This window comes from Epinephelus lanceolatus, chromosome 16, assembly GCF_041903045.1.
Source record: "Epinephelus lanceolatus isolate andai-2023 chromosome 16, ASM4190304v1, whole genome shotgun sequence".
Taxonomy (NCBI): domain Eukaryota; kingdom Metazoa; phylum Chordata; class Actinopteri; order Perciformes; family Serranidae; genus Epinephelus; species Epinephelus lanceolatus.
The window spans coordinates 17,500,217-17,788,574 of record NC_135749.1 but is presented as its reverse complement, the minus strand read 5'-3'; the positions used below and the strand labels follow the sequence as shown (position 1 = coordinate 17,788,574).

Genomic DNA, 288,358 nt, shown 5'->3' with positions numbered 1-288,358 from the left:
TGCAGCAGAAAGCAAACAGTAAGTGTACAGACATTAAAGTGGGATCAATCTCCTCATTTATCTCCACATAAGCGAATAAGCATTCCAGTCAGACTGGTCTGAGTACTCTGTTTTCATTGTTTTATTTCTACTTTCAAGACAAGCTGATGTCAGCTCATGACAGGTTTCGTTATATGGTCATCTGCTCCAGGCACGCTACTGCAAGTGTTTACATTACACTGCTACATGTAGCTACATGCTAACTTCAGGGAAAAATGTGATCTTGGTTGCCAATGTTGGTCATTTCTCCTGATTTCGCATCACATTTCCAGTTGCATTCAGAGGCTTTCATGGGTGATTTTTAGTGGGAAAAAGTGCCATTTCACACAGTCATTTCCTGGATGCAAGAACACTGCTAAATGTAGCAAAATGCTATCAGCAGGGAAATATGTAATCTTGGTTGCTGATGTCAATGATTTCACCCTGATTTTGGATCCTATTCCCACTGGAGCATATCCAGTTTGAAGATATTGGTTTAGAAGGTCTTAGTGGTGATTTTTTATAATAGAAAGTGTCACTTTTCTTCATCATTACCTGGCTGCAGTGACGCTGCAGAGATGCAAAGGACCAAGACCAATCAGATTATCCATCCATACATCCATTTTCTAACCACTTATCCTCTTGAGGGTCGCAGGGGGGCCGGAGCCTATCCCAGCTGACATTGGGCGAAAGGCGGAGTACACCCTGGACAGGTCACCAGACTATCGCAGGGCACATAGATATCACATTTAGTCACCAATTAACCTGCATGTCTTTGGACTGTGGGAGGAAGCCGGAGTACCCGGAGAAAACCCACGCTGACATGGGGAGAACATGCAAACTCCGCACAGAAGGGCTCCCGCACCCGGGATCGAACCAGGAACCCTCTTGCTGTGAAGCGACAATGCTAACCACCACACCAATGTGCCGCCCCCAATCAGACTAAACTGGGCTTTTTCTGGAGGCAAAATTTTCGTACATAGGATTGCAAAGGCATGACCCACCTTACTCCAGCTTACTCTGCCTCTGATTTTACCCCGCTATTCTTACCCTAACCTTCACCAATCTCTCTCCTCATGCCTAAACCTAACCCATCAAACCAATGAAGGCAACAAGTACTAGCCAATCAGAGGGAGGGATGCATGCATTTGCCACCCAAGGAAACAAAAATTGGCTTTCAGGAGGGGGGCTTAAAGAGACCGGGCCTCTCAGATTGAGGGTGAATACAGGTGTCCAGCACAGACAGTATGAGGAAAATAAAGTGTGTTTGAACATCAAAGCATGTAAACATATACTAGTGGAAACCCAAAATAGAAGTATGAACCTGAAAATGAGCATCTTTAACAACTTAAAAGCTGTATTTGCATAATTATCTGTTGTGTCTCTGCAGAGAAATGGCAGACAAAAGTTGCACATGTACATGTAACAGAGGAAAAGCAAAATACAGCAGAAATCATTCAGAGTGTGGTTTGTGTGTTCACTGTGTCTGTATGCCTGTAAGATTATGCCAAAAAAAATAAAAAACAATATACAGATCCATATTGAAAAAGGATGAATATTTCACTCTTTCCTTTCAGGCTAATATGAACCATACACTCCCCCTCAACAGCTTGCCAAGAACAAAATGGTAATGGTGGAACGTTGAGGGGGTGCACTTGATTATTTATTTGTGTTTCAACGGGAGAAACCGGAGCTCCGTCACCACTGTGAGGCTATGAGTCATAAAAGCCTGTTTATTTAGAAACCAGAACTTGCTGCTCGACAGGCCGTTACATCTGGTGGCAATTATATCATTCAGCTCTCCATCCCACATGCTGAATTCAACTCATATGTGGGAGTTGCATCACATCAGAGTGTGTGTGCGTGTGTGTGTGTTGTGCTGTATGTGAGTGAGTGTGTGTGTTCTGCATGCCTCACTACATGGTTTTACTTGTGATCCAAAAAACAAAACACATTGTCAGTTCAAAGGAGTCACATTTTTTTGACTTTACGAGAGATTCCAAATCCAAAACATCATATTTTACATGCATCTGCCCCTGAATGATGAGTCTCTGCCCATTACATTATGTTACTTTGTGCTCTCGTCTGGGTCAAGATTTTTTCCATCAGCGTTTATCACCAAACCGAGTGAGGAGTGGGTCTCAGAAGAATGGTGATGTTTTCTGTTGTGGCTTCTTTTCTTATGGGCCTCAAACAGCTGCTTCCCACCTTCACTAAAACAGAGCTCGGCCGTCAAGGGAAAACATCTTGTTTCATTTTAGCCGCTCTGTTGTTAAAGTACTTGGAACACTCGCTCTCTCATCTTCTCCCCGCTCGCTCTTGCCTCCTCCCCCCTCTCCCCTTCTCCTCACCTCAGGTCCTGTCAAACCTCTCACTGGGGGAGAAATGGAAGGTGCTTTTATGTGTGTTTCTGCATTTGTGCATGTGCGTGTGTGCCCAAGTGCACTCTTGTCTATTCAGCCGTGTGTGCGCACGTGTCTCCATGTGACTCAGTGTGTGCTCTGTTTAAACCCAGTGTCTCCAAAGCCTTACAAGGCTCCCTGTGTATAATTGGTGACCTATTACTTTCTGCCCATTGCATTTGACAGATATGAATTGGAGACTGCCAGGCGGACATGCTGATTAATGACAACCACAATTGGTACCTTTTAATTGCCAAGGATGAGAAGTCAGGCACTGCAGAGTGAAAGAGAGTCGCGGTGATGAACACACACACACACACACACACACACACACATTTTTGCACGCATCTGTGATTATAGGGTTGGTTTGTGTCTGTGTCTCTACATCTATAGGCAGTTTCTGACACAGAGTTGGAGTCGTTCTAATCAACCAATGGTAGAGCATGATGGAGCCAGCTGTTTGCCAATAACGCTGCTCTCTGTGTCTGTGTGTCTGTGTGTCTGTGTGTGTTTTCATGTATGTGGACCCATGGGGGGTTGGGTCTGCAGGGGGATGGCATCAGTAATGTGTGTAATTTAGCACACATCTGGTCATATACACTCCACAAGGGAGAGCAGAGTTATATTAGCTCACAGCGCACACACTACAAATCTACACATCGCTAATTAACCTGGTGCTTCTCACAGCTGCTGGCCCTGACTTGGCTCCTGCCAAGGCGGCCGTGGGTGGCTCCTCAACCTAAATCAATCTGCGCTAATTGCTGGTCTATGCTCCCCTGCATCTTTACCTTGCTGCCTGTCAGCATCCTATCTACCTGTCTGATTTGACAAGTGACTCCTACATCTTGGACCCACTGTGATCACATAGGCAACTCAAAGGTCTCAGTGTTTTGATGCTGCCGCGATATCATTGGCCTTGGTCAGACTGCTAGCCCAAATTGTTTTTTCAGCATACCCAGATAATATTCAGATTGATTTTTAGGTGGTCTGGACAGCAAAAAACACATGATTTTTGCACTCAAACCACATTTTGAGGTGGTCTGAAATGAGATTCCAATCTGATTTTTACAGATGTGTCTCAGCCTGGATGCTCTGGCCGCTAAAGTCAGATTTCAGAGTGTCTTGAACACAACACATAATGACAAGGTCAAACCCAGAGTATCAGAAGTGCTGAGCAGATGCATGCTGCTACGAGGAGAGCACTAAAGAGGACAACAGGAGGAAAAACAGTCAAGGGACAGATGCCAAAGTAAATTGTTTAGAGGGCAAAATGATGGACCCCCATTTCCATCATGCTTCTGTGTTGGAAAGCCGTGTCCCCAGTGTTGCTACGTAATTATTAGACCTTTGTACATAGAGATTATGTTACAGGGTCACTACAAAGTCCCGTCTTTACACTGCCTTTGTATTTTTACACATAATGCCACTGCCCCAATGTGTGATTTCAGATAGTGTGTGAGAATCCTGGAAGCAAAACAGGCGTGGCGGGCGTGACGTGTAACACAGCAGCGTCGGCCTCCGGTGTAACAAATAACATACGTACTTTCACAACTTTCTAAACAATTACATGGCAATAACGATCCTTTACCGTCCCTGTTATATGACGGTTGATCTCGTCCTGTGCTCTGAGGGTAAGGAGCTCTCAGACCTCCTTGTTTTTCAAATTTGTGGACATTTTCAGCAGCTGTTCTTCATCTTAAAGGGATAGTGCACCCAAAAATGAAAATTCAGCCATTATCTACTCACCCATATGCCGAGGGAGGCTCAGGTGAAGTTTTAGAGTTCTCACATCCCTTGCGGAAATCCAAGGGGAGAGGGGGTAGCAACACAACTCCACCTAATGGAGGCTGACGGCGCCCCAGATTCAAACGTCCAAAAACACATAATTGAAACCACAAAAAATCTCCATACTGCTCGTCCATAGTGATCCAAGTGTCCTGAGTTCAAATGACGTTTTTTCCAAACAACTTTTTATGTCGGGGCTTCAGGACAATTGGATCACTACGGACGAGCAGTATGGAGATATTTTGTGGTTTCAATTATGTGTTTTTGGATGTTTGAATCTGGGGCGCCGTAAGCCTCCATTAGGTGGAGTTGTGTTGCTACCTCCTCTCCCCTTGGATCTCCGCAAGTGGTGTGAGGACTCTAAAACTTCACCTGAGCCTTCATCGGCATATGGGTGAGTAGATAATGGCTGAATTTTCATTTTTGGGTGCACTATCCCTTTAAGTTAAATGCTAACAGCTGATAGCCGCTTTTTAAATCTCCCAGCGACTGGACACTCACATACATGTCATTAAAACGTCACATCCGTCCTACCAATGGTCCCGTCCTGCCAGCTGTCCCTTTTACACAAAATGCTGATTCGGTGCTGTTACTGTCCGTACTGTCGACATAAAGGCGAAACAACTCTTCTCTACCATTCTGCAATTGTACTTTTTATCAAGAGCAGCAAGGTGGAATAATAGGGATTAGTGTAAAAGGGGCAACTGATGCTTATGTCGTTACCACAGCAACCCATTTAGATATGTTGATGATGTCTGGACGCTCAAATCCGATCTGATTACTTGCAAATAACAGTGCGAAAAGTCTGTCTTCAAGATCTGATCTGAGAAACAAATCTGATTGCAGTCTGCAGTCTGAACGTAGCCATTGTGTTGCAGAAGCGGCTGCATGCTTTTCTATGATCTCTCGCAGTCGCAAAGTGTTTCGATGAGGTAATGTGTGCTTAAATTCATGCGTCGCTCCTCTGTGAATTCTCAGCTTGAAGTAGCTGAACTTTATATTGCTTTGCTGTATGCCTATACTGTGCAGTCATTTCCACCAGGAGTTCAGGTTAAGGCTGCTAAAACTATTCATCACATTAGGACTGACAAAAAAGCCTCCCTTTTAAATCGTGCATTGATTCAGTGGTGAAGCTGTCCACTTAGATTTAGAGTTGAGGTTTGGAGACGAATGAGGATTAAGATTCATGCTTAGGTGAGTCTCCACCCGCAGTTTTCTGCCTCTTTTACAGCTTCTCTGGCATCCTAACCTATTCTTGTCGCAGATGCCTATGATCAATTACACTCCATCCGCAGCTCGCAAACCAACTAGGAATGGTCTTGTCATCAATAAGCACGTTGCCAGGAACCCCCGGGTTGAGATTGGGACCAAGAACGGAGGAGGAGCCAACTGAATTTATATGTAGCTGAGCTACTCACAGCCAGCAGAGCCTTAAAAGGGAATAGGTATGAGGAGAAAGTAGCTGTTCTGTGTCATTCCCACAAAAGCAGACGTCTGTCTTCTTTTGGCATTTCTCCCCATGCTGACAGAGGTCATGGGTTTGTGTTGTGTAAGCAGGAGGCTAACAGTGATTCTGTCCAACTCAATGGAATGATATGAATGTGACAAGAAAGGCAAAGAGCACAGAGAAATAACAGAAACATGAAAGAAGAGCCTGCAGAAGCAATTGAATTGTGAGACAGGTTGTCCATAGATGGCCATTCATTTCACCCCAGACAGATCGTATAACTCCATATAAAAAATGCAAAGAGACGATATTGCGGTTGTAAAAGAAATAGTAGAATTAATCCATCATTTAACTGCCTGGGCTTGTTTCACTATTGTTGCAATTGGATCTCAGCCCCTTGTTAGCTATTAGCATATTAGCCGAGGCTTCAGGTGAAGACATGTGGCATAGGGGACAGGAATTATGTGAATGTGTGTGGCAGGGGAATTGGGAGAGTAAGAGGGCCTCCATGCCTCCCTCCCTTCTCCACCCCCTCCCTTCAGACGGAGCTGTACTTTAAACAGCTGGAGGAGGGTCGCAGAGGGGCTACTGAGACGAGAAAAAAAAGCCCCAAAGAAAGGTGGGGGCGTTGCAGGTCCTTTCACTGGAGCAGTTGTGTGAAACTGTAAATCCATCAGCTATATTTCAGTGGGGCTGGCAGCGCTAATAGATGCATCTAGTTAATATTTCATTAAGTGTATGATGTGTGTGTGAGCTCAATTGGAGAAGACAAGGGGTATTGTGATGGTGTCACACCAGACAGTGAAATGTGGTTGGCAGTTATAAGAGAAAGTGTCAGTGAGTGCATGGAGGAAGACATACTGTGAAGCCATCCCATAATTCCTGTATTGTACGTGCTGCTGTAAAACGAGCTCATGCAGGAAGTGCAAGGAAAGATTTGACAATTTCAAATGAAAGAATAGCTGATGTGACGAGGGAAACAGGACAGTCATTTTATTTTTATTTTATTTTATGTTTTCAACAGAGGCAACAGCAAGCAGCACGGTGATACTCCTCTCTATTGTTGTGTCTCAAATGAGATACTTTTGTTAGTACACTTACATGTGCGTACACTATGTAGCCAACTGACTTGCATAGTTGACAAATTTTGGCAAGGTAGTGTTGTCACAAATCAAACACAGCCATTGCAAGTTTAATGGAATTGCAAATCAGTTGTTCTTTTTCTTCCGCTTGGTGAGTAGAGTGGTGCAGTTAGGCTCCGTGTCCACCAGAACGTTTTTTACAGCTGAAAATGCCAAGCACTCTTCAGGAAACGCCCAGCTGGGAGCGTTTGAGAGTGCTTTGGAGGCGTTGCGTTTCTTTCAGCTGAGTTGGTCGCATCTGGTTGCTGTGATACAGAATACCTGCAGAAGTGAACATGTTGGCACACGGTGGAGTAGTTGCTTTGGATGAGGGGAAGGTTGAAGCATACTGAGAGAGACGGGTCCATGTCATTGGTTCGACAGCCCATTGGTTCGACATCCCGTTAGTCCGACTGTCCGCGGTGCTGAACGGCTCGCGGCGGGCGTATGGTGCACCGCAACTGGCTTGAGGCGGAGCAGGCTCACGGCTTATGTGTTTGTCACTTTCTTTTTCATTTTAACCCACACCATGATCTTTTCCTGACCCTAACCAAGTGGTTTTTGTGCCTAAACCTAACCAGACCTTAACCACAGGGCATCATGATGATTTCAGAACGGACTTCGGAACAATGAGTTTAATATGGTCGGAACAATGGGATGTCGAACCAATGGGCTGTCGAACCAATGGGCAGTTCCCAGAGAGACGATGGACCCGCCAGTCTGTGTGGGTTCATGAGAGGAAATATAATAGGCCTGTATGTTCAGTATATTAACAGATTTATCCTCCTTTGTTGTTGTTGTTGTTGTTGTTCAGCACCTGTACATGTAAGATAAGGTAAGTTGAACATTTTTTTTAACTCTCAGCACAAAAAACCTAACCAACAGTGCTCAGCGTAAAATTCGTCTCAGCACCTTGTTGTGCTGCTGCCGTTTGTAGCTCAGTGTAAATACGCAGCATTCCCATTGCAAAGCATTACAAAAATACGTTAGCCTCAGAAAAACTCTGGTGGACATGGCTCCAAGTGAGTCCTAAAACCCAGAGTTCAGTTAGCATTTTAGCACTCGCAGTTCCCTCATCTCAAAGTCGATGGGTTTTTGATTAGATGCCTGAAATAAGGTCTGCGGTTAACACAAACTTTCACATTTTGTTCTCCGACATAAAATATGTCAGCAAATACCCCACTCATGAACTTTAAAGCTTCTATGTGTCCTAAAAAAGGCTGCGCCGAAATTGCATTTACGCTTCAATTATCATGACAATTGTGTTAATATGTGAAGATTATCTTGCTGAACAAAACGTGTAAGTGTCATAAATGTTTGTTTGCCACAGAGCTTATTTTCGGCAGTAATCCAAAATCTAATGGGAAAATCCTGTAGGCTCTTTGACGAGGGAACCAGTGCAGTGCTTACTTCTGCACCGGCTTATGTAAAATCGCCATCACTGGAGCGCTCTATGCCCGATGATAAAATGTGACGCTAACATTAGCATTCACGTTATTGTTTGTGGTACTACATTATTACATAATTAACCCAATGGACAAACTGATGACTTTTAGCCAACAGCAGTACAGTGCTTTTTGGTCACGTCCATTCAAAGTGTCCAATATTCCACTCTCAACTTTTTAACCATTAATGAGTTCACCATCAAGGTACTCATAGAGCTTTGTATTTTTGCCATACTTCTTAGTGTAAACACATTCATGCACTGAAAATAGCAAATACAGAAGTGTCTGATCTGAGACACAGCATCTCTCTATCTGACGACAGGGTGTGAAAAAATCTTGACATTTTTCACGATGGCTTTTGTGATTCTGTAAACTCAACTTGACTGCATATGAGGAGGATGACAGAAATGAATGCAGTCTAGAGGCTGTGAAATGTGTGCGTAAAGTGAGCGTGTGTGTGTCTGTGTGTGTGTGTGTACCCTCCAGAGTGTCTGCTTCCCACGTGGAAAACATTGCCATTCTGGACTTTTTCTGCCTCATAGACTCACAGCTGCTTTCTCCCATTTGTGGAGATTTGTCAAAACCGATACGCCATCCAATCCATTTTAATGTTAACTCACGGTCCACGAAGCCAAATGAATAAGAGAGCGGCTGACATAACAAACGCTCACATAAGCACAAACTGCTCGCATTTGAAAGCAGTCAGACTCACCTGCGTCTGTTAGCTGCCCTTCATACATCACAGTGGTTGTGTCTTAAACAGGACGTGTACCACTTGCTTTTACTTGACCATCATTAAGATTATATTTAAGTACAGTGTGCTGATATATTATTACAGCTCACTGGTGGAAAAGTATACTGGTTGGAAAACATAAATGCATTTAATGACGCAGTTTCCGTCTTCACATCACTGCCTAGTTTTTTGCCATTAGCAGCCTTATAATGAAGTTTTGACCAGCATGGAGTCAGGTCATGCTCTATCTAACCACCCACCTCGAGGCTGTCATAGTCCCAGAAACCCTCCGAAGTCAAAAGGACTGGGGGCAGCAAGCGCTGTGGCGGTCATGGACGGCTGTACACCGACTCCAGAGGATGACTGGAAGGCAGGGAAAGACAGACTTCAAACCCAGATGGGCTTTGATACGGACTCTGAACTGGTCCCTTGTCATCTAATAGATGGTGGCAAGAGAGAAATGGAGGAGGGGGGAGGGGGTGAAGGAGAGGGGGAGAGGAAGGAGAGAGAAGGCCTGGGGAGTTTTTGAAGTGAATATACTTGTATCATGATCAAAGAAAAGCAGAGAGAAAGAGGGGGAAGGAAAGAGACTGAGGAAAGTAATGCCCTTCAGATTTTTTCAGCCAGTCAAAGTTAAGTTCAACTTTACTAAACACGTATAACGTACTTCCAAAACTCATGGTTGTAATAATTGTTTTATTTAGTCATTAAATTAAAGTAACTAGACTACAGTATTTTAAAAGTGTCTTTAAAATATATGAAATGTATAGACTTAGTGTTATAATGCCATGTTCCTGTACATCAAATATCCCCCAGGTATCTCATGTAGCTCTGGGGTCAAACTGTGTGTGTGTTTGTGTGTGTGCTCTGGGTGTCTATGGCCTGTGTTCTGACATCTGTTTTGGGTGAGAGGGCTAAATGGGTCTTGGACGGGCTCTGTGACCAACTGTCTGTCCCAGAGCGCAGAGAGCTTGACTCTGTGACCGCTAAATCAGCCCAGCTGAAAAGCTGCCATCCAAGCTGGACTCTGTGTGTGTGTGTGTATGTGTGTGTATTCTATGTGTTTACCATGTTGTGGGGACAAAAATCTGCTCACATCATTAATAGTGGCTGACTTGTCCACCATATGGGAAACAAAATCTGGTCCCCAGAAGGATAAACATTTAAGGTTAGGGGAATGGTTTGGGTTAGTGATGGTGAGGGTGGTGGTTTATTTTAGTAGAAGCAAAACCATAACATTTACAGGGATCAATGAATAAGTGAAGAAACTGAAATAAAAATGGTCTTAAACTAACCAGACCCCGCCAGAGAACAACAAAAAGTAGCAGATCTTTTTTCGTGATTGACATTTTATTTGATTTTAGAAAGACAAAGGAATATAAACAAACATAAAACATGGAGTAAAGGATTGGTCCAGTATTGAGAGAGAGGGCGTGCACCATCAATTAACACCCATTGAAAGTGCTTATTTTTCACCACTGACTGGCTCAGGTTGTTATTAGAAGTGTGTGACAAATTACAGAAAAGACCCCACAGAGAAATTAAATGTTTTCCTCACCATTTGCAGGTGTGTTTGTTATCGTAACAAAGTCTCGCTCAAGGAGATATCTTCTTCTGAAATCTCACAAGAGGTGACTTGTTGCAAGAAAACAACGGTGGCAATGTTGGTGAGAGTTGGAGAGAGGAGTCCCGGGAGGAGGGAGAAGTTTGTTGTGTTAGAGTACATAAAGTGTAGCTCAGTGTTACCTAAAAAAAAATCAGTGTCATGGCCATATATTCAGCTGATTTCGACAATGTGAAAAAGTCTGTGAGATTCTTGAGAGAGACTTGGTTACTCACACTGACAAACAGAATGGATCAGCAAAAGGCAAGGAAAAACATCTCATTTCTGAGTAGGGTTTTTGCATACTGTTGTCTGACACAGATAATAAAGACCTGATCCTGTCAGTGGCAAAAACAAGCACTTTTAATGGACGTAAAGTGACGGTGATCTGTAGGGATTAAATTGCAGCCAGTTTACCTGTGGCTGCCGCAGTCTATCTCAATACTGGACCAGTTTCAAAAATTATTGACTCCATTAATCCCTTAGACACAAAAATATGGGAAAATAGGGTCCAGACCAAAAAGCAGTTTCCCTTTTAAGTAGTAAAAAATATCAGTCTAGCAGTCTCCTTTCCAACATGATGATGGTCTAGACCCATTCAGTATAGATCAGGCTGTTCTCATGCACTGTTAGTATGTATGCCACTAGTGTATAACCTACATATGTAATGGGGAAGGTTGCAATCACTTGACCAATGCGCTGACTGGAGTAAAGAAAGAAGTAGCATAAAGAGCAGAAGTCCATGTAAGGAGGTAGGTTGGGTTGATGTATGACAACACAGGACTTTTCCCCAAGAGACCTGTGTTTGTGTCGCATGTGAAACCATGTGAACTTTGGGCTATTTTGAGGAACATTGTCACCACATTTCTTTTCCTGAACCTAACCTACGTAGCATTGCTTGTCTAATTCTAACCTAAGTAACTTTACATTAAGTATGCAACTTTATGTATATCATGCGAACTGTTGCGTGTGCATGCACTTTCAAAGGATGTCATATGGACCATTGTATGAGGATACGTTGCATAGATAAAGAGGACTGTGTCTTTCAGGGTGGACGGGTACGCAACTGAAATAAACTAACCCAAAAAGGTGACTTCCTGACCAACAATTCACTGGATACAATCATGAACTGATGTCCAAAAGTCTCGTACCTTGGCGCACTCCCATAGGACGTGAGTTAACCATACACTTCTAGCACCTGGGGTCACTTGAAGGTAGCAGATCTCATGATATGATTGAGAGCTCCATAACAACCACTAAATGAATCCTGAGGTGAGATTATTTTGAAATGAATCTTCTAAAATGTTGTTGGATGGCTCACTTAGTGCTGCTGCATGGTAAAATCTGAGGGAAACAATACAGTAGCTAGGCTCAATTTGCCCATTCAAATTTTGTGGTAAAAGTAATGAGTATGTGTTGGCTATATGTCAGCACAACTACCCTTTTGTGGTTCTATATTAAATTTGGTTTTACTGATTTAGATGAACTGTTTAATTTGACTTAAGTGGTTTCTCTGTCTCAGTTGAATGTGTTTATTATGGTTATGATGTGGTTGTATAGTGTGTACTATTTTGTTGTATTTACTGTGGATGTTATGGTGCTTTTATATTTAGAGCACTGGACCTAATTTCCATGAAGTTGATCTGACCACGAAGATTTGAATCTGAACAACAAAGTTTGTAGGAAAGCGAGAGAAATAAGGAAGTAAGATGGGTTTAAAGGTAAAAGTGGTTTCAAGAGGAATACTTGTTATCTCTTTGCTTGAGTAGCACTTCCTTCTCTCTCGCTCCATCTCTTATTTCCTCTCCTGTGCGCTCATTTTCAGTGGGAGAAGAGGTGGTGGGAGAAAATGTGAGATCCAGATGTCGAGCCCTCACTGCAGATGTGCTCACTTAGAGGCCAAGAAACGCTAATCTGCCTTGCCGTGCAAACACACACACAGAGGCACCAAAGTGAGCACACACACTTACATGAGCCCATATTTTCATCAAGAAAATCACAAACACATTTAAAGAGCCAGGACTGTTCATGAATTTAAAAACCAAAGAAACACAAAGAAAAAAATGCATCAGACCTGCCTAAGAGAGCAGAGTCACATATGGAGACAAAAAGTACCAGACAGACACTGCCCTCCTCATGCGTCAAGGATTTTTGGTAGAAAACCTCTCTGCTGCATTTTATTTACTTAACAGCCACTACCCTCTTACTACTTAAAACACACACATGCACACTCTCAACAAGCTTAATGGTTTTCAAAATGGTTTCAAATATTAATGTTTCCTCTGTTCGCTACTTACATGCCTCGTAACCCATTATTGTAGAAACAAGCTGCGTTCGAGAGACCTTGGCTAGCCCTGTCCAAGGACTTGATGCTAATGAAATGAGTGGGGCACAGCCGTATTGAACCACTTGCATTAAGGCCATTACAGAGAAATAAAATATGGGGGGAAAAACAGGCGCAGGAATCCCATTTCCACTTATGTTCTGTGAACCACTGTCACTGTAACAAGCAATGACGATGACGGTTTGAATATAGCCAGAAATAAATTTTGCAGTGGAAAAGAATTAAAAAAAAACTGACTGTATTAAAGTGCAGCACATCCACATATTTAACTTTTAATATGATAAAAAAGGGTGTGTGTGTCTGTCTGTGTGTGTCTCTTAGGCCTGTTACTCATTATTCGTCCTTGTGTCCTCCCGGCCAATGATTACTGATCGGCCCATTTTAAGTATGGAGAGGGCACCTTATGGTGACAGCTTGACTGGTGATGCAGCGCCTTGATCTCCTCTGAAGAGGGGCAGAGGAATGAAGGGAGGGAGATGTTTTGGGGTTAGAGGTGCAAAGAAATGTTTGTGCATGGGGAGGTTAGGGCCGAAGAACTGAAACTCATTGGGTCTCATGACAAGACTTTTGCTGGGCTGTGTGTGTCGCTGTCTGATTGCATTTCGCTTAAAGAGACACATCAAAGCAAAAGGAACTATTTATGTATACATTGTGCTCTTCTTTGGTCAAAGACACTCCTGAGAGTGGTTTCAAATAAATGAAAAAATATAATCTTTCACCAGGGCTATAAGGAGCTACACATCCGTCACACACAAAGATATTAAAAATGTCCCAGAGTGTTGGAGCCAATCCAGGCATATTTTAAAGGATTATCTAAAATAAATCTGATCCTTCCTCTACTGTACTATCATATCAATTAATTTAAGCTTGTAAATATTATAGATTTGAGCCAGCACCACCAGTATTTGGATCAAGCAAGTTTTGGAAAATGAGATGTGTCAGATAAAGTCAGCTATATATTCAATCAACAGTTAAGTAAGTATAGGTATGGTACTCGGCATAGGCAGAAAACAAATATTAAATGATTTAAATTGGGATCAGGGCCAAGAAAACTTTCAAATATGTTTATTGGGAAACCAGTCAATAAACAGTGAAATTGACACTCGGCAGTTACATTTCCAGGGCCAAGAAAACTTGATTGGGACATTCCTTGTAGATGCACATGACAATAAGTGTCATCACCTAGTGAAGTGATGAGAAGATAGAACAGGAGGAGCCAGGGTCATGGACGGAGTGTAAGCAGCAGGGATGAGCAAACTGCGACCAGCAGCAACACCGTAATGGAGTGAGCACCTCTAATGTTATAAAGAATGCCTCACTACTTTTATCAAATGTGATTGGTGACGCGTCAGCCGATCCTGATCAGCTGATAGTGAGCAATGACTTAAGTGCTCTGCCAGAGCTGAAGCAATTCTTCGATTGATGTTTCATTTGTTGGTTCAATTACTCAATGCTCATAGCCTGGAAAACCTAATTAAAGTTGTTTGAGTGCATATTGCTCACAGAGAACTGAGCTTTAAAGTTTTTCTGATGTAATGAAATTCATCATAGATCTGTTTTAAAGGGAGCCTACTATGCTCGTACTCAGGTTCTATTTTGGGGTTTCTACTAATGTTCAAAAAACATTTTACTTTCCTCATACTGTCCATGTTGGAACATCTGTATTCACCCTCTGTCTGAAATGCATCATTTTAACATCTCTGTCTTTAAGCTCCCCTCCTAAAAAAGTCCAGCCTGCTTTGACTCATCAGTGTTTCCAGGTCTTTCTTGTTTTGGCTTCTCTGCAAGGTCACTGGAGTCGGGAAATTACTATAACGGAGAGTTGTGGCACTTTCTACAGTGAAAAATCAAAAGTAAAGCTTCTAAACTAAAATCCTCACAACTGGACGTGTTCCAACAGGATGATCCAAAATCAGGAGAAATTAAAATTTGTTACATGTTTCCCTTATATTAGCATGTAGCTACATGTAGTAGTGTAAGCTACACAATGTTCTCACTTGCAGGAGTGTGCCTGGAGCAGATGACCATATGAAGAAATCTGTCAATTATGAGGTCATCTTGTCTTAGTTTTTAAAAAAAATGTTGCAAACAGAGTGTAGCACTTACAGTATGGATATTGGTAGATGGCCAACAGAACTATTCCAGTGACCAGTTAATTTACCTAGGTTACAAGAGCATTCAGAACCAACTGAAGCCTGAGATTTTCACTCACAGGGATTACTTTTACAAAAGTTTACCTCATTATTTGAAACTTTGGCCATATTTAATATGAACATCCAACACTGTAATAGTAAATGTATGACTGAAAATAAGGATAAATCATAATAGGTCCCCTTTAAGTGATGATTTGGGGGGTTCTTTCACCTAAATATTTTTTCATAAAGGGCCGTGTCACAAGCTTCTGCCTTAAACCTGCAACCTGTCTTTGGTTTATTTATTCACCAAATGTCCTGATCAATGGTTCACTCTTTGTTCTGGCACTAAACAGTTACTGCAAATGAAGCTGTTTTCATTGAGCACTGTCTTCCTTTAGAACATAGTGCTATTGTACTGTCTCGATAACTTTTGATAACTCTTCAGTTTTCATACTTGTTTCAAACCCAGTTTGTTTTCCTAGATGTTTTGATTTATTATTTGCCCCATGGCTTGATTAATTACAACATAGACAATGTTTTTGCTGTTATCAGTTGTAGTATCATTGTTACATGTGCAGCAGTCACCAGTCTTGCTCTGTTTCCTTTCCAATGTCCCAGTCCAGGGCTGTTTCAAACCACCTGACCTCTGGAGTCCAATAACACATATTTTGATGTAAAGCAGAGTCATACAGCTACTTATGGCTAATAACTAAAGCGCTGCAGAGGAGGGCTTCTGTTGCTTTACTGAAGGGAGCATATAACTCCTTATTCATCTTGGCTAATTGTGCAGGGAGTGAGGGGTCACACAGGTATGCTTGGAATACTGCATATCATAAAAGGGTTGGGGGCCGTACACATGCTGTCTTTAACCACCTAGATAATGTGAGAGTGTTGTGTGCGATTCTCATGCCTATTCTGCAGGCCAGCCACTAGAAAATATGAGCAGGGGGACATTTTACAAAGAGGGAAACATCCATGGCAAGGGGTGACTGAAGAAATTGACTGAATTGACTGGAGAAATTTCTGCATGATATTAAATCATAAGATTAAATCCTGAGTGAACAAATACTACTTTAATCAGTTATTGGTCAAATTGTGTGCAGAACTGAGGTAGTGTAAAGAGTTTATGGCTGTCAATTCTCAGTTTTCCCTGTCACACCCAGTTTATGTAATTGCAAGACTGTTTAGGGACCCCAGGACGCAGAAATAATTTAGCGTAACTTTGGAGCATTATTTGGCTCCCTTTCTGACAAGATAGCGGATTCATTAGGTCATCTAGTTTAAGATGATACCAGTGTCTTCATTGTAGCTTTAAAACTAAAACTAAAAATTAATCTGCCTAACTCCTCACCTTGAGTGCAGCCTGTCATCTGGCCGTCGCTACTCTTCTTCTTTCATTTTCTTGTTCTCTCTGTACCCTGGCTTTTCCATTACAAGCCCCTTATTTTTGGAGAGGCATTCTGACTCCGCTAATCAGGCTGCAGTCAGCCTCACATGTCAGCGCTTATGAGGTCTCGCATTGCGCATCTGACCCCCGCTGTTAGATGGACCACACCATTTCACAATACCTGCAGGGGGTGGGAGTATCAGATGGCACATTGAAAAGTGGATAAAAAGAAACATTTATTTATCACGTAAATACATAGACATTGTATTGTCAATGATAAGAGTCAGTAAGTAAATTGCTGTACCTTTTCATGGGTGCCTCCTTGGTCTTGTGCTGGGGGTCATCTGTATGCTATGACCCCCCTGAAGGCAGCAGTGCCTGCTAGTCTGTGCCAACTTTCAAGAGTGCAGAGGCAGGTTGCGTCTTCCAGGCGCTGTTTTTTTAGGTGTGTTAGCCTAAAATATTGTCTGTGAGACAGATGTAAAGCTGTGGGTAGCCATGTATTAAAATGATTAACTTCTCCTCAATATTTACCACAGACTGATATTTTCAGAAGAAGGGAACGATATCTACTGGCTGTGATTGGTAGTTTGTCGTCACATGACATGCAGTGTGTGCTGCTATGATCCAAAAGTTATACTCTGTTTATCTCAGGGTGCAGCCATCGCGCCCTGAAAAATAGGTACGCGGGTACACGTGCGTGCCCCAACATCATCGCTCTGGTGTTTGAGTACGCCTGCTGTGCGTCAATGAATATGAGGGCTCAAAAAACATGACATGTGTACGGCCCCTTAGAATAAGAGCCTGTGGCAGTGTGTCATAAAAACATGATAGAACCACAGGACTCAACACAACTATTGCTTTACGTCCAATCGTAACTTCTGCTGCAACAAGAAGCGTTGTAGTTAAAAGCAGTTTCTTTCTTCCCCTTGGAGAGCACCTTTTAACTTAATCATTGCTGCTTGCCGACCTATGAGTCAGATCTCCTTTGAATTGTTTATTTCTGAGAAAAAGCTGAATCTATTTATTACATCTATTGAATCCATTTATTTCTCTCATTGTGGTTGGATTGCCGCAGATAACAGGCCACTATTCATTCTGGTTCAGGATTTGGAGTGCCGTCTGTTGGCTTGCATCAGTGCCCTCCTGTTTGTTTTCTCCACAAGAGTAGATGAGTCAACTGATTGGCAGTCAGGCGGTACGCTAGATGATAGCGCTTTACCTTGGACCGCACTAGCTGTTCAATTATTCACAGAAAGAGAAATAAAGAAAGGGGGAGTGTGTGTGTGTGTGTCTGTGAGTGGGAGAGAAGGAGGAAGACAGAGCGAGGGAGACAGGGAAACAGAAATAAAGACAGATGAAAGAGGGTTATTCAAATGCTGAACGTCACCCAATATTACCAACTGAAAAAGATCCCCTTCCTATTATCACCCACCTTCATTGGTGCAAGCACTGCCTAATGCCTTAATCTTGCTGCTAGCCACTGCCACCCACCAAAGTGTGAGACACAATAAAGTAGCACTACCTCTGCCTACACTACACACACATGCACCAACACACACTCCAAGCACTCCAGCATATGGGTCAGATCTAATCGCAATAATTTCATTTCCCCCCTCATCAGCTCCAAGCCAGATAGACTAAGTCCCATTTGTAACCACTGCAGCGCTACTGGAAGGAAATATGACAGATAAGAGGACTCTTGTAATAAGCCGGCTGTGTGGATCTGATAAATGAAGAGAGCTTTTGCCAGTTAGCTGAAGAAATATATTGTGGAACGGCGGAAACCCGAGTGTGGTAGCTTGAGGATTCATAAAAATAAACGGGGGAAACAAATTAACTTTGTTGATTAGCGGCAAGATGGAGGAAGCCGCTTGGAAATGACTCGACGCCGCTTGGGAAATCTTGGGAGCACGAGGCGGCATTCTGATATCAAGGAGAAAGGGGAAAAAAAACATAGATGTGTAAGATACAGTAAATCCTCGTAGGCATCTTTTCATCGACAGAGTCACCCCTCTCTCTTTCAATAACGAATCTCTTTATCTCTCTCTCTAACGCACATATGCACACACACTTTCTGCTAAAAAAAAAAAAAAAATCCAGCCTTTTCAGCTGTTCCTAGTTAAAAGACAGATGTGCTGCGCTGCTTGTGACGGAAAGTGTAATATCTGTTTAGAGCCTGGGCCTGCATCATGCCCATATGGTTTTCAGTGGGAGAGGTGGAGTTGCTCAAGCGGAATTTGAAACGTAAATAGAACAAAGGATTGTGGGAGGTGGTTAATTTCAGCTGTTTCCATGGCAGGTAAGCTCCGTCGGCAAGGCTGTGATGTTTATTTGTGTGCCGTTATTTCTCTACACAGCATGTAAAATTATGTTTGACATGCTTTGCACAGTTCAAAAACGTGCATGAAAAGGGTTTAAAAAATCTGCAATAATGACAAAGTTGCACAGTGAGGAAACTACAGTATCACAGCTAGATTTTTACAGCAGGGCTGTTTAAACGGGAGGAACTGAGTTGAAACGTAGAGCTGTTTGAATATCGTTTTGCATTTCTGAAGAGGCTGTTTGTCTGTCATGACTGAGACCTTCTAGACATTTTCTGCAAAGCATATTCCAATGAAAACAGGTCAGAAGGAAAGTCAAGGAAGTTTTCCTCGTGCCGTGCTCTCTGTCTCTCTAGAGGAAATGCTTCAGTGCATCTCAGAGAATCATCCATGCGTGACCCAACACATAAACAGTCACCTTGTCAGTCACCTTGCCAATCAGTCAGTACGCCAGTAGGCCTGTCCAGCATTCAGCCTACAACCCAGGCCTCCACCTATCCAGCGAACCAATGACTGATCATACTCTTTCCTCCTCACCCATTCACCCTCTATTCTCCAAACTCCCCAACATCAACTGATCCAATGTCTCCTCCACTTACCTATGCTTGGGGGAGTTGCAGGCCAGGACCCTCTCCCTCCCCCTACACATCCAGACATGCTGCTCTGCTTTGTTTGGTCAGAATTATTTCTATTATATTATTTATCTTCATGAAATTAGTTTTTCCTCTGTACTTTACACCCAGATTTACATTGAGGTGTTTCAGACCAGTATCAATTAAAATTTAAATATTTCAATTCTTATTCAATGAAATACATGATCTCAGCCCTACTCAGCATATTTTGATGCTTGGGCAGCAACCCAAGTGTTAAAAATGACACCAGAGGCAGCCTTTTGCATTGTATCCCCATGCAGACGGGGTCAATGGAAAGTGACGGAGTCGGTTCAAGTGAATGAGTTGGGAATGGGTTGGTGGTTACATTTAGGCAATAAAACTACTTGGTTACAGTAAGGAAAAGACTCGCTGACATGTGACTATAATGACTGATGTCTGCGTCTTCACCCACCAGCCCTATTTAGATTTTGTGCTCTTTATATTACATCTGTTGCTAGGAACGTCTTATGATGACGCAGATAGGTTTACATTGGAGTTGGTTAAAACCTCAGCGTGCCTCGTAAAGATGATAAAGGCTGCCACTGGCGTCGTTCTAGTAATGCCTGGGAAACTGCCCAAGCTAGTCCTCTCTCACCAAAAAAACAACCATATAGGTCAACTGTGCAAGCAGATTATCATAACCCAACCCATGGGAGCAGAGGAGGAAGTGTGGTGACGTAGCATAAAAAACAACAAAGCACAAATGTATCAAGATCAAAGAAGTCCCTATAGGGTGGAGGGAAGGGGTGCTGAATAGGTCAAACAAGCACAAGACTTTCACCCAGGAGACCGGTTTTCATGCCCCAAAATCAGTGTTGACTTCTTTTCATGACAAACTAGCATAGTATGCTAGTATGTGTAGCATACTATGTTGGTGTCGTAAGTGACATGACATATGTGTCGTGACATATGTGACTTTCAATTCTGTCTGTCATCTGGACGTTAGTGCAAAAGTAGTTACTTAAGGCCAACCTATGATGCTTTTTCAAAACCCAGCAGCCTGGTTTTGTTGCCTAAACCTAACCGCAAAGTTTAATAGCATTACTGCAACCATTTCATAATTTTAAGAATGTGCTGAAAACTGGAAACTTTAGGATGTTCATATAGGCTATGTTGTTTTGGAAATGGTAAAATATATTGTTTTGGAAGTCAGTGGAAATCAACTAGTTCTGTTGATTAGGTAAAGAGTGTTGGCCCAAGCAGATGATTCACTCTAGGAATGAGACCAGGCTGAATGTAATACTGCAAAAAGAAACTGATGATGTTAAAAAAAAATAAATAAAAATTGAAAAGATGACTTGGAAAAATATCCATGTTGAATATCTGTGGCACTGATTTAGCTTGATCTGACCATTTAATTTGGAAATGATAAAATTGCTTATAAAACAATGATGTTTGTCAAACTTAATGATTTAAAAGCTCTACCCTTTGGGGACGTTATTTATTTAATGGCTGCTACTGGTATATTCACAGACATGTCAATGTTTAGATGTATAATTCTTATTACTCAAGCATCAAAACAGTGATTCTATAGAGGAGCTTAATACACCGACCCCAACCCATCAGCATCAGTGTAACAGCAGACATGTTCGTGCTTTTTATAAAATAACCGACAAATGGTATTTGCATTATTTAAGCCACTTCCTCTCACTGCATATCGATTCAGAATCGAATAAAGAAAAAGAGTTTCTGTCTCTTTTCTGCTCTTTAGAAAAAATGAGTGTGCTTGTGAGGCCACTGAATTGGCATAATTACATGGGTTTAAATGCAAATTTACAATGTGCTTATTAATTCTATTCTGCTCATTTCAAATGACTGACTGCACTTAATTAAATCAGATTGATTAGACCTTTTCTAGACTTTCCCTTTACAACCACATAATTATGACAAATAGAGCCACTTGACACCAAATCTACAGCCGAGGACTGAGCTTTCTTTTCTCTGCCATTCAGGGTCTTTCAGTCCTGCATGGGGATCTACAGGCAGGTCACAATAACGTCCAATCGGGCTGCCACATCATCCGGAAGAAATACTGTTTATTCCCAGAGGGATTTAAGGACCGCTGACCTGTTGTTCACATTTTAACTAACCATACATGAAAATATTACATCAGCCATCTCCTCCACCCACACACCGCATTTTCACTCAAACACCCCCAGTCCAGTCTCAATCCTCTGTTTGTTCCATTTCATGATGTTCCTCATCAGCACACCCACATGTTCTGGAGAAACGGGTGACCACACTGGTTAATGGGTATTGGTCATATGATGTTGAGTCTTGCTGAGCATCTAAATTGGAGCCAGGATGTATAAAATAATATAGATGTTCATGATGCGACTCTGTATCAAAAACTAAGCAGTTTCTTTAATTGGATATGATTTCTCACTGTTGCATACATCAGTGGTGACTCCTTTAAGGTGTGTCCTTAATGATGCTGGCTCTCTGTGCTGTTTTTATTTGGCCCCCTTGTATTTCTACAGCCTAATGAGCATGCATCATTTGTTGCTGTTCACAGTGTGAGACAGTAACCAGAAGAAAACAACCAAACTAGCCACCTTCTTGTGGATATGGTCCTTTGTCTATTACAGTGTAGCGAGGTCATGCAAGTTTTCAGCACAAAAGGAATGGGGGAGAAAAAAGAGTGATAAGTGCATAAACTTTTTAATATTCTTTTGTCAATGCAGTTATTCAGCTTGAATATTAATAATCCCAAACAGTGCTAATGGTGAGCTGAATACAAAGAGAAATAGGAATAATAATTAGGTAGAGGAAAAAAACAATATGCAGAAAACACATTCAAAGAAATGTAATATTTAAAAAGCAGCACCCCAGGACCTGGCGAGTTAATGGCTGAAAGGGCCCCTGCTCCTCAAGTGTTTTTCTGAGCTTTGATTGCAATTTGGAGAAGGAATTATCTCATCGGGGTGCGTGGGTGGAGGGAGGTCGGATCTGACTGTGAAGTGCTTGTCATTACCAAGATCTCTCCCCTTCTATTTTCCCTTGTTCCCTTTGTCTAACTCTTTTCCCCTCTCCCCTTTGTCTGACTCCTCTAGTTGTGGTTGTTCTGCAACTGCAGCTACACTGTCAAAATATTAGTGTGTGCGCTAACACCACACACATTACAGTATACTGCACTTTGTGTTTAGATATATTAAAGAATTATATCACTGCTGGAAAGATTGTCTTTTCATATAATTATGCTGTCTGTACAGTGCAAGACACAAATACTTTTGAAATTGGTGCTACATGACCAGAGAAACAAAGACAAAATGTATGGCATTTGCTTTAGCTCAGGGGTTAGAAAAACTACAGCTACTAGAATGCACTGCACCTCACCGGACCAGTAAATGTTTGCACTGCTGGGTGACGTAATACAACCTTGACCATTTTGGTACAGGAAACAATATGGCGGCCGGCTGGCAACAAACAACCTCCAACTGACCTATGGCTAAGTCCTGCCCTCAAATGTGATGAGCCAATCATGGTGCGTATAGCCATTCCCATACACTCGGACATTCTCTGCCTGGACGTCCATTGAAATACATTACAGAAAGTCAGTTTTGTTCGGTTTTATGAGCTTTTTCAGAGATTTTAAGTTTAAAAATGGTCAAACGGTATGTATGGGGTACATGCAACTCTGACACAAAGTATCCTGAGAGGCTGGGTGACGAGGTGTATTTTTTACCCTTTAAATCATATCTCAACCGAGAAAAGTGTCTCCTTTGGATAAAGTTGTGTGGTAACGTTAGACCACAACATCAACTCAACGGAATAAGATTAACAATGATGTCTACATCTGTTCTAAGGTAAGACAACATCGTGTTTGAGGCAACATATTGTTCCTTTACTGGAAAGAAATATAAAGTTATCTTTAACATCTCTAGCTAACGTTAGGGTGACCATATTTTGATTTCCAAAAAAGAGGACACTCGGCCGGCCACGACATAGCCAACTTAAATGATACTCGCAGTTTACTCAAAGATGCCTTATAATTTTAATATATTTAAAGTTTATATGTATGGATAGAAAATTCAGTTATATTACAAAATAATATCTCTCAAAGACAGAAATTCAGATAGGCCCCAATAGGGACACATACACACACTAGAGTGTGGCGATCCAAGCCCGACGGTACCCGACGGGTTGGGCCGGGTTTGGTCAAAAATGTAGCTATAAATTGTATTTGGGCTCGGGTCGGATTCGGTCAGCTTTCAGTGAAAATGTAGTGTAAAAATAAATGAAATCCTATTGTCTGTCCTGTTTATTGCTTGGGCACTGTTATTTACGTGACAACACCTGAACATAACACACACAGACACACATTGGCTGTTTGTTTCTACCTCTCCCCTCGCTGGAAGTCTCGGACCTCCAGCCGCCCGCCTCCGCCTTGATTAAACGCTGAAAATAAAATAAAAGAGGGAGACAGGTTTTTCCTATTTTATCTTATTTTGTTTTATTTCTCCATCTCCTCTCACTAGAAGCGTCGGATCTCCCGCCTCCCGCTCCCATCTCCAACACGGAGGTCTCCCTCTCCGCTGAGCACGCCCGGCCTGTTAAATAGCCTGTAACCACTGTGTGACACAAACTCAGTTCTTTGGTCATTAAATAATGTCGGGCTCGGTTCGGACAGAAATATGCTGCCCGTGCTGTACTCTAACACACACACAAACACACGGAAAACCCGACATTATCATCAGTTTATAAAAACCCCCCGGATGCACCGGACGGGACGTGAAAAGTGGACATGTCCAGGCAAAAGAGGACATTTGGTCAGCCTAGCTAACGTTAGCTAAAGTTAGCCCAACATTAGCTCCTAGCTGCGTTGTTCATCATGTCACCTTGTTTGCTGGGAGTTCATAAGCCTATTTTGTTCTAGTCTTGTACTGTGGTGATCGTACGTCATTGTTAGCTGTTGTCCAAAGGGCTCCAGTTAAGCTAACGTTATCTTCTGGAGCTTAGCTTCATGAATTTATCTGTAATTGCGGAGATAACAAAGGTTGGCAAACGTTATGCTAAATGATTCAGTGTAAATACTGTAGCACCAAACTAACGGAGAGACACTCTTGGTAAAGATGGTAAAAAGGCCGTTATCCTTTTCTCATATTCTGAGCCAAAAACCTTAACTTCAGTGGCACTTTAACTTGTTGTCTTTGATGGCGACGGCAACGAGATACGGCTCACAAGCGTACACTGTGACCTGTAAATTTTGGCTTGTAATTTAAGCGTTTCATTGACCTTCTCAACAATAAAATGATGAATATATCTCTCCATTGCTTAGTGTAGGCCCTTTTGGTTACTTCTCAATGACATCTGATCGTTAAAATCATCAATTGCCTACTGCAAAATGCTGTGTACTGTGACAACTGCCATAGCGCTGGTCACTGAATGTTGATAGTTTGTCCGAGTGAGTGGAGCGGGGCGTGGCTTAGCCATAGGTCAATTACACTTACATGGTGCACTAAAATATGTTTCTGAAAATATTTGAAATGAGAAATAGGCAATGCAGTAACAGAATCTTGGATCATATTTTATCAGCACTGCTTAGCTTTACTGTTTGATCTCAGTAGTTTTAGCCTTCATTTTTACAGTACAGGAAACAGTATGGTGCCCAATTCCTGTTCACAAATTCTCATATTACAACTAAATAGTGCACAAAAATACATTTCGGAAGACATCTTAGGTGAAAATAGGCAATACAGTAAGAGAATCTTGGTTTATATTGTATCAGCGCTGCCTAGTTTTACTGTTTTACTGTTCACAAATTCTCATATTACATCAAAACAGTGCGCAAAAATATGTTTTCTGAAGACATCTTAGGTGAAAATGGACAACACACTAACAAAATCTTGGTTTATATTGTATCAGCGCTGCCTAGTTTTACTGTTTGATCGACGTTTGATCCGAGTTTGAAAGAGCAAGACAGAGGCAGGGGCAGGTCTCAATCCAGTTCTATACTCTTCGTGTCTACGGTGGTGGACATACAAAAATGCAGCAATATGTATGACAATATGTAGTTCAAGCAACAGCCCTATGGCTAGCAAAAATCCAAAACTTTTAACTGGGAGATCTGGGCCCTGGTAAGAAGGAGGGAATTTACCATAGTTCGTGTACACATACAACCTTAATTAAAAAATCAGTAACAATCAACATTTCCTTCTCTGGTATATGAAAAAGTCTGGTGGCTTATGATTATTGGATTGATTAATAAATAAATTGTAATAAAAATACAAGCACTTAAATCCATGTATCTACACACACATACACACACCTATACTTGACTTGCAGTCCATTTACTGTCACGTTCACACACATGCAAGCGTGCACGTGCATACTGAATCTGTCTCTTTCATCACCGATGCACCCCATCAAGACAGGTCCATTTTCCACATTCCTTCTCCCTCCCTCTTCTCCACTGATTTGACAATCACTGTGTAATCTCAGGCTTAAATGACTCTTTTTAAAAATGCCGTGGGCACTAGGGTCATGATATTTCCCCTTAATTACTGTGCCACATTATCACCATAAAGCACTTTCCACCTCTCTCGCACTTCTAATTACATTGTTCCGATTGCCGTGACACATCCTTTCATTCGCTGATGCACTTTGCAAGCAAATGTGTGCGTGAGCAAGAAAGGAAAGAAAGAGCAAAACAGAGAAAGTGGATTAAATGGCACCACTAAACGCCTCACCATAATGCAGGCAACGTGTCTTCATTAAAGAAACGCTGTGAGTCATGTCCACGCTCACTGAGCGCTCACTGAACACTTGTGATTTGTCGCCCTGACAGGTGCAACGAAATAAGAATATTTATCCGAGTCATCTGAGCTGAACACAACAGAGGAATGTGTGTCCTGTCCTCAGGATGAAACATAAAGATGCTTTTGTTATGGTCCAATATATCATTTAATACCATAGTAAAAAGCTGCAACCACAACAACACATATGGCATGCACAGAAAAGGTTGAATTATACAATTATTATAGAAAATAGGGTATGCGAAAATGTAGCATTGGTATGTTGTTGTGCAACACTATGAACAGGACATTGTACATCTCTTAAAAAAAAAAATAAAAAAAAACAGTTTGGGTCGAGTACTGAAAATCTTTACTAAGGCAAAAATATTTACTGCCATAAAAAATTACTCAAGTAAAAGTGAAAATCTGCATTTAAGAAAGGTACTCAAGTAGAAGTTAAAAAATAAATACATTTACAAGCACCTGCTTCAATCTTCAGTGCAGTACAGTAGAAACCAACAGTAGACAGGGGAGAGACACAGGTGGTTGGAGGTAATGTTGCATTCTGAAATAAATGTCCCAGAAATACATCCAGTATCTAATGCCATCCAACGACTGATATATTTAGACAATGAAACAGCAAACAAAATATCCACAAACAATTAATTAGAGCATCAATGTGTGAATTGATGCCATGAGCAGCTGACATCCTCTGATGCTTTTTGACATTGAACTGGTGCCTCTGAGGGGTTTTGTGATTTTAGTTTTATTCAAAGATAAATTACTTCCAAAATAAAATTAGGTGATTGTAGGACAGAATCAGAAAATGCTGGTTTACAAGCCTTGTCTCCTTAAAAGCACGTAATTATCTCCGGGTCTGAAAAGTGAAACCAAAGAGGCAAGTGCCTGAAACCTGAATTCCTTCTAATGGCCAGCAGGGGGCGACTTCACTGGGTTAAAAAGAACTCAGATTGTACAAAAATAAAATTACCTCATTTCCCCATTGATTTATTGCCTCCGTAAACATTTTCCTAATGAGTTAATGGTCTCAATTGCCAGTCTTCTTCAATACAGTATGATCGTTTTTTTGCAGATGATGATCCGATTTAAAGAAAAATAGACGATACAGCAGGGTATGCTTTAGGGTGTAGATACCTTGTGATTGACAAGTTGTTATCATAGTAATGTCCTTGGTTTCTCCCTCACTCCTCAACAGTTCCACCCTCTCATCCAAATATGGTCATCTCTGGCTGAAAAATGATAACAGGACAGCGATGGCCAAAATGCTAAATTCATAACGCTTCATAATGCTACACCACAAACGCTACAGTGGCTATTACGACTTATTTTATATAGTCTATGCTTGGAGATCTGGATGGCAGGTGTGTTTCTGTTATTTAGCCTATTCTAATTGATATAATTGAGGTGGACAAAATAATAGATACACCTGTCAGTATAAGGCAATACAGTTCAACACAAACCGCAGCCTCCAACATGATCATACAGTTGAATCAACATCTCTTAAAACAAATTTCAACAAAAATGGAACATTTAAACCTTCATAAACATAGTTTTCTTTCAGGAATACTGTATTAAACTGCATTAATTTTAGTTAGATGTACATTTTGAAATGGCAATTGAGTGTATAGTGCAGTAATTTTGATCAAGTTTGCATACTACCACTTAACAGATACTGGATGCTTCTGCCATGTATTCATTACTTTCAGCTCTCCATTTTGACTTGGGTACTCATTCTCATTCACTCTCAAACCCAGCATGTGGTGTTCAGGTGTTACAGCAAGGAAAATAAACACACAAATACATGATTTCTAAATTACCAATTTAGTAATTATTCATTTGTGTGTTTAATTCCTCTTAAACACACAAATGTGGATTTTTTTTAAACCACATTATTATACGAATAATTATATAAAAAAAGATTCTTCCTGGGCTACATGTGCCCCTGGGGAATCACTGATTTAATTTCATCATGTCCAAGGTATTTCTCTTAATTTGTGTCTTAAGTTGCAAAACAATGACAACCATTAGTTGCTTAGAACAAAAATTGTAGAGAAATATTCCGTCTGGAAAACCTCTGCCATATTACATTACATTTAGCAAGGCCATATTAGCAAGATGACAGCTGCATCAAAACTATATATTGATGCCATTTGAAATGTTTTATGGTATGACTTGTGTGGCCATTAGGACTTAAGATGTGTTTAGTTAAAGTCAATGTGGGACATTACCAGTCTAAAAGAAATGTTACAAATTGCTGTGCCTTTAACACGGATGACAAGGCCACAGGGCAGCTTCATTTCTTTTTCCTCTTATGTTGGACTGGGGATATTATGGACGTGACTCACTATAGCCTCTCCAGGTACAAGTGGTATAATGAGACAGAACGGGCGGGGCTAGGTGGTTAGCATGCTCATTTCAGTAGATATCTCTGCAACACCATACATAAATGTCTAATGCAAAATTGTTATTTCTTCACAGGCTGTTGATGATTGTTGATATTTTTTGTTTTGTTTTAACCTAAAAGTCTGGCTACATCTTACACATTGTACCTTAAAGGCGAGATGTTCAAATTCATAAAATGAAACTGAGCTTTACAGCACAGGAGATATAACTACAGGCTTGGCTTTCTGCCTTTAAACACCCCAACTACCACCATCACCCCACTTTACTTGTCAAAGTGTTCACAACCCATTATGAGGCCTTTCCACTGGTTTCAGTGTGGGATGGAGGGAAGGGCCCGGCGGCTGCAGTTCCACCAGGTGGGCTCTTACGCTAAATGGCCATTGCTCACTTAATGTGCCCATTAAGGGCAGCGAAGTGTTGGACAACCCCTGCCTGAGTGAACACTGTATGAACCCTGGTGTGTTCCGATTGGTGGTCTCCATTTCTTTTACTCTCGCTGTCTGTCTGTCTGTCTGTCTGCTTGCCTGTCCCCCTCTTCAAACCAAAGCTATTATACACTAACAACAAGAGCCACGTTATGTGGTACATAACTCTTCAACACTTTGCATTTCCCCCAGTGTGTCTGAAGTGCCATTACAGAGCAAGAGGACAGAAGGAAAAAAAACTTAAATCGAGGTTTGAGTGTTTTGTATTGAACGAGAAATCAGGAGGAGCAGAAAATAAGCGGATCGAGAACGTTTTTTTCCTGGTTTGTGTGTGCACAGTTGAAGGTCAGAGCCTCGGAGCAATTAGAGTCTCAATTTAATATGTAAGCTAAATGCTAAATAATGCACCTCATGTAAAATTAATGGTTGGATTGGTGCATGGATGCATTAAACAAATCTGTCTATATGGGTCTACAGTACATCTCCTCAATGAAAGACGGTGCTGGGCTATTAGTTTTGCGACCTTTCATCTGTAGTGTATGCAACTGATGGTTTTATTAGAAACATTTTTGTCACAGTTTTTAAATCTAAAAATCTTGCAAAAGAAATCCTTGCTTGTACATTAAAAATAACTAAAATGTTCACATTTGTGTGTCTCTCTGTGTAAAATTACAAATTGCAAAAGCTGTTTTGGTTTATCTGTACAAATTTTAAACTAAAATTTGTGCTTTAGAAAATAGAAATATTCTTACCAGAAAGTAACTATCTATAATAGCTGGGCTGGCAAAGCAGCTTTGCCTCATATGGGAATTTTATGGCCCTTAGGTTTATTGAGTATTAAAGAGGCATATGAGCCAATAGTCTCATGTAACACTGGATCTATTCTATTGCTGGTTATTTCATCTGTAGCTATAGGCCTTATATGGGACCAGAGGTTGTGTTAGACTGTCTTTCAGTATGATGGATGGGGTCACAAAAGTTCTGACATAATCTATTCTTCTTCTTCTTATTATTATTATTATTATTACCTGTAAATTATGCATTCATAATGGTGTTATAGTGCTATTTGTTTTAGTAGCCTACTGGAGTGTACCTATTAAATTGTTGCTTGTTTTGAAGGTTACGTGACCACTGTTCTTACTATTGCAAGAGCACATAGACTAGTCAACTGCAACTATAAAATAAAAGGATGTTTTGCTGCCTTCTCATCTCTACTTGTTAACAGCAGCTATACACTGAGAAAAAAAATTATTTAATCTGTGTTGCTGAAAGGAATGTGAGTGTGAATGGTTGTCTGTCTCTATGTGTCAGCCCTGCAATAGTCTGGCGAACTGTCCAGGGTGTACCCTGCCTCTCGCCCAATGTCAGCTGGGATAGGCTCCAGCCCCCCCGCGACCCTCAAGAGGATGAAGCGGTTAGAAGATGGATGGATGTTGCTGAAAGGCTATTCCCGGCAGCCACCAGCAACTTTTAAGGTGGAATGTTTTTTCGCATGTTACTCAATGAGTTGATGTTTTGGATCAATCAGCACACCTTAAATGTCAATTTGACAACTTTGACCATTCCATTTGATGATTATTAAATGTTCAAGAGCTTTAAAAAATGTATATAAATTTCAACCGGATTATGTGAATTGCAAATATTCTATTTCCTCACTTGGAAAAAAGCTGCAGAGCATTGTTCCATTGCACACCTGTTTGTGAGGGATGGAGAGAAAAAAATAAAGGAGACACTGACCATGCAAAGAAATATCAGAAACTCAGCTGCTGTGACATTTTACAACAGTATGTAGCAATATATCCCACCAGCGCTATGGCTAAAGCCAGCTGGACAACAAGGTGATACACGTGAGTTCAAAGACAAGACCAGACAATAGCTAACTGATATGCACTCACCACCAACTGGACAGGGGTGTAAATTAGTTAAAGCTACAGTAGATTGGGGTGTCGGTGGCTTAGTGGTAGAGCAGGCGCCCCATGTACAAGGCTGTTGCCGCAGCAGCCCAGGTTCGACTCCAGCCTGTGGCCCTTTGCTGCATGTCACTCCCTCTCTCTCTCCCCCCTTCACGCTTGCCTGTCCTATCAATTAAAGGCTTAAAAATGCCAAAAAAAATTCAAATGAAATGAGGCAGTCATCTGTCTGTTTTGGTTAATGAGCCTCAGGTCAAGTATGATTAACCTAAATATGGAGTCAGTCCTGCGTAATTTGGTCAATCATTCTTGACCTCAAGATAAACAGATTAAATATTTCCAAAGTAGCTAATTATCTCAGTGTTGGGCTGTTTTTTATTTATTTATTTTGTACAACCACTAATTTGTTAAGGTGGTGGATTAATTAGAAATAAACTCTAAACATCTTTCAGCATTAAAACATCCAGCTACTTACTGGTATTTTATTTACCGTACTGCTCCTATAGTGTGTGATGAGCATTTAGATGTATGACAGATAACCTTTATTCACAAATCTGAGTGTAGCATAATTTATGTAGTCAGCAGTTGGATAATCGACATTCATGTATTCCCATTACTGACATGCTTTTGCCATATGCTATTGTTCTCCTTTGAAATGCAAAATAAAGGTATATGGCTTTTCCATGTGTTACTATAGCTACCATATTGCAGCTAACAATCCACACTAACATGGTGTAAGCATTACATATATCAGCATGCCATAGGTACTGTCCAAGGTTACATATATGCACAACACCCTCCAATATAATACACGACTTCACTTATGATGTCTTTTCAATGCCTGCGATGATGTGGAGGGAGATGGATTGCTTGAAAGGGATGAGAAATAGATGGTGTGGGGTGAGGTGTCAGGGTGTGTCTATTTGTCAGTGTGTGATTGCATCAGTGTGTGGGCATGTGCGTGTGTGTGTGAGTGCATGCAGCACACTGGAGGTAGCAAAAATAGGTGAAAATAAGTGTGTTTCTGCGCCTACGTACGACTGTGACTTAGCTGTGCGACGCTCTCAGCCTTTGATGACCTTTGCGTGTTGCTGCTGTGAGCAGAGTGACCCGGCTGTACTCATTAAAACCAATGGAACGGATCATTCCCCGCTAATTGTTTTCCACTGACAAATGGCTCCTCTGACTCCCGAAGACTGCTGCAGGGGCCCTGCCTGCCTGGAGCACACTGACTTCACTAATGAGAACTGCTATCGTCTGTGAGTGTGTGTGTGCATCTGTGCGTGCGAGGCAGTGCAAATGTATGTCTGTGAATGTGCAAGAGTGTGTGCGTGTGTGTTTGTGTATACTGTATTTGTGCTGCCAGCCTCCCTCGCTGTGCACTGGCATGTGTAAAGTCGGAAACACTGCTACATTAGGCTCAACATAAGCCATTAAGGCATTTTTATCTTGTCAATCATCCTAACACCGAGATATTGTTAACACGTAAACTATTGTATCGAAGTGTAACTGCTTTAAAAGTCATTATTTACAGCCGAACACATTTCAACGTGGGAACGGCAGTCATTTTAGTGAGCTGAAGGTAATTGTGCCCTCATTTACACTGTAGGTAGAATATTTCTATTATGTCAGCTTTAGTGGGGTTGTCATCATTAAAAATCTGGTAAAAAGAAAAAAAAAACACTTCTCCTTCACCTGGCCTCCCATTGTGTCTGCATACATATTCAATCATTTTGATTCCGTCATGCAAACATATAAAATACACGGTCTTAGACATCCTCCATGAAATCCCATATAGGTGTCTCCTGATCCGGCATCAGCAGGACGACATCATCTGTGAGAGCCCTTTAAAACCCCTACAAACACTGTTGCAACCACAGAAATAGAATGAGAGTAGAATGGGCATTCCTTTTCATATCAATGTAGCAGGATGGCGGGAGCAATTTTTATGTGCACCATTGCCATTGCAACTGTTGTAGCAGGCTAACTTCTGTATATAATGTATAAACACACAAACAAACCTACTTGCAGCAAGTCGTGAACTCATGACCGAACAAACAGTGGAGTAGCTTGTATGTTAACACTCAAGCTATCCCTTACTTTAAAATATTACGGTAACTGTTTTTCACCTGTTTCTTTAGTTGCCATTAATTGCATATTTGTTGAAACATGATGTTCTGTAGTTGCCACCGAAAAATTTGTGGGACTTGGTGCTCAGCAGACAGCTGAGACTGAGACAGAGAAAGACGACATGCAGATCAGCATGCTTTAATTCTGTGAATTAAGGGTTTATTTCGGCCAAACCTCAGGTGATTGTTGGAACAGTGGACCATTTAACTACAGTAGATGGCTGATAAGACAAACAAAGCCAGTTGTGGTGAGTTTTATTTTGTTTATGTTGAGTTTGAATAAAGCGTGTTTTACAATGAGTTAACAAGGCAGTTAAGCTAACGTTAGTCTTCAATGAAAGAAAGAAACGAGGATTGGTCTATAGATGTATTTTCTGTTTAGTCAGGATAATATGGTTAAGGCCCCGTTTATACGACAACGATTTCAACTGAAAACAGTAAACTTTAGTTGCGTTTTGCCGATCGTTTACACGACAGCGGCGGTTTTGGGTGCCTAAAAACGCAGCATTTTGAAAACGGGTTCCAGAGTGCAACTTTTTGGAAATGGCAGCGTCTCCGTTGTCATGTAAACTTGCAATATGCAATTCCTCTGAAAACGGAGACTTGTCGCACATGCGCATTACGGTTCCAGTCACTAGGCATTCCGACTGTCACAACAACAATGCCGAGCTCTGTTTGTGCTGCTCACCCTGTTGATTTGAAGTGAAGTGTAGATCTGTTACTGTAGCAACTCCACCTTGTCGTCCATCCAGACAAAGTTATCTGTGCATTAGGGATGGGCATCAATTTTCGATTATCGATGATTGATTGTTAAGGCTTTGATCGATCACAAATAGTTTTGATCGATACTCGCAGTGTTTCCCCTACAATGCCTGGCATAGGTCCGGCGAGCCGCCATGCCAACAAGACCCCCCACCCGGCGAGTTGCCGTGCCAACAAGACCCTTCTGCCCGACGAGCACGGCAGCTCGACGGGCCTACGAGACCCCCACCGGACCTATGCCAGGCAAAAAATCAGAAACAGACGGAGGCTTTCATCGCTCTCCAAAGCCTCGGCGGCTTCCCTTGAGGCCTCTGAAAACACTACGCCATTGAAAGACGGAGGTTTTGCTGAAAACTGAAGCCTGTAACTCTGGCTGGCAACGGCTGTAAACACCCAGGGGTGAACTGCGCATGCGCGCCATTCTTCTTCTTTGGCCTGGGGGGGTTGAAGCTCAAAACTGGGGCAGCTGTGCTCTCTTGCGGCGACAGTCTGCACTGCACTCTTTTGTTTTCTCTCTTTTGAAATACTCGCTTATCAATTAATCGATAATTGATCGTTAATTTTTTTGATGATCGAATAATGAATTTTGATTGTTTGCCCATCCCTACTGTGCATTCTTTCGCCATTTTGTCTTCTTTGTTTTGGTTTGTAATCACCGCGTTGTAGAGGAAGGCGCTTCAGCGCAGGTGCGTGGCATCATGCCGTGGTGTTGCTTTGCAAATTTACACTGCCACCTATTGGCCTGGCGTGTATACTACAGCGTTTCCAGTAGATTTTGCGGCTCTGTGTGAACGGGGATCATTTCAATAACGTCGTCCTATAAATGCAGAAGTTTTTTAAAACACAAAGGACAGACTTTTCCATTTTTAGAGAAACCATTGTCGTATAAACAGGGCCTAAGAAGAGGGCAAAAACTGAGTTTTCAAACTAGTAAGTGTTTAAAACGTTTAAAATTAGCTGTAGAGCCCCAGAACATTTTTTGCACCAGGCTGTAAACATGTTTATTTCCTCCTGTATAGTTGGACATTTTAACATGGGCGTCTGGGGAATTTACCCTGTTTTGAAGCCAGCCTCAAGTGGCCATTCAAGGAACTGCAGTTTTTGGCACCCATGTAGGCTTAATTTTTCAGCCTCAGAGGTTGCCACTTGGGTTTTAACCACGGGGGAACTGGAAGATGGTTGCTACGCTTCCACGACAACACTGTCCCAGTATCAGCAGTAACCGCAGTATGAGCTCAGTGCAGAGCAGCCCAACAAGCTAGCCAGTGGGATAGAGATATGCACTAACATGCACACGTGGCCAGACCAGCTTATGACACCAAATCACAGAGAAGCTTGGATGACAACACACAAAGAGGAAGCATGACTTAATTTTCTGCTAAAGACATCCTGTATGTTGCTGAGTGTTAATGCTCTGAATGTCTCACACACAGAACCTTTAAGCTGAATAGTAGCATATTACGCTTTTACACTGCACTCCTTTGCCACAGTGTTGTGAACTGGGAAAGCACTCTTTACAGCCCCACTTATGTGTGTTGTAACCATGACAACTAACAACAATTGCCATTTTCTTTTGGGCTAGTCAAATAACTTGGGGAAATAGTTCAATATCCTTTCTATTCATTTTATTTCTATGGTTACAACATTATAACAGTTTTCGGCCCTGATCACGATATGATTGAGGTTTGGTTAGGTTAAGGCACAAGAACGACTTGCTTTAAGGTATACTATGCAGGATAGTTGGTTACTGCTGGTGAACATGTTCATCAGTGAAAGTAAAAGCCAACCCCAGATTCACTCTAATTTAGCATTTCACCGCGTTATATCTGTGTCTTTTAGGTGCTGTGTCTTTTGGATGCACGCTGCTTACGATCTGGCACCTGCCCGCTATCTTTTTATATAGCTCACCTCACCTGAGTGCTGTGGGGGAACACACACATAAACATCCCAAACACAGAAAATACGAGAAAATATAAAGCAAATACAGTCTCTGCAGAAAAATAAACAGACACCACTAGTGGGTCCTAAGTGATGATTGCGAGGGATTACTTCTGTACAAGTCTATACATTGTTTTTTTAAGAAAAATGCTGCATAGTATATCTCTAAGGTTAGGGAATGATTGTTGTTGTGGTTAAAAGTAACCAGCACTTGTCAGTAGGAAAGTGGAAGTGAACAGCAGTCTCCTGTCTCAAAGCGATGCAACAATGCTATGGTTAAGGTTTGATTAGATTTAAGCACAAAAATACTTGTTTAAACTTGAACATAAAGTGATTTTCATCAAAGACATTAAATGCTAAAATGATTCATATTGTAGTTTTTTCAGGGGCGAGGACTGCCTCTGCTTTCTTATTTCTTCAGCTTTTGGTGCATATCAATGGTTCATCCACCATTTTCTCCTCTTTACATTGCTGCCGCCTCTCTGATTTACACTCTGTCTCCCAGCGCTGCATCCTACCACACACCTCTCTTTCTCCCCATTATCCCTCTCTCTCCTTCCACCTGTTCCATGGTCCACTGGATGACTGTGAATCCTATTAGGGGACACCCCTCAGCACCGTCACCCCCCTCCCAAGCCACACTACCTGGCACTAATCCATCAGAGGGGCAGTCAGGCTGCGCACCACCCCGCCAACACCCAATCCCCGATACCCGCCAGTGCCCAGTGCTGCAGCAGAGGCCCCAGCTGGGGGACCGCCAAAGCTCGGTCGTTATCAGATGACGGATAGCTTCATATCAGGTGTATAAAGCGGGCGAGCGTTGGCGAGGGCCATCTGGCCAATGATTTGGGGGAAGTTGGGAAGTCAGGTCCGCAAGCAAGGTATAGCAAGGTGGGTGATGATGATGGATGGGGCCAGGAACATCACCGCCAATCACAGCAACCTCCAGCAGCTATTATACATACATGTGTGGAAGAACTGTTTGACAACCACACAAGTATGCAGGCATTGTTAGACACTAGCTACACACAAAATCTCCCTAACTCTGCCTTTCTCTGAGTCAGTCTTCTCTCTTTTTCCTCCTCTCAGTAATCCTTCCTCTTTCTAACCTTTATCTTTCCAATGCATTATCGTCCTTCTCCTGTCCTTACAGTACATTGGCTGTTCTCAGTCCATGCAGAAAAATTCAACATCTCATTCCAACATGCAGGAGTGTGGTTGTAAATTCAATACCTGAGGCGTCAGTTATCCCTCTGTACCTTAACATGAAATTTGGTGAATGTAACAGGCTCCCTCTGAAGAAGTACAGATGGCTACAATCAGGACACAGTGACTACATTTACATGCACAAAAGACAGTATTCCTACTAAGCTGTTGACATGGTTAATGAAAATGAATATTCCATTAATATTCTCGTTGACATGCAGCTGCTCACACACAAACAGACATGCCCTAACGTCGTTTCTCACGTCAAAATATGAAAAAGTGTAACAGCTGTCGCTTGTGCCAAAGTTTTCCACTGGCGGCAGAACACAGCCTCCCTCTTTCATTTCTTCAACCACCTTCTTAAAAATGTCGCCGTTACAATATCTGTTGATGTCTAAATCTGTGAAAATGTTTAAAAGTAGGTGTATTTCTTCATCTGACTATAAATGTGGGCTTTTCTTTTGGGCATACTGTACATCTCTACGGCACAGCTTTGCAAACTGTTGACTAGTTGGTTTCTGTTATCTATGACAACGCACAGAGGGGACTGACCAGACAAGATGCTGTGTGTCGCAAACTGTGGTAAAAAACCCCAGCCGAGACACATATTCCGAATGAGCTGTTTGCATGTCCAAAGAATCCTATTAAAACCTGAATAGTACCGGCATATCCCACGTCTTAATCTAAGGTATCCTTGTAAAACAGTTTGTATGACATGAATGATGCTACGTACTTAACATAAAGTTACGTACTAAATGTAAAGTTACGGTTAGGTTCAGGCATAAAGTTACCGATTAGGTTTAGGAAAGGAAACCTGGTTGGGCACCTTTAGGTTCAGGCAAGTAAAGTTAGGTTAGATTTCGGAAAATGTGTTGCTGAGCCTTGTACCTTAAAATGACTCAAAGTTCCCCCGATTCTGAACATCGGTCTCCTCGAGAGAGTCCTGTCATTTGTGACCCACCTATCCAAGGGGTAAATTCCTTCTTCACTGCCATCAGCACCATGATCATGCAATCGCTGCTTTCCCGAATATGTGGGTTATACACAAATTACTGGCTTGTGGTTGCGTGAGATATGTATGAATTTTAGTTTGAACTTTTTGTAGGAGAATGTAAGAACTGTACATGAGAACAGCCTGCTTAATAGGAAAACACTACATTCGAAATAAGGCCTAATTTGAATACCCAAACAGAATATGCTGTTTACATTACCTGTGTCAAAGTCGGCATACTGGGTGCGGTTACATGATGGCTTCTCATTCAGAATGAAATAAATCTGAATGAAATCATTCGGAATTAAAGTTTTTCCAGGTAGTTTACATGGGAAATATTCATTCCAAATGAGGGTTTACACAGGAGATCAGTTTAATCGCCTTTATTTGGGTCCGCGCAAGGTTTGGGGCAGGGAAGGTTTCTGATTGGATAGGGGGCGGGGCGGATGTTACGTGTTTACGTTTACCGGAAGAAAACACTGTAGTCCTCGCTCCGGATAACAAGATGCTTGACTACGCCGTTCTTAGTGCCTTTTTCGGTCTTGTTTTGCATATATTCTTGAAGCAGCAGTACGACAACAACCTTGTTCTGCTAATGCTTCATCTGTTGAGGAGGAGAAGGAGGTAGAAGGTCGAAGAAGGGAGATAGAAGACGACTGCTCTATCTCAGCCCGTTGCTATGCACGCTATATACATCATCGCGCCAGAAGGGCAAGGAAACAAGCATGTGCAGATAGACCAGAATGAAGTTAAAGAGGAATGAGTGTATACAAGCGCGAGAAATTTTGAAATTCGGAATTAGAAACGGAATATTCCAGCCCCTTACATCGGATTGAATTTTCAATCGCATTGGCCATTTTCATTCGAATTACATGTTTACGAGATCACTTTTAATAGGAAGGAACTTTCATTCCGAATGAAAAGGGAATAAAACTGTCCATGTAAACGCACTCACTGTCATATTTCGCAAAATATTGAAATATTAATGTACATGTAAACATACCCACTGGCTTTTTCCATCAGCTGATAGACATGACATTAATTTCTCAAGAAGGTGAGTCAGTCATTTTCATTTGAGCATGGTACAGTTAGAATTAAATTTGTATATACTTTGAGTTGTGGCAGCATCATAGTCTATAAATAAAAAATGGATTAACCATAAAAGAAAACATAAGTTTGCCAGCATTGTTATGACCATCTTGTGAAATGTTAATGAATGCTACATTTCCCATTATGTTGCTCATACATCTAAAGGAAATAAATGTGTCCTTGTGTGATGAGAATAAACAGTGGAAGTGTGTTCTTGAGTCGGTGAAAACAGTGAGTCAAGAACACACTTCTGTTTCCCAGGACAAAGGAGTGATGTTAGGTGGTTAATTACTTTCTGAGCTGACGAGTAGTTTCATCAATTGAATTCCACTGTACATTTGTTTTTTCCAACATCAAGAGGCTCAGAAGATGATTCATCAACCGAGTGACATTGTAACAAAGGGATTAGCACCGCTGTCATGGTGGAGCTACGAGGGTAGGAATTACAAAGGACAAAACCTTCACAGTGAAGGAAATGCCTATATTGCATTTTCATAATGAGATACTACTTGCTGGATGAAAACTACGCGGTGTGTTGGAAGCTCCTGCACAATATAAGTCTATCAGCAGTTAATATTACATGCCCTTGTGTTTTTGAGATGTAGCGTGTATAAAATCCCAAGGATCCGTAAACTATACCTGGCTTCCTAATATTCCCGAGATGTGTTTTAAAGGTCTCATTGACTGAGTACACTTCCAGTTGTTAAAACATGGTCTCGTCTTGGCGAATTAATTCACCCCATCATCCCCGGAGTAAAATCAGGACTCAACTTTCAGAGGTTCAACTCACTTCCAGAAAAAAAAAAAAAAAGAAAAAAAAAACAGACGTTGTGCCAGACTGACTGACGAGGAAAGCAACCGAACATTTCTCATGTCTTGTCTGTCAACTTTTTTCTCTTCACAACCAGAGGGAGTAAAGAAGTGACGAGAAGGGGAGGAGAGGGGTAAGGAGAAGAGGCGGTGTGGTAGCAAACAAGCGGGGAGTTTGTCACGTGTTCACATCAAATGCATATGGAAAACTACAGCACCTCAAAGCATTGTGGGATACTCTTCAGGCCTCAGGAGAGAGGCAATGACAGATGTATGTATATCTGCCATTTTGGGATTTGATGTATGCAAAGACAATACATTGGGGATATCTAAGTTTTTGGCTTTTTTCTCTACCTGCACAAAGGAAACATCCCCGACATCATAATTAAATGTGATACATTCGTTAAGATGACAACCTGTCTGTTTGCTCATTAGACATGGACTTTGTCCTGTAATATACTATGACATAATAAGACATCATTATCATCAATGTGATTTGAAAGTTATTGTCTTAGATGTTTGCATGCTGTCAGGAAATTTAGCCAGTCTTCTCTAGAAGTTGGAAAGACTCATTTACATTCTCACGGAAGACGGCGAGGTTGTCAGTTTTCGCCCACTTAGTTCTTCTCCTTTGCTACGAGCCAGACGGTGGGTTGAATTCCATAATACCCCAGTGTGTGAGTAAGATCCCTCTCCAGACACTACCTGCATAAGATGCTGCACTGCAGCTGCTATCCCATCATGCAGCTCTGTCTCTATTCCTCTGCTACAATCATTTTCTATCTCTATCAAAGAAGGGTTAGGGATTGTTTTTGCAGTTTAATTCATTGCTTTTCATACTTCCTCGGCGAGTTGTAGAATAATGTATGTAGCATTTCATATTTAAATATTCAATTATTTTATGACAGGAAAATTTTTTTATTCATTTCAGTACTGCATGTGTGTTTCAATGGCATGTTGATGATGGAATCAAGGAACAATCAATACCTCAAGTTAAACCAAAAACCCCTACATATCTCCTCAAGCATTACAGTTTACCGAGTTAACACAAAATCTCAGACTCTTTCTAGTATGTGCAGATTCTAACCAATTAACCTTGGGAGGACGTTCAATAAAAGCCACATTTTTCCCTTGACTGAATGGCACTCCCTGTCTCCATCAATACGTTCATTTTTTTGTATGGCAGATTAATCGGGTATTCAATCTTTGCCGAATCACTTGAGGACAACTCCAAAAGTGACTGTTACCTAGGACACGATTCTCAAAAAAAAAAAATGTGCTTGCTGGTGTACCCCCATTTACTCTTGTTAATGAACTGTTCAGAACAGTTCAATCTGCAGAGGGGTTTTTGTGCATTCAGAACTGAATGTCCTCTATTCCAACAACATGACATTTACACAATGCACACTAATTGGTGTGGTGTATAAATATATTTCTAAATCAGTCTCAGAGGGAACTGGACTGTGGTACATTTGTTAAAAGATGTGTGTGCAGCTTGTCTGCAATCCAGTCACCAAAAAAGAATGGCAGTATTGGATGACGCGGAAATGTAAAATAACAATAGTAAAAGTACTGAATTCAGCAAAATGGCCCATGTGAGTGTTTTACTATGCTAAGTTGTATCACTGGTTTACAGCAATACATAGTGCTGTTGCAGATTGTCAGAAGGGGTCTAATTTTAACTGCAAGTCCTCCAACCCATACGAGCCCATGGACCTTGTGTTTCTACCCTACAATACGACCCACAAGCACTATTCCTAGATCAGCACCCCTGGTGGCAGGAGAGCAACATGTCTTCATATCTAAACAACAGAATAGGTTGTCTGTTAATGACTCCCACAACAACATGTATGACTGTTAATGGTCGCAGTTTTAAACGTGTGGTTAACATTGTTAGTTTCAGCAACAAAACTATGTGGTTAGTTTTAAGAAAGGATCATGCAGAAATAAGTACATTTGTTAAATAACTTCAGTTATGTACATGGGAAATGGTAGTATGTTGCATTAACTTTAATGTTATGTTTGCAAGTTAAAATAACAAAATGTTGGCTTTCGGTTTCACCTCCTCCTCGGACTTTGTCCCATGAGATACAATGTCACCTGACTTTCTCCTTTGCTCCCGTCATAATACCTATGGCCACTAGAGGTCACTGACAAACACTTAATGTAAATATGGGTCGTAATAGAGGGCTCTAGGGATGACGTTTATCTGTTGGTCGACACAGAGGTAATCGTCACACTGGTTCGTCAAAAAACCTACGGGATTTTTTTCCATTGGATTTTGGATTGGCAAACAAACGTTTATTATAGTTACGCATTTTGTTTAGCAACATAATCTCCACAAATGAAAACCACTTTCATGATTATTGAAGCCTACATGCCATTGCTACAACTAAAAAGTTTATTATAAACGGACTACACTATGGTCACATGACCTAACGTCACAGCCATAACAAGACTGTAAAGCCATGTGCGGCGCAGCTCGGCGTAATGACGTTCTGTAGTCTCATTTAGCCACTTTTTTTAAGATACACAGAAGCTTCACTGTTCACATGTGGGATATTTACTGACGTGTTTTGTGTCGGAGAACAAAACATGAAAGTCTCTTAAGCTTGTATGAACCACAGCCCTGAACCAGGAGTGCTGAAATGCTAACTCATTTCCAGATTTTAGGACTCATTCCTGTCAGACTCTATAAGCTACATGTACAAATGACCTATGGAATCAAATTTGGCCGGAAGACTGTCTCAGTATCAACTGTCCAGTTGGGTGATTTCACATTTGGCCCTTTGTTCCTACAGTAATGCTCTAGGGATGATGTTTTTCTGTTGGTCGACACGGACGTATCATCACACTGGTTCCCTCGTCAAAAAACCTACGGGATTTTTTTCCATTGGATTTTGGACTGGCAAACAAACGTTTATTATAGTTACGCATTTTGTTTAGCAAGATAATCTCCACAAATGAAAACCACTTTCATGATTATTGAAGCCTACATGCCATTGCTAGAATGAGTATATATATATATATATATATATATATTTATACATACAATATATATAAAAGTTTAACTTGTGATTAGAAACATTCAACAGCTAGACAGGTAGACTTATCCATCTACAACAGGGATCAGGCAAAGAAGCAGAAATCCAAGAAAGCTGACGGGAATCAGATAGATGATGGCTGGAATGCTAAGCTGAAGACACATTAGACTGTCTGGGACTGGGAATGGGCTGGTATCAGAGCATGTAAGCGAAGTGGAGCAGTGAGAATTTCAACTCTTCACTCACGAAGCTGTTTACAGAGCCATTCCAGGCTGCTCCTCACAATATTGCTCCACATGTAACTCCGATTTTACCCTGCCCCACTCAAATTGCTCACTTACTGAGTTTGTAAACTCCGGTGTCAAGCTATTGGCAGGCGATTTTTGACAGAAAATAGCATGTGCACCCAGTACACAGATGTATTCTGGGTTGGGAATGCTTCTAACTCATTGTATGAGCAGTACCAGAGTGAACTTGGAGTGGGACTGAGGGTGGGATAAGGCGACACTCCAACTTTTTTAAAAAACCCACTCTGCGCTCCATCCACAATCCCTCCACTTCCCACTTGCTCACACACTGCTCACATGCTCTGACCGCTGTACGTACTGCAAGGCTAATGGGAAAGTGGGAACAGGTGTGCAGGTGAGTGGAGCAGCTCAGGTGAGGGGGAATAGCAGAAACACGGGGGTTAGTGCAGGGTAGGTAGTATATAAAGGGAGGAGAGCAAATAGGAAACATGGAGCTAGAATCAGGACAGAAGCATCATCATTTTTATGCAAATCTGTCAGACTTCAACTCCACTACTTCACTGCTGATGTCTTTTTCTTAATGAAACAACAACACCAAGCAAACTATTTTACTTTAGTTGTCTCTCTGCTCATCTGGTTGCTTTTGGAACCAGTGGTGGTGATGATGTTGATGGTGGGCTGTTTGGCTTCAGGCTATGTTGATCCAATGCGCGATAATTACAGGGTTCAAATGGCACTTGTTTACTGTCAACTCCCAACTTATATTTGTCTCATTCTGGCTTTGTCTCGATGAATGTAATATGAGTGTGCGTGTGCGTGTGTGTGTGTTTGTGTGTGTGACTGTCACAGGTGGCCGCCCAGTAGGTGGGAAAATGCAGGAAGTCTGCTTGTCTGTGTCCACATGTATCAGACGCAGCATGTTTTTCCCTTTCAGAGGCGAGGTATCCTGTGTGTGTGTGTGTGTGTATGTGTGTGTGTATGCATGTCGCCGATCACACTGGGCGGCTGACTTCCAGGAACCCCTGCAGCAAAAACAGGCACTGTGTGTTTCCTGCTCTCACGCACCGTTATCACAGGACACACACACACACACACACACACAGATCATTGCCCTATTCTCTTTTCCCTTGCAGGTTTCCTCAACGCCTATCCTTGTGCCTCCGGCCGTCAAGATGTTTCGCTGTGATTGCCATGAGAGAGCTTGCTCTCCGGGAACAAACCAGAGGACACAAATAGGCGAGGAGTGACGGCATCCTTACGGCCCCGCTGGATTTTTCTGACCACGTTAAGCTGCTGCGTATGAGTGAGCACATAACCTCTGCACCTTCCCCCATGTCTGATTCAGTGGCCACTTTTTTCTCAGACATGCATATTCCTTTTCTTCCTTCGTTTCATTATGCACCACATCTCATTTTCTTTTCCTCTCTTCTTATCGTCCAGTATTCCCTCCCTCTCTTCCCATCTCTCACCTTCTCCCCTTATATCTATTCACATATCCTGTGTAGCCCACTGCCTTTGTCAGAGATTGACAAAAGGACCCAGACTGGAAAATGGAAGTAGAGCACAGAGTCCTTGCTCTGTGCTTGTGAGAGTGCCAGAGACTGTATCTATCCATATTCCCTTTGAGAGTACAATGCAACCCACCGCTGAAGCACTCCAGATAGGGAGAGACAGGGCAGAGATGAGAGGGAGAGAAGGAGAGAGAGAAAGATGAAGTGAAAGAGAGAAATGCACAATGGCAGTGTTGCAAACAATTGCCATTAATGGCATCATCTTTTCCCCACAGAGATTGCGTTGGGGGAACAATGAGCTCCATGTTGATGGTGCGCTAACAATCCACTGAATGTTTTACATACAGTACGCAGCAGACAAAAGTACAAGATGTTACTTTTGTTGTGATGATGCTCCGTAAGCTGGATGAAATACATTACGGTAAAAATGTGATTTTATGTGTAAAAACATGCAGAATGTAGTTGCTGTTTTTCAGGTGCATTCTTCGTATTGCCTGGAAATTAGAGACCTTGTTGTAACTAGAAGTCAAACAACAGTGAACTGAATATTCATTTAGGACATGTCTTCTAATTTGTAAGTCAGCTTTAGTCGTTGTTACTAACACCACCGTACTCTTAATGTGTTTTAGCCAAAATGATCACGAGTAAATGAGCATTGCCGAATAGAATACAATAGAATCTTTTAATTTATGAGATGTTGTGAACGGGCTTTGGTGCGTGGCTTCTTCAACCATGCAGTTCAAGTGGACCGGTTGTTATCACTGAGTTGTAAACGTAGCTTCTGCTCTGTGCTTTCACTGGCTCTGCGGGCGAGATGACTTCCAGATGGTCCGGGGAAAGTGTTTGCCTTAGGTTACTGCAGGCCAGCCTGCCTGTGCCTTTTTCAGCTGAGGGAAAGATAGAGATACAGTGTGTGTGTGTGTGAGTGTGAGAGAGAGAGACAGCAAGACAGAGAGAGATAGTACAGACATGCATCACGCAGTCCTACTTTTTTTGCACACACACCCACACACTGAACAGCCAACCAACTCCTTAAACACTCAGCTGGCTGGTTCTTGTCCACGACACTCCACTGCTGTCTATGCAAGCGATGCTCAAAGCGGGGTCCAAGGATCATCAGGGGTCCCTAAGGACACTGCAGGGGGTCCTGTATTTTGATCAAATAATAAGTCCCCACATAAAGCAAACAGAAATGTAAAGAATAGGTTCACATTTTTCTTACGTCTGTCTTAAAATAATGCCTACATGTACTTTGAGAGAGTTAGTAGACGCTGTATTTGTTGCTAAAGTCCATACCGGCAAGTAATTTCAATGTAAGTGATATGGGACAGATCACATTTCTGTGCTACTGTCTGATTGTATGCTGAAGAATCAGCATCAGAGACAGAATCTACAGTTCTTAAGTTGATCTAAACTTAATATAAGGTTTAATCAGAGTGACACAAGTCATTGTCTTCCAAAGTTGCAGTCTTTATTATACAAAATTCCCGCTTCAGACAGTAGTTTATCCAGAGTTTAACCCAAATTTTAACCAAATTTCCAGAAAATCAGCAAAGGAAAAAGCAAATTATTGCACATTTCTAACCACTAATGTTACGTGAATATTAGGTGTTAAGATATAAGACCTGGTGGAGCATACTGTCGAGTGCCATTAAACTATTGCAGAAGATTAACCAAATGGAGCAATTAAAAGAGCGCCTGTCAAACCACAAACTCATGTTAACAATGTAGAAAACATGACGGCAGTATGGTCTTTCTGTTTGTTTCATGTATTCATTTGAAAAAGGTTACAGTGTCCTCATTGTTCCACACAGATCTGATGCTTTTATCTCTTCAGTGGACGTTTAAGTCCAGCTTGGTGTCACAGAAATACACCAAATGACCATGACCTCTTAATGCTGCATTACTTGGTGGTGGCGTGCATAGTAATGTGATACAATGATATGCCGGCACCATGGAAACAGTGCCAATGGAAAGTCAATTAGGATCCTGTTGTTGCCGACGCACACATTTCCTGGTTCAACAACATCACACAATGAATGGTGATTAACATTACAGTGCCATAGGTAGTATAAAGAGTGAGGAGGTTGGGGTGGTGGATGTGTCAAACAAACAAAGGACTCTGACCCACAAGACTGCTGTTTGTGTCCAGTGTAAAACCAAAAGTCAGTGCTGGTTATATTTTAACTTAACGCACTTTGTGTGCTTGCATCATGTATGATGACATAATTATGTCGCTTATGTGACATTTGATCTTAAAGGGCCAGTGTGTAAAATGGGTTGAAAACCGTTGAAAACAGTGACATCAGTGGTCAAATTCTAGATTGCAGGGCTCACTCGCTCACCCCTCCCGTCGGGTTAATGACAGTGGCCTCGTAGGGACAAAAAGCCTTGCGCAGAGTTTTTCAGGAGTAGGTCTATCTAGCGACGAGGTGAATGTTTATTTAGAAATCTAAACCATGTTATGATATTGTAATGAATCACTCACGAGCAGGAGACCAGAGTAGCATTCGAGAAAAAGGCCCGTTTATTTGAGCACTCCAAAAACTCCGGTAACACTCCAGGGGGTAAAAGACTCCGTCCCAAACTCTGACTCTTCTAGCGTAACACACACACTCCATACACACATACTCGTTTACAATACCTAGCGGGCACCCCCCTCCCCCCTCTGCTCCACCAATCTCCAGCCCGCACACTGACTGACAGCGTAGCCGGTAAACAGAGCTCAGCTGTTTATTTAGCCTAGCAGTATCTCTGGACTATAGTAGCTGCAATGGATGACTTTGAACGCGATTTTGAAGAGTTTCTTGTAGCGGACACAGACCCAGAGCCATACCTGTTTGAGCCGGAGCATACAGATGAGGAACTTAGATGCTGAGCGGGCGAGAAGAGAGGCTGAATCCTCCGCTCACATTTTGCTGCACAGAATGGGATTCGGTGCTGCCATCGTTGGGGAGATATATCATCAGGAGGAAAAGCGCCGCAGAGAGTGCATCACAAGGAGTGAAGTTGCGTCTTCTTTTCCTCGCAGATGACGGTTCGGGTTCATTCTCTCCTGTTGCGTGGTAAGTGTGGTCCATTCGCAAACTTTATAACTAAAAAAACTTTTCACTACTCTCTATCGACGAACTACTAACACTCTCTGCTGTTTCCTCCTCCTTCTTCCTTCCTTCCTTCCTTCCTTCCTTCCGCTGTCTTCGTTGGTTCATTTATACACGCGAAACGCATTCTCTGGCTGGCTGGATTGTCTGCTCAGTCTGCCGTCATACAAGATGGCGACCTCTCTAAAGCAAGGCCCTTGCTATATATATATATAAAAGCATAATTATAAGGCGACAAAAACCAAACGAATTTTATTTTATAGCGATTATACACTTGTATAAACATATTAATGGGTAGAATATTCAGATTCAGATTCAGATTTGACAATAAACCATGCCAAATATTACACACTGGCCCTTTAAGCAAAATCATGACCTTTTTCAAGTATTTTTCCCCCAGAACCTAAACAAGTAGCTTTGGGGCTAACACAACTATGACCATTTCACAACATTAACCACGAGGTTGTTTTTTTTTAACACATTATACCACTCAGTATTTCTGTGAGATCAGAATGTTAAAGTCACATGCTTCCTGTTGGCTATGTTGTGTTTTACAGTTATTTTTATATTTAACCTTTTTTCAGATGCGGTTTTTAACACAATGAAAATGTGGATTTTGTCTCAGTTACATTGGAATTGTAGGAATTTCATCACAGCCTGTATTGACAGAGGAAGCCATTACAGTGGCCAGTGATGTTTTTTATGCACCTACAGGAATGTTGGTGTTGCTTCAAGACAGACTAAAAAAATGTGCACCTAACCTTTAATTCTGGACTGATGTGTTTCCTGCGTCCTTGCGGTGGTGTTTAGGGGTGATCTCCCTGTGAGCCCTTGACACGAAAAAGCTTCGCGAGCCGCTGGTACAGTAGAAAACACCTCGACTTGACCTGACCCCGCTTTTTCCAACCTGTTTTAGGACACACAGATGCTGGCTGCTGCCCAGTCGCCGCCTCCTCCTCCTCCTCAGCAGCGCTTCGGTCCCGCCCACCGCCACCTGGCTCTGCTGCGCACCGCCGACTGGAGGCAGAGTGTCGCTACTCCTCTTCCCCACGCCAACGGAGAAGCAGAAAACAAGGAGCCCCTTGACCGCGGGTGTGTGCATGAATTTATCCTCATATTTAAAAACCGATCTCTACAACTTAGACCGACTCGACGCTGAAAGGATTTTGGCGGAAAGTGCGAAAGAAAGAAAATCAGACGCGTGCCCTGCGCACTACTGCATCCTCCCTCTCTCCATCTCTGTCTCACCTCTCCTCCTTCTCTGCCTCTGCGCTTTTTACAAGACTCCCGGCTTCTCCCACCCTGAATATTCCCAGTGACTGTTCACTTATTGCGAAGCCGTGAGCTGCCTCTTCTTCTTTTGTCCAAGTTTGAACCCCGTTTCCGAGCTGCTGGAAGTACACCGCCAGAGCCCCTGAGAGCTGGCCGGACTCTGTAGCTGCCGTCTCCCCGATTCAAGCGGATCATCGAGGGGACCTTGCGCGGAGTCAATAGGACTGGAAATTATTTAGCCCTCTCACATCAACGTACCGCATGGTGGGAATTTCTGCCTCTTTTCAGTGTAAGTGGCCCTCTCTTTTGCTTAAGTGATTATATGCTCCCAATTACGCATTGGCTGTGTCCTTCTATAGACGTGTGTGCGCTAAATTAAGGGGGAAAACATGAAATAGCTGCTGACCCACTATGAAATTTGATATTTGGTTTTGTTTCATATATTTTAGTGTAAAGTAAGCAGAAGCTGTGGTGCTCCAGAGGTGTGATTTGTGTAAAAACACACCATGTCGGCCTGTGCAGCCAGCAATTACATTATGTCTATTTATTTTTATTTTTATTTTTATTGTCTGAGATGAACTGCGATTGTAAATCTATTGCAGGAGCGAACAATGCGTGTGTGTGCTGTGTGTGATGTTATGGTTACAAACGCATTTCATTGTAATGGGAAGAGTAGCAGGGAAATAGATTTTTGTTTTGATGAATTGAAGTTAAAGATGGGCAGTGTATCCTAACATTAAACAATTGGCACCCCATTTAAATGTTCTTATGTGTCTTGAGGACTGAACTTTTTGTGTTATACAGAAGATCAGTTAGCTTTCCATGAATTATTGGTTCAATTTGTTTAAATGGTGACACCAACTCGCTGTCGTCTCCATGAAAAGCAGATGTCAATTCATGCGCTTAAACCCAGGATGGAGAGTTGTTCTCGGGCAACAGGCAACTTAACTTCACGGATCAAGTTTGGATACTTCCTTTAGATCTGTCAGGACCCCTTTGGAGAGGTGAAGTAGCCTTCACATGAGCTGATAATCCCCAGAAATCACGGACACTCAGGTTTATTATAGCGAGGCGTGTATCGCCGCTCCTCAGCGCGGGATAGACAATAATGTGTCACGGAGTGTTGAGAGCATGCAGGTTTTTAAATCAGAAATTAAAACAATACAAGGTGACTTTAATGATCACAAGTCCCCTCTCACTGGATTGAGAGCATTCCCTAATTTGATTTCCAATGTTCCTGGTCATTAATGATTGTTCCGAGAAATAATGTTTGTTGTTTACTGGAAAGATTTTTTTTGGATGCATAGACTTTGCCATTCCTGTGCGCTCATTGAGGAGCCACTCCAGCCTCTCTCCTCCTCTCCCTCTGCTCCCTGTTAGACAGACTTTGCATTTCAGAGTTTGCATTTGAAAACATCCTCCGGAGCTCTGTCAACTGTCAAACGCATCTTCTCAAATCCATGTGAAGTTTCCATCTCCACCCGCTGCGACTTTGTCATCATCACATAGCCAAAAAGCGCAAAAAAAAAAAAAAAAAAAAATGTATTTTTTAATGGAGTGGCGCAGGATTGAAATTAAAGGGTTCGGGCTATATTTTACTCCAGTGGGAATCCGTTCCCCCGACTGGGAAAAGAGCAGACATGCGGGTTAGGGAGGGAGGCTGCTGGGGCTCAACCTGCTGTCGATGCCCGACTGTTCTCACGGCTCGGATTAGAGAGGGAGAAAAATATCTCCTGGAAACCCACAGGGCTTTGGACATTTTTTACGCATGCCGAATAGTCCCATGCAAAGCTTTGTAGGCATCCAAGAGGGTGATTGTTAACTCCTCTTAAAAGCGTGACCCACTGCAGATGTAGTCCTTGCTGAGTTAAATATAGTAGATGAAAAGGAGAATTGTTTATGAGCATTTCTGTCCCACTGATATAAGCTCTGTATATCAACAAGAAAACATGTTTTAAAATTAGAAAATCTAATAATATATTCAGTGAATCCAAGACTAGTAGTTTATTTGGCTGTCATGATGCATATGGGTAATTTCAGTGATCCAAATTGAGTTTTTTTGTTATCAATATGAGTTATGATTGTTATTTAGCTTACTGCAGTGGTCATACTGCTTGAACTGGTTACCCTTGCTGTCATTTATTGTCATCTGTTGTTTATTTTCCCCATTCTTTAACCACTGGGACTGCCATTAAAGTAGTGACTTGACTGAAAAGACCATTACCTGGAGTGTGTGTGTTTACAGAGATAAAGAGAGAGACAGAGGGACAGAGGGAGTAAATGAAAGGTAAACAAAGCTGGCGATGAGGGGAGAGTGAATGATAAGTGCCGTTTGCAGGTTATCACTGTGTTTGTGTGCGCATGTGGCCGCACGTGTGTGTTTGCGCATGTAGCTGCACCCACGTCCGTGCACGCTGTATAAACAGGCTTGTATTATCGTTACCGTCTCACTCTCTGTGGTCCAGGCTCTGCAGCATCAGCGAGCACTTCCAGGGGCCATCTGCCCAGCCACCAGCCTGCCTCACACCTGTTCTCCCTCCTCCCCCTCCTCCTCCCAACTCTCAGGCTGTAGGGTCAAATGCATCAGACCGCTGCTCACAGACACAGACGTGGCCTTGCAAAAATGGTGGCAGCCATTTTCCTCTCGCCTGTACACACACACAAACACACACACACACAAGCGCACAAACACGTATTATACACTCCTGGTTGTCAGGTTGAAAAAGATTGAATGCATACAGACACACACACACACACACACACACACACACACATCAATTTGGCTTGATTATTTGCATTTTTTTCCTTTCAGTGCCTTTTCATGCTAACCATAGCTAATAGCTCTCTACTGGTGCATGTTGCACCCAAACACAGCGTTCAGATCTCAGCCTCAAATAATGAATTACTATTATTTCAAAGGGAATAAAAACTGATTTCCCCTTTAGCACAGAGTCATATTGAGGCTCCAACTCTGTGATGTAATTACAAAGCACTTCTTTTAAGTATGACACACAGACGTTTGGATGCAGTCCAGGTTTGCTGCACGGTGAATAAGTGATGATGACTCAACAGAGTTAATATGCCAGCTACATCTAGAAGCCCCCTCGTGTATTCCTGTATCAGCTGTAAGGCTCTACCTTCCCACAGCTACGTGTCGATGCAAATATTCTCCCACCAAAAGGCAAAAGGCTTGGTACTGGATGATGCCCAGAGAGATTGCATCAACTGTATTGTTTTCATTTGGGCTTAACTGAGCCCATATGAGAATGCTTGCGGCACAAAGTGATCAGCTAGACACAGCTTTTGTTTGGTGAGTTGGTTTTGTCTATCGTTTATTGGCTGGCTACACTATATGCTATAAATGCGGTATGCTCTGAAGAGTTTGGCAGGTTTTTTTTGTTTAATTCATTTCTTGGAATAAGTGAGCTTTCCTGGTGCTTCAGCTGGCTGAAATGAATTTCACATAATGCAGTTTCCCGGAGTTCAGTCTGGAGGGTTTGTTGCTATCTCACCCAAGGAAAAACATACAATATTTCTGTTATCCAGTCTGCAGGACTTCGTGGCATCTAGCGGTAAGGACTATCAGTCACTAATCAGCTGAAGACTTCTCCCATTTATCAAGCGTAAACTCCCGGTTCAGATTCCTTCTGTGGAAATTGTTCAGAAAGTTTTTACCGGGAGCTGAACTATCTGCAGAGGTCTCTCCCTCTCCAAAGCAAACAGACCTGGTGATTTAAATAGGTTAAAACACTGGATAAAGCAGTAAATCAGTGTTTCTCCAATCTTGCACAGCTCTTTGCAGACGACTGCTGGCTTTCCGCTTATAACTTTAGATTCAGACATTTAGGAGGTTTTTACAGGGAGCCCAATTATCCAGAGGTCTCTTTCTCCAAACAAACAGACCTGGTAATTTATACTGGTAAAAACACTGAATAAAGCAGTTTCATTTCAAAAAACATAATTTTTCTAATGCTGCTTGGGTGTTTTGGCTTGTCGCAGAAGGGGTGCTAACTACAGTGGCAGACTTAAAAAGGTGAAAGGTCCAACCTAGAGCCAGTTTTTAGCCAACTTCGTGGACAAGGACCTGCTCCCTATGTAGACTCATTTTAAGCTACAAAAATATTATTCTTATTTTCAGGTTATTATACACTGAAGAGAACATAATTATTATATTATATTCCATTTCTGCCAGTATATCCCTTGAAATCCTCCACACTGTTCCTTGTATAAAGACAGAGAAGGCAGAGCATTTTTAAGTAGGCACAAGTTGCATATAAAGCCCTGCAGTCAGAGGGCAAATGTCAGCAGTAGAATTAGACACTAAAACCACTGTTCCATGCACTTCTTCAAGATGTATAGATCTGTTCTGATTATTCAGAGCCATCTCTTACCAAGTCCCAGAGCGAATTATAGATGGAGTCAGGGTGTGTGTGTGCGCGTGTGTGCATGCACCTACACACACACAAATGCCCTTGTAGATCGATAGGCCCATTGATGGTTATCAGCGAGAGGGCAGTTCTCTTCACTGCTTATTGAATTTCATCACCCATGAAAGAGCAGCAGTGGTATAAAAGGACTCACATTTATGTGTGTGTGAGTGTGGCTCTGTGTATGTATTTGTGTGCAAGTGTGTTGTATATGAGAGCGCTCCCTAGCACTCACAAAAGCAAGAGGTCTTTGTTTTATTGTAGCCATGAGTTGGCCTTTACAGGGGCTTATTTAATGTCAAAGTCAACAGTGAGCACTACAAACTGATTTTATTGGCCTTGTTCGTGTTTTTACTCCAGATAACATGAGACTTATAGGGCAAGTGAAGAAGAGGCCAATAGGGCACAGTCTGACTATTCATCAAGTTTCATGGGTGCAGTTAATTTTTCATAGGTTTTCACACGTCAAGCCATTTAGGAAACAAATGGGAAATCATATTTATAATAGGTCGGTTCCTGAATGCGACAGAATCCAACTTCTTTTTCTTCTTCGTTTCCTTAACTGTTGTAAAAAACAGTAGCATAGAGACAGCTGAACTAGCAGTATTGTTAAAGACGGACAGCTGGGAAATGTAATTTTTCACTGGCTAACTGTGTCTTTGTTACAGTTCAGGGTTCTTGGACTAAAACACACTGATAGACATGTGCAGGACAACTTAAACACACACACTCTCGCGCACACATGCTGCTCTCAGTCCTCTCTATATAGACTGGGATTGAGTTGCTAATTAACTTCACTTTCTCAAACTGTATCGCACACAGGCAGACTGCCACACACACACACACACACACACGCACACACGCACACAATCTCTCTCTTAGGCTCCTTCTCATGATGTCTTTCCCCTCACGGTCTCTCTCTCTCTCCCACTGTTTATTTTCCTGCCTCCATCTGGAGTCGGCTGATATTGTAATCGCCCTAATGCACATTGCCTTCCCCTCACACACACACAAACACACCCAAACACACACACACACACACACACACACACGTACAATGTGCCATCCTGACAAGCCCCTTTTCTTATTCCAAAAGATAAGCCACTGGATGTGATTCTGTGACTGTGTGTGTGAGCATAAGTGCACATGCAGGTGTCTATACAGTGTGTCCAATGAATACAAAGGGACGCACACAAAAGTGTGTTTCTCCCCACACTCCGCCAAAGGTACCAATATTGAATAGGCACTTCTTGGTGATGTGGAGCCGCGATAATGTGACTGAGTGAAGATGTTCCCTGTTATCGCTCACCTCCTCAATATTCACCTGTCACCCAGTTTACATTTTAACATTAAGACAGTGGAGGGGAAAGGAATTCAGGATCGGAAGTGGAAGTGTGTGTGCGTGTGTATGTGTGTGTTTGTATGTGTTTCTGCATGTCTTTTGTGAAGGTTTGTATGGAAAGGAAAAGTGTGTACGTGTGTGGGCACATGTGGAAAGAGATTACCGTGCTGCCATCTCTAATAGCTTTTGTTTTGTGATTCAGGAGAGGTTTGGGATGTTGGAAGGTGCACACACACACACACACACACACACGTGTGTGCTCAAACAAATGCCGAGGACACACAGACAGGTTTGATTGATGGCGAGTATGAGCTGTGAAACTGTGCGATTAGGACCCCCCCCCCCCCCTTTTTTTTCCTCCCTAGTTCACGAGAGGACAATTGTTGAAGAATGGACCGGCTTGCTTGGCTGCCAGTCCATAAAACCTGACCATAAAAGTCTGTCCTTGTGTGTGTGTGTGCGCATGCAAGAGCGAGAGTGAGAGAGGTGGAGGAGTGGGCGCAGACAGACAGCTCTTAAAACAAACAAACAGGCAGGCAGAAAATCTGACAAATTGACAAAGAAAGAGACAAAGAAAGAGGAAAAGGATGAGAGAGAGGGAAAGTAAGGGCGGGGAGAAACCTCACCTCAGCCCCGTCATGCTTTAGTGCTTTTAATCACCTAAACCGAGGTTGCTTCCTCCATAAAAATTCTACATTGTTAACGTTGACCTGCATGTGAAAATAATTTTCAGTCTACCCACTGGGTTGTTGTTTTTTTTAAAAAAGGACATAATTTACAATCACCATCCCTGCTTATCAGCCTGGATACCCCCAGTATTTGATTTACAGCTCTGCTCTCTCATTAATTTTGATGTATGGATTTGGACGGTACACTTTATGAAAAGGGCAGCGGCTGAAGTGGAGGCCTGGCTAGCCTGGTAAAAAGAAGTGTAATTAAGATCAGCAGAGAGGGGCAGAGAGAGAGGGAGAGAGAAGCGCCGATCAATAGATGCAGACAGTGGACCCTCTGTTTTTTTTCCCTCCGAGTATTGACGTGTTCAGTCAATTACAGCTAGAGAGAGAAGAAGAGGAGGAGAAGGAGAGATGGGGATGTGTGTTCAGCTTTGTGTGTGTGAGATGGGCGTGTGGATGTCTGCACCCATATGTGTGTCGGTACATGGCTTTATGAGTAGGTACAAACAGCCAATACACATCTGCATCTAAGATGTGCTTCTTTAATATTGATAATAAAATACAGTCGACGACTGCAGAGCAGACACATCCACTGTCGTTTTAGGACTTCCAGTCACTTCGAGTCTTTTATCTACCATCAACAGACACAACTAAATTACTGTTTCCTCTCTTTGCTGGTTAAAATCACACCACTGCAGCCAAATAATGAGGCCCTTTTCTTTTGTGGTTGAATTTGACTTGCATGATGGGTATTGTAGGAAGAGAGGGGCTTCCAGCTGTTGTCGGTTAGTGTCACAGACAAACAGGGAGATGGGACAATGGGACGACGGGCAGCTCGCTCCATCCGATTGTCTTGTTGTCAAACCGACAGCAGGTGCCTCGAATGATAAACGCAGAGTGTCAATTATTTCGAGGAAGGGCCATTTTCAGAAATTGGTTCAAAGAGAAAGAGGGAGAGTGGCAGAGGAGACAGTGGGGGTTACATAAAGAAATGGAAGGAGCTGGTCCATTTTCCCAAAATGGGGCCAAGTAAAAGCCCTATTTTGTTTAACTTCCAGTGCATCCTGTCCCGAGCATTTCCCTGCCCACATGCCCCCCACTACCACAGCCAACCTTCAATAGCCTGAATTGTTGCCGGCCACCCCGCTAAGTGTTTGTATGCTCACAGTCGATATAGTCTTCAACAAAAAATGATATTTGATGGCATTTCCACCTCCATAAAAAAAAGATTATGCTCGGAATAATTACACTCACTGGGTTTTCTTCCTCCAAGGGGATAAAAAAAAGTCCTGGTTTTCTGGCTGAAAATGGTGGTTAAGTAAAGAAAAGGGGGAGTTGTGAGGATTAGGTGTGTATCGATGAATAGATAGAGATCTCAAGAGCTGCCTCTCCTCAGATGTGTATGTGCGGGTGATACAGATAGAAACTGGAGGAGAAAGACTGCAGTATAAAACTGAAAGAGTCTCCAAACTATCAAAACATATCTATATGTCCGTGTGTATCTGTATTGTCATCCGATATACATTCATGACCCCAGCTGCTCTTACGGATTTGCGATTGACAGCCCTTTCATCAAAGCATCTGTTCTTCCCCTCTGTCGCACTCTCACCATATGGACATGTCATCCTCAGCTGCGCGTTTCATAGTAGCGTAGATGATGTGTCTCCATGGTAACCCAACTCTACTTTTAGAAATGTGATATGAATTATGTTTTTGGCCCCACATGTGCAAGATGTCTGCACAAACACACACATCGGTGTCTGTATTGCAATGTACCTTGACATTTGTAGTGTTTTGTATCAAGTTAGTCGGTGTGATGGTGGACTCGTGCAGATTTGTGCAGATGCCGCGGCGCTCTCTGAAGTTTTATGGCTCCTGCAGTGTATGGACATGTTTGTCTTCTCTACACGATAAAGCCATTTGTGGAAGAATCCAAGGGTTTTTTTTCCCCAGGATTTAAACAGCTCCAGATTGCGGCGAAACTCTTTAGTCCTGCTCACACTGAGGGAAGGCGCGGGGCAGAGGAGGGAGAAAGGCTCTCACGGAGCAATAAAAATCCAGGAGAGAGCATAAATCCATCTCCCCTTGTAAGGTCCGAAATTTTTTTGCAGATGTTTCAAGATGTTTGGCCCAAGTGACGGTAATTTCTTGCCCATCTGTCTTCTCTCCTCCCCCTATGTCTCTTTATCAACATCTGGTTTTCGGTGCAGCAGGGAAACAAGTATCCTTTATAAGCCAAGGGTTCCCAGTTCCCCCTCTGCTTGTGCTATTAACTTAGCCTCAACTACTGCGCTCTCTCTGTGCACACATACTCACATATGCTAACCATTAGAAAGTCATACCATTCAGAAAATGTAATAACTTTCAGTTAGAGGGGAGATAAAGTATTTTGGCTTTTTTTTGTTCTCTCTTCACTTTTTCCATAACTGCAAAGAATTTGGGGTTCTGGTTTTTATGCCTCCCCTGTGAGAGGACAAATTATTGCTTAGTTGTTAGTTTGAGGATGCTTTAGTGAGAGGAAAGCCCCTTCCCCTTAAGCATTTGAGTAGGACCCTTGGGTGTCTGTCTGCACCTCTACTACCCATTTAGGAGTGAAAAGCATAAAGCTGCTACTCAGGGTGATACTGTAGAATCAGACTCATCAATTCACTCGCAGGAAGGAGACATGTTTATTTGGGAATGAATGCACACAAACATTTTGCTGCACACTTTAGCAGTACAGCAAAATCTTAATTTGCTATTTCCTCTTTGGCAATATTAAATTGTCCACATAATAATTCACAGCTGTGCAGGGAATCGCGCATTGTGGCGCAGCTGCAACTTTATGTTTGCGAATTAAATCATCTCACACACGGAGCTGAACTGCACATCATATGCGCACACACACATCTACAAACAGACACACAGGTGTGCACTCACCACATCGCTCCCTCACATGCTCACAGACAGTAAGAAGTTGAATGTGCAGACAAAGACACGCAGCTCAGCACCATATGGCAGGGTTGTCAATCTAAAATGAAGGCATGCCGAGCGTGCTTTGAGCACGCCATGTAAGGTGCTGTACAATGTTTCTGGTGTGTGTTTGATAGGGTAAACAGTGTCATATTAACAGACCTGTACACACCTGCACACAAGTTCACAAATTCTAATTTATGCTTCTTTTTTTGTATGCATGAACACAACATACACACAGTCTCTTTCCGACACATACCCTTGTCCTACTTTTTGTCATTTAGCGGCTTAACAAAAGCATGCTGAGCTCATTGTTACTGCCAATTATGTTCTATTAAATCAGTGTTGTTACTGTAACACAACAGTCTCACACGTTTGTGGAAGGAACATTGCAGCGTCAAATACATTTTAAGACCACAGCATGCACCATTTTATACCACTTCATCAGAGTGACAGTTTTTCTTAAATATTAAGCTCTGGTTAAGATCAGCTATATGCAGCAAAATTCAGGTCAAACTATGTTAAACCTGCAAAAATCCTCAGAGACAAAACCTGCATCAGCTCTTAAGTGATACCAGACGTGACCACAGGCTCTGTATTTAGATATAAAAAGTCTTTGGCTTTGCCACTTTGCCCAAGGCTACAAGACACAATCACACAAAAACATGCACCCATACACGACAGATGCCCCCAACTGCCAAAGACGCTAATGCATTAGTCGTGCACTGCCCCGGGCTTTTGCCTGATAGGACAATAACAAGACCAAGTCACCAGCCGATCAAGGGTGGAGGACACACACACATGCACTGGTTCAAGCATATGTGTGTGTTTATCCCGATCCCATGTTTGTTTACCATTACCATATGAAAGGGATTACACTTGTAGCGAAATGCTCGCAGTTGGTTTTAATAATTCAGTGCAACTCCTCAGCACACATTTACCTGTTGTCTGCTTTCATAGACCTCCTCTGTATTTCAACTTGAAATGTTTGAATGTAAAAAAAAATATAAGTGGTTCTAGTGCAAGTATTGATGCAACCATGATGTTATCAAAAATCATCTTTCTGCAGGTAATAGTGTCGAGATGAGAGCGTGGTGTCGGCTGCTTTTGTGTCTTGACGACCTCTGTTTGCTCACTGGGTTGAGTGTGTGTGTGTGTGTGTGTGTGTATATGTTGGGGGCGGGTGGTACCTTCACGGGGAATTGATTGCAAGGGATTAGACTGTGATTACAAAAGGGGGTGGGCAGCAGAAAGTAGAGATCAGGGAGGGAGAGAGGTGAGTGGTGACAAGGTGAGAGGTGCAGCAAGGTGAAACAGGGAGGCGAGACGGGAGAGAGACAAAGATCTGTTTCAAAATAAGATGTCAAAGTGCAAAGTCATTGCTAGAACAAAAACTAAACTCATCTATATGACTTTATCAACTTTTTTAGACATAAACATCTGCATGTTTGAAATACTAGGTATTAGGTAAAAATCAAGACATTAGTTCAGTAGTAGATAGTCTGGGTCTGCTATTGATTTGACATGATTCTTATTGATTAGCACTTCTATTTATTGAGGGCACAGATTGGTAGACTGTGGGTACAGTGGCGCTCCGGGGCATGGCACCCTGGTGCAATTGCAATTGTTTAGTGTTTGAGTAGGCTTGTTCAGTGAATGTTTTGTTCCCAACTCAGTGTCCTGGAAATTATGCTTGCATGTTACTAAACTGCTTTCTTAATGACATCGTTGTGGCCACGTAATCGTTGCCTGGATTTTGTTCAGAGACAATGTTTCGTTAAGGTTACGAAACACTTCCTTCATGTACCACATAAACTTCACAAGAGGGTGGTTGGGGAGGATGACGAACGATGACAGTACAAGACCTTGACACCAGAGCTTCCGGCTCACGTCCAGACTCCTGTCTTAGGTTTAGGCAACAAGAGCACTTTGATTAAGATCTGTAAGGGAAAAATTGTGATTACCTGTTTCGGCGGGAAACAACTGAAATACATTGTCAGTTAACATTTTGCTGATACGTTCAGTATTTATCATATATATATATGTTCAGTCATTATGTTAATAGAAAGCATAATTGGGTGACCTCTAGCTCAACTGGTAGAGCGTGCGCCCCATATAGGCTTAGTCCTTTGCAGCAGCATGGGTTTGACTCCGACCTGCGGCCCTTTGCTGCAGGTCATACCCCCCTCTCTCCCACCTTTCCTGTCTGTCTTAAGCTGTCCTGTCAATCCAATGAAAAATCGGCCATAAAATAATGTTTGTAATATTTGCTGTTTCAAATTAGTTGAATTGAAAATATGATTTTCAGGAGACAGTGCTGTACAATCAATGTTCTCCTTCAGCTTTATAATTTGTCTTTGTGAGAAAAAAAAAACAGCCTATTTGAGCAACAGTGAATTGCTCAACATGTAGATACATAACACAAACAGGATTGTTGTCTGTGCACATCAGATAATTAGTAATGTTAACTCCGAAATAAGGAACCAAAGTGAATCAGTATGTGATTCTTTAACTCATGGTTTTTATCTACAACACCATAATAGAATTCCTAAAATCCAGTTATGGTTTTTGGTTTTGGTGTGCCACCCCCAAATTTTGAGTGGCCCCATCTGGCAACCCCTATAAAACATTTCTGGGGGCGCCACTGTTTAGGTACCAGCACTCAGTTAGACCAGTGGGAACAATCCAAAATGGGATTCTTGTGTTCTGGAATAAAAGCCAGCTTATTAAGCAGGGTGAGTGAGGTCTGTGTGTTTGCGGCTCTGATGTAAGCCTGTTTGCCTGTGCCAGTTGGAGAACAAGACCCTGAAAATAGAGAAAGTGGGAAACAGGGAAAAAAGCAAGTGGGACACATTTGTGAGTGACTCTAAACCGCTGGAGACCGACGCCAGAAGCCACAGAGCCAAGCGGCAGAGGGAGAGATGGAGGCAGTGACAGAGGGAGAGAGAAATACCCCGTACAAGATGTTAAACAACATTTATGAGTTTCCAAATTGCTGAGCTCGGATACAAGCTTCAGCTTTCAGGCCTCTAATGTGTTTTTGAGATTCCCTGTCTCTCTTTTAGACAGCCACTAATGCTGAAACTGCCTCTGCTCTGGAAGCATTTCAGCATTTGAGGAAAAATAACATATGAAATCAGTCAACCCGTATTGAACTAGTTAATGTCAAGGAGTTCACATAGACAGTCTTGACCACAGCTACATGTGGGCCACAGAGTACACTATACATAGCTGCTCTATTGTAATAGAAAATTATAGTGCGACTAGGGATTAAGAGGTTGGGGAAAAATGTTGCATTCATGGTATGTGGAAGAGAGCTTGTAAAATGTGACACAGCCTGCAGCGAAAGGAACGTCTTGCTTTTGAAATGATTGCCAGTGTGAGGCAGCCTTATTTTATGAAAATGGATCGAGAGGCTTACAGTTGTTTTCTTTTTTTTCTTAATAAGTAAGGGAAGACAAAACAGCTCCTGCGTGTTCACTGTGAGTGGAGCAATATTTTATTTTATTGAAACATGCCAGTGTTTTCATTCACACTGAGCAAATTAAATCTGGATCTGGAACGGTACGAATGTTTAGGAATGTTTATTCATGAATTCACAGATCCTAAAATAGTTACTTTACTGAAGGAAATTCTGTTATGTTTCTGAACTTCTCTGAGAAATGGCAGCAACCGAAGTGACTACTGAAGTGAATATTTTAAGGCTATATCCAGCATCCACATTGCTTTGGCATTTTGGAACCCCTAAAATGAAAACTTTTGATAATGCTGAAACCTTATTTGGATTGTGTTTCAGTCTGGACAGGCAGAAACAAAGTCGATGACACCTATGTTTGCTTCCTGATTGCGTCTCATTAGTCAGGATGTGTCCTTCTGTCAACCCTAAATTCTGCATTCAGTAATGCTTCTACTGCCTGTATGCGCAGGAGGCAAGCTATTATTCGAGTGTTCATTTCCAGCAGCATTATCAGACATGGATCAGACAGCCTGCTTCCTGTTTACATACTGTAGGCCCATGCATGCTTAGCGTATGTGAATGATCATGTGATAGGTGGTTTCAGGCATGTTAGTATAGATGCAGATTATTTCTGAAACGGTGCAAAAATGCTCCTTTGGATGGAGATCATGTTTTTGTTTTAAAATGTTGTTTTAATATGAAAACATTAATGTGGATGTAGCCTACACAAGCAGTGCCTCCACCACATACACATGTGTAATCGCAGATGGATGTAGAACCACAAGCGAACATTCACACGGACACTCTGACATCCCTCCATGCCCCGAAAACCATCAGTTCTGATACCGCTGAGTGGTTTTGATTTAGGAAGGGTTGTACAGTCTCTCTCTCTCTCTCTCTCTCTCTCTCTCTCTCTGTAGTGTCTGAGAGCAGCAGTCATGGCGCACTTGTGCCAGAGGAAGAATCAAGGACATTGTGTTTTATTTTACCAGCCAGACACATGGCCAGTCTGGTTCAGGGAGAGGAACATAGTTTACTGAGAGAAGAGGTTTCATACTCTGGTCTTGATTTATTCAAGTCGATGGCTGTCTCATATGCAGTTCTTTGGTCACTGTAGTCCTTAGTGATAATACAGCAGTCTCTTCCCAGCACAACTACACTATAAAAAATAGGGTAGAACAGCCTTGTTCTGTGCTAAAATATTTTTCCACGTTCACCTTTCTGCTTTCTGCAAATCGTACTTATTCCTACAAAAAGTAATGTTCTATAATTCGTATATAACCGACGTAATTGTGAGACGGGCCTGTGTGACCTCCCTCACATGACAGGAGCAAAAGAGGAAGTCAGGTGACGTGGTATGAAGAGAGACGTGGTAAACGTGGTGGACCAGTCAAAGTTGAGTTATTTTAAGTTACAATGGAACGTAACGTCACGTCGTCATGTCGCATTACAATAAGTAACCAATGTAATGTGACAGCGCTCAATTATGGTCTTTTTCTCAACCTAACCTTACCACTAGGGGTGTTAATTCGTATCATGATGCTAATTCGTTAGATATCATATGAACCATTTACTTAAGTTTCCGTAAGATAAATTAGTGTATGAAGATATGTTGTCCAGTAATAACAGCAGCCTAGAAAGTGCAAATCTCACCTGTCTTGTATATTTGCATGTGCACATATGTGTGTGCATGTGTCCTTTGACAATTAGGAGAGCACATCTGCTCCACTAGTTTAGTTTTTGTTTTTGCATGGGAGCAAGACATTTATGTGAACGGTGTAATACTGTCACATGGACGCACACACACAAACACTGTCCCCCTCACACACATCCTGACCCCGACCAGCCAACCATCCCCACCCTTCTCCTCTCCTTTGCTCCCTGGGTCCCCCCCCCCCCACCCCCCCCCAGATTCCTTCTGGTTCCCTTTCTGGTTCCTGACCAGCGGGGCTATCTCTGGATGGCCGGCGGTTCCTCTCATTCTGCCGGCCCATTGTGTGGTGGCTTGGGCTGGGCCCTGGGCCCCGGGGGCCGGGAGGGGAGCCAGGAATGGCCTGGTTCCTGTTGCTGTACTAGTTAAAGGAACTGTGGCACCGTTTCCATTAGTCCATCGTAGCTGCTGTGAAACTGATTTTAGGGCTATTTTTGTGGAAACAGTTACATCCATGTAAGTTGTTTTCTCGTTTTTGGAGAACTGTGGGTTTGGTGAGGAGAATCAAGTAGTTTAATTGGATGCCTTGGGTGTTAAAGTAACTGAATAACACAATTTGTTCCACAGCTGGACAGGACAAATTTGTGCTTTACATGCAGAGACACAGCCCAAAAATGAACGACTTTCCTCTGGATCAGGATGTAGTGAAGAAACAGAAAATACCGACAGACTCAGAAGCAGGTACATTCACATACAGTGTTGCAAAGACATTTGTCATCATATTATAATGCCACTGTCAAAGTACTTGTTGTGGACCTGGTGTGCAGGGTGTCATCCATCATGCTTTTTAACAACATTAAACATCTTTAAAAATGACCCTTTTTATTTAACACTAACTAATATGAACAGCAGTATTTTTTAGGATCATTTGGTACCTTATAGCCCAACACTGACTTTATCAGCAGCCAAGCAGCAATACCCACCCTCAGAGAAGACAGTGATACTCAGATGAGTAGGCTCTAAAAGTCCCTTTCTTATCCCCACCCCTGAGAATAACTGATGTAAAGCACGCTTACCCCTCATTATCTTTGACACTGAGTTGACAATATGATGAAAACACACAATTTACTGTTTGCATGTGTGCTTTAAATGTCTGCACAGAGCGTCCTCTGGTTTGAAGGAACGTTCACCTAACTCATCACACCCTCACAGCCAGGACCATCGCACCTTGTGGCAGCTCTAACTATGAGCTCCGTCCACTGTGTTGCTTGTGAGTTTCTCCCTTTGAGACTTCTCGCTCTCCGTGGCGTGTTTTGCCACACTAGCTTGTGCGCTCGGTTAATTATGACTGCCAAGCCGGGCTGTCACAGTGATTCACTATGGAAAGAGAGAGAGAGAGGGAGAGGAAGAGGGGAAGGAGAGAGAGTTGGCAGGTGTACAGATGTATCGTTAGCGCCACCCAGTGATGCAGAGAGAAGAGTATAGCAACTCCTCCTCAAAGAAGACTTGAAGGGGAGTTGATTTTGACGAACTATATGTCATTGTGTCTGTATTGCTACTCATTTTTTCCTTTCCACTACACCTGTATCTATTCTATTCTCTCCTCTCTCTTCTCCGTCTCCTATCTTGCACCTCAATCTTTCAACACCTTTCCCTTTTCTTCCCTGCTTGTTTTTCTTTTTTTTTTCCACTGTCGCCCACTTCTCTTGCCGATGCCAGTTGCGCTGTCTCGCGTACTGTTGCGACAAATCAAGCACTCCATTCATCTAGTGTCATCTGCGCTACAAAGAAGTGGAAAACGTGTGCTCTCTCCTCTCCTCTGTCTCCACTGACAGCCACCTCTCCACTTTATCATCGGTGAGCAGATCAGATCGGAACTGGGCCAAGTAACTCAGTGCTGGATGAATGGAAGGGGGGCCGTGAGTGAGGATTTATAGGTCTGGTTGAGGCTGCCCAAGCTGAAATGAAATGGGGTAGCTCCCTATTGTGATCATATGGTTTATTTGCCATAGATCCTTGAGGCACAGCGGGAAGTGCATTCAAATTACAGTTCCCAAGACTCTGTGTAAAAAGGGTTATTGGATATATTGGAGAGTTTACTGCTTTCAGTGCACTGGAAATCAAACATCTGTGCGCAGAGACATCCGATCATGTGTCAGTAATCTGCAGCTATTTTGTGCCTCCAGGTGAGGAAACAAAAATGGTTTCTGCATAACCATTAACAACTCCTACGGCAGTTAAGCGAGAGGTTTGGTAGCAAGCAGCTGAGATTGGAAGAATTCAGCAACCCATCCACCCACTCACACACACACACACACACACACATACACACATATGCTGGCCCGCACACATGCATGCACCCAAAGCAAAAAAGTCATTTGTTCTACCTCATTAGCATGTATTGTGGCGAGCGGGCGTAACACACTGAAAGGTGAAATGGGTCCGCCATGAATAGCACACCAGTCGGCAGAGGAGAGGAGAGGAAAAGGAGGGGGGGGGGGGAGTGTCCAGATGGCTGGGGACCTGCCGCACACACAGGGAGTCTCTCGCTCGCTTTTTTACTCCGCTGATTGCACCGTTTCGACTACACTCGCTTTCACTTGCTCTCTTTCTGCAGCTCCCCCCTTTTTTTCTCACTTCCATCAACACACACACACACACACACACACACACATACACACCAACCTCACATGTAACCTCCCTTTCTCCAGAGTTGTTCACATGCAGCCTTCCTGCTCGTGCACACACACACACACACACACACACACACACACACACATACATATATATTTATATATATATGTACACTCTCAGGGGCAATGTGTGACCAGGAGGCAGAGTGCAGTTGAGTGCAGCCCAGTGGAGCGCCTGTTGTGGCCCATTGCACCTCTACACAACCTGGTCTCCTTCTTTCCTGCTCTCCTCCTTCATGTCTCTTTCATCCACTTTCACCACCTGTTTCCTCGTCCATCCCTCCGCCCGCCACCTTGTCGTTTGACCTTTATTTTTCTTTTAACGTCCGGCTTTTTCTCTTTTTTCTCTCTCTTCTCTAAATTATTCATTCACTGTGTGTTGTTAATACACCCTTAATTAAAGACTTACATGGACTGGAGTTTGTTAGATACACTAACAGTCCACCTTACAGTCTGACACAATTTGGACAGATTTCACATAGGCTTCCTCTTCGGTTTGATGACTGGGGTATGACTACGTTTGATATGCAGTATTGAGACTCTGTTTCTAGCGAGTTACATCAGATTGCACTAAAGCTGAGGCCATCTTTGGTCGATCCCTTTGACTGCGAGAGAGGAGACGGGGAGAGAAAGTCACAGAGAGGAAGAGTACTGTCGTTTGCCCTGATGTTCCCTTTTCCTTTTCTCTCAGTATTGTGTAGCGCTGCCAGAATATCTGTTCATTTATCTTCCCATCTGTGTGTCTGTATATCAGTCTGCCAGTCTGTCACTGACTCTCTCTTTCTCTCATCCTTCTTCTCTTGATTCTGTCCCCCCATCCCTCCCCTCCCCCCCCTCTCTCTCTCTCTCTCGCTCTCTCTGCTACACTTTTGCCTCTTTTCCTGTGTCTCTCTCAGACTATGTCTTTCCTGTGTGTCTGGTCGAGAATCACTAATGGTCTCCACTGGGGTGTAAACTGTGTGGGGTTTGGTGTATTCTGTAGGCTGCACACACACAGATACCCACACATCAATTTTAGACAGCACAGAAGCAGGGGTTAGTGGGCAAAGAAGACAGGGAAGGGAATAGAGGGAAGGAGGCAGACATGTCTGGGTGTGTGGTGATGTGGTGTGCTGTCTGTCCAAACACAACCCTGTATTTACATCCCTTTGCATCTCCGCTCTTTTTGCATATCGCTACCTCTCTCGCTTCCCTTCGTCTTTTCTCTCACTCACATCACTCCATGCCATTAAACCTGCCAATCGGCCAGAGGCTGTCTCATGGGACTTCAGTGTGTGTGTGTGTGTGTGTGTGTGTGTGTGTGTGTGTGTGTGTGTGTCTCACTCCATCACCCCCACTATTCAAGTCCACCTCATTGACTCATCATTGAGTGGGCCCTCCAAAGCTCTATTGAGTTTATCAAGTCTTCCACAAAAAAGTCACTCCCATTCTTTCTCATTGAAGCCCCCCCCCCCCCCCCCCCCCCCCCCTTTACACACACACACACACATTGGCTGACACACACAGGATGGCTCTGTCCCACACAAAACAGCCTTGGCGCTCCATTGAAATCCCCTTAGCAAAACGTTTTCTCCTCATCAGCATTGTGTGACTATTCAGTTTGTTAATGCGCCTGTATGAAGAAAGCCTTTTATTTGCCTGTTTTGAATTTAAGCACATATATTAACCCACATATTGAGAATGACTCTTTAATAGCCTGAATAGGAGGTGAAGGGGGGTGTTAGGAGGCAGGAGAGGAGACGAGACGACGGAGATCTTTATTTTGGATGCAGCAAGCTTTACTTAAAGCCACAGCTTCTTGACAAGCTGACTTGTTTAATACTTGAATAAAGCAAGCCCTTGATGCTCATTCACAGACACGCTCACACACAGAGAGAGTAATTTGACGCAGCACGGCTCATATCCCATACAATTGTAAAAGTGGTATTTGCAATGCGAGTGCCTGGAAATGTATTTGTCCCTTTTTAACAAAAATGTTCAGATGGCAGGGAAAACCATTATAACAAACAGGTGAAATTACAGGCATTACAAAACACAGACCAATGCAAACAATCACCACTGTCTGTTTTGCTAAGCTTTTGTCGCTGTCAGTTGGATTATGTGTTTTGGCAAGGCTCTCGCTAAAGTATCTGTTTGGTTGCCGATGTCTGTTGCTGTTATTACATGTTTTTGTTGCGGATGAGATGGTGAAAGTGGGACTGATTCCAGGCAATCTGGGACAGAGGAGTGGGAACAAATGACTTGAAAAGAGGCTTCAGCATCCTGCAACACTGCGATTCTGCACATATGGAACAATTTCATCAGTGCTGTGAGCAGTGGCGCCTCCAAGGGGGGATACACCTGATGAAAATAATAGGAGGTTGACGTTACTGTCTTTAAAAGGCTGTGGCGCACTAATTTTTAAGCTAACCTGAAGGTATTGGAATCTTGTGAACCCAGACAACCTGAGGCATCTATTGGTACCAACCATGCTGGCATAGCTTGTCAGGACGAGGGCTAAGTGATGCTCCAAATCAGGCTGCATTTTGACAAAGGAACAACTGGCATGGCCATTTTTCAACTCTCTTGAACTCTCACCTCAAGATATCTGTGGTCTCCCCTTAACTTAAGTAGCTTGTTCCCAATAAATGTTTTATTCCTTACAATCAATGTACGCCTTCCAAATGAAGCTGTGTCCTTGTCTTTTTAAGAGAGAACAACAACCAGCCTTTTTGAAAACATGTATTGTAACTTAACACATAAAAACAGGAGAGTTGGGGAGCTCAAAATATAAACTGTATCGGTATCAACTTAGTTTTCAACTAGCGTGTATACTTAAACAGCATGAGTAAAATCCTTTCATCCAGTTTTGGCTTTTGGTTTTGGTGCTTCACCTCAAGATTTTCAATGGCCCCATCTGGCCACCCCTCTGGAAAAATTCTGGGGGCACCTCTGGCTGTGAGCCAATAAATCTTTAAAAATAAAATAAAATAAAAAGACTGGCATCGGCTGGTGCTGGTGAGCATGGCAGCCCTTCCTGGCACCAGTGTTGAAAATAATCAATAGCAGATCTCTGATAACAATAACTGGAAGGTGGGATATGAAGTTAAGCTCCCAACTGCTGTTTATTGAATAAACTAAATCCATTGTATCAATGTCTGCTTATGAAAGGAAATATGAGCTTAAAGAGAGCGACTACGTGTATGTGAATGTGAGTAATTTTCGGGGGCCGCAAGTCCCAAGGGAGCTGGTGGAGCTACTGCTGTTGTCTGTCGGCGCACACACACACACACACACACATCATGCACGCACACACACTTTCACTCTCATCTGTCTCTATCTTGTCTCTCTGCGTGTCTTATTATATTTCTTTATCCCTTTTTCTCTCTTCTCCATTACTGGCATTTTAAGCAGCTCACTGGGGAGCATGAAGCTTGTTGGCTTGCAGTAATGTTAAGATGCTTTGTCTCCCATCATCACTGTTGTGGCGCACACGCACACACACACACACACACAAAGGGAGGTAAATGCAGTTAAAAGGGATTTTTCTTTTTGGTCCTTTACCTTCCTGAACCTGAGACGTGGTGCATGAGATTGTGCAACTGTGTGTGCTTGTGTGGGTGTGTGTGTGTGCAGATGCCTGCAAGCTGACAGGGAGTGAAAGCCCAGACATATGTTAATCAGATGTTGTGATGATGGCAGAGCAGAAGGAGAGAGCGAGAGAGGGAGAGGGAGCACTGGAGGGAGGAATGAAGGGTGAAAAGAAGCGAGGAGCTTTTAAAAGACAGAGTGAGAGAGGGAAGAGGAAAAAAGGAGCCACGGTGGAAGATGAGGAGAATAGAGAAAATGACAGGAAGTGGTGCGGTGATTCATTTTCTTACTGCAAAAACCCACTGCTGAGAATCGATCCAATCCATTAGTTTAACTGAATGGACCTACACTATAAGTTTGAGGTCACTGAACAAAAGTGATAAATGTTTCCTGTAGGTACTGGATACATTATCCATACACTGTGGGATTTTGTTCTGATTTTAGTATGATAGCGCTACTCTGTTTTAGCCTGGTAGCAACATCTGATATCTGTATCACAGAAATGAAATCTAATATTAAAGCTGCTATGATCATTATTTTTATTTTAACAATGTATTAAATGACAACATGTAATGCGAGAGACGTCGCTTCTAGTCACCAACAACTGCAGTTTCCCTTCAGCACTACAAAGCTTTTAGCATCTTTCAGCACGTTGTTTTGGTTTTACGGCCTGCAACTTTACTGTTTTGGTTCACTCTCACTGCTCTTGTTAATGTTGTTTCCAGCTGCAGCAGGCAGCTGTTTTCAGTGAAAAAGCTCTAATACAGTGTTTACTGTCAGCCCAGCACCACATGTCAGACAGACACAGTTAGCAGCTAGCTGGTAAATAGCCAGATATTTCCCTGAGGAGCTGGTGGAGAGCAAGACAGTAGGTTTGTTTGAACATTGCAGGGGACATATATGAAATTGGGGGTTTGGGGTTCCTCTACCAGAAAATTTTCAGCATCAAACGCTTAATTTCCGGCATGAACCAAAAAGGAAATAGAAGTTCCAGCACACACCAGGATACTCAGGTTGACAATTAATTGACAGCTTGAATTGAAAACATAAAAGGAGCAAGCTGGCATGTTGCTTTATCAGATTCGCCCTGAGCAAATCTAATAAAGCAACATGGATCTATAGTGGAGAGCAAGGAGAGTCAACTATAGACCTATCCACATGATGGACACAAACATGACTCTAACCAGCTGCTAATATTGTATGCTGGAAGTGTAAATAAGCAAATATTTTCTAGCTAGTGCTCTCTATCACCTTTATACAACAATATAACTAATATTTCACTGTTGTGTTTATAGCCTGTTTCCCCTGCTCCCAAATGGCCCAAAAACATTGGGTAATGCTATTTATAAGTGCTGAGGAATCACCAGAGGCCCCACTATATGATATTATCACAATACTTATGTCACAATAAAATAATATTGCGATTTTAAATGTGTTGCATTATGCCGAGTATTGTGATAAAATATGTTGGGATATGTTGCAAATCATCACCTTTTTTCAACTGCAAATTATGTCCCCAAAGAAAAAGCTATTGATTTTTATTATGCTAGTGGTCTACCCAAAGTTTAATTTGTATTTGTAATAATAATATTTTTTATATATTTAAAAGATCAATACGTGGCGTCTGTGTAAAGATAAGCTATGATATTGCCCGACTAAAATATTGCGATACTACGCTGTATCGATTTTTTCCTCCACCGCTAATATTTGTCAACTGTAAGTGTAATTGTGTTGGGATTATATGGTCATATTGTGTTAAATTCTGTTGTCCGAATTTAATGATTCAAGTAACTTTTGGTTTAATTTGTAAAGGGCGCAGTTTATTTCATTAAAAAAAGTCGACAGCATTATATTTTAGAATCACTTTGTACATTGTTCTGCAAATATTTTCCATATCAAGACATGAATTGATAATTAAATTATTTCAGTATGATGATATTGAGCTCTTACCTACCTACACCTTGAATATTGATATATCTTGATATCAATTTTGGATGCCATTTTCAATACTACAGGGAAAATTGACATTGAGGTCATTAAAGGTCGTTAAAATTTGTATTAAAAGATGAATATAAGAAGAAGGCTATAACAACTTTTCTTTTCTTGGTTAGTCGCAGAAAACAGCAGAATGACTGCAGTAACAAAGCTGGTACCTATGTATCTAAACTGCAGAAAATGAGTATTAAAATCATTTCAAATATTCAGTATCACTATGTATCAATAAATCTATATTTTTGACAACACTAGCACAGAGAGCAATTCTGAAGGTGGTGAAAAGGCGAGGAAGTAAGTGGTTCAAGAAACAGATAAGACACAGAGAAAGCGAAATAGAGAGAAATAATTAGAAAGATGGGAAATCCAAGAGAGAGAGAACAGAAGAAGAGCGCCGGAAAGAGGAGAGATGTGGGGCATTACTTCTCAGGAGAGTTCAGAGGGGGCCAGAGAAGCAGCAGACGGCTGCTCCAAATGGATTTTCCTTGTTTGTAATGAGGCTACTTCTTCTGCCGCTGCCAGAGCATGTGGTGCTTTTGGGGGGGCTGGATAGAGAGAAGGATGGAGAGAGGCGTACAGAGTGGTGAAAATAGGTATAAGTGGTGGAGAGAGAGAGCAGGAAGAAGGCAGCGGCAGAAGGAAGTGGGCGATGAAATGAGAAAGAAGGGTAAGAAAGAGTAAGAATAATAGGAAGGTGTTCAATTGTAGATGTTTTTGATGGTGTTACGCAGTTGCCGGAGGGAAGGGGGGCAGCGGGGGAGAGTGGGGAGGAGGAAAGGATAGATGGTGGGAGAAACAATCAGTTATTGTAGGTGGTGGTGGCCAGCGAGAGGGAAAGAAATAAATGGAGCGAGGAATAGGAAGAGAGGGGAGATTTGTGATTGAAAAAATTACAGCTGTTGTGTTGTAGAGGAGAAAAGTGATGGGCTCGGTGCTGTTCCGAAAGTCAAGCTGTTAAACTGTGATGTTGGGATAAAAATGTTAAGATGAATGGAACAGCATCTGGACGAAGTCACACTTATTTTTTCAGTTCGGCAAATGAGCTAAATCACACATGAGCAATGCTCCAGCTGAAGAGAGAAAGAGGAATATACGTGTGTCTTTCCCTGGCCTTCATTTTCAAACAGTGGTTCAGAGGGTTTAAATGAGAAACATATGAGAGAGACAGAGAGCTTCACCCAAGGCATAACTCTGGTAAAGACAGTGACCTGTTTTAGCTTTTCTTTGATGTGAATTCCACGCTTCTGAACTCATGCTACCTTCCCACTTCTCTTCTCCTCCTCCTTTTTATTTCCCCCTCTCCTCTCCACTTTCCGTTGTCACTCTATTTCTCTCCCCACATTGCTCTTTTGTTCTCACCCTCTCTCCTCTCTGAAGAGGAACACTGTGTAATATGTGGGATGTTCTTCTTTACATTCTCCCCTTTTGTTCGATGTTTTTCATCTTTCTCTCAGGATTCGTGTGATGTATTCCAGGTTTTATATGCATGCATGCTTATGCTTATATTAATTACATACACATGTGTTTCAGTATGATTATTAAGGACACCTCTTAAGGTCTCTCATCTCATCTGTGCATCTAATAGAGAGGAAAGGCAGTTTAGAGCGGAGCCTCTGTGGACTCTGCCTGTCTTGTTCACTGCCAGTTAACCTGGAAAAGACCTGTCAAGCAACAGCACATCTTAATCTTATATGCTACAATATAAAAAATACATGTTAAGTGTCAATACACAGGTGGTCGTGACATAACGCAGGAATATGTGGCTCAGAAATCCACCTGATAAGATGAGACACGAGGAGAGAATGCGAGGAAGGGAGGAGAGGGACCGAGAGTTTATGAAAGCAAAAAACAAGGGCAGAGAATGAAGCAGAGGGAGAAGTCAGAGGCAGCGCACAGATGGTGAGCTGTCAGCGGCCGGCTGTGCGTGTGTGTATGTGTGTGTGTGTGTGCCTTTCTGTATGTGTGTTCATGCCATGCGTATTTGTGCATGCTGCATGTATGTAGAGTGCATTTTCTGCCCTTGCTTTCTTGTGTGCATCCATGCATGTGTGTGTGTCTGTGCCCTCTGAGCTGAGGAGAGGTACTGTATGTGCGCAGAGCTGTTCTTCCCCAGATGGCACTGGCAAACAGACACTGCAAGGCTGGCAGAGTTGGCACGGCTACCCAGTGCACAGTTGGCACTGCCAGCCACCATGCTCTCCCCTATGTACTGGGGCGAGGGTACCTGCTGCCAGCCGCCTGAGCTCATTGACTGACTGGCAGGCTGTCTACCAAGTGACTTATTCAGCTGTTAAAGTTTCTCTGTCTTCGTTTGATCCTGAGAGAGCATCCTTTCACCCTAAAAGAATCTCGCTCCTGTTTTCTAGTATTCATGCTTCAGAAGCAGCATTTTGTGAATCGGTTACTGTACAGCTGTGTCTAATGAAAAAACAGAGTCAAAGCATGAAGCAGCATCAGATTGCCTGTCACAAGGATTCACATCACACCTTGAGCTTTAAAACATCTTCAGCCGCACACAGCTGCATTGTAATTACATTCTGTTGGTTCTGTTGTTCCAGCAAGAGCTTTCATGTCTTAATTTCATTGTCAAATCATTAAACAGTGATGTGTCTTAACACACTCCTATGATCGTGCTGATCTATAGGCCTCTGCTGGCAGGTTGCCAGCACTGGAGGCTTTCCAGCTGAACGCCTTGATGTTTTCTCTCTGTGTGTCGAGCAAAACAAGCAGATACATACAAGGCTGAATAGCTACTGAGGATAAAGCACCGTATTAGTTTGTGTTTGTGTGTGAGGCAGATTCAAAGGCATGCACACGCCTGTCTGTGTGTGGGCTTTGGTGGTGTGTGAATGGTGGTGCAGCGTGTGGATGTGTGCATGTGTATGAGTGTGGACTTTATACTTCCCATGCCTTAAACAGGAAGTGTAAACTAAGCACAGATGTATGTGTGTGTTTGTGTTGCTGCAATCCTCTGCTGTGTGTTCACTGTATGTGTGTGTATGTGTGTGTGTGTGTGTGTGTGTGTGAGTGTGTCTATAAGTGTGCGTGCCTCTGAGGAAGCAGCTGTGCAAGCGGCAGCGTGTGCCAGGTCGGGAACACTTAAGCAGAACCGAGACACTGTGTGTGTGTGTGTGTGTGTGTGTGTCTCTATTCTGGAGCATATGTGTGTGTGCATGTGTCTGTGTTCTTGTGTGTTTGTGTGTATGTGTGGGGGGGGGGGGGGGGTATTTTGGCCACCCATCTGCGCCAGGCTATTTCGCTACTGTTTCTGCAGGCACAAACACACACATACACACACACAGTCACACACATACACACGCAGAGCACTGTGCCAGGCAAGCTGTTCACTAGCTGGCGCTGGCAACGCTCCAGAGAGAGTGGTGGCATCCATCTGTAGCACTGGAGAGCGGTTAGGCTGTGTGTCTGAGTCTATGCGTGTGTGTGTGTGTGTGTGTGTGTGTGTTTGTGTTTATGCAGCAGAAAAACAAAACAATGGGACTGTCGTGATGATGCTATTAGTAGTGTTGGTGGTGGGTGTGGGGACAGAGTTCAGAGTTGTGCTGGTTAAAAAGCTGCTGTTGTTTGATGGACAGTGGGAGGTGGATGTGGGAAGGACAGTGATCTGAAGCGCCTCCTGCAGAACAAAGACTGCATCATGTGTCCCACGGTGCTGAGTTAACTTTCATGATGTCAGAGCAAAGTTTTACTGTTTTGTGCTGAGGCTCCTGGCTGCTCAGAGCCGACAGCAGTCCAGGAAAACAACTGATAAAACCAACATGTTGGAGATAGATTACAGCATTGTCACTGAGGGTGAAAATAATGTTAGAGTTCATCACATTTATCATGAAATATTCTTTTACATATGACTAGGGCTGCAACAAACAATTATTTCCATTATTGACTAATCTGCCAATTATTTTCATGATTAACTGATTAATATTTAAGTCTATGCATTGTCAAAAAAAAAAACTGAAAAATGCTAACCATAATTTTTCCAACTAACTATCCAAATATCAGACTCTTTATTTACAATAATAAATAACAAAGAAAATGTGCAAATTCTCACATTTTAGAAGCTGGGACCAGCACGTTTGACATTTTTTCTTGAAAAATTACTAAAACAAATAATTAATTATTAAAATAGCTGCTGATTAATTTTCTTTCAATCAACTGTCGTTGCAGATCTACATATGGCATACACAGTATGTATCATACTGTAAATATAAGGCCAATCAATTTCCTTTTTCACCAAAATCCAAGAGAAAAAAACTGCAAAATTTAAGGTTTAAATTGTTGTTTTGTTGTTTTTATGCTTTGATATTTGGCTTGTTTTGTCCTAAACAAAATACAGTTTCTTCAATTCAACTCAATAGAGCTTTATTTATCCCAAAGGAAATTCTTGTGCCAGAGAATGCTTCAAATTACAGTAGCCCTAAATACAGTAACAAAAATCTTCATTCACAACCAGTGACAACCAGAGTATATCTCAAAATATACAAATATACAAGATGAGAAGTGTTTTCAATGAGCAAGATTAAAAGCCAGTGTCTAATAGAGCAACATATAGGAGAAAGACAAGTACAATAGTTGCTAAAAATGAACTAAAATGGTGGAAAAAGCGGACTGTTGCATGTTGCAGTGCTTCAGCTCAGAGATAAATGAAAAGAAGAACAATGAGAATGACCTCTTGAATGACCTGCTGATTGTGAGTGCTTCAAAGCAACAGACAGACACAATAAAAGGTTAAAGCCACTTTATGAAAATAACTTTTGTGTCATATTTGTTGAAGCTGTCATTATATTCTGAAAGACGAACATGAGACAGATAATCTCTCCTCCTCTTCCTACTGCTTCTAATGACTGGAATCCACCGCGGTGCACTGAAAACAACCAAACTGCAGCTGAGCAGCCTCTGAAACAGCTGTCAATCATATTGATCACCGCTCGTGAGCTGCGGTTGAACTGTCACACTAGGCAGCGCTGATGAAATATAAATCAAGAGTCTGCTACTACATTGCCTGTTTCTTGCCTCAAATGTTTTTGCCTCATATTTTAGTGTACTGTTTAGCTGTAACATTGAAACCAGCAGCCATGTTGGAAACAGTTGACCTCAGTACCAAGCACTGCCCAACAGCCGGACTAACTTTGTCATTTTACAGCTAGACAGTGCACTAAAACATGTTGCTGAAAACATTTGAGGTGAGAAATAGACAATTTCTTTAAACAGATTATCTGTCTCATTTAGTGCTGTGTGAATATAATGACAGCATCAGCAAATAACCAACTACAGCTTTAAACTACAGCAAATGTTGTCACTTTTCACACTCCTTTTGTGTAACTCTTGTTTAAATTTAATGTTTGCGTTTTTTTTTAATATTTAAATTAAACACAGATACATTTTTGGATTTATTTTAAGAACTAATAATCCAAAATAATGAGTCCCATGTGCAGTTCACATCACATATACTCTGTATGGCGCATAGAACATGTGGAATCCAGGCAGAGACTCTACAGTCGACTCCATCACTGATGTCTCAGAGGTCAGTGTACGTCAAAGCTTTGCTGTGAACTGGTATTCTTGCCCATTTTGAGATCCTCTCTTCTTGTTTGTCAGTGGACTCAGATGGCTGTGGGCTGACAGGGAGGTGAGACAGTGAAAGGTGAAACGATGAGGAGGGAGGAGAGGAGGAGAAACTGTGTAATGGTTAGATGAAAGGAGACAAAGACACATGGCTGACCTGGAATGGTCGTGGTGGTACAGCGTGTGTGTGTGTGTGTGTGTGTGTGTGTGTGTGTGTGTGTGTGTGGAGGCCTGCCCTCCACTGCCTCCCCCTCCAGACGTACTCTACTCTCAGCCACTCAGAGCCATTAGCAAACCATGGTCACCATATCACACAAATACACACAGGTACACACACAATGTAAGCCTGGAAATGCCCTGATGCGAGGTCACACCGACCACCACTCTCTGGCTCCCTGTTCACCAGATGTGACTCAAACCCTGTTTTTAAACATCTTCTCCTACAGGGGAAAGGAGGGAGGGGGTGGAGGAGAGGGAGCAGGAGTGTAAAAAAGAAAAGAGTGTAGCGGTTTTCAGCGAAGGGGGCGGTGAGGGGTAAAGGTTTTTTTTTTCTGTTTTGCAAATCTGGTTCTACTTAGCTGAGCCCTGGAACACATTTCATAAATTGCAGACATATTTTTTCGGAGCGGTTTTGGGGAAGATAGTTAACCGGCAGTAATTTCCAACACATGGCAGCCGTCATGTGATATTTTGAAAACACCAGGCAGACAGGCTGGTTCCCTCCCCCACCGTCCCCCCCAGGAACCCTCCCTCCCTTACTGTTAGCCTCTGCCCTCTTTTTTCTGTGCTCGTCCTCTGCCTCTCGCCTTTGATTTCCCCATCTGTCTCTCATAGGCACTTAATGTTATCTCCCGTTTTCATCCCCTGTCTTCAGCATCCTCACCTCCCGTTTCCTATCTCTTCCTCCTTTCTACATCTCAGTTTTCCACATCTGTTTCACCCTTCCGTCCGTGTCTGCTTTCCTCCCCATCGCACACAGTGTAGCCGTGCTCTCACTTAGCCCACATTGTATATCACTCCATCTATCCATCCCTTCATCCATCCATCCTCTCCCTCTGTGCCTCTGTGTCTCTCCACATAGTAAAAGATAACTGTCATGTAAAACACGAGGGCCTTTACTGCCTGTTGAAAATTGATTTCGCTCCTGAAGACAGGGATATAATTCCTTTTAGCATCCACACACACACACACACACACACACACAGTCAAAGTGGCTGCAGAGAGAAGGTTCCATGTAACGTAAGGACATACAAGAGGAAAAGATACAAATTGCCACTTGGGCATGTGTGTATGTATCAGTGCGTATTGATGTGTTTGTGTTAGTGATGGAGTGGATGCATCAGTGATTTTAAATTGGGTCACACAGTTCATAGAAGGTTCGTGCATGTGTGTTCTTGTAGGTTTTCCTCAGCACCAGCAGCAGAAAAGCTTCGTGTTTATAGATCTACAAATGCAAAAGTGCACAACTGACAATTCCCACAGTTAGGCTGCTGTTTCCTACTGTAAACAGTGGTGGAGTATAACTAAGTACATTTACTCAAGTAATTAACTGAAGTACAATTTTAAGGTACTTGCACTTGTACTGTAAAGCCACCCAGCAGTATATGTAGAGCAATAAATTAGCACCACCTTTACCTGCTGCAACATTAATGTGATCAACACGTGACTGTTTAATAATTATAATTCAATAATATAATTTATATGACTCTGAAATGGACCATTCTACATACTAGTATACGAGTATTTTTTCTTTAGTATATTTCAATGCTAATACTTCTGTGCTTTTGCTTGTAACAGAATTTCTACACTGTAGTATTACTACTTTTAATCAAGTAAAAGATCTGAATACTTCTGATACTACGCCTAAGTCACACACAACCAAAAAGCAAAAGCAAGAAGGGTAATCCACTGTCTGTGTGTGAAGCTCAGGAGAAAGAAGCCATTTGTCGTCAGCATTAGGATGTGTGTTGAGTCTTTTTGTGTGAGTCCGTCTCCGCTGGCGTAGACTCCTGCCTGGGAAAACACCCAGATCCATTTGGGTTCACTTGGCCGTGTGTCAGCATGGCATCAGAAATGAACCAAACTGTACACAGAAAGCAATTTCCAATCGGCTGGCTTCCATCAAACGGCAAAACAGAGCTCCCCAAGGCTTACATCTGATTTATATCGCTGTTTTTTTTTTCCCAAAAAAGCAACATTCATATGATTATTTTGACATCATGTTGTTAATGGCAATGACAGGCCAGCTTTATATAAATAAACACTGCTTTTGATAGAGCTTTATAAATATGTTTAGCCCTGCTTGGCTGTGCTGTGGAAAAATGTCTGATGGCAGTATGTTTCTAGTTCAGCCACTCCTGTAGTAATGTTAAGCTCACATTGTACATATCCTTATGTTTTCTTTACCTTTACCTCTCCCTGACCCACTTCTCTCCCTCCTCCACCCTCTCTCTGTATTTTTTCCGCCACCCATTCCCACTGCCCGTCTTTATTTTACAAGGCCCTGTAGTTCAATTTTGCCTGGCAACAAGATGTGGCAGGAATCGGTTCGATTTGAGAGGACACGTAACGGGCACTGTGAATCATTTTTATTGTTCCTTAACACTTGCTTCCCCTCTCTCTCTCTCTCTCTCTCTCTCTCTCTGCAAGAGAGACTTTATTTCAACAGATGGGTAAAACAGACATTACTATAAATCTATTTTTCGAAAAAGAGCGAAGGACTCCTAATGTTATCCACCACATATGTTTTATTGTCCAGTATGTGGGTGTAGTCGGAGGTGTTTTGCAGGAGTTGTGTGTTTGGTTTATGTATTTTTGTGTTTGTGTGCGTGCGTGTGCGTGTTAATGTTTGTGTGATGGAACAGATGGTGTTCAGACCTTTGTGTGCGATTGAGAAATCTCCTTATGTCTTTGCTGGCTTGACAAAGTGTAAACACATGATGTTACACTGAGAGAAAAATACAGATATGGTTGGAGATACAGAGGACTGTCAACACTGATCAGGAGCAGATCTGTTTGCAGTGCTTTCGTGCTGTGCCATCACTCTTTCAGTCTGTACTGTATATCCAGCCTCCTATTTATGGTTGAGTGTCACAATTAGCTGAAATTAAGACAAAATACACCAATGATGAAGGAGAATACTGCACTTTCTCTCAGTATATTCTTGTATTAGTTTCATTCTTATATTGTTAAAGGGACAGTCCACCCCAAAATTAGAAATACATGTTTGTCTTCTTACCTGTATAGTGCTATTTAACCATCTAGACTGTTTTGGTTTGAGTTGTCAAGTGCTGAAAATTTTGCTGTAGACATGTCTGCCTTCTCTTGAATATAATGGAACTAGATGTCACTCGGCTTGTGGTGCTCAAAGCGCCAAAAATTACGTTTTAAAAACTCAACAGCAATGTCTCTTTCCAGAAATCATGACCCAGTTACTCAAGATAATTCACAGACCTTGTTGTGAGCAGTTTCATGTAGGAGCTATTTTCTTTCTACCGAACTACACCCACCAGTCATATCACTGTGCAGAAGGAAGCGTGCAGCCAGTGGTGCTAGCTCATCTAGCACCACTGAGCTAGCTAAGGTGACAGCTCAGCCGAGGAGGACGCCATTAATGTTTACATATTATAAGCACAAGCCTCTTGTCCGTGAGTAGATGCACTCTTCCTTCTGCACGGCGATACAGAAAGAAAATAGTTCCTAAATTAAAGCTTTTCAATCTTTTTTTGGCGCTTGGAGCACCACAAGCTGAGTGCCATCCAGTTCCATTATATTGGAGAGAAGGCAGACATCTCTGACGCTAATATCTCCAGCACTCTGCAACTCACACCAAAACAATCTAGATTGATAAATATCACTACAGGTAAGAGGGACAATATGTATTTTTGATTTAGGGGTGCAGCGTCCTTTTAATTGTTACACAGTGTTGTTTGAAATATAACAGTTAAAATGCACTTAAGGTCTTTTTTACTCATGACACAAAAATTTCATGAGAACCACATACAGTGACCTTTGACTCCAACATTCCTGTATTTGTGCGTCTCAGGGAGAAACTCCAGCATTGCTAGCGAGTCATTTTTCAGATAACCAGAGTCCCAGATGCAGCATATTTCTACAATATGACTGTTGGAAAAGAAAAAATGTAATAATAATCACATTAGTGGATCCCATTAAACTACTCCACCAGCTGGCCACTCAGGAAAACCTCAGGTAGTAAAAGTTTCAAGACGTAAGTTATTTTTTTCAGTGAAGTGTGACAAATGACTTTGTCAGTCTCAGTATGGCTACGTATAACTAGCAAAAATGGCAACTGTTATTAAGGTTGTATCATTTTGAAAAATGCCATAAGAGCTAACTGTGTTTAAAGGAAACAAAGAGTTTGAGGTGTGATAGAGGTTTAATTTACCAGGTAACTGGTTGAGCAATGTGTTGATCCCGTGGAGTGATGTGTAAAGGAATGACATTAGCAGTGAATGCATGATGGGTAACAGCTAATGTGCTGATTCCTTGAGTAACAAAAGCTGTTACTGGCGAGGGGAAACTACATCACACTGTGCCCAAAGTCCCTGCATCATTTAATGTTGCTGGGCGATGAGATGAAGCGGCAGTCAACGTGAACCTTCGGGAGGAATATGTGTTCACCAGTGTGTGTTCACAGTGGGAACGAGTGAAGTCGGGACCGACATGGAGAAAATGAGAGAGAGAGGGAGAGAGAGAGAGAGATGGCAGGAAAAGAGAGAATGGAGGAGAGGAAGTCCAAAGGGACACACTGATGGTGGTACTGCTTTCCTCTGCATCCTGCATCTGCTGGTGAAGGAAATAAATAAGATGATGAAAATCTGATCTGTGTGCGTGCGTGTGTGTGTGTGTGTGTGCGTGCGTGGGACAGAGAGAGTTGTGTTGTTTTGCTTGCAATTTGTGCATGCACCCCTGCAGCTGTGTGTCTGTGTATGTATTTGTGTGTTTGCGGGCTTGTGGTAGGGCGTTGCATCCATACATCTTCTTGACAAGCGGGTGGAGTTTGATGGGACATGCTCTGCATACTGCTCCATCTGGCTGCCGATGACTCCGTATGTGTGTGTGTGTGTGTATGTGTGTGCATGGTCTAGAGGAGAGGGATGATGGAAAGAGAGGAGGGGTTACTACACTTGCATACCGATAGATTTCTCCTGTTTCTCTGCGTACTCCGTCTGAATCTCAATCGCCCCCACCTGTCCCTCAACTCTGTTCTTTAACACCTCCGTCCTCTCGTTCTCCACACCTTTATCTCTCTCTTGTGTCTGTTCTCTGCTCCATCTCTCCACATCTGTACCCAGCGCACACAGCAATCACCACAAGCCACTATCACACCATCTCTGTATCGCTTCATCTATTCCATTACCTATCTGTCCTGCTCCCTCTCTTCACACATTATTGTGTACTGTGCATGTGTGTGTGGGTCTAACACACCCAGAGGCACCATTTTGCACAGACATTGGCACGTTGTGGACATTAGTGCTCAATTCACAGGCTTCCTGTGGCTGCAGTGCCTCACGGTTTTCACTCCAACACCTACATATCAACCTGTGCGCTGAGGGTATTACGCATGTCTAGATTATATGTTTGCCGGTGTGTGTGTGTGTGTGTGTGTGTGTGTGTGTGTGTGTATTCAGGGCATAAACGGGTCAGTCTATATGCTTTTCTCCATTTAAGTCTATAATGATGATATCTTATGTCTGACTAATACAATCTTGAGCTCACACAGGCGCCAGCGCACCGTAAATTGTTTATGTCGCAGCCGCCAACTCTCGAAAATTCACCCAGCGTGATTGAAATCCATTGTCGTTTTGAAGAATGGGATTTGCCTGCGTGAAGTACTCTCGAGTGGCATATTACTGCCACTGTTATCACATCATTTTCTGGGTCTCCAACTGTAAGATCACATGGTGCACACATACACTCACGCAAACACACATACATGCAGCGGCAATTCTAGCTTATGAAGTGTGTAATGGAGATTGTTTGACTCTGTCTCCTGATGATAGACTTTGAAGTCGTTGTGGCCTCTATGAATAATCTAAAGTATCAAGGTTATGCAGTGTTGTCCCCGTTCTGCAAGGTGATTTGAATACGCAATGACCTCACTGCTTTGTGTGCGATGATGAAATATGTAAGGTTTAGATATAACATTGTATTTTTTTTGCCTTGAGTTGTGGGTTAGCTAAGTCCTCTCTGTAACATATTGAACTGTTTCTCAGGGACTGCGTTCCTTCTAGATATCGTTCATTGCAACAACCTTGTTTTAGGCGAGTGATGTAACTTGCATGTAACCTTAGAAAAGGCATGTATCACAAGTCAGTGGGGGGATAAAAATCTCCTTTCTTTGAGCTCGGCTGAAAGTGGGTACGACCGAGAGGGAGAAAAGCGAGCACAGACAGAAAGAAAGAAAGAAAGAAAGAAAGAAAGAAAGAGAGAGAGAGAGATTTTGCAAACATTGAGGATCACGTAATCACGGACGATGCAAATGGGTGATGTAAGTGTGAAGACATCCTTGTGAGTGGCAGGTAGTTGTCCAGGGTTCTGCCTCATTTCTAGGATCAGTCTGCAAATCAGAGGGATGAACTGTAAAGAGATTAAAGAAGTTACAAACAAGAGCAATTCAACTTTGGCTTTGTTATTGCAGCAGGGAGCCACTGAGAGCGTGTTTAGGAGAGATGTGAGGGTGCATTCAAACTTTTGTATTTTATTCCTAAATGATAGCAGAGAGTACAGTAAAGCCTAGAATATGGTAGTTTGAACAAGTGGTTCCCACGGGCGGATTATGAGACAATGGGCCCCCAGGAACAGACATGCAAAGGACCTCACCACCTCTCCTATGAGCAAGACACAGAAGAGTTTGAGGTGGTTTAATGTCCTTTTTTGTTTGTTTGTTTTTGTTGTTTTGCACCTCTTTGTAGCCGTGCATCTGTTTGTTTGTGGTTTTGGGTCTCTTTGTGATAATTTTGTATCTTTATGGTAACTTTATGTCTCTAAGGCAATTTTGTTTCTCTTTGTAGTTTTTTTTTTTTTTTGGTTGTTTTATGTGTCTTAGTGGTTGTTTCCCTGTTTTTGTAGTTATTTTGTCTATTTATAGTAATTTTTGGTCTTTTTTGGTCATTATTTGTGGCTGATTTTGCCCTTTTTGTAATTATTTTGTGTGTCTTTGAAGTCATTTCATGTCTTTCTTGGTCCTTTTGTGTGTCTTTATGGTTGTTTTGGCCCTTTTTATAGTTATTTTATGTGTCTTTGAGGTAATCTTGTGTCTTTTTTTTTTGGTAATTTGATGTCTCTTTGTGGTCGTTTACCCTTTTTGTGGTCATTTTGAGTCTCTTCCCGGTTAGTACGTGTTCATTTGAGTGACAGTTTGAGGGTGAGGGCCAGTGGGACTCGTGACGCTTTAGGTTCCTGCTACAGTGCCCAGTGGGCCTGTTCAGTGATCCATCCATATTGGTTCCCTTAGGCATCACAATATGAAAAATCAAAAAAAATAATGTTAAACTGAAACAATCTGAGAAATAAATAACGCAAGTATGCATTGTGTGGCTATAAAGGGTTGCAAGCCAAAAACAAACAGTTGTTTATAGCAAAAGGTTTCTCACTGCACAGCATTGTAACAGCACTTCTGTTGTTAATGTAATCCTGATTTCATGTAGACAAAGCAAATACAACCTCATCCCTCCCAGGAGCCCATAATTCAGTCAGATATCAGTGTAATTGCCTCTGACACATACAATATGATAGCCTGGTAACAATATACCAAATACATTTAATGAGGCATCAGTACAGCCCTCATATTCTCTTGGGTTTGAGTCTCTTTCCGGCCACCCATACTGCAAATATTTGCGCTAAGAGCTCCTTTATGATGCTCTAGATAAAACCACGCACCAAGTGGCTGTTGTGAGACATTAATCACTGTCATCCATAAGCATGATCATCAATAGGTTTGGCACCTCTGCCTGCGTAGAGTGCACGAGTGAATCAACACACATTTGAGAGGCTCTCCAGTTCTTTTATAGCTAATTGCTGCCTCTTCAACAACCGTCCTCATCCTCTTCAATCCATTAATTCCTGGACAACAGCACTTCTGAGAAGTCGTAAAGTGAGTTAGGCAAAGTCAAAGCACTCATCGCCCCTTTCCATTAAAGCTCCGCACATCAATACCTGTCCAGTCCTGGATTACCATCCATCGGCCGGCCGCAGATCTGCTGCTTTGCCTACAATGTGCAGCAGTAACATGGCTAATAAATGGACAATAGATGTGCATTAAGTTCAGCCATTAACTTTTAACAGATGTATTAGGCTGGAGGAGACGCCCAACTTTGTTTTCAAGGTTGTTTAAGGTTGCGTGTTCAGGTGGTGCTTTTTGAATTGAATTATGCATGAGTTAGCGAGCACTTGCTCACTCTGTCGCTGTAATAAAATGAGGGCTTGTCTGACTGCCGTCTGCACATGTATTTTTTATTTTAAAATATACTGTACATGCCATATTTTCTCATGAAAATGGATAGCACACATTCATATGCCATGAGTTGTTTTCAATAATGTGCTTCAAGTGTAAGATGCATTTTTATTTTTCCCAAAGACTGGGTAAATTACCTTCTGGAGGGAGTATTGCTATTGATTCAAGTGGCATAGTAAGTGCCGCCTGAATGGTTGGGTGCAGCCCTTGTTGGTTAGTATGAAGCCATTGATTTTATTCTGCTTATATGCTTTGCAGTGCTCTCAATCAAATCAGAAACAGAGAAGATGCTGTTTTTAAATCACAAAAGTGTGTGTGTGTGGGTTTTTGTGTACGTGTGTGAGAGTGAGAGAGAGAGTGTGTGATTGCCTGGATGCATGCATGTATTTGCTGTGTACATGGATTTCACACTAATTCATTCTTTATCTTTCATCTTCTCCCCCTAAGGGACTGCGGGGTTTCAAATGCTTTCAGGGTTTATGTTTCTCTCATCTCCACCCAACGACTACCATCCAATCATAACACTGACCCAGGTGTTAATCCCCAATTACAAGCCTGTAACCAAACTCATCTTTTCATACTGCCGTAGGACCCGCTGTACCAAGCAGGAGTTCAGGTGGATTTTGAGTCCAGACTGTGCTTTTTTCCCCTCTTTATGTATTTTACATTGAGCATCCTATTGACTTTTCAAGTTTTTATTGTCAAAAGCCTTTTTTTTTGTTCCTTTTTAAATGAGTGTTAACCCAATAGATAATGCTCCAGCCCTCTCTGAAAACACCCCATATTGCACTAAATTGAAAAAAAAAATTGACATTGTATGCTTTGCTCTCTGGGGGCTGCTGGAGGTCAGTATCTGCTTTCAAATTGCATTGTGCTGATGTGACTTATTACATTATCCATCCCCCCATCTAGTCACAAAGCTTAAGGTAATTAAAGGATGATTTGGACCCTAATTTGATGTCCTACTATCTAACAATAGATCAAGTGAACTCGGCCAAAAGTGACCACACAATTAGAAAAGCCAATATACAGAACTATGGAAAGCCTGAGCGCAAAGACCCGGTGAAACAGGATAAGTACAACCATATGTGATACGGTAACTTCTCTCTATTTCAATCGAGCTCATTATGTAAAGTCTTTGTGTTTGACTGGAAAATGATGAATTACCTTGGATCCTGTCACCCAGCCGTCTTTTTTAATGACCTTGTATTTTCATAGATCATATTTTCGGCAGGCATACAGGATATGATAGCTGGCAGCTTGAGGTAAGACTATATGTTTCCACTAGCTATTCGGCTATATCCTGAGTTTATAAAATAAATAGTCAGGTCCGGGCTTTTTTACTGTGGTGAAATTAGAGTAGTAAACCTTTCTCAGTCTGGCCAGGTCGGGAGGATGGAGAGAAAGGTTGTGTGTGTGTGAGAGAGACAGAGTTAGCAGAAATGCTGCACAGTGAATAGACAGTTAAAGGTTTGGACAGTCGCTCTGTTTACTCTGTCTTCTCTTCACACTGACTCTTCATTCACCTCCAGTCCTCTGTTCTCTGCTTTGTTAATCACTCAGCTTTTTTCCACTAATCTCCACTCTGTATCCATTCATTCAACTCTATCTCCCCCTTTTTTCTCTGCATTACATTCCAATCCTTCTTTGCCAAGATAAAACTTGTGTTATAATATGAGTCAGTTATTAACACACATTAATAATTTCATTTTAACAGTCTGGTTGAATAATGCTTTGAGTCAAAGCTGTAACATTTGTGAGATTCAGCACAAATTGGACCCAGAAAAAGGTTTTAGGGTTGAGATCTGGCTCTCAGTCTTGCTCTGCATCTCCCAGCACACACTGGGAGATTGTTAAGTCTAACCTTCCCAGTAACTCTTTCAGTTGACAGCACCTAGGACATCTCCAAAGTGGTTACAGAGGGATAGTCATCTCTGGTGGGGAGATGTGTGACCTTTGTCTTGGGATGTGATCATTCTTTACTCTTCCTTTTGTGTCCTCTGACAATCTCCACCATATCCTCATACAACGGTTCGTATGATATTCAACAAATTAGTGCTCCACGAATGACGATACTGTACTTAATGTAAAGTTACATAGGCTAGGTTTAGGAAGGTGAAGTCATGTAGGTTAAGTTTAGTAAAGTTATGTAGGTTAGGTTTAGGAAAAGATACATGGTGATGATGTGCCTTAAAATAACTCAAAGTTCACTTGGTTTCACAAGGGACAAGAACTCCGGTCTCCTGAGGGAAAGTCCTGTGTTTGTTTGACCCATCCACCACCCCAACCTGCCTTTTTACACAGACTTTCAGTCTCTATACGACTTCCTTCTTTACTCCCGTCAACTAATTTGTCACATGATCGTAGCCGTATTATTTGCATGGGTTATACGCAAATTACTGGCTCACGATTTCATTTGTTATACGAATTGTGGTGCAATACTTTTCATAGGTACATGTACTAACAGTGCATGAGAAGAGCCCGGTGCCTGACTTCAATACGTGACTATCGATTACTATTAAATTAATAACCAACTAATTTGGTAATTGATTAGTCATTTTTTACTTCTCTGTGACAGTAAACTGAATATATTTGGTTCATGGACAAAACAAGACATTTGAGGATGTCATCTTGGGCTTTTAACATTTCTCAGCATTTTCTGATATTTTATAGACCAAAGATCTATTCAAATAATAGAGAAAATCAACACTGAACATTGCATTGTTAGTTGTTTCCCAAGTTGGAATGTGTTTACCTTGAGGACATTTGGAGACCGTTGAATTACAAGGGAATATCTTGATAACAGCATATCCCTGCCCATATACACCAGTGTACCAAGAGCTCAAAGAATGGTGGTGTCAGCCAGTAAGTTAGTTCAAATCATTTCAGTGTGCTTGGACATTAGGAGTGTGCGACTTTTAGACTCTTGTTTGATTATTGGAAAACAGTTTCAAGAAATGAATCTTCACTTTCTTGCATGTCACAGTTTTCTTAGTCAACCTTTAAAGCTTAAGAGGCTAAACATGACTGCTCCTCCTGCTGGCCATGAAGCTTTCAGTATGTATTTATATCTTGTATATTTCCTGTGATTGTCTCTGTCTTTTACATCACATTCCCTCCGCTTATTTGAAACGAAGCCTTCTCTATTTAGAATTTCAGTGACATCTCCATCTCTCACTTGCCTGCCTGCTAAAGCCGAGCTAGCATGACTAAAATACTTAGTCACAGTGCACCTCAGCAGCAGTGAGCCAGAGTGCTACTGATGCTTGGGCTTGGTTAACAGGCTTAGACTATCCTGTCTCTCTCACATCAGTATTTTCTCTTTCATTTCACCTAAACTGGAAACACTATGGATCCAAACAGTCTTCACTGAGGAACAGTGACATTTATATAGTCTGTGGTGTATATAGCTAACACACAAACACTGAGGGGAAAATATGCAAATAAATATAGTTACATGTAAAATACAAGATTAGGTAACAGCGTGCATGTTCATCATGAAAAAAAAAGGTCTTGAGAAAAATGTGACAGGGACCACCCTGTTTCCCTTACCACCCTGATTAGAGTGTGTGTGACTCAACTGTGCATGTGTGTGTTTGACTGAAAGCACATGCGTCCTCTCCATGATTACAGTTATATGTTCCCAATGTCACAGATAGTACTTCTGTTTCTTTTGCAGCTCCTCCCTTCCCTCCTCTCTCTTTCTCCTTTCACTTCTCTCCCTCCACCCTCCCTTCCTCTCTCTTCCTTTTTTTTTTACAATCTCCCCTCCACAATGTGCCACAGAGACGGTTTTGATAACAGTCTGTTGACTCTGTGTTACTGCTATTGCTGAGGGAAGTTGTGTATCTTATCCTGCACAATATGGGCTCAGCCCTCACTGCCACTGCGAGACTGATAGTGTCTTGTTGTTGCTCTCGCACATTCGATATGGTCAGTTATCTGCCGAGCACAAAGCAACTGAATTAAGTGAAAAGAGGCATGTCATTGACGAAAATGTTTTGGTTTTGATTGTTTTATCTTTGAGTAGTGTGAGTTTGGTCCTGCTGGCTTGTCTGTTCTCTGTTAGGCTTTAATTTCCAGGTGTGGGGTTGTGAAAGACAAGTTAAGGAGTGTTTGTGTTTGCTTCTGCTGTCTTAAAGGGACAGTTCACCCTTAAATCAAAAACATGTTTGTCCGCCTATAGTGCCATTTATCAGTCCATATTGTTTTGGTATAATCCACAGTCCTTGTGGTGAGCAGTTTCATGAACTATTTTCTTTCTACCAAACTAAACCTGCTTACTGTATCACCACGCAGAAGGAACTGTGCATCTACTCATGAATAAAAGGCTCATGCTTGTGACAGCGTGAGACGTAAACATTAATGGCGGCGTCTTCCGCCGAGCTATAATGTTAGCTAGCTCAGTGGTGCTAGCTCACACCAAAACAATCTAGATTGATATAGGTAAGGGAAAATATGTAATTTTGATTTGGGGTTTACTGTCCCTTTAAATCAGTTCATCGACTAGTAGGTTTTCTGCTGTGTTCCAGTCCTGAACAGATGTGACTGTAGCATCCAGAGATGCAAGCATTAGGCCAGTGTGTGTGTGAGTGTGTGTATGTGTAATGAGCACTGCAGTCGTTAGCAGGTGAGGGGGGGAGTGCTGTGTCGCCGTTCTGTACAGCGGGCATGCGGGATGGCACAGATGGTGGTGGAATGAGACCCGTACTCGCTGCAGATTTACGCTCCTCTCTCGGGTGTCTGTCTGTGTGTCTGTGAGTCTCCCCTTTACCCCCATCTCATTCCTCATCTGACAGTCTGAGCATACGCATCAGTGTCATTGTGGCCAGACGTATGATGTGGTGAGCCATCTATTTCCAGAAATTAGTTTAGTCTGGTGCTCCTCACAGGCACTTTGTTATCAAATTAAATCCTGCTGCTGTTTGTGTGCAATTTATGATATAGTTCCACACAGATGTGGAATGTGTTGCCCTGAGCTGTTGTTTATTTCCTGCATTAATCTATCAGCATGTTATGTTTGGTGTGTTATTATAATCTCTTTGCTTTTTCTTCCTTCAGATCGCACTGGGAAGCGCTCCACCATGCCCGACTCACCTGCGGACGTCAAGACACAGTCCAGGTTGACCCCCCCTACCATGCCGCCCCCACCCAGCACGCAAGGAGCGCCCCGCAACAGCTCCTACACCCCCACCACATGTGAGTAAAGCCGGGTTTATAGTTCTGTATTAAAGGTCCAGTGTGTTGGATTTAGGGGGGTATATTGGCAGAAATGGAACTGCAACTACTTCTACAGAGTCCGCCATGTTGCATCACCATTTTGGGGCCATTCGTGGATAAATCGGCTCCCAGTAGAAACCTCCTAAAAAATGAACACTAAAGGAATCCTTAACTGGGGTTCAAGCTTGGTGTACAGAAGAAGTTTCAGCTGGTTGCAATCTGCAGTCCTCACCAGTTGTGTAAATCCTACACAACTGGTTTCCAATGTACCGTATCAGTGCAGATACTGACTTTATAAAGCAGGTCTGGTATTGGCCATGACATAACCAATCCGTATTAAATACAGTTTCTTTGTAAATGTCATCATAAAGTTCACTGTGTCCAGTATCAGTTACAATCTGTTCTTAGTGCTCATGCTCACAGTTCCATGTAGTGTGGTGTAGACATTTTAAATTTGTGGAAAGTGAGAGAGTTGTCGTATCACAATCAGCACCTGGTGAGAAAAGGTGGGATTGGTGCATCATTGCATGTAATACTTTGGTGGTTTTATCATCAGGTGCAATGTAACGCTGAACTATAAATCAGCTCTAAGGTGATGGCAGGATGACTGTACCCCACACTGCAGAAGTATAATTCCAGTTTGAGTCAACCATGGAAAATAAACACAGTTACACCCTGACACAGAGCAGATATACATGTGCTCACACATAGTAAGGTGGTCGCTTTATGCTCAGGTAAAACCCAAAAATAATGCCATCAGCATCACAAGACCTTCTTAACAAGTTGCATTGAGCCTTTCCAAATTGCAGTCGTTCCAAAACACCTCCCCCAACAAGTTCATTAACACCCACGCTTACAAACCGTAGCTCTGCCATGACGTGCACATAGGCTGTGACGAGCAAATTACACCCTAGTATTCACTTAGAAGTGCTTACTTAACCACTTGCATGAAGAGCACTAGAATCAAAGAATCAAAGGCCTTGTGGTTCAAAATGCTCAGAGCACTCAAGTCTGCATTAGTAGTGCTGGTTCTATGCAACAGAGGCATTAGTTTGTTATCTTTCAATCACTTATTCTGTCTTTCTATCTGTCTGTCTCCCTCTCTCTCTCTGCTGCAAACGCTCACACTCCACAATTAACATCGGGGCTTCCGTGCGATGAGGGAGGAAAGGCCCAGCTCTCTCATTACACATGCCGAAGGTTTTAACAAAGCAGTATGCTTTGATTTCCACCCGACGTAATTGTTACCAGATGCAGTTTGAGTATCTCGTCTCTCTCCTCTCTTTACAGTGGCGGCTTTGGACGGCAGCCAGAGGGGGAGTGAGTGGATCGCTAGTTAAAACCTAATCTCATTAGAGAAAGCTTTATGCCGCCTTGTATCTCTTTGTACACCAACTCCCCCAACACACACACACACACACACATGCACTGCTCCCGTGCTCTGGCGCGACGGGTTGTCACACTGTCCGTGCTTGTTTAGACTGCAGGGATTGAGGGTAAGGGAGAAGGAGGTGCAGAGAGGCAACATGTCTCCAAATGCAGAAATATGTTTTTTATGAGAGGATGCCGCAAAGGATCAAACGAGCCACGATGATTGGAAACAAATGTTGAGGATTGTGAATGTTTTCAGGGGAATGTAAATCATTTCAAATCAGTGGTTTGGTCTCAGTGAAGCTGACGTATGTTGTTTCCTTTGTTGGTGTTTGTTAAAGGCACAGTCAAGGACTTTGGTTATTTTTGTGATTTGCATATACCAAGCCTGAATGCAGTGTTACATTTGCACAATTGAAATCATATTTACAAAAAACTATATAAATTAGACCTTAAAGGAAAAGATCATTTTTGCTCTCCTTTCTGTTGACACTATTCTTTCTGTCCTTGTCTCATGCAGTAACCAACGGCAGCAGCCACTCTCCTACAGCACTCAACGGCGCTCCATCCCCTCCCAATGGCTACAGCAATGGTCCCAGCTCCTCCTCCTCATCCTCACTGGCCAACCAGCAGCTGCCGCCGGCCTGCGGCGCCCGGCAGCTCAGCAAGCTCAAGCGCTTCCTCACAACTTTACAGCAGTTTGGCAATGACATCTCACCTGAAATCGGCGAGCGCGTCCGCACATTAGTGCTGGGACTAGTGGTGAGTGGCTACTGTGCATCTGAGTTCAAAGTGCTCCCAGAGTGAAAGTTGACACTGCGGCCTTAAGTTAGCAGAAGTAAGGGAATCCATCAGTAGGTTATTTGCGAGTAATTCTTTGTTCAGCGTGCCTAAAGTACCAGATGGAACTAGTTTACTGAATCAAACAGTTTAAATAGTGTCAGGTTAGTTTTCAGTCACAGACATGAATACTTAAAATACTTTGAAATACTTATCCCTGATTCTAAAAACCTCAGGGGTATTTCTTTAAGGCTTTTTTTATTTTCTTCTGTCAGAAACCTCATCCATCTGGTCCTTCAGGCTAAGTGTAAAATAAACAGAGAGATTTGCGAACCTCTGCCTCCAGGATTGACATTCATCAGAGCTTTGCAGCCCATTATTCAGTGTTACACAAAGCCTGACAAAACAATGGCAGCATGTTGTCCTCTGGGACAAAGAATAACATCAAACCAGGAGACCGTCTGTTTGCACCTGATCCACTTTGGCTTTTATTGCTATGCACTTATTTAAATTCAGATGCATCATGCGACAACCAGAGGCACGGGGTGATAAAGATTAGACTTGTTATTTTAACATCAAACTAGTGTCATATAATCAGTCACTAAGGTTGTGCAGGTGTCTGACAGCCTAACATGTTGCAAAAGCTTACTCACTGATTTAGCTTAAACAATAGATGGAATTGCAAATAAATGATTGTAGCGTTAAGAGGATGCACAAACTTTTGAGGCAGTGAGAGTAATTACATAAACACTGTCGACATGTGGAAGAACATTGGTATCAATTCAGCATTGGGGGGACTTTTGGGACCAATTTATGTTGTACATGTCTTAAATTTAGTCAAAATGAACGTCCTCTGCAACTTAATGTTCTAATGGGGGTGAATAATGCATGTTTAAACATTGATGGGGCGTATGTCCTGCCTCCAGTCCACAATCTTGGACGTTTCTTAAGATTTTCTGACATATTTACAATCATACTATCTGCTGCTCTGTCGCTATGGTGTCTTCCCCCTTCCTTTTTTTCCTTTTAAATGTTTATATCAAACTGCCAAACTGGTGGCTGTGGTTTAGGAGATAGAGCAGGTCGTCCAGTAACTGGAATATCGGTGGTTCGATCCCCGGCTTCTCCAGTCTGCATTTAAAGGTATCCTCGGGCAAGATACTGAACCTCCATGCTCCTGACGGCAATGCCATTAGTGTGTGAGTGCGTCTAAATGTCAAAATTGAGTAGCAGGTGGCACCTTGTATGGTTGCCTGGGCCACCGGTGTGTGAATATGTGTGAGTGGGTGAGTGTGACTGTTAATGTGTAGTGTAAAAAAGCGCTTTAAGTGGTCGGAAGACTAGAAAAGCTCCATTTACCATTCAGCATCCACGGTATGAAAAGAAAACCTCAGAATCACGCTCATGCAGGTGAAGCATTCAGAAAACAAAACAAAAAGCAGTGCCGAACAGATGAAGACAACAAAACCAACAAAAACGAAACTTTAAATAGATAAATCTTTCTCCCTCCTTTGTCTCTGGCTGATTGACATCAACGCACTGCAAAATACAGAGGGCTTTCCCCGGTGGCTATAAGCTAATCAACATTATGTGAACATGTATGGCAAGTGGTTGAATGTGACGGACATCAATTTATTGGTAAAAATTCTGCATTATAGTTTTAAAGCATTACTAATAATCACACTCACAACCAAGAAAACAAAGTGGATAAAAACAGTGTGTTAGAATTTGTCTGAATACGCTGATAATACGGCAACAAGAACAAAAATGAAACTGTTTCCTCCACCAGAGATTTGAGACTACCTTGGTAACACTGCGAAATACAATCAAGCCTGCAAACATCAACTGCTTTTATCCAACAGAGATTTGATGAGACAGATGTGTTTTAACCCACATGGTTATATGAAGGCAATATAAAATACATGTGCAAATCTAAAGATTTACCGCACGTCTGTGTGATCGGAGAAGATTTGACTTAACGAGCAGGGGAATACAGAAATAGTGATTGAATGCTGTGCAGAAAGGAGGAGGCGGAGGAGATTTTTTTAATTAGCCTCACAGAGCATAGCCTCCTTTTGGCTTCACTATGTTTATTATTCTCACCGTCTGCATATGCACATGCCTCTCCTGTGTCGTTTTGGCTTGCATACCGTCTCTCTCTCTCTCTCTTGCCTTCTCTCCCTCTCCCGCTCACTGTCTCCCTGTCCCTCCCCTTGCCTTATTGAAAAGAGTGACACCGTTAATTAGCTAGTTGTGTGCTGGGGAGAGGGAGAGAGGGAGACTCAGGAGGTTTCACTAGCTGTCAAGAACAGCCCCTGCGCAATCTGGGTGAACAGATGTAAGGCTGAATGTAACAAAATTCAGGTCTGGGAAATAACACCGAGAGTGTGGGGAGGAAAAATAATATCTGCTGCTTTTTTTTTTTATGTTCTCCGTCTCGCTTGATTTTTTTTTTCTTGTTTGTATTTTTGCTTGTTATAGAATAGATTCCCCTCCCATGTGCATGCTCACCTCTTTCTCTTCTCTTTTCCACTCTTTCTCTCTGCTCTGCATCGTGGGAATAGTTCATGTTGAAAATTAAAAATAGTGCCACCGCTGTCTTGTCAGCTGTTAATGTGAGTTACAGGCAACCATAAAAGAAGAAGCTTTGCTTGGGGTTGACAAACTGAAATGTATAACCCACTTTGAAGCCCCCGCCGCTCCTAACACACACTCCTCGTGTTTTCAACCACACGGAAAACACACAAATGCGCTCGCACTAAATATACCCTCCCTGTCCTGCACATTTTCCTGGCCCATAATGTATTTTGGTCACCTTGGGCTTATCTGGTCTGTGAAAAGAGCCAGACAGTTATTCAGCTGGCACTGATGGAGAGAGGCAGCACAGGCATGGAGCATTATGCCACAAGAGTGTCAGGCTCATGTGCTGTGTTGATAAGGACAGGGCTGCCATGCAGGTAGACGTATACAACAGAAAGCATGTGTGTGAACATCCAAGTGAATGTCCAGGTGATCGAAACAAAGACAAAGCAATGAAGATGGAAAAAAAAATCACATCCCCTGTGATGATACCAGAAGGCTCCTGGAAAATATGTTTGTATGTTACGAAATTACCTTCTTAATTACATTGCTGTGGCAACATTATCACTGTCCGGATTAAGTTCAGAGACGTTTCTTTCAGGTAACAAAACACTACATACATGTACTGCGTAGGCTTCGGAAGCATGGAAGGATTATGAGACAGTGGGCCCCTGGGCACGGATATGTAAAGGGCACCACCACCTCTCCTACACAGGAGCAAGACATGCAGACTTTGTGTAGTTTTGTGTCTCTTTGTAGTCGTTATGCATCTTTTTGTGGTCCCTCTGAGCCTCTTCCTGATCGGTAGGTGTGAATTTGACAAGTTAAGGCACTGAGGGACCCTGACACTTTGATTAAAGGTTGATTTCAGTTAAATCTTACTTTAAGAAGCTAACAGGAAAAAAACAGTGCTGCTGTCACTAAGAGTGGACACTGTACTGCAAGATTTCCAGTTTTGGGCAACAACTGAATCATATTGTTAGTGAACATTTGGCTGATGCATTCAGTTATACATTTTTTGCAACTTGTCTGATTGGTTAATAAGCAGCATTTCTTTATTATGTTAATAGCAAACTGAATTTTCATGGTATTACTTTGTGGGAGACATGGCTGGTATTTTAATCAGCTCAATTCCCCAATATCCTGTGCAAAACTGCAGGAAATGCATTATTTTATGTGACATAAATTACCAACACACTTCAGGAATCAGCACATCTTTATTCATGTCACAGTTGTCTTCCAAATGTAGATTTTTTTCACTTCCTATTGAGAATAAAAACAAGCAGACCTGATATGAAAATAGAAACATAACAACAAGTCTTTAAACAGTTCAGCTGCACTTTAATGTTTACATAAATATGGAGATGATTGGTTTTATAATGAGCGAATAACTCACATTCATATACACATATTTGGTAAAGTAAATAAGTGATAAATTAAGCACATTACTTCTTCATGCTGCATATTTGTTGCTAACGTGACTCCTGCATGTGTATTTGTTTTGTTAATTGACGGAGATGTGCGTCTTTGTTTTCTGTAGCTATTTTCACTGCGGCCTGCCCATCTGCTTCCTATTACAAAACCTGAAACATTCACTCCAGGCCAGGATATAGCATAGCTTCCAATAAGTAATATTATCACTTAATGCCTTCCACATGGATTCATGTGTTTTCTCTCTGTCTCTCTCTCTCCTCCAGAATTCCACGCTAACCATCGAAGAATTTCACTCCAAGCTCCAAGAAGCCACCAACTTCCCTCTGCGACCTTTCGTCATACCCTTTCTGAAGGTAGATATTTAAATATGCAATTACTACAGAGGGTTTGCCTGCCTGCCTGTTCGACCAAGTCTGGAAAACATTTAGCCAGCCCAGATCCAGATGTGCATACTTATGTTGATGATATTTATTGCTAGTTTCTCCCTATTTTGGGAGTGTGTCTTCATCTCTATCTTGTTTCTATCCCAACGTCTTTCTTTGACTTCCTTCTCAGTTTCTCTGCAGTTTCACAAAATCATGTTTTTCTTTCTCTTGCTCAATCTGTCTGTTTCACTCTTCTCCAAACTAAACAGTGTAGGAGTCATTTCAGTGCTGAGGCTGATCTCACTCTCTAGATTCTCTCTGTTTAACCAGAGGCTAGCGACTTTGTTAAGACTGGAATTCTTAGAGTACTGATATCTGTATTGAAAATTCCCTCAATGAGTACGTTTACATGGACAGTTTTATTCCCTTTTCATTCGGAATGAAAGTTGATTCCTATTAAAAGTGATCTTGTAAACACCTAATTCGGAATGAAAATGGCCAATGCTAATTCCAAATGAAAGAATTTCTTGCACTTGCATACACTCATTCCTCTTCAAGTTCATTCCGGTCTTTCTGCGCATGCTCGTTTCCTTGCCCATCTGGTGCGATGACGTATATAGCATGCATAGCAACGGGGTTAGATAGAGCAGTCAGACTCGTTGCACTCACTGGTTTCCATTCGCCACAGCACGGTCTTCTATCTCCCTTCTTCGACCTTCTACCTCCCTTCTCCTCCTCAACAGACGAAGCATTAGCAGAACAAGGTTGTTGTTGTACTGCTGCTTCAAGAATATAAGCAAAACAAGCCCGAAAAAGGCACTAAGAACGGCGTCGTCAAGCATCTTGTTATGCGGAACAAGGACTACAGTGTTTTCTTCAGACAGCAGGTTAATGTTAGCCATTAGTATTTTACACAGGAGAGTCCCACCAGTAAAAGTGCAACAAGTACGGTATGCAAGGCTTTAGTTTTGAGGAGTGGCACACAAGTTCAGATATTGGAATTGGTGTTGGGATGGCAAAAGCGGTATTGGAACATCTCTAATAATTTTTCTGCACAATATATGAACTGAAAGAATTTGGGGTTTTTTCTGCTTCTGTTTTTTTTGGTGGAGCAGAGCACGATAGATGTGGTTGTGGCTGCGGACAATGTTCACGTGCTCCTCTCCAGCCTCCTCCACCTCTTTTTCACAGGCTTGTTTTGTCATCGATTCTTCATCCCGCTAAGCCACGTTTTCAGCCAGTATTTCCCATTTTAAGCCATTAGCATGGCATATTACCAGAGGACGGAGCACTCGTTCAAGCATCCAGTTGTGCTCTTGCCTCGGTCCATTTGTCACCGGTTGCCAACGGCATCTCTTTATTTTAGTCTGGGAGATAAAAATGAAGAGGGATGGCAGATGTTCTGTTTGTATCTACAGGTGAAAATAGTGGCCATTTATGTGCGTTTGGGCTGTTTGTGTCAGATAGGTGCATATTCTGAATGTCAGGATTCAAGGCGCTCAAGCAGTCTGGAGGTGAGACTGGAGGCGGTATGATTTGTTTTGGTATTCAAAGATGACAAATGGGACTGGTGGGGGGGTTATATTGAGGGATGTAGTGTGCAGCAGCAGTTCAGATCATGTTATGGGGTCTAGGTGAAGCTGAGATCGATATCAGTGTGCTACTGAGAGATGGAGAGCAGGGACAGGCATGACATTTAACACAGAGCTCATTTGTTTCTATTACAGGCTCTGTTTTCTCTTTCACTTTATTTTTGCTCATTTTTTCTGTTTCCCTTCACACCTCCTCTGTCTACCTTTTCCTTTTTATCTATCCTCCATCCCTTATCTATCCCTCCCTACCCCGCTTTATCTGCTGGTGTCTGAGTGACAGGCATGAGGTAAATGTTATTTGTGGAAGCAAGACAGTCCCTGAACACAATATCATCTCACTTTGCACTGTTGGCACGCGCATTGATGCGTGCATTTGCAGATGTGTGCATGTGTGAACTGACATTCACAAGCCTATATTATCCACCGAGGTCCTGCATGGACGTGCTATTGATCCCACCAGACTTGCCGTTACTGGCTGTTAACGACGCAAACAGGGACTTCGCGTCCTCCCCGTCTCCTTCCTCACATCGCTTCTTCATCTTTTCCCGCTTTGACTCACCTTCTCATTTGTTCTCCCTCCATATCTTTCTGTCTTTATCCCCTTTCCTGTCTCTGTTTACTGTTCCCCGTCTATCCATCCTCCAGGCCCTCCTTCCCTTCTCCTCACCTCGCCAGATGGTTAGTGTATCACTGGGATGGCTGCAGAATCAAAGATGCAACTCTTTTTCTTTTTTTCCCTCCGTCGCTCCTTCTCTGCTTCTCTCTCTCCCCAGTCTAATTTTAGTGTCTTCCCACTGCGGAGCCTTTAATGCCAGCTACCATATGGTAGCAGAGAGCAGTTGGAGGTGTAGGGGAGCTTTTATAGGTGCGTCGAAGCACAGCTGCAACAATGCGCGTCAGGGCTGAGAGTTTTTCATTACACTAATGTTAGATCGAGTCAACCCCCCCACCCCCAACAAAACCCACTCAACTCCTTTCCCCTTCTCTTAATACTAAACCACAAATTGGTCGGGACTCTTTACTGGAAGGAGGCAATCATAAACCACACAGCGCCAGTGACGTGATGTGTTGGCGGGCCGCCCGCCACACGAGACAACAGGCTCACAGAGTAACAGTGTTTCTCTGTTTTCAAGTTAAAGTTTTATTTTAAGTCTAGGCTGTCATGGGTTTTGTTTTTCTTGTGTCATGCTGAAGTGTGAGGAGCGCTGTGAGACAGGAATAAACACATTTAGCTGAAGAGAGAGACGGAGAGAGACAGAGGGGGGTGGGGGGGTGGGCGGTGTAATTGAAATAGGACAATATAGACGTGCAGAAACTGAGTCTCCCAGATTCTCCTCCAACTGCAAATTACACAGAAACAGAAAGTTGATGAAGTGCAGCGTACCCTGAATGTGGCATATTCTGAATAGTTTTTTGGCACCGTTTGACAAAATGACAGATCCAGTATTTTCACAATAAATCATCCGGGGCAGATTTTTAGCTGTGGCTGCTGAACACTACTTGAATTTTTTCCTTTTATGCAAGTGCAGATGTTGGTTACCATAACTGCACAGAAGCAAATCGCCCGTACTTTGTCTTATGAAAAATGATCCAGTCTCCTCACTGGTCTGCATTTCTTGACTCAGTCCTTTTTTTTGTTAATGCATCCTACATCTCTGGCAATTAGGATGACCTCTAATTAATGAAAGATGAGTTCACCGGGGTCAAAGCAATCTATTTTATGCTCCTTTTTTTTCAGAGGGTAATTACGATCATAAACTATTAACGGACCATTAACTCAGGCAGGTAAAGCGAAGGCCAGCGCTTGGCATTTCTTTTACTAAAGCCAATTACTGGAGAGGGAGTCTCGTATGATTATGAAACATTAATCCGATGAAACAAATCAGAGTTGTGTTTTGCAAATATTATTTGTGTAGTTCTGTATTTCTGCAGCTGACAAAGACAAGATGAAATGGTCAGGGAGACAGAAGCAAATTCATGAGCTAATGTAGGACAGGAGGAAAGAACTGAGCCTATAGATTATAAAAATGGAGAAAAAATAAGTGAAGGAAAAAAACAAAGCAAGGGACTCAGAGGGAGATTATGTTATTGAGGACAAAACAAAGATTAACAGACCTAAAACCTGATGGCCCCTCCAAAGGCTCTTGTGATGTGCCTCACCAAAATAGCCCCCACTCTCATTCTGAACCTGCCTGATGCAACACTTTCATCTTCTTGCTTCAAAACGCGCCCCATCAGATGTCTTTGAAGTCAGCGCGCACATACCTGCATGACCCTGTAACTCCACACAAGAAAGCAGACCCCCTTGTTATGTCAAAGAGATTGAAAATAGCTGCTGTTTCTTTATGTATATGCCACGGAGAAACTCTCTGGGTGTTAATGCATTCTGGGTCATAGGAAGTGGCGGTGGTTCAGTGGTAATGAGCAAATAGGGGTCAGATGATGTGGAAGAAATGGATCTCTTGTTACCTCAAATTGGTGTTTTCGGAATAAAAAGACTGGGAAAAAGCTTTTATTATATCATCACATATTCTTTTATTATAACATCTATTTTTATGCATTTGAGGCTTTCAGTAAGGTAATACATCTCCAGGTTTATATTTCTTGAAAACAAGCTGAGTGTCAATTAAATTTTATAGAGCTTTAGATTTTAGATCAAAAAGATGCATCAATCTAAACTTATCTTTGCTGTAATATAAATCATCAACAACATGTTATATTCTGCACAAGGCCGTGAGGAGAAGTTGAATATTCCAACTGCATATTTTCTGTTTTAAGAGCTTAAGTTGACTTTGATTACCCTTAAAGCAATGCAGGCACAATCAAATTTGTCTTTTATTGTTTTATGCAGTTCTGAATCTTCATTATTATGTTTTTCCTACAAGATATATCTGTTTAAGATGTGCAGTAAAAATCGCTCGGCTCAGAATTTGACAGATGATTGTCATTGTTTCCCAAATTAGCCGAAAAAGAAACATCTTAGAGAGAGGAGCGAGTGACTGAGTGAGTCTTTTTTTTTTTGCATTTGTTGAAAGGGAAAAAAGGCAGTTGTGATATATATATATTCACGCCTCTCTGCAAGAAGTGGTTGTCAGCGTTGTCTGCTGTACAGTTGTTACATATCCTCTGATAATACAATGCTGTTTCCTTCTGCAGGCCAACCTGCCGCTCCTTCAGAGGGAGCTGCTGCACTGTGCCAGACTGGCCAAGCAGAACCCGGCTCAGTACCTGGCCCAGCATGAGCAGCTGCTCCTGGACACCAGCACCACCTCCCCAGTGGACTCCTCCGAACTCCTGCTGGACGTCAACGAGAACGGCAAGAGAAGGACGCCGGACAGGTGGGTGAATCCAAACATTAAAGCAGCTGAGACCTTTCCCCTCTATTATTTGATCTCATGCATGAATCTCTTTGAGTCTGCCTGCATCCCCGTGAACCCATACATGGCTCCGCAGACACAAGCTGAGCCAATACAAGGCAAGAGTGTGATGTGTTAATGTATGTATGGGAAGTGTCTGTCAGTGTGCCACCGGGCCTCATGACGTGCTCCGTTGGACATCGCAGCTCCCGGCTCCTGCTCTTAATGGGCCAGAACTGAGGAGAGGAAGAGATGGGGAAAGTAGACCTGGCTACACCCAGACGCACACACGCGCACACACACATCCTGAGGATAGAAAAAAGGAAGGAAGGCAGCTGTGTCTAAATGAAGAGTGTGAATGTGTCAATGAATGTGAATGAATTTGTATTCGCTGTAAGTTATCATTTACTTCCATGCTCGATTGGGTGTGTGAGTATAGTGTGTGCCTGTGTGTGTGTCTCTCTCTCTGCTTCAGTTCAACCCTCCAACCTCAGCCAAATCATTACATCCGTTTGTTGTCACGGACTTTGGTAATGACTCAATGTTCTCTGCTCTAATGGACAGCCACTGAGACGTGCCGTCCAGGAACACACAGCACTGTAAAAACCTATAGTCCTCTCTCCAGCAGTCTTCCCCCCAAGCAGCCGAAACGGAAACAAGCACAAACCCATCCAGCTTGACAGCGTGCGTGTGTACATGTTTAAGACTGTGGCTCATTCCCAACTCAATAAATTTCATTTTATGTAGTAGAGCTGCAAAACGACTAAAAAATGACATCAGAATCTATTTATAGATTTGTATGCTTTTACTCCTTAAAGGGCTTTTCAAAGGGATTTTACTAATCAGGGTTCTAACTGACACTAACAAGCCTTTAATAAATGCAGTTAGATATGCATCCATGCAGATATTCCCTCATTAAACATTAATAAGCATTTTTAACTTCTTGAACAGAAGTTTGTGTTTGTTGTGAGTTTGTGCCTGTGCTTCGGGTACAATGTGTGCATCGTGGTCTTTTGAAATAAAGAGTAATTCTCTGGGGGTCTAAAATTTTTAATACAGGCAGGGGAGAGGAAAATGTACTTTTTATATTTGCTGAGGGACAAAAATGCCAAAAGCGATATTAATAATTCTCACCTCTCTTTTCCCCCAACAGTCGGATAGGCAGACTTTTTCTGTAATACCTGCATATTTGCAGGCCGTCTGGTGCATAGGGGAGTGAGCTTAGGGGAAAAGGTGTACGTGTAAATGTGTGTGAGGGAGAGAATATATGGAGAGAGAGAAAAAGTAAGTAGGCATCTGTATTCAGTGGAAAAAAACCTTGTCTGTTTGTGTGAATGTGTGTGTGTGTGTGTGTGTGTGTGTGATTCTCTATCCAGTGTGAAGGCATGAGTGTGCTTCATGTATGTGCACCTCTGTACGTGTCTGGGTGTGAATGTGAGTGTGTGTGTGTGTGTGTGTGTGTGTGTGTGTGCCTAGGGAGATGGGCTGATAACACTTACAGATGAGGCTCCAGCACCAATATGGCTGGCTAAGCACCTCTGGTTTCTGCTTACCTCTGCTCTGCGTTCCCGCTTATTGGAGCCCTGTGTCGGAATATTGGAATTTGAATGGGAATCCTTAATTACAGAAAACAATGCACTATCAATGCATCCTGATTAATACCACAGTCTGCAGGAGCCTGACCAGGAATATCGCAGTACAATATGCATATGAGGGAAAAAAAAACATACATATCGTGTAATGTAATTATCTGACAAAGCCCATATTTAAGTAAAAGCTGGAGTGCGAAATTACTGGTGCCGGAGTTGTAATGGCTTGCATGGGGAATACAGTATAATTCAACATATTTTCACAGCATTAATTCCATTAATGGTATACAACATAATTGAACTCATAACTGTACTGCTCTGAATTGTGATACTGTTCTCACTCACTAACTCATCAGTAGACACTTACTGCAGATGTTTTACAATAAAAGTCTTTCAGCCAAATGAAGGAATCATGCCCCTTGAAAGCTTTTTACGAAAAGCACTGCTTTCTTAAAACTAAAACCTCAACAAATTTGCACATTTGTTTAATGTATATACTGGTAGTGTGTTAGATATATTTGTCTATCTAAAAAAAATCAAATGTACCTCTTAAATGAGGGAATTGTAGAAGTAAATCATAATTGCCAATCTCAAGTGAAGGCATGTGTCTTCCTTTAAAGATTTCCAGTATTTGTCTACAGCAGGCGATTACCATTCTCCTTGTTAGCCTTCCATTCCTCTCTATCCCCTGACCCAGACACTGTTGGAAAGAGGAGATTCTGTATTATATTTTTAATCCAAATATTAAACAAAAATACACCATTACATCATGACTGTCACTGAGCCATGATTTCAAGAAAAAGATTATTATTATTTTAAAGATTATTTTTTGGGCTGTTTGCCTTTAATTGACAGGACAGTGTGAAATGGGGAGAGAGAGAGAGAGAGAGAGAGAGAGAGAGAGAGAGAGAGAGAGAGAGAGAGAGAGTGGGGGGATGACATGCAGCAAAGGGTTGCAAGCTGCAGCGAAGCATAGCCTCTGTACATGGGGTGCCGGCACTATCCACTACGCTACCAACGCCCCAAGAAAAAGGCTTTTGAAGTTTGTATGGTGGCTGCAAAGGTACATGACCACAGAGCCTGTTGGCCATCTAAAATGGGAGTGCGTGCTGTCACGAAATGAAAAATATACAGAAAAGCAGGGGGACACTAACAGGTGACAAAAACAAGCACCTTGCAACACAGTGCAGGAAGAACTGCAGTCCATTTGGAGAACAAAGGTTAGCATACACAGTTAGCAATGGACTAAACATGATACTAGTCATGACTTGAATTTTTATGGAAAACCCTCTGATTCTCTAAATCAATGGGCCCTTATGGACTAAAAGAATATAAATAATTGAGGACTGGACTCATATTTGGACTTTAGGACCGCTTCAGAGCTTGGGAGTTGGCACTATTTTTTTGTCTTTCTTGTTTACCATGCCAGTAAATTTGAATGAATTATACATTGGTGTAATGGTGAAAATTGAAATTAACAATTGAATTGTGGAGAATGTAACCAAGCTAACAATGTGCTGCATGTCCATATTGACAAACGTTTTAACATTTAAGATTAACAGTATTTTCTGATGCGTGATGCTAAGTCGCTAAGAACTAATGATAGCTTAAGAGGGGTTGTTTAATGAAACAAACTGGGTCCGTCCCCCTTCTTAAATAGTAACAAAGCTAATACTGTTTTTATGTAAAGGTTGCTTTTCATTCATTTTGTGTCATGATATAGCAGGGGTCCAGATGGAAGTTTAAACACTATATAAAAGTATTACATTTCTGTCACAGCTCTGGCATGTGTATGCAAATTGGGCATGTATCTATCCAAAATAGGTAAATTGCATATGCACACATCAGTGCATTGTATAGGTGACTGTGAATGTGTGTGTGAGCGTACTCCAGTGCCTGTAGATATAAACCTTGTTGCAGCAGGAAGGCTGGGGAGATAAGAGTGTGGTTGGGGGGGGTGGGGGTGGAAGAATGGATGGATGAGTCGAGGGAGGCAGCAAGAGACGGACGGATGGAGGGAAAGAGCATATGGAGAGCTGTGGATGAGCATTAGGAGCCCATAAAAACAGCTCATTAAGAAGTTCAATCTGTTCATCGGAGAGAGAGATGGGGAGGAAGAGGAGAGAGGGAGAGAGGAAAGTGGAGGATTGCAGATAGCGGGGGGAGGCTGGCAAGATTTAACTGTGAACTGACAAAGCTGAGAACACACACAGACACACATGTGCAAGCGTGCACACAGACAAACACACCTGGCCACATTAATCTTCGGAAGCAGGCTAACAAAAATCCACCTGATCCCCTGGAAGCTGCTTTAGTGAGTATGTATGTATGTATGTTAAGTGTGTGTCGGTTATTTTTGTGAGCGCACATGTATGTGTGTGTGTGTGTGCGTTTGTATGATGAACATGTTTTCAATGCAAGAACTCCGGGACGATGAGAAAAACAGCCTCTTATTGTGGTTCTTTGTCTGTCAGCAGGTCAACTGAAGCCTTTACTACAGCACAAAGGGCAGGAGAGTTGTGATGATATGTTTCAAGTTTGGTTTTTGTTTGTATCAACTGTAAGAAACAAACTCTGCATCGGACATTTTTGCAAAACAGGTGTGATATTACCATCACGCTGATTTGTGTTTGTGTCTTCTACCTTCCTTCTTTTATTTCCCTTTCCTGTTTCCACTGATCCATTGTGCCCCAGGAGCTCTTTTGTTATTTGCCAGGCTTTTGCTGCAACAAGAATGTGTTCAAGTCTGAGAACAACAGCAAATTTCAGCCACATATGGTCTCATATCCAATCTCATTTTACTTAGAACAAGTGAAAAGCTTTGACAGTTGGCTGAAATAATTCTGTACGTTCCTAATGCCGTGTCCCTTTTTTAGGATTCTTCCCACAAAGTCTAATGGAAACATCCACTAGAAGAAAAACATAAGCCATTTCTTCATATGATGTCCGAATAATGTTCAGAGAGTCATGTCAGGACAATGTGCAGAGTTTCGCTTTTACACATGTAGCACACAACAGGAGATTGTCTGCGTCTGGCAATACTGCGTTTGGTTTCGGCGAGGAGTGGCGCCTGGGTAGAACATGCAGTAGGCAGGACATGATGCAGATTACATTGCGGCCATGTAGCCGGTTCGTAATTTCGTAATCTCATAAACAACCGAGTCTCTTGCTGTTCCTTGAATTTGTCTAACAATTTTGGCTTCAGCCCTTACGGACAGAAGTTCCCGCATCGCGTCATCTCTCCAGTTAGACATTTTGTGTAGCTAACCCTCCCTTTTCACCCTCGAATGTTTGTTTTCTTCCAGTTTCACGCAAGCCTTGTAATAGAAACATCGTCAACACACCCATATGCTTGCTGTGAATTCTCTGGACAATGACTTGCTCTATTCACACATGGACTCAATCAGACATTACACAGACTCTGTACTAGGGAGCTGGCAGGGTAAAGTCTGTTAAATGTCCTGTCCAGCTGATTCGGACATTTGTGTTCTTACATATAGCTCCTTGGGGTGATGTCTGGATAGTTTCAAGCTTGCAGTACATGTGAGAAAGGGGCTATAGAGTGCTACATGTAGTGACAATGACACACTCACAATGTATCTCTTTCTCTTTTTCTTTGTTTCTCCAACCAGAACCAAAGAGAACGGCTTTGATCGAGATGGCGCCCTGCACCCGGATGTTCACCCTAGCAAGCGTCCCTGCACCATAAGCCCCGCCCAGCGCTTCAGCCCATCCAACGGGCTCTCCTACCAACCCAACGGCCTGCCCCACCCAGGCCCGCTCCCTCCGCAGCACTACAGGCTGGATGACATGGCCATTGCCCACCACTACCGCGACACCTACAGACACCCAGCCTCAAATCATCGGGAGATCCGAGAAAGAGCCAGGCCTATTGGTGAGGACATGGGGGAGGATGGAGGGTGTATATGAATGTGTGTGCGTATGTGTGTGCGTCCATACATTTGGATTTTGAGACACAAAGCAACTCCACCACATGGCACACTGTCAAAGCTTTTACTCTGTAGTGGTACCAAGAGAGACATAAAGAGGATTGTCTATACAAAGTAAACAGTTACAACAGTTACATCATTTTTACATCATTTCTCAGGCTTCTCAGTTCTTTATATACCGCTGAGATCCATATCCGATTTAATAATACTGATAATCAGTCAGTGCCTGCTTCAGCATGGTGGATCCTTGTTGGAACAGCAGATTGACAAACAGTCTTTCTGACCACAAGGCTGTCCTGCTGCCTTGGAGACGCCGAGGCCACCGCAGCCTGATGGCTGAATTAAGTAATGCACTGTGAGATGTATGAGCGCACAACAGAAGCACATTTAGGCACAGTGTCGTCGCATTAGGGACATTTTTCTGCGCAGACCGAGCCTTGATGAAGCTGTAATGACGACGTTGGCTCAGTTCTAAAAATAGGAGAGACATTTACCATGTCTCGCCATGTGATGGATGTTTATTGGACGAGAAGCTCAGTCATTTGAGTCCTGCCCTCGGGGTGGGAGAGAGATATGGAGACAGTAAAGAATAGGGGGAGTGAGGGAGGAGGAGAAAAATGGATAGAAAGAGTTTCAACCAGGGACCAAATAAAGAATAGATGGAAGTGAGTGATGGAGTAATATTACATTGATCCTTTGTGTCATACTGACATGCCCTTTGTTTTTCCGTCTGTCTCTCTATCTATCTTTTCTTTCATTCTTGCAGGTATGCACACAGGGACCAGGCAGGAGGAAGTGATTGACCACAGGCTGACTGACAGAGAGTGGGCTGAGGAGTGGAAGCACCTTGACCATGTAAGAAAAGTAATAACATTTTTTTCTTACTATACCTTAAGTAACAGAGATTATTTTACTCATATTAAATTCATGTTGTACTGTAAGTCTTTGTAATATTGTCGGGAGAAAACTGTAACTGCTGTACACACAATAAGAGTGACCTTTACAGGAGTGTTGTACTATTAAAAAATACGTTGTGTGAAATAATCTAAAGAAATGTTTGACATTACAAGATTAATATATATATATATATATATATATATATATATATATATATTGTATATAATTATATGCTTGCATGTAAATATGTTTTCCTGCAGTGCAACAAACACAATGCAAATATTCCTGAATTGTTGCTTGCCTCTTCACCTTTAGGGCTCCTAATGCAGTCACATGCTCAAACATGAAATAGGACAGAACATCTCATATCACATTTATAATGCTATTTCATCTCACAGTTATTGGTATGCAGTGAAAATTGAATCACTCAATCACATATGTGAACACAGATATATTATTGACTGAAGTGATAAAGTAGGATGTCAAGCAGAGAGGTGTGACCTGACAAACCCAAGCGACATTTCAAAGGGTGAGAGCATGTCTCCAATGTATACGCCCTGGTGCTTCACTACCAAACTCCACCATACAGATGAATATAATAATGAGACACTAACTGAAATAACATGACAGATGTCGGCTTTAATTTAGTTCCCCACCCGCCGCCACTGCACCCTTGCTGAATTGAAATCAATCCCTTCACGTCTATGTGTAAACTCAGCGCCTTGTCCGCTCCCTGTCACCCACCAGCTGCTGAACTGTATTATGGACATGGTGGAGAAGACGAGGCGTTCACTGACAGTACTGCGGCGGTGCCAGGAGGCCGACCGCGAGGAGCTCAACTACTGGATCCGACGATACAGCGACGCTGAAGAGCTGAAGAAGGGAGGCAGTGCTAGTGGGCAGTCAAGGCAGCAGAGCCCGGCAGCACAGGAAAATGCAACACCAGGTAGGGGATCTCACTTTAGAGGTATTTAAGGACACAGTGACAAAGCCATCAGTATGTTTACAGGACTGCTTAAAGCCAAATAAGTTAAATCAGTCATGTCAATGTTTCCTTTTTAATGTAAGACAACATGTCCCCACTGGTATTTTCACTAACTTCAGTCTTTCTGCATGTGTGTTTTTATGACAGATTCAAATAATATTAATTCTACCAGCTCTCTCCATCCTCCTCTTTGTAACTCATGTAAACATTTAGGGGCATCTATTGGAAAAAATGGAATGTAATATTCATAGCTATGTTTTCATTAGTTTATAATCACCCAAAGATAAGAATCATTGTGCTTTCTTTACCTTAGAATAAGTTGTTTATGTTTACAGATGGAGTGGACCTTCTTCCATGGAGTCCACCATGTTGTTTCTATAGTAACCCAGAAGAGAGAGATCAAACACTGGCTACAGATAGGGCAAATCTACAGTTTTCAAACCACTATTAAACAAGCCCTATAATAATGATTATTAACTTATCTAAATTTTTGTGACTTAGCTGGTTTGCATCCCACTTGAGAGTGATCATAATAATTATTTTTTATTTTCTCCAGCAATTTTATGTCAAAAAAAGGCTGATAGTGAATATGGTGTCCCCCAGGGTTCAATACTAGGTCCTCTATTGTTAAGTTTGTACGTGTTGCCACTAAGCCACATCATCATGTTATCATAATATACTGATCACAGTCAGTTGTACATATTTCTGTCCGCTAAAAATCTAAACTACTTTACATCTTATGAGTTTATTGCATCAGTAGTTGGGTTTGCATCCAAATGTAGCGCAAATTTTTGCCGAATTTTCCGAAAATCGCCAAAACAAACTGAGAATTTATGTGCTTTTCCATCCACTACTGTTATGCAGATACTGGGAGTTGGTTTAATAAGCAGTAGATGGCACTAGTTCTTTAGTTGGGTGCCTGTATACCACTGCAAAAGAAGAGCACTAGACAAATATCAAAGGCAAGAAAACAATGGCGGCGTAATAATGAAGAGCACAATGGACAATGGAAATAGAGTTTTGAATAACTAATATTACAGCTATGTTCTCTGGGACAAAGAGAGCTTGCAGTGGTCCATGCATTGTACTTAGTCACATTTAACTTTTACGCTTTTTTTTTTTTTCGAGACGTTTTTCTTTTTGGGTTGGCATCTCTGCACTTTTTTTTTTTGCACACATCAAAAATGCACATAAAAAGAGGTGGATGGAAAGGCAGCTTGTGACATAAATACGTGATGTTTTGCTTTATTCCTTAAACCTTTTGGTGGAAACATCAGGGTAACCAACAGGTTCTACAACATGCTGATTTGTTCTGCAAACTCTTGTGCTGTGTAATGCAAAACATTGTTTGATCTCTGATTACCATGGCTGCATGTTTGTGTCTCCTCAGAAATTCACAGGGAGCTCCTGCACCGGCCTGTGTCTGGCTACGTCCCTGAAGAGATATGGAAGAAAGCTGGTGAGAAATACTTTGATGGCTGCTGTCATCACACACATGCTTTCTCTTTATCTCTCTGCAGTTTGAAAGACATTTTGCTTTGTAGAAATCATGTCCATCCTTCACCCAGATGACTCAGGGCTGGAAGGGGATGAGAAGTGTTTCTTTAAACCCCATTCTCCCCTCTCGTCCCAATATAGTCTGCTGTCTGCAACCTCCTCTTCTGGTAGACTTGTATTGATGTGTCAGGCTGCTCTCAGAAAATCATTTATATTTGATACAGTAGGAAGTTAAAAAATAAGAGTTTCAACACCACACTCTGCACACTCCAAATATGATGTCAGGTCATAAAACAATTTTATTGCACCAGTCAAATAAGGGACAAGCAGCTTTAACAGCTGGTCCAGTGGTTCTGCTGTTTAAAGTACAGTAGCAAGACTTGGTGTCTTCTTTGCTTTTGGCACTTTGGTAATCCCCTTAGCGGCAGACATTGCAGCTATTCTATTTAACCAAAGTGTTGTAAAATTGCAGAGGGAAATTTGTAGAGCCAGTTAGGATCAAGTATTGAAACTAATTTGTTGCTTTAACAGCTTTCATTAGTTGCCATTAAAATTTGAGCGTACACAAACAGCATTCTTTAAACTCCTGAGCGCAGCTGCAATCACCATTATCGCTCTTCTGAAAAACTGAAAGAATTTTCCACCGAGGGCTCGAGGAATCCACTTTGTATTCTCCATCAGTGATACAGTATATCTGCTTTTTAAACCCCTTGGAGAAAAGAAATTGTCCCCTTGCTTGACCAAGCATGATGTGTGAGATACTCAGAACAAGTAATATGCATTTAAATTGAATTGAGTATCACCATCGGGACTCTGCCTGCTCTCCAGTACTCTCCTCCCCTCACCAGCTTTGATCGATCTTCCATCTGAGGCATTTGGTGTGTAATCACAATTCCATGCACAAGGCGTATATCACATGGCACCAGGGCAATTTCCATGACTTCAGGCAGCACAGTAGGTTAAAGACAAAACCACCCTAGTTTGAAAATTTAGCTCAATCACAATGGAGAGAAAATATCTCTGTCTCTAGAAAAGCACACATTCTGTCTGATATTGAAAACAGATTTTACATTTGTAATACTAGTGTAATGTGTGCAAATGAAATGAAGTAAAGTGAAGCATATTTGTCAGACATAAAGCTGTATTTATCTTTTGTCTGTAGGATAAATGGTGCTCACTATTTTTCATTCACTCCGCATTCTCCTCAGTATTTCCTTTTCACTTCAGTCGCATATATTCTGGCTGAGGAGAGACAGATTTAAATGTGACCCAGGGAGGATTGCAAAATAGGATTTTTAACACAATGGAGTGCGGCGTTGAATACATCTGTTTGAAATGGGCAAAATGTTTACAGTTGGTGATAAATATTCAAGCACCTTGCACGGTGTCCTACCGGTTTCCCACTTCCCCTCACCGCATGGGCCTTTGGGATCACAATGGAAATGCATAATTTAAATATAAATTGCCTGATTTGCATACACAATTAGTCAAGTTACAGGCTTGATGGGAGCAAACAAAAAGGCCTCCTTTTGCTTTGACGTTTGGTTGGAATTCCACCGCTTAACACCCGCGCAGCAAGGTTATTCATTACACAAAACAAGTATGAAATAACACGGTGCTCCATCTCAAAAGCAGGTTTTCTGACTGATTACCTGGGATTAATTGGCTTATGCTGTTGTCTCGGGATATTTTTCAAATCGGATGAAAAAATATAGACTTGGTTTGCTCATTTCTGAACAAGATCCTTTCAGCTATTTGAATTAAAACATCACACATTGACCTATTAGAGGATCTACTGTAACTGATTAAACATGCCAGAGTCACTGTCACCTCCTAAATGCCTCAGTGATTGAAATGAATGGAAGTAACTGATGTGCCATGTGTTCATGCGCCCACTATAATATATTATCCACATTCAAAAAATTGATGTCTGGTTAAATGTGATGTTTGCCAGAGGGTGCCACAAGCAGCTGATCTCAGAATAACAAAAGCTAATAACGACAAAAGCTAAATAAGTTTTCTCCTGCCATGTGAATTAATTCCTATCATCTCCAGAACTACAAAGCATGTCTTTTCTCAGATTTTGTCCTCACATAAAAATGAGTGAAAGCGTCAGTTTTATGGTTATGGTTTCTGTCTTCCAGATGTGTTACAGATTTAGCACATAAAACAGCTTTTACCATTTATCTTTCAGAAGGCACCATCTTAGATACCACTGCTGTTGAATGAAACTTTTTTTTTGGTATTTCAGAAAAAATGTTATTGTAAATGCTTATATTCAGAAATAGTAACTGTTCTTACCTAAAAACACCAGTTAATTTAGCAGTGTACTCTTTGAAAATAACCTCCCAACGACAGGATGATACAATGCACACTACATTGCAGGTACGGGAGGCTTGACTTCCTCTGTCTCCACACTCTTTCCAGAAGAGGCTGTGAATGAGGTGAAGCGTCAGGCCATGTCAGAGCTGCAGAAGGCCGTGTCAGAGGCCGAGCGTAAGGCTCACGAGATGATCAGCAGCGAGCGGGCCAAGATGGAGCGCACGGTAGCCGAGGCAAAGCGGCAGGCAGCCGAGGATGCGCTCTCCATAATCAACCAACAGGAGGACTCTAGCGAGGTAGTTAAATACACTTCAGTACCTACTCTCAGTCTTTCAAACACATCATGAAGCTGTCATTGCCATCCTCTTGTTTGGTAGTTGTGGTATTTCTTTGTTGTTGCTTTGACTACACTTTAGTTGCCAGCTGTTCCAGTGACTCCCAAATGACCCAGATAATAGTATTTCCTCTTACAAAGGATGTATTTCATCATTGTATTAGTACAGGCAAATCATTGTAGTGTCAAAGAGGTCGCACAGTTATGCACAGTTTTAGAAGTGGTTCTGCAAATAGAAGTTATTTTATAGTTGAGAGGGAGAGTACAGTAAAGCAAACAAGGTCAATCAGGAATCTGTTACCTTCGCTTTCCTCCTCTTCTCTACGACAGAGTAGCGAGGATGTTTGGAAAGGTGTTACCCATTCAGCGCAGAGGAAATAAGGAAAGGAGCTTTCATTTGCTAATCACCATCAGAGACCTTGACGTTTAATCAGTTAAGTGAGAGGGAAATATGGCTCACATCTGTCATTAATTGCAGGAGTGATGTTTATGAGAGAGAAGCGCCCCAGAGGAAAACTTTCAGAAGCTGTTTGTAACCTTGTTCTCCTGTTTCCTGTGGATATGCAGCCGCCCTGACACGCTCTCCCTGCGGTTTCCAAGATATATAAGAGGCCCTGAGTGTAATCAGAGATGGGTTTTTGATCTGCCTGTGGTTTGTTTTAAGCTTAAGTGTTGTAAAAGGAGAGGCTAGTTCTGTTGATGTGCAGACTGGGGCGCTGATATCTGTTGCTAATCTTCACGTGGCGTTCACTAGTTCTCTGTTTGTAGCAGATTATCTTTTTGTGTGAATAGAGGCATAAAATTAAACAAACAATGGGTCCTAATTACAGTTTTATCAATCATCAGAAGTTCATCAGCTGAAGTGGCCAATTATCTAGATTGTAAATCCTTCTGCTGTATTATGTTTGTGTTAATTTGGTCTCTATCTGTCTGTCAGAGCTGCTGGAACTGTGGCCGCAAAGCCAGTGAAACGTGCAGCGGCTGCAACACGGCACGCTACTGCGGCTCCTTCTGCCAGCATAAGGACTGGGAGAAGCACCACCATGTCTGTGGTCAGACCCTCCAGGCCCAGCAGCAGCAGCAGGCCAGCCAGCAGCAGGGAGGCGTCCCGGGGTCAGAGACCCCTGCTCCCATCAGCTCCTCCGCCTGCACCCCGAGCAGCGGGACTGGGAGTCCGGCTGCTACCCCGCCTGCTGCTACCCCTCGCTCCTCCACCCCCAGCACCCCGTCCTCCTCCGCCCTGGATGGCACACCGCGCTAAGAGACTTCCGCAGAGGATGGAGGCAAAGGCCCCCGGGGCTAAACAGCCAGGCCTCAGTCCCACAAACAGCATGACTGTCTGCATTGCCTTGCAAAGATACACTAAGCTAACGTGGCTAACAGAACGAGATGGCAGTGCTTGTGTCTATCTTGCAGCGTAGTCATAGAAAGAGGAGGAGGAGGTCCATAATCAGGTCATATTGACTTGCCATGACTTTAAAGAAACACAAAGATATTCTTTGTTTTGAATGAATGAATTTAAATATTGACATCCTTTTATCGTTACACTTGCTATTCTTGTTGTCTGTTTGTCGTCGTGCCTGTTGTTGTTAATGTTGTTGTCATTGTAGCTTATCTTATTTTTTTCCTGTAAATATTAAGAGACTGAGCAGAGATAGCCGTGAACTCGAGACAATTATATCTGACCTCCCCTTTTTTTAAATGTTTTTATTTTCCATCCTTGAATTTATGCTTATTTCCTTCCTGTACCTGGGATATGAGACTAGTCAACCTCATTTTACCAAACAGCATACCACGGGAACAAAACTAGCTAGCAGAATGGGTGAAGTCATCGATACTCTTTGTGAAGAAAGATATTAGATTTAAATGTCCTCAAAGACACACCGATGGATGGATGGATAAACAGGTTTGCTGCCTGGAGAGAGGAGAGGGATGGACTGAATCTCTGGCCCACAGACAGCCATGAAATGGGCAGATGTGCAGCAGATTGCGAGCAGAGCCAGCTGTTCAACCAATGTTATTTCCCTCTCACTTGTAATAATATCCAGGTCAGTGGGCTGGGAAATACAAATCCGTCTCCCTGAAGGATGTAAAAGGAAGAATTCTTGGACAAGATACAAAACTTTGCCCACTGCACATGTGGAGGATGTACTGACTACAATTCGCACGTGCATGCTTGGTGAGTCACAGAAGCTCTCAAACAGGAAGTGAAGTCATTGTTCCGCCGGCGATACTGTCACAACACCACAACAGCGACCGCTGGGCTGCTCGGAGCTGGAAAGCTACAGTGTGGAGAACTCATTCTGCGCCCCAGACACTCCCCTCCTGTCTCAACTCTGAAAAACATTTCCATCTTTACTCATGTTGTTATTCTTTTTCTGTAGATGTCATGGTGTTTAAGACTTCTGTCCTGTGGTGTCACCAATGGTTATTTATTGTATATGTGTTGGACAATTGTGACAATGCATAGTACTTCAACCAGTCACAACTCTAAGTCCTTCATAACTCTCTCTCTCTCTCTCTCTCTCTCTCTCTCTCTAGCAAAAAGAGATAAAAAAAGAAGTGTTATGTTTTTTCCAAGCTGCTTTTCTATTCTGTGTGTTAAGTGGTAGATCCCTCGTAGTTCTATAAGTTTTACTTCCCTTCGTCCTCAAGAAAAGACACAAGCTATATCTCAGAGCTGCTACTCGAGTCCGACCCAGATCTTTTCTGAGAACTAGCATGTTGCGCGGAATGCTAACTTAAATGTTTTGTACAAGGGACATACATAAATGTATTTGCACTGTCACAGAGGTTATTTCGGCATGCTTCTTTTCAGCATTCTTGTGTTGTCGGTATAGAGCCATAACACATCAGCCATTTCATATGTAGTGATAGCATTATCTGTTTTCACATTTTTTGGGATGGGGGAAGTTGGAAAAATGTAAAATCACCAAACCCACTTTTTTTTTTCTCTCTTCTCAACATGGCAAGGAAAGCGGCCATAACGTATTTTTTTTTAATAGTTACAGACAGTGCATGCACATTACTGAACGTTTGTTAAATATTTGTTATTTTTTAGAAAAACTTAAAAAACGACCAAAAAAATACAAAAAAAATACAAAAAATATTCTAACAAACTAACTTTCCAAATGCAGAGGTGTAGACTCCGATTGACAGCTTTAACACTGCAAAGCACCAGGTAACACACAGTATTAACACAAGAGATAAACAAACAAAAAAAAAAAAACACCAAAAACAGCCAAAGACTGACACCAAGGACCAAAATCCTGATTTAAACAATTTTTCAAAAGAGGTTTGTTCACACATATATTTGGTTATTTAGTTCTGCAGGTTTTTGTTCACACATTCATGGAACAGAACCAACGTCAGTGTCATAAAAAGTCTTTTATTTTTAATTATTTCTGGAAACCGACGGCGCTCATCTTACATTGTGAAATGAGAAGGTGTGAATTAAACATAAAGGACATTTTCACAGCAGTGTTACATTTTAACTGGAGCAATAATAACTAACGAACACTGATGACTTTTGTGAGCATTTTTGAAGAAAAAATTTTACATATATTTTGATCTTGTTTGTACATTTTCTCATTACACAAGTGTCAGATTAAGTGCCCATTTCAGCTTTAAGCAGTTAAGTTCTTTATTCTCAAAGAGGTGAATGTGAGACTGGGCTTTCACACCAATGCAATTTGCAGTTGTTTTTCTATTTATTCATATCAAAGTATGTCATTTTTTGCTGTTGGGATAGTTAATCAGTCGCAGCTTTGTTGTAAACCTTCAATGTAAATCAAACAAACCTCTCATTCGCAGTAAGAGAGCACTTATCCTGACGCACACAAAGGCTCTTCACCCCAAACACCTTGGTGCTACACAGAAGCGCGTTACAAATTCTGACCTCAAGGAACAAGTGGAGGCCCACAAAGGTTCTGGGCTGTTTGCTCCCTCTGTACTTCCTCATCTCTCCCTTACTTGTCTAAATAAAATACACACCTGCATTCTTGACTCTAAAGGGTTAAACAATCCAAAAAGGTGTCTGACACCACTACTAGCGACTCCTCAGAAGCTGTGAAGAAACAGCCAAGCTGTTTTGACACTAGTGTATTTGAAAGTATACAACAAGTAATGTGTGTGTTCATCACTATCAGGGCAAAACCTGGGTTTAAAAAAAGAAAAAAACGTTTAAAAAAAAAAAAGACAAACATTATCGATGATTCTTTGAGAAGCTCTATTTTTTTCTTTCTTCCCTCCTCTATGTGTGTTTTGCTACAAATTCCTCGGTGGCAAACAAGTCTCACTCTACCTCTTACAGCACGATAAGAGCATCAGTCGCGGCGCTGATACTGGTCTAGTCTAAACCAAATGGGCACAAGAGAACAGGAAAATAAAAAACCCAAAGTCGAAGCTCATACAGCTGCAAAACCATATCACTACTTGGTAACAATGCAGACCTCATAAATAAATGAAACATAAATGAATAGAAATGAGAAAAAAAAAACCTGAAAAAAAAAAAAACTTTTGTTATGTTCCTTTATGCCTGTGGCGTTTTTAGAGTACATCAAGAGTTTGAATTGTTTGAACAGATTTAAAAAAGAAAATTGTGCTAATTTTAAAGAAACGTGTCGTCGATTCCTATTTCGATGATACAAGCTAGGGTCACAGATAAGAAATGTTGTTTCTCTCTCGCTCTTTTTTCTCTCCTGCCCCCCCCCCCCAACCCTTTCTCTCCTCTTCTCTTCTCTGTTGTGAAGACACGCTAAAGCGCTTGTCGACTTGTCAGCGGGGGTGAATTCAAAAGAGGCGATACACAAAAGGCAAGAGCTTGTAAAAAAAAGAACTCAAATGAAAAAAAAATAAGGCTATGAATTTAGGCATGCCTGTTTTTCACAATAGGGGGAAATGTTATTTAAATTTCCTACTTATCAAGAAACATTGGGGGAATGTGTGGGGCCGACAGTGAACAGCGAAGGCCGTAGCATTAATCTAGGGAGTGAGTTAAACTTCAGGGGTGGGAGGGTTTTTTCTTTTTTTTTTTTTTTGTTCTCTTGAGAAAATTTATTGTGGAAAAAAAAGAGCTCAAATGATTTGAAGTTGTTGTGCAATACTTAATTGAGACATGAAAACCACAGGTTAGTGGTAGGCTGACACTGGGCGGTCTCTCCATCGCCTAGAGTCAGTGTCCTCTAGAGAGCTTTCCAGTCTACTATGTCAGAACTGTGGTTTCTTGTTGATTTTTTTTTCTTTTTGTTTCTTTTTTTATTCTTTTTTTGGGCTGTAAACTATGGTCTGTCAGTCTGTGAAACTTTGCAGTATAATTCTGGTATTGTTGTTCTCTTAACGGTGTAATAAATATGTTAATACCTGCCTTGGAGACTTCGATTCGTGTTCTTTCATTACAGCAGCAGTAACTAAGCTTAGCAGCACCATTTAGACAAACACCAGTATATCTCAAACTAAAGGGTCACTCCACAGATTTTTCACAGTTTACACGTCATCAGTTGCATTATGAGAAATGTAGGATCCAGCATTTTTGGAGCTTGACCCATACAAGAAAAAAAGGTGAGAATATCTGTCTCTCATGAGCTCTCCGAACTCATGGAAGGAGTTGGTTGGCACAGTTTAACTCTGTGTTGTATTTCTTTGGCATAATTTACGTTACAATATTCTAACCGACTGCAAATGAACCGTCACGATCTCACCCATAAATAAATATGTTTTAATGAACACAAATGTTTTCTAAAATTAGCTGATTTGTGATTTAAGTCATGGTGTGCAGTTTTGCCAAAAAGGCCCATCAGGGGCTTGGTTGGCACACGTTATGGGGTTGGTTGGCATGATGTTAAAAAAACATTTGCCAGTGACCAAATCAAATCAATTATAAAAAATTAACAATATAAATGTTCAAAATAGTTCTCCTGAAAATACAATTTTACTTTTGGGCTGCATGGTGCTGCAGTGGTTGGCACTGTCGCTTCACAGCAAAAGGGTTCCTGGGTTGAACCAAGGGTGGGCGATCCGAATCCTAGGGTGGGGGAGCTCTTCTGTGCAGAGTTTGCATGTTCTCCCTGTGTCAGCGTGGGTTTTCTCCAGGTACTCCAGCTTCCTCCCACAGTCCAAAGACATGCAGGTTAAGTGGTGACTCTAAGTTGTCCATAGGTGTGAATGTGAGTGTGAATGGTTGTCTGTCTGTATGTGTCAGCCCTGTGATAGTCTGGTGACCTGTCCAGAGTGTACCCTGCCTCTCACCTAATGTCAGCTGGGGTAGGCTCCGGGTGCCCCTGTGACCCCCAGCGGGATAAGCAGTTATGGAAAATTAATGAATGGGTGAATAATTTGACTTTTGCTTAGCTACTTTTAACTCAAGCACAGTAGGCTACTAAGCAACATTTGAAGTCATTTCCCTACAGAGTAAAAAGAAAACTACTTGAAAAAGTCCTGATAAACTGTGTGAGGATGGAACAAAAGAAGGAGATGGTGCTGGTGTGTCTGCGGCCACAGGAGGGCAGAGCGTCACACAGCTGACTCTCTGCACTCAGCTGATTCTCCGGAAATGATTGGACGACTGTAAGGTGTGTGCAAGGGGTGTTCAACAGCTGTTGCGCATCGAGCAGGGATTAGTGAACGGTATAAGCGTAACAACGCAATCAAATTAAGGATCACGTCTTTATAAGGTGTGATTACTGTTATTGCACTTCGGCATCGTTAAGAAAAACTTGAATCTGCTTTAATTAAGCAGCGATTTAACGCCACCCGGGGAGCGCGCCAAGTGACGCAAATCAAACACACCCACGATGCGTCATCAACAGGTGCATTCTGGATCTCGATATGATGGAGCAGCCTGAGATGTGAGAATTGTCTGCTGCTTGTGATACTTATCCCCGAGCCTCGAGCGCAGTTGGAGACAGAGACTGACAGGCCTAGTCTATGCTGTGAGGATGACCGAGCAGACAAGTTGAACCCGCAGCAAACGCGGCGCGCGAGACTCACAGGAAGCGTTCAGACAAGTGAGTACAACAACAACCATACTAGACTCATTCTGCAGACAACAATGTAAACAACCACGGCGTTGCCTAGCAACATAGCATGAGCGCGCAGCTCTCTTTTTTGTTTGGTTTGTTAATTCATGTAGCTCAATAGACTGTTGCTTAATATTAGGCTACTTTTTATTTATCACGGTTCATTTGTGTCTGAGTTTTGTCTCTTTTCTGGTTAATTCTTGTGAGGCTCCAATGTGTGAACAGGCTGCACAGTGCTGTCTATAGAAATGGATTTTATTGTTGGTTTGGACATGAGAGCTGTGTTGATGATGGTGTTGCGATAGCCTACATAACAACTCATATGACTGATGACAAATAACTGATATCGATATATCCCCTAATGTTAGTGATCATCAAGTCCTTTCTGTAGTGGAATTAACATCATATTGTACATGCATACTCTTATCCTGATAGCCCACAAGCAGATGTAGACATGAAATACTATGCTTTTCAATGTATGTTACAGTTATGGAAGCGTATTGTATTCACTTGACAAAGCCCTGTTTTTCTGAGTAATTTTTTCTGTTTTTTTGTGGTAATTTTTTTTTCCTGAATGAGGAGACGAGATACTTCAAAATCTCGCGAGAAGCTCCCACCTGGCACCTGCAAGTGACCGGTGCCTGCGTAAAGTCGACAAACTAATGATAACACCATCTATATGACTTAAAGACTTGTTCAAAGAGTATCTCCCAGTGTCTCAAACCCAAAACAAAGTAAAACTGGATTAAACTAAACAAGTGGGTCATGTTTGCTTCCATTATATCGAGCTCTCAAGAAAGGAATGAAAGTGTCTGTTGTTCTATTGCTCTCTTAACTCAGAAAAAAATACTCAGAAAAACAGAAAAAATTACCCCGAAACCCCCCCCCCCCACACACACACACACACACACACACACACACACACACACAAAAATGCACAATTTGTCAAGTGAATGCAATATGTGGAGTAATTCATTGTGCAAAATAAGGAAAAACACTACTTTAAATAAATATATATATTTATATTGGCAGATACCGATGACATACTGATTTCATCATGCATCCGTTAACTTATTATCCTAAAGATGTTCTTTGATGTAAACTACTTCAGGTAAATTTTGACACATGTACCTTCATTTGAGGAGAATTTCTTTAGGGGAACACCACCTAAATTAAGAATACCAGTATGTTATTTCCATGGCCTGGGGAAGTCCAATCAATATTTGTGAACATGAGCTGCTCTCTGTCAAAGCCAGAAACCAGAGAAGTAAGTCTCAAACCTGTGATGTCATCAAGTATAAAGTATACCCAAATGAGCTTTATCCTATTGTAGTGTTTTCAGAAAATGTACCAATATACTTCTCCTGCATGCTCTCAGTGTCATCATTTACATCTTTCCTAATTCATTGTCTGTGGAGCAGCTCCAGACTTTATACTTGTTGACATCACAAATTTGACTTTTAGCCCTCTCTCAGACCATCGGAATAACATGTATGAATTTTGAAAATGGGGTCGTTCCCTGTTACAGTAACAGTACTGTTAGTTACTTTACTCAGCTGGGTGTGCTGCAGAGTGGACATCCAGACAGTAAGAAGTGGAAAATCTGTGACAGTCATGAAGGCTTTACAGCCTAAATCCAAAGTATGATTGCTAAGTACAAACACAGCTTCTGTATTTTTCCACATTGCTGGCTACTTTTCCTGATTTCCTGACCTTGGACCTCACTGTCTTTGTTAAGGAGCTCTTCTAATGCAGTGTCTTTTTCATTTTATAATCGCTTTTTCATCACTCAGCTAGGGACACAGTTCAAGTTTGGAATCATTTTTACAACACACAACCCTAAAGTAGTATTCAAATACTTGGAATACATTGACGAGAAACATCCAGACTTCACTCAAAAGCTGTTACAGTAATCAGTGATACTGTAACAGATTAATTGTGGACTTGAAATGTAGCCCACTTCTTCCCTGTCTTTCCCATGACTCCTTAAATTCCTGTGACTGTGTGTCTGTTTCTCTCATCCTCTCACATTGCCCACAGTGATAAAGTTTGAGCTGAAATCCACAAAGGCATTACACCACACTGTATCTAAAAGATAAGGTCTAGTTTGGAAAATGTCAGTAACATTGATAAACGGATGTAGAAAGAGAGAAGAACTTACAATTATCATATCTTTCTCTATTTCCTTTTTAATACTTTAACCAGTTATAATTGTATGTTGACGTCATGTGGGATGGAAGATAGCGATGGAAAAAGATGACCATGTTTCCAGCATTTGAGAGTTCAGGTCATCACAAGACTCAATACTGTTGTGTGATTGCAGAGTTGGTGAGGGAGTGAGGATAAAAATACTGCGCGCTGACAACACAGCACTGTATCCATGAGATGTGGGCTTATTTATTTTAAATGATGGACTTTAACTGACTTGAGGCTTCATATTTTTTGCATTTTCAGCAAACACGGAATACGAAAAATGCTTTTTCAGCATTTCTGTATTATTAAGCGACAAGTTGGATTTATTGGGGCTGTCAGAGAAATCTGATTTTCCCAGTTGACTTGGATGTTGATGTGAACTGGTCGGCTTGTACAGTAACTGAATACGCAATAAGACAGTCACATATGTAAGGCTGTCCTCAGATTTCATGGTCCTGTCTCACTGGCTATAAACTTTTTTATTGCCCATTTCAAGTTATATGTACAAATCTTAAAATATCATCTGCAAGTGGGCTCTTGAGAGAACAAAGATCAGCCGCCAGCCGGAGGTGCATGACAGTATCAGGTGGCTGGGGCTTACTGGGAAGACAAAACATAATAATAGCTAGAGCCTTTGTGAACTGTTAGTTATTATCTTTTCCTTTTATGTTTTCTTGAGATGTATGACTAATAACCTGCTAATGAGAGCCAAATCGGCACACTGACTCTGTGAGAGACATACCCAGCTGCATCTTTGAGCAGTGTGTAGGATTTTGTAGCATCTACCGGTCAGGATTGCAGATCGCAACCAGCTGAAACTTTTCCCATGTGCCAATCATGAACTCCTGGTTACTACTTTCATTGTTCAGGTTTTGTACCGGGAGCTGAATTATCCATAGAGGTCTCTTTGTCTCCAAAATAAACCAGTAAAAATACTTTATAAAGCATTTTCACAATACAAATTGTTGTCGCAGACGGGATGCACCTGCTTATGTGTGCTCTGATTCTGATTTCTCTGATAACTGCTCACCTTTTTTCTCTAATGACTCAAGATCCAGATGTTCAGGAGGTTTTTACCAAAAGCCGAATTTTCCGCAGAGATCTCCTCCTCTTCGAATCAAACAGATCAGGTGATTAAAACCAGTAAAAACACTGGATAAAGCAGTTTCATGTTAAAAATTACCGTTTTTCCCATGCTGTTTGGCTTGTTGCGGAGGGGCAGCTAACTGCGGGGGCCGACGCGGAAACATGAATGACCCTATAGAGCCAGTGTTTAGTTTGTTCATTGTGGGCTACTGTAAAAACAACATGGTGGACTCCGTGGATGTGGACTTGCTCCCTATAAGTAAATGGTTCATTCTAAGGTAACAAAAACAAGATGGTTTTTATTTTTAGGTGATTATACACAAGAGAAAACACATACGAAATTATATTCCTCTAAATCCTACACACTGGAGTTTTAAAACACTGATCAGTCAGTCATTATGTTTAAGTGCACAGTTAAGTCGAGCTATAACCATAGCTTGATCATTTAATTCATTTAATTCTCGATCATGTAATACCGTAGGTCATTTAATTGGACTGACGCCCATGGCCTTTGTTATAGTATGGCCCACTCCGCTACAATAGGTGGCAACATCCCCCCTTTCAGCTTGTTTGTATTGGACCTTGTTTTTGGTTAACCAGTTATGTCACAGACCAAACAGTCAAGCCTCATCCAAGCTGCCATTCCATGTTTTCCTGCCATCCATGTGCTTTGAAATATTTAACTCTTTCAGCTGACTCAGCATGAACTGTGTCTCCTCATCACTCCAAACATGCACAGCTCTGGATGTAGATTTTGCCATGTTGTTTCCAGCTTCTTCTTCTGTTCTGCTATTTGACTTCTGGGTCAAAGCCCGGTGCAGAAACTAGAGCATGCCCAGAGCGCCCAGGCCAGTTTGGGTCCAATTGACTGTATACATGCAAGAGTAAGTCATTTTAAAAGTCCAGTTTTAGTCGGACTAACACAATAAATTGATTTTCTCTGATGTCATGTAAACATACTAAGTGCAACAGTCATATCCTACGCCTTAAAATGTCTCCAAGCATACAGTGACAGGGCTGAAGGAACTGTTAGCAGAGTGATATACATTCCAACAAAGCTGTTAAGATGGGCGCCGTTGATGGAGCTATTTATACACTGCTCTGTCACCAGTACAATTAACCTCCTAACTAACGTTTTTGCCTGACAAGATTGTGTTGGACCTCAAAGAGCTGGGATCAGCTGCTTGATTCCGAAATGAATGACAGTGAAGTCATAAAGCAGCTTGTGAGTTCTGGAAGCTCTTCCTTTTTATGACCCCCACCCCCTTCCATCTTTATCTCTGTGTTGAAGCACTTTGGAGTTGATAAAGCTCAGGGATGAGTTGGACTGCTGTGATATTCCTGCCACATTCTTCTACATAAAGTTCATTGTGACCAGGGCTCTTTTCTCCTTCCCCTCATCTTCCCTTCTCCCCCCCCTGTCTTTTCTCACTCTCTCTTATCAAGCCAGGCAGAAGCAGACACCGACTTGAATTAAGCGCTGGTCGGGGGGGAGCTGCTTGGAGCCGATAACAATACAAAATGGATTTTCTCAAACAGAGAAAAACAGCTGTCTCCATTATTTGAATGCTTCACCTTTCCCCGCTCCATTAATTGGCTCTTTGATCACAGGCAGAGGTGCACGGTGACTGATAAGGAATAGGTTATTAGTAAAGTAGCCTGGAGGACCGAGAGGCGGCCGGCCATGCCGGGCTGCAGGAGATGAGATAAAGGCGTGGTAATGCCGGCGTGAGAGAGTGCCGGTGAGTGATAGGGCCGTGCCGGCTGGCCCCTCGCGCTCCCGCTTTGGCTCACGGGCTACGGGAAAAAGAGCAGCAGCAGGACGAAGTGTGATATAGCAGCTAATGCAGGATTGTGATTCAGCTTGTGGGGGGATAGAGCGTGGGATTTGATTCCATAACGGCTTGCTCCTTTAAGTGGGAGATCTCTCTCTCTCTCCCTTCCAGTCTGCCCCTGCCTCTCTCACACACTCTTACAAAATCAAACTGTGTGACAGGAAATTTCCTCTGCACTTTTCATATTGGCCTGATATGTGGTAAATGTTAGGCCTATGATAGCCTGCGAGGAAGGGAAGTGGGGGGGGGGGGGGGGGGGGGGGGGGTGATATTACCCCATCTAGGGCCTTTAAAAAGATGGGCGGCTCCTTTGATGTTGCGCTGAGCTAAATTCACTGCTTTAAATCTGATGGAATTTTCACTATAAGCCTGTTTATGTATTTTCTCACATCCATGGACAAGGGGCGATTTGCCACACTTCTCAGCGGAGAAAAGGCATCTTCAAGAAGTCACTATCTTGTAATCCTCTCTCTCTCTCTCTCTCTCTCTCTCTCTCTCTCTCTCTCTCTCTCTCTCTCTCTCTCTCTTCAAGAAATAGGACTGGAGGGGACAAGCAGGGTATTTGTGTGTTGTAAAGCGTGGTAAGAAAAGAGGGGAAGTGTTGATATTAAATTACCGAACACAAGGTTATCTAGTTCCTGCACATGGCTAGGCTGCCCTGGGCCAAGGGTAATCTGCTAATAGCGTTCACACCGAATGACATTATTAAGGAACTAGGCCCATGTGTCAGGCCTCTCTCTGTCTCTCTTTCTATCCGTCTCTCTCCCTCTCTCTCAGACACACACACAGGGAACAGTAGAGGAAAAGAAAAATAGCAAAAGAGACAGACTGGGGGGGGGGGGGAGTGGGGGCACAGATGGATGAGGAGAGCTGGAGGAAGAGATAGGAGCGGAGGAACCAGACTGAGAGAGAGACGTAGAGAATGAGGGGAAGCGCGAGGAAGTCAGGGGTAAAGGATACGAGGTTGAAACGCTTTCTTTTTTATCAGTGGCATTTGTTTAAAAATGCCCTGCAAATATCAAAGTTCAAAATGATTTATGACTCAGTGAAAGTGTGTGACAAAACACATGTATGTAGGGAGCTGTAACCCACTAAACCACTTTGAGGAAGGTCATGCATCTGGGTTGCATGAGGAGCGGATCAACAGAATGGGATGAAGGGGTGACCATGCAGTAACAAACAAAAGTCAGACGCAAACTTGCAATTACACCACGAGCACTCTGTAGCTTGCTGTGCAAGGAACGCCCTAACCTTACGTCTCCTCAGCAGCACAGCGCAGTGTATTCAGCTGTGGCATATACAGGCCAAGGACAAAAGCCCATGCAGCTATCAATGTCAAGTAATGGCCTTCATACACTGCCCAGCAGGTGAGTGGAGAGAAAAATACACTATGCTTCCTTACGCCCCTGGGGGATAGTGAAAACTCACCGAGAGGATTCAACAGGAAAAAAAAATCTCTTCTTCTTTACACTCCCTCCCTCCCACCTTCTTCAATCTCACCCTTAGCCACGGCAGCATCCTGTAATCCACCGTGCAGTTGTTCTAGTCGAAACAGCCACAGTTGTTTCACACAAATGGAAATGCACATTCAAGTAAACAAAGTCACAGACACACATGCTTGTTCAATGTGTAGGAGAAAAAAGCTTGGAAATGAAGTTAACGTTCAAAGCAGCGCCACGTGTACGTGTGGATGTTAAACGTGCTGTTTAATGGAACCACTCTGATCCCAGTCTTTTATAACTTCTAACATTTTCAATGGGAAACCTTGTGTGATACAGTATCAGAGAATCTCTCAGACAAAGCACACAATAAATCTTGCACTGATAAGATGTAAGATGGCGATCCATAGATTTGATCATTGAAAATAGCTTTGAATTCATTTAAAAAGGGAAATGCTGCCTTTTACAGCGCTGATAGCGGCCACTAAGGACTCCCTTTGACACTCTTAAATTCTCATCAACTGTTCAGGACAAACAAGCTATTTAACTCCAAGATCTGGCAGACCATCAAATCACAAATAACCAGCACTGCATTGTCTGACATTGGCTTCATGGAAGTATGTGTTTCCACTCCTGTGCATGTGTGTGCGCGTGCATGTGTGTGTCTGGGGGGGGGGGGGTTTAAGTGCCAAAGTGAACATCTTGCTACGACGTGAAGTCAGGAGGTCTCTTCCCATGCAGGCAGCCAGTAGAGAGGAGGTGATTGATGGCTAATGAGGGCTGAATGAGGAGCTGAGGCCAAACACACTGTATACTGCCTACTGTGGCTATACCACATGATGGATGGCACGCTGAGATACAGGGCCCACACATACACATGATACTGCTCAAAGTGTATGTGGTCTGTATGATAGTGTGGAATGCAAGACTTGCATGTTGATATGAAAAGGTTTATTAACATTTTTGGTATTTGTGTGATTGATTTATACTGTTTGTATTCAAGTGACTGTCCGTCTTGTACCAGGTGGAGCTGCATGATATGTGGAAAACATGCTTTAACGTTGAATATTACAATAATGAACAAATTGCTTGTTGCTTATTTCCAGCATTATTCTATTGAACAAATTGAACATTAAGTTTGCCTGGGTCCAGACCTGGGAATCTGCCCACTGCACCAGGCTGATTCCTCTGGCTTTGTGACACGAAAGAGCAGTTTCTCAGTGCCACGGACTGGACTAGCGCCATTGTCAAGCTTTTGTCAAGTGTTGTCAAGCCATGTCCAGACCCCAGGAAATGCACCAGGCTCGAAAGCCATTTTTTGTAGTGGCCAAACAGTGGAATTACAACTTCCAAGTCCGTCTTGTGATGCCATTGAGTCTAAAAAGACTTTTTCCCATAGATTTACACTGTGAAAGATGTCTGTAAATCAATGGATGCATTTTTTTGAGTGTGACAACCCCATGAAATGAGTTGTTTTACTGTAAGTATTTAAACCATTCAGTCTGATAACATTTGAAAAGTGTAGAGGAGCCACACACTTGATTCATTTTATCCCCATTCAAGTTAGTAGACGGCTGGAATACCCAGCTTGGCCGGCGAGAGTCTCTAGTGCACTTGCTCTATGAGCCTAATTATCCAGAAGCAGGGCTGATCATCTGGATAATTTTCATATACGTCAGTTAAACTTTTTGCCTCCATGCGCCACTGAGCAACTTTTATAGGAATAACAGGGTCCTGCCTCTAATGCTGGATCCATTTCTCTTTATATATCCGTGGTGTTGTCAAGTGGTTCATCGGAACCAATAACAGGAGTAATAACAACAATGGTGAACACTGTAGACAAGATGGATGCTGCCATCAAGGCTGTTCTAAATTAAGGAGGGTTCAGCTGATAGAGCAAGTGATTCCTTTCTATGCAACTATTGGCAAATCTCATTCAGGGTGCTCTATTTAAACTGCTCTGGCCTGCCTACTGTTGCTGCTTCCTCTGCAAGCCACTTTGCAACCTGCCTTCACCCCAGCTCCTCCTTTTCATGCTGTGTGACTTATCAATGTCATCTCTGTTTGTCATTGATGCTGCTCTGTTCTGTTCCCAAGGGGGTCTTTGCTGCTGCTCCTTCTGCCTTGGGCTTTCCATGTAGGCGCATGGAAGGGCAGGGAGGTGTGCTCTCTGCCTCGGGCTTTGCTCATTTGCATGTGGAAGGGCAGACAGGTGTGCTCTCTCTGCCTTGGGCTTTCCACGTAGGCGCATAGCTTTCTGTGTAGGCCCGAGGAAAGGCAGAGGGGCCCCAGAGCAAAGCCATACCATCAAGTGGAGTACTACAAATGGTTTCATTTGACAAAAATATTCCTGACTGAATTACATTTTATTCAGGAGGATTTTAGTGATTGGTTAGTGAAAACCAATCACTGAAAACTGAATCCCCCTACCCCACAGATACTGGTAAGTGTGGACGCAATGTCAGACTGAAGATGGAGATGAAGTTTAAGGAGTTGACAGTTGTGTCTGATATCAGGCAAACACTGAACAGACGATAAAAGAAAGAACAAGTTACATTTTACAGTGTAGTTTTCTACTAATACTCCTTCTCAACTAACTAAAAAAATCCCCAAGTCCAATATCATAGTCTTTCAGGATGGGCTAAACGCGAAAGTTGACATTGTGATCATGATTTTACCAAAACGATACATTGTGCAGCCCTAGTACCACATAATTCACTTTACTCTGACTGTGCAAACCACCAACATTAGCTGATTTCCATTTATCACAACCCTCCTTACAGTAACTTTGGAAGCAGTTATCTCATGCTGTATTTTCTCTCACAAGCCATTCTGTTCCACTCTAAACCCACTGAGCCAAATCACATCCAAAAACAGTTTACCATGACACACAGTGGGACATCACACTCCATCAGTCATCTCGATCCCCACTGTTCCCTGCTCAGTGGATCCATCCCATACCATTCAAATACCACGCAGCCTTCTCCTATAGACCCTGCAGGAAGCCTCGTATAAACCCCGCAACATATGGATAGTTGGGAAACTGTGTTTTATCATCCAGGTTAGTTTGATCAGTGATAAATTGGGCAGCACATTGGAGCCTAACCTTGACTGTGATGTTTGTGCATGCAAGAAAACAGATAGAGGCTTAAAACATACAAGTGATTAAGGGCTAAACTACAGATTATTGTAATCATTGTGTTTTTTGATTAATCAGTTACTAGTGTAATCTATCAAAGGTCAGAAAATAGTGAACATCAAACTCCCCAGAGTCCAAAGTGACATCTTCAAAAGTCTTATTTCATCTGACCAACAGTCCAAAACACAAAGATATTCAATTTTCCCTTTATATAAAGCAGAGAAAAGAAGAATGCTTTTCAGTGGCAATTTATTTAAATAATCAATTATCATTATTGTTGCAGATTAATTTTCTGCCGATGGACTAATCTCTTATTTGAGTAATTGTTTCTCTAAAAGTTATAAACCTACTTAAAAATATATGTTGGTGCAGTTTATCTCACATGATTATGACACAGTGTAACTTTGCATAAAAAGTTCATAAATTGTGGGAATCAAATTATTTTTTTCTCAAGGGATAGCAAAAAAAAACTGATGTGAATTTGTTAAAATGTTAATTACTTAAATATAAATGAGTGGCCTCTAGAAAATAATCAGTAAAAGTCTTTCTGTCCGCATTTTGAGCAGTAATAAATAAACCTGTCCATTAACATGATGCGCGAAGAGTGACAGCGTATTTCCCTGAAATAACTCATTCTGGAGGCACATAGAGTTCATTATTCAACATTAGTAACATAGGTAGGGCTAAATCATGCATTTGAGCCATATATCAGAGGGGAAAGTGACTGATTGTTGGCCACATTGAACATTTAGAGAATATGGGACTGCCTGTGATATATCTTCCACAATCCTGGATGAAGCACCAAAGCAGGGTTGTAAATCCGCAGGTCACTCATCACTCTTCTCTCCTCCTCTTTCTTCCATTTACAACACTGCTCTCTCCTTACACACTCAGGTAGATCTACTCCTGTTTATCAAGGGACAGTAGGGAGCACAAATTAAAGTTTATGCTTTAAAAAAAAAGGGGGGGGGGGGGCTGTGACCACGTGTGTTTGGTGAAACTGGGCTTACTACTGCAGCAACAACATAGATTAGTACTGCTGTCCGGACAGACGAGGAGACGCCATAAGCACCCGCAGCGCTCCTGTGGAAATTTATAGCTTATTCCTGAGCATCCTTTACACCCCCTGGCCCCTCTTCCATCCACCCATCCCTGATCCTCTGTCTCCCCCATCACTCCTTACCCAGCACCCTCCCCCTGGCTTCCCCAGCTGTTGTGCACCTGGATGCTGGCCTGGGAGAGGGATGGGAATGCATGCCATCCATCTCTCTGAGGAGGCATATGTGAGATATGTGCGTGAGTGTGTGTGTGTGTGTGTGTGTGTGCAGTTGGGGGTTGCTGGAGTTTTCAGGAAGCAAAGAGACGTGGAAACAGTTGGGTTGTGGATAAAACTAAATGATATAGCCTTGGGTTGGTGCTGCTACACAGCCCTGTATTTCATGGTGGTCTTTAACCCAAAATAATTGTGATTTATAATAACTGAGTGAAAGACATCATAAATATTAAGGGTGCGCTAAATCATAACATGCTAATTAATGCACGCAGAGAAGGCGGGGCAGGAATGACTGAACCAAAATCTGTGAGATGGTCGAGTGACTTATGGAGCCCTAAATAAGCCTTGAAGTCTGTAAGGCTTGACCAGAGATTGTGAAATAGTTGACGTAGCCACAGTGGTTTCGCACATTTGTTTATAGACTTCCATTTTGAAGCTTCAAGCTTGGCATTTTTGCTGTCACCATTTTTGTTTTTTTTTTACCAGAAGTAACCATATTTGGATATTTGGATCTGACTCGTAGACTGAGGTGACAGCCCTGCCCTTAAATATGCATAACTTTAAGCATTAATAAAATATAAGCGGGTGAGTTAAATAACAATTCACCCCCCGGAAATTGTCATGAATGTTGAAATTAGCTCAAGAGACCAACACTGTTTTTGTACCAGGTTGTAATCATGTTTATTTGTGCTGTAAAGTTGACCATTTTTAACAGTGGGGACTACGGAGATTGTCTCGCTTCTGGAGCCAGCCTCAAGTGGCCATGAGAGGAACTGCAGCTGGCCTTATTTATTTTAGCCTCGTAGATTGTCACTTGGGCTTAACCAGGACAGGAAACATGACTGAATATTTGTAACTTACTGTGCCTACTAATATCTCAAACACCACTGATTAAAACACAATGTCCATGTGGTGTTTGCTGATGTAAAACACGGATATAATTAAGACGTTTTTAAGCACATTTATATTAGGAATTGAACAGATTTAGCCCAAAATAAGTGTTGGGCCTTCAAGAGTTCTGTTGCTCATAAATAAACTTATACTGTAGCACTGTTTAAACCCACACAACCTTATTTAAAATTATATATAAAAGAGTGTCTGTAGTTTTTTTAAAGGTTTGCCTTATTAGTTCCCTACATTACCGAGGTCTGAATATTTTCCCAGTGTGTTATTTAACTTGTGTTTGTCCTGGTTGTCAAAAATACAGTTTGCATATTAATGAGTTGATGAAAGTTGAAGAAAGCATGACAGGACCAATGGAATATTTATCACTTCATGAGGTCGTCCCTGTGGACAATATAAAATGTATTCCAATGCTATGTATTAATAAAAACATTAAAAATGTGATAGAAGCACCACAAGCACATCAAGCCATCATCTTGATTAAAACTTATTTTACTGGTGAATGGTTTGTTTGTGAAATCAATTTTTCATTCTAAATGTCACATTTCTCTGAGTTCTGCAATGCAGATTGGATGAGATATTTTGCTGAAATATACATGGGACTTCTTTGCTGTCCCTTGGCACACTAATTTGATTGGTGGGAGACGGAAAGAAGATGGATGAAGATTGTCCGCGGCTGGTTGTCTGGAGACCAGGGGGAGGTTGCAACGTTGTTCTATATCTGTGTGAAATGTCTCAGATCGGAAATGGCAGCTCCCATATGGATTCAGATCCAGACACAATCCGCATACTAATAAGCAAAAAGCACACAGACACAGACGAAGATGTGTGTATGTAGCAGACATTCAACAGAAACAAACCAGGGTTAAGAGTAAAGTAGGTCAAAACTTAGATACTCTGCAACAGTAATGTTAAGCATGATTGCAACTTAATGTAGTAAGTGTTTTTATACAGAGTACTGCAACGTAACGGGGAATCAGGTCATGGCGAGCTACAGTTCATGAACATGAGATGATTTCTGTGGGGGATGTGAACTGTTTGAGTCATGCTGTGAAAAGAAATGACAGCACTCTCGAAGGCCCAAGACAAATTTGTCAGTGGAGACTAATAAATTAAATGAATCAATTAATGTCTACATGTAGCTAATACATCAGGGCTTGTTGCTGAGTTTGTTTTTTAGGGTCTATGGTTCACCCTGCATTGATCAAAATCACTTAATGCAGCAGTCGTTACATTAGTGGGTCTATCTGTGACTGGTGGACTCTAGTGTTGTCTGTGTTGGGTTGATATGAAGAGGCCCAGAACGTGGATATGTTTGGAGGTGATCTCCGTTTATTCCTTACAACTCTGACAACAAGAGGTAAAAGCAAAAAAAAAAACTTGACCCCCTCCCACATGGAGTACAACAGCAAAAGGGCGGCCATGTTACATTCAATTCAGTACGATAAAACACAGAAAACATACCTGACAGCAAGAGATAAAAAGAAAATCCTCCGTCAATTACGACCATATAATTGGAGCCCCTACACAAACTAAGTGGCACAGGAATACATGAACATATTATACAATAAGTTTAAGCTGAAAAATGAACTTGTAAACAGCTTAACAGCGCTAAAACATGGAAATTACTACGAGAACAATGCCGCTTACCTCTCCCATAAAGTACAACAGCACAAGGGGAGAGGTAGGTCTAAGGCAGGAGACACCCCTTTATAGGTGGGGTACTCCCAAAGGTGAACATAGAGGTACAGAAACTGAGTATCAAACGTTTCACATATTGACAATGGAGGCCTAAGCGTGCCAGGTAATAACAACTGAATTTTTTTGTGTAATTATAAAACCTAATATTACAAATTTACATTTGACTTTGATCTACAGAGTTTTGAACAGAACCATTAGCTTTAGCGGGTTAAGCTACCTTAACTCCACAGTTTTTCGACAAACCTGGGAGACCTGGTCAATCTTAATACATGATAAGTGACCTAAATAACTTTTTGATATACTGTTGGAGGGCACGGCACAGGGGTCTCGCAACCGCAGTCGGCTACAACATGGAGAAATTTGTGTAAAGGACGAGGACGGTGTGTCAGTGTTGCTCCACTGTTGTACGCTCTGTTAATGAAAACACGTCCAACATCCTAGTGCACATTCGACGGCATCATCCAGATGTGCCCATCGCCAGGAATTTGGGTGCTTTGAATTTTTAAATAAAGCCAAGGTTGAGCTAAATGAAATACTCCTCTCTATTAAAAAGTTTATTTTTTATTACTCTGTGTTTTTAGGTATTTTAAGTTCAATATCTTATGAGATGTTTTTCAGTTTTACAGCCTGCTGTGACCTTTTGCCTTTTGGGAAAGTGTTTGTTCATTGTTTGTATAGTTTAATACAGAAGTGTTTGAAATGTTTCTTATTACCTCCGCCAAGGAGGTTATGTTTTCACCGGCGTTGGTCTGTTTGTCTGTTTGTTTGTCTGCAAAATAACTCAAAAAGTTCTGAACGGATTTTGATGAAATTTTCAGGAAAGGTTGATAATGGGACAAGGAACAGATGATACAATTTTGGTGGTGATCGGTTGAAGCGAAGTGGATAAAATGATAAAATGGTGGGAAATCCGAGCTGCTTGGCGGAGGTCTGCGCTCTCTGAGTGCTTTTCTAGTTTTTTTAATGAAAATAGTAACCGTAGATGCCAGTGGACAAAATGTCAACTCAGTCACCGGCAGGCGGATTGTGTCTTTCTTTGACACTTGCACTACTAGAAATAGCTGGGGGACAGTCACTGCCTCAGGCGAGGGAGTTCAAGTATTTTGGGGTCTTGTTCACGAGTGAGGGTAGAATGGAGCGTGAGATGGATCAGCGGGTTGGTGCGGCTTCAGCAGTGATGCGGGCATTGTACCGGTCCGTCGTGGTGAAGAGGGAGCTGAGCCGGAAAGCAAAGCTTTCCATTTACTGGTCCGTCTACGTCCCAACCCTCACCTATGGTCATGAACTCTGTTTAATGACCGAAAGAATGAGATCACGGATGCAAGCGGTGGAAATGAGTTTCTTCAGTGGGGTGGGGTGGCTGGGCTCAGCCTTAGAGATAGGGTGAGGAGCTCGGACATCCGGAGGGAGCTCGGAGTAGAGCCGTTGCTCCTTCGTGTTGAAAGAGGTGAGGTGGTTTGGACATCTGACTAGGATGCCTCCTGGGTGCCTCCCGCTGGAGGTGTTTCAGGCACGTCCCACTGGTAGGAGGCCCCGGGGCAGACCCAGAACACGCTTGAGGGATTACATATCTCATCTGGCCTGGGAACGCCTTGGGGTCCCCCAGGAGGAGCTGGAAAGCATTGCTGGGGAGAGGGATGTCTGGAATGCTTTGCTCGACCTGCTGCCCCCGCGACCCGGCCCAGGATAAGCAGATGAAAATGGATGGATGGACTACTAGAAATAAATGAAAAGAAACATATTCGAACTATGACTCCTTACCAAACTATGACTTTTGTGTGCCGTCACACCCTTATTCTGTTGCAACTTGTGACTTAGCTTAGCTTACACAGGTGGCTCAATCTGACATAAAACCAAAGGGAAAACTAGAGTTATATTTTGTCATCTGTAAAGGGGGCTACATTATGCAAGGGGACATCTCTCTTATTAGCAACCAAAGAGCAGGATTAATATCAGCCCAATTAGTCAGTCCAACTCTACTTAAAACTCCACAGCTTCTCCAAACGCCCAGTTACTCTTTGTACCACTGGGCCAGCTAAGAATTGCTAAACTTTGTTAGCCCACAAGTTTCTTTTAATCAGACTCACAAAATGTCCCTGCCAAGCCAGAGAACTTTCCCTCTGCTGCCTCCTCCACACACCCACACAGTATACTGCTGTCATGGTTTTATCATCATTTAAGATAACTTCAGTGTACAACTTTAACTTTCCTCCAGTCGGTAATATCCAAAGAATGAGGTAGATTAGATTCCAGCAAATCCTCCGAGTCATCTCCTTTATGTCGATGTAGGACTGAGCTAAATTAGGTCAAATAGCTACCCAGAGACCATCGTGAAACTATTTCCTCGATCCTTCCCACTGTCTCTCTTCCTGGCTCTGTTTCTTTCCTCTGACATCTTGGATTCATCTTTTCCTCGCCGCTCATCTTTCTCTCCCATTCTTCTCTCTCCTGCATCATCTTGTATTTATCATTTCATCTGTTGATCTCTCCTCTGCTATCACTCTTTGTCAAATGACATCTTGCATTTAGGAGTCCATCCTTTACTATTCTAACATGTCGGACTAATCTCTCCTTTGTCAGTTCATCGCTCTCTCTCTCTTTCTCTCTGTCTATGTCTCGCTGTCTCTCCCCTTCAGATCTACAACAAATGTTTGACCAAGCTGTTCCACATTGTATTATTCAGCGCTGTGTGTGAGCCGCCGTCATCAGACATGTATGCCTGACATGATGCATTGTCTCTGTTTAATTATAGAGATGCTGAATAAATATTTACAGATGGCCGATCCGTCTTCTCCCAGCCAGGCCCACAAATGTGATTTATGAAGCGTCAGTTAATGCGGAAGAAACGGCTGTCATTGTTTCTGTATGGAGGCTGGATATTATACACCGCATGTATGTATTACAAGCAGCTATACTGTGCTTCAGGTCTCAGACGCTGCTGCGTTAATGCATGCAATTGGCTTCTACTGTGAGCCTAGATGGGATTTGTTCAGAGTTCAAACAGGTTCTTGAGACTGTATTAGCGTGTAAAGGTATAGCTGTGGTATTAGCTTCAAAAGCTGTCAGGTCTTGTCAGATATGATACCGGCAAGGGTAGAGGAGTAAATGGAATATATTAAAGTTTTAAATCTCTGCCCTGAAACAACCCTACTTGACCTGGTGTGAATTGTGTTTTACCTTCCCTGAACTGAACTTCACTACTGTCATATCTAAAGTGTCACTTTATCCCTGACTCGCTATTTAAATTGTGAAAGAAAATTCTAAAATGACCTTGTTCAGTAAGAGACATTTGTTAAAGGGACAGTTCACCCCAAAATCAAAAATATGTATGTTTCCTCTTACCTGTAGTGCTGTTTATCAGTCTAGATTGTTTTGGTGTAAGTTGCAGAGTGTTGGAGATATCAGCTGTAGAGATGTCTGCCTTCTCTCTAATATAATGGAACTAGATGGCACTCAGCTTGTGGTGCTCAAAGCGCCAAAAAACACATTTGAAAAACTGAACAGCAATGTCTCTTTACAGAAATCATGACCTGGTTACACAAGATAATCCACAGACCTTGTTGTGAGCAGTTTCATGCAGAAACTATTTTCTTTCTACCGAATTACACCTGCCATTCATCTCACCACGCAGAAGGAAGGGTGCATCTACTCATGGATGAGAAGCTCATGCTTATGACAGTTTGAGATGTAAACATTATTAGTTCATGGATGTAGTTCAGTAGAAAGAAAATAGTTCCTACATGAAACTGCTCACAACAAGGTCTGTGGATTATCTTGTGTAACCAGGTCATGATTTCTGGAAAGAGACATTGCTGTTGAGTTTTTCAAATGTGTTTTTTGGTGCTTTGAGCACCACAAGCTGAGTGCCATCTAGTTCCATTACATTCAAGAGAAGGCAGACATCTCTATGGCCGATATCTGCAACACTCAGCAGCTCACCGCAAAACAGTCTAGATTTATAAACAGCACTACAGGTAAGAGGAAAAATATGTATTTTCCATTTCTTTAATCATTGTCTCTTTAACTGTAGATGTTCCACAATAAGCTGATGACAGGCAAGAGTTCGTTATTAACAAATTATAACATGAAAAATATTAACATCAGATAAACAATTCTTTAAATTAATTCAAAATAACCTTTGATTAATTTACAATAAATGCAGAGAGATAAATAGCATTCCAATTTATGGGGGCAAATGATGAATAAAATTAAACCTGACCTAATTTGAGCCAGAGGGAATTAGATCTTAAATCAAGCCAGACACAGAGAGTCAGGCTAATCGGGTTTGGGCTGAGATTCAAAGCTCTAGATTAGCAACCCCTAGCTCCAAAGCAGTGTATTACTGGCGTGGGCGGCTGTATGGAAACAGAGGAGCTGGAAGGCTAGTTGTGATGAACTACTGGTATACAAGTACTGTGCCTGGAGAACTTTCATATAATGAAGAAAACATGACTTCTAGCTAGACTCCCTTTTACTCAGTGACTTTTTGGAAGCAGGTGAGTGAATACACACTGTAAAAGATAATGCTCATGTAGCCTGTGGAGACTGGGTTTACAAAGACTGCTTTAGGTACAGCAAATAAAAAATGAAGGAAACCTCAATTAACACTTACAGCTCAACTGTCAGCAGACTCATATTTTCAGAGAAGTGTAATTTCTTTGTTTATAATATCTCTTCAAACTGTAGGCCAAAGTTTCCATTAGTAGCTGAACTCACATGCCAAAGTATTTATTCAAGCAGCAAAACTGGAGTCCTGTGAACTCTTGAAAATTCATCCTGATCTCGCCGAGCTTTAGACTTTATGAGTGACATTTATGTGAGCTCTGAGATGGAGCGAGTTGTATATCGCTGTGTTGTGCATGACTTTTGCCTCAGCCGCTGGGAGAGAAGTACAGTAAAAACACATTAAGCATTTCCCTTCAAACTCACTGGAGGGCTGCTATGTTTCCTAATGCTCTCCTTTTTATGGCACGCAGCAGAGTGTCTGCATGTGTGCACGCGTAGATAAAGTATGTGCGAGACAGTCCACTTGCATGAGTAACTGTGTGCTCTCGTGTGTGTGTGTGTGTGTGTTGGTGTACTTGCCTGCCTGCTGGTGCTCCACAGCCATCTGGTATCTGGTCAGTCTAGTGAGCCTCTGGAGGGCACCTGGCCAGCAGCTTGCTCACCTGGCTCTGCTAGCCCCTGCCAACCACCACACCTGGCCTGGCCAACACACAGGGAAAGGGAACAGATTGCAGAGCACAGCCAAAAGCACTCCCACATTGCAGCATGAAATAACGCAGTGATACAGGATATATTTGCAGCTTGCAGTGTTATGGACGTTACAAAGAAATGTGATATTTTTAAGGTGGTACATTGGAAATGGTATTACTGTGCAAAGATGTTGATCTCACCAGACAGATCTGTGTGCATTTGGAAACAAGATTCCACTCAACATTTGTTAGGAAACCAGACTCTCAACATACTCATGTAAGATTCTATAATGAGTAATGTTGACTTCCACTGCATCTGTCCCAACAGTTTGTGCCAGTCTGTGCCAACCCATCCATTTAGCATACGATGGCACTTCCTTCCTGCAGGTTGTCCTCTGCTATCAATTACACTCTCCTCTCCCTGCAAGAAAGATGCTCTTTGTCCCCTGTCGCGCACACACACACACACACACCAACGCGTGCACACATGGCGGACGCAGAGGGACAGACACCTGCAGAGTGTTTGTCACCTCTTCTGTTGGCATCTGCGACCGCACGGCATTGTGGGAGAGACGGCCATCTGGTGTCGGCAAGGCTGGGCTGGAAGGGGGGCAAGCGCGCACGATGCATCATGCTGCTCTTTTCTGCTGGTCTGAGCTGTGTGAAATGTTGAGCTGTTGTGTTTTTGTTGTTTTCATTCCTATTGGCGTTACTCAGCTAAAATGTTACAGCAACAGGAAAACGATAAACTTAATTTTACATTTATTAAGCTACAAATGCAAGTGTGCTGCAATGTTAAAAGCAATCATAGCTTCTGTTGAGGGCACTCACGCCCTTTTTTTCCATCAAATTCAACATGCTCTAATTACACAAAAACAACATCCCATACAGAATGTTTTGGATTCATTAAAACCGCATGCAAACGGTTGCCTTTTGTCAAATTGAACTCTCTCCTAATTATCTTGGAAATGTTTACCCCTCTTCACAGGGAGACAGCGCATGAATGCTTGATTGACATGACAGTGGCTGCAAAGTTTCTCCAATTATCCTGGCAAGGTTACGATTGCTGCCTCTTGATTCACAGCAGGTCCTTGTCATTCTGAACACAGAAATAATAAACTCTTTTCTCTCCCTATGCTGCTGTAACCTATGAATTTTAAGTCTGTTGAGACTGCACAGAAAAGATGGACATGGAGTTCGAACCATTAAAAAATGATTGTGGTAGCCGAGCCGAGGGCAGCTTTCACTTTGTTTTTGTCGGTCTGTCGATTAGTTCACCACAGGCTGAAATATCTCGGCAGCTATCAGATAAACCGCCATGAAATTGTGTACAGCTATTCGTGGTCCCCAGACGAGGAATCTTATTGAGTTAAGTGATGTCTGATCTGTCCTATAGCGCCACCATCAGGTTGACATTCTTGCTATTTAGTTATGAAATGTGGGATACACATTCATGTGCCCCTCTGACTGTGATACTTTGGTTTATGAGCAAATACAATCCAGTCATCAGAATAAAATGTTGGCATTGTAAGTCTCGGCTACATTCAACATTTCATGTCAGCATTTCTAAATTGACGTAATTCTGAATTTAAACCTATATATGAGATAAGTTTCTTATCAGGACGGGGTGGGAATGGTGGATGGCTCGACACATAGGCAAGACCTCTGCCTGGCATTTTTTCAATGAGATGTTGAGGCATTTCCAGAAGCATTTGTTGGGACAAAACTGGGTATTTTAAACCAAAACCCGATGTTTTCCCAACCCTAGCCAAGTGGTTGTTGTTCCTAATTTCAACCACATATTAACCACAGCGTTGTCACAACATAAAATTGAAACTTAAAGAATTGTAAAGTTTCAACATATCTCAACTCAGCTTTATTTCTATAGCTCCTTTCATACAAAAGTGCAGCCCAAAGTGCTTCACATGGCATAAAATTGTAATGACACAGACACAAATCAATGAAATATTAAAAAAGCAAACCAACCAAAACAGAACAAACTAACAAAAATAGAATTAAAATGAACAGGAGAGATAAAGGAAGGTAAAAACCGATGGTGAAAAACTTAAAAGTCAAGACTGTAATGTTACTCCACTTTAGATGCCAGAAAGGTAGGTCTTTAACTTACATTTAAAAATATTGAGAGCGCTCGCCATTCTAAAATCCAGAGGTAATAAATTCCACAGTTTAGGGGCGTGAAAACAGAAAGCGCTCTAACCAGTACATTGTGGGACACATGAGGAACATTTAAAATTAAAGCAGTGTTACACATGATATCTGTTACACCTGAAACATGCAAATTTAAAATAGAAAGCGTACAAATGTAACATGTCCGACGTTTGCAGAAATGTACAATGCTAACATTTATTCCGGCAGGTAGGTTCTCAGCAGTGGCGGCTGCTGGTCTTTCAAACAGGGGAAGCTCACGTTAAGTTTACATCATAAAATTTGTCATATTGTAGCAAGGCAGTAACTTATAAAAGGAGCATTTAAAGGGCCAGTGTGTAAAATGGGTTGGAAACAGTGACATCAGTGGTCAAATTCTAGATTGCAGGGCTCACTCACTCACCCCTCCCGTCGGGTAAATGACGGTGGCCTTGTAGGGACAAAAAGCCTTGTGCACGAGTTTTTCAGGAGTAGGTCTATCTAGTGACGAGGTGTATGTTTATTTAGAAATCTAAACCATGTTACGATATTGTAATTAATCACTCACGAGCAGGAGACCAGAGGAGCGTTCAGGAAAAAGGCCAGTTTATTTGAGCACTCCAGAAACTCCGGTAACACTCCAGGGGGTAAAAGACTCTTCTAGCGTAACAGACACACTTCATAACTTTACACACATACTCGTTTACCATGCCGAGTGGGGACCCCCTCCCCTCTCTGCTCCACCAATCTCCAGCCCGCACACTGACTGACAGCGTAGCCGGTAAACAGAGCTCAGCTGTTTATTTAGCCTAGTGATATCTCCGGACTATAGTAGCTGCAATGGACGACTTTGAACACGATTTTGAAGAGTTTCTTGTAGCGGACACAGACCCAGAGCCATACCTGTTTGAGCCGGAGCATACAGATGAGGAACTCCATGTGTTTGATGCTGAGCGGGTGAGAAGAGAGGCTGAATGCACAGAATGGGATTCGGTGCTACTGCTGCCATCGTTGGGGAGATATATCATCAGGAGGAAAAGCGCCGCAGAGAGTGCATCACAAGGAGTGAAGTTGCGTCTTCTTTTCCTCGCAGATGACGGTTCGGGTTCATTCTCTCCTGTTGTGTGGTAAGTGTGGTTCATTTGCAAACTTTATAACTAAAAAAACTTTTCACTACTCTCTATCGACGAACTACTAACACTCTCTGCTGTTTCCTCCTTCTTCTTCCTTCCTTCTGCTGTCTTCGTTGGTTCATTTATACACGCGAAAGGCGTTCTCTTGCTGGCTGGATTGTCCGCTCGGGCTGCCTTACATACATGGCGGCGCAAGATGGTGACCTCTCTAAAGCAAGGCCCTTGCTATATATATATATATATATATATATATATATATATATATATATATAAGTATAATTATAAGGCTACGAAAACCAAACGAATTTTATTTTATAGCGATTATACACTTGTATAAACATATTAATGGGTAGAATATTCAGATTCAGATTCAGATTGACAATAAACCATGCCAAATATTACACACTGGCCCTTTAATTGAAGCCAGTTTTCAACCACACTCATGCCATAGAACCACAGCAAAACACACTTCAAAGATTTTCAGATGGGTTTGAAAATGAGTTATATGGCACTCTGTCAGAAGAGTCCTCTCGCAAACATCCGCATGGGACTGAGCTCGAAATGCGACAATGCCGGTGTGTATTTCCAAAGCGCTGTCTGTCACAAAGGGGTTCAGCCTTTTAGACAATTCCTCCAATCATGATGCATACACCGAGCGTCCTCTCCCCCCTACAGCTCCATTAGATCCCAGGGAAGCTAAGCATCCCTGGAAGTGACGATTTTGTCGCATTCATCCAATGACCGTCTCACTTTGTTGCGTGAAAAAAACCTGCTCAGCGCTGTCTCATAGGAATGCTTGGAGGTTCTGCATCCACCGTGCTGACACGAGAATGTATAACAGGGAGGGAACATCATAGTCATGATGTGAACTGCATCCTAGCGCACGTTTAATGCAATGTAAATTTTTATTTTAATGTAAATTCAATAGTGCACATATGACCATTTCTTCTATGAAATTTTAGGGGAAGTTCAGCCTCCCTTGTTGTCTCAGAGCAATCGCCCCTGGTTCTCAGAGACTTGCAGAACTATTAATGTTCCCATCAGCCTCAGCTATACTTTGTGTAAAATGCTAATTAGCATGCTTACATGCAAAAACTTAGATGGTGAGCTTGGTAAACATTATACCATGTTGTCACTGTGAGCATGTAAGCTTACTGATGTTAGCCTTCAGTTTATCGCACCCATGTGCCAAAGTATAGCCTTGCAAAGCTGCTAGCATAGCTGTAGACTGCTGTTCAATTATACCCACAAATGAAAAGTTAGAATATGCATTCTCAAGTATGTATGCGTGCATAGTGTCTGTCCACATTCATTGTACTGGGGAAATTCATTCTTGTCATGTCTCCGTTTACAGAAGCAAGTGTGCTTGAAATAGCAAACATATTGGTTAGAGGGTTAGAAAATACAGCTGAGCAAAGGTACCTTTCTCATTTCAGCACTGACTGTCACAACTTAAGAACATGCATGGCATCCTACTGTAACAACAAAGACAAATATGTGGTTGAAATATGCACAACATATCATTGTAGTTTCAGTTTTGTCACCAGAAGGAACAGCTACTTTGTGGATTGTGTGATGTTGGAAGGAAACATTTGCCTCACAAGAAACGAAGCATTAATAAACATGGAGCTTTAAAGGATGTGGTCTTTATCTGGAGGAGCTGATACAGAACGAGGAACAAACAATGGCAGCAGCTGAGCAGAATGAGTAGAGTCAGGCTGAGATAACAGAGATATTAACCCACATATTCCTGAAGGACGTTTCGCTTGTGCAGGACGTCCATTTGGCTGGTTGGCTGGGTTGTGGGTCTGCTCATCCAGCCGGCCTGTACATCGCAGACAGATGTTCGGCCAGCCAAGCCTGCAGCGCCACAGGCAGTGTGTGTTCTAGAAAAACCCGGAGACCAGATGCTGCTACCTGGTGTCCCACTCGCCTGCTGCTCTGCTATACTGGGCATGCTCCAGTGGCCATCACTTGACCTCAAACTGGGTTTTGAGATTATGTGCCGTCAATCATATTGATGATAGAGTGGAGCAGAGCTGGAACTGAAAGACTTCGTAGGGTCGACTCAGCAGGTTTGCCACTGTGTATCTGACAAGTTGAACTCCTGTGTCAGGTTGTTTTGAATAATGAATCAAATAAGGTATAAGTAAGTGAGAAATACTCACATGCATGTGAGTCAGAAGATTTGTATTTTCTAATTAAGAAGTCAACTACAGTGTTATCCAAACCTTAGCATAATAGAAATGAATATCACACACTAAAGAATTATTTTGGGAAAATGAAAGCATCAAAACACGCATCATAAAATACCACATGGCATCCTACTGAGTGAACTATCAGAAGCAACATCAAAGATATAACACAGCATCTATCTCTTTCAGCCTGATTTTCCCTCCAGTTTTGTTCCCCTAATAAATAAACAGTCGCTTTTTCCCGAACAAACAGAAACACAGATTCTTCATCCCTCTCCACGGTCCCTGTCATTACCAAACCCGAGGAAACTTTCGAAGAGATTCAAAGACATTCAAGATTAAAGATTTATTTGTTCTTTTGAAGTTCCAGCACTGTTTTTGTCTTATTTCTTCGCCAAATGCAGCGTGGTAATGGTGTTTTCGCAGCATGGTTGGTGCTGACCCAGAACTGCCAGAGAGAGAGGTTGCTGGCCTGACGGCCGGGCTCTTGTCTGAAGACTCCCCCTAATGAGGGATGGCTCAGTAATGGCATCGCTTCCTTGTGACCTCAAAGGACAGACAGTTTACTTGCTTGTATTCCAACTGTTATTTATATATTATATTGTGGTGTGGAAAAAGAAGAAAAGAGACTCAGAGGATGCTGGGTTATTGGACTGGTGCATCTGGGTTGCTTTGTTTTGCAGCATCAAGCGCACATCAAATCTAGATTATTTTTCCCACCTTTTAATCTATATCAAGGATGCTCCTTTGTTCAATTGTGTTGGTTTCGATGAAGAGACGGTGCAGTTATTGTCTTGTACATCTGGTGTCTTTGTCATCTCTTTTTCCATTGATATGCATCAATGAGTGCAGACGAACTTTCCACTTCTCTCACATTTGGTTGCACTTTTTAGATTCAGCAGTCACACATGAGTTACAGTGCTCTGATCTGATGCTTGGATTTCAATTAAGCTTTGAATTCCAATAACAGCTCATTGTTCTTGCTTTTATTAGCTGCTCTATCTCTTAGATTCATCAGGCATGTCTCAGTTTTCTGTGCATCAGTGCATCTCTCTCTCCTCATCTGCTGAAGAGCCAGCAGAGAATCACACTGCCCCCTAGTGCCCACAGTCGTAAGTAACACAACAGAATTGATTGTGCAGCCGTCAACCAGACAATACCCTGGTACTCTGCCAGTGGCTCGATACCAAGATCTGTCATGGGCAGCGATGCACGACAATAGATTCTACTGATTGGAGTGGTGCACACTCCTAGCTATGACACTGGCCTACCGCTCGCTATCGAATGGCTGTTTTTCTCTCTCTCCAGTCACAAGCTCCCTAATTCAGCAATCAATGCTACTCATTTTAATAGCACCTCTGCTGCTGCCCCGAGGAGAGAAGAGGAGAAATCAGGGTGGGCCGCTGTCAAATCATTTTTCTGAGGGGAAGACCGCAATCTTGGCTTTGACGGATCCCTGAAAATGACTAATCATGCTACAGTGTTGCAGTGGGGCAATCAAACTGGGCAGTGTTTGTTACTGGAACCAGTTGCACACACTTGTTTAAGTGTGGATTCATGTGGATTCTCAATCACAGATGCAAAACATAACATGTCGTAGTGAGTCTTAATGATGCAGGGAGGAGAGCGTAATCAAAGACACAGTCATAAGTACAGAGTAAAGGCTGCATATGACCTTCAGCAGCAAACACACACATTTTCATCATATCCATTACAAACAAACATACATACAGCATCCTATGTTCTGTTTTTAACATATCACTTGCCTTTGTAGCCACAAGATGCAATGTGAGCCCAAGCAGCCAGAGGCTCCTCTAAAGACATCTTAAGTAAGTGCTCCAAATGACAAGACAGACTAAATACCCTCTAACAAACGATACAAGACTGCAGAAAGCGCTTTAACAAAGGAGGTATGTAATGAACCCAAGGTGCCTTCTCCCCAATATATCATACTGAGTGAATTTGCCAACATCACTCTCTTTACCTCCAAGCATGGTAAATGAGAATTTATGCACCTGCTACTTTGTCATTCTTTACTTTTTTCACCCCCATGAGGTAGCCATGCCATGCGAGACAGATATTTCCACCAAAGGCAATATCCCCTCGCAGTAATTATATCAGAGCGAGAGAATAGCTCATTAACATATGCTAGGCATGTCAGGAATTTACAAGCGCCTTTTGTAGATGCCTCTCGTCAGTGTGCTGCTCCCATCCGTATGGTGTCTCCTTTGAGGATGCAGCCTCCTCATTTCCATAGACGTCAATCAAGCCGTGCGTGGTTTTTTAGAAATATTCCGTAAAAAAACACAGGGCTCTCTGAATGTGGCAATCATAAGGGACAGCTCAGTGATATGGAAAAAGTGTGTCTGCGCACATGTGGGGGTGCGACTATGTGTCTTGTGAAGCGACATGATGAAAACAAAGCGATGGGGCAGAATTATCTTGATGATGTGTCATCAATGCAGAGTGGGTGGAGTGATTTGTGTTTGCTTTTCTGCTGTGTGTTTAAGAGGTCTGTGTGTATGTGTGAATACATGCATAAAGCTTGACACCAGACATCAGACACCAGACCGACTAACAGACAAGTCCCGAGGCCACTGAGCTAGTGGCGCTGCTGCTGCTGCTGCTGCTGCTGCTCCACTGCTTCAGGACCCAACATCTGCTGCCTTCAAGACGGCGCACACTGTTGGCCTTTCACCCATTAGTACGGTGCCAGCAGAATAGACTGACCTATTTATCAGCCATGTTCATATACACCCAGTAAAAACAATCTGTGAGTATGTGAGGTCATTATGTAAATGTACTGAATATTTAGTGAAATTATTATCATTTATGTTAAAAATTTACCCCCAGAACGAAATGGTGCCTGTGTAGTCTTAGTCATGGGAATTAAGTCTTTAAAAAGTTTGAATGTAAATGTGTGAACATACAGCTCTCTTCCTGTGCCGGAGGCAGCCAAGCAAAGTCTGTAGTGATGTAACCAAGCAAAGTTTTCCTGTGAAGTCCTGTGTCGGACTTAGTTATGCATTCGCCGCCAAGAGGTAGATGAGAAGATCAATACCAGTATCATATCTGTTAGGGCTGCGTATTGGCAAGGGTTATGATTTAATATATTGTTATGTATGACAATACTGTAAGCAGGGTAATCCATATTGCATCCTGCCATATATGGGAGTTATACCATAGTATTAAAAAGGTTTACTCTTTGTTGTTTTTTTCAGGACAGTGGGATCTGTTTTCCTGTTTAACGCAGTCCTTGTAACATCCAACATGGCAGCACTAGTGCTGTGCAATCTGAGCGAAGGAATAAGTGCTAAATAAAAGTGCTTGCAGGATTCTTTAGGTAAACAAATTAAGAAATAAAAAATTGTAAACCGGTGTTTTTGATAATCTATAGTTTCACATTACTCAGTATTGTGACACTCAAATGCATTGATATGTTCTTAAACTTGAAATTAGCATCTTAGCTTAGCATAAAAACTTGAAACAGGAGGAAATGGATAGCCTGGCTCTGTGGGAGGTAACAAAATCCACCTCTTAGGCTCACTAATGAACAGTCTTGTTTCCTTAATCTGTACAAAAACGCAGAGATTAAGAAGACATTAAAGCACTAGTTTTCCTCCTATTTCCAGTCTTTGTGCTAAGCTAGGCTAACTGGCTGCTGACTCTTGCTTCATATTTATCATACACACATAAGTGATATCAATATTCTCATCCAACTCGCAAGAAAGTGAAGAATGGTAGAGCCAAATGTTGAGTTATTACTTTAGGTGTGTTCAGACGAGTGTTGCGTATTGCAAATATACATCATAGTGTAATCATAACTTATTGATTCTTTGTTGGAAATTAAACCAAAGCCCATACTATGTAGGGCAAATGCATAAGCTCAGATATTGCTGTGCTCCACCGGCCCTGACTGCTTCTCTTTGTCAGCCTGACCCTGAGGGTTTGTCCACTCCATGCCAACAAGGCCAAGACAGACTGGTGTGGTGTTTAGTTCCACCACACTGGCTGACTTGGCCCATGTGCTATTATACTCTAATTGACAGTAACCTATCTAAGCTGACTGGAGAAGGAATTCAGGCTTTGCTGAAAACACAAACACGTCCACTTAAACAGATGGCAGCCTCTGTGCTGTAAATGGACAGTATGGCTTTCAAATGAACTTTTTAAAAATGACTAAGGCGAGTGGAAATGCACAAAAGAAATAATTTTGACAGAATATGGATTCATGGTCTGTGAGTGGAAAAAGTGACCCAACAGGTGCATAACAGGAGTTTGACAGAAAGCATACAAAGTGAGACAGAGACAGAGAGAAAAGTCATTTTGTGTTTGAATGAGTCCAAGCTTTTGCCCCAGCAAATGTCACTGAAATGACTGAAGACCCAATGTCCATTTCCATCACCGGCCGCTCGCTCTATCTCTCTCTCTCTCTCTCTGTCTCATTCATTGTCATTGCCTTTTCCCTTTAAGTGCACTTTCGCCCACACCACTTGGAAATTGATTGAAACAAAATGTCACAATTATGCCCTGTAGCTCGCCGCTTCAATTATTCATCAATTAGGGGCTAGGCTCCTTTTTTTCTCTCCTCTGAGCTGATTTTTCATTCAGTTTGCTCGAGATGTATGGCTCCCCTGCTGTTAACCAGTCCAAAGTCATTAGTTTCTGGGTTTGCAATTAAACCTGATGCCTTATGCATGAGGCTCCGACTCAGTAGACACACGCAGCAGTGGCCGCAGCAGCCAGCGAACGAGCTAGCAAGCTCTGGAGGCGTGGATGGGAAATTAATTTGCTAGAAATGAAGTTCTCTCTCTCTCTCTCTCTCTCTCTCTCTCTCTCTCTCTCTCCCCCTCTTGCTCTATCTCTTTTTTGTCTGGCAGGTTGGAACAGATGCCACTGGCTGGAGATGGAGGTAGAGATGGGGCAACTATGGAGTCTCAGTAAAGAGACAGGATCTTACTCCATTTAAATAAACTCAATATGACTAGAAGATACTACACTTAAATGCAGTTCAGCAATGTGTGACATAACTGGGTGTGTACAGTCAGTTGCCAATTTATTAGGTACACCTAGCTACAACTTATGCAGCCTAATACAACAGTCCTGCAATAACTCCTGTCTTTATGCAGTTTATAGTGTTTGTTTTTTGTTCAAACTGTGTTAGTGAGGTGCTGATTGAGACTAATGCTGGAGGAAGTAGTTTGTGGTGCTGTTAAACTGCATTTTACAGGGAGGAGTTTATATTATTTTGTCCGCCTCTTTGATATAAATGAGGTGGACAAAATACTGTCATTAAAATGCATTACATAATACAGCATTTAAAATTTAATTTTACTGTAATGTTTGAGCCTCCATGTCGGCTTCATGTCAAACAAACATGGTGAATATATATAACATATTAATCATTGTGGGGAAAAAACAACAGTACATAATCCAGGTATTCACATATATTGCACATATTTGTACATATTTCTTGAACAACATATTACTTATTTCTTGTATCTATGTTTATATTGTGTTATATAATGTAGCATAATGCACTTTTTTTTCTTGCATACCTTTTTATTTCTATTTTCTTAGCATTTCTCTCTGCCTATATAAAGTATAAGCACAACTGTAATGCGTTTAATTTCCCCCTTGGGATCAACTAAGTATTTCTGATTTCTGATAAAGGTTTTTTTTTTAGTACAAACATACACAGTAGTAAGCAAAGCCACCACACATAGGTCTAATATTCAGCTGTAACAATGTTTATTCATGGTGCCAACCAAAGCTCTCATACAGTTTTCAGTGATAGAATGCATACATTCAGTTGAAGCTGGTATTAGGTATTAAAGCAAAGTTCCAACTAGACAGACAATTTTCAATGTTCATTGGATGCCACCTAGTGGCCACAGACTAAAATTGCATCTGTAAAATGTTTGAAGGACAAAAACTTTGTGTACTGGAACTCATAGCACCATATTAACACTTCAGCACATCTAATTACTGTCAGAAATGCACTGTCTTGGTGAGGTATATTGTGTCCACTGTTTTAGTTTAAAAAGCAAAAGCAAAGTAGGAATGTCCTGTACAGGCACTTGTAAAGAATGTGCACTAGAATAGTCTGCAAACTGTAGTGTAAAAGTTTGAGCCAACAAATCAAGCAGCAAGGTTAAGATATATAAATTGATTAAGAAACTTATATGATCATTAATCTGCATTTAAATATGGTAAAACATTGCTGTATGTGTAAAAGTACTCATAGCACCAGACTATGTAATCATGTTGTATGCACCTACTGAAAGAACACACTGTGTCTTATTTAACGATGAAACACATACTCAAATGCTGTAATACATACACACATTCACAGATTGCACTCTAAAAGGTTCACCTTGCATAAGACTGAGAGCACTGAGGACTGTATAGAAAGTCCCCAAAATACACATGTTTTTTAAAAAATAGAGTGAAAGCGAGACCAGACCTGAGGGAAGAAAACTTGGGAAATTCCAGGCTGCATTACACCATTAAAAATGGGCCCAATCAGAATTGGACACAAAGAAAGGTTTTCCACCAATAGAATTGGTCTTAAGAGGGAAAGATTAACGAAAAGAGGTGGAGACTCATTTGAATCTCCACCAGCATATAAGCCAGGGTTCTGAGAGCAGGTCTTCAGTCACACTCCGGAGTCTGACTCGCTAAGTTGTATGTGTTAAAGCCTGTTGACACATTAAACTTGATTGCATCGGACTTTGCCTGTTTCCAGTGTTTCTTTAAGTACTTGCCAGCTGAGCCTAAGGTACCAAATCGACATCTGAGAACGACTGACAGGAGTCAAGAGGTTCAAGGTCGGGAGCCTACAGGCCCACTTCCAGGCACCGATTTTTGACACTTCAAAACTCGTCTTCCTCCTGCAACATACATAAACATGACAACGCACATGTAATTACATGAGCTGCTAAATCCTATATCCAACAGCTGCAATGAGCCAACTGGGTAGTCAGGTATGGGAAACATCTTGTGGACCAGAGAGGAATTGTTCCTGTCTTTCCACGAGACAAATCTGGCAGCCAGTTCCTGAGAAAACGAGATGAAACAAGAATAATGACTTCCAAAATAGGCCCGGGCAACATAGTGATATTATATTGATACTGTGATATGAGACTAGATATCGTCTTAGATTTTGGATATTGTAATATCTGAAGTCTTTTCCTGGTTTTAAAGGCTGTGTTTCTGAGCTTACCAGACTGTTCTAGCTTTTCTATTATTTGCCTTTACTCACCTAGTTATTATATCCTCATTACTTATAATTATTTATCAAAAATCTCATTGTGTGAATATTCTGTGAAATCACCAATAGTCAACCTGATAATATTGTTGCAATATTGGAAAATATCCTGACATTTGATTTTCTCCATATTACCCAGCCCTAGTTGGGACGTGCCGATACCCCAGACCCATCCATGGTGGGGCCTCTACGGATTGGACATAGCTCTGACATGTCAAGGTATGGACACAGGAAGTCTGGGGATGCCCCATGGTGTCTGGCACCAGGGTCTTCATGGCAGATCCTTCGAGTCCTGTGGGTTGCGAGATGACATACCAGTATGTCCCCAGAATGCTCGATCAGATTGGTATCTGGGGAACATCGAGGCCAGGTCAAGGCCTTAAGGTCTTTGTCAACTTCCTTGGGCCATTCCTGAGCAGTTTTTGTTTGTGTGGCGGGGTTTGCTTGGTCCACAGTGATGTAGATGATCAATGTTATTTACTTCACTTGCCAGTGGTATTAATGTTTTGGCTGATCAGTGTATCTTACACAATGGGTGATAAATATTTTAAGTGTTCTGTCTGTTGTACTTAAGTAAAACTTTACCCTCAGCGGTAGCACCTTCTCACGGTGCATTGACCTTGGCAGCTTACAGCGCTCAACCCTGATGCTGTCACAGTAAAGCTCCTTCAGGGGCAGCAGGTGAATCTGCACACAGAGTTATACAGTGAAGTTGTGATTCCATATTTTGTAGATGTCATTGTGGCACAGCAGTTTGCTGCAAACTAATAACACTGTATACTGTACCTCAGAACATCTTGTTCCCAGCCACATTTAGAACTTGGAGTTTTGTCAGTGCCCTGATTCCCTCGGTGAAATGTGACATAAGCGTTTGGTTATAGCTGACACATTGTACTGCAAAAAAGTAAAAACCATTTCAGTGAATACCCACCTCTGGTAGGCTGGTCAGCTTGTTATTGGCTACATGCAGCTTGGTTGGTTCTTTGCACTGGTACAGCTGCTGAGGCACCCAGGACAAATTATCGTCATTCAAGTTTAGCTCAGACAACTGGTGGCCCAACTCATCAGGGATCTCCTTCAGCTCACTGTCCAGCACACTGAGATGTTGAAGCCTCCTCAAACTAATGAAAAGACAGGTTTGCATTTGTGTTTTAACACAAAAATACATTGTTCTTAAAGGGACGGTTCACCCTAAAATCAAAAACATTTTCCCTCTTACCTGTAGCGCTGTATATCCTTCTATATTATTTTGGTATGAGTGGCTGAGTGTTGGAGATATTCACCTTAGAGATGTCCGTCTTCTCTCGAATGTAATGAAACCAAATGGCAAAAAATACATTTGAAAAACCGAATCACTACACAGAGGGAAACATGCATCTCCTCATGGACAATCAGGCTCGTGCTTGTGACAGCTCCAGATGTAGTAAACATTAACGCCCTCATCCCCGGCTAAGCTGTAACGTTAGCTTGCTTGATGGTGCTAGGTGAGCTAGCAGTAGCACACTTCCTTTTGAGCAGTGATACAGTTTGTGGGTGAAGTTCGGTAGAAAGAAAATAGTTCCTACATGAAACTTCTCACATCAAGGTCTGTGGATTATCTTGATTAACCAGGTCATGATTTCTGGAAAGACACATTGCTGTTGAGTTTTTCAAATGTATTTTTTGGCGCTTTGAGCACCACAAGCTGAGTGCCATCTAGTTCCATTATATTTGAGAGAAGGCAGACATCTCTAAGGCCGATATTTCCAACACTCAGCAACTTACACCAAAACAATCTAGACTGATAAACTGCACTACAGGTAAGAGGAAAAATTTGTATTTTTGATTTTGGGGTCAACTGTTCCTTTAACCCCTTTGTAACCTTCATCAGTCAACAATATAGTTAATTCTACCTAACATGTACAAATACTAAATTAAAACATTTAAAACCTGTTCTTGCAGAGATGAAGATTTTGGGGACTGTGCTTATAAATGTATGTGGAAGTCCTCGAATCTGGTTGTGGTTCAGATTGAACACAACAAGGCTTCACAAGAAACCTGTGAAAATTTAAATATGACAGTAATTTTTAGCTTCGTTGTTTTTTAACAAAGCCTCCAACGTGCTAATCATGAAGAACAGTGAGAACCTTCCTGTAGCAGGTGGCGCAACTGTAATTTGGTTGCAGACAAAGTTTCTTCAAGGACGTCAGATAGCACAACACACCAGGGACCTTCTTCAAGGCATTTCCCAAATTCAGCACAGCCAGCTTGCAAGTATTGCGAAACTAAAAGTATTTAATCACAAAGAGTTGTCTTGGGACTTTTCCAACAAACAGATGAGCTGGGTGCAGACCATAGACTGTATAAAGACCACAGACTCAACGGCTCTGTGGGCACAGCGGTGATGCAGTTGTTGTTCAACAGGAGAACTGAGAGGTTTGTTAGACTGAAAACATCTTTGAGTTTCTTTTAAGACAGATTCAACTTTAAAGAGGCTAGCAGCTAGGCTAGCGAGAAGTTAGCATAAAAAGGTACCACCCCTGACATAGCCATTTCTGTAAAACCAAAGTAAGGTGCTCAGGTTCAAGTGCCCATGGCAGTAGCGACCTCTAGTGATGACAGCTGAGCATAGCAGGGTGTTTCCACGTACTTCAGTTGTCACTGTGCTGCATTTTCCAGTGACGGGGGAACTACTTAGATCCTTTACGTAATTTAAAAGTAGAAATACCTCAATATAAGACTCCATTAAAAATACAAGCACTTAAGTATCATCAACAAAACACACTTTAAGTATTAAAAGTGTGTAGAATGGCTCCTTACATTGTAATGTTGTCATATTGATGCATTAAGGTGCAAGAAGCATTTTGATGTTGCTGGTCGAGGCAAAGCTAGTTTAAATATTTTACATACCTTAGAATTATTATTGGAGTTTTATTTTAGATCTGTTTTATTTATTTGAATTGTATTTTCATTTGCTGGGTCTTTTATGTATTTATTTATTTTTACAACCTAATAAAAATTAAAATTGAAGACAGATACTACTTCTACTACTACTACTACCACTAATAATAATAATAATAATAATAGTAGTAATAAAAATAGTAATATGTAAACAAGCGAATGAATAATAAATCTGTATTTGTTTTTTTGTTTGTTTTTTACCAGGACAAGTGAAGCAGAGGGAGCCATGATACCTAATTTTGCTTGCATGAAAACATAAAAACCTCATCATGGACTTCTACTAGATGCCAGTAAGTCCTACACACTGGACCTTCAATACCATTTTCTTCATCGGGAACATTGAAAATAAATCAGTGACACACCTTTTTAGTATTGTATGTATTTATGTAACATTGATATGATTTACAAGGTTCACAATTCAGTTCATTCCAAGACCACTGCAAAAGTTCATTAACCCCTCAGTGACTCTGCTGACATTTGGAGTGACATGAATGATCAGCTTACATCCACTCCTGTCCATTGTGGATTAAGTACTTGGTACACGATTGCTTCCCCTAATGGGCTGAAATGAACGCTGGGGGTCATTGGGATAGAGCAAGGGTGACCAGTGTAAAATCATTAACACGTTAAGTTTCCCTTCTATGCTACATTTCATCAGCACAATGATACTGTTTTCAGAAGGAGATTTCACTCTCCCCACTGCTATCTTTTGACTTCTAATCAGAGAAGTGCCGCCATGTGTTTGACCCATTCTGAAAACAGCAACATTCTCCGTTAACCTCAGTTTAACAATGTCTTCAATGACGTGGGGATCTCACTCCAAATACGCTGGTATTTAGGGGCCCTTGATGTGAGAGGTTTGAACACTCTCTGTGTTACAAACACTGGTTTATGTCACACTGAGACGGAGCTGCCTCTCAGCTGTCTTCTGCATTGGCTGGGTCCTTTAGCCGCTCCACAGAGTTGTAGTGCTCTCCCAGTCCGTAGGCATGACGCATATAGCTGCAGACAAGGAGAGAATGTACTCTGTGAATCATGACGTCTTAGGTAGACTTTCAGAATTCTGAAAAGCTTTATCAGAATTTGTTGTTTCCATGCAGTTAAGTGAGGGTACAAAACCTTCATGTTATGTTCATGAACAACGACTAGCTTCATATATTAGTATAAATTTCACTACTAACTGTATATATTTTAACAGTTTTGCTAATGTAACCTGATAAACATAACATATACACAACGTACACAAGGGTGATGGGTTTGCTATCAAACTCCTCCCCAATTTTTATAGTTGGGGAGTCAGCCTGGATCACTTCCACTGGCAAGCGAAGAACTTGGGTCAAAGCTCGTAACTGTTGGGGGTAAACGACATGAAAGGAAAATTATTTAAAAGTACAAAGAGCAACAGCACAGTGCATCTGTGATATAACTTTATCAGCTCACCTCCAGTTGTCCACCCCAAGCTGCTGTGTGCTCCACGTCACTGCAGTATTTCTCAAACTCATCTGTAAACCATTACAAACACTTGCATGAATACTGTGCATACACATAGTTAGTTTGACAAAGATCAACAAAGATCAAGGTGTTACCTGTTGTGTACATGTCACCGGTGTTGGGGTTGGTGAGGAAAGGCAGGAAGTCATCAGCATGGCTTCGCATGTGCTCCGCAGTGCGGGACCGCAGTTCTTTCACACTCATGATTACCCCCGGCTGGAATAAAACAGAATGGAGAATGTACTCTGTCTTTAAACGTCAATAATAACACATGCACAATTTTTTCCCCCCAAAGTTTGTCAGAGCAGCATTGTGTCATTTACATTTGTAGGGACTCTAGACAGTGCAGACTTTACATTTGCTTATCACCCCTATAACAACATGTACCTGGGCTCAGTGCTGGCACCTATGCTGTTCAACATCTATATGTATGACCTACCTGCAATGCAATCAAGGAAGTACGGCTACGCAGATTACCGGGCCCTTCTACTCAGCAAGCAATCCTAAGAAGCAGTAGAAGAGGGCCTCTCTGAAGACAGGAACATCCTGTCTTCATACCTGAGGAACTGGCACCTAAAGCTCAGTATTGACAAGACCATAACATCAGTGTTCCACCTCAGCAACAAAGAAGTGACTCACGAACTAAACATCGTGATTGACAGTGTCAGGCTACAGTCCCAGCCCACCACATGGGGAGCCACAACGAGGACACTGCGTATTTCCGCCGAGGCCTTGGTGTTATGAACCGCCGAGTTCTATGTTCCAGTCTGGTGCTGTAGCCCCCATGTCAAGAAGCTAGACGCCGCACTCAACGCCGCCCTACAGACTACCTGCGGATGCCTACAAGCCAACAAACCAACTGCCTGTCCTCGCTGGTATCATTCCAGTAGAGGTCAGATGGGAAGCAGCCACGCTGACCCTCGCTGGAAAGGCACGGGCAAGTGAATCCCACTTCCTCCACAAGACCGCTACGGAGACACCACAGCGCTTGTGTCTCAAGTCCTGCAACCCCCTTTGCCACACACACCCAAGAGCTGCTCTGTATGACACCATCTGATACCTCCAAGGCTGCCTGGGTAAAGGCAAAATGGAGGGACCAGTGGAAGTCAGCAGAACCATCAAGGCTCCACCACCACATTGAAGACCCCACAGATGTTCCTGGGCAGCACCTACCCCACAAGAAATGGGCAACATACACGCACACCAGACAGAAAAAGATGTACCTGTGATAGCTGTGCCAGCTGATCTTCAATGGCGCGGTACATGCAGTGGCCATCAGAGGAGATCTCCTTGATCTGAAGCTGTTGCTGGGCGAGTTTCTGAGCCAGCTTCAAACCCTCCTGGTGCCTCACACCCTGCAGGTTCTGAACCTCGGCCTCTGCTATCCTGCTCTCCCTCTCCTTCTCTTGGGCAGCCTTCTTGTCCTGGAGAGGAGCATTTAAATAAAATGCATTTAATTACTACTTGAAGTGTGCTTCTTCCATTGTACTCTGGCTGTCTCAATAGATGACAGTCAAATGCTGTGGGCGATAACAAACAGCAGGTTAAACTGTCCTATTTGAGGTGGAACCTGTATCTCACCCTCCTCTTCTGGGCCTTAGTGACACGTGGCTGTTTGACCTCTCCTTCTTCTTCTTCTGCACCCTCCACCTTCATGGTCTCCACTCCATTCAACACCTCCTCCACCTTGTAAGATTGAGCGAGGAGACCTTTGGTTATGACAATTATCTAATAAACACACTGTAATAATGAAGCATGAATAATGAGATACAAATGTGAAAAAAAACTGTACAGGGATTGCGTTGAAAAGGGTACATCTTTCTGAGAAAATCCAAGTCAATCATCTGAACTCAGATATATTTACCTTTGTGCTGGCGTTAGATTTAAGTTGCCTCAATTCCTCCTTGTGTTTCTGGCTGAGGTCAGCCTCGATTTTGGCAATCTCCTCTGTCAGCTGTTTCCTCCTTTTCTTGTCATTTTTAGGGATTGCATTTTTCATGCTCTGGATTTTGGCTGAAAATGAAGCACAGGAACAGACTATCTGACCAAACAATGTTTCAATAAAGCCTGCACACACGAAATACAGGATACAGCTCTGACACGGTGCTGCATGTTGGTTGGATGAGTAAAAAAAAAAAAAGGATGATAACTGTTATAATAAACATATTCCTTTAAACTATATGTGGCAGGAAACTGCTGCTGTAAAGCATTCTGTACTTCTCTTTATACTGCCCACTTGTGGTGTTGATACAAGAAAAGCAGCATGCAAAGACAAACTGTGGCTTACAATGATTGTATGAGGTTGCTGCTTAAGGCTCCAAGAAGCTGCAGTGCAAGTCATATGTTTGCTAGTGTTGGGGTCCCTACCTGTGCTGCAGTGATACGGAATCTGATGTATAGATTCATATGTAGAATGTCGAACTCATTAAATTGTATTATTTCATGCCTAATTGACCCGGCACTCAGCTCAGTCAGGTTCACGTCTAAGATGTGGAGTCACTGGCGATCTTGCCTGTACACTTGTGTGTGACTCTTATATTTTATTTTCTGTACATCACTGTTTTATTGTGTATTGTTGTTATCTTTTTTTTAAAGTGTGTATGTTGTTTGTCTTGCTCTGTGCTATGGACCTCTCCTTGAGATGTGTCTTTAATAAAGTATGAACTGAACTGAACTGTACCTCTCTCTAGGAGTTAAAAATAGTTTAGCTTACATTGCATAGCATAAAGAGTGTATGAATAAACCTTCAGACCTATTTTTCTTCTAACCACCACCTATATTTTGCCTTTGACAGTTGATGAAAAGCATATTTTAATGTTTGGATTACAAGTTTGCTCTGCATTATTTCTAGGAAGTGACATTTTCCACTACTTGGCTGCAATATTGTGCTAAATTCCAAGAAATAAAACAACACAAGCAGACAGCAAACGTTACATATGAGCTACAAACAACGAGTGAAAGCAGTAGAGGTTCAGCTACCTTGCAAGTCTTTCTTTTCCTTGCGGTGCTGCTTTGCCAGCTGCTCCTCTGGTGTCTCCACTATCTCCTCCTCCATGACTGGATGCTGTTCACTTTGTTCAGAAGGACTCTTTGCGATCTATATGACACTGCTAAACACCGTGTAATACTGTCCCTGTCATAAAACAGGCCTCATCGCTGATTTGGGATAAAAATATACACTACAATAAATAAAATGTGCTGATATGGCCTTAACCGGAAGAGACGAGGCGCAGGTGGAGCTTCTTCTTCTTCGCTTAAGTAAATTCCGATGCTGATCCTGCTATACCGCCACCTCTTGGCTTGTTACTACACTGCATTTCTCCTATCAGAGCAGACAGCTGTAATATACAGCAGATGCTCATTCAAATCATCCTTTCCATTTGCATAAATGCTTATCGAGCCCGTGTGATAAATTTCAAGCAGCAGTGAGAGAGCACATTTTGTTCTCCATACAACGGAGCGGTTTTTGCTCATGTAATCTCAATTTTTGAAATTATGTGAGCAGCTGTTACAAAATATTTGTTTCACTTCCCCTTTTCTCTGTGTCCTATAGTTGCTCAAACATCACATCACTCTCCCCTCCGATGGACTTTTAATAACTGGTTCCCAACCTGTGCTGTGATCACAACACTGGGTCAAATGGTTAAAATACACCGATCAGCTTAAACATTAAACCCACTGACAGGTGAAGTGACTTACTTTGACATTATTTTGTTCCAATGCATTGTTCTGCTGGGAAGCCTTTGCTTCTGGCATTCATGTGGATACCACCTGGCATGTTCCACCCACTCAAACACTGTTGCAGACCAAGTACCCCCCCTCGTGGAAACAGTACTCCCCAATGGCAGCAGAAAAAAGTAGCATGCCACACTACAAAAGCTGTTTAGAGATGGCCTCTGGAGCGTGTCAAAAAAGCTCAAGGTGTCGACCTGCCAGAACCAAATGTTTCCCAGCAGAACAATGCATTGGAACAATATAATAAAAAAGTTATTCACTTCACCTGTCAGTGGTTTTAATGTTTGGGCTGATCGGTGAAGCAGATAACGATAACCATAAGTTCTAAAAGTAACACTTCAATTAGTATTTAGAGTTTTAGGTGGTTTTCTTGGTAATCAAGTGTCCCAAATCACCTGACGTCACCCTACATAATAAATGTGGCTATTAGACAATGGAATATTATACAAATAAACGCAAAACATAGATGCAAATATTATACTAGTGATAATGAATATACCAAGTAAACCAAGTAAACCTATAATCTGTTGAACAACACTTTATGGAATAGTATTATTACATTAACTGTGTAGAGAACCATTAAAACGTGCTGGTTTCATTGGGAGCTAATTGGCTGAGAAACTCATTTCTGGAGTGCAGACGTGCTGTGTGACGTGGCACGGGGGGCGGAAGAGCTTGTTTGTGTTTTGGTTCTAAGGGGAAGTTGCGAGAAGAAAGAAAGGAGGAGACGTGACGGGATTGTTGAAATTATTTTCTTGATTCCCCAACACCACCCCACCACAGTGTCCCGGGTTCCGTTTGTAAACACTCCAGCGGTGGTATTTAAAGTTCCAAACATCGCCTGGCTCTCAGGTAGTGTACTTGACATGAATCGACAAGTTGTGGTTTCCAGCTGGCTGACTGGCTAACGCTCAGCGGGGACTAACGTTAGCTAGCGCTGTCGCTAGCTGCCTCCAGCTAACGTCGGTGATGTTAGATAGCTAAGGGAATGCAGAAATACAGGCCTTTGGCACGTCTTCCCGAGTCCAGTCGTGCCTCTACTGTGTTGACGTGGTGCCATTAGCAAGCTGTAGGTAATGTCTGGTGTACCAAGCGGAATGACAAGCTAACAGTTGACTTTGTGATAGCTAACAGCTAAATGGGTGGAATCAGGTCAGTGGGTGGAATGCTAACACTGCTAGCAAGCTAACGTTAATGTGTGTTAATTGAGGGTTTGGCTAACGTTACTCCCCATTAAAAAACTTAAGCCAACCAGCACATTTCAGTTTGATAACGTTATGTAGTGATGTAACGACTAGCTTGTTGAGTCACCGTATTTGTTTCACATAACTTAGGTAGCTGAGCCTGTCGTTTTATGTGTTTTAAAGTGGTTGGGAGGCTAATGTTGATGGCCAGTTAAAAAGCTATGTTTGGCTAACACCAAGTACGCAAACTAGCCAGATAACAAAAACAATTTGGAAAATGGCGTCCCCTTCTAAAATCAAAACAGATACATGGCTACAGCTAACATGAGTTAGCTAGTGTGTTTATAGTCAACTAAAAGTGGTCAAGTTGAAACATTTTGTGAACAGTCACTGTCGTGAAGCTGAGTAAACAGAGCTGCTGCTTTTCTACGAAGCAGCTTCTTGTGCGTATTTGTTTTTCTCTTGCTTGACTGCGTTTAAAAGATGTATTGTCAAATCTTCTGGATTAATAAACTGAATAAATGACTGAGCTAACTACCTCGGAAACGACCTCACTAGTCAGTGTCATGGGTTTTCGTGCACGATCTTTATATTCAAGAGGACAGTGTTATTGCCAGAAATTAATCCACGTTCCCGGATATGTTTTGTATTTTAATAAAGTTATTTGACAGGAGTATGAATGCATTTTCTTCCTTATTTTTTAGTAACTCAGTAGAGCTGTTGGTATTGCAACAGTAAAGGTCTTGTGCACACAGGTTTAATCTGAGCTCTCAAATTCAGCCATACAGACCATTAACACCTCAAAAATGTGATTAATATACCTTACAAAGATAGCTTATGTGGAGACACATTGTACTTTGCTGCATTAGAGGGCATATAAGTGTGTGTGAGTATAATAACAGCTCCATATTGTTACAGTATATCTGTTTCCTGGGTAAGGGAGTTGTTGGGGTGCATGGTGAAAGCCATAATGTTATTTTGTTGTGGTCAGGGTCAGGGATGAGATTCCTCAAATCATACTCAAGACAAATCCTCCCTGCAAATCAGACATAGCCCTCGATTATCTCCTGACAACAGCCATCTGTTGTACACAAAATAGTCAGCAGTTCGGTCCTAAATAAGTTACTAAGCAATGCATGAATGCATGGCATGCATCCATATAGAGGTTCTCCTTCCAGCTCGAAGACATTTAAGTAATTTGGGTGGGTTGGTAAAACTTGTGAAACTACTGTGGTTCTTGACAAGGCCTCCTTTGCTTGATGTTACTGTATGCAGTTGTCGTGGGCTTTCTATACCTCTTTCACAAACGCATTCAAAAAGGCAAGGAATGCCTATCTGTTTTTGTAACTGTGAAAAAATTGTGACAGTAATGACACAGTTATATTGAAATAATGGCTTTCAACATAGACATAATTAGCTGTATGTAAATTACTTTAGAATAATTTTACAAATGAATATTCAAATACCTTTACCTTTTCATAAAGGCAAAAAGGAACACGATTACTGCATGGATTGTGAGTGCATTGTGTTAACATTTTAATGTTTTCAATGCATTATTTGATTGCAAACTTCTTTATTGCAGTTAAAGGTGAAATTTTTAACTTGACACACTTTCTCCATTCGCAGTAGCAAAAGGTATCTTTAGTATGTTACAAAAACTGCACTGTTGTCATAGAAGTTCTGCAGAAGCCTATTTATTTGAGATGGCCTCTGCAAAACTAATGTGCATCCTGCAAAGAGGTGTCATGCTACCGGGCTATAGCTTGAATCTGACATGTTAAAGTAGGAGTGTGAAATGCATCACTTGCTGAACTGGCAATGTTTTGAGTGGACGCGATTGGTATTGTCAGTCAAGACAGGTAGGACCAGACAAAACTATATTTATAATACTCTATATAGATATGTAAGATAAATATGAATTATAGACTTGACCTGTAATCACTGAAATGTTATGAAGGTGCATAATATAGAGCCTTCATATTAATTACTTCCATTGGTTCTGTTAGCCCATTTATTGGTCTAACTCTAGCCTGTATGATCATAATGATTCATTTATTTATTTATTTATTTATTTAACACAATTGTTTGTAGAGTTGGAGAAAATTACACATGTCCACTAATTTATTATTTTCTTCTTGTTTAGTCTTGTTAAACTGTATCAGTTGGGCTTATGTTTGCATTCTGTTCCCCCAATATTCTTCAGAACTGTAGAAATGCCCAATATCACACATTCAGTTAGACAAGCCAGTGAAAAGGTCACAGCTGGACGTATATTGCACAGTTTGAGTTGCAGTTTGCACCCCGCTCACTTCGACGTCTTGCCACCCTTTTTTCTCCACAGTTTTTTAGGAATTTTATACATGCCACCCTTTGCAAGATCAACTCCTACATCCTGCCTTTGAGTATTGCATATTATTTAAAACCACCACTAGCAGCTCACACAAAATTAGATTTGTTTTCTTTCAACTTTTTGCACATAGCAATGCTGTATTTCTTTCATAAGGGTGTTGGAAACCAGGTATTTTGTTCTATTTTTAACCATGTAGAGTCCATCTTATCAAAGCAAAGAAAAAAAGCAGCCTATTTGAGTCACTGTTGACAGCTCTAAAACTAAATGCCAACTGTAGACACTGCTGCCCGATAGTATTTTGGTATCACTTGAGTTTTGTCAATGTTTCAAAAAGTTTCATGTTAACATAAAATGTTGGAGCATATTTCAGTGTAAGCAGGTATATTTTTGAAACGTTTATTCTGAGCAAAGTTCAACACATGTTCAATACTCATTGATAGTCAGTAAACCTGCTTCTTCTTTTGCTTCTTACAGCAGAAGTCCTGATAGTGAGGTTTGGCCCACAGGACACCCGGGGATCTGACTAGGTCATGGCCAATCGGGGAGGAGCTACGAGACCCAATGGACCCAACGCAGGGAACAAGATCTGTCAGTTTAAGCTGGTGCTGTTGGGGGAGTCAGCCGTTGGGAAGTCCAGCTTAGTGCTCCGCTTCGTCAAGGGTCAGTTCCACGAATTCCAGGAGAGCACGATAGGAGGTGAGCTTCATATCAACAAACCAGGGTATTTCTTATGAGCTGCCAGCTGGTTGCTACCCAGTTGTGTGAGATTCAAGACAGTTGCACTTCTCACAGCCAAGTGGGTGCTTTGCTTTTGTGATGATAAGGGCTGTGACAGTGTGGAAGTTTTCTTACACTGTCTGCTGCTTCAAGACAAGTCCACTGCTAACTTCTCACACTAAACCACTGTGTTTGCTATAAGCACACTAAGTTGCAATTGAAACCAACTCCAGCAGTTAACTTTATGCCTCTGTCTTTAATGGCTGTGTAACATATATTTAATTGAAGGTTATCTGTAGATAAGTTAGATAAGTAGTTATGTTTTTTTTCTCCAGAAGCTCTTGAACATTCTGCATGATAGAAGACAGTCAGTGATGATATCTTAACAGTTAATGTTATGTTCATTTTTTGCCATATCACACATCACATGCACTCGTCTAACTTTCACCAGCAAAAAAATCAAAAGAAAAAAGTGCAGTGATGATGGTAATGATCTTAACCCCGCGTTCAGCGTCACATGACTGCAGTATTGTGGTAATGCGGCTATCGTCACAGCCCTAGTCAAGACACCACCTTAAAATACTTTTCAAAGCTCTAAAATGAAAAGAATTTAGAGAGGTTTGTCATTTTATTTTGTAGTCAGGCTTTGTAGAGTAGCACTTAAATTGAGTCTCAAATGTCATCTGTCTTCTAAACTGTGTCTCACATATATTTATGATCTGTATTGTTTGCACATCATTATAGAAAGTATTGTTTTGGTGTAAATATTGATTATGTAATGCTGACTCACCCGTTGTGTTATTATTTCCTTCAAGCTGCCTTTCTCACTCAGACAGTGTGTCTAGATGACACAACGGTGAAGTTTGAAATCTGGGACACTGCAGGTCAGGAGCGTTACCACAGTTTGGCACCCATGTATTACAGAGGAGCACAGGCCGCCATTGTGGTCTACGACATCACAAACGAGGCATGTTCACTCACCCCTGACTAAGTTCTTCATACAGTTTTCCAACATCTTACTCTCACTTAAAGGTGTACATGTCATACTCTCAATCATGCCCTCATGATGAAGTCAGACTACTTCACAGGGGCCTTTAAGAAAATGTCTGATTTTGAAAGGATATTTCTTGAAGTTACTGATCACATGAAGGTATTAACAGATCACATTTTTCTTTCCTGTTTGTAGGAGTCCTTTGCACGGGCAAAGAACTGGGTGAAGGAGCTACAAAGACAAGCTAGCCCTAATATAGTCATCGCTTTGTCAGGCAACAAGGCTGACCTAGCCAACAAGAGAGCTGTCGACTTCCAGGTCAGAGGAAACAAACAAACTGTGTCTTGTTGACAGTCAGTCTTAGTTTTGCATTTCTCGGGAATACTGATCTCCTGCTTCTCATGGATATCTCTGTTTTGTCTCAGGTTTGTTTCATGTTAATCTATTCAAAACATAGTATAGTATAGTATAGTATAGTATAGTATAGTGGTAATTTATTTCAGTCCTTGTTAAGAATTTTCCAAAAGGAGTGCACGTCATTAAGAATAAATAACAGCAAGGCATTAAATTAAAAAGAGAAACAAGAGGAAACAAATCAAGAAAATGCAAAAAAAAAAAAAAAAAAAATGGTGTAGACTGAAGTTTAAGCTTATTACTTAGAATAGTGTTTTAAGTTACTCATTCACTACTAGGTTGAATCAGAATCAGAAATACTTTAATATACCCAGGAGGAAATTGTGAGACCTTACTCTTGCTCTGATGTAAAGCATGAAGAATTATAAGAAAGTAGAAATAAGGAGTATGACAATAAATAGTATTGAAAGATATAAAAATATGTGAGGTATGATGTAACGGTTAACACTAATATGTAGAATATGTAAAAATATAAAATATGTATGAAATCCTAAGTATGCAAAGTGCGTAAAGAAATTTAAAAATCTGTGCACAATGCTACACTACAGTGTATAAAACTAGTATGTTAAGTTTTAGAAATATAAAAATGTGTGTATTATGCTACAATGTACATTCAAATATATACATAAACAGAAATAACTAAGAAATATGTACATTAGGTGCATCATATGTTATGAATAAAAATATACAAAAAACATATAAAATATGCAAAAATATTCCAAAAAACAAAACAGAAACATCACAAAAGAGACAATGCCAAAATTCCAAAACACTTCACAATAATTATTATTCTCCAGTTTTATATTTGTCTGTTAATTTATTTCTTTTTTATTTTGCAAAGTGAAGTGGATCTGCTGTCTCAGTACCACATCTCTGTCCCTGAATGTACATGTGAAAACATATTGAAAACTCATGGTGTTAACGTTGTGTTGACAGGATGCCCAGTCCTACGCAGATGACAACAGCTTACTTTTCATGGAGACGTCGGCCAAGACATCTATGAATGTGAATGAGATATTTATGGCTATTGGTGGGTAATTCTTCACACTTTATTCATTGAGTTTGCCTGTGCATTTGTATTGTGGTACACAGACTGACAGGTATTAGAGCCACATTGATTAATCCTACTGGTATATGCTGTGATTTATATAAAGTAACTATTTTTAACTTGTGCACCCTGCAAGTTAGTAGTTGCAATTTCTTTTGTTGTTGTTTAACATGGTTTGTTTTTTCCCTTCAGCAAAGAGATTGCCGAAGAGCGAGCCACAGGCTGCAGGAGCCAACAGCGGGCGGAACCGAGGAGTGGACCTGACAGAAGCTGCCCAGCCAGCCAAGGCTCCGTGCTGCAGTAACTAACGTGAAGAACGCTTTCCCTCCAACCAACCTGTCGAGCAGTAACTAATGCGGCCGATGCCCTGAATGCCACCGCAGTTACTAATGCAATGTGTTGTACTCTTATCTCCAATTCTCTGATCTGCGAAACAAGAAAAGATGCCCTGTGTCCCCCTCCTTCTTTTTGCAGTAGCGAAGTCAATGCCATTACACTGATCTTTCCACATGGCTCCGCCTCTTTTCCTCCATTGTGGTTCTGCTGCTACCTGGTTAAGCCTCCTAACCATTCTTTCCGTCTACCTGCCATCCAGCTTGTTACATCTATCAGTTATTATTGATAGATTAACGGTCGCAGATATTAGAGACATTAGTGCACCATGCCTTCCATCATCTTCTTTCCAGTGTGTAGATATGAGCTTCGTTTTGAGGAAGTGGTTACTTCCCTTTTCTGGGATAGCTTAAGACTTAACTGCTGCATTTCTAATACCAGTCTTCTGTTTTAGTTCTTTTTTTTTTTTTTTTTTTTTTTTGATAATTTTGTTACTTGTTGTTTTCGACTATTTGTCATGCACAAACCTGTATGCTTACATGGCCTAAAATGGAGAAACAAAAACCTTTTGGTCTGCAGTAGCACAGAAAAAAATGTCTGTTAGAGAAGAGGAGCGTTTTCTTGTGAATCTGAGACGGAGGAAAGGCAGAGGGTGGCTCTTGTCACTTGGACCCTTTTATCTTAAAGTGTAAAAACGTATGTTGACTGTAGTCCTCCAAGATCCTCTCCCTCCGATTCCCTCTGCCTGCCCACGCTATCCATGTCCTTTCCCCCACTAAACCCAAAGTAGCACTAGTGTACATTCTCTTCTACCACCCTAAGGCTCCATTCTGGGGCCATGCCTGCTTCTAGCTGTCCCTAGTGGCATTGTGCAATGTTTCACAGTATTTAGTCTGTGACTTGAGTGTCTGCACCGACCAGTGCGGCACAGCAAAACCCCCTGTTCCACCCAGCTTTCTCCACAACAAGGCGCAGGGGCCTTTGAGGTACACATCAGTGTCACCACCTTCCCATCTCCTGAAGCAGTGTCCTTTTATACATCTTGTGTAGACCATCCCTTTGTGGTTATGCCCGGGTCTCTTGGTTTCTGTCTTTGGATCATTTAGTTTTCGCAGACTACCTTTTCCATTGTGTTAATGTTGCTGGACCGCTGCTGGGTGTGCGCCCGGTCAAAAGGTGATGGTAGTGAGATGGGAGTTGCAATATGTGAGGCTGCTTCATAATCACCTTTGAATCATAATTGTCATCTTCTCTTGTTTAGGAAGTGCTTTAGACACAGTTGTGTGTCAGTGTGTACAAACTGGGCCCGGGCTGGCTGATGACAGATCTCACCCATAGAGTCACTCACACGTGCTGTGTGTGTGTGTGTGTGTTTGAACACACATTTGCACATAAACACACACCTTACATTGACTTCTTCCCTCCTAACCCTGTCAGACCTAAACATGATTGTACATAGGCACACACACACACACACACACACATTCTGTTACACCTCTCCCTCTCCTATGTTGAGCACGCACTTCTTTTCCCGTCCCATCCTCCATCACACATTGTTACATACAGCGACACATGCACACACATATACATACATGTGGTCAATAACTTTTTACAGGTCTTACTCATGCCTTGCACTAATGATGCTCATGAATATATCTTGTCATAATTACAGCCAGTGTGATATAAATATATATATATAAATATATAAATAATATACTGTAAATAGGGTGTTGCGGTGTAGTCTACCTTTTTTCGATTTACCAGTGACAGGACTAATGCTTGCTAGGGAGTTGTCTAGATAATCATGAAAAAACTGTACAGTTAGCAGAAAAAAAAACAGCTACAATCTGGGTTTGGAGTTTTGTTGCTGTTCCTTTTTTCCACACAAATGGTTAAATTATAATCTGTGGTGTTCTTTATAAATGTACGTAGTGTTATTAACAAGAAAATGAGATTGCATTTATTTAGTCGTCTGTCTCGTACCTTTTCTCTCAAAAGAAAAAAATAATATCCAAACATTTTGGTTCTATTTTTTAACATTATCTCTTTCTTGCATTTCACTAATTCTTTTTTTAGTGGTAACAGGCTACACGTCCAGTACTCCTCCCTGTAAGTAGACCCAACCTTAAAGCTCCAGAGGAGTCGGAAACAATACAAAACAGTTCAAATAACCGATTGTCTGCCCCCCCCTACATAACATCTCAGTAACCTTGTGACGATATTGTAGGAACAGTGTAACAACTATCAGCTGGCACGATGGTGATCATGAATAAATGAGTTAACACATAATAAGGATGTAAATTGTATGTTTTTGCCGTGAACACTTAATTGCAGCTGAAAACATTTAAATGCAAGCATTTTACAGTACTGTTATGTAATGACCAAATAAATACTGAAATAAATTTGATCATTTATTATTGTAATCAGGCTGTGTGTGTGTGTGTGTGTGTGTGTGCACGTGCACGTGGACCTCCCACAGATAGTGATAGTTTTTCAACTTTTTTTTTTTTTCTTGCTATAGGTTAAGACTTGATGTTTTACTCCTCTCCACCCCAACATCTCAAATTGGCATTGAATTGAAATAAGATTTTTTAATTCTTTGGTCATCTCTGACCTTTAACCTGACAATTTATCTGCAGTAATTGTCTTAATTTAATTAGATGCCTTTTATTTAACAAACTGCTCTTCCTTGAAAAAAAAAAGAAAATTCTATTTATATATTTGTATCTATTTTAATATAGTCTATAAATATTGGATATTGAAAATAAGTTCAGTAATTCCTGCGTTGCATGAGATTATTACCATGACACACTCGTCCCTGTGTGCTCAGATGCAGCTCCACATGGCAAGCCACATTTTTTTCCATTATATGACCTTGAAATTTTGCTACAAATGGTTGCATTTTGTGACCTCTCCTCTCAATTGTGCTGGATTTGGCCTATCCCATCTGAGTCCCCTAGCGGAGGAAAATGGGCCTACAGTGAGAAATTGAAAATAAGGATGAGCGCCATGTCTGATCCTCCGCTTGTGGAATAGAGCGGACAGCAGAGCGAATATTTCCCGGGCCGGGGGTCCCGTCGGGGGTTCCGTGTGAATCATGGCCGACAGCGCTGGGATTCAGCAAGGTTCTCCGGCCATCGGGGCAGCGGGCCTGGTACCGGCCGCTCCTGGAGCCGGGGGGACGGAGGGCTCCGGCGCCGCTGGAGGATCCGCACGTATCGCCGTGAAGAAGGCGCAACTCCGCTCTTCACCTCGGCCGAAGAAACTGGAAAAACTCGGAGTGTATTCATCCTGCAAAGTATGTTGTATTTGCAGTCAGCTGAGTGTTTAAACACAGCGGGTTGAATGATTTATTCTAAAGTAACGGTGTTTCCTGCGGTTGGTTGCAATAGTTTACGAAATGCAAGCGCAGCAAAGGAAGCCATTGCCGCACTTCATTTTTTTTCATTTTGCATGCACGAACCAATAATAGAAAAAGCGATATTAATAACCCAGTTAATAAAAGCATTAACGCTGCAGGACTCTCACGTAGAGGCCCTCCAGCTGCAAGCTGTCTGCTGTATGTTCAATGTTACTATGTTTCTGTCTAGGTGGGGGGTCGGTGAACGTAAACATTGGCTTGGCGCTGGTACTTGGGAGTAGCTGGCTGTGAGCACGGGCTGCAGCCCTGTGTGTGTGCTCAGCGCGGGCTGAGGCTGTTCACTGGGAATGTTAACAGTGTCCCTGTGCCGTCTGTCAGCGCACGGTGTGAAATAGAGAGGATTTTATTGGTTTTATGCAGTATATCATCTGCAGAGAGGGACGGGGTCTTTGTTTTGACAGGGTGACAGCTGCTAGGGGGGCGGAGTTTGTTGTTGTTGCAGTGCGCGTGCGCAGTTAGGCAGCTCCAGCTGACGCTGACAGGCCTTCTCACCCCACCTCCAGATACTGTACAAAGTCAGTCATAACAAATCTCCATTAACCTGAGCGCCACTGTCAAGTTTAACACCTATGCGCGCTGTTATGGTCCATTTAGCGCGTGTTAAAATTATACAGCACTGGGAAAATGATTAGTGCTCTTAATTATACTGTTTCCTTTTTAGACGCTGGTGTGATTAAAAAGCTGATAACATATGCAAGTGGCTGATAACAGCAGCGCCACCTGTTAGTCATAAGGCACCATAACTAACTCTGCAAACAACGAGTAATTTCAGTTTCAGAAAACATCAGTGATGCCTGCTCTTCCTTAAAACCTGCATGTGTTTATTGCTCCTCACTATGACAGCTCAGTGTGAATCATATGTTCCACAGATTCAAAAAGTAAATTAATATATAGTGGCTTCACCCTCATCTGTATTCCCGCCTGTGCTCATTCAAACTATGTTGTTCCCCAGGCTGAGGGAGCCTGCAAGTGTAACGGCTGGAAAAGTCAGAACCCCCCTCCTACACCGCCACGAACTGACCAGCAGTCCAGCGCAGTCAACCTGCAGGAGCCCTGCCGGAGCTGCTCTCACACCCTGGGTAGGTCAGCAAGTCTGGGAAGGAAGCCACAGCTGGTGCTAATATCAAATGGCACAGAGTATGGGGCAGGGCCGTAATCTATTTAGCACTGGGGGGACCATCTTAAATCGACACCTTTACACCTTTTTACGATCCGACCTCTTTAGTGGGGTCAGGGGGGAATTTCCTCCAGGACGAATTTTTAGAAACTTCACAGCTAAACGGAGCATTTTAGAGCAGTTGGAAACAAAAGTCATGGATCAGGGGTTCTCAAAGTTTTGACGATTGAGTGCTATTTTAGGGAGCCAGCCTATAATTAAGGAGGGGTGGAGCCTATCCCAGCTGACATTGGGCTAGAGGTGGAGTACACCCTGGACAGGTCGCCAGACTATTACAAGGGTGACACATAGAGACAGACAACCATTCACACTCATGGCTAATTTTAAGACGCATTCACACTGGCACTATTTGGTCCGCTTTAAACAAACCCTGGTCCACTTCTATGGATAGTTCAGTTCGTTTGGAGTGGTGTGAACGCTCATTTGAACTCTGGTGTGGACCAAACAAGCAAACCCTGGTCCACTTGAAAACTGGGTGACCAAGCCGGCTGAAGGGGATGTATTTCCGTCTTCTGTCGAGGCCAATCAATGAGCCGGGTTTTCTTCTTCCTCGTGCTTTTTTTTTTTCTTGGTCAGTGGTCGTTTCGGGCAATACCGCCCCCAAAGGAGCAGCTTTTGTAACTGCGTGATATTAAGGCGATTTGGTCCGCTCTAAAAAGTGCAGTGTGAAAGTGAACCGAACCAAATGAAGGTGTGAAATTTTTCAGCATTCACCACCCAATCGAACCGAGTCCCACAGACATCCTGGTGTGAATGCGCCCTTAGAGTCCCCACTTAACTTAACCTGCATGTCTTTGGACTGTGGGAGGAAGCCGGAGTACCTGGAGAAAACTCACGCTGACACAGGAGAACATGCAAACTTCGCACAGAAGGGCTCCCTCCTGGGACGAGGAACCCTCTTGCTGTGAGGCGACAATGCTAAATACTGCTTCAACCGTGCCAACACAGTCTATATTATGATTTTCAATGTTGATTTTTATGACATATTATACTACCACATTTTTTAATGACCTTTTTAAAGTGACATTTCTATAGGCTACTATTATTTTTTTATAAGGTTATTTTTTTGCCTTTTTTGATAGGACAGTTTATACAACAGTAATGCAGGTAAAACAAAACAGTGTTTGCGGGGGATTGTTCCAACACTAAATTAATGTTAACTAATACAGTAAAATAGACGTCAGTAAAATACAATTAAACCCTAACTATCCATGCAGCAAAGGGCCATGGGCTGAAATCCCCAACATTATAGTCATGTATAGGGTATATACTGATGAATGAAGAACTGTAATCATTTCAAGGTTTATTCTCTCATCCCTAGGTGATCATGTGACCCATCTAGAAAATGTTTCCGAGGAGGAAATGAACAGACTTCTAGGTATAGTCCTGGATGTGGAGTATCTTTACACATGTGTTCACAAAGAGGAGGATGCTGACACTAAACAGGTCTACTTTTCCCTCTTCAAAGTAAGTCTCTACTGTTACGATCAAATTATACCAACACAGGATTTTACAATCGGCATTGTTTACAAGTGAATATTCCCCTTTTCTATTTATTTTTCAGCTGCTGAGGAAATCCATCCTACAGATGGGTAAACCGACATTAGAAGCACAGGAGAGTCCTCCCTTTGAAAAACCCAGTATCGAGCAGGTAATCTCATCTACATGTGCATCAGCTGCAATGCACTGTTCGACACAAATTGTTTCAGTGTGTTTTTGTTTCCATTTATTTATTGTGTCTTTTCCAAACAGGGCGTGAACAATTTTGTCCAGTACAAATTCAGCCACCTGCCATCCAAGGAACGTCAAACCATCATGGAGCTGGCCAAGATGTTTCTCAACCAGATCAACTACTGGCAGCTGGAGACGCCCTCCCAGAGACGCCAGAGGGTTCCCAACGATGATGCAGCTGGATACAAAGCCAACTACACCAGGTAGTAGCCCTGCCAGACACCCTGTTAACATGCAGCACACCTGTTTACAGTCGTAAATATTCCTGTGGTGTGCTCGTTATAGATGGCTCTGCTACTGCAATGTGCCTCAGTTCTGTGACAGTCTACCCCGGTACGAGACCACTCAGATCTTCGGCCGGACGCTGTTGCGTTCGGTCTTCACTGTGATGAGGAAACAACTGCTGGAGCAGGCCAGACAGGAAAAGGACAAGCTGCCACCTGAGAAACGCACGCTCATTCTCACACACTTTCCTAAGTAAGAAAAAGAAACATATAGAAACTCTGAAATTGCACACAAATACCCTTCAAACTTAATTATACATGCAGACTAACATACAATTTGCTACACAGCTGAAGCACTCAATCACACATTACACATGCATGCACATTCTCAGAGTGAAAACACACAGAAATCACATGTGCGCTTGACTGCCTTTTTTAATATAGAGAAGTAAAGTTGTGGCTGCTTTGTTGTGTTTGGCTCAGATTCCTGTCTATGCTGGAGGAGGAGGTGTACAGCCATAGCTCTCCGATCTGGAGCCAAGACTTCTTGGCAGGAGCGGCAGGAGGGCAGATACCTATCCACACAGGTAACACACACCCTCACAGTCACAACAGAAACACACACCCTGACAGACACACCCATCAAGCTGACTTTAGGCAGTGTGAGAAATGAAAACTCGCTCTTACAGTATCAATGCTCTCTCTGTAGTTATCAGTGCGCCTCCTGTGGCCAGGCCGCTGTACTACAGCACCAGTCCTGTGTCGGTGGACCCATCCACCTGCGGGAGTGTCAGTCCTGCCAGGAAGACCGCCTCTGTGCTGGAGCCAAACCCAGGTATTACAGTCAAACCTGTAATTTGTCCTAAGGTTACAATGATCCCACGTTATTACACAACACCTGACAGTAAACAGTGAGCACCTGGGGAGAGTTAGCCGTGTGTTTTACCATTAAACCATGTTATTGCGGTTTTTGCACCCAAGCCTTCGTAGCTAACAAAGATTCATCATTTCTATCTGTCTACTTGTATTCAGCACTTAAAAGAAAGCCTGTTTTAAAATGGAAAGTCCCGAAGGTGCAACTAACACATTTCCTCAAATTTGAATTTTGGCTTTAAAGCTGAATCAAGAAACAGAAGTGAAAAACCCCAGAAACCTACTCCTAACAAATTAAAAGTAAGGCAGTTTTGCCATCACACATATATGAACACATAGTAAGCTAACTTTAAAATGCAGGGTAATTCTTGTTTGGCTGTAGATTCACCACTCAGCTGCTGAGAAGGTGTAAAAGACATAATGTGTAATGAGGAGTACCTTCCTCTGTGTCTGTGCATTATCACAGTTGGAGAAAAGCGCAAACCCTCAGAGCCTCTCCCCCATGAGGAAAACAAGAGACCCAGGGTGGTGGGTGACATCCCCATGGAGCTCATCAATGAAGTCATGGCAACCATCACCGACCCTGCCGCCATTCCAGAGGTAACCAGTTCCCACTGACCCACTGATTGAGTCAGGTGTAGAAGACATTTAATGTAGTGACATTAAACTGATTTGTATGCCTCTGTGTCGGCGACAGCATTATATTTTTGGGCCATCTGTCTGTTTGTCCCATTCCCATGAGCACAATATTTCAGAAACCTTGAGAGAATAGTGCCCCATGTACAAAGGCTGTGTCCTTGCAGCAGCGCTCGCAGGTTCGACTCCAACCCACTGCCCCCCACTACATGCCTCCCGTCTTCACGCTATGTCTGTCTTATCAAATAAAGGCAAAATGCCCCAAAAATATCTAAAAAAAGATTTTGGTGGTCAAGGTCAAGGTCACTGTGACCTCAAAAAACATGTTTTTGGCCAAAACTCAAGACTCCGTGCACCAATTATGAAAAAAATTACCATAAGTGTTTGATAGAACAAAATGATGAACTGATGACATGTTATATCAATAAGGTCAAAGGTCAACTTCACTGTGACATCATAATGTTCTACAGAAACACTTTTATGGCCATTATTCATTGCATGAACAGAGGGGGAGACGTTGTAAGATACTGAATTGGTGACACTAAACTTTGGATGTCTGAAGCATCCACATTTGGCAAAAAACACACTTAATAACTTTTATTAAATTCCTTCAAAGTCCTCAGTACATTATGAGTCTGGACGAACATGGCTGTAAGCTGCAACTTGTAAGGTTGGCTGAGGGATATAGCCGTGAGGTGGTAATTCTACTTTGATAGTTATTGGCAAAAGATTTGGCGCTTGTTGGCTAAAAAATTGGCAAAAGACAATACCACTTTTAAATAATCATTCTGTATGCCCAAAGTAAGTAAGTTTGTGAATGTCATATAACGTTTGTAAAGAAGATAATGTTCTTCATTTAATGAAAAATGTAACAGATAAAAGGGAGAAAATAATGTAACTGTAAGATCCAAGATCATTTCAAGTGATGGTCATTATTTTATTTCCTTCCTTCCTGTGCAGACCAGCCTGCTGTCAGCTCACTCTGCACGCGATGAAGCTGCTCGTCTAGAGGAGCGCAGAGGGGTGATTGAATTCCACGTAATCGGTAACTCCCTAAACCAGAAGCCCAATAAGCGGATCTTGATGTGGCTCGTCGGCCTCCAGAATGTGTTCTCTCACCAGCTGCCCCGCATGCCTAAGGAGTACATCACACGGCTGGTTTTTGATCCGTGAGTGTAACCGTACTTTGTCATCGCTTGTCACATTCAGAGACGTAGTGGAGATACGTTCTGACTGAATTCATGTTTTTTTTGTGGACAGGAAGCACAAGACGCTGTCACTGATCAAAGATGGCCGTGTGATCGGAGGGATCTGCTTTCGGATGTTTCCATCGCAGGGCTTCACGGAGATCGTCTTTTGTGCCGTCACCTCCAACGAGCAGGTCAAGGTGAGATCACTTCCTGTCTCAGCTTGGTCACTTTATGCTATCCGATTGTTCAGTTTTGACCTTTGTCTTTTTTTGGCTGTGTGGTTGTAGGGTTATGGGACCCACTTAATGAACCACCTGAAGGAATATCACATAAAGCATGAAATCCTCAACTTCCTAACTTATGCTGATGAGTACGCCATCGGCTACTTCAAGAAACAGGTAACGTGTTATGTCCATTAAAGTGTGTGGGTACGTGTTTGTAATGTTGTGTCTACTTGGGTCACATGATGCAGTATTTTTTCTATGCCTTCTCACCTAAACCTCTCACGGTGTGTGCTTAAAAATCTATACATGACCTGCAAAAACAAAAGAATCAATTATTAAGACGTCACTTGCTGATACTGTGATGAACTTTGCTTTTGTTGATACTGCTGTAATCTGCCTTGTTTTTCGCTGCTTACGCATATTTCTACAGGTAGAACTACGACTATGTGTCAGCATTTGTACTGCTTTTGGCTTTGACTCTTTATGTTTTGGGCTTGAAATGGTTGTGTTTTTCTAAGTGAACTCATTTTTGTACAGTGTATATACAGCTGCAAGAAAACAGAAATCTCCTCTCTCTTAGGGTTTCTCAAAGGACATCAAGGTTCCCAAGGCCAAATATGTGGGCTACATCAAGGACTATGAAGGAGCCACACTCATGGGCTGTGAACTCAACCCCAGCATTCCCTACACAGAGTTTTCTGTCATTATCAAGAAGCAGAAGGAGGTTTGTTTCATATAACCTAAGATAGACTTCATTGTCCTGAACACATACAGGATCTGCTATTGAGAAAATACAAAATAACATAGTGCAGACATACAGTAAATGCACAGACTGCCACCATCAACAAATTGCACACAGCCCGTTGTACAACACACCTCGTTTAAATGCCTCCTTTTCTATTTTTATTCCTGCACTCACTATCTTTTAATCTCATTTGACTCCCTCAGATCATCAAGAAGCTGATAGAGAGGAAGCAGGCTCAGATCAGAAAAGTCTATCCGGGGCTTTCCTGTTTTAAGGAAGGAGTTCGGCAGATTCCCATTGAGAGCATTCCTGGCATTCGTACGTAACCTACAATACTGACTTTACAGTGTTAACATGTGTATTTAAAGGAATACTTTACCCACAAAATGACCATTTGTCTATGAAGCACTCACCACATGTTACATTGAATTCGTGAAGTGAACTTTGTTTTTCTCATATCCCTCCACGGTGAACGAAGGACCCAAAAAAAGCATTGTTCATGAAGTAATCAGGGTCCGCTTTTAACAACAGCAATACTATATCAAAGCATCCGTTACAAACTCTTACACAACTTGTGCAGTAAAATCCAAGTCTCACTTATCCAGTCGTGTGCTCAGTACTCCCCAAACGCATGTATTTTCGCTAAAACTTTACGATTTAAAACACCACTTACAAGTAGTGCGCCATGTGTGGTTGCTTTTGAGCTCTGCTTAACCCTTTGAAAGCTGGAGCCAAGTATTCGCAAGTATTTAAACCTCTGAACCCTGAGCAAATTGGTGCAATTTCTTTCAAAAACATGGGAAAAAAGGCAATTAGCAACTTGGTTAGAAATGTCCCACAAATTGCAAAAGAATAAAATAAAATTAAACAAAATAAAATAAAAATAATTGATTTAGAAAATTATTTTTAAAAAAGCTAGGGGAAAAAAACATATTTATAATTATCATTATTACATTTTTAAATTATGTTACAGAATTATTTTAATTTTTATGCACTCTTTCCAGGCTATTTCATTGTTTGTTTTATATCCACTTTCTTTGTTTTTTTATTTATTATTTTTTTTTACAAATCTTCTTGTTTTTATTTTTGTCTTTTTACTAATTTCTTGCAATTTTTTTTCTTCTTTCATTGCTCATTGCCTTCTTCCCTTTTTTTTAAAAAGAAATCAAGCCAATTTTCTCAGGCTTCAAAGGGTTAAGCAGAGTTAAAACGCATGCGTGTGTCCAGACATACTACTCGTTTGTGCATGAGACCGTTTGTGCTGACGTGTTTTAAATCATAACGTTTTAGTAGAAAAGAATGTGTTTAGGAAGTTCTGAGCATGCGACTGGATAAATGCTATTTTAATTATACTGCACTAGTTGTGTGGAAGTTTGTAAACAGATGTTTTGGTATCATTTTGCTGTTGTTAAATGTAGACAGTGATTACTTAAATTCATGAAGAATGTGCACCTTTTTTGGATTCTCCGTTCTCCATGGAGGCATGCGAGAAAAGCAGAGTTTTCTTTACAAATTCATTGTAACATGTGGTGAGTACTTAATATACAAGTGATCATTTCGCAGGTGAAGTATTCCTTTAACATTTATGGATGTTTATAGTTTGATATATGGGGATAATTTTAGTTTTTTTATCAACAGGTGAAACTGGCTGGAAGCCTGTGGGCAAAGGGTAAGTGTGACTCTACTGTACAAGATTTGAACTTCTAGAAATTCCCCCAGTGACTTAGCTAATGTATTCCTGTTCTGTATTGTACTTTAGGAAGGAACTAAAGGACCCAGATCAATTGTACAGCACTCTGAAGACCATCCTCCAACATGTGAAGGTGAGGGGGACACACACCCAAACACACACACACACACACACACACACGCAGTGTTCCTTTAACACATGCATACGTTATTCTTATCAAGCAATGTTTATGTCTTAGAGTCACCAGAACGCCTGGCCTTTCATGGAGCCAGTGAAGAAAACAGAGGCGCCTGGGTACTACCAAGTCATTCGCTTCCCCATGGGTACGTGTACAGTGTATATCTGACAAAGGAGCAGAGGATTTAAAGTGGAGCACACTTGCTAGACCTACCTATTTACGATGATGAAAGACAAAACTTACCCTGAAAAGTTAGGAGTAGCTCATTGCAGATGAAGTTCAAGGACACAGTGCAGATGCATGCTGGGATTAAAGCTGTCCCCTCTGGCTGAAGGATGGTCTCTGCAAGAGGAAGTACTTAACCTTTAAACAGCATTCGTGGAGCATGCTTCACATTTTTAGCTCCTCTCAAAGATCATTTGCACTTGTATTCTGAAGTTTTAGATTTAGCAGTTACAGCGCAGATCTTTTGGAGGATCACATTTAACATATTCCAGTGGTTTTCACTTGTAATTGTGACTCAAGTGTCTAATGAACTGTGTTTAGTAGTGTGTATATTCAACCTTTGACGGTCAAAAATTTAAGAGCAGTATATGATAGACTTTTTTCTCTTTTCAGATCTTAAGACAATGAGCGAGCGTCTGAAGAGCAGGTATTACACAACCCGCAAGTTGTTCATGGCTGACATGCAGCGCATCTTCACCAACTGTCGTGAATACAACCCTCCAGAGAGCGAGTACTACAAGTGTGCCAACCTACTGGAGAAATTCTTTTACACCAAGATCAAAGAAGCAGGCCTCATCGAGAAGTAAAAGAGAGAAAGAAAAGTTTCTCCTCACCCTAACATAAGATGAGACTATAAACGGCTACAGTCATGGGTGATGCAGAAGATAGCTATATGCACGGAGAAGTTAAGAATAGGACTACTGATTCTGGAGTGGTTAGGTTTCAGAAACACACATCTTAATGTAAAAGGTGCGAACGGGTCTCAGATCATCACTCTTTTGATGTTTGATGAATGTTGGCCCAGATCCTGAATCAGTAGCTTAGGCTGATATTAACACTGAAAGATAGGCCACAAGGGAAGGCCTCACTGAAGGCCTGCGAGACTGTTGCTGACATTGAGCAAAAGACGCATCGTGTCTTCATATTTCATCACGTATCCCAGAGTCCCATGGAAACGCAGGACCGTGGAAGATGTAACAGTGATACATATTCAACAGGGCAGAAAGCTTCCGTTATTATTTTTGTGTTGGACGTTGAAGGGCAACACAGAATGACAGCTGATTGGAGATTCACCATCCACCTTACTTTGTCTCTCTCCATCTCCCCTCTCTCCTTTCTTTTCATACTTTCATCTCCTGCCTTTTTAAGTGTCTGCCTCATCCTCTCAGTTGACTCAGGTAGAGTTGTCAAGAGCAGAAACCACATCTACATCGTATTAAGTCATTACACAAGTGTTATCTGTGAGGGACGTGACTGAGAGTTCAGGTTCTCCTGTTTATTTAACTTCGTTCCTGTGAGCATGCACAGCGTTAATGAGGTCTAAGTTTGTCTGTGATGAGTTCATCCTGCCAAAAGAGGAATACATACTTTAAATTTGTACAGATTTGAATTATTTTAAAGCACTTGTACCCACTGTATATTTTAAATGTGTACATAACATATATTTTCTGTTTCAGAACAAAACATCTTTTTCCCCAGTAAGCCACATAGGGCAGTTTGAATATCGAAATGCACTTTTATTTTTCCAAGTATTAGTTAACGTAATTAGCATCCTCTTTTCTTCAGAATTTGTTTTAAATATAAATTACCGCTGTTGACTAAGGACTAATTCAGTTATCTAGAGTTTATTCTTATTTATGTTCTGTAATTTAAAAGAATTATGCTTAAGACAAGGTCTTAATTTATTCTTTCTTATTTTTGTCCTGCAGATGGAGATTGATAACTTTATACTTTGGAGATAAATGAAAAGATTGTGCAATACTATGTAGTTTTGCTGTTTTGTAAAAAGGTGTTTGTACTTTTCAAACTTTAGGAAAAAAAATACATTTTGTAATATGTCTGGAAAAATTATTCCATGCTCTTTGTACAACTGGTTTTAATGACATAGTATTAGCCTATTTTATAGACTGAATAAAACAGAAGTGAGGCTAATTTAGTGTCTGTAGTTTTTCCACTCAAGGACATCAGAGGTTTTCTACACCCAATACACTGTTTGCACTTGCAAACAGGACACAGCTTTTTCATTAGCCTTTCAGGTTTGACAAGGGAAACTGTTTAACCACCAAAATAATTGTAATTATGGTACAATATTCAAAAATTTTTGGGAACCTTAATAATTAACTATTGAAGGCTGACAAATATACCCTAAAACAAACCGAGTTCCATCAAAACGTTGATATGTTGAACATTAGCCTGTCGTGATAATCAAACTCCCCTCCAATAAAACTCTTCTTATTTATTAATTATCATTTTACAGAGTATATGCACAAATCCTGAAAGTAAATTAAATGCCTTTAAAACCTTTTATGAGACTCTTTCCATCCATTTTTAGACCCCATCAACACTTCTAGTTTTTACCAGTTACACCAGTGACACACTTCAACATATATTTAATTAAAAAGTAAGATAGCATAACTTAACAATCTAAGGTTGTTTTAAATCCCCAGACCACTGCATCAGTACAAAATAATTCAATGAGACGTGGTGGGAACAAAATAGTATGAAACAAATGAAGTGACTGACCCAATGCAAGGTTGATCAAAAAGAAATAAATCAGTAAGACACAAGAGCTGTATATGTGTTCGCCCTAACACACACAAACTTGAAAAATGCCATAGTATAGTATGCCCTGAAAAACTATTAAATGTCATTCTATAGTATGCAAAGAAAAATGTTGAAGTATAGTATGTCCCGAAAAATGACCTGAGAAGCCAATACAATGACATAGTACAGTATGACCTAAAAATCTGGAAAAAAAACCCGACATAGTATAGTATGACCTAAAAATGCGATAAAACGTCATAGTATAGTATGACCAAAAAAATCTGAAAAAACGACATAGTATGACCAAAGAAATTTGAAAAACGACATAGTATAGTATGACCTAACAAACTGAAAAAAAGTCATAGTATAGTATGACCTCAAAATGTGATAAAACGTCATAGTATAGTATGACCTAAAAATGTGATAAAACGTCATAATATAGTATGACCTAAAAATATGCTAAAACGACATAGTATACTATGACCTAAAAATGCGATAAAATGTCATAATATAGTATGACCTAACAAACTGAAAAAAGTCATAGTATAGTATGACCTAAAAATGTGCTAAAACGTCATAGTATAGTATGACCTAAAAATGTGATAAAACGTCATAGTCTAGTATGACCACAAAATGCGATGAAACGTCATAGTATAGTATGACCTAAAAATGCGATAAAACGACATAGTATAGTATGACCTAACAAACTGAAAAAAAGTCATAGTATAGTATGACCTAAAAGTGTGCTAAAACGACATAGTATAGTATGACCAAAAAATTCGATAAAACATCACAGTATAGTATGACCTAAAAATGTCATAAAATGACATAGTATAGTATGACCAAAGAATGCGATAAAACGTCATACTATAATATGATCTAAAAATGTGATAAAACGTCTTAGTATAGTATGACCTAAAAATATGATAAAACGTCATAGTATACTATGACCTAAAAATGCGATAAAATGTCATAATATAGTATGACCTAAAAATGCGATAAAACATCATAGTATAGTATGACCTAAAAATATGATAAAACGTCATAGTATAGTATGACCACAAAATGCGATGAAACGTCATAGTATAGTATGACCTGAAAATGTCACAAAACGACATAGTATAGCATGACCAAAAAAAAAGAAAAAAATAACATATTATAGTATGACCTAAAAATCTGGAAAAACGACATAGTATACTACGACCTTAAAATCTGAAAAAAACAACATAGTATCGTATGACCTGAAAATGTCATAAAACGACATAGTATAGTATGACCAAAAAAAAAATGAAAAAAAAAACCCAAAAACAATATATTATAGTATGACCTAAAAATCTGGAAAAACGACATAGTATACTACGATCTTAAAATCTGAAAAAAACAACATAGTATACTACGACCTTAAAATCTGAAAAAAACAACATAGTATCGTATGACCTGAAAATGTCATAAAACGACATAGTATAGTATGACCAAAAAAAAAAAAAATGAAAAAAAAAAAACAAAAACAATATATTATAGTATGACCTAAAAATCTGGAAAAACGACATAGTATAGTATGACCTAAAAATCTAAAAAAACAACATAGTATAGTATGACCTGAAAATGTCATAAAACGACATAGTATAGTATGACCTAAAAATGTGAAAAAACAACATAGTATAGTGTGACCTGAAAATGTGAAAAAACGACATAGTATAGTATGACCTGAAAATGTGAAAAAAACGACATAGTATAGTATGACCTAACAATCTGGAAAAACGACATTGTATAGTATGACCTGAAAATGTCATAGAACGACATAGTATAGTATGACCTAAAAATCTGAAAAAACAACATAGTATAGTGTGACCTGAAAATGTGAACAAACGACATAGTATAGTATGACCTGAAAATGTGAAAAAAACGACATAGTATAGTATGACCTAACAATCTGGAAAAACAACATTGTATAGTATGACCTAAAAATCTGAAAAAAACAATATTGTATAGTGTGACCTGAAAATAAAAAAAAACAACTAAAAACCTGAAAAAACAACATAGTATACTATGACCTGCAAATGTCATAAGACGACATAGTATAGTATGACCTAACAATCTGGAGAAACGAGATAGTATAGTATGACCTAAAAATGTGATAAAACGTCATAGTATACTATGACCTAAAAATGCGATAAAATGTCATAATATAGTATGACCTAAAAATGCAATAAAACATCATAGTATAGTATGACCTAAAAATATGATAAAACGTCATAGTATAGTATGACCTAAAAATATGATAAAACGTTATAGTATAGTATGACCACAAAATGCGATGAAACGTCATAGTATAGTATGACCTGAAAATGTCACAAAACGACATAGTATAGTATGACCTAAAAATCTGGAAAAACCACATAGTATCGTATGACTTGAAAATGTCATAAAACGACATAGAATATCATGACCAAAAAAAAAGAAAAAAATAACATATTATAGTATGACCTAAAAATCTGGAAAAACGACATAGTATACTACGACCTTAAAATCTGAAAAAAACAACATAGTATCGTATGACCTGAAAATGTCATAAAACGACATAGTATAGTATGACCAAAAAAAGAATGAAAAAAAAACCAAAAACAATATATTATAGTATGACCTAAAAATCTGGAAAAACGACATAGTATAGTATGACCTAAAAATCTGAAAAAACATAGTATGACCTGAAAATGTCATAAAACGACATAGTATAGTATGACCTAAAAATCTGAAAAAACAACATAGTACGACCTGAAAATGTCATAAAACGACATAGTATAGTATGACCTAAAAATGTGAAAAAACAACATAGTGTGAGCTGAAAATGTGAAAAAACGACATAGTATAGTATGACCTGAAAATGTGGAGAAAAAAAAACGACATAGTATGACCAAAAAATGTGATAAAACAACATAGTATAATACAACCTAAAAAATGTGATAAAACGCCATAGTATGACCTGAAATGTGATAAAATATCATTTCACCATATAGTGTAGTGTGCCATAAAAATGTCAAAAACATCATAGAATACTGTAAAAATAAAAATGCCATAAAAAATCACGTGTAACATGCAAAAAATGTCATAGTATTGTATGCAAGAAAATGTCATCGCTGGCCTGTCCAGTAAAAATGTGATGAAACATTATAGTGCCACTAAAAATGTACAGTATAGCATGCCATAAAAATATCATAGCATAGTATGCAATAAAAAATCTAATAATATTGTTCGGCCTGAAAAATTTCAGTGATAGTTTTCGGTATTTTTTCGATAGTGTCAACTTTTAAATACATGATGACCTCACGGACACCCTGATTTCATCGTCACTCAATCACCGCCATTAATATAAACCTGTGGTTAAATGCAATAGAGAAAATTAAGAAAAAGCATACATTTTTAAATCACAGTAGAAAATAGGATTGATAAAACAGATAAAATTTTATTAGATGACAATAATACTATATGTACTCATTCAGAATCTCATAATAAAAACATCCAGAATTGAAGTAAGATGGTGACATATACAACTGGCCATCAATACATTTGGGTCGAGATAAACAGGAGAAATGCAAAAGAGAAGATTTCAGAGAATAAAGTCACAAAACAGCATCTAAAAACTGATTACAGTTGTACTTCATCACATACAAAAATACAACCATGAGAGTGACAAACAAAATGATCACTTCACACAAAACTGACAATGCCAGCCAACAGTCAACAAGGTAGCTGCCTTCAGCGACATCCAACAAATGACTCATTGTATTTCTCATATGGCTGCTGGGTGCTCGTGGATTTCCTTGATTTCTGCACAGACCTCCTGCTGGACTTCTGCTTGAAAATAGGAGAGCGGAGGAACTGCAAGTCTGTGAACTTGTCTCCACGCCGCAGTTTCCTGTCAAGATGACAGTTGAATTGTTGAGCACACATACAGTAAAATGTGAATTATCTCAAAGCATTTACAGTAAGGACAGCATCGGTGTGTGAACTTACGCATTTAGCGTGGGTTCCTTGTAGTCCACCACCATGGTGCAACGCCGCTTGCGAGCGACAACAGGGGTGGAACATCGGGCATCGGAGGGACGTGAGCCACCACAGGAGAACTTGCGATAGGCTGCAGGGGACAGATTGGTCACATCACACAGACTCATGCCCCGCCCTGCTGTCCTTACACCAAGCCCACCTGTAGAAACGTGAGGGAAGATGTGATCCAAAAGCAAGAAAAAGAAATAGGAGCTGTGTGTTCATGTGCACACAGCAGTGAGGAGTCAGAGTGTAAAGGAAGCTAATGCACTGTGAAGTGACAATACAATGAAAACATGACCTGAACTAGCCTCCCAAGTGCCTACTGATGTTGTGGTGAAGCTCAACTTTAAGCAGTCATACTGAGAGATTTTATTTCGAAAAGCAAGTTTGGTAAGTGACTAAACATACGTTTCTTGCACGTCTTGACCCTCTGGGGGGTTTGATGGGGTAAAAGAGGAGGAACTTCACCAGAGGAATCTCCAAAATTGGACAGGACACTGTCTATTCTCATCATCTCAGCTTCAACCAGAGGACTGACAGGCAGCAGAGAATCTTTCACAATAACCCCTCTGTCAGGCTCTGAAAAACACAAAAACAAACAAACACAAATTATTATCAGCAAAAACAGACACTCAAGAGCAAAAACAAGCCATGCAACAATTTTCTAAACAATTCACCCTGATGTTTTTGTTATAGGTCACAGAGAATGTCAAATGAGTTAAGTCATCATAAGCCAAGAGGATAACACTAAGCCAGCTGTTTGGGCTGCACTCAAGATCAGCAGAGCAAAGAGGTGCCTCAATTAAGTTATAATACATTACGCAGGAGAAGAACAAAATTAGAGTTTTGATTATGCGTCATTAATATTGTTAATTTCGTAAGACGCAACTAGTTGATGCAGACCACATTTTATTCATTCAACAGGATTACGACGGACTAAAAGCTCCTTGTTTGACACGTCTGGCCAACAGATGGATGTCTTAATAGTATCTTTTGATATTACTCTGCCTGAAGGCAAGCACTTCATTTTATGACCTCATACGTCTTATCATTTTCAGAATAATGGTTAGTAATTATTGTTTTCATGATGTAGCTTTGAGCACTCATCCAGTGTTAAAGGAAGGACAATACATTACGGACAATAATATATAAAATCGATGGACCAAGTTGTGAATAAAGGGAAAATTTTTGTTGCTTATTACTATTGCCTAAACCAGTAGTTCTCAAGTTGTGTGCCGTGGCGTGCCGTGGGATTTCGTGATAACCACACATTATTATTGCAATACTCAACTGGACCTATACAAGAAGTTATGAATGAATGTTTTACTTGACTGTGTCAGTATGTTGTGCGCACCCATTTCTTAATAAAAAGGCAAACTCTAGCTAAAAATCTAGTTTAATTTAATATTAAAAAAAACCTTTACAGTGAACCTATTTGTCGCCATTTGTGTGTGGAATTAAGTGTGTCACATCAAAAGCCCTGACTGGCAGCTAGTGTGAGGAATGATAACATTTAAAAAGGAGAAAGCCATGAGTGGGACAATGGATCTCTTAATTGTACGGAGCAAATTAAACAAAGCACCAGCAAAGACGGGCTACCATCGAAAGAAGGGAGAGAAATAAAAACAGTCGGTGGACAGTATCACAAAAGCTACCTGTCTGCTTTTCTTATTTTTATTGTCTTATGTCGTGATAAGAGTGATAACACACATTATAAATACAGGTGTGCCTTGAGATTTTGACGTGCCCTTTGGTGTGCCTTAGGTACAAAAACTTTAAAAGCCTCTGGCCTCAATAGGCAGACATGCTGAAGACAGCCCATAAATATGGAAACGTAATTCATTCACTTGAGAAAGGAAAAACGTTCTGCTTGTTTTTCTTAATTAACTAGATGATGTAAAAAAACAACAATTTGCGTGATTATCTTGTTTATTTAGGAACAAGAGCAGATTTTTTTCCCCCATGCAAACGTATCTCAGAATTCTGAGATCTTGTTAATTCAGAAAAACCTGGCAACATTTATTTTTCTTAAATGAATGCATTATGCTTCCTTACATAAATGCATATCAGCACCATGTTTGTTTGCTTTTTCAGTCTCCACAGACGCATTAGGACCTGAGTCTATTATGAGAGACACAAAGCAGATGTGTTGCTGAACAGTGTCTCACCTTGGTGATTTTCCTGTGCCAACATAACTGGGTCAGGGCTGTTAGAGTAGCTAGAGTCAGGGGAGCGATGAGCTTCTTCCTTTTCAGGCTCTACAGCTTTGGGACTTGACACCTGATCTCTAAAGACTACAAAATACAAGACAATGAAATACATTGTTTAATTATAACAATAAAAACTCTAATAAACCATGAATTAGACATAAAGTTGAAGTTAGGAAGGACAAACCTAAAAACTCACCAGAGATCTCCTGTTTCGGAGGGATGTTTTCTTTCTGATGGACGACTTTAGAGGGCCGGCCTCTTCGTGTGGTGATCACTTTGGTCTTGTCAGGGGAAGCCTGTCTCCGTCTGCTCTTCTGAGGGACATAAAGGCTGTCCTCTGATTCAGAAGATGATGATGACAAGCTTGAGTCAGTCTTTTTGGAAACCACAGCTTCAGTTTGTGGAGTCTCTTCGCTGATGGGCGTGGACGGCTGATTGTCCTCGGCCTTGGCTTTGAACGGTGTGACATGAACCGTCTCTTCACAGTCAAAGTCAAACGTGTCATTAAATCCCAGTGATGTGTTGAGCTTATTCCCCTGTGACGAAGGAGCTGTTTTGGCCCGTGTGGCTGACCGGTCCCGACTCTTGGAGCGAGCTCTGGGTTTGGGATTTTCCCAAGGTTTCTTTAATGGGGCACGTTCTGGTTTGCGGCCTCTCTCTGCTTTCCGTGCCCCAGGTTCTGGTTTGGTACGGGGCTGCTGCTGGGCTTTTTTCCTGCTGGGCTTCTGCTGGTTGCTGTTGCTGTTTTTGGATGGGGCAGGTTCAGGAGTAGAATGCTGAATCTCCTCAGTGTCAGCAGTGTCTACTAAATCTGGTTCTGCTCCTTGCTGTGGCTGGTTAGTAATAACACTGTCACTGTGAATAGGACTTGCCATTAAAGGACCCAAGCATGTGGTGGGGTTCCCCTCACTTAACGCCCAATTTTCTTGCAGGCGCTCAGACCTCCTCCTGCTTCTTCTATCTGCATGGCGACGCCTCACACCCACTGTCGATGGCAAGGCAACCTGCTTGTCAGATGGTGCAGTCTTCTCAGAGGGCTGAGGGTCTATCAAAGAAAGATAAAGTCAAAAGTTATCATTACAACAGTTCAGTTTTTCTGGATACATGCAATAGTTTATTGCTAAAAGAATAAATATATTAGACTATTTCATTTGAAGATGGAGTGCCTTGGGTTTTTTCCATGGTTGTCAGCATTAATTTGAGACGTACTAGATTTTTTTCTTTCACTTTTTTCCCTATTTCTTTAAAGAATTAGTCAACTCAATAATCTGAAGAACAACCTGTATATTCAAATTATTTACAAAATGGTATGAACGTACTCAGCTGACAATAAGTTAACTATTATGACTATTCATTATCATCAATATTAGAGCACTAATAGTACTAGTAGGTTTGTGTGTATGTGTGTGTACCTGCACAAATTGGTGAGGCTTTGCACACAAAGGGCTCATCAAGGTTCTGGCTGCTCCGCTTTCTCCTGCAATGGAGAGAGAGATAACAGATCGTCTTAGTCATAACACTCCAGTAAAAGAATGTTATCAAATTTTATGCACTGAATTTTTGTTTTTAAAAAGTTACCTTGCCAAATCCACCTGGCGGCTGGGCTCGACAAGTGTGTTCGGAGGTTTAGTCTAAAACAAAACAGGGAAAAAAAATATTTCCTTTACAGAGGAACGCAACATTTCAAAATTCTTTACCCCTAAACTTGTTGATTAGTAAATCAACAAAGGACAGACCACAGAGGTCTCCTAGGTGTACCTCTGAAGCGCTCGCTGCCAGGGCTTCCTGCTCCTTGAGCTTCTTCTTGAGCAGAAGTAGGTGAAGGAACAGGGCCTGTTGCTCCCTTTTCAGCTGCAGGATCACGACATTGGCCTGTCTTGTTTTTTCCTTTTCAGATTGCAGGGCTACAGCCAGCGCCTTGTTGTTCAGCTGGACACCCTTCAGGATGGTGTGGGTGGAGTTAGCCACTGGGAGAAAACATGGGATGGATGTTATCAGAATCAGAATCAGAGATACTTTATTGATCCCTGGGGGGAAATTGTTGGCATTACAGGTGCTCCTTACAAGAGTAGAAAGATATATTATATAGTTCAAAAAAATATATAGTAACCTATCAAATATACACAGATACAGTGGCAAAAATAGATAATAAACAGAATATACAGTAAAGGTAAAATAAGCTTGTTGAAAGGAATACTTCACATACAAAACGACCACTTGCAAATCAAAGCCAAAACCTCAAAATCAAAAAGTCATGCCACATTGCCTTGAATTCCTCAAGAAATTGTTGTTTTCTTACATGCCTCCACGCAAAACGTCAACTTATTGACTCACTGATTGACTGGAGACATTTCACAACAGCAAAACCATATCAAAGCATCCTTTTAATAACTCTCACTCAACTCATGCAGCATCATCAAAGTCTCATGTATCCTGTCCTATGCTCAGCACTTCAGAAACACATGGATTTATGCTAAAAAGCGAGGAAAGTACTGAGCATATGACTGGATAAGTAAGACTTGGTTTATACTGCATGAGTTGTGTGAGAGTTTGTAACCAGATGTTTAAACCTTTGATATAGTTTTGCTGCTGTTGTGGTCCCCAGTCAATCAATAAATCAATATGTTTTCTGTTTTCCGTGAAGGCATAAGTTACAAGAAAAATTACAGTTACAAGAAAAATTCATAAATGCAAGATAACATGACATGATGAACTGATTTACATCTGGTCATTTTGTGAGTGGAGTGTTCCTTTAATGCAAAACTTAATCTGTATGTCAACATCTTCTGCACATGTGCGTCTGCCCTTCTAGTGGCTTTGGCAAATATATGTCAACATAATTGTGTCTGAAACTTAAATTAAAACTGAGCAAGACAAGCCTCATTTTCTTACCATTGCTTTTGTTTATCCCTCTGGACCGTCCTCTGCTGGGGGCTGAAGCACTGGCCAGCCGTTTGTTCCTCTTCTCCTTCATCCTCTCCTTAATGTCCTCCAGACTCTGCTGGTAGGACTTCTTCTTGACCCGTTCTTTCACCATGGCTCAGGACCTTTAATCAGTTCAAAGTTTTTCTTTACGTTATCCAACTTATCAACAGCGCAGACAACTGAAAAACCCTCAGCAAAACAAACGACTAGGCTAACGTGCTAGCTAGGTTAGCATGCTATTTAACGTTAAGTCAATTTAACAAGCTATGGCGTCGTATTTGAAAGCAGCGTAAGATAAAACTTACCAGCGCGTGCGCGTGTATATCGCCAAACTATCTGGTGTGTAAATTAACGTATTAATAAAATGCGTTAGCGAAGTTAGACAGCGATATAATCCTTGTAACACACATCATATTCGTTTAAACGGATGGTAACGTTTGAATTGCGAGCCGCGGCTGTTGATTGGTAGGGATTTGAATATACGTCACTTCCTTTCTTAAAGGGACAGTCCGCTAGATGGCGCTAATGTATCGCAAAATAAAGTCTGTTTCCTCGCTGAGGAGATGTAACTGATTTGGTATTCATAATTCGTCTGCATCCTTTGAGACCAAACAACAGACCACCACACAGCACACCAAATATCTAATTATAACTCTTGCCTTTTCAATCAGCATCTTTTCACCCTTTTTCCTGTCTGTCTGTTTGTCTGAGGGAGGCAAACAAAGCAAAGTGGAGAACACTCACCACTGGGAAAATGGAGGTACAGTAAATTTCTTTAAAAATGGAAATTAGATTAGTACCTACTCATCAAGGGTCAGGCTCATTCAGCCCATAAAAAATGACTAATTGGGTATTTATAATTGACTGCTGAAGATAAGAGCTTGAGCGGTGCTATGTAAAGTGCTCTGCTGCGTGTGGATGGAGCTGATAATTGTGTTAATCTAAAAGCCCACTGGCAGGCAACGTTTGAGTTATATTCCTTGAGGTTTTGCCGAAACTCTTGTGGCTCTTTCAAAATTAGATTGCACAGTAGCTCAGAAAGCAAGTCAATTATGGGATGAATGAACATTTTAATTTGTGCTAGTAAGTCTTGTGACACTATGCTCCAGTGTCCGGCCTCCAATTGTATTTTATTTTATTATTATTATTTTTAAACAGGGCCTAGGCTATATACACACACATACTCCTTCATGCAGGTGAAAGAAGTACTCTAATCTTTTACTTATCTAGAAGTAGTAATAACACGTAGAAATACTCAAGAAGTCCTACATTCAAAATCTTACTTGAGTAAAACTACAAAAGTATAAGCAATATGCTAAAGTGCTCATTATGCAAAATAGGCCAATTTCAGAATAATATATTGGCCTATTATTATTCGATTATATTGATGTATTAATGTGTGCATCACTTAATGTTGCAGCTGTTAAAGGTATGCTGGGTAGTTAATGATAAAGCCTGTAGTAATAAATCATCGTGTATTACTTGATTATATTTTCTATTAATAATCAGAATCTGTAAAGTAAAGCTGTCCGACACATTTAGTGAAGTAAAAATATAATATTTCCTTCTGAGATGCAATGGAGTGGAAATATAAAGTAGCAGCAAATGGAAACAAGTAAAGTATGAGTACCTCAAAACTGTATTTAAGTACAGCACAGAGAGCGTGGGCCCTCCAACAATGTGTTGGGTGGAGAATGGGCCCTTTTGAGTGATTGCCACTTTGGAAATATGCCTGTTTTAAAAGAAGAACTCTCATTATATTACAGTCCCTTTTGCTATACATGTCATCTCCATCATGTTGTTTTCTTTTTTGTAAAATAGGCAATAGCATCTATTACAAAATGATATGCTTATTCCTAAAAACCTACAATAAACTTGTAGAATTATTAAATTGAATGAATAATTTCTCATTTTCTTTGGTATTTTTTGTGACATACAGACATGCAATGATGATTGCTGGCTAAATTGTAGGTTAATGTTATCCATTGTCAAGTCTCTGATCATGTGATGAGATGATATGTGCACAATAGCGTACACTATCTGGCCCGTCATAACAGGGTGTACTGTACTTACGACACTGGTATTTAGTTACTTTGCACCACACAGCTTTGTTAAAGCCACCCTGCTTTCATGCTGTTAAGAACTCATTCCAACCCCTGTCGGGTTCTTCTCAGTAAATGTTCTGTAAATATTGGATTACACTGAATACCTATGATCTCATTTACTTTCCCAACTCAAAGTCAATGTCTTACTTGGCAGGTTTCAGGGAAGAAACTCGCACCTTTCCGGCATGGCACTGCAGCAAATGCAACATCCATTTGGACCTTCTTTCTGTGAGGATCCAAGAAAGTGTCCATGACAGGCCACTGAATGGCATATTGAGGCTACAGGAGGGGTTTGGTAAAGCTTGGGTGTTGTCAGTGTCACCCACTGAAAACAAATGACTTCAGCGGGGCACCTCGGCTGTACTTTCGGGCAAGACCCTCGAGAGAAGCACACAGACAGTTCTAGATTTAGCTGACTTTTCTCACAAATATTTGACACTTTGTACGTTCTCAGTGGGGTTTTTCTATATTGCGTATGTAGGGTTATGTAGCACTTAAGTTTTATTACAAACTAAATAAATACGACCTTATTACCCTAAATCCCTAAACTGCAGCTAACATCATACATTTTCTTAGTAACACTTTTAGTATGGCTTAAAGGTCTGAGTGAGTGTTGTAGCGCTCTGTTACTAAGTGGCCCATGCAGACCTGTAATGAGTCACTGTTTTAATAATAAGATCACCTCTGTTTACCTAAAAGGTGTATTATTCTTGCTAAAAGCAAGTAAATGTTACAGCTGTTGCCTCACAGCAGGGAAATAGTGAGTGGTGTGTTTTGTGTGTGAGAGTGTTTTTGTGAGTCTGTCTGTATTAAAAAGAAAAGGAGAGAGACGAAGAAGGAGGGAGAGAAACGTCTGAAGACAGGCAGGTAGACAGCCAGAGGGACTCCACAGGTTTTAGCTCAGCTTGCTTTAATGGACAAATCCATCACGTAGTCATTTCATGCCACCCCTGACTATCCACGTGTCAGACGCCTGGAGAGAAACGTATTATCACAGGTACAGCTAAAGGACAGAACAAGAGGGACTGATTAAAATAAAAATGGAGACAGCGTTGTGGCAGCAAGAGAAATTAGAGCACACGTAGATACAAAGAACAGATGACTATGAGCATCAGGACATAAATTCATCGCCTTTTTTGGTGCAACAGTAGCAAGTCTATTTATCTGCTGACGTGATGCATTGATATCATTATTAAGAGATAACAAACTCATCTCTGTCCAGTCTCATCTCAGGCTCACTCATCGCTGTCCAGACGGTCTGACTGGCCAATGAAAAGATCATCTGCTCTTCCACCAGATGAAAGGTATTAGCTCTAATCTGTGCACTCGCCTCAGCTGGGGCCAAGAATACACAGCCCTACTTTTTTAATATGGAAAATATGAGTATGGTGCCATATTCACAATTTATGGTAATGAAATCATAACACAGGTTGTGTAATCAACCCCAAAAGCAACCTGTAAAACAGAGGCAGCTTGGGAAATCACATTATGACTTTATGTTTTAGGGATTTTAGATTGATGGGTCACTGTCGGACACGTAGCCAGCTACATCTTAAGCCGTTTTTCTTTGTTTGGTTGTTTTTTAGTTGATATAGGTCACACACTTCTATGAAAAACATCAAGGTAAGCAGTTATTTCCATTATGATCCTTGATGCAAGGTAGCAAAGATGCAGGAGACTAAATGACATTGTGCTACCAACAAAATAACACAAGTAATACCTAACGTTATATCATTATCAATAGAATCACTCCCTATCAAATTAAAGTATTGTAATTACACAAAATTTGTTTCAGTTGTTATTACCTGACACTCTCAGGCCTCCATAGTTAATATGTGGAATGTTTAATACTATAAAGTGGTGTCTCCTGCCTTGCCTCTCCACTTTTGTTGTTGTGCTTCACGGGAGAGGTAGGCAACATTGCTCTGGTAGTAATTTCCATGTTTTAAGGCTGTTAAGCTATGTTTGGGAACACTTTACTTGAAGGTATCTACATAAGGGTGACATGACACTGTTATAACTATGACATGACACGGTCATGAACCTGTCATGAACATTATGTACATGTCATAAACGTTTATAACTGCTGTCATTAAGTGTCATTCAGTTATTGTAATGACGAGTTGACATTGTTTGAGTTGTCTTGATTATGACAACTTGACATTAATCAAAGTGACATTACCACAATATGTCTTTGTCATGACAAGTTGACATTCAGTTTGTTTGGGATGTCCTTATTATGAGAGGTGCATTTCTTGTTAATGTTATCCTGGTTAATGTCAAGTTGTCATTATGAGGACATCCCAAACAAATTTAAAGTCAACTTGCCATGACAAAGACAACTTCTGGTAATGTCACGTTGATTAATGTCAAGTTGTCATAATCAAGACAACCCAAACAATGTCACTTTGTCATTACAAACAACGAATGACACTTAATGACAGCAGTCATAAATGTTTATGACAAGTTCATGACGGTGTCCTGTCATAGTTATGACAATGTCATGTCACCCTTATGTAGATACCTTCAATTAAAGTGTTACCCAATGTTTATACATTTATTTTTCAGCTTAAATTTATTGTATAATATGCTAACATATTCATGTGTCACTTAATTTGTGTAGGGGCTCAAGTTTGTATGGTCATAACAGGCAGAGGATTTTGTTTTAATGGAGATGGCCTCCAAAGATTTCCACGGTCTCAGCCTCTTCATATCAACACAACGCAGACATCACTAGAGTCCACCGGTTACATATATTTAAAAAAAATGGTGAGATTATTTTCCCACATTTCCAGTAAGCTTTAATAAAAACATATTTTTAAAATTGTGGTGGTTGCTTATTGTAATGTGCAAAGGTCATTTATTGCTATTTTCAGGCTCCATAGAAACCAATAGAGGTGATCATTTGTATATCACGTACACACCCTGTGTTATGATGAATTCCTGAAAAAAAAAATTGGTTTTCTCCAATGCCTCCAGTGAATGAAGAATCCAAAAACAAAGAAAATACACTTGAAATCATGTGGGGCTGCATTTAACAGCAAACTGCATCAAAACATGCGTTTACGAACACTCACACAACTCGTGCAGTATCATCTAAGTCTCGTTTATACAGGTGTATACTCAGTACTTCCTTGCTACCTTAATCACTTTCTGTTACTGTGTGACGTCTGGTTCTGATTCACCAAAGTCACACAATGACCAACAGCTCCCGTGTTCAGCAAGGTAAAATGATTGTTTTTGTAAATGGAGCCTGGCTTTGAAGAGTGTAAAGATAACTTTCAGTTCAGTTCTACATTGGAAAGCGTTGTTTGGGAGGTATACTGTGCATGTGACTGGATAAATGAGACTTGGATTATACTGCATGAGTTGTGAGAGAGTTTGTAAACAGATATAGTTTTGCTGTTGTTAAAAGCGACTCCACTTTACTTTAATTCATCAAAAATTGTCTCCATTTTAAGATTCTTTTTTCACCACAGGTGTGCAAGAAGAGCAACATTTTCCTCAAAAATTCAATATAGCGCAGGGTGAGTAATTGATACACAAATTATTATTTGGGGGGTGATGTATTCCTTTAAACCACAGCAGGCACAACAGTAGCTCTAGTCTGGTTGGCAGTCAGTGTTAGATTAAAGGGTCTGTGGTCCAGAAAATGCCCTCTCAAACCCACACAAGAGAGACAACATTTTGAGGGGATAACTGCTCCGCTGGTGCAGTAATTACTATATCTGGAACATCCCACAATGCATTTCAATATTACAGAGGGACTCTAATATGACAATTTTCCCTGGATGTGAGCAGTGATGGACTGCACTGCTAACACAGTAAACAGGAGGAGTACTGCTTTACCACTACAGCCCTTTGAAACCAGACAACAACAACACTGAGCCCCAGACACACAATCAACTCTCTGTGGGGTGCAGCTTGGTCATTATGCCTTGCAGCCTGCTCTTGAACACCCTGCCGAGCCATTTACTTCACAGCCTACATCCCTCTGTTTACTGATCTGTTGCTCGATGCCATACCGCTGCACAGCCTCCTCAGGACCGGAAAGCCTCACAGGGACAAAATAAATCCTGTCTGGTGCTGCAAGAGCAAGAATTGCTACTTGCGAGAGAACTTGAATCCACGGCAGTGTTTAAACTAACTCTGGACAACTGTTAAAGTGTGTTGACCCAGACAGATGGTGCTTGTGCCACAGCTCCCCCCTGCCCACTCGTCTTTTGTCTACCCACTAGAGCCAGATAGACACAGCTCCCAAGGGCAGCTTTTACAGTATGTTTGGTGTAGGTGTGACAACCTAAGCTGAAATGTCCAGTCTTAATGCTAAGCTAAGCTTACCGGCTGCTGGCTCCAGCTCACCGTCACCACTCTCCCGTCTTATAAGAATAATAATGGTATTTTTGTGATATATTTCAGCCGAGATGACATGATTTATAGCTTCAGAATGGCCCTTGGTATTTATTTTTATTTGACTCAGTAAACTGAATTTATACGGCACTTATTTGCATGCACACTTCTGAAAGTACTTTGGAAAGACAGTTTTGGTTTGAGTTTCATAAAATATATTTTTGCTATCCCTCAATTCTGTTGGTTGCACTTTCCACACACTGATCCATCACTTTGTTTTATGATGTGACTTTAAGTGCAACGTGCAAAAATCAAAATGCTGCATCCCCACGCCAAGAGCTTATTATAGTCTTTTTCTATGTGAACTGCCCTCACATGGCATGCAAAGGCCTGCTTTATACCTTTGTACTCCCTCCAGGTAGCAGAGAATGAAAAATTCCCTGGATGCCAAGTCAGGCTTTTGTGTTGCTGACATATGTTTGTATGTGTGTGTGCGTGCCCTGCCACGAATTCGCTGGAGGACTGAGAGACAGAGAGGCAGTGGAGAGAGTAGCCATGAACGTATTGTGAGATAACGAAAGAAAGATGACAAAAAGTGAAGGAGAAAAGGCAGTGAAGGCTGGCGGGGGAATGAGCCAGGGAGTTAAGGGGCCAGAGGAGGTCTGGATTCTGACAGCCCGTGGAGAATTGAACTTTCCACACACACATGTTCACAATCACCACCCCAGACAATTAATAATAATGATAATGACTGCTGTGACAACTGGGAGAATCAGGGAGACCGCGATTGATTGGAAGATAATTCTCTGAATTGGACTGTAGAATTATTTACTTTGGAGCGACTGTGGGAGGCCGAAGCAAAAAATATCTAATTAATCCAGTTTGGTGTCAGTTGGCTGATGAAAGACCAAAACAAGAAGATAGTCTGCGAGGTTGTGGAAAGTTGAAAAAGCAGCAATCACACAGCCCCTGACCTGATGGAATAATTAAGACCTTGACCTCTGAGAAAGGCTAAATAACCATTATTCACATTGAATCTCATCAGCGATCACACAAATGCAGCCAGTTGTGACAGTTTTTAGTTGTTTCCTTTTCGCACAAGCCTCAAAACGAGACAATCTGACTATATCCACAGTAAACCACCAGCAGTACACGCTCTTGTTATACCTCTTCCAAAATTAACTTCCTATAAAACACGAGCTTACCAAAATGGGCCACACATTGCTTGAGGCTTCAGTGTAGTAAACATCATCAGAAAGACAGACAATAAAGACAGACAGAACATTCCTGTCTTGATTTATTTTGGAGAATGGAGCTGGAGGGGATGTGGAGGGGTGAGGGAGGTGGGGGTGGCAAAGGTTTATCTGTAGTCTTAAGTAAAAAATTGTCAGAAAAATATGTTTCATTAAGTCCTCCAAAGCCAAGTAAAGGCTATGGATGCACTCTTTTTTTATTTTCTTAGGGAAATACCTGAGCACACACCAAGAAAGGAGTGTTTTGTGTGCTGCTAAGTAGCAGAGAAGGATGAAGTTGGCTTAGGTTAGTGTCTGAGTGCAGAGTTATGGGTTTGGGCGGAGGTGATGCGCGCCTACATTTCTGGCAGTGCTTGGGTGAACACATATGCAAGGAGCTGGAAACACTAACATAGATGTTTGTTTCAGCATATGTGTCTTATTTAATACTTGTGTTGGAACAAAGATGTATCACAGTATGGACACCATATTTCGTTGGACAATATTGCACTTACTGCATTAAATGGAGCACTGAATTGGTAATAAAGAATTATCTGGAATCAATCTTGAGTATCCACAGCTATCATTTATTGTAAAATAATAAACATCTTCAGTCAAGCATGCTCTGATTGGCAATCATACTTATATGCATATCTGCACACACAAACACACGCAGTTATAGTCATCATGGAAGTTCACCATAATGCATCTTGTTTATATCTATACTGAATAAGTGGTTTAAAGGGACAGTTTACCCAAAAATCAAAACTATAGAATTTACCTCTTACCTGCAGTGCTATTAATTCATGTGAGTAGCTGAGTGTTGGGGATACTGGCCATAAAGATGTCTGCCTTCTCTCAAATATAATGGAACTACATGCAGCTCATGGTGCTCAAAGCGCCAAAAAATAAAAAATAAAAATCATCTGACAAACTGCCTCTTTCCAGAAATCATAACCCACTTATTTAAGATAATCCACAGACCTTGAAACTAGAAACTATTTTCTTATGACTGACCTTTACCTACCAACCACATCATCGTGCGAGGGAAAGCGGGCATCTGCTGCTAAGCTAGCTAACGTCACGAGTCAGCTGAAGAGGACGCCATTAATTTTTACATCTCATTCTATCACGAGCATGAGCCTCTCATCCATGAGTAGGTGATGCGGTTGGTGGGTGTTGTTCGGTAGACAGAAAATAGTTCCTACATGAAACTGCTCACAACAAGGTCTGTGGATCATCTTGAGTAACCGAGTCATGATTTCTGGAAACAGACATTGCTATTGAGTTGTTCATATTTTTGTTTTTTGGCTGTTTAAGCAACACGAGCCGAGTGCCATCTAGTTCCATTATATTGGAGAAAAGACAGACATCTCTTTGGCTGATATCTTCAAAACTCTGCAACTCACGCCAAAACAATCTAGACTGATAAATAGCACTACAGGTAAGAGGAAAAATATGTTTTGTTTTTCATTTTGGGGTGAACTGTCCCTTTAAGAGGGATTTTCTTGATTGTTATATAGATTATTAGCATCTATAAAACGTGTTTGTTTGTGGAGGAATGAAGCAGTAGTGCAGCAAACGTAAAAAGTTCTATGATGGCTGTATCTGCGCATGCACTCACACACACACACACACACAAACACACTCTCATCAGAAAATACTCTGCTTTTGCTCATTTGCTGTTTTGTACTTCCTCTATCCCATTGGTGGTATGAGCCTTATGGTTTTGGGCCACACAAATAAACTTCAGTCCTGGTCCATGACACCCACAGTATCTGTTGTTAGTAAGCGCTGTGTTATATCACATCACGTCCAAGTCTGCGTTTAACTGTAGTTCAGAGCTGATTGAGACGTCGACGTGGTCAGTAGGGGGAAAACAGAACTGGCGTGTGTGTGGAACAGATGTGTCCAGGGGCCGGGTGCAGCAGGGCCTGAGGGAGGGGCTGACTCTGAAACAGGGCGGGGCTCGAGTTCGATGCAGGGCGTAGAGGGAAGGGGGGCAGTGTTGCCATGGCAGCAGCAGCAGCAACAGAGAGTTGGCGCTGTAGGAGACAGGAGGCAAGAGGTTTGGTCAGGTCTTGGTTCTTCCGTAGAGCGAGACGAATCTGAGGAGGAAAAAGACAGACAAACAAACTGCAATCAAGGTTTTTTTCTCTCTCTCAAAAATAAATTGAGAATTTAAGTAGGAAACCAGAGACGGACGAGGAGATAAAGTCTAAGCAGCTACTTGGCTGACAGAAGTACAGGTTGTCCCACAAACTGCCAAAGAATCTTATCATGAATCTGCTCCCCTATCTATCATAATCTGCCCCGTTGTCTCACTCACATAGGATTACAACATTTCAGACATAAGATTCTTCAACCCACATCACTGACGATATGTCTCATTGGAAGTAGGGAGTGGAGCTTCCTGGAAGAGGCTCAAGAGAGGCTCAACTAGAACTTGTTTTCATAAACAAAATGATGAGGGATGAAAGTAAATCAAGCAACAGCAAACTACTCACTGCTTGGGAACTCTGGTGACGCTGGGTGGGAGTGTAAGGGCTGAACTTCGGCTTGGCTGGTTTACCTGCCGCTCTATCCTTATGTCTCCGACTGCTGATGTGCTGGAGTGGAGGAGAGAAACAGACAGATGAACCCTAGACAGACTCAGGCAGTAGCATAAACACGGAGTGGACAAAGAAGGAAAGCAACCGTCACCTTTGTTTAGGAAATTTGAATAATCAGAGAAGAGGAAATTAAAGGAAGCCTAATCACAGCTCTGATTTTGACAATTCAGGCAGCATGTTGATATTTTGTTGGCTCCGACTTTGAGATCCCAAATATTCATGAGGGGGCGGGTTTGGATATATTTGTGATTTGACTGACAAGCACAAACAGATGGCTATGGCCACACAATCAGCGGTGAACTGCTAAATATTCATGAGCACCTGGCCAAAGTTAACTTTTACACATCCAGACCAACGCTGTGCATTCATATCACGGACAGAGATGCTAACATCGTATTCAGATGCTCGTTGAAACAGGCTCAGTGGCTTTGTGCTTATTATCTTCAGGGATCTGTGATTTTAACTCACCTGCAGCGACAGGTGTGAGATGTTCACACTGTGATTTGGAATAGAATACACACAGTCCTGAATTGCCTTTCTGTAATACATGAAGTGATGATGAGGAATCTGTTGGCACGTTTTTGCGGCTCCACTGTGTAAGTGGCAAATCTGTGTGACAGCTGACCTTTTCATAGCTTTACATTCAGAAGAGGGACTAACCAGTAAGAAGTGTGATGTGCCACTGTGTCGTGTCACCCACCCAGTGTTCACCCTGCTCGAGCAATGACGCAACTACAGTCACTTAGTCTTCTTTATTGTGTATGCATATTTGCATTTAAGACAAAAAAATGTACATATCTAATAATAACAATAATAATACATTTTATTTATAGAGCGCTTTTCAAGGTAATCAAAGATGCTTTAAATTGGTTAAAAATAATCACAAAATAGACTACAATGAAATACACACATCATTCACACATTAAAAAGCGTTTTGATAATATGTGTTTTGACAAGTTATTTGAACTGGGAAAGGTCAGTGCAGTCTTGAATGTGTTTGGGGAGAGTGTTTCAGAAGGAGGGGGCAGCTATGGAGAAGGCTCTGTCGCCCCAGGTTCGGTGCTTAGTCCTGAGTGGTGGAGTCAGGAGGTTGGCATCAGAGGAGTGGAGGCTGCGAAAAGGAGTGTGGCAGTGGAGCAGGTCAGTAAGGTAGGAGGGGGCCTGGTTATGAAGGGCTTTATAAGTGAGGAGGACTTTGAATTGGATGCACTGTAGGACAAGGAGCCAGTGGAGGTTCTGAGGGACAGGGTGATGTGATCGCGGAATCAGGAATGGGTGAACAGATGGGCAGCAGACTTCTGGATTTATTCAGGAGTTTGGATGGTGTACCATAAAGAATGCCGTTACAGTAAGTCAGTTCTGGATGTGATGAAGGCATGGGTGAGAGTTTCAGCAGCAGTGGGGGAGAGAGAAAGGCGGAGACGAGCTATGTTTTTTAGGTGGAGGAAGGCAGTACTGGTGATATGATTGACGTGTTTTTCGAAACAGAGGTTGTTGTAGAAAATGACTCCGAGGTTGCGGGTGTGTGGGGAGGAATGCAAAGTTGAACTGTCAGTGATGAGGCAGAGGTTGTGAGAGGTTTTGGTGAGGGATTTGGGACCGGTGATGATCATGTCAGATCTTTCAGAGTTCAGTTTGAGGATTGTGGCAGGACTTGATGTTGTTGAGGCAGGTGGTCAGAGTGCACAGAGAGTTTCAGTGGTGATGGATGTAGTGGAGATGTAGAACTGGATGTCATCAGCATAGCAGTGGAAGTTGAGACCATGGCTGCGAATGTGTTGCTAAGGGGAGCATGTAAAGGATGAATAGAAGGGGACCAAGCACGGAACCCTGGGGGACGCCTTGGGACAGAGGAGCAAGGGACGAAGGGCAGTTGTTAATATTGATAAACAGATGCTGCTTTGTGAGGTATGACCTTAGCCAGGAGAGGGCAGCACTGGTGATGCTGAGGGAAGATTTGAGACGGGAAATGAGAATTGTGTGGTTAATTGTGTCAAAGGCTGCTGTAAGGTCAAGAAAGATAAGAATTGAGAGGTGACCAGAGTCTAAGGCGAGGAGAAGATTGCTGGTGACTTTGAGGAGGGTGGTTTCCGTGCTGTGCAACAAAGCTTTTCTCTTTAGGGAGACCACTGACAGGTCTGTTTCTATGGCTTGTGGTAGTGTGACTGAATACTGACCATGTTTTCGTTTACAAGCAAGAAACAATTTGTGCTGAGTTTTGAAAATATAAAAGAAATAAATTGTACAAAATTACAGCTCTCCAGACATTTCCATGCAAAATATCCCAGTTAAAGATTTTTGTAGTACGCTGCTGTTCACACAGATATTCACAAGTCTGTTCCAAAGCAGGATCATCTAAAATTTATGTCTGACATGTGGATTTTTCCATCCCACGTCTCCACTGATGTCTAAAACTGCTCTGAACTTAGCTTTGTAATGAACTGTGGTTCTGTGTCAATCAGCGTAGCAACTAGGCTTCTGAGCTTTTTTAGTAACCAGACATTTTTCGCAACTGACCTGTTTGAGCTGAGTCTCAGAGTTGACGTGCACATCGCAGATCTCACAGTGGAAAGTTTTGTTCTGGAGTCCCGTTGACGACTCAGACGGTGCGACCAACTTGGCTTTGACCCCGGTCCTCGGGAAGGACTTGATGGCTCCATCGCCGCTCCTTGCCTCCAGCATTGTCTTGTGCTTAGTGCCTGTGCGGACATAAAGTCACGTCAACAGAGCGTCAAACACAGAACAAGCAGGCTTGATGCATCCAGCGCCAACAGTTTCTCACCACTGTTGTGGGCCTGCAGCTGGGAGGCAGAGTTGACGGCCACCTTGCAGAGGGAGCAGTAGAGAAGACGTATAGCTTTCTCTTCTTCTGTTTCCCCTTCTGGAGCCACATCCACCTCTCCGTCTCTGTGTGTCTCTTTCTCTGGCGTCCTCTGGCTGGGTGACAGGGAGGGGTCAGAGGGTGCATTCACAGTTTCAGTGGGGCCGCTGCTCACTGGTGCCACTTCTGATGTAGGGTCTGGGGCTGAGGGTTCTGAAATAAACACAGAAAGAAACAGAAAGATATTAGTGTGACAGTGGAAGTAGTAGTGCTGTAATGATCCATTGATCTGGATCAGTGATTTGATTTAGTGACTGACGATCCAATATAATTGATGCAAAGTAAAAAGATCGACCCCTATCATCATCTTTAAGAAATCCCCATGGCACATCTGTGGCACTGTGTAACAGCGCCAGGCAGATTAATGGCAAGCAGCCAAGAAAAAGATGAGGGTAATTACTCCCCTCTCAGAATTAAATCAGCAGTGATGAAATATTTTGAATTGGGAGAAAGGATGGGTCAACAGACAAAGCATACGCTATATGCAAACAATGCAGTTAAGGGATAAAATACTGAGGAGACATGACAAACCTGGCCAGGCATCTCACTCTGCTTACTTCTTGCTCTCGTTAAGGCAACACTAGCAGCTCTGTTTCAACAACATTAGGCTAGAAATTCAACCGTGCTGTCCTGTCAGGAGATGCAGTGACTTTAACCAGTGGTGAGTAAGAAAAAGTATGGATAATACACGTAATTTGTTAAGCTATGAGTAAAAGTCCGCTAGCCACTAAGCCAACAATCAGCAGTGTGTGTGTCAGCTCATCTCTCTTTGTCTCTGATTTTACACCACTGACAAATATGTGGAATAAGTAAGCATGGGATGCGTTTTTTTTTTTATCATTTATCATAATCACTTAATTTATATCTTGTCTAATATGTCCTTTATATTGTTTAAAATAGATGATCAGCGCGTGTTCTTCACAGATTTGCTTGTGGAAAAAGTCGACCAGATGCCAAAACTATCACTGCAGATTGTGCAGCGGTGCGTCCAGTGTGAACGACCCAATGGGTTAACATGGGCTCTGAAAGGTAACTCCACAGAAAATTTGCTATGCTTTAACGTCCAAACCAGAATTACAGTTGTTGTTGTTTTTTTTCTTTTATAGCCAAATATAAAAAAAGAAACAGGTGGATGCTTCTTCTGTAAACTTCTAAAAGGGCATATGATCTCATCTCCAAGTGTTCGCAGACCCCTGAGTACTAAAGCGAAATGGTATCATGGCAGACTCTGTGAAATCAGCAAATATTGTAATGTTGTCCAAAGAACTGATATACTATCGTATCATGATTAAAGTAGTGATTTGTGAGAAACAAAAATATGCTAAGAGAAAGAGTAGAAAAAGAAGGCAAGTAAGAGGGATGGAGGCTGAGAAAGTCCGATGAGACAAACTTAAACATTTCTCCACAAATTCCTGAACTCTTGCTGCTTACAGTACAATAAGAAGCACTAATTTCATGACACGCTCAGAGACAAAGATAAAAACTCACCAGGCTACAGGTGATTATGAGCTCTATCAGCCTCTCTAATCGCAGTAATAATCAATGATTTCCCCAAGGATCTGCCTCCCAGCACTTAAACTCACAGTTTTGTAAAGAGATGATTTGGCTCTATTATCTTTTGTGAAACTGACTTGTAGAGGTTCCCTGGAGGAGCGCGTGCTGATTTAAGGATTCGCTCTTTGCTAATAACAATGATTAGCCCTGCCTAGCTGAGTGGGTGTCTGTTTGTTACCATTGATTCTCCACTCTTAGAGGCCGGCGAGGCTGTTTGCTGAAGTAATCTTCAGAGAGCTCTCCTGCCGTCTCATCCACTTCCCTGAAACTAACTCCAAACTGGAAATGATCACTCATTCTCTCACCCTTCAAACACACTCTCACATCGGTGATGTCAAGTACAATTCTTCGGTCTTTCTCCTTTCTAGCTTGCAGCGAAATGTATTATTTTCATTCCGTAACGCCCACACACATGCAAGAGTAGCACATCAGGATTGGCACACACATATATAGGCATGTTGGAGAGCAGGCAATGCTTTGACACACCTCCACATTTAATGTTGACACATTTCCAGGCACACATGTACTCACACACGTACACACACACAGTTATCCATGGATCATATTCGCAGCATTTTCAATGTGTTTTTGATCTCAGGAGGCCACTGCTCAGGTCAGTAAATGTAGATATGTAGAAGGAGCAGAGGATAATGCTCAACCTTTAATCTCCTCACTGTGAAACCCAAAGCAGCAGAAGGTTTATCACATCAAAGAGTTAAAGTCGTGACTGGGAAAAGAAGGTTTGAGCCGTACATTCATACATCTAACGCTTTCGTACATTTGATGTCTGCGCACATACATACACACACACATGCTGATGCACAGGGGAAGCATGCATGCCTGCAGAGACACACACCTCCTGATGTTGTGTCAGAGCTGGAGGGCTGTGAGCAGGGTGACGAGAGGATTTGCGATGTGGTTTCCTTGGCGACTGGTTCAGAGGTCCTGATCTTTGAATCGGGGGCGTCCATCGCTTTCAGCCTTTTCGCATGTTTGGTGCCACAGTAATGGGAAGAAGCCTGCACCTGTGTGCACAACAGCAAACAAGATGGTATGAACTAATTGCACAAAATTATTTAGTCATGTTAAACTGACAATGTTTTAGTTTTAAGCCACTATACATGACTGAAATGTGAATGTAGTTTCTGCACAAAGTTTCAGAGGCTGCTACTCCCTCATTAACTGACAGATGAGATAGAAGTTTGAAATGTAATATAGGAGTGGTGAGATTGCATTACAGTTCAACACATAATGGTGCCTGTCTATGAATCATTCTGTAATTAGCACAAAAACATGAAAGGTGTGCACATTTCACCAGATGATGAAATCAGGCAGGTCTAACCCAAGGGCCAATCTGTTCAAATGTCACGTTAAGGGTGTGTGTGAGAAACAAAAGTACCTGAAAGAAAAACAGTTTAAAGTGTGTGTTTCCCACAAGACAACACCCACCTCAGAGTTGAACCTCAGTCGACAGACTCCGCAGGAACTGTGCTTCCTCTTCAGCGGCGATGTTAAGCCGAAGCTTGGGCCAATCAGAGCTTTATGAACGTGATCCATCTGCAACAAAGGAGAAGTGTAACACTGAGGTCATGACTGGATTAGGAGTGTGAACGGCAGGACTGAGTAGGTAGTGAAAGTAATCACCTGGGGTGTTAATGACATGCTGTCTGCAAGCTAACATACTCCTTTCAAGACAATACGGATTTATAATATCTCAGGTTAGAGGTGGGGGCTGTGGGAAGGAGCTGAATGGGGGAGTAGCTTGTCTGGCACCCGGTCATGCATGAACACTGCAGAGTGTATAAATGGCATGCCCTGCACTGAGGCTAAACCTTGACTAACCCCGACAGGTTTGAAGTGACTGTGAAACATTCAACCCGTGTATGTTTAAAAGGTGGCTGTCAGAGGCTTGTAGTTTGCACAACAGCAGCTGTGGTCAGCTCGCATTCACAGCACATCAGTTTATTAATAGCGACATGTTTTTATGGCAGAAAGTATCCGTGTTTTCATAAACCTGTCAAACCACTCTTTCAGCATGATGCAAAAACATGGCGAGATTCATCTCAGTTCTCTGTTCAGCTTGTAAGCATTAGTTTGTTCAGTGGTTACAGCTTCCTGATTTTCCACTGTAAGAACCACTTATTATTGCTCACTAACTGGCAAACCTAGAATTACAATATATATTGTGGAGGAGTAGGCACAATCAATGTGTAAGCTATACTCTGTCTCTGTTACTTTCATATGTATTAAAAATTAGAAAAACTAGAATGTAGGCTTATATTTGTGATACTTAGGCTTTATCACTGTTGATTCTGAGGGTTTTTCTAAGAGTTATGGAAATTATAATTCAATGAATGGTTATCTTCTCAGAAGTAGCTTTCATTTATTGCATATTCGTAAAGTCGCTGTACTTGCTTATGATACATAATGTGATATAATAGGAAATGAGTTTTCCAGTGCTGCATGGCTAAAGCCTTGACATTAATGCTGTACTTAATAAACAAAATGCAGCATAACTGAGTAGCAGTTAGATATGTGCACAATCAGTCAACTACTGGATTAAACATTAAACCCCCGCTAGTCGGCACAAGACATGTTAGTTGGTTAGACTTAATGCTAATACTTTAATTATTCTGTTCATATACATATTTAAATCACATATTAATACATATTCTGATGGCTGATTTTCTTTTTAACCATGGGAAAAGCTTATTAAAAGTTTATTTAACACCCTGTAAGCTTTATCGTATGAAGATCCTGGATAATTCTTTATGTACACTATGCCATCAGAATAAACCAGGGACTTCCATGCATATGATCTGGGGATGCCAACCTGTTGCCAACTTCTGGCGGCAGGTTGCAGCTGCACTATCTTCAATAACAGCACAAATTATTCCAGTTAACCCTCAAACACTTATTTTAAATAACTTATCCACAATTAATACATCACAATGTAAAAAACGAATATTACTTGCTGGCCTAACGGCAGCAAAAAAGATAATTGCAGTAAGATGGAAACCACCACACACACTTAACATCTCCCACTGGTATTTAACTTTCCTTGATATTATCTATCTAGAAATATCTACAGCCCGAATCCACAATGCAAAACAACAAAATATTTTATTTTGGCATATGGCAGCAGATCAAATTAAAGCCAGACTTGAAAGATGAATTTCAATTGATACATTTTGTTTCAGCTATCCTTGTCTAATTCATGCTATCTATATTGTCATCAAAGTGTTCAGGTCCGAGGGTGGGTAGGGTGGGGGGCGGGAAATATGTGTATAATGTTTGTTTGACATAATTGTTGATGCCACTGCTTATAAAAAGAAAATTTAAATAAAAACATTTGATCACAAAAAAAAAAACAACGTGGGAAAAGCTGTTTGTCTGATTTCTGATGACTTATTAAGAGACACTAACGGATTCAGTGAACATTTAATATAATTCAGTATTAACTGTAGCTCCATGTAAAGTGAATAAATGTGATGTTTCCCAGCTAATCCTCCACTCATCTGCATTAAAGATGCAGTTTGCACTTTTTTTTTTAACTTAGTAATATAAAGAAGTAGCAAAAGAAATAACTTTTGACATTCGTTTTTATACGATATAAAGGAAGTACAGTACATCAGTAACACATTCTCAGCCCTGATGACTAAATACATATTTCAAGGTATGTTGCTGAGTTTATTTTATAACGAGCAATTTTCTAATGTAGGTTGAGAATGAAGTCAGACGGGGAAAGACAGGGATATCATGTACTGACATTGAGTGACAGACCTGTCAGTCTACGTGTCATTCTCTTCTGCAAATTCCGATTTAATACTTTTTCACTATGACTTGTGAAACTCTTGTGGTTTTATTTCTCATATCAATGGTTCCTTTTGCAACAGGAACAATCCCATTTTTGTTCTGGTTACATGTTCAACACACAGTTGCTGAAGACAAAAATTTAGCTTAGACTGGTTCTTAGTCGTTACAGACACGGACAGTGCAACAGGTACCAGAGCTCCGCTAAGACATTTTAGAAAATGCTAAGTTAACATTAGTTAAATATTTGTTAAAAAAAATAAAAATAAACCAGTAGTTGCAAAACTGAAGGCAAATTACTTTCAAAAAGAACCAGCATTGGTGTTTAGCAACCAAGAGTAGCCACTGGGACTAACCACAACTAGCTTACTGCTACTTATGCTATCTCACTGGAAGTTGCGTCCATAATCATTTCTACATTAGGGCCCTCAGGAATAAGGTGGATACGACTGTGTTGACCAAGTGACAATGCCATTGTAATAATCAGGCATGTTTCCTCGAGATTTATTTTTCTAAAAATTATTGTTTTCAATAAATGTTACTTGTTAACTTTTATTTAGTAAGTTGTCATGTTTTGTTGGATAATGTCAATTTTCATAACACACAACACACACATTTCAGCTGCATTTAAAATACTATGGCTAGTGAAAAATGTCATTAACAATTAAAATGGTTCTTATAATATACACAATATTTTTTCAGTCAGTGTTTAACCTTATAGATTAAAGTGTGCTCAAGTTTTTAGGAACAACCCTATTATCAGTACATGAGCACGGATGAACAGCAGAGTTGTAGCTTATGCAGCAACACACCTTTGAAAAGCTCCTGTGAATGTTCTGATGATGTTATGTGCCACACAGAAACATGTAACTATGTGAGTCCAGTGTGACCACCCTGAATCCCACCTGACCACAGCCTCCGCTCTCCATGATGGAGCAAACTATAAACATTTTACAGCCACCTTTCAAACCGACAGGGGGGTGAGTGCTACATGCGGAAAGCCAGGCCTCACCCAGTCCTTTTCCAAGAAGCCTCAGATCCTGCTGATGGTCTTCCCACACAGACAGTTAGAAATGAAGGTGGGGTTGAAAAACATTCCTCGCAAGGTGGCGCCCACTTTTAAAAAATTGTATTTCACCATTCAGAAGAGACAAAATTGTACAGTTGCAGAGAAAATCAACTAACCAGTGAGGAAATGATGGACCTTTCACCCCCAGAGTAGATTTCTTTATGAGAAACAGCTAATAAACCTCTCCACATCTTGCATGTGTGTGTCTCTGTGTACACAGCTGAACCAGTATCTGACCACACAGCGCTGTGCACCTCTGGACATTACCTACTGGTAGGTTTAATGAGCGCATAAAACCCAACTGGCCTTTGTGGAGCAAAACAAACCTATTACCTGTGATGAAATGTAGGGAGCTATAACACCAGCCACAACCAGGGAGGCTTTATAGAAATCTGGCTCGCAGTGACGTAAAAATTTATATGTTACTGTGGGTCAGCCAACTTGTGCTGTGAGCCCTGAGAACACTACACTGTAGCACTGCACTGGAGAATTTGCCTGTTTCTGTAGTGCCAAAGATGAATTCTTTGCTCTTCAAATGTTATCTGTCTGTAAGTGTGTGTGTGAGTGTGTGTGTGTGTGTGCTCATTTTCTTTGATCATCCCTCTCGGCTTCTGTACTCGAATGCATATCTGCAGTCTCTTATTTCTCTCTGTTTTCCTGCGGCTGTGTGTCGATGTAAAACTCAGGCTGACACATATAAAAGCAAATATATTTGTGTCATGTTTGAAATACAAAATATGAAATTATAAAAAATATGAAATCATTGAAAAGATGTCTAACATAAAAAAGTAATACGGCGAGTGTATACTGTAGCACATGAATAACAACATGGCCGTGTCAATGTTAAACATTTATGAGAGCAAAGTTTTATGTTTCTCTGACTGAGAGTGAACATGTTAACATCAGTAAAAGCCCGTCTTCTTCCCTCCTCAGCCGCCGCCAAGACTCCTGTATCACCATCTGACCTTCCATCACACATTCCTCACTTCACCCCTCCATCTGCTCCCCTCTGAACTCTCTCCCTTTCGTCTCCGTCTGATCAAAGTCACCTTCCTGCCTCCCAGTGGACTCACTCTCTTACCCTTCACTCCCACTCCACACTCTGGGGTGGACTAGCACCTGTGGCAAAGTCATTTCGCCCTTCGTACTCCTTGCCTCTTCTTACTTTCTTCTGCGCGCGCACACACACACACACACACACACACACACACACACACACACACACACACACACCACATCACCCGCTGAATCCAATCTGCCTGTCTCCCTCCTCCTCTGCCTCTATTCATACACTCCCTGCGTATTGTGACATTAAAGTGATCATCAGATCTTTCAAAGTGGGGTTATATGAGGAACTTATCTATAGTCAGTGCGCTACAAACAGTAGATGTCTGTCGGTTTGGAGAAGCAGGCTGGAGTCGCACACAGAAGATAAGCGATATATTGCTGTGTGCTGTGTGCAGCAGCAAAACATATTTCAGCCACCTAAAAAAGTCCCACTTAAAAAAACAATCTAAAGAAGTGTACGCTATATTTAAAATATTTTCACTGCTTTGCCTTGCCATCAGACAGCAATTTCAGACGGGGAACAGAAGGATTCAATAGAATTGGGTTGACTTAATTGCCCAAGAGGGAAATTTGCCTTGGACTTCACAGTGTGTGCAGTATAAAGCAGTAAAAACAACAATGAATACATCCAAACACAGTAAAATACAACAGTGAAAAACAATAAATACCAAGATCCATTATCTGCATCATCATGAGAAATGCACACATACTACAATAATACTGTGCACAGCAAAATATGAAATACAACCATGGCGTGTACATAATCCACAATAGGAGGTGTTGAGGGCTTTAATGGACCTACAGACACAGGAGTGTCGCTCAGGGGGACTCTGTACTGTCTGCCTGAGGGGAGCAGCTGATAATCATGGTGAAGAGCATGAGCTGGATCTGAGATCTTGTGCCTGTCTCATTATCGTTTGTTGAAACACATCTTGAAGACTAGAATGTTGACAGACTTCCATAATCTTTATGGCTGTCTGTATTAGTCTGTTGATTTGGGCTTTTAGGAGCTGTAATACTGAGCCCTTTTTAGGTATGAATTGTGCAAATTTGCAGGAAAGACCAATCAGTGTTTTTTCAGCATTGGCAGTAAAAAAACAAAATCAGGGAGTGCGGCAAATTGCCGCCTGCCTACTTTTGTTTATACAGAATGTGCCTTTTTTGGGGCAATGGGAGGCGTGAGCAAGTAAACATGTGGCTCAGCGTGTGACGTAAACAGTGATGTGGGAGGGAAGCCGCGGCTAGTCAGGCAGCGATTCTCTCATAAATCGGACCGTTCTTCAAAGTCCCTGTCATCTGACGGTTAATGGCCTCTTTGTTTGCGAGGACAAGGAGGGTTTCCTTGTCTCCCCAGGTGTTCATCTTTACAGTGTCTGTCAGGTTTGCATTTCCCTCTTGCTACTAGCTGCTCGCTAATTCCTGCTATCAGCTGTTTCCTGTTCATCCACCACCAGTGGCTCGCACATGCGGCATCATCAACAGCCCCTCCTGTTGTGGAAGGCCGCCTCGGTCTGTTTAAACTAAAAGAGTTCCACCAATATGACTACCCTATGAGGCGGAAAATTGGGTGCCTCGATCATCTCGCCATTCCGCCTCTGTGTGTATAAACACTCGCAATATGCCGGAAAAATGGCCCAACATTCGCGGAAAATCTGGCAGTGTAAAAGGGGGCTTTCGTCTTTGCAAAGCCAGACTCCATTGAGAAAAAGAACAATTTTTCCTTGCAGAACACGGGAGTTGGTCTACCACTGTCTCGATCAGTTTGTTTGGTGTTGTGTGACTTTGGCATTTAAAATTGTTAATTGGGATTCATCAAAGTCACACAAAAACACGAACTTACTGATTGAGACAGCGGGAAACCTGCAGTTTCTGTATTCAGCGAGCCAAAATTACTAATTTTTTCGCCCGAGTCTGGATGCTGTCATGAGAGGATAGATGAGGAGCTGAAGGCATTAATGTCATCCTCGTTGGAATGGGCTGTCTGACGGTGGTGAAAGCGGTGAAACTGGTGAAACTGGTGAAACTGTTCTATATATATATCTTAAGGTGGCTAAAATATGTTTTGGTGCTGCCTATGTCCAAAGCACCAAATTGCGTAGCTTCTGTTTCCGACTATTTCTCCAAACTGGGGGCATGCACTGTATATAATACAGTGACTATATGGATAAGTACCTCATACAAACCCACCTCAATAAATTTGAATTATCCCTTTAAGAGCAATGTAAGTAAATTTAGATGATGTTGCAGTATATAAAGACATCCGCCTCATAGCATCAGTATTAATCAGTACATTCTCTCTCAGTTCCTCACACGCAGTGGTGGTGGCGTGTCAGCCCAACTCAGCTTCACGGAATGAGTTATTGCCGAAACATATGGCCAAGTGAAGTAAACCAGACTTTTACCTGGAGCTCAGTCAAGAGACTCAACATTTATAATGATGAATGTTCCTGGATTTACATCGTGTACGAGCGTGACAGCTACGGGTGAGCGCATGACGTCAAGCACCTTAAAAAGTGGGTTGGTGATGATGAATGAGCTGCTGCTTTGGGTTTTGTTGTCATTTAAATTTGCTTGGAAACAAAAGCACTTTTTTTGTTTCCATTTCTATCAAACTAAAAGCCAAAAGAGCCAGTGAAGTCCCAGTTTGGATCCCTGGCTCACGACAAACATCCACACACACGCACACACACACACACACACACACACACAAATGCGTGCAACCCTGTAACCACGACAACCCACATGTGGGCACCAAACAAACTCCTGTGCAGCGCTTTACAGACACACACAGAGCATCTACACTCACAAGAAAACGCACACACACAGGCAGAAACCCACACACAAAAACACACACTGCAGGATAAAAGGCAGGCAGCTAGAGTTCAGCTGTGTGCCCACTTATACACTTATATCATTACTCTTACTGTGCCCACAGGTTCACATCACAGGAGGGAGAAGATTCCTTTTAAACTATGCTGAGTTATCCAGTTTGCAGAAAAAATATGCCGGAGACAAAACCTCATTATATTGTTTTCTGTTTCTCATATTAAGTGCTACCATAAATTTCTACTAAACAATATGTAGAATCAAAATAAAGCAGCTCAGCAACATGTATCATGACCTCAAAAATGTCAGTTATCTAATAAACACTGTGGAGCTGAAACAATTAGCCAATCAATCAGTTCACAAATGAGGTCGTCAGCACTCACAAAAAAGTATGTGATACTTTTAATAATGCACTGCAGCAGAAGGAAACAGACGAGTATCAGCCCTCAGCTTTCTCTATAGCATTGCTGCTGTGCGTCATTAAATTATACTCTAAAGCAGAGGTGTGACCAAGACATTGTTTCACAGTTCACAATTAGGTCTCAAGTCTTTCTCCTTTTGATTAGTCATTAAACTCATCTGATTGTATGTGTTTTTGTTTTTGTTTTTTCTTATTATCTAATCTTACTCAAATACTTCAAGTCTGATTTATTTTATTTATGTCCTTATTTATTTTATTTTTTTTATTTATGCTGCATAGCTGTCTGGGGTGGGGGTGTGTGTGTTGTTCTGTCTGTTTAAACTCAATAAAAAGTATTTTAAAAAAAAAAAAAGTCCCAAGTCAAAACCCAAGTTAAGACGCGCAAATCTAGTCAGGTCCCAAGTCAAAACTTCCAAGTCCCACGTCCTAAACTTTGAGTTATGAGTCGTAAAAGTCATAATGCCCTCTTCACCAAATGTAATGTCAGAGTAATGATATATCAAATTTACAAAAATCATGAATGCTACTAAAAAAATTATATTTATTTGTTAAAACAAGGTTTTTGGAAGTTGTTGCATCTTCTTCTGAAATTTTCCATCATGTTTTGCACACTGCAATTTGTGTTTCTGTTGACTATCACATAGGGGTTTATTTGTATGTGAACAAAATTAGGTATTATATTTTTTACGTGGCGCTTGGTAACGTTACATTTATTCTTCATAGTTCTCTCGCACAGCTTGAATGGATGCTGTTACACTGGCTCTAACTGAGTTGATTTAGAGACTTTAGTGTCAGCTTGCTGGAAATAACATTAATGTTTAATACAGGAAATTACTGACACTGATTTGTGGTACACTTTTTATTTTTTTTTTGTGACCAAGTTTCTGTGTTTTCTTTTTCTTTTTCATTCATCTCAGAGGTAACAATTCATATGAAGGTGCCGTAACAGAAGCTGAATTTACATAGCTCGTCTATTCAGTTTGGCAGTCCCATAAACCTTATGTAGCTACATTGCTTTCCATTCACATAATGACATGGAATAGAGTGAAATAACCAAAATGCAATAAATAAATATATCAAATAAAGGTTACATATATGCGTATACTCAGGATAGGGCCCAAGATAAGAACATCGGTGTGCTATGTATCAACACCTTTAAACAGAGTTCAATCACAACTAATTAAAAGGACACTTAGACCATTAATTGTACCTTGCGCCTTCTTTGCCCCAACCCAACAATAAATAAATAAATAATTCCTCCAGCATGATATGATACAAAAATTAAATAAAACAACACTACCAGGTAAATTTGTGGAACACTTTTTAAATAATATACTTTTTAAACTTGGGTTAGGGGGAAGGTGTCAAGTCTTTTCAAGTCAAAGGGCTGAAGTCTAAGTGAAGTCACCCAAGCTTGTAAACTGCAGTCTGACTCGAGTCCAAGTCATGTGACTCGAGTCCACACCTCTGCTTTAAAGACATTTGAGTTGAGTATGCCAGTTATTTTGTTTGAGCATGAAATTACTGGGAAACTGTTTTGATAGTCGAGTGCTCCAGTCATGTCATCTGCTGTTTCTCTGTGTCCTATATAACAGTAAAGTGAATATTTTACAGCCTAAAACAAGACTTTGAATACGTTTTGTTAGGCTGTGGGAAGTATTTTACAATACACATTTTTAGTATTTTTCTATGAAACAATTATTTAAGAAACCATCAGCACATGAATTGATAGAAAAAATAATCGTTGCGGCCCTAACGTCTCCAGAGGCTGCAAAGGGGCCCTCTGTGTGCATGCTGCTCTTTATTTCAGCCATGTAGCCAATGCTCCTTTACCAACTGAACTGTGTTAAAAGCCATAAATCCCCCAAATTACACCGAGCATTGTAAAGGTCGTCGACTTTTTACAGGGCTGACAATGTTCCTGAAACTGCAGAGTGGGAGAGGTGCTGGAAATGGAATAAAATGGAAGAAAGGAGAGTTATCAATAGGTGAGAGGGGATGTGACTCAGCGGGGAGGGGGTCATGTGAGGTTTTTCAAAGACACTTTTTCAACCTGTGGTAAGTTATGTGAGAGAGACGACTTTTTTGTTGAGTGGGAAGGTAATCCACCATGAGAAAGACAACAGAAAAGGGGAACTTGAATGATAAAAAAAATTGAGATGTTTAAATTTTTTTGTGGTAAAGGAGGAGGAGAAAACAGAGAGAGAAGAGAGTAGATGGGGAGGGTGATGGAGAGATGAGGCGTTGAAAACTCTGAAAGCAAGAAAGAGTGCATGAGAGGGTGAGGGATGGGGAGGATGACAGCAGGAGACAAAGTGGAAAATACAAGAGAGGAGAGCTGAAGTGAAGAGGGTGATGGAGCAAGAGCAACGCAGGAAAGTGGAAGAGATGGATGAGAAGGCTGGCGAGAGGAGGAAAGAGAGGCTGAAATGGAGGGGAGGGGGCCAAGACCTCCTCAGGTGGCTGAATGGCTTTTTGACAAAAAAAGGGAGATGCTACAGAGAGAGAGAGAGAGAGAGAGAGAGAGAGAATAAATTTACCACACTGCACACTATAGCAGTCCAGCACACACATACACACCATCCTCTCTTTCTTTTAAATCCTCAATTTGTCTCTCTATATCTCTCTTCTTAACATCTAAGAGCAAATCATAGCTTGGAGACGAGACCACAGTAAAGAGGAGGGAGGAACAAAAGGAAAACTGTCAATTTTGCTTCAGAGTGGGTATCTGGCCAGACTCAGTGATGGGCTTATGAGTCATCTCAAGTTTAGGTTTTGTAATAGGTTTGGTATTAGCGAAAGTGTGAGGACAAGAAAACATATCATGTTTTCTTGGCTTAATGTCCTCGAAAACAAATAGAGGTGTTAGAATCTTTTTTGTATCGTCAGTAAATATATTGTCGTCCAGCTACATACTACACTGATTCAAGCCAGGAAAATGATTTCATACATCACAGAGCCAGGAGTACACCGAGATATACGGCACAGTCCCCCCTGTAAACCAGACGCCAGCCCTCGGCCCTGCCTGACACACATCAACTCTCTTCGGGGCTTGGACTTGGCCGGCTTTGTTTCTCTCCCCCTTCACCCTTCACAAACAGCGGGGCAGACAGCTCTAAGAAAAGCTGTGTGAGGAATATCAAGGAATCAGCTCCACCCCCCAGGTTGTGTGGAAATGTCACAGCTCTCTGCATCAGAGGTGATATATTTGGAAAGGTGTAGGCAGCTCGCTCATGCATCTGTGTATTGAAAAATAACTCCACGCAGGCAGACTGCTCCGTGAAGTAAACTCCTTCACGCAGCAGAAATCAGCGTGATGAAGTGAACGATTATGGAGTTTGATTTTTTTTAAAAAAATTTTTTATAAGAAGACACAGTTGGTGAGGGCGTGGTTGACACAGCAGCTACGACGACTGACAGTACTCACGTCTGTGAATCCAGGCAGCAGGTGGTAGGGGAGGAGGGGCTTTGGATCTGAGGAGGGCGGGGTCCTACCCAGCATGGGGCGGGCCAGTGGCGGCAGGGTACTGTGACACACACTACCTGGGAAGGAGACAGCACGTTTGGGGGGGGGGGGGGCAAACACAGCAGAGAGATGAAGACATTCTGTGTTCAAAGCTGGAAAACTTGTATGACTGAATTGTGTTGTGATGCGTTTGCTTCAGTTTTCCTCTCTAATTTCCATCTCAACTTCACTGTATATGGTGCTTTTATCCATTTGTCAGTTTTCAGTCGTGGCAGGAAAACTTACACAGGCACATTTACATTAATATTGTCAAACGCCAGAGTGTTTTTTCCCTAAATGGGGAAAAATATAAAAGATGAATGATCTGAGTGGACCTGTCTTATTTCAGTTTCACTCACCTATATTGGCAGTTACTGAAATGAGATCAAATATCATTTTATCTTGTTAATTTGAAACAACCACTGATCCACAGCTGTGTTGGAAGACACACAACAATAAAGAGACCACCTGAGACTGCGACTCCCACTCCAAATCGTACACGTTACTATTCCTAACTCTTGAAAATGCACCAATTGGAGGCACTGATGAGATTACATGTCACTTGAATTGTACCCCATGTGATGTCATGTGACACATAACATTGATTGATTGATTGTAGACATTGTTTCACTACATTTAAAAGTGCCATATTCTTTGCACATTAAGATTTAAGATACAAAACATACAATTATTTTACAGAATATGATGCACTGTTGCTGCTTACACCCTCATCTATCATTAATAATAATAAAAAATATATAATATACTGTCTGTAATGATACTCTGATAGTAGCCATTCTTCATTCTGTGAGCTTTCTTTAAGTATGTGGCCTTCAGGCTGCAGAAACAGGACCCTGAGGGTTAATCGAATCATCTACACAGGTGCCAAACGACAGCTGGTAGGCAAACACAAACATATTACAAAACACATTGTTATATCAACATTAAACTCAGTCACACAGACGCATTTCATGTTCAATAGCGCCATTACTTAAAGTGTTGTGTGATAAGCATCTTGTTGTGTTGCTGAGTCCTGATTATGGCAGCTTGTTCTCTAGTTGAAATGTCCTCTGAGCTTGATTACAGTTTGATTCAGGACCAGCCCGCATGTGTAATCATCATAATCAAAATCACAACACACCCATCCGCTCTGCTATTAGTCTGATTGCCTTTAACAAGGCATGTGCGCGCGCATGTGTGTGTGTGTGTGTGTATGTGTGTGTGTGTGTGTGTGTGTGTGCGCGCGCACGTCACGTTGTATCTGTCCTTACATGACTAGGCTACTTGCTTTCAGAAGTGTGGAATAGCTTACATGCACATGCGTAATACAGTAAAGTTTATGAAGGAAACTGCGCGCAAATTACAGCCAGCAGGATACACATGTGCTCGAGGGAGTAAACCTGCAACTCTGCAAGTCTGGCCGAAACTGCAAAGCTGAAAAGACAATAACTTTAACAGACTTGTTGCTCTGATCACCTTTAACTCTGTGGTGTTGTGTGTGTCAACATGATGACGCGGCATGTTTCAAATACTGTAGCTGTCCTTCCTGTCTGTCTGTCTCATGGGTCTGTCCTCAGGATCAGCAGCTGTCAGTGCTTGCCCTGCGCAGACCATTTGTTTTTACCTCCTTCCTCCACAAGTCGATAGTCTGTAAGTTGCTGCTGTGTGCACAAGCGGCGCAGATGCCATATCAGGTGCGCGCAGTCTTGTGCGTCCGGAGCGTGCCAAACGCACTGTAGGTAATTTCATGCCAGACTCGCCAGACTTGTGGCACAGCTGGATACGGGCGGGGTGGGACCAGACAGAATACCTCCTCATATGGGCTATTGTATATTTCTGTGTTAGATAGAGGCTGTGACAATCATGGCCAATCACACTCACTTCTTTCACCCCCTTTGAACTCAGAGCGCGCCCCGTGGTGCTCGGACAGTGTGGGTAAAGTAGGGAGATTTTTTTCTCTCAAAGAAAATATATGATTGTCTGGTCCCTTCATAGTTTTACATATGAATTCCTCTGCTCAAATATACTGCCGAGAGCAAATCATGGGTGTTTTTAAGTTGCTTCTGGAGATGTTGATGATCTATATGGTCATCGCGTTTTCTGTGCGTAACAGTGATCCATTCACCGCAGATCGCCATAGTGCCATAACATGACAGTAAAATTAGAAATTCGGTCTACTTTATTTATTTATTTATTTATTTATTTATTTATTTATTTATTTGCAAGTTGATGTTTATTCTGGGATAATTCCAAAAGTTTGAGTGTTCTGTTCAACTGGTAATAATCAGATAAATTAGGCTTGTTTCTGGAAACACCACCACAAAATTCAATCTGAGGGCAGACCGTCAGTAACACAGTCAGACTTGGCATCGCCACACCCTTTCCTGCTCCTCTCCACCCAACAGAAACTGTTCAAATCTTTTTTTATCAGACTGTCTCAAAAGCCAACATTATATTTTCAGTGTTTGACTTTAACCAGCAGTGGGAGCTGCAGTCCCCACATCGCCCCCACCTTTCTGCGCTCGTGAGCTTTATGACAGAAATTAAAGAATTTATGATTCAAGAAACACCTGAAATGCTTGTCACTTCTTTAAGTAGTGCAAAATGTGATATGTCATCATTAAATATAATTTCTAGAACTTGCATGTATTTAGTTTTCCTTTGTCCTTGCAGGTGCAGTGTTTTCCTTTAGTTTATGATCCTATATGGAACTCGTTGTATAAGGCATTCAACAGCACAGGCATGCACAGTTATCTCTCTTGTTGTTGAAGAATTCGCCCTGTATGCTGTTGTTGATTGTTCATGAGGATTATTGAAGCGCCAAGCGCAATGGAAATGCTCCAAACTAAAACAAACACGTAGATCATAATGTTGGCTTTTAATTCTAAGAGATGTGTGAGCGATAATAAGCTGTAGTAGCACTGCCTCTATCCCACTGTGCAGGTGACTTCACACATCCATCTCAACATAGCAACAAGTGACTCCGCTGCGTTATTATCAACAACACAAGAAACTCTTGATATCAAAACGCATCGTTTACGTACCAAAATACATGGCGGCACCGAGTGAAATCCGTCTGCTCAGTGTAAGATAAAAGTATCTTTCATCTCCAGGCAGAGATGAAGCTTTGCGTCTTCTCCTCCACAGTCTGTCTCCCCTCTATATCTCTCTCCTGCGGCGCCGATGCTGCTCCTTCCCATCTGGATTCCCTCCTCCTCCTAACTACCCGCCCCCTCTTCTTCCTCCTCTTCCTCCTCCTCATCTCTTCACGATTCGTGCACAAGTCTGCTCCTGTATCTACATCTCCCAGAGATCTGTTTTTAATTCTGTAAACAGACGGAAATGACCTTAATGAGAGTACAGTACCACCCCGGATTAGTGCAACCCTCATTGCCAACATACATGGAGCAATAATTTGGGTTTGATAGAGTGTGTAACTCAATTTAACACCATAAAACAGAAGGAGGGCATCTTGTCTTTGACAAAGTAACTCAGTTTGTCAGGAAATATCACAAACAAACCTGCATGCTTGAAAGAATGAGGGGAAATCCTTCCCCAGCAGACCACAGGGTGACTCCTGTCTGCAGGCTTCCCTCCGGGGCTGCTGTCCTTGGAAGGAGCCCCGTGTTCTTCTTAGGCTTCTGTAAATGGTTTCCCATCCTCGTTTTCCTCCTGGGCCCAAGATATTTTTAGATGCCGGAGCTTTCACTGCAAAGAGAGGAAACTACACACATAACAGCAGGGTCCAGCTAAAACATCACTGGCTGTCACGCATTCATGCAGGCTTATGCATATATGCATGCACTTGCACTGCAAAGGACTCTAGCATGTTCATATCTGTCTTTTTTGTGTTGCACACACACACTCACCCACAACAGTAGGGAGTTTAGATGTACTGTATCTCTTGACAGTGACCCGGGTTCAACTTTCTTGTCCTTAAGCCAAGGCATGTTCTCCCCCCCTTGTAAGTGAAGTGGACAACAACATGTGTTTTCCCACAATCTACAACTCCAGGGAGATTAACTCTGGAAAGCTGTCAATTCAACAACTGTTCTGAAAATGCACACACACAATGCATCTGTGTGCTAAAACTAAGATGTATTAGGGATGTGCATGGATGGATTACTGAATGGGCCAACCGGGCACAGGCCCAGGGACCTGAAGTGTCGGGGCCCCCCTGGTCTGCACCTACACAATGTCACCCAAAGAGACAGAATCAAAATGAACACAAAAGGCACAAAGGAACTGAAAAGCAACACAAACCTGTGACAAAAGTGGGCAAAACAACCACAAAGAGACACAAAACTGCAAAAAAAGAAAAAAGACACAGAATTACCTCAAATACCCCATTTGCACCAAAATTAGTGGGTGTATGCAGGTTTTAAAACGCAAAGCCGCTAAAATAGGTGATGGCAGTAGACAACAGCAATGTATACAGCTCTGCAGCAGACGAGTACAACAATACACATTCTGGGGCGTTGGTAGTGTAGTGGATAGTCCCAGCGCCCCATGTACAGAGGCGATGCCTCGCTGCAGCGGTTGCAGGTTCAACTATGGCTTGCGACCATTTCTGCATGTCACCCCCAGCTCTCTCTCTCTCACCCCTTTCACTCTGTCCTATACAATAAAGGCAAAAAAGCCCAAAAAATAATCTTAAAAAAAAAAAAGAGTACACATTCCTCTGCATGTTTTTTTTCCTGGTGTGTCACATTCAACATCACCTATGGGTCGGAAAATAGGTTAGTAAGCAGGAGAAAGCAGCATGCAGGCCAGTGAAAATGTTGCAGTAGTAACTTATTTTTTACATTTCTTACTTAGTCTCTCTCTTGGTCTTGGTGCCGACTAATTTAGAACAATATTTGAGCTTTCGATTTACTGGTCCATCTACATCCCAACCCTCACCTATGGTCATGAGCCCTGGGTAGTAACCAAAAGAATGAGATCGTGGATAAAAGCAGTCGATATGAGTTTCCTCCATGCAGTGGCTGGGCTCAGCCTTAGAGATAGGGTGAGGAGCTTGGACAACCAGAGAGAGCGTGGAGTAGAGCTGCTGCTCCTTCGTGTTGAAAGGGTTTGGTTGAGGTGGTTCAGGAAGCTAATCAGGATTCCTCATGGGAGTCTCCTGCTGGAGGTGTTGCAGGCATGTACCACTGGTAGGAGGCCCTGGGGCAGACCCAGAACACGCTGGAGGGATTACATATTTCATCTTGCCTGGGAACGCCTTGGGGTCCCCCAGAAAGAGCTGGAAAGTGTTGCTGGGGAGAGGGATGTCTGTCATTGTCATTGTCAGCCTGTCATTGCATGATGCCAGCAAAGGGGCTAATATTAGTGCATCCACCTGGATGTCGTACTTCCCTCACTGCCGATAGGAGCCGATCAGAGCTGGAGCCAATAAATACCTATGACTGCTGGAGTTATTTGTCCCAGGAGTGAATGCCAATTGTACATGTTTCCGCTAAATAAAAAAAGCCAGATGTAAGCAGATGTTGGTGGGTTTTTGGTGCCGTGGGAAAGGGGCTGCTTTACAAAACAACAACACAAAAAGATGCATCACAACTACAAAGAGATGCAGGACAAAAATAAAAAAAGAGGCAAAACCACCATGAAGTCTGTTTCTTGCTCCTATGTAAAGGCGGTGGGGCCTTTTGCATATCTGTGCCCAGGGGCCCGCTGTCTTAATATCCGCCCATGGCGATGTTCCTACGATGGGAAGTTGGGAACATGTTTCTGATTAGACAGTGCAGCCCACACTACAAGAACCAAAACAATAAAGTGAAGTGAAAAGCATGGTATAAAAAAAGAGCCGAGTCAGAATCATTCTCTGGAACAAAATAATATATGAAATGCATCTGTAAGAGTAACCACGGTATCTGCATGCTCCTGGCTGAGCCGTGTCATCTGGACTGCACCTCCATCCACGAGCCACATGGAACAAAAGCTAAGGAGGAGAAAAGTACACACATGGAAATATCTACTCATAAACTCAATTTAACGCCCCTTTTGTCACTTACTATACTGCCAGACGTTTTGTGTTCCTCTGAGAAAGAACAGAGCACTTTTAAGGGCTGGGTGGTAATATTGCCATTTTTCCCCCCTCCCTTGGAAGGAGCAGCTGAAAAGTTTCTCCCACACTCACATGTTTGGAAGCTCAGGGTTTCACAGTCTAGTTTTAGCCAGGTGTCTGTGGGTAAAAATGTTGGAGCGGCTGTCAGAAATTTCTGGGTCAGTGGATTTGTGGTCAGTGCAGCTCCACGAAACCAGGCAAAAGTCAAGCGTTACGACTTTGGATAAGAGACTTTGTGACTGAAAAAGTTGCCCATTCACCGACTAAAACATGATCTGCCTCCTACTCTGCAGATGTCGTCACTTACATCCACACTCAGCGGGAAGCTCACCTGTCACACGGGAGATAATATGTTAATGACGAGCCTATTTTACACTTTCCGTTCTCAGGTTTCAGTTGAAAGCAGCACTCAAATAATAGTTCACTGCATCACTTTACACCTGCAGCCGTTTAGCATCACACTCACAAACACTGGAGCTGTCATGGCAACTGAGGTATGTAATATTATGTTAAGTGAACCGGTGCTGAGGCTCTCGGCTCTGTTTGTCGCTGGCAACCTGTTTAATTGTACACCGGAAAGGAATCTTGTGACCCCGGCTGGGCCTTGAATGGGGATGGCCAAGCACAACAGGCTCTGTTATTAAATTAGAAGCGTTGCAAAGATGTTAATTGACTGGAGTGTATGGGGAGGTGATACAGCTAAACACAAGAGGGCACACAATGTACACACACACACACACACACACACTCATGCAAACTGTTCTTTAGCATTTTTTAATCTCATAACAAGCTGAGCTGAGACTAAAGCCTTCGAGCAGGAGTGATAAACACACTCAACATTTTCTCTGCAATCACCTCCAGGCAACAATCCACCTCTCAGCTCTCTCTCTCTCTCTCTCTCTCTCTCCACTGCGCATTTCGGGGAGTAGAGAGTCTGAACACACAGCCACCCATCAGCTCACCTCTCCCTTTGATTGGTCGCCATAACAACATCACCATGGTAATCAGTGTGCATTGACTTTGATTCTATTTATGTGATGATGTCAGCTGACGGGGAAATCTAAAAATTTGTGTTCTCTGCTGACATGCACTGACAGATGCAGGGTGATGGAGGAATGTGGGCTGTCACACACTCTTGTGTTTGGACTTTGGGTTTTGTTTGTGTGCTCGTCTGCACAGATGCAGGCACGCACATACAAAATTATTTCCACCCACACATGGCGCATCACCCATTATTACACTATGCTAACAAATTACAAATCTGGTGTCCAAGACCTTTGTGTTTTTAAAAAATCTTTTTACAAGGGTGTGGATGGAACATTTGGGGGGACACATATAAAACAGGGTGGGGGTTGGGGGCCAGACATTTTTTAGCATCAAACACTTTATATCCTGCATTCTGGTGAATTTGTATGCACCAATTTATGCATTTCCTGCATCAATTTACAGTGAAAATGTCTTTAATTTTGTCAAAATAAAAGTTCTCTGCTACTTTCATGTTTTTATGGGGGGGTACAAATGCACCGGTTTTAATTATTGAGGGGGATGTGTCCCCTGCGTCCATTCTGTTGCTATTTTTAGCCATAACTGCTGTAAAGACCCACCTAAAAAATCCTTATCACTGTAAATCTAGTGCTCTACCTTGTACACTAACTGATCGAAGCAGCAGCAGACCAGCGACTCGTATTTTGCGAAGTAAAATGACTCTGGGTAATGAGTCTGGTGACTTTGAGCTAACGCGATCACGTCCCTATCAGAAGGGGCTGTTGGCAAAGTAAAGTGGTGAAAATGTTCTAAATATTGTTTATGCTTAAACTGATATTGATGTTTTAGGTAGACGGCAATGAGCAGCGTTTGCCCAGTGCCGTTTAGGCAGCACTGTGGTGCAGTGGTTGGCACTGTCACCCACAGCAAGAGGGTTCATAGTTCGAACCCCGGGATGGGGGAGCCCTTCTGTGTGGAGTTTGCATGTTCTCCCCATGTCAGTGTGGGTTTTCTCCAGGTACTCCGGCTTCCTCCCACAGTCCAAAGACATGCAGGTTAATTGGTGACTCTAAATCGTCCGTAGGTGTGAATGTGAGTGTGAATGGTTGTCTGTCTCTATGTGTCAGCCCTGTGATAGTCTGGTGACCTGTCCAGGATGTACCCCGCCTCTTGCCCAATGTCAGCTGGGATAGGCTCCAGTCCCCCTGTGAAATGAAATGAATGAATGATGAAGAAGTTTTCTACTCAGAAGTTATTCTAAACTAACATCGTGTACCAGTCTGTACTGATATAAGATATCTTTGCTGTCCAATGAATACCCTGAATCTCCAAATTTGGTAGGGAGCAGGGTTCCGAAAATATCCCACAATGTAAAATAAATGAGCCACTTAAAACCAGTAGATTAGCAGAAAAATGCCCTGTCACAGAGCTGCTATTTTTCTTAACTAATGACGAGTTGACATTATGGAAATACATCGCAGGGCAGCAATGATGTGCAAAAATACCACAAAATATGTCTTTGTGTGTGTGTGTGTCGGAAATATTCTGCAACTGAGCGACAAAGAGAAACATAAATAAAAGACAAGCGAGTACAGATGTTTTTTGAGATCTTGTGTGAATGTGAACGGAAGTTTATGGGATTTTGTGTCAGTCTCTGGTAATTACACTTGTAAACAAACAAATGAAGGAAGCAGAAATAAACAGCAGGGAAACAACTCTGTGGAGCCCAACACCTAGTCGGAAAAAATCAGGAGTCTATGAAACTAAGAATTAGAGAGTGGAGGAGAAACAGCAGGGCGACAGCAATGATGGATGGAAAATGTGGGTTTTTAGAAAAGATCTGTGTTTCATGGGGGTCAAAGGTCGTAAGAACACAAATGTCACAGTAATATCCATACAGATGTGATGCTGCAACTGTAGATTCTAGGAGGACTAGATTCCCCGTAAAGCCCTACAGGAAGAGGTCTTGTAAATGAAAAATGAACAGCTCCATGTTGGAGTCAGAGGTGCCATACCACTCATCACTTTAGCATATATGAGTCCTGGTTTCAGACACAGTTTTTTTTACAGGCTACACATGTCAAGTAGCATGTGGGTAATAGCCACCACATGTATGTGCTAAATCCAAGTCTTTCCGACCACTGCGAGAGCTTTCAGACGAGGTCAGAAAGCAGTCCGCACACAGATCCAGGAGGAATTTGTGAGAATCTGTAAAGCAGCGGAAGAAAATCTTACTATCCTCATCCTAACACAGAACAAAGAGCTTGTAATATTTTTTTTAATTTCATGATCTTTGCAAACACGACCCCTACCTCCAGCCTCAGGACAGAGGGAGATTTACAGATATCATGACCAGGCTTTCAACCTGTGCAGCCGGCTCAGCCTGCGTGGATTATTACACCAGATGCTTTTACTCAGCTCATAAAAATACCCTCATTCACAGGAAATAATTAAACATTTACTGCCCGGTGCAGAGCCTTCCCTATCATATTTTCAGAGGAGAAACTTAATAAAAGCATTTGTGGTCATTTCACTGTGGCAAAATGATCTCCAGCAAAGGAGTCTTGCTTGGGGACACCACACACACACACACACACACACTCACACCACATTGAAGGCTCCTTATGCACATCTGTGAGCCAGAGATAGAGCACTATCTGTCCAGAATGTCATTAACTACCACTGCTATAGATTTATATTCTCTCAGTCGTGCCATATGAGCCTGTCCAATTACATCCATAGTCTGAAGATCATCTGCATACACACACACACACACACACATACACACACTGCAATAAAGCCACAACACTGGTGAATGAATTTACTATTTGTGGAAAAGGCGTAAATTAATTCTCTACTTCATGGGCACACTGATTAGCTTGTCAAGAGGGCATCAGAGGTTGCTGCCATGGCGACAACACTGCAGCGCCACATGAGCTTAATATTGTGATCATTAATGGAATGAACAGTGGGATTAGATGATGGTATGAGTCGCACTGGAGATAATAAGGAAATGAGCCAGCGGACAAATGCATTGCACAACACAGCACGGCGCTGATGCTTGAACTCGCAACATCAGCAGTGCCATCTACAGGCTGAGGAGAGACACAACACCTTCGACCCAACAGTGTTCCCACTTGTTTTTGAGTGTGACCCCTAAATATGAGATGTGAGACATTTAATTAGAAGGGTTTCTTCCTCTTAGACTGTTACATCTCAATAATTTTTGAAGGTCTAAAGAAGTAAAACTATTCTGCATTTCACAAAACCAAACAACAGAAGAGAAAATTCTACATAATATTGTGTTTTTTTTACTTCAGTAATCATTAAGAGGAAGTTGAGAATCACCACTGTATGCTGTCTGACTCTATGTGACAGATATTTTATTCAGGGGTGGAGAGCAACTACTTGGATAGTCCACCTGCAGACAGTTTATGGAATATTTGTAGCATTTCAACAGCTCATTAGTTGAGATTCAACAATTCAACTGTTTCACTCTGTCTGTAGATTGTACATTGTCTATGGAGTATATGTGACAAATCATGGGGGCCTCCCTAGTGTAGTGGTTAGAGCACTCGTCCTCCATGTGGAAGGTCCAGGGCTCGAATCCTGCTGGGGTCGACGTCAGCAAAGGCATGCGGTCGCAATCAAACGAGATCAGATTCCTTAAGGAGACTTCAGGATAAGAAATAACTCTGGAATCTGAGCCAAGTCTTGTGAATTCTCACAATGATTTAGTTGAACTATTCAATTTACCTATGCAGCACAGGTTGAGTAAACATTTCAAATTCAACAAAATTATTCAGTAAATATAAAGTGAACTGTCACATGTACCCTACAGAGAAACACATACAAAGCGAAACAGTTGAATTGTTGAATCTCACCAATAAGCTGGTGAAATGTCACGAATACTCAAATGAAGTGTGACCACTACCTTTATTCAACTCTTTAAGTTATTTATCTACAGCTTTTAGTTACAACTGACTGAACTGTCTATCAGTTATTATCATTATCTTTAGCATTATTATTCACTCTAGTCACTGGTTCTGATTTTAGATACAAAACATATGATAAACAAATAAAATATTATGCACCTTTTTTACATTCAACTACCCAACAGCATATCAATTAGTTGATGTCAGCCTCGACTGGATCAGCCGCAACATTAAACACTGCTTACATGTTAATGCATCCATAATAACCTTCTGGTGATAAATGCAATTGTGTAATAGGGACATTCTTATAATGAGTGATGATGCTTTGACTATATTTTGCCAATAAAACACGTGTTCTTTTCCTTAAGTACAATTTAGCAGGGACTTTACTGGTAACAGCACAGTTGGGAGTGGGAAATCACTGCTCTATTTTAAGTCAAGGTTCACAGTTCTTCTTCCACAGCTGTCTTTATCTCACATCAGCTCTCTCTCCTATTCCCTCATCTAGTTTAGATAATGTGTCTAATGCAGATAATGAATTCATGTCTTTGTGTGGTAATTACATGCAGACAGAATAACATAAATAATTTATTCCAAGTGAATCCCAGTGCATTCATTCAGAAAAGCAATACAACTTTACAGTGCCTCTTTAAAAACATGAGAAGATAAATTGCACAGCTGTTAGTAGTAAAACATGCCCATTAGCCACAACAAGAAATATAGTGTATAAAATATAGATTTTCCTTAATATTTGTATGTCTTTGAGTTATATACTGCACAGTTTTAGTGTTTAAAGAGGTTTGTACACTGACTGCAGGTCGAGCAGGTACCTCTCTTGTCAAATTGGGTGTGAATGATGGCGTGCTTTAGCTTGAACAACAGTCAAGCGTGATGCTGGTTCAGCGTCGGCAGCGCAGATTGTTACAGTGCAGCAGTCTGTTAGGAGTTCTTGCAGCAGCTGCCGCGCCCCTCCTGTGCCTCGCTGTTGGGTCCGATGGGGCTGGACAGGGTCACGGCACTGATGGAGCCACGGGTCACCTGTCTGCTGGTCACCTTTGTATGGATCGCTGGAAATAATGGAACAAAGACGCCAAGTTTGCACCGTAGGTCATTCAAAGAGGGCATACTGACGACACGCTGACTGAACATACCTGTGAGGACTTCGTTGAAAGCATGTTCGACATTGGTGGAGTCCAACGCTGATGTCTCCATGAACATCAGACCTCTCTTCTCTGGGGTGGGGTGGTCCGAAGGGGCAAGAGGAAGGAAAGGAAAGATCATAATCAATATTCAAGGAGAATCATTTACAGTACTGAGCGTTAGATGAAGCATAGGTGTAGATTGCAGGGGGACGCAGAGGACACATCCCCCTCAGTATTTAGAACATTTGCATTTGTGCCAATAAAAACATAGATAGAGCAGAGGACTTTTATTTTCACAAAATAAATTCATTTGCACCATAAATTGATGCTTAAAAATACCCCAGAATGCAGGTAATTAAGTGTTTGATGCTCAAAATTTTCTGGCAGAGGACCCTTAACCCCCTGTGTCATATGTGCCCCACAAAACTCACTCCCTTGGTCACATGAAACCTGTAGATATACATGGTTATAACTGGTTTCTAACTGACCTGCAAAGTCCTTGGCCTCCTCTGTGGGCACGGTCCTGAGGTTCTCCAGGTCCCTCTTGTTTCCCACCAGCATCACCACGATGTGAGGGTCCGCGTGGTCGAACAGCTCTTTCAACCATCGATCTGCGCTCTCATAGGTCAGGTGCTTGCTGATGTCGTAGACCAGCAGTGCTCCAACTGCTCCCCTGTAATACCTGTGACCACCAGGTGGGAGAGTCCAACAGAGATGGGCTGTATGTCAATTAAATGCATTTAAAATATGTATTCAATTACAACTTGTAATTTGTTTTTAAATGGACAGAAAAACAGTAGATGCAATTTGTAACAAAATAGTACAAGAGCTTGCGTTCACCCCTCCAGGTTCAATATAGTGATCAGCTGAGAATCCCACCTACGCTGAGGGAGTATTATCCGCCTTAGAAAACAAAACAGAGAAAAGGACTCGGTACCAAACGTGAGTAGAGCTGAACCATGCAGAGGAAATGAGGCGTTTGACTGACAGAGGCCATACAGCATGAATTCGCAGCCCCTCCAACTCCAAAATAACACAACCGGCCTCTTCAAAGTTATGATGTGAGAAATTAGAATTTAGATTAGGATAAAAAATAAGAATGACAATGTGGTGGGGTTAAGGTCATATATATATATATCGTAGTTACACACTGCCTGGAATGTGGTGTCAGTTTGGGCAGAAAGTATTTTTGTATTTTCAAATTACAAAATAAATAAAATTAATTAATAAAAGAATCTCAGGGGTGTCGGTGGCTTAGTGGTTAGAGCAGGTGCCCCACGTAGGAAAGGCTTCATCCTTGCTGCAGCAGCCCTGGTTCGACTCCAGCCTGCAGCCCTTTGCCACATGTCACTCCCCCTCTCTCTCTCTCTCTCTCTCTCTCTCTCTCTCTCTCCCCCTTTCATGCTACTCTGTCCTGTCAATTAAAGGCAAATCAATCTTCAAAAAAAGGATCTCAAACCAGTATTTTCTATTTGATTTTGATACATTTGGTGAGCAAGTGTTAGTAATTTGTAGCAGCATGCTTTGTGATGTATTTGTGCTTTTATCTGGAGACCAAACGTGTGAGTTGGATCTTATTAGTCAAACTGGAAGCTGTTATTGCAAAATGTTTGAAGGAGATGTGACTGTTAATTGCATCACTCAAATCAGTGTGACTTAAACAGACACACGTGTGAGCCAGTGCTGACGTGACGATTCTCACCTTTTTGTTGATGTCTCTATTACTCATGTATGTATGTGTGTGTGTACCCACGCGGAGGTGATAGCCCTGTAGCGCTCCAGCCCTGCCGTGTCCCAGATTTGAGCTTTGATGGTGTAGTTGTCCAGCTGAACAGTCCGCGTGCTGAACTCAACGCCAATGGTGGTGCGGGTGTCATGATTGAACTCATTCTTAGTGAAGCGGGACAGAAGGTTGCTCTTTCCAACGCCAGACTCCCCTATCAACACCACTGAACAAGCACACACAGGAGAAGCTGAAATTCATTAGTTGTGAGTACTGATTAACACATTGGTTTCATGACACACAGTGTCCAAAAATAATACTGTTAATTGGTAAAACTATAACTTTATGTTATGAATGAGGCATCCTTTATCTCATCTAACACGTGTAGACTCTCTGTCACCTTTAGGAGATACCAGACACTGTGACATCACATAAACGTGGCACTCTGTGGCTGACTTTACTTTGGAATGAATGGAATGAAGAATCATAGGTGGGATACTGTGTGTCAGTCAAGGAAATAATCACAAAAAGCACATAACAGTCTTTTAGTGAAGCAGGGAATCTTGGAGGTTTCTTTTATGGGTCAAAGGTCAAACACATTACAGCAAAACAAACAAAAAGAAAGCCATCACTTCCTCCTTTTCCTCCTTTCCCCACTTCATCGGAAATTGGAGCAGGCAGCTACAACCACCTGACAGCTTCAACGTCTACACACTCTACACTGTTTTAGCTACTCTGTTACAATCACAGCTCGAGCAAACATGACTCACCTTTGAAGACAAAATTGTACGACTCATCAGACCCCATGCTGCATTAAGTGGTGAAGGCTTCCCTCTTTCACTTGGTAAATATCCTGAAGCCACTTTCAATATTTGTCCCCAACAAAGTAGAGAAGAGTTAGAAAAAACAGGCCAAAGAAAAAAAAACACAGCCTCACTCCTCTTTCTCCATCTCCAGTGTGGAGAGAGAGAGTGAAGGTGGAAAAGAGAACAGGTTCAGCTGCTCCCACCCGTGTCCTTCTTGATCTGATAGGGGTAGCTCTGCATAGGACAGAAGGACAGGCAGGAAAGAGTCCTGTGGCCTGTCGATCCCTCATTAGCTGACACCCGAGGGAGGGCTGGGGGGGGTGGAGAGCAGGTGGAACAGGTAGAACCACTTGCAGTAACAGACTCCACCCATCCTTCCATTTGTATGACAATCAGCCGCTCCTAACAGGTGGATCTGTGTACCAGAACGCCATTTTGCCACCTGTCTGATGCCTGCAGGGATGTGAGCAGAGATTTGATTTGGCCTGTCGTGCTAATTTTTTATATCTGATTTTGATTGTTCAGATAATAATTAAAGGAACGCAGGCTGAAAACATTGAGGCTACATAGTATTTTCTGGCGATGGTTATTCTGACTGTAATGTTCTTAAATGTACAATTGGGTTACACTTTATTAAATAGGTCCATACATAGTTATCTTAATGTTTTAGAAAGATTCCTGACAGGAAATACGCAATTTGGTACCAACTATAGTGAAGACACACCATATGGAAAGGCAGATGTTTAGTTGGTTGATTTCCAAAGGAACTCCCTGAACGCCAAGCCGATTTAAAAACGAGAATTACCACCTCACCGTTGTATGACTCTGCCAACCAGTCAAGTTACAGTTTACATCCATGTCTCAGACTCATATGCAGCCATGACTGTAGAAAATACTCCACATATGGATGTTGCTGCAGAAGCGCTGCAAATTCTAAAACACGGGTGCTTCGCACACATATTAATCCCAGAAAAACAGAATTAGTGTCACCAATTCAGCATCTGACCGAATGTCTTCCCTTCTGTTCCTGAGATATGACATTCAATAATGGACTGCAAAGTGTTTTTGAAGAATATTATGATGCCACTGTGAAGGTGACCTTTGACCTTTTGGAAATAAGTATCTTCACTTGATCATTTTACCCTATCAGATATTTGTGTTGAATTTTGTCATGATTAGCATATGAATTCTTAGGTTATGGCCAAAAAGGTGTTTAGTGAGGTCACAGTGACCTTGACCTTTCAGTTCATCCTCGAGTCCAAGTGGATGTTTGTGCCAAATTTAAAAGGAAATTCCCTCAAGGTATTCATGAGGTATCACAGTCATGAGAATGTGTCGAATGGACGGACAACCCAAAAACATAGTGCCTTAAGCTATAGCTGTCGCCGGTGTGTAGGCATGAAAAGTAAATATTTATTTATTAGTGTTTAAAACTATTTTATGCTCCCCTTTAGACAAAGTTCACGTGTTTGCATGTTCTCCAAAATTACCTTTGATTAATACCAAATAAATTTATTATTATTATATTTATAATTCTTTTTGTTTCTTTTTTAATGCTTTGCAAAGTATCGGATCGGACTCGGTATCGGACTCGGTTTCAAAATAAAGGACTCAGTATCGGATCGGATGCAAAAAAAAAATGTCATCGGGACATCCCTAATACTTGGACCAAACAACTGTGCCTTACGTACTTTTCAAAATGACCATTTGTTCCCATAAAACACATCATTTAATCTTACATTTCAAGATGTTACATTTTCTTGATTAACAACAGAAGCAGATCATAATTCAATTAATCTTCATGAACCTCAAGGCCAGAAAATGTTAATGACTGGAAAGCGACAGGTGCCATCTTGCACCATCACAAGGCTATAATCACCTGACACAGGGCGTCGACTGTTTTTGACCATGTTTTATTCTTTTTTAGTACAGTACTGTTAAAAGTTAGTTTCAACATGTTCAATTGTGAGATGGATTTTTTTTTTCAGCTGAGGTCAACAGACAAAGCAAAGCTATAGAAGCAGTTGCCAAGGTTACCACAACTACAATGCTGAGATTTTCAAAAGAAAAAAAAAAAAAAAAAAAAAAAAGACAACCTAGAACTTGATTTTATAACGTATGGTGCCACCATACCATTATTGTTTGTAAAGCCTTTCCAATATTTATTCACTTAATTTTTACTCACTTAATTTCCACGTTTGAGACAAATCAAAATTATCTCTAGGTACTAACTGCACCTCAAAAAAAGAAAAATATGATAAAAAAAAGAAGAAGAATCAGATTAAAATGAAAGGAAAGCTTGTTTGTTTCATTCATATTCATTCTAACAGCATCCTCTGCCTCGGAGCTGCTACGACGCGTTGTTTGATTATGGTTACAGTCCTGGATGATGCTGTGTGGAATTTATTGGGGGTTTCTAATTAACCCACTGAATGGGGGGTGTCATTTGCAGACGAATGCTGTTATAGGGCAGGGAAGGGCAGAAGGCACAGCAGTGGTGCCTCAGAAGGAAAAGACACTGTGCACCTGTGAGTGGGCACTTTTATCTGGAATGACAAATTACAAGTTAAGGGAAGTGTGGAGGGCGTCATTTTCTTAAAGCGCTTGCAATAAATAGTGAAAGTTGTCGGGCAGAAACAGCTATTAATGTAGAATCTCGAGAATGGGGGAAGAGGAAGGGACTGGGGTTGAGCGCCTGTGTGGACAAGATGTCTTCTTGTTGATGATTACTGTCTGTGGACCAGAGAATGTTCATGTATTGATTTGCCAGTTAAATGCTAACAAACTGCTTCACAATGGCCATGTGTGACACAAAGCCAACAGCCAATCACATCACACGGGTTTAATGTGTTTTATGTAAATGTTTGTCTGCAACACTCGACTCCAGTTTTATGTGAAGAAAACAATGAATGAAGAAATGGTTGGGTGTCCCTTTTCAGGAGAGGTTCTCACTCTTTTCTCTGCACCAGAACACCCCTCACGGTGAGAGTGGTTCAGTCCGGCTCTACAGCAGCACTCTGGGACAGAGATCTGATTGGATGGTGCCAAAAAAGTATGGGGACTAGGGAATGATCTGAGAACAGATGTAGAATGAGGGTCTTACAGATCCTGCCCAAGTTTCTTCAGCAAAGTTTGGGACAATACACTTAAATTTCTCTTGGTTCTCTGTAGATGCTGGGTGTGTTTATGAGTTAGGTGTGTATGTGTGTATGCACGTGTCTGTGTGTCAGTATGTACTGTATGTCTTTACGAGGGCTGTGAGCCCAGCAGTCTCTCAATAGCGGCATTGATGTCTCCTCCAGTAGCAATGAGGGCCTGCAGGTTGGCCTCGCGGTTGATGAAGCCCATGGCGCTCAGCTGATCCAGCTGGGACTGGAACCGCACCTCTGGGGTCTGGGTCTACACGGGGGACAAATTAATGGAACTTCAGAAAAAAAAAATCATACAGATGTGAAAGATGATGTATCAGTGCATGCGCGTTTGTGTGTACCGTTGCACTTCCTCCGCCTCCTCCCGCAAACATCTGGAGCATCTGTTGCATCAGCTGCTGCTGGGCAGCATTTGTTCCCGCACTGCTGGGTGAGGAGGCCGGGTTCTCTGCGGGCATGCCCCCACCTGTGGGTATGCCAGGAATTCCACCAGCTATTCCTCCAGGAATTGCACCGGGAATCCCACCAGGAATACCACCTGACATCAAACTAGGCCAAAAGAGAAAACAGAAAGGTTGGGAATAAAATCTACCAAGTAAAGCAAAATGTGTGTATCTGTCTGTGAAAGCATACCTGGGCATGAGGCCTGGTGCTTCTGTCTGCAGTGTCTGTAGACCCTGTTGGATCTGCATTAGAGCCTGCATGGCCCGGGGATTGGTCATCACTGACAGGGCTTCTGGGTTCTGCATCTGAAGACGAACATAAGTTGCAGCATTTAATTAACCAACCGATCAACCGATTAGCAATTCATTTCTTGTAAAATATAATATTTGTGAGAAACCTAACACATTACACATACACGTACTTACACTGTGGGATTATTCTTATATCTATCATTATATAATTAATATTTCAGCCTGTATACATACACATATGCATATTCTTATACATATCTTTTCATATTTATACTCTTTCACAATCCTGTGCAGTTTCCAAGTGTGCAATATTTTACCACTTGCTGTGCAACAATATTTATATATTTTTACAGTAAAAAAAATACTATATACCATGTGTTTATTACATTTATCCTGTGCAACTTCAAATTGCGGACACTCAATAACTTTTATCATTTTTTTCTCTTACTTCTGACTCTTGAGCTGCTGTAAAAGAAAAATGATAAAACAAATTTTCCCCAGTGTGGAATCGATAAAATCTGATCTAATTCACTGTACTATAAAGTGTTAAAAAAGGAACATCTAAGCGATGTACTGATCAAATGTCTGGAATTCTGACCTTGAGTTTCTGAGAAAATGACTAGTGGCTTATCAAAAAGAAATCTAATCTAGTAGCCAAAAATGTATAATAGATACCCACAATCCTAGAGACAAAAATGTTCAGCATGTGCAGATACATGTCTGTGATCACCTTCACATCCCCTTGTTGTAGTGTACTGCCCCCTATAGGCCAATCTGTACCTATCATGTACCTATCACACCATGAGGACTGTCTTCATGTCTTATTGGACAAAAAAACAAAAAAAACAAAACAATCTATGACTGGATTATCGGACTGAGATATGTGTGGTACCTGCTGCAGAAAGATGGGCAACTGAGATCTGAACTGTTCCTGCAGCTGTGGGTTTCCAGCAAACAAAGGGTTATTCATCAACACCTGGTAAAAAAAAAGACAGAAGGACAGTCAAGGTAATGAATGTGTCATTCCACATTTGAATATGATGCTCACTCACTAGAGTTGATGTGTACAATATATTTGCTTAAGCACAGGCAAAATGTTGAAAACAGAAATAAAAGCTTGAGTCTCTCAGTTTTCTGTCACCATTTGTTCAACACTCCAGTGTAAGGTTTTCTGGACTGCCGTACAATCAGCATTGTTTGTTAGAACTAAATAAGTCAGAGCTGTGTTGTTTATTCTTTCTTACAATTTGCTGCAAATGCAAATAAGCTTAACAGACAATCCCCTCTGCTGAGTGAGAACTAAATAGCTGGGCTTATTGGCCTAATGCACAACAGGCCTCACTAGATTCTACTATTTACAATTCATTATAAACTGCAGAGTTCAACATAATCAATCGATTATATGTGGAACACAATCTGAATAACAAAGACTTCTTAAACAAGCTTTGAATCTAAATAACCAGAATGTGCACTGTAATATGATCTGTGGCTGTGGGTGTTTTATGAGTGATGGGTGTGTATGTACAGTACGTGTGTTTGTGGGCACACGTCTTTCTATTACATACCTGGGAGGCCAACTCTGGGTTCTGAGCCAGTGACTGCATCATACTGCGCATGTAAGGAGCAGACAGCATGTTCTGCATCAGCTGAGGGTTTTCCGAGATCTGCTGGAGTAAACTCTGCATGCCCGGGCTGTTGAACATCCCTGCAACGCACAAAAAGAAAGGAGTTTAGTTATATATGTGTATTAGTGTTGTCACCATACTGGTGTTTCTACTTCGATATAATACTTTGACAAAAAATCAATATCTGATGCCATTTACCACAGGGGGGATATTGACATTTAGGACATGACATTTGAAATTTATTAAAAAATAAACACAAGGCTATAACATATCAGCGACTACTTTTTTTTCTTGGTTAGTAGCAGAGAACTGTAGTAAACATAAAGAGAGAGCAAGAACACACAGCTTGTGCGGGTTTGAATAAGTACTGAAACTGTTTCAAATATTCAGAATCAATATGTACCCATTAATCGATATTTATGACAACGCAAATGTGTATTCAGCTAAGTAAATAAATGCATGCAGGTGTATTAAGAATCATAGCCTGCTCCGTATTACCATTGCCCAGACTGCCAGGATTGATGCCAAGAGGGTTGGACACACTGGGGGTGGTGCCCCCAGTGGTGCTAGAGGTTCCTGTGGTGGCCCCTCCACTCTCAGAAGGGTTAGAAGAATTTGGTGGCCCCCATGGATTGGGCAGGGGTTCTCGGTTTTCTGTTCGTGATGGTTGGGCACCAGACTCAGAATTCCCACCTAGAGCTGAGAATGGGTTGCTACCAAACTACAGAGAAAGAAATTGGACAGATTTGAACACACAAAAAGTCAAAATATAGCTACACAGGCGAGTAAAAACCAGACAAAGGTTACAGAATGTATGAAAACAAATGCTGGGAAGGATTAACACAGTGCAAACAAACAAGGATTTGATAAGTAAACATTCCTCCCAGATACCTGTTCCCTGGCAGCACTAAACATGGGTTCCTGGATGTCTGTGTACATCCTCCGCAAGGCATTGTAACCTCCTGGGATGCTCTCCAAGTTGCTCAGAGCTCTGTCCTGGTTCCGCATCATTTCCTGCATCATGGCTGGGTTCCTGGCCAGCTCCATGGTCTGGGAGTTGAGATAAAGGGAGAGTGGGGTCAAGTCAGTTAAAGTTCATTCTAAATAGAGAAAGTAAAACACTGAATATACAGAAAAACAAAATACAGTGGAAACCTTCTGTAGTTGTGCCTGTGCAAACTATCTGAGTGCCATTTAGCCCCTCTGCATGTCCTTTACCTGTCTCATGAGCTCAGGGTTGTTGAGCATGTGGGAGATCTCAGGGTTGCGTTCCATCAGCTGTTGCATCTGAGGGTTGGCCATGATCATCTGTCTCATCAGGTCTGGGTTGGACATCATGTTCTGCACCAAAGGGTTCTCCATGATCTGAGAAAGCATCTCTGGGTTGGACATGAGCTGCCTCTGCATCTGCTGCTGCAGCTCCATGAAGTTGGCCGAGCCCATGCCCATTCCAGCCAAACCGGCCAGGTCACCAAAGCCAGCTGAGGGAGGTCAGATGGGTGGGCGTTGGTTACACACATTACTATTCTAAGTTAACTAATGAATGTAAATAGTTACACACAGGTGGACTCACTTAGAATGTTGGGTGTCTGTGTGGATGGTGCGGCAGTCCCAGTAGATCCTGCTGTGGAGGAGGGGTTGGTACCTGGACTAGAGGTGGAGGTATTGCCTGCTTGAGTGGAGGTTGAGCTAGAGGCCGAGGTGCTACCGCCATCTCCTGCCCTACAGAGACAATTTGTAGAGAAATTCAGTACGTATGTAATCTGACTGTGTCTGGACATTAAGTTATACATAAATGCAACAAGAACTGCAGCTCACTGAATTCCACACCAAGATTGTATTGCAAGATCCTATAGGCCTGCTACAAAATGATCTTTTATACCAACATGGATTATATAATAATGTAGCCTTACTTGTGTGCTGTCTTTATGACCAGGTGAACCGTTAGCCCATCCTTGATGCCGTGTTGGCTGAGGCTGTCGCCATCCTTCAAGATCTTCCCTGCAAAAATCAGAACCAACTGGTCCTGTTTGGCTTTGAACCGCCTCGAGATCTCTTCTTTAAACTAAAAGACAGCAAGAAATGAATAGAGATTAGATTGAAAATGAGACAAGAGCGACAGAAGGTGAGAGAGACACAGGAAATTAAAACAGATAATATCAAGAATAAGATGGTTACACCTTAGTAGAGCTACTTGAATGTGTTTCTGTTCTTTTGCAACCCTCAGGCCTTAAATTCCAATTTCCAAGAAAGTCCTCTGTACTTATCCTATTAGCAGTGGTCTAAATACTCCAAATCTGCAAATCACAGTTACTCTGACTACTATGCAGAGCATAATTTGCACAGAAAATGCATTTATCCTGAAGGAAGCTGCTCTCTTGTTACATCTTTCATTTACACTGCAAATAAGAGCTATCTTGTCTTAACACTCCAATCAGCTACATGTAGTGCAGATATGGCCACACAATCAATTTTAAACATTTAAGTAGGATATGAATTCTGATTGCTGAAACAGATGAGACACAACCACCAAACCACACAGTATCAAAAGTACAAAATCTTTCAAAATAACTAAAAGAAAAGTGGATGAATCTCACTGTTTATGACTTTATGGTCTGCCCTTTCATCTTTCTTGTTCTATTGATGTTATGGGGTTTTAAATAACATATTGTTTTATTATTATTTTTAGTGTGCAGGCATGGAAAATCTCTTTGTGGTAGCTTCTGATGATTCAAGTTAAGAATAAAGAAGAAAAAATGCTGCTATTATATTAGTTATCAGCTTTGATGATTTCAAACCAGTGTAATGTCACGTTAAGTGTATATGTATTCAAGAATTCCCAGTGTGTATATCAAATATAATGCCACATGTGGATGAGACCGTAACCTTGGATCTAAGTCCAGTGTTTAAGCATGAAACACGTGTTACTGTGCTATAACCTTTCAACACACACAGCCAGACAAAAATGGCTACTTAAGACCACATAGTAGTCACAATTGCTCGACAACAAAGCTGGAGAGACTACTCTGGCGACATAGGTGGCATTATGGTTTCTCTGTAGCACGTCGCCAAGCCAACAGGGGCTCTGAGAGTACTGTATATTCCCTAGAAAGCTGAATGACTCAGTAGCAGCAGTGAGAATGTTCTAGACTGATACAAGGCTTTAGCATCTCTAAAGCTATTGAGCTGAAATAGGAAATGAAAGCGATTCATCATATCCTCCATCCAAACCACTTCCATGGTTCTATCAGGCCATTACTGCTTCAGCGGAGCCCGTCAGCTGACACTTGTTTGGCTACCGTTAGCTAACGTTGGCTTAGCTCGCGAGCTGAGTTAGCTAACTAGCTAACTGTTACCGTTAGCCGGCTAGCCGGTTAGCCATTTCATACGTTAACGTGGCTATATCCCTCTATTTGATGTTAACGGCGTTAATAACGCCAAACGGTTGTTGACCCAAGCTGTATCAGTTTCATTACACACAGCCTCTTCAATTTCACACACTATCAGTTAGCCGGTAAGAGTGACGACAAATGCTAACACGGCTAACTAGCTTCCTAGCTGAAGTTGTGGGCAGGGGCATGACGTTAGAGCTCCCCACCGGCGAAATCGACAAACCTGAGTGACAGAGGCATCTTCTGCGATGGCGATTTCTTCTTTGTCTTTAGGGGTTTTTACTGTGACCTTAATAATAGTTCCCTCCGATTCTTCAGGTTTATTATTGTTGTTATTACCAGGATCTGCGGCGCCTTGGTCAGCCATCTTTACTCCGCCGATGGAACAGCTCGGGTCTGGCGTCAGCTTCCGGGTCATAAAAGGTCAAACCTCTTTCCAGAACGAATCTCAGGAGTTCACGTCTGCCTGGTTGTCTCGGTCACTACACTGAAAATATGCTTTTTCTGTTGTTCATACAGGTTTATGTAGTGTTTGATAAAGAAGCTGCCTGTTAGAACTTGTTTCCAAAGATGGTTGTTGTCCTGTGTCAGGAAAGTTGTCCAAATATTTATTCTATTCAACATGAATCAACTGTGACAATTTGCTGCTTGTTCCTATTTCAATGTCTCAGAAAGAGCTGAATATTGTTCTTGCATATACAATGATTGACATTTCCAGAACTTACTAAATGATTACTTAGTCAAAAATATGTAATTGACACATTAATCTATTATGAAAATAATCATAAGTTCCAGCATCAAAGTAAAGTGGTCAAATCATGTCAAATAATCTTATTTTTAGAGATTTGTGATATATTATCACACATCACAAATGTGCCTCAAGGGGCTTTACACTCTGTGCAGAGGTGTAAACCTTCCTCGATTTGGATTAGTATGAACCCTCCTCCGAGAAAAACCTTTAACAGGGAAAAAAAATGACATATCTAATTGGTCAATAGGGTTGCAACAGTATGACAATTTTATAATAACCATCTTAGAAAATGTCACAGTTTCACTGTATCACGGTATATGATATCAGACAGTAATTATCATCAGTTACAATGACCCATAAAGGAATGAAAACAGATTTTTTTTTTTTAAGTTAAAAAAACCTCTTGATTTAAAAGTCTGTGTAAAAGTCTGAGATGGAGTGCAGGAATAAAGCAGACGTGCACATGCAGATGAGATTTTTTTTTTTTTTTATCCATTTGCATTTTTGTTTTCCATACTGTTGATAAGCAAACCATATGATAACTGGCAATTTTCATACGACAGTTTATGCTCAGGATATCTTTATTATCCCTGAGGGGCAATTTGTTGTGCAGTCAGTAGTATCGTACACATATAAATGAATAAAAAAATATGCAGTAAATACAGAAAAAGACATCACATAGAGTTAGTTTAAAATAAAATGAAATAAAATAAAAAGTATGACATGAAAGGGTCATGTTGGTATAATACTGTTCCTTTACTATTTAGTTTTTGCTTAAAATAAAATAATTCAAAATCAATTAAAAATCGTATATATATCCCCCAGCAGTCAGGAATTAGAGCACATGTTCACACTAAGTTTTGCTCATATTTGTGTTTAAAGTTGCACCAGTTGAATATCCAATAAACCCAGGAGCTACAAGTGTGAGTTGTTTTCTAACTACAGTGCATATGGTGTTGATCTGTTATTTCCACACTCACAACTGTTATTGAATCTGAGGAGAACTGACCTCTCTAAGGTCATCATCACTTCACAACATACTGAATTGCTCTGTGGCGAGTATTAACATAATTTTGTGTCTGCATCTGTTTGGAAATGTCAGACTTAATTTCTAGTTTTGATCAACCAGTTAATTACAATACAGTGTGTTAACCACAGATGGGAATGGCTTTTTTGTTAGACGACCCTGGGTTGTGTTTCTTTAGTTATGAATATGTGTGAATATGTCCGTAGGATCCCTAATGCTCAGGCTCCTTCGTAAGGTCGTAAGGGCACTGCTGTAAGAGCTGGCCAGAGTCTCAGGGGAGCCAAAAGCTGGTCTTATACCCTATTAAACATTTTGTACCACAATACAATGAGAACTTGGAAATAATAATGTTAGCCTGTCTGACCAATGCTGACCTGTTCAGTCAGGAGTCATCTGATGGGACTCCCACTCCTCTGTTGCCCTGGGCTCCAGCCAGGAGTGCCAGCAACAGTTTATTATGAACACACTTGTCTGACATTTACATTTTTAAACAGTTTATCCAGAGAAGCTTCTCTAAAAAAAAGGCCCTCCATGCATACAGAACTACTACAGTCTCATTGGTTGGCCAACAGTGCCTTCACCAGAGCAGCTGGACCTTAGGTGCCTTGCTCAAGTGCCTCCTCAGTGGGGGCCATTCACTGCTTACCATAACTGCCCTTTCTTGTTTATTTCTTTTCACAGACTGAGACTGAACCATGCTCTGTCTCGTGCTCACACACACACTCAGACACATGCAGACAAACAGAATCTCCTACAATCTCTCACATTACTCACAACCTGTTTGAACATTATGTACATAGTATGTTATGGATTGTATGTTTGTCTATGAAATACATGACCTGAACAGTTTACTTTTTGTGATTGCCTCCTGGAAAGAGTGTGTCAGCTTAAGAGAGAGCAATATGTATACTTTGGGTTTTTTTGTGAGTCACATTAGTTGATGAAAATGTTCACTTTTTTCTTCAGCCACAAAATGACCATTTGTATATCAATTAGTCATCAAGAAAACATACATACCTCCATGAAAAACAGTGAACATATTGATTTATTGAGTGATTGACATTTACCAAAGAAAACCATATCAGAACATCTGTTATCAAACTCTCTCACAACTTTTGCAGTATACTCCAAGTCTCATTTATCCCGCCATATGCTCAGTATTTCCCATCACTTGCATTTCTGCTTCAAAACCTTAGTATTTGAATCTGGCTTTGAAGAGAGCGCAGATATGTTTCACTTTCAGTTCAGTTTTAAAAAGTACGGTTTAAGCAGGATTCATGAGCATATGACTGGAGAAATGAGACTTGGTTTTTACTGAATGAGTTGTGTGAGAGTCTGTAAACACATGTTTGATGTAGTGTTGCTGTTGTTTAATACAGACCCCAATCAATTGATGAGTCAATATGTTCGCTGTTTTCCATAAGGCATGCGAGAAAAACAAACTTTCTTCACAATTCAAAGTAACACGGGGAGTTACATATGATCAATTGAGTGCAGTATTCCTTTAAGGTGTTGCTCAGCAAATAAAACATATATTTGATCTTAGTTAAGACAATCCTATAGTAGTGGCAGAGAGACACTGCGTGTATAGAGTGCTCCCTCTATATGTGTCCCTCCACACCGCCGCAGTGTGACAGCACTGAAAGAAAAGCGTGTTTCAGCATATTGCATTGACACACACAGTCCTGCATACCTATGCATATCCCCAGTTCTAGAGCACACCATTTACAAACAAACAAAAAATCCCCAAAAAGAAACATGGACCACCACCACCCCTTTTCCAAGGCCCCACAAACCCAGCATAGACACACACAGTCAAATGTACGGGGTCACATGCACCGTGGCCCCTACAGTGTCTCATTCAAGTGCATCCCACACAGGGAGACAGACTGCTGCAAAGGATTTTGCTTTCATCAACAGAAAAACCAGGGGACAACTTTTTGGTTGTAGTATTGTCTGTGACTCTCTCTCTTTCCCCCCAAGTGAGCAACAGCTCTCTTTCTCTTTCTCTCTCTTTCCCCCTCCACTCGTTTCTATCTCTACCTCTGAAAGGTGGGCAGTAGAGAGGGTGCATTTCCAGAAACAAGGTAAGGGATCAGATTTCTGGGTGTTTTTTGTGTGTATCCTAGTGCAATACATTGTAGCTTATGATGACTGTGATTGGAAAGAGGCTGGCAGAGTCAGATAAAACCTCATTACTGCTGAACAAACACTGGTGTGACAGGAGGATAGGGAAGGGGAACAACGACAAACCGTAACATCAAAGCTTTTACAGTGGTCTTACTTTGCATCTGCTCAACTAATAGTGATGTTTCCACTAAAGAAGAGGTAAATATGTTTGATTTAAAGAGTGTGTTACTTACAAATCAGGGGTTCAAGCAACTATTCGTTGTTGTTTGTTTCATTAATAAGTGGTTGTCGTTATGTTTATGATTGGCTGGCAGTATATGTGGTTTTCAATCGGAGCTCCAAGTCAAGTATTTAATTTCACTGAACTGATTTCACTGTCACAACCATTTCTTGATGGATACTTTGTGAACTGTTGGCAGACTTTGTATGAGTACTAATACATTTTTAAAGATGTTATTGTACAAGTAATGCAATGTCGTGAACATATTTCAGTGTGTTAATTTTAGCTATTATATATCCATCCTCTTAAGCTGCAGGACTTGAAACAGTATGTGTGTATGTTAAGTGTGAAATGTCTTTGACTTTGTCACACTGTAAGTACGTGAACATGTGTGTGCAGTATTAACTTCCATTTTTCCTCACTACATCACAGTTGCTCTGCAGCGGCCCCATTATCTCAGCTCAAGATGTACAGCTTTATGGGAGGGGGCCTGTTCTGTGCTATTGTTGGTAATATCCTGTTGGTGGTCTCCACTGCAACGGACTACTGGATGCAGTATCGCCTCTCTGGAAACTATGCCCACCAGGGTCTGTGGAGGTACTGCATGTCCAACAAGTGCTACATGCAGACTGACAGCATAGGTAAGGACACTCAGAGACCCCGGCCTACAATTTCAAAGTCCCTATATATTTGAGCACCAACTAGTCATGGATGGATTACTGAGCGGGCCTACTGCACACAGGCCCAAGGGCCCAAAGTGTCAGGGGGCCATCACTTGCAAAATGTCTCTGAAATTAACATTTTAGGACCAAGGGGAGACTCAAAATGACCACAAAGAGATGTAGGAGGATTGTAAAGAGACAGAAAATAACTACAGAAACAGGCAAAACAACCATGAGGAGACACAAAATGACAAATAAGACACAAAGTACCTCAAAAAGAAGGCTCCCATGTGGAGGGGCCCTCTTAATCTGTGCCCAGGGGCCCACTGTTTCATGATCTGCCTTTGCAGCTAATGCAAGAGACATGCCTTTTTATTTCAAGTGTGACAAATGTTATTTGATGCCACATCCTGCTCAGTCTTGTGCATCTGTTATTTGGAATTAAAGGGGACTATATATATAAATAGACTATAGACGATATAAAGAGGTTTACGAGGATGGCGTATTTGATTGATATTGATTTCTACCTGTTTCCTTCCAGCGTACTGGAATGCCACCAGGGCCTTCATGATCCTTTCAGGGATGTCATGCTTCGCAGGCATCATCGCTGGCATCATGTCCTTCTCTCACTTCTCCTCCTTTGAAAGGTTCAACCGCTCCTTTGCTGCAGGAATCATGTTTTTCGTCTCCAGTGAGTCTTGTTATTCCTGAATTCACACACACACACACACACACACACACACACACACACACACTTAGCTTAATAATAACTAGAATATAACTCCCTTTTCCCCTCTTAGCTTTCTTTGTTCTGCTGGGTATGGCCATTTATACTGGAGTGACGGTCAACTTCCTGGGGAGGCGCTTCGGTGACTGGCGCTTCTCCTGGTCATACATACTGGGCTGGGTGGCCATGCTCATGAACTTCTTTGCAGGTGAGAAAAGACAAGGGCCAGGGGGCAATCTTTGGCCAGACATTTATTATTATCATTATTACTCAAAGTTGTGAGAGAGCTCAGAATAAGCAATAACCACAGAAGGTACCATCAAATATTTTTTGCTTTTGCTTTTCTTTTTTTGCTACACATTTTGACATCATATCTAGTCCCACTGATATTGTATGAATACAATCTTAATAAATATTCACAGCCAGATTGTTTAAAGGTCCAGTGTGAGGGATATATTAGCAGAAATTGAATATGATATAATAAGTATGTTTTCTTTGGTGAAAAATCACTTGAAAATAAGAATCATTGGGTTTTTGATACCTTAGAATGAGCTACTTATATCTACATAAGAAGCGGGCTCTTTCCCCAATGAGTTCATTCATTCGTTCATTCATCCTCTTGAGGGTCACGGGGGGGCTGGAGCCTATCCCAGCTGACATTGGGCGAGAGGTGGGGTACACCCTGGACAGGTCACCAGACTATCGTAGGGCTGACACATAGAGACAGACAACCATTCACACCTACGGACAATTTAGAGTTATCAATTAACCCCAATCTGCATGTCTTTGGACTGTGGGAGGAAGCCGGAGTGCCCGGAGAGAACCCACGCTGACACGGGGAGAACATGCAAACTCCGCACAGAAGAGCTCCCACGCCCGGGATCGAACCGGCAACCCTCTTGCTGTCAGGCGAGAGTGCTAACCACCACACCACTGTGCCACTCCCCAATGAGTCTGCCATATTATTTCTACAGTAGCCCAGAATGGACAAATCAAACCTCAACTCTAGATGGGGCCATTCACGTTTTCACATCGGCCTCTGTAGTTCTCCTGCGCTCTTGGCACATTGGAGAAGTTTAATTTCTGCAACCTCACTGTTAGATGCAGCTAAATCCTACACACTGGACCTTTAACAACTGCTAGTAGACTGCCAAATGTAATCTGTTATCCATCACCTAATACACTGTGTCTGTCTTGCAGGTATTTTCTACATATGTGCCTATAGAATGTGTGAATGCAGGAGAGGAACCGGCCCACGCTAGAGGGAGACAGACAGTTTGTTTTTAAAAAAAAAAAAAAAAAAAAAAAAAAGGAGGACAATGCCACTTTGAATTAAGGGCAACCAGAAGGCGGTGCTGACTGATCTACTGAAGAGATGACGTTGGATGCTGCTCCCAGAGGCCTTTGACGGTCTGCTAGACATGTCTCCTAAAAGTCATATTCTTGCAATATGGATATTTTGGGAGTAATCATGATGATAGCAAAGAGGAAGTAACGGTGTGTCTGTAAAGGGATATTGGTATTATTTAAATTTCTCATGACTGTAATTTGACACATTCAATAAAACTGGTCCTCGAATGTTAGTGTGATGTTTGCAGCTGTACTGGAAGGCCACCAGAAGATGGCAGCACTAAAGCACTCTGCTCAAAGTATGAGAGCAGAGTGCTTGGATTTGAAAAGGAGGGATGTGGCCATTGCATTACAGGATGAGATTCAGACTGTTGAGAAACATCAATCATTTATTTAAAGTCCTCTGACTCTTTACATCGGAGCAAATTCAGCATCACAGACAACCGAAATAATGTCTCCCCTCAGGGAATGCTTTCCAGTAGCAGGCGTAATATATAGTGGGAAAGTGTGTAATGTTGAAATATTAGTCTACACAGCAGAGAACAATACATCAAAAGTATACAGTCCATATGTTTGTCTCAGGATTCCCCCTGAGGCTATTTGATTTGGTCTTGCTTCGGTACTTTTGACAAAGATCCCCCCAAACTATGGATGGTCTTTATTAGGTTGTTTATGGGAAAGTGTTTTGCCTCTGGCAGCCAACATGTTTGTTGACATCCCCTGAGTACACTCAAGTACAGACAGCACATGGAAAACTGGTGTTTGTGTCTGCGTGTGTGTGTGCAGAGCAGGCACAGCACAACCTGAGGAGAAGATCATGTCCCAGGACCGGGGGGGAACCAGGGTGGGGTCTCCAGCCACTGATTGTTCCACTGCCTCTGTCTTTAATAACCACTTCCTCCTCTTTCTTGGTACTCATCCATTCCTCACCATCAGCTGGGAGGAGAGGAGCAGTAGCTGCTGGGGTAATGAATGCTTTGGCTACTTGGTGACGCAGAAACAATGAGAGAAATGTAAACAGTCACCGGACAGATCCCTTGATCCAAGTTTCCATACTTGGTCGCTGTGGCTGCTGTGATGAGATAAGCTCTGTAATATTGTGTGCTCCTCTCCAGATTCTTTCATAACACACTCTGAAGCCTTCGCAGAGGCCAGGTCCTAATAGCCTGTGGGATGACTTGGCGAATGTTCACATTTTAGCAAATCGACTAAATGATTTACAATATTTATTTACTGCAGATACACAATGGGAGATTTTATAGAGCCAGGGTTGTAAAAATTGAGGACGTGGGAATGGTGGTGGTGGTTTCATTAATCTGTCGCTTCACACATGCACAAAGTAAACTGTGAGAAATGATCATAACATTTTTCAACACTACAAGGAGCTTGTATGAGCACTTTTTTTGTGAGGGATTATAGTAAAAGATTTAAAAGGATTAATAGTTTCCAGGTCAAAGTCCTGGTGTTGTAATCATCTCAGAAAATCATACGAAATTATAAGTATTGGATGACGTTTAAGTGCTATAATATTATTTTACCCAAAACAAGGGAAGCAAATGACCAATAGCATATTTTAATTACATGTTTTTACATAAAACATAACTTTATTTACACAGCAAAACACATTTTTTTCTGGGCATCGATGTGGTAAGAAATAAAATATGAGATTATTTTTTAAGTAGTGACATTTTCTATAGAAAATTAGATTCCTATCTCAACAGCAGGACATTTTTAAGCTTGTAAAACTGCACCAATAGATATTTTCTGCCACGTGTTACCAAGAGAAACCAACCAGAACAAATGTGTACTTACGGTTGAAGTGTAACTTAAAGTGAGCTATACATATACTCCTAATCTCATTAAAAAGTTTCATAGGTGAGCGATTCAATGCAGGAATGCGAGGTTAAGATCACCCCTCCGAGGCATGCCGTGCTGGACGCAGCAGGTCTGTTCAACCTCTTATTAGCCGAAGTTTGTAGAACATGACGTCGGTGATAACACCTGGTAGTTTTCACTGACAGAGTCTGTTGATATACTGTATGTGATGATTCGCTCAATGTGGCTGATTTTACAGACCTGCAACTTCTCTCACATCAGTTCACTCTCAGTTATAACACTGTCCCTGTCTGAGGCAGATGTTCACCCAGGTGTTTATGTGGGATACAGACATGCTAAACACACTCACACACCAAAACAAATTTAAGGAGGGGAAAATGGAAAGTATATTTGTGTTAAGAGTGAAGATTGGATTCTTTTTTGTAGAGAGTTTAAAAGGGAACACCACTTAAATTAAGAATCCCAATATGTTGTTTCAGTGGCTCAGGAAAGTTCAATAAATATTTGTGGCCATGAGTTACTCGCTCTCAAAGCCAGAGAAGAAAGTCTCAAACGTTTAAAAGTGTAAAGTCTTGAGCTGCTCCATAGACAATGAACAGGAGCCTGGTTTTATGGAAGCACTGAATGTTTTTCGTTTTTATACTCAAATGAGCTTTATGAGTAGTGTTGTAGTGTTCTCAGTTCTGAAACAGAAAATGTGCCTATATACTCAGATCATTCCTCTGGGTGCTTACATGGACACGAATAACTCGTTCAAGAGGCGTATCCCTGTTATGATCATATCCGGGATATGTTTTTGACATGAGCACAGAGAAATCAGTTTATTCATATTCCCCGTATGGTGCCTGTGATGCCTTTAAAAACAACATGGGAGATGACAGAGGCAGGAAATATTAAACATGACACTGTACATTTGATAGTACTTAACAACTTAGCTGCTAATTTCTTCTCAGCTCTGATTGCCAACAGCTGTTTGCCCTAAGCGCACTTTCTCTTTTTCTTTTAACCACAAAAACCTACTAGTTACCCACTCAACATTATTACTGAAAGCAGCTACACTCCTCGTATAACACTGTCCTCCACAGTGGCACCAGTCTCGGCCTGCCATTATCAAAAGACAAAATTCTGTTTCTTGAGAAGTGAGACGCTGCTGTTGCCGCCATTTATTTTTTTTCTGTTACATAACTTACTGTTAATTAGTTATTTATGCCTATGGAAACACAGTCGGTGTTATCTTAAACATCTTTCCCAGTTCGTTGTCTGTGGAGCAGCTCCAGACTCAATACTTGATGACATCACAAATTTGAGTTTTAGCACTGTAGTTTTTGGATTTTGGAAAGAGTCGTTCATGTTTACTAATATTTTTGGACTGTCTTAGACCATAGGGAAAAAGTATGAATTTCGACAGTGGGCCCAGTTCCCCTTTAATAATTGAATTTAATATTTAAAGTTAATTTTGTTGTGTTTTTAAAGAGATTTAGCTGAGAGGAAAACACACGTACACAAGAAAATAGACAAGAGACACTGTAAATTGTCACGTCAGTTAGTCTGTGCATTATTATTTTTGTCATAGTCATTCATACTGTATGACTACACGTAGCCAGACTTTCTCTTACATCACAAACTCACTGACGCCAGATCCATAGTGCTGCGTATACACTTCAATACACAAAATAAAAAGTCCATGAATCTGACATGATCTAGAAAACCAACTCAGACACATTTCACAATCAGCTCTTCCTCATCGTCTAAGCTCATAAATTACACACAAAAACATCTAACACTTATTAAATATACATTCTGTTCTTGGTTTTTGTGACAAAGCTCACAAACTTAGACGCATCGAAATTAAACAACCATTATGATTTTTGATCATCTGTGTGCCACAATATATTTTGTGCCACATTATGATGAAAAAATAGATATTTACATCATCAAAGTTTGTACAGTACAGTCTCAGTATTTTGAATCTGCTGACCTATCTGTGTGGATCTTTGGTTTCTAATTAGGTCAATGATAAGATTAAGAGCTTGTATGTTCTTAATTTTTTTATTCTAATTGTTTAGATTCTGATATTATGATGGATTATGCGCACTCTTGGGCTGTGTCTCCCACTGACTGATGGTCAAAGTTATTGCTCTCAGTGATGGAAGAGTATGCTGACACAGCAGGACCTTATAAAAACTGTCCTCATCCCACCCGGCCTCGTCCCATGGAGCTTCCCCCTGAACACCCTGTACCCAGTCCCTCCCATTGTGGCTCACTGATCCCTGATGTTCCTAAAAATCACACACCTTCTCAACCATCTAACCTTCATACGTGCAGACTAAATAACACATTTTTCCCCCTGATAATATCACTTTATTTAAATACTTCAAGGATACGATACAAACAGGTGCAAGTGTTCACAACGAGACCGCGTGGTTTTGGAAAGACTTTATTGTGCCGCACAAGTGAACACGAACGTGGTATTGCATTTACTGCACACAATACAAGAGACAGAGAGATAATAAAACATTGCACAGGAAAACAAGAAATAAAAGTATATAATTTACACATCTTGTCATAAATAAAGTCTATAAAGTCATCAGTGAATATGGAGTGGGTCATTTTACATAAAATACACAACTTCTGAGTGGATGTCTGCTGCAGCTCCTGTTTTTGTTTTTTGGAGGAGAGGTTGTGAAGTCAGAGAATACTGTTGCTGAAAGTAAGATCGAGTTCTATGGAATAGACTTGGGTTTTGCAGAATATTGTTATAGTTATTATTGGTCCCACTGAAATGTATCTCTCAAAGTTATAATTAACATGGCACATATCGTGTTCCTCATGAACATTTTTTACCCCTCTTTTCTATAAATATTCAGTGTCATATGTAACATTTAGGTCCAGATAACAGTGAATCTTAATGACAGTTAATCAAACAGCAAAATAAATGGACACTGACAATAAAATACCTCATCTAGCTTTGGTCAGATTCTAATACTCCCCTCTGCATGGAAACTGTTTTTCTCAGGCCACTGATACACACCAGTTCATTCAGTCTGTAACCTGAACCAGGCTGTTCTCATGCACTGTTTTTACATATACCTTCAAAAAGTAAAGCACCAAAATCCGTATATATTCCACCTAATTATGAGTCAGTAATTCATGTATAACTCACATATTTGAGAGGGCTGTGATCACATGACCAACACACTGACTGGACTAAATAAAGAAGTAGTCCCTGTAAAGAGGGCTACTGGGAGAAGTTTTCCAAGAGGGCTTTTTTAGCAGAAAGAGATTTTGTGATTAAGGTGAGGAAAAAACTTGCGCTGTGGGTTAAAGTAAACAGATTTCTGTCAGAACAGGTTTTTGAGAGAAAGCCTACACAGAAAACTTCTCCCATGCGCATAAAGAGGCAAGTTGGGATGGTCACAAAACACGGGACATTCCCACAGGAGACTGGTGTTGAGAACCAGGTGACACCAAGTGAACTTTGACTTATTTTAAGGCACGTCGTCACCATGTTTCTTTTCCTAAACCTAACCTAACTTTACGTAACGTACGAAAATTTATATTAACGTCATTCCTGGGGCACTTACGCTTCATTTCCACATGGTTTTAAATGTCCTTATCTCCATATAGTATGTGCCCCTAGTGTTCACACAAGGAATTGCATCTCTTTAAGGATGGATTGGAACGCTTGGAAATTTAATTTTGAGTATTTTTCATTGTCCAATCTTGTGGAATATGCACATGGAGCATCACAGAAACAAAACCAGGACCAAAAATGCCTCGCAACGAATATGTAAGAAGGTTGGTCTGTCAGGTGTGTAGCCAATTTTGTCTTAAAGTTTTGTGTCTTTGTTAAAATACGCATGATCCACTATGCAGGAACTCTATATGTTACACAGCTAGCATGCTACCAATAACAGCTAGCTAAAAATGCTATCGAATTTTTCATTTTAAAAAAAAAAGTATAAATAAATTTGTTTTCATGAGAACTTCCTGTGGCAAAGTGTATATGATCTGTCCATGTGTACACGAGGCAAATTCCACACCAAAAAAAACAAATGGAAGAAGGAGTTTCGCAAACACATCAGCGATCACGCAGGTTCTCATAGGAATGAACAGACTTCAGGTGGACTCGCATACACGTGGAAATAAGGTGTAAATCGCTAGATGTCATACGAACCGTTGTATGAGGATACGCTACCTGAACTTGTGCATCTCACACTGTCGCTGCTCTTGAGAGGGTTATGACATATTTCCTAAGAATCAATATTAAAAGCTTCCCAATTTCTGGTGAGAATAAATTGTATTGACACAGTCAAACAAATCTGTGCACTTTCACTGAGGACTGCACAATAGCAACGTTAATCAATTGCGCAACTTCAGTTTTGTCCATTGATCTTTTTCTCTCTTGTAAAGGAGTTATAGCAACATGCCCACAGATGAAAATATATAAAAGAAGAACCTCCTTCTTTCTCCTGACAGAGGATTGTGATAATCACTCTGCAGGCCAAAGAGCTCAGTTTCACATTGTCCTTGGTGTTGTTTATTGTAAACCTGTCGTGCATCTCACGTTGACGGGCCGCTCTTCACCTTTCCATGCCCTCGCTCACTTCAGAATGAAAGCAAAGAGTCACATTGCATGAGAAACATGCAATAACCACTTATCTATCCACCACATTACACACTGCCTGTCCATCCAGACGTTTCTCTTTGCTTTTTATCTGCTTATACATGCCTGAAGGAGATGGACCTTAAAGATCACAAGACACGATGATATAGATATAGAAAAAGCCGTTTGAAGTTACAGCTGAAGCACACCAGGATGTAATTTAAGGTAAGTGGTAATAATACACCATGCTTTCCTTTTCAAGTGAGGCTGTGCTCCACAAAGATCTGAAAATCCCTCAATCAGCCCGCAATCGGTTGAAATAAAGACATCATAAAGCGGTGCAGCACAGAGAGGCACATGGCTGATAAGTCGCAACATGTTAAAGTTTTCTAGCAGAAAACAATAAAAATTAAAGTGAGAACATTAAACCAAAGAGCTCATCTGCAAACTGTGTGGCTTTCTGCATTAGTTAAAAGTGGCTTTTACACATTTATTACACAAGAAATGCATCAAACTAATACTGTAGCACAGACTGGACTTTAGCAGCAGCATCCCCACCTCATCCTCCTCACTGTGGTCAAACACTTACAACTATGTAGAAGCACAAGCAGGAAAAGCGACTGAGTGATGAGTGTGTTATGAAAGTTACTACATACAGTACATCGTAAAACAAGTAGTAAAATAAATCTTCACAATATAACTGAAACAAAAAAATAACTTCTTTATCTCAAATTGTAACAGTGTACACAGAACAGAGCAAATTAAGACTACTATTCACAAAAACTCTCAGTGGTCAAAACAACTCTGTTTCTTTAAGGCATTACAATCTTTCGGAGAATGCATCAGAGTTTTATCTTTTCAATCAGATGGTGGGGTTAAAAATGGCAGCACGGTTGTTATTTATATGTTTATCATTGTTCAAATGATGCATGTTTAATTTGATGTGCTGACACTGTTTAGACATGTAGAAGAAGGTTTAGCTTTTGTGTTGGGAGCCATTTTTAAGGTTGATCATTGTCGATGGCAGTGTAAATCCTCCTAAAAATCCCAAATCAGAGTTCTTGTAATCTTACACGTCACATCAACAAGAGTCTCCAGTGTCCGATTCTACGCTTTTTACTGGAATGTGTGAGAAACTCTTCTGCCTGCAGCTACTAACTCTGTACAAGTGTCCTCTCTGAAACTGAGGGAATGGCCCGAACTGTGCCTCCCTATAGCTGACAGGTAAATGTCAGTAAGGTCATCTATGATATATTATCGTGTTACACACGTCGGCTGGGTGTGTCTCTCTGAAAAGGTCTGATGTCTGATAATCTGGCTCTCGGATTTCCTCTTTTCCAAGCTGTCCCTCTGAAATTGTGTCTGTCTGGATTTAGAAAAGACTAAAGGTTCGGGTTGACAAAGAAGCACGGAGAAGAATAAAAAGATCGGTTTGAGCTTCTCTTTCTGTCACCACCCAACTTTGACATGAATGTGTTTCACCAGATGCTACTCTGAGGAATCTGGGAAGTGTGGTCTTTGGATGAGTAGGTACCTGAGGTGCCTGAATGTAAGGCAATGTAAAACAGCTTTAGCTTAGTTTGAGTTGTTTTTGGTGCCATAAACCTTGAGTTAAACGGACAGCGAGGAGGGTTGTTCTCTTAAAAGGGGCAAAGGTGAAGGAGAAGGGAGGTTGTATTGAAAATGAGGGTTGACAGGCTCTGGGGTTGATTTTGCGGCTGTCCCAGCCAGCTTGATGGATAAGGGGATGTGCTGAGACTCTTGTGTGTGGTTCTCCTTGGGGGCAGGGGGGTAAAAACCATCTATAGGTGGGATTATAAACAAAGGTCTCTGTGGAGTTTAAACATCTGTCGTGTCTCTAAATGTGACGGCGACGATGGTGGTGATGGTGGTTGTGCATGTCCTCCATCGTGATCCTGCCCCACACACCAATCACAAATGTTTCAATCTCACACTCGTTGTCCCCGCGGGCGATACGGAAGTAGCCGTTCTCTCCCCAGTTCTTCCCCCAGGAGTTGGCAGCAATCTGAGAGGAAAAGCAAAGTCAAACTTAGTATTAATAAGGGCAGAATTTAATTTGAGAATGCATATATAGCACCTGGTTACATTCATTCAATGGAAACAAGGCATGGGACAGTATGAAAATTTCATGTCTCGATTATCCTGGCCAAAATAATTGCGATTCACGATACTATTCCCATAATCATAAAGATATGCTTAAACTCTAAAAATGGCACTAAAATATACTGGATTTACTTTACCTTACATTTTGTTAAGAAACTAATATTGTTATTCTTTGAGGTTGGTGCATATGGAGTACAACCCAATTCATTTTTTAAAACTTTTCCATAACGTTTCCATATTCAACCCCTTTTCCTGACTTTATTTAAGTAGTTTTAAATATGTATATGTGATTGAATCACCAGGAATCACAAGCACAGTGTTGTTTCCAAATAACCAACCCATTAATAGACAACTGTTTGAACTATAGGCTGAGATTTAGTTGGAGACGACAGTCAGATGAAGCTGTAGTGTATGACTGTGACTCACCGCAGCAGCCTCCCGCTAAAGCTAACCTTAGCTATCCATCAGTAGTAACTGTCACAAGCATCATTTATCCATTTACTTCACTGACAGTGAATATTCAGAATGTCATGTGCCTCAAAGCGCAGTGTGAAAGCATGGGTTGATCCTTTGTGCAACAGTTTTTCAGCTTTTTCCTGCTTCTCTCCTGATGTGACAGGATGTTTCTTTCCCACAAAAGGGTGTGTGACCTTGTCGATGATGTGATGACACTCTGGTATGGTCTATGTGTGTCACATGACACTAGTGACGCTTCAACAGTCACACAGCGCAGCACTGGATTTTAAATTGGTGATACGAGGAAAGTATTTCACGTAACGTTAAGGCATGTTTGGGGATTTTTATGAACATATTTTTGTAAACAATGTATATTCAAAACTGTTTCCAGGAATTCTGTAACCATGAGAACACTGATTGTTGGTTGCCCAGCAGTCCCTTTGGGTACTGCTGGACACAATATTCATGATTATCCCGTTAGGTAAAATTCAGTGTTCTTCATTGCAATGCGCAAAAAATCAATATCACCCCATCCCTATTAACAAAACTATGAAACACTCCCTTTAAAATGTGAATTTATTCATTAGATAAAGCACAGTGTTCAAGACAGTTACTGGCTAAAATCTGGTTTGTTTTGCACACTGAAACAACTTACCCAATATTTTTTTGATGTCCCATCAAAGTTTCTCTCCTCTCCCCACCTGGCACACAAACAGAGAGGATGGTTACTCAAAGTGAAGAGCCAAACAACAGGACAACAAAATATCTTTAAATAGACTTATCAAATCAGCTGTGCCAGAGTTGAAATGCTATTTATAAAGGATGCCATCCAACAAACATGTCAGGTGTAAACACTTCTCAGGAATGTGCTCACCTAAAACACGCTTGGCATTATTTGATGAAGAAAAGCAGGAAGAGGTATAGGTAGTGTTCAAGAAGGGGGAAAAAACTTTCATCTTGTTAATAACAACATCCTGAAAACAAAGTATTTATGGCTGGACACCGCCTAGTTTCACTCCTACATCATTCCAATCCAAAGAACAAGGAGTTCCCCTTTTCCTCTGCCATTTCCGTACTCCAGACATGAAACAGGAAGGAGAGGGTAGGTTACGAGGAAGTGAACACCACCTCAATCCTGTCACAGACAACAACACAAAAAAATGCACAAATATACACGTGCAGGTCTGAACTTAGAGGCCTATCTTTACCCTCTGTCCTCGCCAGCAACTTTGTTCTCAGGAAACATTAGCAAAGGCCCATAAATTCCCATCATGCCTTGCGCTTTGGTCTTAGCTTAGCCACTGCCAACTTTTAGACGCCCGCCGTTTCTGCTTGTCATGATCAAAACATTCTCCCAAAGCCAATTCCCATCCTGTTTTTGCACTCCAGGCCTTTCGTTTCCCAAGAGACTCCCGGTGCCCAATCGCTTGTTATCTTTTATGAGGGAAAGGAATGCTGGGAAATAGAGTGGCTGGTCTCAGACTCTGCCAACTCAGTAGCCTGCCACCACAACACTGGCAGATAGTGCCAAGCTTCTATCAGCGTGTGTCTTTATTAGCCCGCGACTGGAGTCAGATGTCACATCGAAAAGAAGCAGACACGTTAAAAACAGCTGTGTAAACAACTACAATCTGAAATAGGCTGGACAGATGGGATTCATGTTTGTGACTGAGGGCACATTCACACCTGCCTGCGTGTGTATGTGTGTGTGTGTGTGTGTGTGTGTGTGTGTGTGTGGGTGGGTGTGTGTGATCCCATATGCATGCCTGCCTGCCTGCATATTTATTGGTATGGACAGAGCCAGACAGGATCGGACCACCGCTGATCTCTTATCTGGCCTCCAATCAGCTCACTTGCTCACTCCGGGACAATGATGGGCATACCGCTGTGCCCATGTGCCCCGCCCTTCCCCAACGCCCCTCAGCCCACCCCTGACCTCTTCTCCGAGGTTTGATCCCCCTCTCTCTGTCCGGTGCAGTCAGGATCAGCGGCCCAGACAATGCCCTTTCCACCACAGTGGACCTCAATGCTCTTTCCACAAACTTTCCCAGGCCCTGGGCTTAAAGGAACGCACCGCTATGGGATTTGGCCTATGTAAACACACTGATGCCTGTGGCTGGCAGGTTGGAGCTCAAAACACTATGTAACCCCCGCCTCTCTTCGTTTCACTCCATCCGCCCCAAAACCCAGATGTCGCTGGTACATCCACATCCACTAGCTCAGTGAGCGCTGAGGAGTCAGTAGAAGGTGCCAAAGAGCAGGAGGCATTCAGGGAAGTTGGGAATCCACATCTTCAGCATCATCTCACATCCTCCATACCTCCACAGTTCACTGACAAACTGAGACTGTAGAGATGCAACTACAGTCCACAGATACTCTTATTCCACCAGATCAGCTCTGGTTCTTGTTGGTTCTGTTTCATTCAAGATTCTTTGAACCTTGGCGCTATCTAGCGAACAAACCATCTCCACTTGTTTGCATGCAACTATTGTAATCAAGAATGTGTCACCAACGTAGGGTGTTGCACAATGCACAATGCAAGTTAACAGTAGCAGCAAAATCACGGATTACATTGATTCCTTGCGAATGATTGACCAACTCTTAGTGAGACCACTGCATGCTCCATTTTTTTCCCTCCTGTTTCGTCATTTGACTTCTCCATCATTGCCTTCTCCATCCTCTCTTTCCAACCTGTAGAAAATGACACAGCCACTGATGTCGTCACTTTTTTTTGGTTCCAGCTGAGAACCAACATTTTGACTTCTGAACCAATTTATTTTTGGCTGAATTGCTCTGAATGGTTCAAAATTAGGTGCAGGTACCATAAGCAGTTCCATGTTGGTGAAAAAGAGTACTGTAAGAGTCTGTAAGAGAGACCTGTGCATCCAGTTTTCCATAAGGGGAGCTCACAGCAGCGCATGCTTATGAAGGATGTTGTTCAAACAAGCTAAGTACAGGTTGGAGGCTGAGTGTTTGTCACACACATGCCTAAACCCGCCATCTGATCTGAAAAAAATAAAATATACATCCAAGACATGCCCATTAAAGGGACATAAAAAGCTGCTTGTATATGGGTTGTGTTTTGTCTGCACCAGTGGCCGATCAGATAAAAGCAGAGAGACTGCTTTTATCACAGCGCTGAGATACTACTGTATGTCTGGAAAAATGGATGTTTAGGGATGAGCTCAGATGCTGAGGTACTACGATACAGTCAGATGCTCTCAAATACACATTCCTCAGCCCTCATTAGACACCCATTACGAGGGAGCTGCTCATTTTTATAATTTGGAAAGTGAGACTAGTGCACTGCAATGTATCATTGTCATTACAGGCACACTTCAAAACCAGCTGGAGGACCCCTTGCCAGATATTTACAAGTGAGAGGAATGTGACTTTTTAACAGACTGAAGCCTCTCACTGCCCCCCAGACAACACATAAAAACAGCAGTGAACTACCTGTCTGTCTGCAGGTAGTCTAAATGATAACAAGAGTGTTTTGGCTTGGGTATGGAGAGGAGAGAAAGAAGAGGAAGTGGGGCGGTCAGTGAGTCAGATGGCCGGCTGAGGAGCGATGATGGAGACATCACAGAGAGGTAGCAAGAAAGCAAGGGGGGGAATAACGAGAGACAGGTGGGTGGGGGCAGGTAATCCAGGTGTGTCAGCCGTCTGCCCGCCTGCATATTTGTGGTCGTCGTAGTTGCTAGATAGAGGAAGAAGGAGGGGGAGGCCTTGTCTGGGGCAGACGGAGGAGTGGAGCCAAGGTGTGTCTCCAAGAGCAACAGACTGGGAGTGGGGGGCTTGTCGACACGTATGCTCTTAGCTGTGTGCAAACACACGTGCAGGTGAGGCTTTGTATGAAATCTGATACCAGCAGCTATTCAATTCAAATCTGATTCATCCCTAATAAACCCTTTTTCTGCTGAAATGGCATCTGTTGAACATGTAGCAACAGTGAAACCAGACGTACGAGGACTCAGATCGGGAGGAGGGAAGGTAAATGTTTTTGTCCAGAACCCATTAAATCAAGTTTGTGGAACGTTGCACATGGTTTTCCCATCAATAACTCAAACTGAACAAAAGCTTTCATCATCAAAAGGCATGAAATCCTAGCACAATCTCAAAGGTGTTTATGTTGAGTCTAAACGGGTTTGTGCACAGAGTGAAACCTCTTCTTAGGGCCATGCTGTGAGAGCAAGAGCCTGACACACCAAGGTCTGGCTGTCGGTTAGTGTCTGTCACCCTAATTTTGGCAGTGTGTCCCACCCTGTTGGCACTAGTCAGCCCTTGTCTGCTTTTTGTCGGCCGATTCAGAATGTTGAATCGGCAATGGAGACAGCGGAGCCCGTTGCTGAGAAATCAAACTGATTGGCAGTTCAACTCAGCGCAGTAGAAGAGAAAAAGGAAGTGAGGAAAGTAAACAAATGACTAAAGTCAAGAGGGCGTGAGATTGAAACAAACTTGTTATATTAGGTAAGATTTTTTTTTTAGCCATTGAGCGCTTTAGCACATGGTGTCCTTTGTTCTTTAACATTGGGTTGTGATGTTACTACCGCCACCTGCTGGTATGGAGAGTAATTTCTTTTCACGCAGACGCGGAATGTATGTGCTAGTTGGCCATTAGCTGTAGTCTTTGCGTTGTGTTCAAGTGCAACTTTTTGCCTGAGACACAGGCAACATGAGGTGATGCAACAGTCGGCCTTTGTTGCAACTATGTCTTTGATGTTGGTTTGATGTGTCTGGGCCTTAAAATGCTGTTGTTTCACAAGACAGCGGGAAAAGGGTTGTTATTAAATGTTGTGCACTGTTACTGTAAACTGGTAACTCACCCAATAATCCTGATCGAGTGTGTGCCGTGTTTGCGGTACTGTGAAGGCTTGGTGAAGCTGACGTCAGTGTGTTTGTAGATCCCACTTTTATAGGCAAAGAAGTCCTCGTGGACCTCCATAATCGCTGCAAGATAAAACAAGCAGGGAGAATTAGTAGGTGGATATAACACACACACGCGATATGACTATTCAAGCTGCAGAACCTATTATGGGAGGGAGAGATAAAAATCTTATTCAAACAACAATTAATCTAAAAGTAATTACCTAATTACACCAAACAAATTCCAATTTCCCCCCTGAGTCACACACACCCAGACATCAGACAGGGCAGCAGTCTGTGTGTGTGTGTGTGTGTGTGTGTGTGTGTGTGTGTGTGTGTGTGGGTGTGTGTGTGTGTGTGTTTGAGAGAGCTACACAACTGGACTCCATGTGACTTTCTTTTTCCAGTTCAATGGGAAAACTCTCCGGATGTGAGAAATTCACTCTTTCGGGGGACTACCTGCACTAAATCCAGTGTTCTCCACAAGAGAACAGTGTGTTGACCTCCGCTCTCATAAACAACTTCCACTGACATACAATGCATGAGTTCATGAGTCCACACACACCTCTTCACACACACACCTCTACACTTTTGTGTCAAAGAGAAACTCAAAGGCAAAAAGGGAACTTGGCATGAGGCCAATAAGTTTTCCTGCTTAACAATAAAACAAGACGCTGGCACAGGCTCAGAGAATCACACACACACTCACACACACACCTACACGTGACTCATCTATTCAAGTGTACTTGACAAAGGTCCAGATGGGCACCAGACAGTGAGGCGAGCTAAAGGAAAGTCACTTCCACCACATTGACATAAAGGCCCATGATTTTTGACCAGGTGACTCTGGGTCAAAGTTAAAACCCAGGACAAAACCATCATGATGACAAGGTCAAACATGACCTCATCTGAGGTCAGACACCTAACACGAGGCTTCACGGTGCATGTGCTTGGATTTGTGGGTCCCTTGGGAGTGCGGTGTTGTTTCGATTTTTAAAAAAGCAGCGCTCACTTGGGAGCAAATGTTGACACTAAGATATTATTTACAAGTTCACCTTACCTTGCACGGGGCCATTATCCATGATCTCCTTCATGATCTCCTTTTCCTGAGTGAGACGATAGAAGGAGCGATTTATAGGCAGAGGAGAGAGAGACAGACAGGAAGGATCATTACATGTCAGTGAAATGGAGAGGATGAAAACAACCCCCCTGGATGTTAAAAATCAGATAACAAGATTGAGTCCAACAGGGCCCCTTGGCCTTAATGCCTGGCTTATTGACTTCACAGGCCATCGGGAGACAGAAACAACAGGCTGTAATGATTTCGAGAGGCATTAGCCGTCATTTAGCAATGATAGATGCAGGCTGATAAAACCACATGTCGGCTGCAGCTCAGTGGTTGACGGAGATGCACGCAGCTGCATGCAGAGACGGCTTCTGGAAATGGTTTTAGTGAACGTTACATGATACTTTGAGCTCAAAAGAAAGGGCAGAGGTGCTTTCTTCTTGAAGTGGACACGCTTAGATCATCCAGCCTTTTAATTAAATTTGTAATTTTGCCTTTAATGTCAGCCAAGTAGAGAATGCACATATAAATGTACACAGTAGAGTTATTTATCTGTGTTTCCTCAGTGTAATCAGTCAGACCTTTTGGCTGCTACACTCTCATATCAGCTGACAGATTTTGATTTAATCAACTCCCTATTGCAGCTGAGCATGAATAGATGACATGTAGAGCGATTTGATATAAGAAGGTAAATATTATCTTATTACAGATACACATTTGAGTCTTGAAATGACAGTAGATAATGATTATGGATGATGATATGCAGTCTGTAGATCGGTTTAATTCACTTACTGGCCTGTATACTCAGTGTATTTCAAACCAAACTACAATCAAAACTGATTTAATTCTGTATAATATTTCAATCAACCTTCTCAATCCTGAATCCAACTGCCTGTGGCAAACATGCAGGTAAAAATACAACTTCTCGCTCGTCATTGATTCAGTGATGAGTGCTGTCGAGCACTTAATCCTGTACATTCCCATGTTCATTCACAACAGAGTCAAGTATGCATGAAGAAAGTCTGCAAAAACACATACTGTAATAAACATGTGAGAGAGATTATAGCCTGCTGTGGCAATGAGAAGGTCCAAAAAATGTACAGTGAGCTCATTAAAGCGGAGTGTTTACTGGAGATGTAAGAACATATCGTTCTGGTTGGATGTCTTGTGTTTGTGCAGTGCTTACATTGGATGAGAGCCTGTAGGGTGGTGTGGACTGGTAGATGTCGTTGTGGTAGTTGTGTGTGTTGGGGCAGCGCTGTGTGGCCTGCCTCTTCCCCCGGCCAACCGAGCGACTCTGCATCATACAGCGGCCCACCTCTGCTGGTGTTTCCTGCGGGGGTCGGTATGGATAACAGTCTTCTGTCACCACTCTGTGAGAGAAGAGGAGAGAAGGGAAGATGAGCCAAATCTTTAGAGTGTCATCGTCAAATAATCACCAAAGTTACTGTGTGTTGCTTTGCTTTTTTTGTTTCCAGTACATATAAAATGAAGCCTTTACCCTCTACGTCGGAGGTACCACCAGGCTCCATCGATGCGTCCCCCAGCACAGCCCCCCTGGTTGCGTGTGTCACAGGAGATGAGATTTTGTGGGGACAGCTGAGGAGTCATGTGACCCATGGACTGGATGGAGATTCTGTCTGATGCCACAGCTGGTGAAGAGGAGAGGAAACATTACAAAATGTCACACCAAAAACCCTTTTTAACATATAAGATTATGTCTTCTTCTTTTGTCCTTTAATTCAGTGCTTCTCAAATGCACAGTCCTAAGGTTTTTTTTTTTACATACGTCAACTTACAGACTGTCAGGGGAAAGGTTTTGCTTTAATGGGGGAGGGGGGCATATGCAGTAGGGGATTTGAGGGTCTTCCACCAGGACATTTTGAGCATCAAAGATTGAACTTCCTGCAATGTGGAAATTCAGTCTATCTACACCTATGGCCATGCATAATTCATGAAATAATTCTATGACAAAATTGTACGTCAAAGCAACTACAGTGCTGTCTTGCTGTTACAAGATGACAAAAAATGTTTTGCCATAAAGTTGGTGATGATTTTAAACACCTGAAATGCAGCATTTCAGTGTTGTTGTTTTTTTAAGTCACAAGGTTGTCTGGTAAATTGGACACTGATAGCACAGCGCCATGTTGTATCTCTTTATACAGGGTTTGTTTTTTACTACCAAAATGTTTTGCATTGGTCAGGAGGTAGGTATGTTATTAAAAAGTGTGAGGACCTCTGCTCTAATTGTTACAATTTGTGCCCTCAGGAAGCTACAGTATGTGATAACCAATGTCAATCAATCATCAGAAGCAACACCCAAACATCTGCACAGAAGATGACATACTTCAGCTATAAACTTTAGGAAGACCTTTTCTAGGCAGCACATTTTATGAACTGGGAACAAGGCTGCAGTGTTTGTGTATTTCTTTTGACTTTTTGAACTAGTGACATCATGTCAAATATGTCAAAAGTTGCTCAACTTTAGAAAGTTTTTATTCTTCTATTTTCTGTCTTTCCTGTATGTCTTATAATGACATCCCACATTTCCCAGCTTTCATTTATTCTGTTCCTGCTCTACCTGCAGTTGAGAAAGCCCAGGATGCAGCACAGTTGCCCTGGTCCAGTGGCTCATGGATCTTTCCCGGCCACTTCTCTGCTGAGTTGAAATAGAGCGGCAGACGGTCACTCTGAGGATCCATGTTCATCTGACAGAGAGAAAAGGCAAGTTGAGTAAAGTCAGTAGAGCTCAATAACTGTTACACTCCCACAGAGCAACGCTCATTGAGTAAACATTCATGTTTCTCAGTAAAAACAATTATTATCATAAGTGACAGCCCAAAAATGTAAACAAGGATTTAGAGTAGGCTGCAGCAGTGGGATGACTTCTGTGAAAGTATAGTGTCGGGCAGCGCAGAGTAATTATTTGCCCACAAACTAACAGCTGCAATTAAAATACTTGTGGACGGCTTTGTATGACAAGTTTGGATCATGGGCAGATTACATAAGTCTGCTAATCAAACCTCCACTAGAAGGGACGTATTCACAAGCGATTAGGACCATTTGGCTCAGTGTCAATCTCTGGCGCTGTAGAACTGACAGCAACCTTTGATTCCGGTCCTTTCCATAACACCATGAGGCCATTTGGTTACGCTGAATGCGTCATTTGAACCAACTGAACTCACGGCTTTTGTGGAGGCATCCATCTCTATTCAAAACACCAATATCACTGTGATGATGAATCCTAATTAGGGTAAGTCTTTGATGGATTGCAAATATTTTCCTGATAGCGTAAATTCACGCACAGGTGCTTCTCAGATGCCAAGCATACTCAATGTGTTAGTCTCCACTCAAGGGTGGATGCCCTCCTAATCTCCCAGTTATGTGTGATATGAGGGCACACACTTCTGTACAACTGACTTCCCTTCTCTCACTCTCAAGGAGGCTGCCCGCCTGCACTGCATTCCTCCGATTAATAGTGAGGTATTCAAAGTACAAACGGCCACCTGATACATAACTAAGGAATGTGCTCCTGGCCAGAGATTTGTAGTTATGGAAGGTCAAAGTCTAAAAGCACAGACACCTCAAACACCTGACCTACAGGCGTGATAAAAGAGGGAAAATGGCGGCAAGAATAAGTCTGAATTCATTCATGAATTTTCCATCCCTTACACGGGAGCGTACAGACAGACATGAAAGGAGAGAGGGACAGAGAGATTTATGAATGGGCTGCGAGACTCTGATGTGGTTCCTGGCACAGGTAGGGACACGCTGACGGCGGAAGAAGGAGGGGGAGCTGTGAGGTTGTTAGGGTGGAAGGAGTCGTGGAATGCTGGGAGAGGTAAACGCGGGGAGTGAGGATGGATGGATGGAGGGATGGATGGAGGTGGGGAGGTGTAGACTGAGGAGGAGGTCTGCTCTTTATTCTCCAGGCAGCCACTATCCCCTCCATCTTCTCTGTCTGATGTTTTGGTTCCGTCTTATGTAATCTGTCTGGGTGCAATGTAAACAAAGACTGAGCGGATCAGAGCGGGCTGAGGTTCCAGACGGCGACGCCATCACATACCGACGAGCCACCATAATTAAGCGAGAAACGTTTTGATCAGCGCTCCCTTGTTGTAATAGGTTTCAAACCTGCGTATCGCAAATCGTCAACTCACAGGAAGTGTGCAGCAGCTTTTAAAGAAGTGAGAAGTCTCAACAAAACTGTAACAATTCATTTTTTCTCTGCATTCTCACCTGTCACTAAATCTTCCTCTATCACCTACACATCACTCACCTACATGTGTCACACACTTGTTTTTGACTGGTGTACATACACTATATTTATATAAAGGTTTTTAATTAATATGTTTTTATGCCAAGAATAAGAGATTAAAAATCATGGCTTAAAATTAATCAATATAGAGGACCCAGAGGAGAAAGGCTATTTAAACTGATGGTTGATCAAATGAAAGAAATCCTTTAATAAACTGAAAATAAATTAGTTTTCTATACAATTATTTGCCTCTCTAAACAGCTGCTAACCTGGTTTTATAAATAGTATCGTCTCCAGACCACGGCCAAAAACATAATTAAAGTAAAGAGATCTCATTGTAGGGAACTGAAATGTAAAAAAATAGCTTAACTGACCCACTGTTGGTTCCACCACTGCAAATATACAAAAATTATCAAAACTTATGTTGAAATCTAAAGTTAAGGGCTGACCCGCATGCTGAGAAGCCTATAACTTTCAATCGTTGCCATGGTAATTGATGTCGAAATCAGTGTTCAAATGCATTTTTATAATTACCCCAAAAATCTAAAATAGCCCATTCATCAAGAAATAGTTATCCAAGATTATTCATTATGCATCAACATTAATTTCTTTGAGTTATTCTTAGACAAGGACATTTAAACTTTGTGACAGTTTTGTGACTCAGACTCGCTCTCATCTGGTGTCAGTCACCAGCAGTCATGCACTACTGAAACTGGGACAGTCTGACCACACCTGATAGGCCCACAGACACGCTAGCAAGATGTCAAAAAAACCTTGAATTTGAAAGGTGACTCCCAAAAATCAAGCGCCAGATATGCTAAAGGAAACTAGTATGTTGTAAATCTATTATGAGCTCACCACATCAGGCCCTCTCAAAGCTTCAGTTACTCACAACAGTGAAGCTTCAATGCCCACAAACTTGTATGTGGAACAGCCCTAATCAACATGTCTGAATTAGGGCGAAATGCACTGTATTTAAATCATACAGAAGCAATCAATATCCACACTTGCTGCAATGGTGCAGCTATAAAAACATGACATCATGCAGCTTCAGTGGGGACGACAAATGTACCATATGTGATTTATGTGACACTTAAGTGTAAAAAGTGCAAATATTTCTCAAAGCGGAATTTTTAGGGGGAGACCCGAGGTTTAAGTGGTTTGACCCAGTAGCAACAAGTAACGTGATATTCCTCCAGTCCCTGTATGGAAATAAGTTCTCGCATGCCTCTTTTTAAAAGCCAGGTCAGAGGTCAAAGGTCAGTTACAAAACTCAGGGCATGGCGGGGTTTTCATGACTTGCCTAAAGGCATGTAAGCAAAGAATATGAGTGCTGAACTTTGTACCTGCGCCTTCAGGAACTTGACCACCCACCTGTGTCTCAGTCTACATTTGTCTTTGTCTTATCGACCCCAAAAATCATTTTCAAGGATGAAGGCTGTCCTGTACCTGGATCTCATTCATGTTCATGATAGTCCTGGAGGGTCTCTGTGTGCCCAGGCGGAACCGGATGCCCTCGTCTAGAGTCATGCCGTAGAGCTGACTGTAGTTGGCTGCCTTCCACCTAATAGGAGGAGAATGTGTTTGTGACCATGCATAATAAAGATCTTATTGTAGAGCATTAAATACCATCACATATGTTAGCTAATGTGTCTGTTTTTTACCCGTAGTTTCCTCTGTTGACGGCATGGATCATGTCAGGATCCATCAGACAGGCGTTCTGCTCACACTGCCAGCGTCCTGTCGTCCCACATGTACTACAGAGGAGAGAGAAAGAGAGATGAGACCATTAAAAGGCATGAGCAGCTGTAGTTGCATATAAATAGTTCCAATTTCCATATTTATGCTAGTCAACAGCTAAAATAGACAGACCTTGTGAGACATGAACAAATATGCAAAGGCTCGGAGGAATTCCCAAATAAGAAATTAATTGAGAGAAGAACGTCAGTAACTGTGGAAAAAAAAAAGGAAAATAAAAAGAAACTAGGGAGTGAGAAGCAGAAGGAAAGGGCACAGGAAACATTCAGCCTTTTAAGGCTGCAGAGCGCAGATCCATTTTTAGTTTAAAGGCAGTGAGAGAGACTAAAGAATTCAAGATGATGACGGAAGAGATAAGAGAACAGGATATTAATGATGACGACACTGTTTACTTTGGGGATGTTCAAAAATAACTTGCACTGTGTAGTTTTTCATGACTCACTGTGTGCGTGTTCGTGTGTGTGTGTGTGTGTGTGTGTGTGTGTGTGAGCAGTGGTGGGGTGAGTATCAAGATTCTTTAATGACAACATAGAGTACTGTAAAAGTTCTGCATTCAAAGTATTATCAGCAAAACATACTTAAAGAATCAAAAGTTGAAGTATTCATTATGGACTGGCCCATTTCAAAATGGTAGCCTCTCATATACACACTACTGTGTACTGTAATAAATCTTTTATTATACTTCATTATTTTGGATAAACACATTAGTTTAAAAATTATGTGCCAGTAATCGTAGTTGTAAAGTACATGCACTGGAGTAAAAAATATATTCCCTGTGAATGCAGTAAAATATAGAATGGAAACATTTGGCTAAATTACAGGTCACTCACACAGATGAGTCATAACACACATGACTTCAGTTCACCTTCGGCCAATACTTCAAGTAAATGATTAAAACATTTTGCTGCACATAAATATTCAGTTTCACCAGAGTCCCTTAAGCTTTCTGATTAACTGTTTAAGACTTAATTTATGTTCATATTCCATCCTGTATATTCAGCTGTGTGGAAAAAACAAAACACCAAAATGGAGGCCTGTCCCTTATAAATGGTATATTATCCTATCAAGATGGTACAGAATAATGCAGAATATTTACAGTGATAATACAGTGATTTATACATGACTGTTCCAAAACATAAAAACACTGGTGGGTCAACTTTTGTGTTTTAACTATTGCTGAGACTCTCTAATGTCATATTACTCCGTCATTTCTTGCAAGAGTCGTCTGACATTTTGAAAAATAAACTTTCTGCCAGCAAACGTGGATTTGTCCAAAGGTACAAATCAGCACTTCTAAAGTTCACTAATTAACATGTCGTATCTCATTTGTTTAATCAGGATTTTGTTTTAATCTTTATGCCAAGCTAAGATAACTGGGTGCAGCCACATAGTTACTGACATGAAAACGGCATCAATCTTCTCATCTATCCCTCGGAAGTAAAGCAAATAAACACGTTTCGTAAAGTGTCAAACTATTCAGCATTTAAATGCAATCTTTCAGTTTGCTCTATCAATACAGACACATTTCTTACTCATTGTTGCTCTCTGTCTCTCAGAGTTGGTCTCCTTATGTACACATTAAGGTTGGCAGGACTAGATACAGTTATTATGTATCTTTCTAAATAAACAGGTTCAAGCAAGATTCTTTCATTTCCCTTGGAGATTTCTTGATGTTTTTCGTTGCCTGACTGTAAATATTTTCGTTCTCAGGTCCCTCTCACTGAGACTACCTGGTTAAATGAAGTTACTAAGTCACCATAAATAACAGCTGCAAGGTCTGACGCCATTTTGGGAATATTATAATGAGCGACAGCAGAAAGAATGAGGGGTGTTTCCCACACAGGCGTGTATAGACTTCCAACCATAAAGTCTACTGTACATTGGTCGTCATATTTACAGAGAGGGGAACCTGCCCAGGAGGATCATTAAACACACACACACACACACACACACACACACAATGATGAAGAGGCCAAATTCCCCTTTAGTCACAGTGAAGCCCACAGAGTGTGTATCAACTCTCAAACTGCGCTCCTCCCTGCTGGGTCTCTGAGACACGGGCAAATACAATGTTCAAGCAAACACCCACTCAGACACTCAGACACACAGACACTGGCAGAGTTAAGGCCAAGACTGTCTGACGTCTGACGGCTTTGAATTGAGGAAAAAACAATGACCTTCTCTTCCTCCCTTCAGCAGGGACACATCAGCCCAGTCGCCAGACTAAGGTGTGGGCATCGTACATCTCTGCAAACCACCATTATGTAACATATGTATGTGTGATATACATGCAGCGGGGTTCAGATTACGAGTATATGAGCTGAGTTCCTCATCAGGAGGAGGGAGGATGGTGTTACATCTAGGTGAGACGGCTGCCAAGCAGCAGACAGGAGCAGACCAGTGTTCAAGACCAACAAAACCAGGTACTTTTAATGAGAGTTTGGGACATTTCCAGCTGTGGTTGTAACAACAAAAGCCATTTTTTTTCCCACAAGAGTTAGGGACATTTCCAACTGTGCTCGTAGCAACCACACCGGGTATTTTTAACGAGAGCTTGGGACAATTCCAACTGTGTCTGTAGCGACTAAACTGAGTATTTTAACAGGAATTCTGTACACTTCGATTCATGTTTGTAGCAACCAAACTGGGGATTTTAAGCCAAAACATGATGTTTTCCCGCCCCTAACCAAGTGGTTTTCGTGCCTAAACTTAACCACATGACAACGACAGTGTTGTGAAAACATAAAATTTAAGACTGAAACATATCGGCGACATGTATACAAATGTAACATGTCCATGATTTGTACAATGTACAATGCCAACATTTATTCTGCCGTTTGGGTTGAACACACACATGCAGCTCAGTGCCAGTGGGGGAAAACAACAATAAATTCACACAGTAATGGTTCTCACACATGCACACACACACACACACACACACACACACACACACACACACACACACACACACACACACAGAGGGACGGGCATTATGACAGACTCATGGAGACTGAGACAGAGTGTGACTGATAAAGAAATATGATGGGTCCTGGGACAGTGGGAGGCCATATTTCATATTTTCCGTCACACTCCCCAATTAGAGAGAGACACCCACTTCACCCCTGAGACCATACACACACTTGCATACATATAAATAAACACACACCTGGGTGACATTAGAAGTATTATCTCGCTATATCCTGTTAGATCAGTGGGAGCAGAGCCACGTTTGTGTGTGTGTTTACATATGACATATCTACATCATCTGAGAAACTATACAACAACTAAGAAAGTCCAAGCTGGCATTGGCTGTCGTCCAATCTGAAGTGCTCTGAAGACAGAGCAGAGCTGCTGCCAAACCATAGCGGAGATAGTTGCTCCTTCAAGGCTGTGTGAGATTGCAGGCTTGAGCAGGAGGCGCCGTTTTTCAGATGATTTGGAGCAGATAAAGAGTTATCAGGATGCCAACAGCACGGGGAGGAAAAGGTCCCAGCTGGGGATCCCATTAACACAACAATAGACTGCCACACCTATCACGGTACATCTTCACACACACGCATACTACAGTAAACTAAGCATTGCTGTCATACTTCATGCTCAGTCAGGTTGTGTTTATATGCTGTCTAACACTGACACAATCTGCACACGAGGTAATTCAAGCTAAAAGATAACATTCATACCTACTGTGATGTGGATGGTTGAAGAGCTAATTTTTATTGACAGGGATGTTTGGCTTCCTGTTTTGCTCAGTTGTTAGTCAAGACATGTAGGAGGTAAGGTAGCAGCGAGACTTTGGAGGGAAAAGAGGGAGTCCACACAAGGCGGAAGCTGTTAGAGTTAGGAGGATGCACGTTTGGGAAATTAATAAGTGGAAAGTGTAGGAGTAGGAAAAGGGAGTGTGTGTGTGTCCCTCTGCGCCCAAAGCTGTGGTGCAATTTTTCAAGCATCCATGTGTATTGCCTTAACAAGCACGTGTGAGAGCGTATGTGCATAAGACTCTTTTGTTTGGCGGTGAAAGGGGGAGTTAGCACATACATGCTGTTTTGTGGTGGACACTGGAGGTTATTTTTACCACACAGCTCAACCTCCTCTAGTCTTTCCTCCAGAGGAGGCATTCGCTCCACCATTTATCAACTGCCAACCTCGCCTGTCAACGCACCCATCAGATGTTTTAGGTCAAACCTAATGAGCTGCCATGATGCGTATCTGACTGACACAGGACAGCTCAGGACAATGTGCAGACCTTACTGTGAGGAGTTTTAATGTAGGGACTATTTTCTCTCTATTGAACTACAACCGCCAAGCAGAGCACAACAAAGAAGGAAGTGTGCATCTACTCATGGAACAACCTTAGCTAGCTCGATGGTGCAAGGTGAGGCAGCAGTAGATGCACGCTTCCTTCTGCATGGTGATCTGGTTGGCGGATGTACAGTACAGGCCAAAAGTTTGGACACACCTTCTCATTCAATGCGTTTTCTTTATTTTCATGACTATTTACATTGTAGATTCTCACTGAAGGCATCAAAACTATGAATGAACACATGTGGAGTTATGTACTTAACAAAAAAAGGTGAAATAACTGAAAACATGTTTTGTATTCTAGTTTCTTCAAAATAGCCACCCTTTGCTCTGATTACTGCTTTGCACACTCTTGGCATTCTCTCCATGAGCTTCAAGAGGTAGTCACCTGAAATGGTTTTCCAACAGTCTTGAAGGAGTTCCCAGAGGTGTTTAGCACTTGTTGGCCCCTTTGCCTTCACTCTGCGGTCCAGCTCACCCCAAACCATCTCGATTGGGTTCAGGTCCGGTGACTGTGGAGGCCAGGTCATCTGCCGCAGCACTCCATCACTCTCCTTCTTGGTCAAATAGCCCTTATACAGCCTGGAGGTGTGTTTGGGGTCATTGTCCTGTTGAAAAATAAATGATCGTCCAACTAAACGCAAACCGGATGGGATGGCATGTCGCTGCAGGATGCTGTGGTAGCCATGCTGGTTCAGTGTGCCTTCAATTTTGAATAAATCCCCAACAGTGTCACCAGCAAAACACCCCCACACCATCACACCTCCTCCTCCATGCTTCACAGTGGGAACCAGGCATGTGGAATCCATCCGTTCACCTTTTCTGCGTCTCACAAAGACACGGCGGTTGGAACCAAAGATCTCAAATTTGGACTCATCAGACCAAAGCACAGATTTCCACTGGTCTAATGTCCATTCCTTGTGTTTCTTGGCCCAAACAAATCTCTTCTGCTTGTTGCCTCTCCTAGCAGCTATTTGACCATGAAGGCCTGATTCGCGCAGTCTCCTCTTAACAGTTGTTCTAGAGATGGGTCTGCTGCTAGAACTCTGTGTGGCATTCATCTGGTCTCTGATCTGAGCTGCTGTTAACTTGCGATTTCTGAGGCTGGTGACTCGGATGAACTTATCCTCAGAAGCAGAGGTGACTCTTGGTCTTCCTTTCCTGGGTCGGTCCTCATGTGTGCCAGTTTTGTTGTAGCGCTTGATGGTTTTTGCGACTCCACTTGGGGACACATTTAAAGTTTTTGCAATTTTCCGGACTGACTGACCTTCATTTCTTAAAGTAATGATGGCCACTCGTTTTTCTTTAGTTAGCTGATTGGTTCTTGCCATAATATGAATTTTAACAGTTGTCCAATAGGGCTGTTGGCTGTGTATTAACCTGACTTCTGCACAACACAACTGATGGTCCCAACCCCATTGATAAAGCAAGAAATTCCACTAATTAACCCTGATAAGGCACACCTGTGAAGTGGAAACCATTTCAGGTGACTACCTCTTGAAGCTCATCGAGAGAATGCCAAGAGTGTGCAAAGCAGTAATCAGAGCAAAGGGTGGCTATTTTGAAGAAACTAGAATATAAAGCATGTTTTCAGGTATTTCACCTTTTTTTGTTAAGTACATAACTCCACATGTGTTCATTCATAGTTTTGATGCCTTCAGTGAGAATCTACAATGTAAATAGTCATGAAAATAAAGAAAACGCATTGAATGAGAAGGTGTGTCCAAACTTTTGGCCTGTACTGTAGTTCAGGAGAAAGAAAATAGTTCCTACATGAAACTGCTCACAACAAGTAGATGATCTAGTAACCGGGTCATGGTTTCTGGAAAGAGACAATGCTGTTGAGTTTTTTAAATTTTTTTGGGTGCTTTGAGCACCACAAGCCAGAGTCCTCTACTTCCTTTATATCTGAGAGAAGGCAGACATCTCTACAGCTGAAACTACTGAGCAACTCACACCAAAATGATCTAGGCTGATAAATAGCACTACAGAAAGCAGGAAAGAATCTGTTTTTTTGATATAGTGGTGAACTGTCCCTTTAAAGCAGAGGAACTGTCCCTTTAAAGCAGAGGATGTGGAGATCAGCGGGGTCAGCGTGGTTTGGGTTAGAAGTGTTGCGACAAACCGCGATCTTGTGTTCTTGTTTCATGGAGATTAATATAGTAATACAAATGGATGTTAAATCAACATTTGTGCGCATGCATGTTCACACAGAGTCTTTGAGGAACATCCAATGACACGGACATGAGAAACCACAGTGGAGGACAGGTGAGGAATTCCCATTTCCCCTCTCCCTGCCTTCACTCACTTGACCTCCTCCGTTTCCCTCCTCTAGTCTCTCAATATCTGCTTTGCCTCTCCTTGACTGCTGTCGATATCAAGCACAAATATGACAGCAGCCACATGGACTCTGTTGCCCTCAGGGCGTAGAAGGCCATGGAGATAAAAAGACACTTTGCTGTCACTGAGAGCTAATCTAAAATACTGCTTTTAGAAACTCTTGGCGTCATGTCAGGGTCACAAAGTGAAGGACTGTTTGTAAGTGCATCCATCAGTATGCCAGAACTGGAAAAATACTGCAAGGAGATCTAATCAAAGAGTCTAAACGTGACTGCATCACAATATCCAGCCTCACTTTTGTGCTTTTATAGGATCTTTATCAAGATGAAAGTAAGAAGAGTTCAAAGGCTCAACAGAAAATCTCTTTCAATTATGATTAAATTTGCCAAGTTACTCAGCAGGGGGTATGAAAAACACTGTTGGAGAAGTTGGTACACACAACGTGCTGTAGCTACGAGATGGGATAAATTAACATGGGGTCCAAAGCATTTGATTTATCCTCAGTTATGCAGCTACTGTTCCTCCTCACCGTCCTTCTATACTTCATAACAGATCATAACAGAGAATGCTTTGGAATAAATTATTACTCTGTTCATCAGCATTAACTGTTTAATTCATGGAGCAGACTAAAGACTAAATATTGTTCTCAATAAAACTTAAAATAAGTCAAGGCCTACAGCCCGTTGTTTCCCTAACTGTATATAGTGTTCCTTCCTTTTCTGTCTCATCACGCTCATACTGAACTACAGGCCTTTTCCACAGCTGATAGTTTGACTTGTCATAGTGGGACAAGCACAGGTGTTACCAATAATATTAACAATGTTCTATTCAAATAACCCAGGAAGCTGTTTCAATGTGAACGTGCAGGAGCCAACAGGATTTGAGCCATCATTAATTTTAAGATGTACACCTGTGCTTTTCCTACTGTCAAGATAATTTATGAGAAAAAGTGTAAGTATGGCCATAAGTGTAGATTTCAGGGGTACACAGGGGACACGTCAACCTCAATATTAAGAATGTGCATTTGTTCGCCACCAATAAAAACACAATATGCATCAAAATTCAACAGAATGCACAAAATTAAGTGTTTCAAAATGTTCTTGTTGAGGATCCCCACCCCCTTTAATATCTGCCCCCAATGTTGAAACACATCACACACACACAATTATGGCATACAGAGGATATAATATGATGATAATGTGATCAGTGCAAGATTTCAACTCAAAACATTGATATAAAACAGAATATTACGCCACCAGTGGCTTTATTATTAGAAACACATGCTGTGCACACATATTTCTGTAAACCCACCCAACTTTATTTTTAAACTCCACAGCAGATCCCACAGGTTTTAAGAATACCAAGTTCTGTTCGTCAGCATGAAATCTGAAGAACTGTGATGCAGCTAGTTGCAGTGTTGCATCAATAAAAACATTTCATCTTGGGCTTCAATATCTCACTCAATATAAGCATGTAATGGTTCATGTGAACTGTTAGAACAAGTAGATGCGGAGCATATAGATGAAGTGGGGGGGAATGTTTTGAAGCTTTAAGCTACTTAAGGGGACGTTTAAGGGAAAGCCAGCATTTAAGAGGTTGAAAGAGAAATAAGAGGAAGAAAGAGGGCGGTACATACCATAAATTGCAGTTCTCTTTGTATGTTTGCCCTGTGAAGAACTTGTTTCCATTTCTTTCGCAGGTGCCTGAGAGGAGACAAAGAGGGGCAATTCAATATATATGGCTTTTATGTGGCTTATCGGCAGTGATCATATCACTGATCTCAGACACAAAGCCACGCACAGCCTTAAACACAGATAGGAGTCAGAGATGCACTTTGATATACAGCACTTAGACTTAATATAGTGCAATCACACGGGCAGATTCCTTCACTTGCAACACCAATAAAAGCTTTAACGCTAACTCCCCAGGTGTGCGTGAGTGTGCAGTGTGTGTGGGTCTGTGTGTGCAGTGTACACACAGAATATGTGAGGTCTAAGGAGCTCTGAGCTCCAGTAATCCAGTGTAGGAATGTGGCGTTAGCTTCTTTCCTGCCTTCCCAGGCTTCCTGGGCCCTCGTCATGCTTTAACCAGCTTATGCTCCACTCCGCCACCTCTAGTGAGACCGAGGGAGAGGGCCACGAAAGTAGCCCGTCCATCACAGCCATAATTAAAGGCGTACTGTACAGGACTTTCCCCAAAAAACTGTGTAAACTCACAGGTAAAAAACAAACGTACATAAGTAATCCCTCTCAATTATCACTTGTGAGCCAGTGGAGGTGTGTGGCAGTGTGTGTATCTGCAGACATGACCTCTTATTTCACTGTGTTAGGGATGCTCCTGGGCACAGCACGCAGGTTCGACTGGGACTTTCAAAGGTAGGGACTTGATGCAAGGCTCTGAGCAGCACGCATGCAAGAAGAAGGTACAAAAATCGCAGACAGGGTGCCAGAAAAATGCTAACAGACCGACGCACAAATAAAGTGATGTGAAGCAACAAGCTCGCTCAAAAAAAAGAGAGTGAATTTGGGGTTGGCTTTCACTGGCAATACTCTTTACAAACAGTAATCAACAATTCCTGCGCAGTATATCTTCAAGCGCCAGACGCACTGTTCCACTCAGAAATGTCACAAACCACAAAAATGATTTAAAATCTGACCTGTCACACTTGATTTTTGAACCCTGCTTCCTAACAGACTGTTAAAAACCGTACTGGCCTGGTGACAGATTCACAATGATGTTTATCCACAAGCTGATTTACAGTGCCAGTGTGAATTTCATATGGAATTTAGGGAATGAGCTGGCTGAGAATTTACAGCGTGAGCAGGTTTCCTTGCTTCTGGTGTGAGGCCCAGAGCTGATTGTGTGATTTATGACTGAGGCCCTCTGTTACCCGTCATCCCCTTCACAGCTGTCTCAGCCAGTCTGTCACAACTCAGCGACTGCAGAGCTGGAGGGTGTGACAAGTTACTCATTGACAGGGAAGGATTTTATATAGGGGCATTATGTTGAGCTTAAAGTATGTGGTTTCATGTAATAGGTTATTGTAACACTGTCACAGCATGATGGAGAGGTTTTTTCTGTGTGTGAATATTAGAAAACTATACACTGGAAGATGTTGATGACATCATGAGAAAAGTCCAGCTGTGTGAAGTATTGAACACTGAGTTATGGACTACAACAATCTGTGACTGCAGGGCAGCGATAAGAGAAAGGACCTATTGTAAAAGATCTGTCACCTCCTTCCTTTACAAGTTTTCCTCTAGGCTGTGTGACTGTGTGCTAAGATGCATGTGTGTGTGTGTGTGTGTGTGTGTGTGTGTGTGTGTGTGTGTGTGCATACTCTCAAACATGCATGTGTGTCCCACCTTGTGATCCCCCTACCTTGTCGTCCAGGGAACACATACCTGTACCGACCCCTCTGCCTCCCATCCCGCACCCTGTCTCTCCCTCTCTCCACATAGCCCACATTCTTTCTCCTGACCTCAATTCATCCCTCCATCCACCCCTCCTCCCTCCCTCTGTCTGGGTTAATAAGAAGCCTACTGTTCCCTGCTCTGTTCTCAGGTAGACCTCCGCTGATGCTGGCACATTTTACACCTCTGCACTGAGGGAATGGCACTATAACTGTGTGGGGAGTCCAAATCTAGTCAGCTAAACTGGATGGAAAATGAGCTAAATCTTAACTTTTCTACTTAGGGTTATGCCAGGATCATTTTTTCTAAGATACTTCTTTTTTTATCAGGGAAAACAGGTTTTTAAAAAAACAAAAAAAGGTTTTTGTCAGGATCAAGTGTTTGTTGTTTTAATACTGATTTCAGCCACAAGAGTCTTAAATGCACCACTACACCAAGATTGTTTTCATGTGATAAACTTTTTTTCCCATCTGTTTTTACAGATGATAAAAAGTAACATAGGGACCGTTCTTTATTTGTCAGAGGAGAAAAGTGGCTGGGGTGTGGCTCTGTTTGTTTTTTTTTAATTTTATTTCATTTTGACACTCCCTAAAGCTACAAATATTCCATCTTGAGCCTCCCTGAGTTACTGCCAGAAAATGTATAACCCTCCCTTTACCATAAATTAGTTATTACAATTTAAAAATGTACCCTTAGATGTTTGAAAGTTAAAGTTAAAGGCGAAATCCTTGAGTTAAAGAGTCCTGGCTTTTCACTCTTGTCGAGCATGTTGGTTAGTTGGTGCAAACTATTTATTTTTGGCAAAATTTTAAATAAGATGTGTAGAATAAAGTGATTTTGATGAAATATCAGTATTTTAAACTCAGATTTGGTTATGTTTTTATCTGACACAAGGGTTTGTTCCACATAATGTGTTCAAGGTTGGTCGGAAATTTAAAAATCCAGTGATCATTGCCGTTTTTATTATTTCTGGCTGTGATTAAGCAGTGTAATTTTGGCATTTTTTAAAGAAAACATGGCTCCGGAAGACATGTTTTCTTTAAAAACTGGCAGAAAAATAAATACAAAATACAACAATTTGCATGCCCTTCTCCGAAGCCAAAATAAAAAAAACACAAGTTCCACACCAGTGCTTAAAAAAATATTTGACATGCCTCTCCCTTTTTGCATGACCCCCTCCCATCTTATACATAACAAACAGCCCCTTAGAAAAATAATCTGGCATAACCAAACCAAACACAGGAAAGAAAACTATTTAGATCCGACTTAGAAAATGGATCACCAGATATATTTTTTTCCCTCACTTGCCTCTCAGGGTTTCCTTAGTAATCTAACTTTTTTTGGAGAGCAGGGGAGAGTCTCTTTTTAAATTGTTTTAAATATTTTTTCAGCCTTCCCTTCTGAGATGTATTAATACAGTAGAGACTGGAAAAAAGATGGCAGTCATGTGTCCAATCTTTTTTAGACAGTCCCTTATCTTAAACATGTTTATTTCTTGTGATATTAATAAAGCAGGTATGTAACTGTAATTCGATTTCAGGTGTCATGCTGCTTCTGTCAGTGGGGTTCTGTGCTGTTCTCTGACTGAGCTTAACTAACTAAGACAGGGACACGCACACACCTGCAAAACTCACTGATGCGCACACATAGACACATTCATACATTTGCTTGTGCACCCTTACTTACCTATGAAAGGTGGCTCAATGCCGAGACAATGACCCCAGAAGTCAGGGCAGCAATCAGAGACGGTGCGGTTGCAGAACAGGTCGCAGTAGCAGATGGTGTCCAGGTAGGGGACCGTGCACAGGTCGTCTCTGCCGGGGCAGCAGCCTCCTCTCCTCTCGCAGTAGGAGCCAAACGGGTCCCTGATGCCTCCAACATGGAGCGGACTGGCAAGCTCCCTCTTGGTCCTTCTGGACAGGATACGATCTGCAGTGCTCTCTCCCACCACCAGGAGCAGCGCCGCCACAATCAACAGGAAGAGCTTCATGATAAATCTGTGAAAGGAAGGGGGCAGGAAATAGGATATGAGATGTTTAGCTAAAGGTAATACTATACAATCCATGCCCTTCTATAATCCTTCTTGCAATGTGATAAAATGGATAAAAGTGTTTGTGAAAGCTGGCCTGCTCTTGCAGAGAAGAGGTCTACAAACTCATGCTTCACACTCCACAGGAAGAGAGGTGAAGAGGTCGCACTGTGAGCAGCATAATTGGGGTATGACTGCTGCCAGCACACTATCCACCTCCCGCTGAGTAATTCACATACACACTGAGGCATATGCACTCAGTAGCACACATGCACACACACAAAAGATAACATTTAAACAGAGCTGGCAGCAAATGCACATGATCCTTGGAGATCATCTGCTTATTTTTCCAACTTTCCTTTAAAGCATCCAAGACAAACAGCAGCTAAATATGAAAATGCACTCAGCAAGAAAGTGATGGGAATAAAGTATGTGACAGTAGAAACACAGAGGCCTTTAAACATGTTGAATTATGTATGAGAGGGTCACTTCAGGTCTCAGGGTGAAAGGTTCTTGAGCTACCTTTATCAGTCTTAATCATGCAATTTCCACATTATCCTGTTTTTTTCCTTAATAAGTGCCAGTATGTAATCCCTCTTGCAATGTTAATATTTTCACTAATACAGCACTGTTTGCATTGCAGTGACATATAAATCCAGCGGCACTATAATCACACTATTATTAAATATTTTGCATTGCAAAATAGGGAGGGGATGTTAGCGCCTGAGATTAGCATGCTGGAAACAACGTAATGTCCTGCTGTCAAAGCTAATCTGTCACTCTTGAGGAAATTGTCTGAGTGAACAAACATGGCCCATGTCCAGTATTAATGGACCTCTGAGACAATAAAGTTTATCTAAATGCCATGCTGGGGGCACGGTAACAGTGCAGGCAGCAGGAAAGCTGTTTAATACGATCACTCTCGTGCTCCAGGTGGTGACTCTGGTATCAACAGGTGCAATCAAGAAAAATCAGCAGATTCGAGAGAAAGTGCTAATGGAGCTAGGTTTGAATCATTTTACAAAGTGCTATTACAGGAACCGTCCTGATCTTGACTACCAGCTGCACCAACAACATGATGGCTGGTATTGTTTTCAGCCTGTGAGTCTGTGTGTGTGTGTTATCATGGCAAAATGCAGCCCAGGTGACACCTGTAGCGGAAACTACCACTGACGCAGTTTTGAGTGTGTTGGCAAGGCTGTCCGACTTATTCTGGAAAGATTTTTATTTGTGCAACACAACAAAACAAAATGTTACAGGTGTGTAATTGAGATAATAATGAAGGCCGAGTTCGAAGATAGGTGTAGTTTGAGCAAGGGGGCTGGATGTAGAGGGGTAGGAAGCAGGAAAGTTGTTTTTTGTTAGTGATGTCAACGTAAAAAGGTGAATTTCCACATGGCAACAGAGTCAGTGATTTAACTGTCACACTATGTACTTTCTAATATAGGTGTGTACACATGTAACACCTTCAAGGACCAGTCTTGTGTGTGTGTGTGTGTGTGTGTGTGTGTGTGTATGTGTGCGTGTGTGCGTGTCTGTGTGTCTGTGTCTGTGTCTGTGTGTCTGTGTCTGTGTCTGTGTGTCTGTGTCTGTGTGTCTGTGTGTGTGATTGAGCAATCCACAGCTCTCACTCTTAGGCTCAACAAAGGTCAAACAATCATCCATATGTATGGCTGTTTGTGTGGACATGTTTGTGTGTGTGTGTGTGTGTGTGTGTGTGTGTGTGTGTGTGTGTGTGTGTGTGTGTGTCTATTGGTGTCAGGTTACTGAATGTGTGAGTCCATATGGGGCCGCACAAAGACAAGGGGTTGGCCGCTGCTTACATAAATAGCATCATTAATTATCCAATCAGATCTCGGAGCACAATGGACACTCAGCACATAAAGCGGGGCTCCGGAAAAGATCTCTGCTGTCCTTTTTTCTGCATGACTGCGCCTTCAGTTGAATCGCGCACACACAGCCCACACACACACACACACACACAGGCGGGCATATGGCAGCATGGGATGGGCAGGTCTCCTCCTTTACACAAGTGTTTTGTTGTGGCAGACTCTGAGCAGCAGTGCAATAAAACACCCACCAGTCTGCTCACCGAGCTGCTGAGGCCTTCAGGTCAAACTGTCAGCGTGAAAAGACACAAGTGCTGATTGTAATGCTGACAGCACTTTAATATACAACTTCCCATCAGAGCAACTTAGGTCTTTTAGTGTAATTTATAGGAATACTTCACCCCTCAAATGACCATTTGCTTATCAGTTACACACCGTGTCACAGTGAAATCAGGAAGAAAACATTGTTTCTCTCCCATGTCTCCACAGTGATCAAAGAATCCAAAAATAGAGAACTGAAGCCGCAAAACTATACCAAAAACTGAACTGACAAACTCTTACACAACTCGCAGTCTTATTTATCCAGTAGGATGCGCAGTACTTCCTAAACACATGCTTTTTCAAGTGTAAGGTTTAAGCAAAAATGTATGTGTTCTGGAAGCACTGAGCATACAGACTTGGGTTATACTGCACGAGTTGTGTGACAGTTAGTAAACGGATGTTTTGATTTAGATTTGCTGTTGTTAAACACGGACGCTCCTACGATTTTGGATTCTTCATTCACCGCTGAGGTATGCAACAAAAGTTTTCTTCCCAAATCCAGTGTAACCAGTGGATATATGTTATTCAAATACAAATGGGCATTTGGGAGGTGAAGTATTCCTTTTAACAAACAAAGAAAACATTCAAGTAGTTGCAATATATGAACGTATTCAGAGGTGTTTGGTGCAGCTCTCTGCTTTTAGCTGATGAGTTCATATTCTCAGCTCCTTTTAGTCAGAGTGTCACAGAAGCTGCCATATGGCCCATCAGTGCTCCTGACAGCTGTGGCCAAGCTACTGATCCCACACTGCAGCCACAGGACTGATGAACCCTCGGGAAGGGCAAACCACACACACACACACACACACACACACACACACTCTCAAACACTCACATATACAGTGTCTTAGCTGCACCTTCATCACAGCTTCAAGACCATCTTCACAACTTAAACCTGCTCAACCTCAGTAAACTGAGCAACAGACACACAGACCTTAACGTGAACGCTGACACTACTTTCTACTTTCTTTAAAAGCTTTTAACAGCATGTTGAGCATTTACATTTGTGGGCTCCAAAAATGAAAAGGTGTTCACCTCACCTGTGTTGGGGCGGAGGCAGAAATATCAGCGACGCATATCTCAAAACCTGGACAACTAAAAACTAATACTACAAAATGTTATTTTGTAGTCTGGGTGAGCCAAGCCTTTAATGTTCCCTGCTTACACTTTATGACCCCGCTCTTTTACTTTTCGCTGAACTTTGAGCTATCACTGCACCACCCGTCAGATAATTCAGTCATCTTGACTCTGTATATCTGTATAAAAGCCCTTTCAGCTACACTTCCCTCCAGGTCACACAGTCCTCGACGATTATCTGTGCAGCTCTATTTTTAATACAACCACCAGGTCAAGGAGAACTGAGAGCATTCATAATGCCGTGCAGGTGTCTAATGAGGCCTGCAGTACAACAGGTGAGTGACGGGTAACTGGTCGCGGTGTGTTATCACTCTCATTTTGAATTACACAAGAGGAGCTGCCACAAACTCACTGGACTCAATAACCTCTCATAAAAAAAAAGAAATCTCAGCAGTCTCCCACTCATATTCTCAAAGGTATTTCTAACTTGAATATTGTGTCCTACAATCCCACACCCAGAAGGTAAATATGTCATAACAGTAAAGACTTAGCTAACTTACAGTAAGTTCTCTGCACAGAGGAATTAGCTCAAATCTAAGGAAAAAACTGATTAGCAACCATGTGAATCAGGAAGTTTAAAAGTTCCCATAAATCAGAGAGTTATTTAAGATAGCATGAGATCAGTATAAACCACACTGTGGCGTTCACTGCACCTGCCTGCAGTCTGGTATAACAGAGGGCTGCTGCTGAAAAGTAAAGAGAGCTGAAACTTTTGTTACCTTGAGTTGAGAGAGAAATCCTGGCTTTGTAATCCGATTTAAAACAAAAAAAAAAAAACAGAGGTTTGCTGATGTGTTTCTCAGGAAGTCATCCACAGGTGGAGAGGTAAAAAAAAAAGTCCCTTGTCTCTGTTCCTCACTCTCTCACTGGATCTGCTCTGTCAGACTCGGTCTTCTCTATATACAGGCAGTAAGACGGGCTAACCACTCCCCCCCGACCCCCCTTCACTCTCTGCCCTGTCCCCTGCTTCACCGCCTCCTGCTCAAATCTGTGCTCTCTCTCCCTCCCGCTCTCTCTCCTACACACACACATACACACACTTCTTCCCCTTTGCTATCTCTTCATGCCTTTCCTCTCTATATCATACTGAAACCTTCATACTGAAAGTAAAGTAGTTTTCACTCCTCTTTATTCACTCTCCTTCTTCTTTCTTTCCACTGTCACTTCCACTGACAGTAGCAGCAGTTTCCTCTCCACTATCTGCAGCTTTCCCCTGCAGGGTCAAATCCACTTGCTCCTCTGTGGCAGACACAGTGGTTACTACTGACCTCCTGCTCACCATCTAGTGGTCACGGGTTGCATATCTTCACCCCGGGCAGCCAGGAAATTATTATGGGATAGCCAGTGGAAGACTTCCCTGCTTCTAGAAACTTACAAACTAGCCTCCGGAGGTGATGCTTTGGCAGGTGTTTTAGGGAGGCCAAATACTCTGAATGTGCAAAATATTACAGATGTTTTCTCTCTGCGTGATCTACGTGTCTTGAATCTGTTTACATCATTCGTCTCAGTGTTGTAACGTCTCCTCTCCTTCAGCCTGAATAGACTATAACAAAATAAGTCATCTGTTATTGATGATCTGTTTGCTTATTTTTTTCAGCAAGTCAGTGAACTTCAAGAATTTTGAATTGAGTAATCAACCCTCTCACGCGCATATGATTCAGTCTGCTGAAAAGATCAATATTTTTATATTTGACACCAGATTGAATTCATCAGTTCCCACTATTATTGCTCAAAGTGATTTCTTTTGTTGCATTTTTCAGGATAAGAATCCTAAATCAGTGTTTAGGAGACCGACATGGAGGTCCTGAAAGACATAGCTGTGCCACAGACCCCCCTTTGGGTTGATCAATAAGCTACAGCCTGAATCAATAGCTGTGATGCAGAGTAGGTGGGTGGGTAGGGCAGGGCTAAATCCAGGACAAAAGACAACGCTGCCCACACTAATATTTAAATGTGCGTACATTTAATTTGCTCCACATAATTAGCAATTGTAGATCATTTACAGAAAATGAGCAGTGTCCTGTAACAGGTCAGTCATGTACTTGATGAGCAAATACTCATGAAAAATGACCTAATGGGTTCCCTGAAAAATCTGTAATAGGTGAGATGAATAAATAAATGTCAGACAGTTATAATTATCTACTGTAAGGAAGCGTTCCCTGCGCAGTCTGCTGTTTCTGCTTGTTGGTAAAAATAGATTAAATGTGACAACTGACTGAAGCTTTGATTCATCGCAAATGAGATTTTTCCATTGGATTATTGCAGAAAATGAGCTCTGTGGCAAACAAAAGTTTAGATAGAAGATAATCTTCAGAAATGAACACCACTTTAATGATTTTTGAAGCGTTAACGCAATCAC

The 288,358-nt window shown here is 41.7% G+C and overlaps 11 protein-coding genes across 18 annotated transcripts; 4 read left to right on the top strand and 7 right to left on the bottom strand.

Moving 5' to 3' along the window:
• Positions 1-48,874: 48,874 nt before the first annotated feature.
• runx1t1 (RUNX1 partner transcriptional co-repressor 1) lies at positions 48,875-119,442 on the top strand. Of its 4 annotated transcripts, none has more exons than XM_033637225.2 (11): positions 48,875-49,280; positions 90,867-91,004; positions 92,917-93,158; positions 97,454-97,543; positions 102,304-102,485; positions 107,725-107,987; positions 108,809-108,897; positions 109,687-109,885; positions 111,315-111,383; positions 113,849-114,039; positions 115,015-119,442. In XM_033637225.2, the coding sequence occupies exons 1-11, from the start codon at positions 49,253-49,255 to the stop codon at positions 115,336-115,338; spliced, it is 1,815 nt and encodes a 604-aa protein (XP_033493116.1). In that variant the 5' UTR covers positions 48,875-49,252; the 3' UTR covers positions 115,339-119,442. The 4 variants fall into 4 exon arrangements, with proteins under 4 accessions (XP_033493116.1, XP_033493114.1, XP_033493115.1 ...); XM_033637223.2 differs by having other exon boundaries at positions 113,807-114,039; XM_033637224.2 differs by having other exon boundaries at positions 108,809-108,906.
• Positions 119,443-152,205: 32,763 nt separating this feature from the next.
• lrrc69 (leucine rich repeat containing 69) lies at positions 152,206-155,768 on the bottom strand. The gene is given in 11 exon segments (XM_078176002.1): positions 152,206-152,223; positions 152,306-152,389; positions 153,186-153,287; positions 153,382-153,447; positions 153,532-153,749; positions 154,578-154,624; positions 154,718-154,762; positions 154,764-154,846; positions 154,914-154,920; positions 154,954-155,081; positions 155,742-155,768. Coding segments are annotated over 11 exon segments (825 nt in total).
• A 135-nt stretch (positions 155,769-155,903) lies between these two features.
• Positions 155,904-160,260, bottom strand: otud6b (OTU deubiquitinase 6B). The gene is made up of 8 exons (XM_033636385.2): positions 160,011-160,260; positions 158,896-159,044; positions 158,613-158,717; positions 158,255-158,455; positions 157,127-157,247; positions 156,981-157,042; positions 156,783-156,889; positions 155,904-156,542 (listed from the first exon to the last, which is right to left on the bottom strand). Exons 1-8 carry the CDS (start codon positions 160,084-160,086, stop codon positions 156,458-156,460), a joined length of 906 nt encoding a protein of 301 aa, XP_033492276.2. The 5' UTR covers positions 160,087-160,260; the 3' UTR covers positions 155,904-156,457.
• Positions 160,261-161,437: 1,177 nt separating this feature from the next.
• Positions 161,438-170,205, top strand: rab5aa (RAB5A, member RAS oncogene family, a). Of its 2 annotated transcripts, none has more exons than XM_033637534.2 (6): positions 161,438-161,618; positions 164,775-164,996; positions 165,833-165,984; positions 166,204-166,326; positions 167,359-167,452; positions 167,663-170,205. In XM_033637534.2, exons 2-6 carry the CDS (start codon positions 164,831-164,833, stop codon positions 167,776-167,778), a joined length of 651 nt encoding a protein of 216 aa, XP_033493425.1. In that variant the 5' UTR covers positions 161,438-161,618; positions 164,775-164,830; the 3' UTR covers positions 167,779-170,205. The 2 variants fall into 2 exon arrangements, with proteins under 2 accessions (XP_033493425.1, XP_033493426.1); XM_033637535.2 differs by having other exon boundaries at positions 161,455-161,618; positions 164,778-164,996.
• A 567-nt stretch (positions 170,206-170,772) lies between these two features.
• On the top strand, positions 170,773-182,049 carry kat2b (K(lysine) acetyltransferase 2B). The gene is made up of 18 exons (XM_033638078.2): positions 170,773-171,101; positions 172,177-172,303; positions 173,723-173,868; positions 173,966-174,052; positions 174,154-174,335; positions 174,418-174,609; positions 174,840-174,943; positions 175,066-175,191; positions 175,696-175,829; positions 176,826-177,034; positions 177,126-177,252; positions 177,343-177,453; positions 177,860-178,003; positions 178,228-178,342; positions 179,663-179,693; positions 179,784-179,847; positions 179,953-180,037; positions 180,511-182,049. The coding sequence occupies exons 1-18, from the start codon at positions 170,901-170,903 to the stop codon at positions 180,702-180,704; spliced, it is 2,379 nt and encodes a 792-aa protein (XP_033493969.1). The 5' UTR covers positions 170,773-170,900; the 3' UTR covers positions 180,705-182,049.
• Positions 182,050-186,104: 4,055 nt separating this feature from the next.
• sgo1 (shugoshin 1) lies at positions 186,105-192,287 on the bottom strand. The gene is made up of 10 exons (XM_033636608.2): positions 192,149-192,287; positions 191,811-191,965; positions 190,677-190,885; positions 190,497-190,549; positions 190,331-190,395; positions 189,115-189,963; positions 188,877-189,002; positions 187,117-187,287; positions 186,676-186,865; positions 186,105-186,577 (listed from the first exon to the last, which is right to left on the bottom strand). Exons 2-10 carry the CDS (start codon positions 191,953-191,955, stop codon positions 186,418-186,420), a joined length of 1,968 nt encoding a protein of 655 aa, XP_033492499.1. The 5' UTR covers positions 191,956-191,965; positions 192,149-192,287; the 3' UTR covers positions 186,105-186,417.
• A 7,809-nt stretch (positions 192,288-200,096) lies between these two features.
• On the bottom strand, positions 200,097-222,492 carry LOC117263416 (zinc finger protein 385D-like). Of its 3 annotated transcripts, none has more exons than XM_033636724.2 (8): positions 222,324-222,492; positions 219,202-219,317; positions 208,027-208,134; positions 207,434-207,602; positions 204,925-205,176; positions 204,660-204,841; positions 202,038-202,139; positions 200,097-201,638 (listed from the first exon to the last, which is right to left on the bottom strand). In XM_033636724.2, the coding sequence occupies exons 1-8, from the start codon at positions 222,331-222,333 to the stop codon at positions 201,396-201,398; spliced, it is 1,182 nt and encodes a 393-aa protein (XP_033492615.1). In that variant the 5' UTR covers positions 222,334-222,492; the 3' UTR covers positions 200,097-201,395. The 3 variants fall into 3 exon arrangements, with proteins under 3 accessions (XP_033492615.1, XP_033492616.1, XP_078031837.1); XM_033636725.2 differs by having other exon boundaries at positions 219,202-219,313; positions 222,324-222,449; XM_078175711.1 differs by lacking the exon at positions 219,202-219,317 and having other exon boundaries at positions 222,324-222,455.
• Positions 222,493-230,837: 8,345 nt separating this feature from the next.
• Positions 230,838-234,542, bottom strand: LOC117263244 (ras-related protein Rab-25-like). Its single transcript, XM_033636465.2, has 5 exons — positions 233,898-234,542; positions 233,158-233,353; positions 231,893-232,086; positions 231,414-231,494; positions 230,838-231,329 (listed from the first exon to the last, which is right to left on the bottom strand). Exons 1-5 carry the CDS (start codon positions 233,932-233,934, stop codon positions 231,202-231,204), a joined length of 636 nt encoding a protein of 211 aa, XP_033492356.1. The 5' UTR covers positions 233,935-234,542; the 3' UTR covers positions 230,838-231,201.
• Positions 234,543-235,830: 1,288 nt separating this feature from the next.
• LOC117264097 (ubiquilin-4-like) lies at positions 235,831-243,201 on the bottom strand. Its single transcript, XM_033637917.2, has 11 exons — positions 243,018-243,201; positions 241,316-241,467; positions 240,976-241,124; positions 240,621-240,883; positions 240,294-240,452; positions 239,901-240,123; positions 239,343-239,482; positions 238,670-238,753; positions 237,716-237,831; positions 237,424-237,631; positions 235,831-237,332 (listed from the first exon to the last, which is right to left on the bottom strand). The coding sequence occupies exons 1-11, from the start codon at positions 243,159-243,161 to the stop codon at positions 237,180-237,182; spliced, it is 1,791 nt and encodes a 596-aa protein (XP_033493808.1). The 5' UTR covers positions 243,162-243,201; the 3' UTR covers positions 235,831-237,179.
• Positions 243,202-246,425: 3,224 nt separating this feature from the next.
• Positions 246,426-249,889, top strand: LOC117263953 (lens fiber membrane intrinsic protein-like). Of its 2 annotated transcripts, none has more exons than XM_033637701.2 (5): positions 246,426-246,659; positions 247,355-247,563; positions 248,126-248,275; positions 248,385-248,519; positions 249,512-249,889. In XM_033637701.2, exons 2-5 carry the CDS (start codon positions 247,389-247,391, stop codon positions 249,571-249,573), a joined length of 522 nt encoding a protein of 173 aa, XP_033493592.1. In that variant the 5' UTR covers positions 246,426-246,659; positions 247,355-247,388; the 3' UTR covers positions 249,574-249,889. The 2 variants fall into 2 exon arrangements, with proteins under 2 accessions (XP_033493592.1, XP_033493591.1); XM_033637700.2 differs by lacking the exon at positions 246,426-246,659 and adding an exon at positions 246,772-246,900.
• Positions 249,890-256,583: 6,694 nt separating this feature from the next.
• tinagl1 (tubulointerstitial nephritis antigen-like 1) lies at positions 256,584-286,873 on the bottom strand. Its single transcript, XM_033637148.2, has 12 exons — positions 286,719-286,873; positions 282,370-282,680; positions 278,907-278,973; positions 270,538-270,630; positions 270,323-270,437; positions 267,197-267,323; positions 266,117-266,267; positions 265,802-265,988; positions 264,610-264,655; positions 263,510-263,633; positions 259,339-259,384; positions 256,584-258,129 (listed from the first exon to the last, which is right to left on the bottom strand). The coding sequence occupies exons 2-12, from the start codon at positions 282,671-282,673 to the stop codon at positions 257,962-257,964; spliced, it is 1,428 nt and encodes a 475-aa protein (XP_033493039.1). The 5' UTR covers positions 282,674-282,680; positions 286,719-286,873; the 3' UTR covers positions 256,584-257,961.
• Positions 286,874-288,358: the final 1,485 nt, after the last annotated feature.

Excerpts from the sequence above, each read along its gene's own strand:
- runx1t1 (XM_033637222.2), top strand. The coding sequence starts at position 49,253 with ATGGTGGGAATTTCTGCCTCTTTTCAGT. Across the intron at positions 93,159-97,453 it reads CATTAGTGCTGGGACTAGTG|AATTCCACGCTAACCATCGA; the intron begins GTGAGTGGCTAC and ends TCTCTCCTCCAG. Across the intron at positions 109,886-111,314 it reads ACAGGAAAATGCAACACCAG|AAATTCACAGGGAGCTCCTG; the intron begins GTAGGGGATCTC and ends GTGTCTCCTCAG.
- otud6b (XM_033636385.2), bottom strand. The coding sequence starts at position 160,086 with ATGGAGGAGGAGATAGTGGAGACACCAGAGGAGCAGCTGGCAAAGCAG. Across the intron at positions 158,456-158,612 it reads CTAAGGCCCAGAAGAGGAGG|GACAAGAAGGCTGCCCAAGA; the intron begins GTGAGATACAGG and ends GCTCCTCTCCAG. Across the intron at positions 156,543-156,782 it reads AGCAAACCCATCACCCTTGT|CTATATGCGTCATGCCTACG; the intron begins GTACGTTGTGTA and ends CCTTGTCTGCAG.
- rab5aa (XM_033637534.2), top strand. The coding sequence starts at position 164,831 with ATGGCCAATCGGGGAGGAGCTACGAGACCCAATGGACCCAACGCAGGG. Across the intron at positions 165,985-166,203 it reads TCTACGACATCACAAACGAG|GAGTCCTTTGCACGGGCAAA; the intron begins GCATGTTCACTC and ends TCCTGTTTGTAG. Across the intron at positions 167,453-167,662 it reads TGAGATATTTATGGCTATTG|CAAAGAGATTGCCGAAGAGC; the intron begins GTGGGTAATTCT and ends TTTTCCCTTCAG.
- kat2b (XM_033638078.2), top strand. The coding sequence starts at position 170,901 with ATGGCCGACAGCGCTGGGATTCAGCAAGGTTCTCCGGCCATCGGGGCA. Across the intron at positions 177,035-177,125 it reads ACACGGCTGGTTTTTGATCC|GAAGCACAAGACGCTGTCAC; the intron begins GTGAGTGTAACC and ends TTTTGTGGACAG. Across the intron at positions 178,004-178,227 it reads TTATCAAGAAGCAGAAGGAG|ATCATCAAGAAGCTGATAGA; the intron begins GTTTGTTTCATA and ends TGACTCCCTCAG.
- sgo1 (XM_033636608.2), bottom strand. The coding sequence starts at position 191,955 with ATGGTGAAAGAACGGGTCAAGAAGAAGTCCTACCAGCAGAGTCTGGAG. Across the intron at positions 190,886-191,810 it reads AGGGATAAACAAAAGCAATG|TGGCTAACTCCACCCACACC; the intron begins GTAAGAAAATGA and ends GTTTTCTCCCAG. Across the intron at positions 187,288-188,876 it reads GGCACAGGAAAATCACCAAG|AGCCTGACAGAGGGGTTATT; the intron begins GTGAGACACTGT and ends TGTGTTTTTCAG.
- LOC117263416 (XM_033636724.2), bottom strand. Across the intron at positions 207,603-208,026 it reads GACTGAGGTTCAACTCTGAG|GTGCAGGCTTCTTCCCATTA; the intron begins GTGGGTGTTGTC and ends TTGTGCACACAG. Across the intron at positions 202,140-204,659 it reads CTGAGACTCAGCTCAAACAG|CACATCAGCAGTCGGAGACA; the intron begins GTCAGTTGCGAA and ends CCTCCACTCCAG.
- LOC117263244 (XM_033636465.2), bottom strand. The coding sequence starts at position 233,934 with ATGGGGTCTGATGAGTCGTACAATTTTGTCTTCAAAG. Across the intron at positions 232,087-233,157 it reads TACAGGGCTATCACCTCCGC|GTATTACAGGGGAGCAGTTG; the intron begins GTGGGTACACAC and ends TGGTGGTCACAG. Across the intron at positions 231,495-231,892 it reads GGAGGCCAAGGACTTTGCAG|AGAAGAGAGGTCTGATGTTC; the intron begins GTCAGTTAGAAA and ends ACCCCACCCCAG.
- LOC117264097 (XM_033637917.2), bottom strand. The coding sequence starts at position 243,161 with ATGGCTGACCAAGGCGCCGCAGATCCTGGTAATAACAACAATAATAAA. Across the intron at positions 241,125-241,315 it reads GTCATAAAGACAGCACACAA|GGCAGGAGATGGCGGTAGCA; the intron begins GTAAGGCTACAT and ends TTGTCTCTGTAG. Across the intron at positions 237,632-237,715 it reads GCACCAGGCCTCATGCCCAG|TTTGATGTCAGGTGGTATTC; the intron begins GTATGCTTTCAC and ends CTTTTGGCCTAG.
- LOC117263953 (XM_033637700.2), top strand. The coding sequence starts at position 246,881 with ATGTTTCCACTAAAGAAGAG. Across the intron at positions 248,276-248,384 it reads AATCATGTTTTTCGTCTCCA|CTTTCTTTGTTCTGCTGGGT; the intron begins GTGAGTCTTGTT and ends TTCCCCTCTTAG. Across the intron at positions 248,520-249,511 it reads GCTCATGAACTTCTTTGCAG|GTATTTTCTACATATGTGCC; the intron begins GTGAGAAAAGAC and ends TCTGTCTTGCAG.
- tinagl1 (XM_033637148.2), bottom strand. The coding sequence starts at position 282,673 with ATGAAGCTCTTCCTGTTGATTGTGGCGGCGCTGCTCCTGGTGGTGGGA. Across the intron at positions 278,974-282,369 it reads CATTGAGCCACCTTTCATAG|GCACCTGCGAAAGAAATGGA; the intron begins GTAAGTAAGGGT and ends GTCTCCTCTCAG. Across the intron at positions 270,631-278,906 it reads AAAGAGAACTGCAATTTATG|TACATGTGGGACGACAGGAC; the intron begins GTATGTACCGCC and ends TCTCCTCTGTAG.